Consider the following 288,358-nt stretch of genomic DNA (forward strand, 5'->3'; position numbering starts at 1 on the left):
GTTGTGCAACAGATCGACCTGCCAGCCATGCTTCACGCTAAACGTTGGGGGGAAGATTAGACGCAACTTAGGCAATGGAAACAATTTGCTAAGTCCATGGTTTCATGGTTTTGTCCAACACCATTTGCATGCTGTTTGAATGGGCTTGGCTCGGAGAAAGTTAGATAACACACACTGTTCAGCAACACAGCATGAATATATTCATCAAACCATGGCATTTGATTTCACATTGCCATATTAATGTCACTCAAATCAATTGAGAAAGTAGAGTTAGAGAAAGAGTGATGATAATTTATTAGACTGTAGCTAAACTGTATATTTAAATGGAAAGTAACTACTATCATACTACTACTAGGCTCTACATAAGAGCTACTGTACTCTTCATATAATAAGTACATGCACTAATTACTGTATAATACAATATACTTCATTGTTTTAGCGGGTCAGTCTTTTACTTACTCACAGATTAACTAGAAAACGTTGCCTCATCTCATTCTACTCACTACAAAGCTGACAACACGATTACACAAGTGCTCTGGATAACTCACCATCGTGCAGCACAAAATCACACAAAAAGAGACAAGAGGACGAAAGTCTTCAGAGAAAAATAAAACAATCGCCTCTCCACTATTAAAACAGAATGAGAAGGATTTCCATTGTTCGTACCTGCAGCTCCACGTAGCTTTTGTTTTGCATCTTCCCTGCAACACAGGACAAGTTTTATTAGAAGGAGGGACAGAGTACGTATACAATGTGGGCAGTACTTTCTGATAGAGTTTATATAGAGTGCAATAATGCCACATAAACATTTGGTTTGGTGTGTGAACTGAACTGTGCCATCCAATTAATTATAACAAAGACACAAGAACTATAAAGAAACTGAGATTGTTCATAGATAGAGTTTCTATGGAAGACAAACTGATATCTATTCATTAGTTATGCCTTATTTGGCAAATGCACTTGGTATGAAAAAGTTTAATTACTGACTTTCTAAATAGTTTTTAAAGGCAAAAGATTGATTATTGATCCTGTTGTCACTTCACATTTTAGGTAAGCATGTCATGTATTCTTTTCAGAATAGGTCAGAGAATAGCAGTGACTCTTTTACAAAGGATTTCTGGGTAATGAAGTCCTTTAAAATTAAATTTACTCTGAAGTAAACAGAACATTATGTTATTACACATCATCATTCAGTACTAAACTTACTCTTCCTCATGTGTGTATACTCACTCAGTTACAGCGGTGTTGAGCCATTTACTGACATTGTTCTGGATCAGACTTCCTGTGGTGGACATGATTTGATAAATTAAAATGAGGCCTGTGACGATAAGCCACTGACAGCAAACACATAAAGTGATAGAAGCAGTCGGTTCCTACTGAGAGCTGACTGACCTGCTCCACCTGTCTCCACTTCTACTATGTACACTCAATATTATACCTACGTACATAACGAAACAAAACCTCATGCTAAAAGTTAAAGCTCTCAGTCTTTATGAATTTTCTCATTTATCCAGGTCATTGTTATCTCTGGGCAACAAATTGAATCGAAGGCAATTGGACTTCTCCAACTAGTGAGGAATTGTCAGACCGATGTGTTGCGAACTGATGAAGCCCCTTGGATAAGACAGAAAACATCTTCCTAGACAAATACAAGTCCAGTTGCCTTCGATTCAATTTGTCACTCGGCTCTCTATTAACTTGTCCGGTCAATAACAATTTTGATTTTACAGGATAAGTCAATTGCTCAAAGATAAAACAGATGTAAATTCCACATATTAAATTGTGTGCAAATTGAATATTGCTTCAACATCATCTGTATTCCTGCTCCTCCCATTTCTTTCACCGAGAGTCAATGTTTTCTAAAAATGAAAACAGTTATTGTGTGGAAGGACTGTTCATCATAACATACTTGACCTTTGATTTGTTTTACCACATCTTACGACAAGTTGGAAAAAATCAATTATACTTAGTTTTTACTTTACAATAGCAGTATTTGGAAATTATTTTTGCAAAATTGCCAGCAACACTGCTTGATTTCAGTTCAGCACATCACAACCTGACAAACCCAACATTATCTTAGCATTTGTATCATGACATGAGTGTCTGTATCCTGACCTGTGAGGCTCTCGGGTAGATCCTGGAGGCTCCACTGCAGCCGGGCGGCCACCAGATTGGCCCTCTTGGCTGCAGTCCGTTCAGATGCCATGAGTTGAAACTGCGGCGGTGGGAACCAGACAAGATCAGCTCATCACACGAAGAGAAACAGTTACACAAAAAAAAAAAGAAACGCCAAAACACATAGAAACCCCAAGTCTGCAGCACTCACCTGTGTGATTTAAAAATTGCAGGTAATTTCTGGCTCTAGATCCTCAACAGAGCTGATTCAAACAGTGAGGAGTCCATGAAGATGTAATAGGGAGTGAAGTGAAATTCCTCCAGACCTGCATGGAGCTCAAAGAGCAACTCTCATTCAGCTCCTGTCGCACTCGCTAAACATATCAGAGGAGGGACATGCAAATGACCCTGTCAGTCCTGAAAGGAAACATTGCGCCCTGCTCCTCTTTATCACTTTCTGCTCACCTAAAGTCAGACTGAGGGAAAAATTCTCTGGAAACATCTTCATGTTCCTGGAAAATTACATTTAAATATGCGAGTATGCTATTCTTAAACAATGCTCTTCTTGGATGAGAAAAGAAAAATTATATAAATACATTTTTAGATAGAGCCAGATGGTTTCTGTTCGAAGTAGCACTTAACATTATTACTGTGATGACTGACAGGGAGGCGACACACTGGGTTGTGATACTTAATGGCAAAAAATTGACTCATCAAATATTAAATTGAGTAAACCTGAAGTCGGACACAAGCAGACTATACAGAGTATTAACCTACAGTATGTGTATGCACAATTACATAAATTGGCAGAGGAGGGAGTCAGAGAGCTGGGTTGAGGTTGTAGATTTTACATACTTATGATCTCAGAACAGCAGCATGCTATGTAAAAAACACAACAAAACAAAAAACCCACAGTACAATTCTGCATAAACGGTGCTACTGTATAGCAGGATCTCCGTTTACAGGCAGCTGGCAGCCTCTTCAGGCAAGGGAAAACTGATATGCTGCTTTTAAAATGCAAATCACCTATGTTTCAGAAATGGTTTTATGATATTCGGCCAATTAAGTCCTCAAAGGAGGAAGAGGAAAAAGGAAGCGGCAGCCATGATGCGTGTGCTCAGCCTCACGGACGCAACAGCTGTTTCAGGATCTGCAGAGGAGAGGGTTGGACTGAAATCATTACCAACATTGTTTAAACTAAATTCTCTAAATATTTTGTCTCAATATTTTTTGTCAATGTGATATTTTAGTTTTTCCCTTTTAGACAAATCCTTTGTATATATATGATATGAGCAAATCAAAGTCCAGTGACAAGTCGGTGTACAAAAAGACTTCCATACTTTTATTTTTTAAACAGAAAATAAACAGACAAGACACTCACTAAAACAGACGCTAGCTTGTATTGTTCCAAATACCACATTTGGTCGATAATAACATTTTTCCAACTCATCTTTACACACACAACCTGCTGTGTTGCAGATCGCTCCAGCTTGAACTCGAGCTCTGATCTCGTCACTCGTTCTTTTAAGCAGCTGTAATTTGTTAGAATAATAACTTTTCAAACGAATCACGGATCCATATGTTCGGTCTATTTGCCTCTCTTAAACTTGCTCGCTGCAGCTCCAGTCTTCTGCTTTTTCTTTGCTGATCCTTTAATCTCCGGTTCCTGTTCAAGACACAAGAAACATAATGAATGAGTTAAACAGTTTTTATAACATCAAACAACATAACAAGAAACATATGATGTGGGAAATGCTTAAACTTCATTAATCTGTTGAAATATTTTCAAAATAAAAGCATCTGTGAAACCCTAACCCACAGTAGATGCATATTTATGGTTGATAAATAATGGTGAGTGACAAAAAAATATTGAGCAAAAAAACCACCACAATTTAATATGAACATCTCAATTTAAAACATTTTCTTCCAGTACTTCAACTCAATGTGGAAAATGCCAAAAGAAAGCATAAAAATACAGTTAAGTTTCACTTAAAAAAAGAAACAAGACATAAGTTTATGTTAACGTACCTTTCGTTTGGACGACAGAGATCCAGTGACAGAGAAGAAGGAGTCCAGTCGTCCCTGAGTGCTGCCCTGTCGACTCTTTAGGATTTTCTTATAACCATTACGGATCCTGTCCTCACTGCACAGAGATACACAAATACATTCATCAATAAAAAAAGCTATATTCCATTCTCCATCCTCTGCACAGTGTAAATTTCATTAAAAGTTTCCCTCAAATCTATTAAAAACAGCTAAAAAATAATGTGGAGGCATTTAAAGCGATAAACAAGTGACACAGCAACTAAAACATGAGAAGAAAATGGAGATAAGTGATAATAAAGCAGCTCTTAATACAGATGGTTTATGCAGTGGACCCTTGTGTTATGTAACATTCAAAAGCGCTTGGTGATAAACTCTGCCTCCAGATGGTCAAACGCTGTACAACCGTTCAGTCACTATGACAACATCAGCATTGGTGCAGGGAGAGCTGAATAAGCAGAGCGAAGCAGATGAATCTCCCGTGTTGAGTGTGTTGCTGCTGTCTGTCTCACCTGAACTGTTTCTCGTTACACATGAACTGGACCAGCGCCTCCTGGTCTGGCTCGGTCCACTTCAGGTCCACTGTGGAACAATCCACCACCTCCGGCTTCAGGAACAAACCTCTGGCCTCTTTGAACAGCCAGTCCTCGGGAGCAGGGTGCTTCTGCAGGAGGGCCAGGAAGACATGAACACAATCAGAACTAGGGCCGTCAGAACGAACTCAGCTATTCGAACAGAATTTAAATTATTTTACAAATGAGAATATTCGAAGGTGGAAACAGTTTTGTTGTTGATGTGCGTGACGTAGAGCTGCAGCTTCAAATTTACGAGCGGAGTTCTTTTAATTGTCCGTTTATTTGGGTGAGGCGCACCTACATGTTCCCACATTACAATCACACCTTCTTTTTCTTTTATCGAATCTAATCTAATGATATTTCCATTTCCCTTCTTTAAGTTTTATATTGAGTCAGTAAAACTTAAGTCTGTTGCAAATGTTACATAATAGATTTGGTTGGAAGGCCCTTTAGTGGACACGGGACAAAACAGATTAAAGATTTGAATATAATTTGAATATTTAACACAAGAAGCATTAGAAATTCGAGTCTGATTTGGCGGGAAGATGGAGAACATCAGAACCAAAGTCTTTTTGTTCCTCTGGTTCAACTGCAGGATTAAAGCGAATATCAGAACTCACGCTGGAGTCGATGTTGTCGAGGATCTCCTCGATGCTGCCGTGCTGTCTGATCAGGTCAATGGCTCTCTTTGGGCCGATCCCTTTGATGGTGCCACAGTAGTCACAGCCCAGCAGAATACACAGGTCAATGAACTGGGATGGACAAAGGAAAGAAGAAGAAGCAGTTAACACAACACAAAGAGCTAAATATCACTCCTGGTGCACATGGGTTTACAGTTACTGTTTCACTTTGTTTCATCTGCGGAGTCAGAAAAAACAGTTACCTGCTCATGGGTTAGGCCGATGTCCTGCAGGATACGACTGAAGTGGAACTCTTGGATGGGAAGTTTCCTGAAACAAATAAACCATTGATGTATTATCAATACCATAAATAACAACATTGCTGTTAAACTAAAAACATCACAATGCACATTGCACATGCAACTATGCAACAACAAGACTGGACTGTCATAATATGCTTAAGATTCCTCCTTAAAGGGATAGTTGCATTTTTTTTGCAACATTTTGGCAAATTGGCCCATTGCAATAATCCAATAATTCAAGGTAAATTCATGCAAAACCGCTGATGCGCGTTCCCGTTGGAACAGTTTTTCGACAAGCAGTCTCTGAAAATACCTCAAAAACAACTCCATCTCATAACGTTCTGTTATTATCTCATAGAGTGGTGAATGTGCAACTTGTCCACCAGAGCATTTTGGAGTTGTTGGATTGTGTATTTGATGAGGGAAACCAAGAAATCCCATTAGCCTCTGTAGGGTAGCTCTGAGCAGCTCGTGGCTCTGCTCCGCCGTTCTAAAAATAGCTTGCACCGACTATTAAAGGTAACGAACCTTTTGCTATGACTATAGGAATTATGGCAATGTGTTGAACTATCCCTTTAATATATTAATTGCAGAATCAATAAATATTAATGATCATTACTTTGCTTCACTGGCAGTGAGGTGTCTGAGCAGGACGTTGGTACCAAAGGTCAGCCCGTCCATGTCCTCTGTTGCCGTGGCGAACACCTTCCCTGCTTGAACCAGAGCGGCGCAGCTGGCCTCGGCCTCACACGGCGCCTGCCACACGAAAAAACACATCAAAGTCCATTAAACAATAATTTACCCAAACCTGTTCAGTTGTAACCGATTTCTATGACACATCTCTTCATGGAAAATGTGAAACTGCAGTAAAAAAAAACAAAACAGCTTTTAATCTGACCTCGATGTACGGCACTCCCATCAGGGTCAGCAGGTTCTTGCACTCATCGTTGTGCTGCCTGGTGACTTTCACCAGACGCTTGCTGAATTTGTCGATATTCTCTTGTTCCCCTGAGGGCGAGAAAATAAAATCAGATATTAGACTTAAATTAATCAATCTCTACTACATTTTGCCTAAATCAAATCATGCAAAAATCATTAACTTTACCCAGTTCCTGAGCTTGAGCGAGTAACTTCTCAGCCTCAGCCCTCCTCTCCCCTCTCTTCTCCAGCTGGAGGTGAACAGAAGAACAAACACAGATAAGTTAAAGACAGAAGACACAATTTACAAAAATAAAACTACTGATTATTCTAAATGAACGAGTAGAGCAAATAAAAAGTTACAGAAATGAATGCCTTTAAACTGTCTTTTCAGATAGAGGTTAATTGCCATCACATTTGGCTATCGGGGGAAGTCTGAGTCTGTACCAACCTCTGCAGACTTGAGCTGCGGTGGCTTTCCGTCAAACACGTACACGGGTTTGATGCCGTGTTCCAGCATGCGGATTGTCCGGTAAAACATTCCCATCAGGTGGCTGCAGAAGAAGGACGCCAGGTGGCAAATACATCATGCATCATGTATATGTATCTATTACTGTCTATAATTACATTCTGGGTCTGGTTTTTGACAGTGTGTTATTTGTGTGTGGGGGGTTGTACCTTGTCGTCTCTCCGTCTTCATTCTGCAGCACGTTGCCATCCTGTCGCACAGCGATCAGGAACTGGTAGATGCACATGGAGGCATCTATCGCAATTTTTCTGCCTGTGAATTATTCCAATACAAATTCTGTTAGTCTTTCGCTTGCAGAAATGTATCACTATCACATCCTTCACTGCTGTCACCATGACCATTCAGACCGGGTTTGAGGGAGTTTGTGTTTTTATCTTTAAATCTGAGTAATAGTACAGTTTTCTATTGTATTGCTTTATATTAATATTGTTAAATAAAATGTTAATTAATCTGCTTGAGAAATGAAATGGTAAAATAAGTGTTTTTATTGCGGCTTATAGTGATGATTACTTTGCCCAGCACAGATGTGATCAATATACAGTATATGGTTTTTACTATGTATTTAGTACGTTTTCAGGGTTTTTCAAAATAAGTGCATTAAATGTAAGTATTTATTTGTTTGTGGTCTCACTCTCTGCCCTTAAAGCAGAAGTGAGTGGTCCGGTCGTTTTCGCTAATGCTGCGTTCCAGGCAGGCTTTTGAAATCGTAAATTACAGCTTCAAGTCACAACTTACGACTTTGTAGCGTTCCAGGCAACCCACTCGTGTTTTTCCGACCTGTTTTACCGGTGAAAGTCACTATAACGGCCACTCGTAACTTCCGACCGGTGAACTCGTACCAGATCGAACTGGTACCACTTCACGGTCGGAAAAATACGAGTTTCCTTGAACGCACCATAACAGTCCTCGTCGCTACGTCACCACATTCACGGCGTTCCTTGGCTGCACACACAGCCCTGCATGCCGTTCTCTCTCCTCATTGGATAAAAACTGTAGGATACGATAAATGTTTTCTCCTCGGCTCAGAGCAGAGCAGAGTGACTGACAGACCCGTGTTTCAGTCCAAACACTCTATGTAAGTGATTGCTGTCGGAAGATATAACTATTTAAGACTTATATTAACACAAATATATCACTCACTTCTGCTTTAAGTTAGAACTTGCATAAGATAAAATAGAGCAGGGCTGGTGCTCTGTGCTGCATTTACCAAAGAATCAATAAAAAGTCTGAACATTTTGTCTATACAAGTAAAACAATAAAAAACTGAACTTTTATTTTGAAATTACAACTACACCACTATGACAAATGACAGGTTGACTGCAGCTGGGTCCCACACTTCATTCATAATAAAAATAACCATCAACAGTGCAGCATGGCTGTCATTTATGCAAATTATGATGCTCTGTTTTCACCCATCCTCCATCTTTGTTACATCCAATAATCACCTGATACACCATTCAATCAATTTACCCCAGTGACATCATCAATGTAAAAGGAAAACACATTCACCAAAGTAGTTCTTGATGTCCTGCTCCTTAATGGCACCAGGGGACTGGTCAGCAATCAGCTTGGAAAGTCCGTGTATTCCCATTGTGGTATCACGTCTGTAAATTACATAACCCACATGTTTATATTACACACACACACACACACACACACACACACAGTAGCTCTCCACGCGTCCCTATAAGTGACGCAACGCAGGGACAATACACAACTTGATACGGTAGTTAAAATATCTTCTGTTTACAGTGTTTTGTTGCAATTATTTTAGACTACTCGCACTGATTGGTTATATGTAGAGACAGCTATATGTTAAATATGTGCATTAAAAGTTAAACCACATCACAAGAGTTAGCTAACTTAGCTGCAAAGTCAGGACAGGCTGCAGAGCTGCAGAGAGCGACAGAGCTAAGATTTTAACAAAAATACACGTATAGGCTACAAACATGAGCTATTAGCACTTAGCAACTACTGACGCCTTATATTAGATGTTGAACTGGATTAAACCGGTTAACTGTGTGTAATTAACTCACCAGTTAGCTGTTAATCTCTAGTTTTTAGCTGCTTTCCGCCCGGTGTCTCCGCGCGATGAACTGTGTGTTTCGCGGGAAAACGAATGACAGGCATCACGAGTCGATGTGTCGAGCACAGCGCTGCTCCTCTTCTTCTGTTGACTTCTGCTGCAGAGGAGAGGCAACAAAGGCCTGTTGCTGCCACACACGGGTGATATCAAGATCCTCAAACAGGGAAAAGTAGGATGGAGAAAATTATTTAGAGTTATTCTCAATGTTGGTGCATTACAATGTATTCTAAAGGCCCCTCAACTTTTAATTCACAATTCCCATTTTAAAATAATAATTTCCCATTTTCCTTGCACACCCAGAATCATTTCTCAGTAGTACATTGCATAAATACTCGATCCACTCTGGAACCAGTTCCTACCTTTACAGTCTATGGTTCCTACTAAACATTGTCCAAAGTTATTGATTTTGTGCACACGTACAATGAATGAATGAATGAATGAATGTTTTATTTTCGTGTCATGCCACCACTGTGGCCCATCCCATGAGATTACAAGACACAATAACAAATACAAAAAACAAAAACTAGACAGTCCTTCCTGTTGGTGTTACCTGCCACACAGGTGTGACATAAATAAACAACTTAAGATCAATTTCAGTACTCAACTATATATTGCTCTTCGTCTCATTGCCCATGCCTTTTCAAGAAATAAAGAAAATGCAAAAATATTCAAATGAAAAAGAAGTTTTAGCTTCTCAGCATCATCCAACCACACAAATTCGTTATTTGGATCTACTTTACTAAACAATTTTTGTCTTATAGAGTCATAGAAGAAATGTAAAGGTTTTAATGTAAAAAGGTTTTACATTACTCTCAGAGACAAGATGGATAAAGAAAGGTGAGATACAGGACGGTACAAAATATAATCAAGTAAAAAAAAAAAGTAATTATATTTAACTTCAACAGTCCTGTTATATAAATGTTGTGTCATTGTGATGTTTTTATTTTATTTTATTTTTTATTTCTAACAAACTTCATTGTAAATTTCAAGTAGTACTACTTACATAGGCTACAATAGGAACTTATATTGCATTCGTCTTTTTTTCCCACAAGGCACCAATTTTTATAAATAAAATCTACAAGGTTCATATAACAGAAAATAAACACATATGAAATATATATAGGAAACACAAATCCAAGGCACTTTATCTCATTAGGACTCTTTACAGTTCAACATATTGCATTGCATTGCAGTTTCCACCATTTTATAAATAAATAATAATAAAGCAAATAATCTCAACCTTATCACCTTATTTGACTTCTCGAGCACATTTCCAAAGCCCCTGAAGAAGTGCGCATCGATGTTGCCGGTGCGATGAGCTGGTCTGAGCTGTAACAAGGAAGTGCTGTGAGACCACAGGATTGGTTCATTGAGGTTGAAGGAAATCCGGTCAATAGAGCAAAAATAATAGAGTCGTTCGTGCAGGGGATGCAGACCGTGTAAATGTTGTTTTTGTTCGCGTTCAAGCACGAAAATAAACCTGCGTCGGATACTTTAGGAGAAGATAAAGACACCCGCTGCGAATAAGGTGCAACCCGGGGGGAGGTGTGTGTTTGGTTTCTCCGCCCACTCCGGAAAACTTAACCGAGTCGTCGTTATTTTTATTTCTAAGGTGACGTGGAGTCGGATCCTTCTTCTTTACTGTCTGATGTGTCGGTAAAAAAAAAGAAAAAAGTACCCAGTGTACCCGGGTAATAAATAACGCAATGAATACATAAGAAACGCTGGGACGCTGCTGCATTAAGGTTTCCACCAAGATGTTTGGCTGTAAATCTCTCCACTGAGCTCCAGTATCGGCTCACAGCGCAGCGGGGAGAGGAGAGGAGACTGTCGGGGCCTTGAAGCAGAGGAATCCGGCAGACGGACAGGTTTAGGAGGATCCGCAGCATCGAGACTGAAGTGACAGCACAGTGAAGCAGGTAGCCTACAGCTCATTCTTTCCTTTCTTTTTTTTTGCAGCTCTTTCATGCGCAGGTTTAAAATGAAACTATAATGTCTAATGTCTGTTAATGTAATTAGTTTTACGTATGCATCAGTGAAGGCTCTCATTATGGTCACCTTATTGGATGTGCACTGCATTTAATGACACACTTGACCTTCCTATAGCAGCAGTAAAGTGGTGAATATATAATTTTGTATATAATAATATTATAATAGACATTAGCGCAAAACTGTAGTGCTTTTTATTAATGGTTCGACTGTAGGGGGAACAAAACACTTTCACTTTACAGTATGCACATTTTATTTCAATTTAAAATGAATACTGGCATTTTGGTCAATCTGTCTAAACTCAATAGCCCCAAAAAAAAGATTATAGAGAAAATTCCAGTTTAATTATTCTTAATAAAATAAAAAAAACTACATTTATAAAATTATTCATTATTAAGTCAGTGCTTTGCAAGAGTCATTTTGGCAGCAGTTGCAGCCTTCAGTCTTCTTGTGCAAATCTCAAGCTTTGCACACGTGGATTTGCACTGGCTGTTTATTCTGGCAGATCCTCTCCTGCCCTGTCAGATTAGATGTGAGGAGGAACTCTGCAAAACTTTCAGCAGCTTCATTCAGGTCTGTCCGCAGATGTTTTAGGGGGTTCAGGTCTGGATTTCCTCTGGGCCACTCAATGGCATTTTAGAAATCTGCCCTGAAGCCACTCCGAGTCCAAGATTGTCTGAAAGCTTTTGGGTCACTGTCATGCCAAGAGACAAACTTTTCCCCCCAGCTTCAGGTTCACTTGTGGCCTCCATTGAGCCAGTTTAACACTGAGGGTTGCTGATGGTTGCCAATTCAAGTCCTACATTCGAGTCCTGGTGCTTAACAATTATTGAGACTATCTAGGAACTTCCTATCTAATGATGGTGGGTGTCCATCAGAAAAGCTGTGATGCTAATTTCATTCATAAAATGAGACCGTTTTAACACATTAGGCATCAAAACAAGACTTACTGGACTTACCTGGTATTAAAGTGTGTGTTGGATTATTTGATCACAAGTACACAACTTTAAGGTGTGAACGCATTAAATCACTGATCACTCAGAGGTGGTGTGGCAACATTTTTCATCAGTGTGCAAAGGCGTTGTGGGCCACACGGAGGAATTCTCCCTCTGTCTCTCAGACTGACAACAGGACTTGTAGCTGCTGACTTTGATTGAATCTCCTAAGGTGCATACAGGGTCTCGGAGCTAAAAGTCTATGTTTTTAAATCCCGGGCCACCTTTCCCTGATGCATTATCCATCTTTGCAGCAGGTCATGCAGCGTGGAGTTGGACACCTGCCTGGTGGCTGCCAGAAGACAATGGGGCTGCGCTGCATCTTGATCCTGTGCTTGCTCTCGGGCTGCATGGCGGGCTACAAGCAGGGGGACAATGTGACTCTCTATGTCAACAAAGTGGGGCCCTATCACAACCCCCACGAGACGTATCACTTCTACACCCTGCCCGTTTGCAGACCACAGAAGGTCAGTCAGTCTCACAGTGTATACCACCCATTTTAACAGCACTCGTAGTATATTGTCCGCCATAAAATGCTTCAACACAGAGAGTAGTAGCAGTGATGATGAGGTGTTGTTTCAGTTTTTTTTTTTTGCACCTTGTAACACTTGTTCTTCAGGTACACCACAAGTCACTGAGCCTAGGAGAAGTGTTGGATGGCGACAGGATGGCAGAGTCGTTGTATCACATCCGATTCAGGGAGAATGTGGAGAAAAAAACTCTGTGTCAGCTCACGTTGTCAGAGAAACAGGTGCGTATTATTCACACAAGTATAGGGGATTCACTGGACTCGGTACTGTATAGTAGCAGATCTAATAAGTAAAAGTGACAATACACTGATGTCAAAGTAGATTTAGATTGTTAAAATTTATTCAGAAACTTGATTTAAAATTGAATTTGCTTCATATCATGGATTGATCAATGGTTGGGAGTCAAGGACCATTTAAAGCCACAACTTCCCTAAAATCGTAAGCATTTTTAATCATTAACAACTTCCTTTAGTAAATTGTTCTCTTGTATGTGCTAGTGTATTGTATTGTAGTTTAATCCATTGTGAGTAGAATACAAACCTTCCCATATCTTAAATATAAGATAATAGAGGCACCCTTGTATGTTAAAAACCTGGTTTGGATTCTGGAGAAAATAGAAACGTAGCAGAGGAGGTTTAATTGATTCAGGGTCGCAACATCATCAGCAGCCTCATAAATAAATAAAACATTCAACTATTGTTTTTTTACTGGAGGCTGTAAAACACATGAATGTGATCCATGGTTTGTTTTGTTTGTGTGTGTGTGTTAGCTGGATGAACTCCGTGAGGCCATCGAGGAGCTGTACTACTTTGAATTCGTCCTGGACGATATTCCAATCTGGGGGTTTGTGGGATACATCGAGGAGAGCGGCTTCCTGCCTCACAGTCACAAGGTAAAGATGTTGTGCCTCCGAAAGTTTGTGGGATATGTGAACTTACTGTGTACTGTGTAATAAAACTTTAAAAAAGTTTTATCTTAAAGGGATAGTTTGACATTTGGGCAAATTGGCCCATTGCCATAATCCCTATAGTCATAGCAGTAGGTTCGTTACCTATCCAACAACTTCAAAACGCTCTGGTGGACAAGTTGTGACCTGCGCATTCACCACGCTATGAGATAATAACAGAACGAGACATAGAGACAGAGTTGTTTTTGAGGCAAAAGCAGAGACTGCTTGCTGAAAAACTGCCCCCGATGGGAACGCGCATCAGCGGTTTTGCATGAATTTACCTCGAAAACTGAAGTTGTTAGATTGTGTATTTGATGAGTTTGATGAGGGAAACCAAGAAATTTCATGAGCCTCCGTAGCGTAGCTCTGAGCAGCTCACGGCTCTGCTCCGCTGTTCTAAAAATAACTTGCACCGACAATTAAAGGTAACAAACCTCCTCCTAAAACTATAGGGATTATGTTAATCGGTCAATTTGCCAAAATGTTGAACTATCCCTTTAATGCAAAGTTTCTGTTTCAGCGTAATCATTGTGTTAAAATCCACTTGTCCTCCATCTCATCTCTCTCTTCCTTCTCTTCCGCCAGGTGGGATTGTGGACTCATCTGGACTTCAACATCGAGTACAACGGCAACTCTGTGATCTTCGCCAACGTCTCGGTGAAAGACGTGAAACCCGTTCCCCTGGAGGAGGGGGTGGGCGGGGCAGCGGGTGGGGGGGTCGGTTTGGGTGGAGGAAGCCTGACCGTCACCCACACCTACAGCGTGCGGTGGTTCGAATCCCCCCTGCCTCACGCCCGGAGAGCCGAGCGCCTCCGAGACTACTCGTTCTTCCCCAAAACGCTGGAGATCCACTGGCTGTCCATCATCAACTCACTGGTGCTGGTGGTGCTGCTGCTCGGCTTCGTCATCATCATCCTCATGCGGGTCCTCAAGAATGACTTTGCCAGGTAAGTAAGCAAAAATTAGTAGTAAATTAATATTTTTTATATATTTCTTATAATGTAATTACACATTTTTCAGTTTTGCAGGACCGCTAGCCCCTCAAAAATGCTAAAAACAAACAGCAAGTGAAATTCAACCAACATGTCATGTCCATGCCCAGTATTTGCATCTTAAAGGCCTATGATCATTCTGGCTTTGAAACTCTCAACCAGTTTTTATTTGACTTTGATAGACCACGGAAAACTGTGGATATATGATTATATATTTTATTTGATAGTACAAACAATATTTATCAGGGGGGTGGGATGGGAGGGGCAGACATTGCATTTTTTCGATATAGTTGGGAAAAAGTGGTCGAATAAGCTTGATAATTATATACCAGAGAGATGTCGGAGGAAGGGAGGGTATATTTTTTCAATTCGGATTTGATGATTTCTGTGTATTTTTGGGCCCAATGTGCTAACAAAGTAGGTTGAAGTGAAAATATAATTATCAGGTCATGTAGATGGAAGTTGTGCTGGGAAAAAAAAGATACCAAGTATAGGCATTTTTAAACATTTTTATGTGGTATATAAAGGCAAAATCAAAATAGGCTCAGACCCCATAGGGTTAAAATAGCTTAAAATTGTAATTAGAGTAATGATAACACTGAATTTCATGAGTATTAGCACAGAACTTTGCAGTTTTGTCATTTCTGGTGTGCGCACTGAGTTTTCGAGCAGCCTGACCCACTCAAAAATACTTTTTCCAACAGAATGATGATAATGATAATTGATGAACTCTACAAAAACAGTAGGTTTCTTGCACCTTTGGTTCCAGTTACTGTTCTTGCAATGCATTTTTAAGGTGGAGGCAAAACAAAACAAAAGCTAGAATAGAGTAGTTTGTCGTCTTAAACACTACCTATGTCACAATAAGCCTCTGGGTTTGTGCTGAAATGATCGACGTTCTCTGAGGAAGTGTCGTTGTGTAAGTGAGACGGGGGCCTTTTCTGTCTTTGAAACACTTTCCCTCCCCCGGCAGGTACAATGTGGAGGAGGAGGGCGGCTGCGACGATCTGGACCAGGGAGACAATGGCTGGAAGATCATACACACCGACGTCTTCAGGTTTCCCCCTTACAAAAGCCTGCTGTGTGCGGTGCTGGGAGTGGGGGCTCAGTTCCTCACCCTCGCCACAGGTTTGTTCTCAAAGTACACAACAATACAGCGACACAAACGAGGTTTTGTGAACACCACTAACCTAAAGCTACCGCCTTTGTGCTGAACACCAGAGAACCTGAAACCTGATCATGACGGATGATGACACACACACACACATAGGTCATACTGTATGTACACTCACTCAGATGCAAGAGTGTACTACTCGCCTTAACCCTAACTCTTGGTTGCTATAGGGATCATCGTCATGGCGCTGTTGGGCATGTTCAACGTGCACCGACACGGGGCGATCAACTCGGCTGCGATAGTGCTGTACGCTCTGACCAGCTGCGTGTCCGGCTACGTCTCCTGCAGCTTCTACACACAGATCAACGGGCAGCGCTGGGTGTGGAACATCATCCTCACTTCATCTCTGTTCTCCGGTGAGTCTGATTAAAAAAAAAACCTCACCTCCTGGATTTAACCAAGCTAATAGGTACAGTAAGAGCCTCCCATTGGATGATTACTGCATGGATGATTATGTTTCAGCTATGTTTCAACCTATCTAACCCTAACTGATGCAGTCTCATTTATTAAACAACCATGTCAGAAGATGCATCCTGTGGTTGTGGAGAAGAACGCTAATGCTGCGTTCCAGGCAGGCTTTTGAAATCGTAAATTACAGCTTCAAGTCACAACTTACGACTTTGTAGCGTTCCAGGCAACCCACTCGTGTTTTTCCGACCTGTTTTACCTGTGAAAGTCACTATAACGGCCACTCGTAACTTCCGACCCGTGAACTCGCACCAGATCAAACTGATACAACTTCACAGGACGGAAAAACACGAGTCTACGAGTTTCCTTGAACGCACCGTAACAGTCCTCGTCCCTACGTCGCCACATTCACGGCGTTCCTTGGCTGCACACACAGCCCTGCATGCCGTTCTCTCTCCTCATTGGATAAAAACTGTAGGATACGATAAATGTTTTCTCTTCGGCTCAGAGCAGAGCAGAGTGACTGAGAGACCCGTGTTTCAGTCCAAACACTCTATGTAAGTGATTGCTGTCGGAAGATATAACTATTTAAGACTTATATTAACACAAATATATCACTTACTTCTGCTTTAATCTGTTTAAGAAGGGTCAAATTATTGGCATCAAGCAAATAAAACATCTAAGGAGATTTCTGAGACTAAAATTGGTCCAATGTGACCACAGAGTCCAGACCTGAACCCCATTGAGGATCTTTGAATAATTAATGCAACTCTGGACGGAAATAAATGTTGTGACATTGCAGAAGCTTATCGAAATAATGCCACAGCAAATGCGTGCTGTAATCAAAGCTACAGGCAGTCCAATGAAATATTAGAGTGTGTGACTTTTCTTTTGGACGGGCAGTGTATAAATACAGTTAAACAATGTCAACGCCATAAGAAACAATGGAAGGAGGAGACTTGGAGTAAGCCCAAACTCATAAGCTTTGTTCCAGAAGGAGGTCCCTGAAGAGCAGCATCTATGTGCTTTGTGTGACCTCGATATTGTGGAGGATGAATTTCACTTTCTGTTCCAATGTCCTCTGTCTAATGAACTGAGGAAATCCATGAACCTTGATTTATTTTAGCGAGTGTGATATGTTGAGTTGGTTTTTCAAGGAGGAGATCCATGTCCTAGCTAGATTTATTGAAAAAGCATGGACACGGAGACAGAAAACATATTATCCTACATAAGACTACTTACTGTTATTGTTTTGGTTATTTTGAAAAACTGCCTGTAAACGCAGAAATTTTTGTTGCATGAGTCTATGGACACATTTTTATGAGTAGACTTGTTAGCCATCTTTGAATGAATGTATTTACTGTATATTGTCTTGTGTCATGTGAATCTTAATTAACAAATCAATCAAATCAATCAATCAAAATCTGGATTAATTAGAAACAACACCTCTCGGCCATTCATTTTCCACAGCTCCTCTGTTCCTGACCTGGAGCGTGGTGAACTCGGTCCACTGGTGGAGCGGCTCCACTCAGGCTCTGCCGGCCACCACCGTCTTCCTGCTGCTGGGGGCCTGGGTGCTGGTGGGCTTCCCCCTCACCGTCATCGGAGGCATCGTGGGGAAGAACAGAGCCGGTAACTTCCAGGCGCCCTGCCGCACTCGCAACATCCCCCGACAGATCCCCACGCAGCCCTGGTACAAACACGCCGCCGTGCACATGGCCATCGGCGGCTTCCTGCCGTTCAGGTGAGAGTGGAAAAGATTTTATTTTATAACCCTGGAGCATTTTAAATCACTTTTAAAGACACACCTTTTCTCGCTGGCTTTCAAACCCTTTTATCCTGTTATGCTTTTATTTGTATTTTACCTTATTTAAGTGATTGTTTTTATTGTCTTAATTTTTATGTTGGTAATTTTTGTTGTTTTCTAGGGGTGGGAATCTTTTAGTATCTCACAATTAGATTCGATTCTGATTTTTGGGGCTACGATTCGATTCAAAATCGATTTGCGATTCAAAACCATTTGATTCATAATGATTTCTGCTTCAGTCCATCGGTGTGCAAAGGATCCTCATCCACTCCAGTCTGCTTTGCAAGACAGAATGACTCAAGTGTCTTTTTCACATTTATTGAGTTTTAAACATTTATCCATGCTTAGATGGAATTGTTGAAACTGTTGCATAAAAGCAATATCACATTTTGCTTAAGTAACAAAATTAAAATTGCTTCTTTATTTAAAAAAAATAGTGCAGTTAAACATGCTGCCTTTTAAATTCTAAGGAAACGGAGGCCGACAGCCAGATTTGTTTAATTTTTTTAATTTTTTAAAATCGATTTTGGGACATTTTATATTGATTCTGAATCGTATTAAATGAGAATTCTTATGTGAATTTTGGCACACCCCTATTGTTTTCCAACTGTTATTTATATTGCTGGCACTGGATTGTCTTTATGTTGCGTGCACACTTAAGAGAAGCTGAGGTTGTTATTAAATGTGCTATATAGAATAAAATTTGAGTTGAGTTGTATCAAGAATTAATGCAAGATCATTTTATCTTCATTATATCCTTGAGGGACTGTTGAGCTTTTGGATTAATGTCTATTAATTAAGCCCAGAGAGGTTTCTCCAAATGTTGAAACTTCTAAAAACATACTTTTGTGTCGTCTTTTCTAATAATTCAGCACAGGATTTATCCAGCCCATTAGAAAATATTAAAAAGTGAAGCCTCTTTCTCTCCATTATCATTGCACTAATTCCTATCCATCAATTTTCCGTTCCAGTGCCATCTCAGTGGAGCTGTACTACATCTTTGCCACCGTCTGGGGCAGAGAGCACTACACGCTCTACGGCATCCTGCTGTGCGTCTTCGCCATCCTCCTCTCGGTGGGCGCCTGCATCTCCGTGGCCCTCACCTACTTCCTGCTGTCGGGGGAGGACTACCGCTGGTGGTGGCGGAGCGTGCTGAGCACCGGCTCCACGGGCCTCTTCATCTTCGTCTACTCCGTTTTCTACTACAGGAACCGGTCCTCTATGAGCGGCCTGGTTCAGAGCACGGAGTTCTTCGGCTACTCTCTGCTCACGGCGCTCGTCTTCTCGCTGATGCTGGGCAGCGTTTCCTTCTGGGCCTCGCTGGCATTTATTCGCTACATCTACCGTAGCCTCAAGATGGACTAGATATGAAATGTGCACAAACATAACATACAAACACACACACACACATACAGCTCTAAAGAAACATCTCACATCTCCTCATAGCACACATGGACAATCTTCATTCTCTTCTATTGCTTTTTCCAGTCATACACACAGACACATGAGCCTGTTACGGCGTTAGTATGAGGAGAAACAGGGCCTTTTTACTTTGATTTGACAGAAGCTTATTATTGTTGGAGTAATAAACAGTTAAATGAATGAATGGATGGATGGATGGATGGATGAAAGGTAAGAAGGGAAGGGAAGGATGGGATGTATTAAGTATAGTAGGGGTACAATGTAAAATGAGGTACAGGGATTGAGTGGAATAAATACTGTGTGATGCAGTAAAGGCATCATCTGCTCCGGTTCTTACTTCTCGGTCTATCAATGCTTGGCAGGATCTATCTACACACTCTTTATTTCCCGCAGACACCGGATATCCATGGAGACAGCTGACTCATACTGTAGTTTTTCCTGATTATGCAGCAGCAAGTACAAGTTATTCTTGGCAATTATGCTCCCAACACACACCAACACATACACAAGTATTGTCAGGCTATTCAAATGTAATATAAAAAAGAAAATATATATTTTGCACAAGTCCTGCTAAGCTCGACATGACCCTGCAGTGCATAAGGAGCGATGATACTGTGTAGACTGAAGAGCCGTTGGTGATGGGAGCAATATTGTCGTTGTATGTTATTGGTCACCATTGACTGTGATTTTGGTTCTACTGTAAATATTGTCTTTTCAATAAAGTGCTTTTTAATACAATATTGCCAGCAAACAACTCCGATCTCTCTTTTTTTTTTTCTAACCAAGGCCTTTGAAATGGCTTTTTGCTGTTTTATAGCTAGTTGTAAAACTAGTCTAATTAAGCTGAAAGTGCTACTTACACATGTTTATTGCGAGATGCTGCCTCATAGTCCTAATGACTGTAGTGCAAACCAGTTTTTACCTACTTGCGCTTCAGCTGGTAGCAGCAAAGTCTGGTAGCTCTTGAGGTTTCCTTTACTTTATTTTTGTTCTGTTTTATTGTATGTTTTGTTTGCATTTCGTCAACTACTGATGGATACTTCTGTGGGGAGAGGAGCTTCTTTCATTGAAAACAGAGCAAGTCTGGAGGATGCTATCCTGTTCCAGCTGAGATGAAGAGGTGTTTTTCGTGGTTGTCGTGCTGGTGGTGCAAAGGTTGAAGGCCTGGAAGTGGAGATGTACTGTAGTGTTGGTCCTTTCTGCCGTCAGTCATCATGGGATCATCAACTCTCTGCCCAATGAAAGTGATGTTGACCTGGAGATACTGGTAAAGACTCAAAAAGTAGACATTTTTTCATATAAAGATACTTGCATACATATCACCCAAGGCTAAGTTCCATATAAAGTTCTCCATAGGATACAGACTAAAACATCCTGAGGCACTTTTAATAATATCAGGAGACTTAAACCATGATTTCCTGATGGATTCACTGGAGGATGTGGTGGAGAGGTTCACACTGAAGATGGTGGAGGCTATCCTAAACAACGCAGATCATCCACTTCATGGACCAAAAACAAAACAGCAGTAGTGGATGGCCCCTTTCTCTTTGTTGCAGGATGGAGAGATACAGAAGATCCTTTGTACCTTCAGCCATCAGGCTTTTTGAATTCCTCTGCAAATGGTAGATGAGCTGCCAGACAAATTAATTTCCATTTGTTTGAATACAAATTCCAATTACTTTATTATTAATCTCCAAGCTGCTGATTGCAAAACAAACACCAAATGTGAATGTGTGTAATCAAGGATACACCCCCGTCATGGTTGAGTGAAATGAAGACAACATTTCAAGTTGATGAAGTGAACTTGTATTTATAGAAAAATGTGTCGCGTATCAGATATGTATCAGCACTTTGCCTTCAAACGGTTCCAAAAAATTACAAACCAATGCAATACAAAGACTGCATGCAACGTGGACCCTTCTGGTATCACCGAGCGCAAAGAACACACCAACATACATTAAATAGTTGCGTATAAAAATAAAACTTCAAGATCATCAAACAGTAAAATACTTGTGAACAGGAGTATGAACAAAGCATATGTACACCCAGCCCATCAAAAAAAAGGAAAAAAAAAAAAAGAATTAAAAGACCTCAGTAAAATCACAAACTACATTCACATTTACAAACAGTAAACATGGCTGTTGGGTAACATTTACAGAAAAGCTTTTCAGCTCATCAACTCAAACATCAACTACAGGCTGGCGTCATGTACTGTTGCTGCGTCTAAAGACCTTCAGCTGTTGACGGGCTCCTCGTCTTTGGTTTCAAAGCTCAGATCGTGCACAGTGTTGTTCGCAGATGCCGCGTTGAATGCATTGGCGCTGTATTCATAGTGGCTCACACCTGGGGGCATGGACCATGGACCGGTTGGCTGGGGGGGCCGGGTGGGCACCGCCGCCTGGGGTGAATTGGGCGACCAGGTGGGGTATCCAGCCGGTCCAGCGGCTCCGCCCACCGCCGCCAAGTAGAAGGCCAGGTTCTGTGGAGCCGTCTTCTTCAAGGCTGCCTCCACCATGTGCTGGTTGTAATGCTCCTTGAGCTGGGGCTGGGCCTCTCCCTGATACTGCAAGACACAATTGCAGTATCAACAGGGTTCCTACAGCTTAAGCCAAGTTAAATTTAAGACTTTAAGACTTTTTTAAAGCCACTTGAAATGAAATTTAAGACCGACTTCATAATAAACACAAATGCAGAAAAAAGAAAAAAAAACACCACATCAATTACATAGGGTTATTTTACCCACTTTCCTATGTGATCCAAGGTAAAGTGACTGCTACATGAACATTGGATTGTGTCTCTTTCCAGCTGTCCTTTCAAAATAAATGCATAAAAAGTCTGAAAAATAAAAAAACACTGACTCGGGAGCTGGTGGCGGTGAGAAATTTAGCGTTGACGGCCGCCACTAACTTCTTTATGTCGGAATGTTACCAATTATTTTGAGATTTGAGACTAATTACAACCATAAAATACCACTCACCATGTGTTAAATCAATTTTTCAAAAGTCTTAAAAATGTTAAGACATTTTAATGCCAATTAAGGCCTTGTTTTTAGATGAATGAATTCAATGACTTTTTAAGGATCCGTAAGAACCCTGATCAAATCACCACAATATACGTGTAAAAAGTTAGCCTAGAAATCTAGCTGCACCCTAGCGGCAGCAAATATATTTGCTGCGTAGGTGGGTCTAGAAACGAGCCATAGGAACTTTTTGAGTCTCGAACACCGATTGTGTTCACCAATCACAGCGCTCCATCTGTTTAGAGAGTCGTTGGGCGGCCTTAACGCGATGGCGACACACATTTTAATTGGCTTGTCAGGCTAATGTCATCCTGCTCTTTGCTCTGATTGGTCGTAGCTCTACCCTATTGCGTGCAGAGGCAGTTTGAAAGACAGCCTTCATCCCGCCCCCTGGATTGAACCGCGGTCTACCAGTGGTTGCCAGACTATACATTTTAATGATATAGTCTGGCTTGTCAGGCTATCAAATTATCACAATATATGTGTAAAAAGTAACGTGCACACTCACTGTTCTTGAATCCTGCAATAATGAAGAAGGATATGTATGCATACCAACAAGTTTTATCAAGCACAAATAAAGGGAGCTACTTACAGATGGGATATGTGAGGGGATGTTGGCGTATATGGCTCCATGCACTGGGCCGTCCTTGTTGATCGTGTAGCGCTCAGACACCCAGCTGGTGTCCTTCTGATGCCTCCTCAGCTTCATCCTTCGGTTTTGAAACCAAGTCTTCACCTGCAAACAAGATGGAGGAGAGCCCAGCTGATCCTACAGAAGACCTGAGTTCAGTTTCGCTGCTGTTGCTGCTGCTTCTTGTCAAATGTCCTCACCTGTTTGTAGGTCAGCCCCGTCAGTTCAGCCAGGTTCTTCATCTCAGCTGGGGTGAGGTACCGCTGAACACTGAATCGTTGGACGAGGGCGTTCATCTGGCTCTCCGAGAAGGCAGCCCGGACCTTTCCTTTAGGGGCGTTAGTGCTCGGCTTGTTCGGGGCAGTTAAGGGTACATGTAGAGAGGTGATGTTGGTTCTCTTGTTGTTCCCTATCTCAGCAAAGGTCTGCGGCTCCTCCACCACGGAGCTGGAGACGTCCTTGCTGGCGGTGGGGCTCCGGCCACATGCCTCGTCGTTTTCCAACTCTTTCTTTGTCCAGGTAGCGGGGTCGGCCTGGGGCAGGCTTCCTTCCCTGCTGCTGGTGCTACTAGAAACCCATGGCTCTGAGAGACGGACGGCAAACAACGACTCAAGTGAGCACAACTCTATATGGTCAAAAGGGATAAGACCAGACTTGTGTCCAAGTATGGGCTCTTGTTTTTCAGTAGAATTTAAAGGATAGTAGCATTTTTTCATCTCTGCGTTTTTCCTGCACTTTGAAGGGCTGGAAAAAAATGGTATTATAGTGAACAATGGAACTGTGTATTTTTTCCCCCCAGGTAAAACCTCTTTTAGGCTGTGAAAATAGGCTGTTTCTTTGGGTCTGTTCACAACACTGTGTGTTGTAAATCTCTAGGCAGGGCTATGGGCTGGCGTTGCTAACGGGAGGAGTGCAGAGAGTCTTCTACTGCAATTAAAGTGCTTAGGGGCTATTTGTAGATCATACAACCCCACTTTAAAAAGAATGCTACTATCCCTTTAAGACCATAATAAGAGGAACATCAAGATGAACCTCATTTGTTTTATTAATTTAGTTTGTTGCATTGGTACAAGTCTCAAAGTGTCATGAATATAAACAGTAAAATATGTAAATAGGTTGGGGAATATGTGGAATACAATTTATTTAAACCAAGATGGAAGTCAATGTAACAAAGTGGCCAATTGGCTTTATGCACAGCTCCACTACTTCCTGAAATAAGCCAGCTCGTTTATTTCCTGTCTTACATTATTGGACCAATTGATTAATCCAGGTGTGTCTGACCTCACAACAATGGTCAGGCACACCTGGATTAATTAGTTGGTCCAATAACGTTAGACAGGAAATAATGGATCTGGCTAAAGTTCAGGAAGTAGTGGAGCTGTGCATAAAGCCTATTGTCATGAATATAATCATAGCTATATAAAAAAAAAAAAAGTAAATAAGTTGGGGAATATTTGGAAAAGGCCTAGAATATCAAATCAAGATGGAAGTCAATGTAACAAAGTGGCCAATTAAGAGGAAGAAATTGTCTCAAATATCCAAATATAGGCTAGATCTTAGTGCAGACACATTGATGCATTTATTATCAAAATGTGAAATTTGCCACACACTTTGATTGATTAAATTTCTCTAAAAAGCAGCAGCTCCTTTGGAAAATTTTGGTAGAGGTCACAGCCAGGTCCTTACCTGGTGAGGTGTGCGCCTCCGAGTCGCTGGTCGAGTCGCTCCCGGCTCTCCGGACCCCGTTGGGCCGGGTGTGGGGGTCGTAGGCAGCGCGGTGCGGCCTGGCCAGGAGCAGGCGACTCGCTTGGGGGTCGCCGAGATAAACCACCCCGGGGGAGGAGGTCTGGTAGTGGTGATGGCCGCTCACAGCGTGCTGCTCCGGGCTGCCGGGTGGAGACTCCTCCCTGGTCCTGGTGGTCGTGGTGGTGGTGGTCGTGGTGCTGGAGGCGGCGGCGTAGTAGGCCTGCGTCACCCCGGCGTTGTAGCTGTTGAGGTCGGTGACCGCGGCGTCGCCCCAGCAGCCCAGGCCCCCGTGGCTCTGCTCGGCCGCAGGTTGGTACACGAGGCCGTAGGCGTAGGCATGGTAGGAGGGGTTGTAGTTGTAACTTATCTGCGCCTTCCAGTCTGCCATTCCTCAGATTTTTATCTCTTTTGATAAAAAAATTAAATTGCAAGAGGGAGAGAGAAAAAACAAAAAACAAAAAACAAGATACAGTCAAGTACTGTTGCTAAAATTGCCTGAATTCCAGCAGGACAAACCCACAGGAGATGAGGGGCAAACTGAGGTGAGCCAATTAACTTCAAAAATTGCGCGCTCCCCTTCAGGCGGCTGTATATAGTGGCACCTGTGGGTGTGGGCAGGGATGTAGGTGTGTACTTTGATTACAGCCAATCTCCAGCGGAGGCAGTCCACCTTAACTCAGTTTTATTGGCCATGAGAATTTGCCCTCCAGGCTATTCATTTTACAAAAACCTTTGGAGTCAGTAAGTTTAGTGTGTTTAGCCCAATATTTATTCATAAGATATAACAAATATCAAAATGTTTATGCAGAAATGTAGAAACCGGGGAATGCAAGAGATAAGTTGTATTTAGAAGATACAAGACAGTGGTGCAGCAATTATTAGTTTTTTGAAGGTAAGAATAGAAAAAAAATATTTTTTTAAAATGCATACTTAATAGTATATTTGTATTCATTTAAATTAATATAATATAGTTGAACCTTTAAAAAAAAAAAAAAACTTTATTAACACTTATGTACATAACAATACTGTTGTGCCAAGGGAAGAGACGTTATTTCTCTTCCCTTGGCACAACAGTATTGTTTAGAGATAAATATACAAAGAGTTTAGATAAGATAAGATAAGATAAGAAGAAGAAGAAGAAGAAAATGTCCTTTTCATGTAGATGAATTGAATGACCAGTTTTCTTTTCCAGAAAGTTTTGTACATTCAACCAAAAGAATTGAGAATATAAACAATGAAAAAATAAATGTACAATGGATTCATCAAACAAACCACAGAAATCACAGGAGTATACTATCGAGTTTAAATCTTTCTAATGTTTTTTTTGCCGGATACATTTTGATCTTATTATTTATGAAAAATGTATTAGGCTACTTATCAACCACATTTTTTTTTTGCATTCCACATCCCTATAAAGAGTTTTCCAAAAGACATTTAGAAGATATTGAACCTTTGTGCTATGAAGACTGTCCATGTCCAGCGATGTGTTTTTCTTCCAGCAGGTGGCGGTAAAAGACCTTATTGTTAGCAACCGCTTTATCGCAGGAGAAGAAGAGGCAGCAGCAGCAGGCAGCAGCAAATAGCAGCAGAAGAAGAAGTAGAACTGCCCGGTTCCGTCCCACGTGCGGGGCAGTTGGAGCATTAACGGACCAGCCCGAGAGCCGATCTGACACATTTCACTTCCTCCGCTTCAACATCCGACTGTTTCGAGGACAATTTCCACGTCAAACTCGGTAGCTACTAAGTTAGCGCTTAGTTTGAACCGGAGGAGGCACCGAGTCATTATTATTATTGATTCCTGGGAGGGACACCACCATCGCCAACAGCAGCAGCAGCTAAAGGACAAACTGAAACTGTTGTCGTGTCAGTTTATTGGGGGAAACATTTAACGGTAACTTGTTAACGGTCACACGGATCATCAGCATCAGACGAAGCCGGTAACGTTGCCGCTGAACTATCAAGATGACAGCCGAACTGGAGCAAATCCTGTTGCAGATGACACAGCCTGACAACGCGGTTATTCAGCAGGTGATGCCACAAATCACTTTTATCCAAGTTTTTTATTTTATTTTATTAGTTTTGTTTTTAATTAAAAGACGACAACTTTGAAATTCGACGGTTGAAGCTAGCAACGGTTGTCGAATTGAGCTGGCTAACGTTGCTAAGCTACAGTTAAACCATAGACTTTTACATAGACGTACGTACCGTATGTGTTACGTACACAATAAGTCTTTGGTCAGTGAAGTTAACTTTTACTTTTGTTAAGTTTGGTTAACTTTCATCAAAAACCTTAATTGAGAATAGTTTGGCTTATGTTGAAATGTATTTGTGTCCTGTTATTTCCTATTTCCTACTATGTGGAAGCCTGTCAAACTCAGTAAGATCCTCTTTGTCCCTTTTTTCTTTCTTTTTTTAGGCCACAGCCCAGCTGAAACAGGCTTTTAAAGACCCAGCCATTATTCCAGCCCTGTGTGCTGTCATGAGTGGCTCCCAAAACCCACAGGTATGGGGTGTGTGAGTGAGTGAGTGAGTGAGTGAGAAGTGAAATACTTCATTCATCCTATGGGATCCATGTTTCCTTTCTTGTGTGTATGAGAGAGTCAGCTGTGGCTTTTATGAATGTCAACCATCTGAAATCCTCTCCTCATGTTACCTCCCCAGATCCGCCAGTCGGCTGCGGTGATGCTGAGAATGAGAGTAAAGAAACATTGGAAGAAGATAAGCCCTAATGACAGAGAGAGGTTTGTTTATAACTTTAACATTGAAGCATTTCACAATGTCACATTACAACCAAATGAGTTGAAAATGAGTGTATTCGTTCTTTGCTTTTACAGCCTCAAGGAGGTGGTGTTGCAGACCTTCATGCAGGAAGCAGAGTAAGCATTTCACACTATATAATAACTTTTTCTTACATTGCTGTGATTTTTATTTCATATTACACTGACTTAGCAGTTGAAACAAGACAAAAGAGCACGCACACCCTTATAAATACTGTAATAGCCAAATATTTCCCCCCCAAACTAATATGGCTATTCATATCTGTGAAATTACATAAATGATTAAGCCTGGAGTCCTGTCTATGTTTCTTTTTTCCTTCTTCAGGCACACAGTGCAGCACTCCCTGTCCCAGCTGTGCGCAGTGATGGTTAAACATGAAACACCGGACCGCTGGCCCGCTCTCCTGAATCTCCTCAGTCAATCCACCAAGAGTAGCAATCCTAATGACAGACAGGTACAAGATGTATAAAATAACAAGGAATTAAGATAAGGTGTTAGAATTGACATTGACATACGTATTGAATTGACATTAACATACATATTATATTGTAATACATGTTCATGGTCATTTGTACTAATAGGTTGGCCTCCTGCTGCTGAATAAAGTGATGGATTCCAACCCTGAGCCCTTCAAGCCTCACTACTGCCAGCTGCTGCAGCTGCTGAGCGCTGTACTGCAGGACCACAGCAACCCAACAGCCCTGTATTATTGCATTCTGACCCTCACAGCCATAACTGCCTTCATCGGCACAGAAGAGAAGGTAGTGTTACTATTCTCCACTTAATATACCATAGATTAGATCTCTATTTGTCAATGCATTATCTTATTTGATTACAATGTGGTATTTTTGATTCCATAGAAGATACTTTTTAATGTCTAAAGTGACATTTTGCTGCCTTTCAGAACCAGATGAACTCTATCGTCCCAAGTCTGATAGTCGCCCTGAAACACCTCATCAAGGCAGATCAGGTAAATTGTGATTGTGAAAATGGCTGCTGTTCCTGCTGCCAGCCAAGTGGATTTAAAAGTAATACATCCATACAAACCACACCTGTTGAATTGATTGGGTTTGTCACTGTCTTGAATAGAGCCAAGCCAGTGAGGCCATGGAAGTGCTCAATGAGCTCATGGAGAGTGAAGTCTCCATCATCGTCCCTCATGTTGCTGACATTGTTCGCTTCTGTTTGGAGGTAGGACGAATGTCTTTGTAGTTTCTGTTTTAAAGTGCAAACATTTGAACTGGAAAATTATTGTCGTTTGTTACCTACTAACTTAAAAAATGTGTATCAGGTGGGCAGTGACACTACACTGAGCGACTCTCTGCGGGTGAAAGCTCTCTCTTGTATTGCATTCCTCATCAAGTTGAAGAGCAAGGTAAAACATCCCCCGGCTACTATGAATAAATGTGTATATATTTTGACATTTTCCTGACGTAAATGTCGTAAATGTCAAAATACTTACCTTTCTCTCTATAACAGACGGTGCTGAAACAGAAGCTGCTGAACCCCATCCTGCAGGCCATTTTCCCTATACTTGTTGCAGCTCCCCCACCTGGCGAGCACGACCCAGAGGACAACGAGGACGACACTGGAGACGGCACAGACAATGACAACCCCAAACACTGTTCTGCACAGGTGGGGAGAAGTTATTTGGTTGTGTTAATATTCTGTGCCATTCTTTGTGGTGTACTGTTTTGTGACACAGTTTACTTTTCAGAAACCGCAGCTGATTCAGTGTGCTGCTCCAAGCTATGATTTTAACCTGTCCAATTGTTTGTGTATTTCCAGATTATTGACACCATGGCTCTCCACATGCCTCCAGAGAAACTGATCCAACAGCTGGTAAGCCATCTGGATCGAAACAATAACATGATCTGTAATACTTCCTTTTTCACTTTCTTGATATGGGCCTGGTGTATCTATTTACATCACGAGGAATCATTTCATTAAAAGTTAAGAGTAGAATATTGGTTAATGCAGGTTTATTTATTTACATACGGCCTCTTAACAAATGTATGTTTTTGTCTCTTTTTCAGATGCCCCTCGTCCAGACTTGCCTTGCCAGTGAAAACCCCTATCAGAGGAAGGGGGGTCTGATGTGTCTTGCTGTGCTAGCCGAGGGATGTGCTGATCACATTCGCACCAAGTGAGTTCAGTTGACATTCAGACTTTCTCTGTGATTTCTCTCCGAAGACCTAGAGTCTCTATGATTAATGGATTCATACCAGACTAGTGACAATCACAAATACTTGTCTAAAACTGTGTCTGTATCTCTGTTAGGATGCTGTCGTCTGTGCTGCAGACAGTGTGCCGCAGTCTTTCTGACAGTAATCAGGTGGTCCGCAGCGCAGGACTCTTTGCCCTGGGACAGTTCTCTGAACATTTACAGGTGAGTCATGACACGCATCACAACATATACAACAGTCCTCATGCTGTTTTCTGCTCTTGCATCCAGTATTACTAGACATGTTATTCTCTATTGTCACCGAAACCAAGGAAGTTATGTTTTTTTGCCTGTTTGTTGTTACACAAAAAGAACTGAAATAATTTCAATCATATGTGGTAGAGGTTAGATTTGGTTCAGCACCAGGTAATGATCTAGTGGAAGAAAATGCTGAATCCACATTACACATAGTTGTACTTATTATGAATAGTATGTAAGAATGCTTATGACATCATTTATTAATGCTTACATCATTCAACATGCAACTGATACAATTACACGATAACAACAGCATGTGTGACACAGCAGTGAAATAGGTCATGCGAACTGTTTACTGCTGATGTCACCTTTTCACACACGGGCAATAAAAATAAAATAATAAATCTACAAACACTGTCGGATTGTTTGGCCGAGGTGCTCTGCTCGGTGCCTTTTCTAATTCACTCTGTTTCCACCTCTGTGTCGCAGCCCGAAGTGAGTAAATATTGTTCAGAGCTGATGCCTTTGCTGTTGGGATACCTCTCGTCTTTGAACCAGGCCAAGGTCGGCCATGTCACCAAGGCCTTTTACGCCCTGGAGAACTTCATGGAAAACCTAGGTAAGCAAAAAGAGAGACTCACACACAAGCTGCACAGCACGACCTCCTCAAGTGAAGACAAAAACACTTCCACAGACTTCCCTGACATTGATTTAAATGATAATGACTGTCAAGGGAACCACGGGAAAAACATACTAATCTAAATACTACTGACCTGGATGTTTCATTTCCTCTTTTTTTTCTCCCTTAACAGGCTCAGATATTGAGCCCTACCTGCCCACCCTGATGGAGACCATGTTGTCTGCCCTCAACAACACTGAAAACCTCAAGATCAAAGAGCTCACTGTGTCGGCCATAGGTGCCATAGGTAAGAGTTCGAAGATTTGTACAAAGACTTGCATGAGATATTACACGTTTTTCTGGTGTAATGTGTAAACTAAAGGTTGAACTTGCATCTTTCTGAAGCAATGTTCAGTTTTGTCACCGTTAAAGAGCTAACCTGCTAACTGCAGCTACTGGTGGCATACAAAGCTATTTTTGGTGCAAAACAATTGACGGTGAAGGCACCTGACAGTTGATGTGATGTCAGCCTGCAAACACTTGACCCACTATGAATAAAGTTTGCAAAGAAAGTGTTGTGAAAGTAAAGTAACTCATGACCATTGTGAATCTCTGTCTCATCAGCCAACGCTGCCAAGGAGCTGCTGGTTCCCTACTTCCCTCCAGTTATCGAGAGCCTGAAGGGCTTCCTGACCACGACCACAGAGGAGATGAGGTCTCTGCAAACTCAGTCCTTGGGTAGGTAAACCTGGGGAGGAAACAGCTGTGTTACTGGTATATTTACAACACAAACATATTCAGACTTTTCCATTGTGTCTATTCATACAAATTCCCTAGTTAATCATGTTTTGTTTTGTCAGATACTCTCTCTGTGCTGGCCCGTACAATCGGCAAAGACGTCTTCAGTCCTCTTGCAGCAGAGTGTGTACAGCTGGGCCTCAACCTGACCGACACCATAGATGACCCTGACCTGAGACGCTGCACGTATGTCATTTAGATTTGAAGACGCATACAATTATGAATTGAAGGGGTTTTGTGTTTATATCCTAAATCTATTCCTTCCTGTATGGAGCCTGTTAGAGTCGTCTTTCTGCTTTCCTGTTGCTAGAAATAGAATAAAATAAATCCATTCAAAATATCTTAAATTTTCCCCTCACCTGTCTTTCCCTCTCCTCTCTCTCTTAGGTACAGTCTATATTCTGCTGTATCCACAGTGAGCCCTGACTGCCTGACCCCTCACCTGACTGCTATCACCACAGTCATGCTGCTTGCCCTCAAGTCTAATGAAGGCATCACGGTATGAAATATATAAATGCAGCATCCTCAAAGAGACCAGCCATGATATAAATATAATACAGTGTTTGATGTTTTTCTCCCCTTCTCCTCTATGCAGGCACACATCGAGGAGGACAAGACATTTGTCCTGCTGGATGATGACGATGATGACGACAAAGGGGAAGGAAAAGATTCGGAAGATTTTCTAGATGATGAGCCTGAGACAGAAGTCCATGATATTGCAGGGTAGGAGCTGCACGCATATTCAGTCCAGACTGTTTTTGGACAGTTATACTTATTTACCGTTTTTCAGCTTTTGTGCTTCAGCACACTCAGTTCAGCACACGCCATTGTTGAATGGCGTTTGTATTTTGTCTTAAAAGTTGTTTGTATTTCTAGGTATCACACCTAAATAATATTACATGTGCCTTGTCCTTTCCTCTGTTATACTCATTCTTGACTGGAACTGGATTTTGGCAGCAATCTCTAAGTCTTCATCCTTATGTGCTGTATAAGACCTTGGTTACCTTAGAAACAGAGCAGAATATTGTCTCCAGATGGCTTTCAGTGTTAATAACGGCTAAACAGTAAAACATTGCATAACACAGAAGGCGAGTGTGGTGTAACGCAAAATTCATGCATATATTTATTCACTCTCCCTGCTGGGGAAAAGATTGTCTGGATGCATCTGACACTGTTCATCATCTCTCAGGTTCAGTGTGGAGAACGCCTACATTGATGAGAAAGAGGATGCCTGTGACGCCCTGGGAGAGATCGCCTTCAACACAGGGTTGGTTGATGCTCTGATGTGCTGTTAGATTAGTGATAATTAATATTTTTAATTTATTTTAACTGTGACTTTTTAAAGATTTAACAGAAGTTTAACTTGTGTTGCTATGGTTTCCCTCGACAGTGTTGCCTTTCTCGCCTTCCTGGAGTCCAGCTTCCAGCAGGTTTATGAGATGAGAGATGTAAGTGACTCTACCTGGCTGATTGGCCCAATCATTCCTCTAACAGGCTGTGTGGGGCACTTTTATGTATACATTGTTCATTAATTGGCCTCCCTTTATTGCCTACCATTTTCTTGTGGGAGAACCTTGTCTGTCCTCCCAGGAAATCAGGGTTAATTGATATTCATTTCCCTAGTGTTGATAGAGGCTGTATGTGTTGGTCAGGGACACTCCAGAGGTCAAAAACTGACTTCAGTTGATGGATGGTCTCGACTTGTGACACCATTGACCTGTCATTAAGCTCTTGTGTGTGAGTGTGTATGTGGTGGATTTTTGTTCAATTCAGCACTGTAACTTTGTTCCATATGCTTCTGCCTCACCAGTTTCCCCACGAGGACGTTCGCCGGGCAGCGTTCGGAGCCATGGGGCAGTTCTGCCGAGCTCAGCACAAAGTGTGGAAGGAGAATCCCACCGAGGCCAACCACCACGGTAAAAACTCTCCTCTCAGGAACTCTGCTGCTGTTGCTATTTTAGGAAATACTGAAACGCGCAGTGCTGCTGCTTGCTGCTTGCTGCTCTAATGAGATTATTAATGAACAACATCAAGGGAGATGAAACGAGTAAAGATTGTTCAGGCCTGCCAACCTGTACACAGTATGCAGAGCAGGAACACATTTTGACAAAGTAAATTGTTGACATTTTGGTGTATTGCCCGTGTGCTGCAGATTGCATTGTATTCACATTATGAAATACAGCAGTCATATTCATAATTGAGCAGAGCAGATCATGGCACCTTGGTTGAAAACGTTTTTAACATATTAAATGGTTTAATATAATTGCTTTTAGAAAAAATTTTCATTTTTCTTTTTCCCCATTGCCCAGCTCTACTAAAGTTGCTGGACATTGTCATTCCTTGCTTTTTGGAAACGATTCGTGCGGAGCATGAGCGCCAGGTTGTGATGGGCATCCTGGAATCCATGAACGGTGTCATGAAGTCCTGCAAAGAGGAGGTTTTCAAAAATCCTACTCGCCTGAAGGAGATCAGCGAGGTGATTCGTGACGTGCTCAAGAAGAAGGTGAGAGGAGGGAAGACAAGTCGGGGCTGGGGGATGGCAGCATTATCCAAACGTTGATGTCATGTGTTAGTAACTCTGTCCCTTTCCCTTTTCCTCCCTGTCCGTCCAGACTGTTTGCCAGGACTGTGGTGATGAGGAAGCTGATGATGAAGAACAACAGGTTAGATGTCCTCACACTACAAGAGCCATGAACACTCAGTTTTCTTTATAGTTCTGTTCATATAGCTAAGTGCAATACAGAAAGTCATGTGTACACAGTTCACATCAACCATCAGAATGGGAACGACAGGGATCTCAGTGATTTTTTACTGTGACATGGTTGATGTTACCTGACTGGTTTGAGTATTTCTCAAACTGCTGTCGTATGTGTCCTCAGGCAAAACTTGGCTGACAGTGAAAAAGGAATCACCATTTTAGAGGGTTTACCTGCGCTCTATCTGCGCTTTATATGAATTTCCCTTGAGGGGTGAATAAAGATGCATCTATCTATAGATGCCTATGCAAAAAAAAATGCTTACACGCTAGTTTTGATATAAAAAGGATAACAGATAAGCACTCATTTGAGCGGTGTTGAGCAGAAAAGCATCTCATAATGCACAGAAACTGAAACCTGTAGGCTGATGTGCTACAACAGCAGCAGGAGGGTTCCTCTCCTGTCAGCAGAGAGCGGAGATCTGAGGCTGCAGCGGGCGCAGGGCCGCAACAACTGGACAGATGAGGACTGGAATAGTGTAGCCTGCTCTGATGGAGCTTGATTTCTGCTGAGATACACAGATGATGCACTCGGAATTTGTTGTCGCCAGCACGAATCCATGGACCCGGTCGGCCTTGTGTCAATAGTACAGGCTGCTGGTGGCGCTGCTCTGGCGTGGGGTTGTTTTCTTGGCACCCTTTGTGCCCCTTAATACCAGTCAATCATGGTTTGAATGCAACGGCTGTACAGTATTGTTGCTGACTGTCCCTGTACATCCACAGTAGACCCTTCATTTAATGGCTACAGCCAGCGTGATAATGTAGAAAGCAATGTCACAAAGCAAACGTGGTCTCAAACTGGTGTAAATATTCAACTTATTATTCAGAATATGACAATATTCAGAATTTGATGCAGGTCATCTTTAAAGCCGCATTTCATTTAGTTATCCCAGTTTGACTGCACACTCTGAATGTTGTATTTTCTGATCAAAGCAAGGGTTTTACAAGAAGGGCTTTGAACATGCAGTATATCATTTGCAGGGCTGGGGGAGAGATCAAGTGGCCTCCTCAGGGCTGAAAGGTGAAGTCAATAATAAAGTCACAAAACCTGCAGTTTCTAAAATAGCCATTTGAGGTCGTCCTAAAATACTGAGTCAGTCCCACTAGACTCTGAGGTTAAAATGTCCAACGTTAGAGCAGGAATATAAACACGTTTACAGGGTTGTTTGTTTTCAGTGCCCACGTCCCTGTCCAGTATCTCTACCCATCTCTAAGAGCTTTCTGTCGGTGTGCTGTCTGTTTCAGGCCGAGTATGATGGTATGCTCCAGGAATTTGCTGGGGAGGGAATCCCTCTGTTGGCCTCCTCTGTCCCTGCAGACAGCTTCGCCCCTTTCCTCAACGACCTGCTGACTCTCATCACCAACAAAGCGGTGAGTCTGTGTGCACTCAACGTTCACAAGGCCAGTAGTTTAACAGAATCCTGTCCGCCCAGACACATTGTTATGCCTTTGTGCCAGTGACACTCTCTCTCTTCCCGGGTGCGTGTGTGTGTGTCTTGCTCTAACCGAGGGTAAATGAGGTTAATAAGGTTTGTAATGGTTATTGATTACCACTGTGCAAGGCAAACTCAGTGTTGAAAGATACAGGCAGCTGTAACAAAGCTGCAGCAGACACTGATAATGTAGACAAATGTGAGGTAGTTCAGCCACACACACACACACACACACACACACACACACACACACACACACACACACACACACACACACACACAACACACACAACACACACACACACACACACACACACACACACACACACACACACACACACACACACACACACACACACACACACACACACACACAGGCAGTGTATCTAGAGTGTTATGTATTGAAACACTTTGCTAACTACATGCTTACAGTGGTATGCAAAAATTTGGGCACCCCTGGTCAAAATTTCTGTTAAAGGATAATTTCCGTTTTTTACAACCTGGACCTTATTTCTAGCATAAAATAAGATCATTTTACTCACCCAGAAACGTTGGTGTCATTTGGAGTTGTTTTGGCGAAATTAGCCCCAGTGGAGCGGTGCGTATATCCGTATAATGCGAGAACACGGGGCACGCAATGCAGCCTCTAAATAACACATTATCCGCTGCAAAGCTCGTTCATTTCGCCAATATTTTGTTATGATACACTAGTGATATTCCCCTCCGAGCCCGTGGTGGCATGTTATCAACATGCTGCGCCTGTAGGTTGACTACTAACCTCCGACCTGGATGATGTCATCTCCGACCGCTGCCCGGCGCAGCTAACTTGCTACCGCTAATGCTATGGTTCATTTCTGCGTGTTTCTGACTTGTCAGAACAAAATGAGCAGCTGGATGAAGTTCAGCTTCCACAGGCTTCCTCTCCTCAACCTGGACTCACTAAAGCTCCGGCTAGTTGAGCTAAAAATGGACCCGAATGCCGAATCAGAATGATTATTATCAGAATGAGCCGGGCAGCGGTCGGAGATGACATCATCCAGGTCGGAGGTTAGTAGTCAACCTACAGACGCAGCATGTTGATAACATGCCACCACGGGCTCGGAGGGGAATATCACTAGTGTATCATAACAAAATATTGGCGAAATGAACGAGTTTTGCGGCGGATATTGTGATATTTAGAGGCTGCATTGGGTGCCCCGTGCTCTCGCATTATACGGATATACGCGCCGCTCCACTGGGGCTAATTTCGTCAAAACAACTCCAAATGACACCAAAGTTTCTGGGTGAGTAAAATGATTGTATTTTATGCTAGAAATAAGGTCCAGGTTGTAAAAAACGGAAATTATCCTTTAATGTGAACAGTTCAGCAAGTGGAAGATGAAATGATCTCCAAAAGGCAAAAAGTTACAGATGACACGTTCTCTTTACATTTTAAACAATATATATATATATATATATATATATATATATATATATATATATATATATATATATATATATATATATATATATATATATATATATATATATATATATATTTTTTTTTTTTATTTTTTTTATTTTTTTTTTTCATCTTTTACATTTTCAAAATGACAGAAAAGGAAAAGTTTATTCTAATTTACTCAATTTTTCTCTATAGGTTCTTCTTCTGAATTGATGCTCCAGTGTCAGACTCATGCTTCTTCTCTGTTTCCACATTAGAAAGCCTCCTGCACCGTGGCAGAGCGCTCCTTCTCTGTGGGTATTCTCGGTGAACTCCTGCAGGCCCTTGTGACCTCACCTGGAGGCAGGGGACTGGCCGGCCGACTGTCCAATCGTTTACTTCCTGTGCTGGTGGCCGGTGTGCGCGACAGTGATGCTGAGGTTCGCAACAATAGCGTCTTCGGACTGGGATCTTTAGCCGAGGCCGCCGGGCCCATCGTTGTGTCGTATCCTTCTTACCAGTGTGTGTGTGTTTATGTCTGTGATGATTGTGCATAATCTGAGGAATATTCACACAAAGGTGTTCCTTACAAAAGTGTGTTCCAGAGACTTTCCCATGATGCTGTCTGTGTTTTCCAACATGCTGTCCAAAGAGTCAGACGCGAGAGTAGTTGACAACCTGTGTGCTGCCCTTTGCCGCATGATCAAGAGTAACGTGGAAGCTGTTCCTCTGGAGCAGGTACAGACCTCTTCCATTTCCTTCACATTTTGTTATGCAACAGTTCTTATGTATCTTTAATGAAAATCATCCTTTACTGATCGACAGCCAATCGATGCATTCCTGTTTGATTCTATACAAGCTCAAGCTAACGGCAGAACTCTTGAGTGTGTTGTTGTTCAGTCAGCTCACGTACTGTGCTCTGTGACAGGTTGTCCCTGCTCTGGTGGGTCGTCTTCCCCTTAAAGAGGACATGGAGGAGAACAAGACAGTGTACAGCAGCCTGGCCATGCTCTACACACACAGTCCTGCTCTGGTATTAACATCCCCAGTGTAGAGAAAATACATGATGAGATTCTGTCTCTGTTGTGAAGCTTGACATAAAAATAATGTAGTCTGAAATGTTGTTATGGAGATATTATAGCATCACCAAGATTTCTGGAGATTTTCCTAGAAAACAGTTCAGCTACATAGAAACTCAGGGAAAATACTGATGTGAGACTTTTTCTGAGAAGAATAACCAGGCCAGTCATTTGTTTTATTAAATGTTATATTTTATTCTGTATATTCCTGCAATCTGCCACATTATTCACACAGTATTTCAACCCTTGATCAGGGCAACAGTGAAGCAGGGCTTTGACTACAGGTGTTGGCAGCTGTTTTTTAAACCTGCTTCCTCATTGGATCACGTGAGGTGTGGCATCGCTCCCTGAAGCTCTTTCTGTCATAACAGTGTAGTATGTGAAGTGCCATGATTTTCAAATCAAAAAACATCAGTAGTTTCTCCTTATGTGCATAATTACAACCCAGCTGAAACTCCTGTAGTCTGAGCCCAGCTCTAGTTAAAATCAGCAATACAGACAGAGAAGGAAGGTGCAAACATGTGAGCATCGCTGTGTTATCTCCAAGACAGCGTGTGGTTGTGTGATGATAACGCTTTTTTCCCTTTTCAGATTGTGAAGCTGATGAAGCCCATAGTTTCTGCTTCCAGTCAAGTTCTGGGCAAAGACAATGTGGACGAAGGTGAGTGTCATTACTGAAGTCAGGATCAGCACTTTTTTTTTTTAGTGGCCTGTTAATATAGTGAAGCAGTTAACCACAAACAAAGTATTTCATTTAGTTTTATGCTTCCCTTCACTAAACCTTCACAATGAGCCTCACCGGCAGTTCTCAAATCACTGTTTTTACAGTATTGATCCATTTCAGTGGCCCCGACTTTACTGTTTCTCTTTCACCCATAAACTTCTCTCCTGTCTCTCCCCCACAGAAACCAAGAGCACTGTGGCAATGATGATGAAAGAATTTGCCCAGCACCACTCGGCAGAGTTCCAGTCAGCTGTGATCTCACTCAGCGGAGAGCAGCAGGCCAAAGTCAGCGCAGCCATCTCCGCCTCGTAGCCCACACACATCCTTCAGCTCTGAAGTGAAAACTAGACAACAATAAATTTTTATACTGTAGGTGTAAAATGAGACTGTTATTGGTAACGGTTCCCTAAAGGATCTCTAAATAGCACTTCAGCTATCTACCATAGATATTATTACATTCAGCAGTTCTGCTTCTGAGTATTAACCATTAATTTATTTACTGATGTGCATGCCATTTTTCAAGTTTTATTACTGTCAAAGTTCCGGTTCATGATCCTGTATTGTTACCATTTTACAACATTTTCCTGTCAGTGTCTGCTCTGGGATTACCTCGGCTGAGCCACATTTGCTGAATCTGAAGTAATGAATTGGATTTTCCTGATACATGTAATAGTTCAGTCCCATCTTCCACTGTAAGTCAGTGGACTTTCAACATGGGAGCTCCATGCGTTCTGTACTTGTTCCACCTTAATCATTTTACTCCTTCATTTGCTTGAAAGGATTTCTGTAACGGGCCAACACTGAAGCTGTGCACAGATTCTGCAGCAGAGCTTTCTTGTTGTTTTAGTATAACTCCATTCAATGGCATCCTACAACACATTTGACAAGTGCAAGAGCATTTTTTACAAATGCAACATCAACCTACAATTCTTGCATATTATATCATCAGCCCAGTTAATGTTAAGCATTTAAATCTCGCCTCCTCATGGAAACAACCTGACGCCATGAAGCCTCTAAATAAACACAAACTTGCCCTCCTGAATCAAAATGGAGTTAAAAACTTTCCTCCACCACGGCCTTTTTAAACTATTGTGTTAGCCCCTTTTTTTTTTAAAGAGCAAACCAATGGGCAGCTTAAAAAGGCACTGCTGAGACGACGGTGACTTTTCCGTAGCTCCTCAGATCTCCCGCTGTCCCTCGGCCTCGGTCAAGTCAGGCTGCTTTTTTTCCATGTCCAACGCCATCGTCATCTGCACTGGCGTCAACCCATCCTCCTCTGGCACAGACACAAAAGAGGCCTTTTCAAATGCATGTTTATCTACAGTATACGAGGACTAATACTTAATATTTGTAGCACAACAGTGAAAAGATGCAGTCTGCTTTATGGTAATAGCGACTATTTCTGTTTTTCTTCATTTACTGACGTCGTCTGCGGCAAACAAACATGAATAAACGGCAAACACTGGGACAAGTTGAAAAGATTTCACACATCTGTGCGAGCGCTGAGGTCTGAAGTTCGGTTTGGACACTGATGTAATGTTTGGGATGATGTCATTTCACTACCTGAGGTTGTAACACACCGTTGTGATCACACACATCAGTCTGACAACAGAGGTTGCTGCTGTGTGACTTTTTTTTAGGTTTAGCTTGTGCAAAAACAAGTTTACTGAATTATACTGTTTGTTTGTTTTGTTAATAAGAACCCTGAGGCAACGCTGACATGTCATGAAATAAATAACATGAATTGACCCTTTGTAACCAGGAGTAACTGCAACACAAAGTGCCAATAAAAGGTGAATATATTGTAACCAATTGATTGAAACTGCTTCCAGACCTGTGCATGTCTGCTTCCACGGCAGGATGTCCACCCCGGTGCGACAGAAGGAGCGGTCGGTGTGCGCCTCGGTGCTGTACAGGATCTCCTGGAGCTTTTTATCTCCAGGCTTCTGGGCTTTCACACGAACCTAGAAAGAAAACATAAAATGTATTCATGTAATTTGTTTTACAGCCTCATTCTTTTGTAGAAAGTTTGTTTCCTGTCATCTAAAGCCGTACCTCCAGGATGGTGATCTCTTTCTCCTTCAGCTTCCCTGCTTTGTTCTTCACCTGCGTCTTCTTGGTGTCGACCCACACCACCCTCTCCTTCACCTCAGACCTGGACACATCACACACTTGTAAAAACCAATCCACCCAAAAAAACAAAACAAAAACAGCTTCCCTTTCCCCCCACACACTCACTCTTGGATGCCCAGGTCGGCCAGCGTGGTGTCCAGGAAGGGGAAGGGTTGGTGCGCCAGGTCGGTCTGCACCTGGATGGGCAGCGTCACCGACATGGGGATCTCCCACTCCAGCTCCACGCACACCCTGCCCCGCGGCTTGGGGGTCTCCTTCTCTGCAGCCTCCTGATTCGCTTCCCCTCCCTCCTCCTCCGATGACAAGATTTTTGTCTCGTCGGCTGCCAGCTTGACTTACTGATAAGTACCTCACAAATGAAAACAGAATAGAGTGATATATCCCTCTCTCTCTCTTCTCTAAAGCTCCTGCTTGTGTTGTTGTTGCAGATGGTGTCTGGTCCTCGGTCTCGTCCCGGGTGCTGATGATCCAGAGCCGCCGCCTCTTTTTCTTCTGATGATGATGATGATATCCTCTGGAAAGTGTGAGTGTGTGTGTCTCTTAATACATACAGACCTACGCTCCACCCTCCCTGGCTTGATATAAGCGGTCGGTGTGAGTGTGTGTTATGTGTCACTCAGATGTGAGGTTTATTAGACTGTCAGGGAGGTGATGGACAGATGGGGGTGTTTGTACAATGAGGTGTTTGTGTGGATTAGCAGTGACCTAGGCCATGAAGAAGTCAAGAGTTGAGTCAAATGTGTGTTTTTATAAATTTTTTACTGTAAATGTGATGTAATATCAGGTCTGACGTTTGTTTAGAAATAATGCAATAGAAATTTCAACCTATTTTTTGATGTAAAACTGATGTTATGTTATATTTAAAGTAGGTAAATTTGATTGCATGACGCATGACAAAATGTCAAGAGGTCACTGTGTAATTCCTCTGACAGTGGAGGTTGACATGAGCTGTTCGCAGCGCAGCGCCACATTTTCAGCTTATGAAAAAATGGGTTCTCGCTGTAACTTACACAAACACAGGACACACACACAGGACCACGGTGTGTTGCATATGTGTATGTGTGCGTGTGCGTGTGTTTCCCACTGAACTAACACTCTGGACTCGGCATGTCACATTCCCTTTGCAGCCACAACAAAATCCACACAGATGCCATGATGTAAACGGTTTGATAAGGTCAAGAGTCAAGAGAGTGTCTCAACAGCAGGTCAGAGGTTGGTATTTTGTTTGTGTTCTGCTCATTAAAGCAGCAAGAATGTTGTTGTTTAGGGGTTGTTTTTAACAATGGATCGTGTCAGCAGCTCTCAGTGTTGTTCCCACAGGGAATTATTATAGAAAGTTTTTGCAGCTTTATAGTGTAATTCAACTATTTTTTGTGGTTTTCACACCCAGGACCTTTCTATTTGGGTTCACACTCGCTTCTCTTACTGTTTCAATTTGAGCAAATAGGCTCTAAAAACTCACTGTATTTTGCTGACCTACTGTTAAACAACTACAACCAGTAGACAAAGTGGTGCATTTTGCAGCTCAACACACACACACACAAAAAAAACAGTTCAGAGGATTTACAGTGGTCTGCAGAAGTTTGGGCACCCCTGGTCAAAATTTCTGTTAATGTGAACAGTTAAGAAAGTGGACACTGAAACGATCTCCAAAAGGCATAAAGTTACAGATAAATCTGACACATTCTCTTTACATTTTAAACAATATATATTTTTTATCTTTTACATTGTCAAAGTGACGAAAGAGCAAAGGTTTGGCCACCCTGCATAGTTAGTACGTAGTAGCCCCCCCTTTGGAGACTATCACAGTATGTAAATAGTAAATAGTCTGATACCTTGGTCAAAGTTATCTGAGAACTCAAGTCTCCTGGGTTTCCCATTCTTATACAGGTTGCTGCTTTGTTTCCCCTTTTCTCTCTAAAACTAAAACAACACACTATTGCATAAAATATTGCAAAGGAGTGGCTCATGTTTAATCTTCCACTTGGTGTGGAACTGTTCACATTAACAGAAATGTTGACCAGGGCTGCCCAAACGTTTTCATGTCACTGTAATATTTCTCAAGAAAACTTATCACAGAATTCTAAGATGTAATTTTATATTGATGCTACAGAGCTGAACTGCTTAAGTATTTAGATCCGTTGTTTCTCTCCACTCATTTATTCAGGTTTTTCATGTCACCCATGTGTGGGTGCACTGCAGTGGTGGATGCTCCAGACAAACAGCAGAGGGGGACATTTAACCATGTTGATTCCATGGTTTCCTCTGCAATGCAACGTGACTTTCAAGTCCTGTAAATAACACACACATACACTCTATATGAGATTTTCTTTTTATTTCATAAGAAAAATGATTTTTTTTTCTCTCTTGTGTTGTTGTTTTTTCTTTTTTTACACATTTTAAGGCATCATGCACAAAACATAACCCATACTAAAGGCATTCTGCTCACCCTCTACCAAAAAATTCGGTGTTCTATTGATCATATATTTGCTGTTAAAAATAAGTTTGTACAAATATGGCATGTAAGCTGGCATGTCAGTGAATCTCAAAGCAGAACATCAGCTGCTTTCACAGTTCTTGTAAACATGGCTTTGAGCAAAATAGGGCTGAGGAAAAGATAAGAGACAGAGAAGGGAAAGCATGCTTCAAAGTGGGGCTAAATATCCCTGAAAAGCATGCAATGCATCTTAAATCATATTTACAATGCATCATTTTACTCTGAACTGTCAATCAGAGTTTCTTTTTTTAATTGTATCAATTAAAGTTAAGACATTAAAAAGTTTATTGACAATAACAGACAGACTGACAGATGTGTCCATAATGTTCCCAACCGAGAGTCCCCGACACAGGCGTTGTTCAGATTGGTCGACAGCAACAAAACACTGCAAGTTTTTTTTTCTTTTTTCTTTTTTGGAGTATCGTGGTTGCACTTCCAGACACGTACTCTTCATCTGGAAGTTACTGCAACCTCAAAGGATGGAACATTCTTTAAGTTTTCTTGTTAGTTTTTATAAATTCTGCTAAAAATTAGGTTTTGGAAAAAGAAAAAAGAAAAAAATCTTGCAGTGTCCACCATGGCAGACATTCGGGAGGTGCCGGTAGCTCTTGCACAGTTGTGTCCAGTTGTGCTCTTCTCTCAGTGATCCGTGTGCGTTATACTATATTGAAGACCATGGAAAGATACTGTTCATATGAAACCTGGATCCAGCCGTCCTGGTCTGTATCGTACCGCCTGAACACGTCAGTCAACCTCTGTGGAAAAAAGAAGAAACATATATAATTTTACTTTTTGAACACCAAACTATAATTTCTTATTGTGCCACAGTTCCCAATACAAAATGCATACACATCTATTCATAGCTGTATGCATTCGACACATACGTCTCAGTAGTGTAGGTGCCTGCAAGTCACAGTGCAGGGCAGGCCATTAAGTCCAGGCATAGATCAGGGAAAGGTTATTAAACCATATCTAAAGCTTGGGAGTGTTCCCTGGTGGACAGTAGCCAGATTCATTATGGGCTACTGAGCAGAGACTGATGGGAAAAATGGAAATTGTATCCATTTACAATTTAAAATACAGCACACAGAGGTGTTCAAAAAGTGGGTCTCTGCACTTTCTGACGTGACTCTTCGTGATTAAGTAGAATTAATATTATTCTTTACAGTTTATTTATGTATTAAATAGTGTGAATCTGTCACCTGTAGTACAATACAGCACTGGATGAAGTCGTCAAAGGCCACCTGCCCCTTCCTCTGGCGGTCAAACTTCTCTATCAGTGTGTTGTAGAACTGGTCCGATAGACGGTATCCTGTGCACAGCAGAAAGAAAACCCACGTTACAAAATGCTTCACACACATTCATTCACCCTATCACAGTCTGTTTGTTTTATTAGTGGGGGTCTAAAATGGATTAAGTCTCTGCTTGTTTAACACTCAGTGAGGACACTGGGTCTATGCACCAATGGAATCAACCTGGATTATCTCCCCTGGTTTTCGGCTTAGGTCTTAATGGTTCCTTATCCTTACTAATTTTCCTGACTACTGATTTATTATACAGCTCTGTTTTCGTTTAAATGCAACAAATCTTATATTGAAACTCCACAAATTCCATTCTGTGGTGGCATGTTAGTCGTGAGTGAACCAGTATTACTTTGCTGAATAGTTGGCCTTGGATGCATCCCAACATACAGTACAGTATGTGCACTGTATTGTAGATGTCAGACTGAAGCTGTTTGTCAAGCAGAAATAAAAGCCTGTATGTGACTGTGTCGGTGAAGCTGAACAAAACAGCTGCTACATGAATGGTAAGTGGTAAATGGACGACTACACTTTTCTAGTCCCATCGACCACTCAAAGCTTTTTACACCATGAGCCACGATTCACACATTCATATGCTGCTTTTTTTTCTCTGCGTTCAGCAGGTTTTCTGTCACACTCTGATGATTCATCAGGGGGCAATGCAGGTTCAGTATCCTCCCTAAAGACACTTCTACATGGAGACTGAAGGAGCCAGAGCCCCTACACCTCCTGAGCCACAAACAAAAAGTGGTGAGTGAAAAGTAGAGACAGAATCTACAACACACACATGAGATACTGGTCTATTGACACACAGACACAGCCAGAGTGAGTAGAAAAGACAAAATCTGACCTATTGACTCAGAGAAAGGTGACAGCCACGGAGCCCCTCCACAACACTGATTGAATGTTAATGTACAAGCATACTTTGCTGCTCACCGAATCCAGTCAGTGCCTGTTTGAGCTCGTTCTTATCAATGAAGCCCGAGTTGTCCCTGTCGTAGGTCCTGAAGATGTTCTGCCAGTCCGTGATGTACTTCCACACCCCGGCGAACTCGTTGAAGTTCACCCCGCCTTTGTTTTCCCTGTCGAACATGGCTGAAAGAAAGAAAGGAGGAGGAAGACGGCAATAAGGTACACTGTACATACAGTATGACTCACTCTACACACAGTTGTACGCTCACAAATCTAAATGTGTTGGTCCTCATACACACTTGGGATGAATCCTGTAATATGAAAGCAATCGTGCACTGCAGCCACATACAGTTTTAAAGCGCTGTCAGTAAACTGTGGCTGGCTCCTGTCTTATGAGACTTAATCACTGTATTATAATGAAAACACCAGAACAGAGGAGGAAAGTGTTTGGTCCCCCCCCACACACCATACTTTACTCCTCACCCCTGCGTGGCTCAATCCAATTACCCCTCAACAAAGGGAGTGTTATTACAGGATTTCTGTGGGACTATTAACCAAATGATTTATAGTGTGTGGCGCTGTGGGAAGGGGGAGTGATGGAATTACAGGGATTTACTCTGCAAGACACACAACAAAAACAGGACGACTTGTTTAAGAGACCGGGGCAAAGATGTTTTTGACACAGTTTTACTGTGAGCAAACGAAAATGTACACAGGTGTGTGTGTGCTCTGAACTGCAAACCCTTTCAACTGCATACTTTTATGAGATATATATATATATATATATATATATATATATATATATATATATATATATATATATACACACAGTATATACTATATATACGTATATATATGTGTGTGTGTGTGTGTGCGCGCGCAATATACTGAGGTGGAGTTTATATGTGTGTGTGTGGTGTGGTTAAAAAGCCTTGAGTCCACAACCACACTGAGGATTAAAACATTTTGACCATCATAGCACAACTGCCAATAAAATTAAATGAAAATAGCCGGTGCTTGTTAACCACCTATCAACTGTGAACTGATAAGATTAAAATGAATCATTTAAAAAAGGTGTCGGTAAACAAAACACAGACTGGCTCCTGTGTAGGAAAATGTTAGAATAAATAAATAGTAGCCAGATTTTAATGTATAACAGATAAACAAATACACAGTGAATACACTAGGATGGAAACACATTTTCAGACTTCAAAATAAAAGACCCAGGCCTGGCCTACCTTGTAGACGGCTTGCCTACTGGTTTTATTTAGAAACAGTGACATATTGTCCACATGCTGTAGTTTTTAGACTGGTAGTGTAACTGTGAAGACTGTATTACTATTATTATTATTATTATATGTGGATGTAAATCAGCAGCTTGTGTAGTACATCATGTCATTGTAGGTGGTTACTTACATATGATGGAGCGGACCGTCACTGGGTTGAAGGGAGTCCATGTGCCTGTGAGACAGAAAAAATCTCAGTTACATACCAGTGCAATGAGACCAGTGGGTGGTGTTTGTATTTGTTGCAAAAAAACATTTTGCTTGGTGTGTTTTATTGTTGGGATTGTTGCTGGGCTACATCCTTTATTCTTCTTAGACTATCCATCTACTGAATTTAAATGTATGAGAGGAGCAGCATCCTATCAGGTACCAGCGTACCAGACCGGCTGTGGCTGCCCAGGGTGAGGTGGTCAGTATGGTTGAGATGTTTGTGTGCTTCTGATTGCCAAGTGGGACAATAGGCCCTCTGTCCAGAGCGCACACTGGGCTCTCTCACTAGTGAGCTCAACTGCCAGTGGTGAGGTGGAGAGAGAGAGGGAGTATAGGAGGTGAGGAGAGAGGACGGCTGGATGAAAAACGGAGTGTACACATAACATATAACGGTTAAACATTAGGAAAACATAGGGGGGTGAAAACATAATCACCAAGACTAATCTTAAAATCCACTTTCTCTCCAAATAAAATGTCTATAATCAAAGTTGAATATCTCCAACATGACACAGAACAGGAGTACGAGATGGAGATAAAGAAAGAAATAAGTGGTAATATTATAAACTAGTTTTCCCAGACACTGGGGAATCAGATTACACGCCGGGCTACACACAGCTTTGTATTGTCTTACATAAAAGCCTTTAATGAAATGCAAATGACCCATAAAACACTTCCAATCTCCAATGCCAGGGGCTCATTTCTCCCTCTATCGCGGCCAACATTACCTCATGTGATGCAATCTCAGTCGCTGAGAAAGTATTGAACGTGTGGGTGATTTCCAATGCCTCAATATAATTCTGGCTCCCACACCGTCAAAACTTGAGTCTGCACTTTTTGTCACATTCGACATTTCTGTTTTATCTCCCGACAGACATCGGCCTGGGGATAAGGTCCGTCCGTAAATATCATTATTATTTCTTGAATTTCCTGGAACCTTCTATTTCCAATACTAGTATCTAATATCTAATAACTACAGAAGCCCTAATAGTCCAGTCATTTTATGAGAAAAGGTTAAACAAATTGCAACAGAAGCAAACTCAACTGATTTTGTATCCTCAACATGTCCTGAGTGAGGGAAAAAAAGCCCCGAAGAATCCCATTAGGGGAAAGTTTAGAAAAACACCCAAACATATCCCATTTATACGCATATAAAAACATTTTTTTCACGTGAATAGGGTAAAATTTTTACCCTTTAGATATCTCCATGAAAATTACTGAGTTGATTACTTACATTAAGACAAACAAAAAATGTATTACAAGTTTTTTGAAATTCTTTGTTAACATGAGCAAATTTGCATATATCTGCATAAATTGGCAAAAATTCCACTGTTTGGACGGCACATGTATATATGAAGTTGCTGTGGTGGTACCGGCATGAAAACTGGAATGAGTTGACTCCATCGGTCAACCGACAAGTTGACCACTTTAAATTTCAAGATGACTGCAATTTTTCAAGACAGCCACATCCTTAGTAGAGCAGGTATGACATGAGCCAACAGTGCATAATCCAGTTACGTATGGCTAATTTGATCTAAATCAATGTTTAGATCACCTGATCTAAACATTGAGTAGAGCAGGTGAAAATGTCTTGTTCAATCTTGTTAACATATAATATGTTAACAAGATTGAACAAGACGTTTTTTTAACTGTAATATGATATTACAGTTAAAAAACTTAAGGAATGGAACCAAATTAGGCTGCATGAGCATTAATAGAGACGGAGCATGTCATACCTGCTCTACTAAGGATGTGGCTGTCTTGAAAAATTGCAGTCACCTTGAAATTTAAAGTGGTCAACTTGTTGGTTGGCCGATGGAGTCAACTCATTCCAATTTTCATGCCGGTGCCACCACAGCAACTTCATACATGTGCCGTCAAAACGGTGGAATTTATGCAAATGTATGCAAATTTGCTCATGTTAACAAAGAATTTCAAAAAACTTGTAATACATTTTTTGTTTGTCTTAATGTAAGTAATCAACTCAGTAATTTTCATGGAGATATCTAAAAGTTAAAAATTTTACCCTATACACGTGAAAAAAAATGTTTGTATGCGTCTAAATGGGATATGTTTGGGTGTTTTTCGAAACTTTCCCCTAATGGGATTCTTCGGGGCTTTTTTTCCCTCACTCAGGACATGTTGAGGATACAAAATCAGTTGAGTTTGCTTCTGTTGCAATTTGTTTAACGTTGACCCCTTTTTTGGCCTAAAATTACTGGACTATAAGCGGCCGTAGAGTCACACGTTTTATATCCTCTGTTTTCCTGAGATAATGGGATAATTCTCTAAAGCTGCAGCCTCGCTAACATCTTCTAATGTGTATACTGTCATGTAGCATGGCACTAAGCTATTGCAGCCTGTCAGGCCTCGACTGAAGAGATATATTGAAGAAATATGTCGCAAATCTCAAGAGAATTATCCTGTTATCTGGGGGAAACAGAGGAAATAAAATGTATGAATGTATAGCTGCTAAAGGGCTTTGGGATTCAACCAAATCATTGCTCATGTCTAATAAAACATTAGAAATAATCACTAGCTCATGAGTCACACAGCAAGTCATTCTCAGTTTCAGGCCAAATGAATCCAGCCACATGTTAACAACACAAGTGCCTCAGACTAGTATCTAAAAATCCCAGGGCACAACAGGGTCGGTATTTGCATGAAGCATTGAATTCATCTCATTCCTTGGTAGCTGATAACCAGGACAATCTATAGAAAGCAATCAATACGCACCACCGTCTCATTTAACCTCAGTGCCACTGAGTTTCACAGACGTAGACGAGTCGAGGTTCAGGTTGTCGCACGAGTTCCTCGACCCCTGTCGCTCTGAGCCAAAACTGCACAGCGAGCATGTGCTCCCTCAATTCAATTGTGTTCACTTTCATTGAGCTTATTACATTTATCTATCAGGGAACGAGCACAAAAAACAATCATGACAGGCGAAGAGAAGAGAGGCATTGTACCAGATTTAGCCAGCAGCTAATCTGCAGTCCCTGCGCAGGTCTCAGCAGTTCTTGTGCTGCTTCAACAACACGCTCAAATAAATAACACGGGTATAAATCTGTGTGAACAGCAGAGTCGGGGAGCAAGGGAGGGGGGGGAAGGCAATGAACAAATTCCATATTCATAGGAAATTATGCAGCTACACAACACAGACACGCACATACACTTAAGTGGCCCTGAGCCATTCACAGTCCCATCAAGGATGCTTCACTGTCACACCCAGGACTGATAGAGGGATGGAGAATAGAGGGATGGAAACACAGAAAATAGAGAGAAAGTGGGGCCAAGTAACGGATCACAGGCGAGAGACAAAGATAGAAAGTTGGAGTGACAGAGGACAAAACAGACAGAGGACACAGCAGGGACTGAGTCGCTGCCATATCCCCACGGAGAGGAGAGGAGAAGAGAGGATAAAATAGAAGAGGAGAGGAGGGGAAGGGAGGGGAAGGGGAGGAGGAGAGAAGAGAGGAAAAAAAGAAGTGGAGAGGAGAGGCAAAGAGAGGGAAGAAGAGGAGAGGAAAGGAGAGGAGGAGAAGATAAAAGAGGAGAGGAGAGGGTAAGAGAGGAGAGCTGTAAAAGCCATCCAGCCTCATACAGTCCTGTAATTTCGTTAGTTGTAATTATGAAAAGGAAAGCAGTCCTCAGCTCGTAGGAAGAGATATCAATGCAGTTTGAAACACTACAAAAAGTGACATCATCATCTTGACAATAGAGTTTACAGTCTCAGAAGAATCAAAGCGTTTGATAAGAGAGAAACTGGGTTGGAAACAGCTGAAAATATCTCATCCTGTCGGCAGATTCTTGTCCTTGAAAATCGTTCAGATTCAATTGAGTAGAAACAGTAAAAAAAAAGAAAGAAAAGGGAGCTGGCATAGTTCAGAAGGAGGATGAGGAGGGGAGCGCGAGTGTGTGGTGCAGAATGAGGAGGTGATTGAAGAGTGTAAACAACAGCAGCTCCAACAAATCAGACCTTCCTTCCTTCCTTGGTTCCTCTGCCTTCAAAGCCTTGACACTCTTCTCTACACACTTCTTCCCCTGAGGGAGAAGGAGTAACAAAAAAAAAGAAGAAGAGGTAGATGACAAAGAGAGAGGTCAAGGCAGACGAAGCTTAGCTGACGGTACGGCTGGTGGCAACAGAAAGACGGGATGCGATGCGGTGCTGCGTGTTCACTTCTCTGGCTCTGCTTCATATCACAGCGAAGCTAATGAACCTGCAGAGACTGCACCAGGCAACCTGCTGTTCATGACACGCACACATGCCACGGGGTGTGAAAGGACGCAGAGGAAGGGATGCACGGACATTACGCTTGTGTGTGTGTGTGTGTCTGTGTGTTTATTTTTAAGTCACGCATATGCTCATGCACGCACTGTCTGTGCGCAAGTGCACGTGAAACCAAGAAAAGCCAGCTGTTCGTCTCAATGTGGGCCACATTAACAGCCTGTCTTCGTCGTCGTTGTGTATCTTTATTTAGATTTTTATGTCCTGTGTTACTTCTCATCAGTGATTAGATGAAACTGTTTATATGACTTCTTCAGACCTATTTCGGCAATAATTCAAATGTGCAGGAGCCACCCACTTTCATTCATAAATCGATGCAGATTGATTTGCCGACCTGCTGCTTGGACCACATCATTTCAAACTCAATAGCCGTCGAGCTGCAGAAGTGCTTCAACAACGGATTTATGCTTAAGATTTATTTCAGTTAATCTCTCACCTCGACTGAAACTGGCACAGAAAATAAAGTTTATTGCTGGTTACAGCAGGAAAGTTTTCCCCTGCAGCGTCTGAAGTAGAGATGCACGTGTCAATATGACCCACAGGTCGCACGGATGCAGTGGTTGAGATTAGATGAGGAAGTATTACAGATTCAAAGCAGCGTGCATGTGTCGGGCCAAGGCTGTAATAACTGTGATACCACATTACTGCCCGATCCTACAAAACGCCACACATGTAGACCCGTGTATCCGTACACGCTACGATTTACGGGCGTTGCCTTAACGCCTCGCCTGGCGGCTCTAGTTCCCACTCAGCAGCGCCCACAGCTCAAACAGGTATGTGGCCAAAAATTAGATGATTAATAAACCAAGTGATTTTATCCACCTGGCAGATAGAAGTGAAGGCCTATGGGTGGGAAATGCAGCACTCACACTAATCAGTATGCTGAGCCAGAGCCACTGCGCAGCCTGATAACAGCTTCTTTCACTGCTGCTGCTGCTTCTGGCTTTCACTCCTCTCTTTTTTCCCTCTGATGTGCCCTCAAAAATGGATTTCTGAGGAGAGTCATCTGTTCAGAAGTCTTTGAAAAGCTGCCCAAGCAAACCAGTCATAAACCTGACGGGTAGCACATTATAGTTTAATGAGAAGACAAACATCAACCTGTGTGTGTCACAGTTTCTGGGCAAACTGTGCTCTGAAATATACGTTGAGACAATCGTTATTGGATTTCCAATGCCGCCGAGCAAGATACAATGCAGCCAGTTCAGTGATGTGTGTGTGTGTGGGCAGGGAAATAGATATTTTTACCAACTGGCTTCATTGTGGCAGCTTTTCTAAGGCCAAGAAAGAATAAATCTGACTCTCCGCTCCCAGAGAGAGACGACCTGTGTAACCTTATCACTGGGAAATGAACCCTTAATCCAGTTCGAATCCTTCTCCTCCTGAGCTGCTGAACTCCATTTCAATAAAAACTCAACTTTACAATCGTAGGATTTATTACCAGGCTGCTGTATTAGATTCGAGGTGGGTAATAACCTGCTGGCAGACTGTATAAAGAGAGTGAAACAAAAAATCAAAGCGGCAGAAATTGAATACAAGCCCCCACCCCCCCCAACAAAAATAACATAGACACCAATACATACCGTTCGATAGGGCCTGCTGAAGCTCTGAGTCTGATATCACTCCGCTCCGGTCCTTGTCGACCCTGAGGAGGAGAGTTTAGATAGCACAGATTAGATACCGCCTGCATTAATCACATCACAGACCCACACACTCCAGCACACAATAGCAGCGGGCACCAGCGCTTGACGGATGAAACTGTATCCTCCTGAGCGCGTGTTAGCTTTTCAACAGTCCACCGAGATTGAATGGAGCTCTTTGATGGAGACGCATGTACGCTCGCAGCTCCCCTGAGACCTGGTCAAACAGGCTGGGCGTGTGTCTCTGTGTGTGTGTGCGTGCGTGTGTGTGTTGAACCTGAAAAGTGAAACCGAATGTTGGCAAGCATGAAACTTTTACACCTGGGACACGCTGTCTGTCCGTGACAGCTACTTCCCTGCTGCCAGCTTTATCTTTTAACATCCAGTTGGCCTTATATAATAGGCCGATCAATAATTAAGTGTGTGATTTCTTCTCATTATAAACCTTATTTACCCTCATAAAGAGAAACAGAGAGTGAGCACGCACTAGAATAAAAACTACCCTTCCCCTGATTAATTATTAACTTAATATAAATGTAGCCTAGCGTGTGTTTACAGTAAATGTAACCTCCATTGTCTCTGAGATGGTTGTTTCGTGTCTGTGTCGTATTCAGATGTAGCCCAGACAGTGAAGCTGTAATTAACAGTGACAGTGTGCTGCTGGTACGTTGAGAGTGTCACTACAAACAGATTGTTTCCCTGTGTGTTTTCTGTTGTCAGGACCGGTGCGTGCATCGTGCAAACAGATTGAAATGTCAAAACTCGCTCCACGCTTCATGTGGCTGCTCTAACCTGTTAATACCGATGCTGAAATGAAAAAAAGAAGAAGATATTCCGCCCACTAACGCCTGGCTGGCAGCGTGCCTCAGTGCTACCAGCATGGTCCAAACATACAAGAGTCCCAGTGTAACATATTTAGAGTGATAAGTGAAACCAAAACTAAAATCTGCAGAGGGCTCCTCAGTTTAAAGGCTGAAATAAGAGAAGCACAAAACCCAGGCAATGTTTGCTATGTCCCAACACTTTGTCTGCCCATTCATTTCATCTCTGTATCTGTAAAATGAAAAACTTCCAACCAAAGCACCAAAATGAGAAGACTACAAAATCATTAAACTGTCCTTCACCTTGCCCAGCGCTTAGGTTTTGAAGCTGGAACAATTAATCAATGATCCAACGAGTCAATCGACAGAAAACTAATCAGCCTCAAATGTAATCATCCTTTTAAACAGATCTTCAAATTGCATTTTCTGCCAGACGGTGTACAAACCCACTGAACAGCATTCTTATCACTGGGGAGGCTGGCGGCACTGGGGAATGATTGGTATTTGTTCTCAGTACAGTAAATTATTAAATACTCACTCAATTATCACAATAATGAAAAAAAAAGAAAGAGAAAAAAGAATTGCAGTTCACCTTGGATCATTGATGTGATAATGGTTTGTTTGCCCCCTTTCGTTAAATGACATTACATTAATCTTTTATGTCTGTGGCAACATTTACAGGGAGAAGTGGAGAAAAGGGAGGAGCTGGCGGACATCAAAACCACTGAGGTGTCTAAAGGTCTGAAGGTAGGACGGAGGTTTTATGACTGTATGTATGGGCTGTCAAGTCACTGCCAGGCTATATTAACTGTCTATCTTGGCTGGAGCTCTAAACTCCCTGTTTTAGTACATACAATGGCCAATAACTTGTAGATTAGTGTAGTGAGATGGTTTTTATACACATTGTGCGTTTTTGTGATCGATCAATGGGAGAGAAATACTTTTTTTCCTACTTTTGATGCAGTCTAGGCAGGAGAGACACTCCCTTAAAAGGCAGATTAAAACGTATTCAAGGTGAAAATAGAAAAATTTGATTGAAATTGAGCTATAAACTACATTCTGGGCTCACTTTCACTTTAAATTTCCTCACCCATCCTCCTACCAATAAGTCAGTTGAAGTTTCAACACATTTACAAGGCCCAGCCCCTGACTCAGCCATGAGCCTTTCTACAAACATAAAACAAGGGAGCAGACTGGACTATGACCCAAATCATGGGTTTCACAGCTGTAAAATAATGTAAGCCGCCACTGCAATGTAGACCTACAGTCAAACATCCAGTGAGTCAGCCGCTCCTTAGCAACCTGTCAGGGCCCGGCCTATCAACACAGAGCACACTCAGTAAACACTCTGAATACCAGCGGAGAAGACGTATGAAAAGGAGGAGGAGGAGGAGGCAGGGAAAAAAAACCTCCAATGAAAACAAGCAGAGGACCGGCCCAAAGCTGACACGGTGGGGAGGCTTTCCGCTCCCAACTGTGACTCTTTATGTGAGGTTGCATCACAATATCGGCAGCCTTTCTACACGGTGATTAGATACACTGTGTCTCTTGTGTACTCCTGCTACCAACTCTTGAACCCCCCCTCCCCTCCCCTCCGCCGCCTAAATAAAGAAAAACAAACATAAGGAGACCTGCTTGGTCACCTCGGTGAGAAAATAGCTCCTAGCATACCTCCATAAATGAGAGCTTTGTCAGTTACGGTGCGCGGGGTGGTTCGGTTTGTGAGGTACCCAACCTTTTCCAAACACTGACACAAGGGGTGGTCAGTCTGGCTTAAGATCATATGAACACAAATTCAGTTTAACTTGTGCGTGTCGCTTCAATTTAAAAGCCTGATTCTCAAATCTCTGCATCATGTCTCGAGGATTTTATTCTGAAAGTCCTGAGCAGAAGTGGTGATTTGCATCTTTCCCTGCCTCGTTGCTTGTTTTGGACTGTAGCCGCCGGTAACTGTAGCTCCTGTTGGTACATGTGTTGGTTCAGTGTTAACACGGCTGTTGAGAAGAACAAGGACTTCAATGGAAATATTAATCTAAATATAGCACGTGTCATTGAGGTGCTATATTTAGATTAATATTTCCATGTCCGTGTCTACATCATACACCAAAATAGGACCACACCCATCTTTATACTGACACTATTGTACATCATCCTCTCTCCTCTCCTTTCCTCCCAATAACCTTTTACTAACTTACCCTCAGGTACAATTAGCTCAAAAGACTTTTTAGCATGAAATAAACTGACACACCGAGTGAAAACATCATTAAAACAAATCTCCTCTTGCCTGTAGCACAGACGTTGTCAAATTCAAAACTGGGTTGTAAAAAGAAAAAGAAAAACACCACAGCTGAGTCAGTTATTGTGCTCATACTTTCCTATGTCTCACTTTGTCCCATTGAGCAGTCAGTGGAACAAAACCTGCCCTACTTTCCACATTAACTGTCCAAAAAGTAAGGCCATGGCCACTGTGGCGCAAAAGCATAAAAATCCCAAATTAAAAGCTGCACTCACAAAAAAACCTGTGGGGAAACTCTGCTTGTTGTTGCATGTAGTTATTTCAAAGATACCAGCAACAAATATTGACACTGAAGCATGAGAGACAGTCGGTGTGTTGTTTTGCTTGCACGACAATTAGTCTGTATCTAATCTCAATCTAAATCAAAGCCGTATGTTATTGACGCTTGAAGGGCTGGGTTCATAGCAGAAACATCCACTGAGAACCAGGGAAAAGGGGAGAGAGGAGTTACATGATGATGATGAGGCTCTAGCTTTTAGCGCTTCGCTGCCAGGGGACTTCCCATGATGCACCACCAAGCTCCAGTCTCCTCCTCCTCCTCCTCTCTTTCCATCTCATGTTGTTTTCTACCTTTACATCTTCATCTGGATACTGGATTAGGGAGTGCTCCCTTTCATCGTGCTCTTTCCCTCTTTTGTGTTTCTCTCCCTCTCTCTTGCACAATATTTAGCAATAGTCGGTTTATTCTGTCGTCAGCGTGAATTTGCCTGTAGCTGATAGTGGGCGGCATCCTGGACTAGACGGAAGAGTTATGGTTCATCCGTGGGACAAAGGCAGGATGAGCTGGAGTCAGCTGGTTTGTCCTGGACTTTCAAATTAAAGTATTTACATACGGCAACATCTCATATATAAGTAACAGCTGCGTCCAAGCAAATGCTCATATAGCTACACAATTAAATGCGTGTGAACTGAGCAAAACGGTGTCCACAGAAGAAGACGGCATTGTGGATATAAATCACAACATCTGGTCATAACTTTCAGAATAAAATCAGAGCAGAAAGAAAACCTGATGAGCTTTATGAGATGGGGAGACGTTTGTATCCAGGGCAACTATGTGCACAAATAATCATGTGATCACCAAATCTGTGGGAAAACCCGTGATTGAACTTGTCATATGATCTTCGGGGCCGATCAACCACACCTGCTACACAAATCACACAAAACCACCTACTGAAGGGGTCTCCAGGACCCTGTGTTGCCATGATGACACACACACAAACACAAACACACACAGACATGAATTCACAGGGTGAAAAAAACAACACCAGCTCCATTGTTGCAGCTGTTAGAGGCTAAAGCACTAACACATGACTCCTTTACTTGGCATCCTCCTCCCTCATTCACTAGGGAAAAAGAAAACACCCTGAGAGTGAATAAGTTCACTCGGTCAACTGACACATTCAGTCAGAAAAAAATACCGACTCATGATAAGACGGCATTAAAAATAGACATATGAAATGTGACCTAAGTCGAGTGGATTTACAGAAGCATCACATAGGACACTGAGTCATATCATCATGAGGCATGAGTCAAGATTGAGAAGCCTCTCACGTCAACTATGCTCTATTGACTCTGATCACATGACCGAGGGAATTCCTGCACTGTTGTGCCATATTTTCCCCCAAGAGGCGACGAATGAGGCAGCACAACGCTCGTGTCAGTGAGTGAGAGTGTGTGTGTTCACATCTGTGAGAGGTAGAGCGATGCTGACATTGCTGCTGCAGACATATAGAAATGAAATGTAGTGTAATGTTATGTGTGAGAGTAAAATGAGAAATTATGAATGTGTGTAGGAGAGGTAAAGAGGAACTGCTTCCATATAAGGCAAAACTATACATCTAACCTAATTTCTAAAGGAATGTGGCGCGATACATCAATAATTCATTAAGGGAGATTTCAAGCCTTGCAACGCCTGCAGCATCTCAATGTTGAGAGAAAGCAAAGCAGAAGGGAAAAATCCTCTGCAGTATTACATAAGTCTATAGTTTACTATTACCAGTGGCCAAAGCATATCAGCTACCCCCCCCCCCCCCCCCCCCCCCCCCTCCTCTGCCTACTACTACGACCTTCTCAGCTGCTGACACACTTATTGATCAAACCGCTGGGAGATTAATGGTCGATAATTGCCATTGACACTTTGGAAAATAAAAACAACACAGGATGTGGCAGATGACATTATTATAGCAGGTCAGTTTTCTGGTGTATGCATGTCAGTCTTCCCTAAAACACTGCGTCAAACAGACCCTACAATTGTCAGACTTTTATTATTTTATATCTTCCCCACTGTGTCGTGATGATTTCTCTCACCTGACTTCTGCACATAATCAGAGAAATCAAAGTAGAAGGAGTCAGTCATGAAATATTTCCCCTCATAATCTCTCTTTTTTTTTTTTTTATTAAACAAACTTGAATTTAACTGTGTTTTCTTTAGCGAGGTAAAACCCCCTTCAAGGACTCCTGGAGGTCCTGGAAAGCCCAGTTTGGGCACAAGCTCAGCCAGCTTTTATTTCCAGACACTGACAGTTGACCGCCTGTTTAAGTGAAGCTATGTAACACCGTAAAGCTTAAGTAATGTATTGGACTGAACTGTAATGTGGCCTGCTCACTCACTCACTCACTGACGTGTAATAGCTCGAGTCATGGAGGAGCAGCAGCAGCCATGTAATTTCACACTGTGTGCAGTAAGTAGCCTTTTGCCATGAGAGGTTAACCTTGTAGCCAAACTAACAAATCACTCATTAGTCTGCGGAGCCTGAACGCAACACGACACAGACAGTTACAATGTGAAGAGTAAAGATAAAAGAAGGAGCAGTCAGTGAAAACACGCTGTCACCACCACCTCCCTTCGTCTCTTCCGTGCTACAAGCGGCTGAGGAGCGGACGTTGCGGGCAAAACAAGCCGCCCTTCCCCTTACTCACCTCTGGAAGATATTCCACAGAAAGCTCTGGTCCGGAGGAGCGTTGATGTGCGGCGGGGCTCTGTACGGACTGTGATACGCCATCTTTTTAACGGGAATGGCCTGTGAGGAAGATAGTAAGGAGTGCGGTTGAGACAGACCGGGAGCCAGTCACTCAGTCAGTCAGCAGTGTTTCCTCCTCCTCCCGCGGTAGTTTCTCTTCTCAGTGGCTTCAATCAGACTCCACCGCGCGACGTTGCCTGAGCTGAGCCCCTCGCGCACAGGGGCGTGGCCAAATCATTCACCACTATCACCACCACCACTACCCGTAAGGAGGGTGACGTCACATTTTCCTCAGTAAAAATAGAAACTTAAACGACTAAACTGATGTTAAAAGACAAAACAAACATTTTTAAAACATTAAAACATGTTTCTGAATCCATGTTCTGAAATACCTACACCCAAATTCTTGTTAGAAAGTTAACAAACAATGGTAATAATGATTATGTAGTGATTAATTTTGCATTAAGTTTGTTTTAAATACTTTTAATCAAATCAGTTTCAATTCGGAACTACTAAACCGTTTTTAAAGAGTAAACAAACATTAAACACAGTGTAATGAAATTAAACTCATTTCCAAATTCCTATATCAGAAAATAGCCTACAAAACTCATGTCAGAAATTGACAAACTATGGTGATAAGGATGATATGGTGACATATTTACTTTGTGCCCCTTCAATATTAAATATTTAAGTTGTTTTAAATGATTTTCATCAAATCAGTTTCAAATCAGAACTATACTAAACTCGTATTAAAGAACAAAAACATTTATATGTGAAGACATAAGGATGAAAGGGCTTGGTTTAAAATATTTTAATCAGATCATATTTAATTCAAAATTCATTCATATTTAACTGCTGTTGAATCAATGGAGTCTGTGTGTGTCCCCCACCCACCCATCCATACGACAACTCTCTCAAATTGTTTGGATACTGTTTAAGAATGAACATGTTCCTGCAACTGGTTCTTGCATTAAACCTATTATAGCTACTGGAAATGTAAAAAAAAAAAGTTCAGCTACTAAGCAGTCTGTCCCTTTAAATGGCATATAATTGAATTATCTTTATTAGTCCATTAACATTGATTTGTAGCATGACTTAAAGCTTTAAACAGTATCTTATTTCCTCCAGCGTGCTGACTGTGATTATGAAGTGAAGACTGAGCTAATTTGAACTACTTTTATCTACTTTTATTTTAAGTATTTACAATATTTTTTCGACCTCATCATATTGTAAGCTATGTCTGACAAGTGACAAACTGTTACAGCAATGTAGTGGATGTTTGACTAAGTAGTACAATATGCTGCATTAATAAAGTAGGCTATAAAATGAAAATACATCAAACAGTGCTAATCTGGACTGCAGTTGTGTAGTCCATGCCAAACCTGAATACATGTGTTCAGGAATTGACTGCTAACATTGGTTCAGGAAAGCCCGCCCTTAGTCATCTGATTTACAACTTGGCCTTTCTACAAATAGCAAAAAGTAATAGAGTAAAAGAACACACAATTGGGGAAAAGCAATAGAAAAAACAACAGGGGTAATAGGAATAGGAAAACAATACGGTAAAAGCATAAGCTAAAGGTAAAAACAAAGGAAAATAGGGTCTGGAGGAGGACTTAACATTTTTACAGCAGTGACATTTGAACTGTGAGACAGCTCAGGTTCCTCCACTCAACCCACCCAGTCATAACTCTCCTCCAAGCTGCTCTGCCTACACACACAGTGGCCTGTGACCTCCCGCTGTGTGAGGGAGGAAAAAGATCAAATGAATGTATTTTACATCGAACCTTTAACCGATTAGCCCAAACGGCGCTCGCTGTCGGTTTGGGGACCCTTGATGACATCTTGCTCCAATTTAAAAGGGGGAAGCTGTGTGGATTCACCAGCTCTCTCAGATCATAACCAGCACAGAAATTCCCTCTTGGAAAGAAACCACAAAATTACAAAGTATGGCAAGTGGAAAGTCGGAGAGGAAGGAAAAATGACGAGGATGAAAAAAACAACAACTGCAATTTGGATAGAGACTTATACTATGGGCGGGCTGGCACACAAACGCTCCCCTTCCTAAATCCAATACACAATCACAGATCATGCATGTGCTCTCTCACACACACATATACAATATTCTCATTATTGTAAGACTAACCACATCCCCCTCGTGCTGGATTCATGTGGTAATTACAACATTGCCCAAGAGGCCCACAAGCACTATGTCACAGGCTCTGGCTGCGACTCTTAAAATCCTCCTCCCTGTGTAGCGTAACTATTATAATGAGCCATCAGAAAGGCGTATTGATTACAACTGTAGGTCAGAACAAGCAGTGTGACAGAGCTCCCTAAACAGTAGAAGCTAAGATGAGTTGATGAGGAATTTAAAATTATATTTGGCCTCTTGGATAAAGTTTGTTAGTGAACTGAGAGGCCACAGAGACGCAGAGGTATTCTGTTTTAAAAAACAACAACTCATTTTGTGCATGCCTGCACACTGTGATAGTTTATTTCTTCTGCATGATATGGCCAGAGAGATAAATCAGAGGTGCGGTGGTGAGATGATTAAAACGGTAGTTGTTCCTGTTCCACTTTTCCTCTTCAGTAAATTTGCAAACATTTCCAAACTTCTGTTTTGCCTTCTCATTCTGAGTTTTAAACATAGTGCAAATGAGAATAAAAAACATTGGTTAACCCTGTCAAAACCAAGAACTACATATTAACAATGGCTGAATTTCATTTAGGTGCTTCAGTTTCAGGCTCCCGGTGTTGTTTTTGTGCATGCTGACTCACTGTCACACTCTCATTGCTTACCGGGTCACTTGAATAGAACAAGTAATGTTATAAGTATCTGTGCTTTTCCTTCTATGACAGGTCAAAAATGTCCACAGAAAACAGTCTATACCCCATGAACAATGCCGGGTCCATAAATAAAATGAGACCAACTAACACAATGTTTCTTTGCTTTTTGAATGAATGAATGTTGTTTTTCCAATTAAAGTTGATCATTAGATGACAAAGTGAAAAAAAAGCACAGATTTTATCATGCTACCATGTGTTCATGTCAGTTCATCTGAACCTCTGCCTGCACTAACACAGATATGTTGACACCTGGATTGTACCCGACCACAAACGCAAACAGAAATACAAATCCCAAACACTTCAAATATGTGCCAGCAAATTCAAAACCCATTTAAAGCGAATGGTCTAAATGTCACAAGTTTAAAAAAAATCACACACTGAGAGGTGAGACTGTAACTTCGTTGGGGCTAATTTGGCCAAAATGGATTCCTTATGTTTTAAGAAACATTATATCCAAATTAGAGCCGTCCTGCTTGTCATCTCATAACGCAGACAGACTCATAATCGCCACTGACGGTCGGTGGAGCAGTAATTCAGGAGGATAACCTGCAGGAATGTGTGGTGGTGGGACGTTGGAAATCACGTTACTGAAACTGTCGGTGAAACGGCCCATTGTGACGTCGCTCACCGCCGACCCATTTAATACAAGTTAATGACTCCCTGACACACACACACACACACACACACACTGCGTTGAGTCGACTGACTGCTGAGAGTAGCAACGCTCACCGGTCGTCATCTGGAGAGGCTCCAACCTCTAAGTACCAAACAAAGTACGTGCTTGTGTCTGTTGAGGCGGCTGTGTAGTTTATTCATGACCGAGGCCGAACCAGGCTGGAGACATTATTATTTCCACTGAGGGAAGGAGTTCGTTCGGTGTGTGTGGTGATTATTTTTAGAAGTATAAGGAGCTGTGACTTGATTCTAGCTCTGGGTGGGTGACAGAGAGCAGCCCACCTCGTAGGTGTGTCTCTGTGTGTGTGTTTGTGTGTCTTTTTTGAACCAGTGGTGACAAAACAAATCACGTCCACGAGTAGAGACTGCAGGCTACCACCTTTAATCTGTTTCGATTATATGTCAGGTCTTTGGGATGGTGTAAACATCTTCTTCATGAAATTGTAATGTTTTTATCTCTTAGAGAAAACAATGATTATTTATTCAGCAACATCCAGATGTTGGATAATCAAGAAATGATCAGAAAACATGCTGTTTCCTTGTTGAAGCGTCTGTTCGTCCTGCATTGATTTCCACTTTAAACCCATGTGTGGTGTGTTGTGGTGTGTCTGTTGTGTCTGTGTGTTAATCTGGTTGTTTCCTCCCCGGGTCTGTCACATCGCTGATAACAACAGCCAGTGGTTTGGCAGCAGCTGGAGGGGTGGGGCTGTCGCTCTGCTGGCAGATCGGAGTGTGGAGGAGGGCAGTAGGTGGTGGATGGTGTGTCTGACACCTCATGGTGGTGCTGCGACATTTACTCCTTTACCACAGCAGCTGTTACTGTACTATATCATACTGTCCTCCTACTGATAGTGCAGACAGGAGACTGGTCTTCTGGTGTCTTCAACTTACATTCAGATCATAGAGATGCTATAGCCACAGTTTGCTCCATAGTGGTGATCATGTTCCTCTTCACCTGTAGTTTTAGGGCAGTGGTTCCCAATCTTTTTTGGCTCGTGATCCCATTTTGACATCACAAATTTCTGGCATTTACGTGACTGCACATGATTGCACCCGTCAATCAAAATGCACCAGCTCAGATATTTTTATATGCTGCATTTTATTTGAATTTGAATTATAGAAGGATAGTGAAAGTATAGAATACAGTTGTTTAAGATTGTGTGTGGTGTCTTTAATGATCATTTAAAAAAGAATAATAATTAGTTAAAAAAGTATTTTTATCAGTAATTTTTTTTAATCAATTACTAGACATTTTAGGCGACCCCATTTGAATTTCAGGCGACCTCGCGTGGGGTCCCGACCCCAAGGTTGAAAAACACTGTTTTATGGTGTCCTCAGTCCTTCATAATAGCAGTTCTAGTACAAACAAGTCGACATAGAAGATGTAGTAGAATTTTCTTAGCTCAATGCTTCCTAGCATTACTAGAAGTACTAATACCTCAACTACTTCCAGGAGACTTACTACAGTAATAGGATGATCCCAGCTCAGGTTTATCATGTGACCCCTAGAGGGCGCACTTGCCCATGCACAAAACTAAAGTCATATCAGATACTCTCTACAGAAGAAATAGTCTCTATAACTGTTTAACATTGTGTTCAAAACGTTTTCTTTTAATAATGTGGATGACATTGCTGTTCAAACAGTGTCTCTTCTCTCACAGAAGTCTCAGATTTAACCTCATAGTCTTTTTTTTTCTTCAACTTTTGCATTCAACAAACTCTCTCTGAGTCCAAGTGTTGCTTTATGATCCTGCATGAACAGCCCATCATAGTCTCAGCTCGTCCTCTCTTCCTCTGAGGACACAGGGGTTTAGGAGGAAGCTCCATCTCCAAATTACTGCTGATGTCACGGCTTCCATTTCAGGCCTCTGCCAATATTTATCCTGCTGCTACTCGCTGCTGAGGCTATTTTGGCTCCTTATATTTGTCATTGCCTCCTCCCGTGCTAGTGATGCTAAGAGGCCAACGACTGTTTCTTATTTAAGAAACAGTCACATTGTTAATATTGCTAATACAGCTCCTGGCAGCGGTGAGAGGAAGACTCATTTTAGCCGACCATCTCTTAATTTTCCACCTCATTTTCTGTTTTCCTGCAACTTCTGTCCGTCTGTATATTTGCTCGGCTAATTATATCTGTCCATGAAAGTATCCTTGTGTTTTTCTCTGCATCCCAGCATAGATCATCTGTCTCCTAATGCCAGGAAGTCGACGCTGTTTCTATTTTTCAACTTTGTTACTCTGTCCCCTGTTATCTCCACAGCCTCCTCCTGTTTGTGAGTGAGGACAGAGTCGTAGCGCGATAACACCAGTGACCGTGACCTTTTGGCATCGCGGCCAGAGTCTGCTGGGTAGTCTTGATAAGTAAAAAGAGGAAGCAGCCCAACTGCCAGGTTTCCACTGCGGGGCCTAACACGGCTTACATATTATTTATGTCACCCAATTTCCTCATAAACAACATTTTTCTTTTTTGGCGTTTTGGGAGCTCACTGGCATGGTTTGCCCCGCTGACTCAGCTATAGTTTCAGGAGAACAAGTAGTACTTTGGATCTTTTTCTGTAAACATTTTTAAGCTAATCCTGATCCCAGCGAGTCACGGTCGGCTTCACTATGTAAAAAGTGGCTTGTGTTGGACCTTTCGCAGCATCTCTCATACAGCTGTCACTGCTGCTTGGAAGGGCTTAAAATACGACCACGTTGTTTATAAATACGACTGTTGTATTATAATTTACTGGAAGTACACGATTTTGAGTGTAAACATGTAAGACTTATCATCCCGGGCCTGTAATTTAGCAGGAGAGCATCCTGGCCGTGCCCTAGCGTGTCCATCTGTCCGTTTCTCGCCAACTGCCTGGTGCCAAGTCGACACAACTCCAGGCTCTCTGCAAACTTTTACCGTGAGTTTTCTAGACGTTTATGTCCATTTCAATCAATCTCGCACCTTAACGTCGTCATGTATTTGTGCAAAAACCCAGATGACAAGGAGGTACAACCAAGACATGATGCCAGGATTATGATTTTAACAACCTTCATGCATCCGTGGACACAAACTGACCAAGTTATTGCTACAGATTAAAACACCTCAGCCTGAACGCCGCACATCCCATCATTAAATCTGAGCTCTCACACTCAAACCATCAACTTAAAACTATATGGACAAGAGGATTACAGGATTCTCATGGTTATGAAGTTGTAAACAGGTGAATTTAAGGAGTTCGGGAGTGTGTGAATGTGGATTGGAGCTGGTCAACATTTGTGTTACATTCATTGTATACGCCAGGCCTCTTCGTCAGTGCATCCTTGATTTGTTGCGAATGTGCTTGAAGTGAAGGCCCGAGGCTTCCCTTTTGTCTGCAGCTCTGTTTAAGGGAGAGAGAGAAATGTGCAATGCTTTGGTTTCACCACATTTAATTTGCACATTTCCTCCCTGCAATTAATTCTCAGCCTCTTCATTGCTTCACATCTTCAAGGCTGATTTGTCAACACATTTAAGTCATTTCCCTCAGCTTAGTTTGAATCGCTGTGGTTTTCTTTCTTTTTTTCCCTTTTTTTATTTGGATGCATTTAGCAGAGTGATTATTACTTTGACTTTTGAGCTTTCTTTTTTCTTCTTTTACCCGTTCTCTCTATATATATATGCACAACCATCTTCACTTTCTTAATCCTAATTCTGCTGTAGGTGAGGAAATATTTGCTTATATTTGTTTAACCAGAACGACACATTTCTCTTAAGACCTGAAGTTTAGAAACAGCAGACGCCATGACGTGAATTTAAATGCGCTTAATTTTTTCCATTATTGAACTCCTGGAAAACCAGCTTCCCTTCCCATTTACATCAAACATAATGCTGCTCTGTGGGATGCATAGTTTATTTAAAGATTATGTGTTTCTTACAGATTACTTCCTTTTAATGGTTGAATTCTGTAACCGTTTCTTGGGTCGGGCGCAGATTGCAGCAGGCGGAGGGAATGCCTGGTGGCTGTGGAGTCGAAAAACCCTCAGAGGCTCGCTGCAGCACTCTGATGTGGGCCAGCGGCGACCACAAGGATCTGACAGCTTTCTGACATGTGATTGGCCGCTGAACCTGTGGCTTCCTGTCTGGACCTCTTCTGTGGGACCTCAAGTTTAGTGACTCTGGGGAACATTTTGTGCCAAAAAGGATCTGATCATGTTGAAACTTTCATGCTATGATATTCCTCCTTTTTTTTTTTTTTTTTTTACTCACTTCCTCACCTCCTCTGGCACTTTTCATATACATTTAAGGCCCCATGTGCAACCTTGGGGGTCTCATTTGATGGCGCTCTGCAGACTATAGCATACACAGCCCTATTATTAACTCAGTGGGCTAAATGCATGATGTGGCATTCATCTCTGACCCAACCCAGCTGAGCTATTCCCAGTTTCAGGGTGAGCTTCCGATTGCAGGTTTGCTCTTTTTCCCTCCGTCCATTGAGTCCGCAGTTATCCTGAAATCGTTAATCCACATCAGACTAAATCACATTACCCCCATGGGGGGCCATTGTAGTGGGTTTCGCTTTGATGTGGTTTGGACGCCAGCAGCACCAGCAGCAAACCAGAACACATCAGTGTGTCGTGTTTCACACTCTGCTCGCAGGTTATCAGCAGTTGGAGATAGTAGATGTGGTATCCTGAGGTGTGTTGTCTCGTCTCCTGGGAGGAAGGTACAAAAATAATAACTTCTCTGTTGTAGGTTTGCTGTTGGAGGTCAGGAATCAGCAGTCTTAACACTTAAATGGGCTAAACTTTATCTGACAAGGGGGATTAAACCTAAGCTGGTTTATTTCTAGAATCTCTTTTGCCTTGCCTCACTATATTTATATTTTTAAGAAACAGTCCATTTTCTCTGGCAATCTCTGCACTCACTGCATCATTTGGTGTTGCAGGAAATAAACTTTTCTTTATCAAGTCAACTCAATTTCGTTCTTTATTATTTGATAATGTTAGATATCTGCTCATGACAATAACAAGTTTGCAAAATAGGGAGCTGCTCTTATATATATATATATATATATAAAAAAACACCTGAATCTTCAAGCAACATCACTGAAGTTCACAATCAGAATCAGGTTTAATACAATGTAGGTTTTCACAGCATCTGAAATGTAAATGTAAAATCGTCTGTTTGATTAGAGTTTTCTCTTACACATCGGTCTTAAGCTGCGATGATGCAGGAAGTCGGATGCTTATGTCTAGTTATTAAACAATAGGCTTTGCTGAGTCATGTATAACCAGCCTCAGTCTAGACAATGGGCTTATCTGCTTTGAACAAGGAGGCAGCGTTCCTTCCCCAAATGTTACACTGATTACAGAAAAGCAAAGATGACAAACCCACTTTTGTTTTATATCAGTTTTATCATTAGATCACAAATGTTTTCAGAATAGAGGATCTGCCTCAGCCTTTCTCTCGGGGGGTGAAAGAGGTGGAGGCACTGGAGACGAGTGCTGCGGATAAGACGGGGAGATCCTTCCGTTTGCTGATAGTGGTGGTGCCTGCTGCTGCCGCTGCTGCACCAAAGACAGATTGACTGGAGGTCAGACCAACTCCTTATCTTTTTTTTTTTCTTTGAGGAAGACGGTGTCTTTCTCACCTCATTCCAGGTCTTTGTGCCTCTTTTGTGTTTCATCCTTCTTTCTGTCTTTTAGCTGTACTCAAAGGTGATGGTGGTGGACACAACATGGAGGAGCTGTTTGCACCTTTCAACCCTCTGAGGTAGATGGATCCAAGGGGGGGTGGCACTTCCTCAACCGTGAGCAATCACACAATTGAGACCCTCACCCTTCATTATTATTGTGTTATTGCTGCACAGTGGCATTATTATACCTGTGTGATATCTGCAACAGAGCAATAGTGAAATTGCCATCATGTGGTGAGAGCTAATGAATTTGCCTGAACCTGAAATTAGTAATTAGTCAGTTGACTTCAACAATTATGACTCATTAATTGACTTTTACCAAAGAAAATACCAAACACTTTCTGATATCCTTGAGTTTTAGACTGTCATTTTTGATTGTTGGTTATAAAAAAAAAAGGAATTAAAAGATGTCGTCTTGAGATTTGGGAAATGTTGATTGATAGACATATTTCTCTTCTTGTTGTGGCATCTTTTAAAATGAAAAGTCATTTTCCTTTGCAGCCACATCTGACACACATTAGCAGTTTGTGTTACAGCTTCATTGAACACTTCTACACTGTCCCGCTTTGCTATTTCCCTGCCACATTTGGAAATTCCCATGCCAGTGAAAAATACAACCCGACTATGGGTGTGGGTGTTTTACTTAACTTACTCAACAGTGCAAGGTCAAAGGAAATGTAGGCCAGTGTGCCAGTGAGCGGCGCTGGGTTAAAGTCACTTAAGCCGTGTGAAAACAGCTAAAGAAACACTTAGATGTACATAATATATAAACTGCTGGCACTAATGTAGGTTACAGCTGTCAGGGGAACAAAGTTTTGAAGCAGCTTCGCTCCTGAACTCCAACTCTGCTTTCTTTCCGTCAGTGAGTGAAAACTCAGAACTCCTCCTTAACTCTGAGTCTCACTGGAAACATTTGCATTATTATTGTGTTTGCCAGTGAGAAGGAGGGAAGGGAGGGGAGCGGGAGGAGAGAGGAGGGAAGGAAGGGAGAGAGAGGAAAGAGAGTATACTGCAGAGTATGGTAAACTTCTGGCATCTGTCCTAATTTCTAAAGAGGACCAGCTGCAACTGGCATACTCCGCTGTGCAGCGCTCCCAGGTTCCACTCACACAATCCCGATCCCTCTACTTCCTCTAAAGTCGCTGTTTCTGTTTGACCGCTCCTTATTGGGAGCACATGTGTCAGACATGTTTTCATAACCCCAAATCATCATGCTGGCTTTCAGCTTTTTTTTTCTTCTTTTTTTTTTTTTTTACTGGGGAGTCGAGGAAATACTGTGATTCTATTCATACTTTGCAAGCTCCTCTCTTTCTCCACGGCGTTCCAATAAATCATATCGGTAGGGAAGTGTTAATGCACGTTCGGCTGCATTCAAACACTAGATTTCACTCTCTATTTTTCAGTCATCCCCACATTGCAAGGAGTGCGTCCCGCTGAAATGGAAATAACATGCACGGCCGAGCGCTGGCACGGCCGAGAAGCACTGAGCTGATGAAATGTAAAATGTAATGACACCTTAATTCCTTTTTGCTGCAATTCAGTTATAATAATAGTGCAGATTCTTGTAGCGCAGGTGTGTACACATGTGCGTCTGATTCAAGGTCTTTTCAATATTGACTGAAACAACAGCGGAGGCCGTCTCGGCCGGGGCTCTGCTCCGTGGAGCTTTGTCTTGCACTCCATGTAACTACACACACTTACCCACACAGGAGCATTCATTAACAGATATTAATGTATATGCAGCAGAAGAAAGTGGGTTAGGGTCAGAGGGCTAGGGTCAGGGTTAGAGCTCTTAGTAGTGTATTAGGATCTCTAATTTGGTTTCTTATTTGAGTATAATTTGTTTTAATGGTGTCCAAGTAGCATATTTTGGACATATAACCCAATTGTAATTAGGGAATGACTATTTGCTGTCCAATAAGGAACATATTATTTATAGTTTACTATAATGCACCCTGTTTATGTTGGGAAAGCTCCACATTTGACTTTAACTCAAAGGGATAGTTCAACATTTTGGCAAATTGACCCATTGCCATAATCCCAATGGTTTAGGAATAGGTTAGTTACCTTCAATTGTCGGTGCAAGCTATTTTTAGAACGGCGGAGCAGAGCCGCGAGCTGCTCGGAGCTAGGAGTGAGGATAATGGGATTTTTTGGTTTCCCTCATCAAACTCATCAAATACACAATCCAACAACTCCAAAACGCTCTGGTGGACAAGTTGTGACCTGCACATTCACCACGCTATGAGATAATAACACAACGTTACGAGACGGAGTTGTTTTCGAGGTAAATGCAGAGACTGCTTGCCGAAAAACTGCCTCGGCGGGAAGTGAATTTACCTCTACTGTAAAACAACTCTGTCTCATGTTCCATTATTATCTCATAGCATGGTGAATGTGCAGGTCACAACTTGTCCACCAGAGCGTTTTGGAGTTGTTGGATTGTGTATTTGATGAGTTTGATGAGGGAAACCAAGAAATCCCATTAGCCTCCGTAGCGTAGCTCTGAGCAGCTCGTGGCTCTGCTCCGCCGTTCTAAAAAAAGCTTGCACCGACAATTAAAGTTAACAAACCTACTCCCAAGACTATAGGGATTATGGCAATGGGCCAATTTGCCAAAATGTTGAACTATCTCTTTAACTTTTAAGTTTGCATCTTGATTTTAGTTCTTCTTGTGAGAGAGTGTTAAAATGTCACTTCCTATAGGATAACTATACTGACAATCACAGGAATTCAACACAAAACACTGGATATATGCATCAAAAGCATCTAAACCTGCAGCAGCTTGCCATTGTTCATTTGCCTTAACTCAATAAGATGAGTGCACGTGTTCATGTGCGTGTCGGTGCGACTTTGTAACCGTACAATTATAATTTCTGCAGAAGATCCAGCACTTCTTGTGAGATCTGTGCCAGGTGTGTAGGTATCGCAATGGCTTTCAGGTGCGCTTCCCCCTTAATTTTGTGCGTCAGAGATGAGCACGGATCCCATTTAAGCACATAAAACACTTACACAGAGCACACACAGACACACGCGAGGCTCGGTTCTTTCTGCGTGCCGGTCTGTGATCTTTTAAAGTGCTGGAGAAAAATGTGTGTGTGTGTGTGTGTGTGTGTGTGAGTAAGAGATAGATACAAACAGACGAAGACCTCATTAGGTCTAGGAGGTGTCCTGTCTAGACAGTTTGATGACAGGATACAGAACCTCTGTTTAATGTTTCCTCCCCCTCCCTCTGCTTCCAATCCACATAGCTCACACACACACACACACACACACCTGCTCGGGCGTCCAGGGATACACACACACTCACACACACTCAACACACTCGCTCACAGTTGCTTAATGTCAAAGGCAAAACATGTAAAAGTATTTAAATTCCTTTTTTTTTCTCAATCACTGAAGGAATCTGCTGCTTTAACAAGAGGATTTGTAACTTATGTCACTTTGTTAAAGGCATGTAAGTGTGAAGTCTGTGTTGTGTGTGTGTTTGGTGTTGGTATGTGCGTCTTTGATGCTGGTCCTCACTCTTCACATACTTAGAAGATATGGCTCTGGCAGCAGCAGCGGCAGCAGTAGCAGAGACGCGGGGAGATATGGACACCTTTGGGGCCTTATCACCTGGACCATCACTGTCTGTATAGGACACATGAAGACATAACACAGGTTAGGATGAAAGGAAAGCTGGGAGGAAGAGGAAGCAGAGTGGGGAAGTACGGATGAGAAAGAATTCCCTTTGCTGTCCGTGTATATCTGGCTCGTGTTAAGCTGCACTCTGTTCGTTTCTACTATAGTATAGTTATAAGTCACCACCACACACTTGACCTTTGTGTGTATTAGTGCTGTGCAGAAGCCAAAGACGGGTGTAGCCCGGTGCTCACACAGCGACAGCATCGCCGTCGTCACCGTCGTCATCCCCCTTGGTCATAACTTCACCAGTGGTTGTATACAAGCCAAAGCTTTCCCATGAATAGTGGATATTCTCTGTTCTATTTTTGGTGCAGCTCTGTTTATGACCTGTGAACAAGTTGCCGTGTTTTTACAGTAAACTACTTTGTTTTTTCAATGTATTTTCATTGTAAATAGTATAAACTCCTTTTTTTTTTTCTCAGCGGCTTTAGTTAAGCAAATAACCAAAAGAGGATTTCTCCTTTGTTTTTCTGTAATTCAACACCCTGCAGTGTTAAATAACTGGTAGCTTGAGGTATGTTTTCAAAGTAGCACTTTGTACCACACAATGTATATCTCATGTTCACATTTTTTCTGCAAATTTTTGGATTTACAAAGACTAATGGAGGTGCTTTCCTTTGTAAATACTTTAACCTGTTGATTGTTTAATTAAACAACTTATTTCATGGTGTTTTAATTAAGGTCTGATCACCCTCCCCTCTCCTCCTCCTCCTCTGTCCAGGCTCCGTGTCATGGGCTTGCTGTTTCCCACTCCATCGTCAGGGGTCGTGCCTCAACTGGACATTTGCTGCGCCTCAGCGGAGCAGCCGAGCAGACAGACACACCTCAGCTCTGGATGTGGAAAGATGTGACCCGTGCATGCGCCATCACAGAAGATCTGACAAGTTCATGTGAGTGCGCACCCTTTCAGAAGGATAGAGTGTTTTTTTTTATTATTCATTTGGGTAAAAAGCACAACCATTCAAGCTCCCTTTAAAAAAATATATCATGTGCTGCAGAAAACTGAACACACATCTTGGCAATGTGGCGTTACTGGCATGTCCCAACAATAGGTATTTATAACACATGGGATAAGTCAGATCAGAGGGACTGTAGCGCAAAGTCTGGTGTGTGGACTAATCAGGCCGTGCAAAGACTTAACTGGATGCATTTATTAGAATAGACGGACTGTTATTCTGCTGCGAACAAAATATGGAAATATGATGTTAGACTTGTCCTTGTAGCCCTGAGAGCTCCACCTCTGGCTAAATGCGCACGGAGTGGGCGGTTTCTGAGCACACACACACATACACACACACACACGCAAACACAAACGTACACGCGCGCACACGCATATGGGCTGCAACCTGCTGATTCCTGTTAGACTCTCGCGCTCAGCCCGGAGGAGAAGGTGACAGTCACAGAGAGCGGATCAGCCAGTATTAGGAAAGGTGTTTTTTAATTTTAATTTCTATCACCAAAGCGCAATTTTGGACAAATCTTATATTACAGAGAGCAGATACATCAGTTTATATTTTTAAAAAATGGCTGGTTTTAGAGAAGTTGAGCTCCTTTTGCTTGTGAACTTCGCATCCAGCGGTGTCTTCTGACCAACTTTTGACCGAGCGCTCACAATAAAGTTTCACATGCTGCACTTTATCCTGAGGCACCGCAGCGCGCTACGGAAATCAGAAATGAAAGTAGCGCCGACTCTTTCCAGCGCGTTTTGCTTTAGGAAGTATTTCAAATGGCTTGATACGCGACTCTTTCCTCGCTTCTGATCTGTGGCGGACAGATAACACACAGAGAGCCTCGGACGCACTTCACGGTTTACCATTACGCTCGTCGTCATTTTTTATTTTATTTTATTTTATTCTATTTTATTTTATTCCGTGCCTTTGGACAGGCGGCTGAAGCTCCAAGGCGGACACACTTGGGACTCCGGAGAGCTGACCTAGGCGGGACAACACCATGACCAGCTGCTGGCTTGCCTTGGTCGTATTGTGGTGGAGCGCTTATTACTGCATGTTCCCGGTCGCGGGGAGTAATTATTCACTGGATGGAAACAACGAAGTGCACCCGGGTTTCATCCAGCGGCGGCTGCGGACGCACGAGAAGCGGGAGATGCAGAAGGAGATCCTGTCCATCCTCGGACTGCCGCACAGACCGAGACCGCATCTGTCGCACGGAAAGTACAACTCCGCTCCGCTTTTCATGTTGGACTTATACAACACTATATCGAGCGACGACAAAAGCCAAGTGCAAAGCATGCTGGAGGGATATCAGTCCACGCGGACGACCCAGAGCCCTCCTCTGGCCACATATCAAGAGAGTGCCTTTCTAAATGATGCAGATATGGTGATGAGCTTCGTTAATTTAGGTAAGTAATTTGAAATTATGACACAATTATATCCCTATAAGTCATAAAAGTGACGTTTTCCTGTTGGATCAAGTTGAGAAAACTCAGTCTGAGCTGAGCTGTGAACAGGTGTTGAGAACAAGGATGAAGTGGAAACCTGCGTAACTTTGGCTGATGTGAAAAGTCTCATTAGATAAAATGAAGTTTTATTATGGGGGGGAAGTTATTTCTAAAAGAAAAAATACACATAAAGGCTTTTGGGATTATCTTGTAAAATGAAAACCTTCCTCATTAGGATCCAAATTGACGCACAGGACGTTGGCACAACAGGTCCAACACCGTGCACATGCGGGGCTTGGATCTTGATCCAGATCAGTGTGTGAACCGCACAAACGAGTCCCTCAGTGGCTCAGAGGAACTCACAATGGTTCGTGTTGTTATTTATTGTCAGTAGCTCCATGTCCTCTCCTCTCTCCCCCTCGGCTTGATTGGCCCTCCTCGGCTCATTTATAGCCCCGAGATTCTGTGGTTAGTTTCTCTCCCTCTCCCTCTCTCTCCTACGTGATTTATGTCTTTGCGGGGAAAATAGAGACCTATATTCTCAGCAAACCATCAACCACCACCGCTGGTATTTGTATATAAAGGACTATTCCTGCCGTTGACCTCCAGCGCAGCGAGTTTGCGGTTTCCGTGCGTAAATTTGCGTCGCATTGTTTGTGTTACCCAAGCAGATTAGTCTTTAATTAGCTCCAGCGACGATAAAGAGCGACACTTTAACGAGTTTGGGAACATAAAAGCACCAAAGCCCTTCCTTCCATTAGCAGCTCCAGTGTTTACTGGGAGACTCTAAACAGAGCGCCTGAGGATAAACACAGAGTCAGAGGCTGGTGGATATGAAGGCTCAAATCCAGATTGATTGTCAGTCTTCTTGGGAACTGAGGGGTTTTCTTTCTTTCTCTTTCTTTCTTTTTTAATCATGATGAGGCCACGAGAGCAGTGGGAGTGTGTCATCTTTTGTCATCTCTCTGACTTTTCAGCGGCTCTTGAAGCTCAAGTCCTCCACTCCTCACCTTATTGGTAAACCGCTGAAATCACTCAGCGCCCCACATGGAGAAGTTACAGCAGGTTAAAAATGCTCCTCCTGCCTTATTGGCCCTCTGAGTATTTGTGTTGATGGAAACCAGATATTCAAACAGAAGGTGGTTACAGTTCTTGCTCTCAGATATCGAACCTCCCTCCCTCTCCTCCTCCCGTTGGCCCTTCGGTGGGCAGGCAGTGTGATGGTGACGGCGTCTAGTGTTTGTGTGTCTGTGGTTTTTGGTATTCCTGTGCTGTGTCAGTTTGGGTTTATACTCCTGTGCTGTTGCACATCTGGCTCTCCACTTTGATTAATCACGTCCTGTGCATCTTTTGACGATTCCCTCAGATTTCTGCGGTGACCAGGGGATTAGGTTGCCATCTCTTCCAGCTGTACACAGAGTCCTAACCGCCCTGGAGGAGGGACGGCTTCCTCCCCGAATGTGATTGTAATTAATGTTGGACAGGCCAAGGCTTTCCATCTGCTTTGCAAATAAGGCCTTGCGCGTCTACCGTGTGTCATCGCCATCCGATTAGTTTTTAATGTGTCTCTTTCTCGATTGGAGCAGTTTTTTTTTTGTTTTTTTGAAAGGAGTGACTTCTGTAGAAAGTTGCCTGAGACACTTCTGGGTGGTCCGCCTCTTTGTTTAAAAACCAGCCGAAAAATCTGGATATCATGTGTGGCCAAAATGAAACTACAAATTAGAATCAAGATAAATGAAAGGAAGAAAGACGAGGAAGCCAAACAATTTGTCTGAAACGATTTGAAAAATATGGGCTCGGATTAACAGACAGGGAGCCGGGAGCAGACTTTTCATGGAAAGACACTTTCCCTGCGTAATCTGTGTTCGCCGAGTCAAATCAAAGCAGAGGTAGAGGGAGAGGGAGGACTTCCACTCACGCCGATGATCTGAATTGAAACCGGCCTCACCTGTTTTCATTAGGAAAAATCTCCTGCATGTCGATTTCACTGACCCGTGGCAAATAAAATGATGACAGTGATTTAAGCTTTGGCTCGAGTTGATGTCTTTAACAGCCAGCTGTGGCAGTACTACAGATAGAGAGCTCATTTTCTGAGGCTACTCTCTCGGGACAGCGATAGATTTAAGAGCCCCTGCGTTACATCCAGTCTCAAGTGTGCTCTCTCTCTGCAAACCATGTGCCTCTTCACCCCCTCCTCCCTCCCTCCCTCCTCCTCCTCCTTCTCTCTGCATGATTCATATAGACCTCTTGTTCAGTCATCTGCTCTCCTTTGCTTTCATCACTTGTTCAAAATAATCCACGGTGGAAAAAAAAAAAAAAAAAAAAAAAGTGGGACCAGAAGCATATATGCAGACGTCTTGCTTTCCACAGAAGGGCTAGTGAAGTGACACTGTGTGCTGCATGACTCATGCTGTGTGACACGCTGCAGCTCCGGACATGTCCTAATGCACAGTGCTGCTGCTCTCAGGTAATAGCAGCGGCCGCTTTTAACCAGAGTTTAGGGCCAGTTTACACACGTTGAATGTGGACTTGGACAGATTTTTCTTTGTTTGCGGCTCAAACATACAGGTACACGTTGATTTGAAGAGGAAATCAAGTAAAATGTGAAGAAATTCAGAGTCTGTTTTGTATTTGAAGAGACTTCCCTCTATAAATCTGTGACAAGTTAATGAGCTGTAATGGAGGGACACTGACCAACACCAGTGAGGTACATGAGGTCAACATTGACTAAATGAATCATTATAATGCTGAATAAACACCCAAAGCCACCGTGTGAGCTTTAATAACCAGCAGAGGGAATCTTGATTTTTTTTCCTAATCAGGTGTGGGTTTTTGTTTGGTGGTCGAGCTGTTAGCCTGTGGTTATGGTCGAGTCGCAGATGCACAGAAATTGCTTTTGGTTTCACGGGTCACGGAGCAGGAACTACAAATGTTGTTCTTGCGTCACGTAAACTGCGATGAGTTTGCTTCGCCGTAGCCGAGCTAGGCCCGGCCGACAGACAGGTGTGGAGGCCCTCTCTGAGCTTTGGCTTGGCTCATCGCTTGTTTGCTCTTCTGTCTGTTTGCGTCTGTTTGCTGGGGTTTTTTTTTTTTCTTACAGGAGGGAAGGTCCCATAATAATCCACAAAAATACATCTGTGGTTTTAGAGCCGTTCTTGTTTTACTTTCCCTGACGTGATTAACAGGTGGTCCTGACCTGGCCCACGGCCTAATCGGCATGGATTTCTCCTCAGAGGCCTAGTTAGACATTGTGCAGACAAGTTTTGATTAGTCCACATTAGTTTATATTAAGCTTCTTGTATCCGTCTCTGTCCACAACGTGCCTGTGTCTCTGTTTTTCTGAGGCTAAAGCTGAAATCAAGGTCTGTGCTCCTCCAGTCCAGCAGGTGGTTGTAACACACACAAAGCCTTATGATTGGCTTGGAAGTTGAATGACAGTGGATTACCGAAGTTTACAGCAGGAAGCGGACGATAACTGATTAACTACGGTAGCTGATAACTTAATACATAAAAGCACATTACAAATCGACTGTCTGGTCAGTGCAGTCAGAGTCAGCGATATAAAAGGCAGTTTATTTTGTATTCGGTTAAGTGAACATGCTTTAAAGAGGAACTATGCAAGATTTTTACCTTTACTATGCTACATCTTTACATTGATTAAACACCTTTAGAGAAATTTTGATGGTTAAATAAATGACTTGTAACATGTTATGGGGAGAATTGAGGCTCCCTGAACCACCGCAACACAAATGCGCCCCATAACCTGTAATCTTTTGTTTATAAAAAAGTAAAATAAAACTACACAAATATACACATTGTAACGCATGTATGATAAATAACATTATCCACTGCTCCATGGATTGCTTTCTTGCCGGCTTTGTTGAAAACAAATGCACATGGCCGGGAGGAGGGTTAGCAAAACAGTTCCCCTTTAATGTCGAGTGGCGTTATCCTTCTGCAGTGTAATAAGATGATGCCTTCGTAGTCATCAGCCGCTGTTGGAGCTGATACTTCCGCTGGTAACGATGTCTAATTGACGTAGATTTGTCTGCCAAACTGATTAATCGGTTTACTTCTACTTGGAGGGACCATGAGCAAGACAAACGTTTTCCTTGTCTTCACAAAACGATTCAGTGGTTTGGACTGATGAGGATTAGGAAACAGTTTAGACTGAACCAGGAGAACGGTGGCGAAGATCTGTGTACATTAATTACCGCAGGTCGTTTAAGGCCGAAACACACATCCTCCCCTCGGCTTTGTTCAATTATAATGTTTTGTTTATTCTTTCTTACTTGCCTGTCATCAACACAATCCACTATTTCTTCTTCTTCCCTGCCTCTTTCTCTGCATGGTTTACCTCAGGCCTCGTACTTCATAAGCTTTGCACCAACCCACCTCCCACACTTTGAAGGCAAACAAGCCAGAAAGCTTTAAGAAGTGTTTTTTTTTTTAGAAGATTAGCAGAGTCCAGACAGCGCTGGGCTTATTCTGAATTGAAGTCCCTCTTTAAACGCCTGTTTTCTGTGTCTTATGATGCCTGGTTGCATTTCTCAGCGCCTAAGCCCCGATAAGCCACTTCCTTTGCATCGAAACGTGTCCCAAAGCCCCAGGCATGATCGAGTAATTAATTGGCCTCAATCAAAGAGTCAATTGTTTGATGGAGAAGGGAGCTTTGGACCGGTTTCACAAAACTGTCTTGAAACATTTCCTGAAAATCCTCAGAGAGCCAGAACAGAGAGACCACATGTCACTTCACCTCAGCTTTGAGTTTACCATTAAACAGCATTAGCCAGAAGTTAAAGTCAAGGAATTCAAGATATGCTGAAGTGGAGCTGAGGATCTTCTCCGAGGCGGATGCTTGGCAGCCGAGAGCCTCCTGCAATCGGTGAGAAAAATTACATTAACAAACTACAACCCCCTGTGTTTTCATCTGTTTACGGGATCAGATGTTTCACTGCCGCTACAAGTTCAGTTGAACTTGTAGTGATGTTCGAGAACGGCCCAAGATATACAAATAATCCTGCTTATTGAGTTACAGTGTTTTAAAGCGCTTCCTTTTTCTCATGTTTGGATTGTATTAGTTGTCAAGCTCCCTGGCAAAACATACAGCTGCCTCGAGAAACAAACAGGGTTGATGGGGAAAACATATCTGGTTAACCAGACTATGTCTTTTCCAGTCGAGCTTTATGTCGGTCATAAAAGACGAGGTGTTTCAGGACAACTCTATTGTCCATCTGAGCTCAGGCCACAGACTTTACAACGTCTGTGACCATGTGCGTATGTCTGAACTGAGCAGTCGGCCCAACAAACACACAGACTCTATCCTTCACAGTGTTTTCATATTCAGACAATCTCCATCTAGATGAGTGTTTTATCTTTGTATCAGACACAATCTGTATTCAGACTATCACACCTGAACACGCACACATACCTGTGCAATCACGTACACTGGGCATGTGTGAACGGGGAAGGAGATTGTTGGGTATTTGTGGCAAAAAACAAACAGTAAGGGTGTTTTCAGACCTGGCTCGTTGAGAGCAGTTGTTCCGAAACAGGGAGCGTTTAACCCCAAAGAAAATAGAAAAAAAAAAAAAAAGCACACACATCCCCAAGTCTAAATGCTGGGTGCCGGATAACATAAGTAAATCATAGGAAAAAGGAAAGTCCGCACACCAACAACAGCTCCAGAGCAATACAGATCATACAGATGTGAACACAGAAATCGTGGAGCGGTTCGTTTGCAGTGAGAACGTAATCGACTCAGGAGCCGACACAACACGAGACACGCTGCTGAAGCTCCGTGGTTCTCAACGGACCGGACTCGCTGGTTCAGGTCGGGTTTAAGCCGAAAATATGTAGGATGACTCGGGTTGAGTCCGGGCTTCAACGGTTTGAGCCGGGTTGGGTTTTAATTTTCAGGCCCGTTGAGACCTCGATTTCATGGTTTTTGTTCTTCCAGGTGACCTCCTCCTCCTTTCGGATAAGATTTTTGACCAATGAGTGAACGGTTGGTTCGCATAATGGCGTTTGTTTTCAACTTTGGACCGATTGGGATTGTTGTTGAATAATTTTAATGAGTGAACAGTTGGTTCGCATAATGCCATTTGTTTTTGTATTTAAAGTATATTTAGCTTATCTGCGTTGCTTTCACATCTGGGAGCCAAGGCAGGTATACAGTAAAACCCAATCAGGGAGCGGCCGTGTGCATCTACGCCATCGTTTTCCAAAGGTCTCTCCTCTCCATCCTGTGTGTAGCGTGGGCTGGAGGCCAAAGTGTAGCAGAAGAAGAGATGTGTCCTGAAACGAAAACACAGTGTGGATGTGTCCACACAGGGAGATGTACACACCCCCGGGTCAGCAGATAACCGGCGATAAGAAACCATTCCATTTACACTTGAAGTAATCTCTGTTATACACTCGACTCTTAACACCTCCCTGCTGCACACACACACATACACACACACACATGCACACACACACTCACATATCACTCCCCTGCCCCCGAGCCCGTCCACTGATGATATCTCTCCCTCTCCAGCCATAACTTGACGAGATAGCAGCTGAGATTAGGCCTGAGTACAAAGATTACACTTGTAATGTGTGTGTGTGTGTGTGTGTGTATGTGTGTTTATTTTTTCTTCCTCCGTCTTCATCGTGTCTTCATCGGACATTCCTCTGCAGGATGGAGGAGTGCGACAGGTTTAGGAGCTGACGGGCAGTTAACGATTCATCAAACGGACACAGCATCTGATTAAGACGCGCTGCTCCAATTCATCACCTCTGCTGTGTTTGCTGCTCTGTTGTGTCTCTACCGAGGAGGACGGGCCAGAGGTTCACCGTTCTCCTCTCTCACATCTGTTGTTTTTTCTCCCACTCCGTCTTCACACTTTTTTTTTTGTTTTGTTTTGCTGACAGTGTGTCTTTTCTTGTTTTTCATCCTGGTGGATTTACTCATTTTCAAACACCAGCTGGGAAAAACGTCAGAGGAGCTAGAGCTGCTACTGGCCGTGCAGCGAGAAGCAGCATGAGCTGATACACACTGATAACGATGGCCTCCTTCAAACTCATAACACACACATGGCCATGACTCCTATTAGGAATATATTTATTATAATATAGGCTTCACTGAAGTGTCTGGTGATTCAAATGCAGTTTTAAAAGCTTTTCCAGCCCTGAAACAAAAATAATTCTGCTATGAAATGGAACAATTTATAGATATTAAATAACATTTCATGCCAAAATGTATGGAAAAGTAATCAGTTAAAGCAGAAGTGAGTGATATATTTGTGTTAATATAAGTCTTAAATAGTTATATCTTCCGACAGCAATCACTTACATAGAGTGTTTGGACTGAAACACGGGTCTCTCAGTCCCTCTGCTCTGCTCTGAGCCGAAGAGAAAACATTTATCGTATCCTACAGTTTTTATCCAATGAGGAGAGAGAACGGCATGCAGGGCTGTGTGTGCAGCCAAGGAACGCCGTGAATGTGGTGACGTAGCGACGAGGACTGTTATGGTGCGTTCAAGGAAACTCGTATTTTTCCGACCGTGAAGTCGTACCAGTTCGATCTGGTACGAGTTCACCGGTCGGAAGTTACGAGTGGCCGTTATAGTGACTTTCACCGGTAAAACAGGTCGGAAAAACACGAGTGGGTTGCCTGGAACGCTACAAAGTCGTAAGTTGTGACTTGAAGCTGTAATTTACGATTTCAAAAGCCTGCCTGGAACGCAGCATTAGCGAAAACGACCGGACCACTCACTTCTGCTTTAATATAATATATAAGCACAGAGGATGAGGCCTTCGCATTGTATTGCAATTGCAGTGCACAGAAAGACTTTTGCGAACTTGGTGTTGTGTCCGTCCGAGCAATAGCACTTAAGTTTTGATGTTTATTATGCATTCGTGGAAATGAGTAAATGTGATTCACCATGTGCGCACATGTGCATGATGTGTGTGTGTGTGTGTGTGTGTGTGTGTGTGTGTGTAAAATGAGGTGAGAGAGTGTCTGTATTTCCACTCCATCATGACTGCCTCACTAAAAGTGCTGTAAAACTGTCAGCCTTTGTTTTGTGCTTAACGTCCATGAGAAGGCCGCACAGTTGAGACATCAACCTGGACTTGAAGTGCTGAAGTGTTGCTGTGTGTGTGTGTGTGTGTGTGTGTGTGGCTCTGTTTGTGTATCTTCAGTTTGTTTGTGTAAAAGGGTGAAGCGAAGACGCACAAATAGAGGACGGAGATACAAACAAGTGTGTCTCTCTCTCTCTGTGTGTTTGTATCAGGTGGGCTGTTACAGTATGTGGTGAAGCCTGCGATGACTGTTTTAGAGGGTATCGGTGCACACTGAATCACCATGTTGCTGTTAATGCTGATGTGGAACAGCTGGAAATCACATCTCATTCTCTGTTTTCTGTTTTCTGAAGCGGTATGAATGATATGTTTTCACATCGTAACGGCTTGTCATGTTTTATTACACAGTTACACCGTTAGCACCTCGGAGTTATAAACTTTATGATTACAGTCTGTGATTTCTTGTCACCCCTGGATACAGTGGAAACAGCAAGTGCAGTTTAATGCGGCGGCCTCCTCAGATCTTTCTCGCGATCGTGAATTTAACGCGAGGCCGCACCGTACGGGAGGCCGAGCTCTTTGTAAACACCCGTAGGTATGTCTTAGGAATTTACGGTCTGCCCCGGTGTTAAAAGAGGTTGTGAACCTATGAACTGCTGAACTCAGACTCAAGGCATGTCCTTGTGTGCCCAGTGAACTCCATTAATTATTGTAATGACCCAGTCATTTGCTCTGCTGGAGAAGCTCCATCTGGTAATGGAGATGACCGCAGCCCGACAGGAATGGCGTAAATGTCACAGTAAACATTCCTGCTGTCACATTCTTGTCTAATACCACAGATACAAAGCCTGCTGGGATTTATCTGTGGTACTGCTGAAGCAGAGGAGGAGGAGGAGGGAGGAAAAGAAAGAAGAAAGGCACACCCAGAGGATGCTATAGGGCCTCATGTTAATTCTGACCCCCACAGAGTGTGAGAGTCAGCATAGATTGCTAATTAAAGTCACTGATATTGATTTCTTTCCCGCCATTCTGTTATTTGATGTGAACATTAAAGGTCCTGATGTGTTGTTGCTGTTGCTGCATGATTGGCTCATTGAATAATTGCACGGATAAACAGGTGCACATGTTAGATATTGTACGTAATAGATTTGATAAGAGGGAACTGTAAACAGTGGATGCTGTTAGACAACATCTGTGCAACATGTGGAACAGGCTTGTTTTCAACTCTTGCAGTGACCAACCCAAACTGACTTGGAAAACGATGATTTGTAATATTTGGACTCAAATGATGATTGATGAGATCGTTTTTGTCAACGGTCCTTGTGACCTCACAAAACATGTTTTTTTTGGTCATTCCTCACAAATTCATGCTGTTATTTTGACACAATTTATTACAGATGTCTAATAGGATAAAATAACCTTGTAACTTGAACACTGTGGCGTCATAATGTTCTGTAAAAACACTTCTGGCTGTTATTCAGTGGTGTAACTCAGTAAGGGGAGATTGTGACCATATTTCCTGTGACTTGTCTGGCCGGCGGAGGCGACCAGCTGGGAGGTGGTAATCCTAGCTTTTCTGTATATGCGATGATTTCCTCCATTTTTCAAAAAGGCCTTGTGACTATTTGTTGCACAGATTTGAAGCTGTTGCTTTGATGATTGGTTGTGGATGTGAATGAGAAAAAGGAGAGAAAGGAGAGTGTGAATCTACTGTAGGTGTTGAACGTGACGTGCCCTGTGGCTGCACTGTGTTTCATTTTCCATAACCAACAATTACTGTTTATTTAACAGTAAGTGTGTGAGGGTGGAGTTTTCCTTTAAGGTCATGGTCAAGGGTTAGAGAATGAATGTAGTGGCTCGCTCACTCAAAGTCTTAGACGTAGACAAACACAGACTTGCACGTGTGTCGGCACGGACAATTGGAGCGTATTTGAGTAGATGTGTTGGACAGAAAAGAGTCGACTCTCACCTCGTTTTATGAGAAGTCTCCATCAAACACAAAGAAAGCTGCAGCCCTCGGCCCTCTCTCAAATGTTCCCAGGCTGGTCGTGTCTCCAAAGAGGACGTGTCTGAAACAACCACATGTCCACAGTGAGAAAAAGGCCCCATGTGAGCGCCAGTGCTCCTGACCCTCCCGAGCAAAGTAGCCTCCCTTTCAGCTGACAAATTTACAGCCCCTGGGTTGACTTTCCAAACATGATACTGACAGGAAAACAGTTGGAGACGGGAGGGATGGTGGGAGGCAGGGAGGAAGAGAGAGATGAGAAAAAGAATAGGAGGAGGAGGAGGAGGAGAAGAAGCAAGATGTGTCTATGCAGTGTCTTTATCAGAGAATAGTGTGTATCTAATTTCAAAATCATAAAAAATGATTTATCAAACAAATGCAGCTCCATCACTGTTTATTACATATTTTCTGTATTGAAAAAACACATTTCCAGCTTTTAGCAAGTGCACAACAAGTATCTGAGTCAAAGTCTGGATGGTAGGAACTGAAATCGGTATTCAACTGAAGAATTTAATACAAATTTGTCTGTTTTTCAGCTAGCACCTACTACTTAAATAGATAGTTTTTGTAAAAAAGATGCAAAGGACAGAAGAACAAAAGCTTAGACCTCTAATCAAATGTGTTATCAAAGAAAGGAAAACAGAGAAGAGAAGATAAAGTCCTAATAAAACTGCAAATGGAGAATAAGACAAAGAACAATCAGGAGAGATAAAAAAAATAAGATGGAAAAAAAAGATAGTGGTAATTATATCTCAGTGGGTACAACAGAGGTCAGGGGGTTGGCTGCCAATGAGAACACCCAAAACAAAAATGCATCCAATTCAAGTGCCATGAGGCTTTTTGGATAAAAGGATCTTATCACTAAGGATGTGCAGGGGAAACTCCGCCCAGTCCTTCCTCCTGTACAGTCACTTTCCACACCTCCAAGCAGCCAGTCAGTCTCCTGGATACCTTATCTGAGTGTTTAAAAAGTCCAGTATGAATCCTTTTCCAACAGGAAGCCTCCCATTTTTCTCTTGTGTACATCTACAGTGTCTTTGTTATACATAGATTAGCTGCTGTCAAAGCCCAGCTGGGATTGTATACACTCTGAAGAGGAATGTCACTCTTGACATTTAACTAATCAACAGAATAATACAGAATTTATTCATTCAGGTTATGAGAAGAATTTGTCCTCGTTCTTTCTGCTGTGTCATCTCCGAATGGAAAAAAAGAACCAGTCTATAATAATAATGTTCAGAATATCATGTCCAAAGAACCAGACAATTACATTCCAGCGATCAGGATGCGTCCAAACATTTTTCCAACCTCAATCCGAACTCTAATGCTGTGCAAAACTAGCAATCATGATATGAAGCCTAAAGAAGCCACTTAAGAATTTGTTTCTGCGGTGATGGTTGTTTCCTCAGAGCTTCATCCGTTGTTGTATTTAAAATATATGAAATTATAATATGTCTTTAGGATGCTACAGTGACTATATCAGAGAGAGTGATGAGATGATGGACCAAGGCTAAAGTGGTTAGCATGCTGACTTCAATAGAGTAAAGTTATTGTGACTGGCAGAGAAAACATGCTAGATATGTTTTGTCTTCTTTTTTGGCGAGCAGGGAGAGGATGACATGATGCAAAGGGCCATGAGTTGGACTCGAACCCATTGGTGCTGTGAGTCTCTGTGGTACCTGCTCTATCAAGCCAGCCGCCAATTTTAGCTAGGTTTTGCTAACAAGAACGTGATTATGGCCTATTACGGCCATGTTTGCTCAAAAATATCCGTGTGCATGTGATTAACTCCTGATCATAATCTTAACAACTGTTAGAAACCCCATGAAACGACACTCTTTATGACTATATGACTTTATGAGTGTGGGAAAAGGATGGAAGTCGTGGACCCGTGGCAGGCTACTCATTCATAAATGTGCAACAGATTATGAATTACATTTTTTTTATAGACTACATAAGGCATTTTCTTCTTCAGAAAGCAATCTCCACTTGTCGTAAACGACATTAAAAGATGCTTTTTAAATCTTGCTAGCTAATGTTAGCGTTACCAGCTGTCCAGCTCTTTCCAGTTTATAAGAAGCGTTACGAGTTGGCATCAAACAAGTGTCTCTTGAATTTGGTTCATTTTTCATACAGTGACAAAAAATCCCATTTTAGGAAAAAACTATTATATTTCTAATGTATGTAACATAGTAGAAAAGAATAAAATCTGAATGGATTTACTCACTAATGTTTGGGGAACAGTTCTCTCTGAGGATCTCCATATTGAAAGGCACTTTGGATGAGTCGAGTCAAATCAATTTTATTTATATGCACCAGATCATAACAGAGGTTATCTCAGGGCACTTTCCATATACAGCCGGTCTCCGATCTTAATGTTATTTGCAGAGACGCAGAATTTCCCAGAGAGCATCCACTTGACAGTAGCAAGGAGGAAAAGCAGCTTTTAACAGGTTGAAACCTTGAGCAGAACCGTGTCAGGCGGCAAACCCGGACTTTCTCTCCACTTTCATCTGGCCAGTGCTGTGTTGACATCACAGACAGATGTATTATTAGGAACAATAATTATTTTTCTTCTGATTTTCCTCAAGGACCACCTGCTTTTTGAATATCCAGCTATCTGGTTTCTGCCACTATTGTTGGAGCTGCGCCTGTGTGTAAAACAAGCAGTTGGTCTAACATGTATGTCAGCCCAGGGGGGAGATTGAAGCCGGGCTCCACTGGATCGTATGCTCTCGTTCTAGGCCAGCGAAATGCATTGTGGTCACCGCAGACTTTCCAAAGGGAATCCCACCGAGGCTCGACTGTCTACATGACAGAACGAGTGAAGGGGGAAGGAAAGCTGACAGAGCGGTGAGTCCGTGAAGACAGAGCGATAGAAAAGGTGTGCGGAGATGCAGAGAGCGAGGCGTTAATTGCCAGAGGGAGGTTAGATCGAGTCCCGGGCAGCGTCGTATAGAGCGAGCTGGCCTTCTCTACGTTGCGGCTGTGGAATGCAAAACCACCAATATTTTGACTTCTCCTTTGGAAACAGCTGCGTTTCCTTTTTCAAAGATATTTTTTCCTTATTTATTGGATCCCTCAGGAGAGATCCATCTCCTGGCCCTGACACTGGCTTCCTCCTCTAAACCTGGGACCAGACCGGCCGATCCCAGACGCATACACACACACACACACACACATACACACACACGCACACATGCACACCTGCTGCACAAAAGCAGACATTAACAGCAGATCACTATAGCACACCTCTCTCTACTTGCTGTACTGGTGCACATGTTTATGGAGGCACATGGACACACAAAGGTATGTGCAAACACAGACAAATCAAGACACAGGCAAGAAACACAACATCCCAAAAAACTGATGAATTAGCAAACAATTTTGTGTAACCAATCACACACACAGACACACACGCACGCACGCAGACACATCCCTGTGGAATTAGTCCTCGGATAATTTCCAACAAGCCAACTGAAGGGCCAATAACATGAGCTCCTTGATGACCATCATCCCTGTATTGACACAGCATAAATAAAATCAGACCGTGCGCCATGGTCATTGACTTAACTAATAAATATTGACTTTAGATATTTTGTATTTTGGGTCCATCTGTTAGCCCACATTTGGTGAATTTATTTTGTAACCAAGCAACAGTCACAAACCACTTTATTTTGATAGATTTGCTGCACTTCAACTTTCTTTTTTCTCCTTCTTGTTCCATTTTTTTCCCATTTTTTTAGCAGAGTCATACACACACTCGAACCCTCCTCCGCTGGCCATGCAAATGTTTTTCCCCTCCATCATATGGCAACCGAAGGACAGCAAATCCTGACAGTCTGACCAACTCTAAACAACGTATCTCTGAGTGCACGGTCTGTCACGAGATTGATGGTTCTGGGTTTTGGGATTGTTGATGTTAGTCACGTACGTTACACAGCAAAGTGTTTGGTGTCGCTTGGTTTTGTTTATGACTGCAGTGTTTTGTTGTGTTTATTTTCTTGTCCGTGTCTTAATGAAACAGCCAGTAGTTTATCTGCCAGATCGGCCCCCACAGAGAACAAGATGGTGGAGAAGGAACAAAATGGACTCACACACAAGAGTTCATTCAGTTTTCACCTTTGCTGTGACCAAAATGACCGAATCGATTCTCAATTTTGGAGTCTGAATCTTTGATTTGTGCAGCCTTAGGACTAATTTTTATGCAATGACCACTGATTGAAGTTGGAGTGTGGTGTAAAGACAGCTGCCATACCGTCCAATGACATTTTTATCAACCTTCCGTTAAGTGGAAAACAGAAATTTTATTTTCCAGTCATTATTTTATGGAATGCCCTTATAAATGCGAAAAATATGTCGCGTCGTCTGTCGTCGACAGCTTGTTGGCTCAAATCGGTGTCCTTGTTTTTATTGGGGTTTTAGGTGAAATTACAACAGGCCAGTAACGTCCTTTTATATGTGTAATTGTTCCAACAGACACGAGGTGTAAAGGTCGAATGTGCAAGAGCAAAGTTGGAAATGTTTAAAAAAAAAAAAAACGCAAGCTGCATGAGATGAGGAGATTTTGATGGTTAAGAAAAAAAAATCTATTTGTTGCTGTTTTATTGACGCTCCAAATGCAGTTTGACAGTTTTCATTCCTTTCATAGTGCTGACCGTACTTTCATCAGTCCCCTGATCCAGTCATTACCCGTGTTGAGTTTCTTCTGTGCTGCTTCAGTTGCGAATGGGAGCGACTCCAATGATACATTTTGACATGATCTTCACTCCGCTCCCACCCACACCACATCCTTCTCTTTAGTTATCCACATAATTACAGCTCTAAGTTGTGCTGCCCGATAGTAATTTTTTTAAATTGGGTAAATTCAACCCTCCCTTCTCCTTTGGGCAGGGAAGTGTCATGTTTAATTCCAGCTGTCTCGTTTTGCCATAGGAATTTTAATATGATTTTTTGTCTTTTTATTTTAGAAGTCAGAGGTCGTCCGTCCAAATCCTTCTTAATCCTCTTTCTTTTTCAATTTTCCATCATTTACTCCAATTCACAGAGATAGGATGGAAGTAATAATAATGCCCTAGTATCTAAACCCTTTATTAGTCCATTTAAAATAAACATCCCCTTGCAGTTCTGCCGTTCGTCCCTTATTCCCATCAAGTCTTTATTTTGTCTTATATGCCGACTACTTCTTGGACTCGTCTTTTCTGGTAATAAAAAATCAGAGGAGCCATCATTAACACTGACCCCTGGTCTATGAAAGTTGAGAGAAACTCATAAGCCACCAATGCATCATACAGGAACTTCTCCATTACCCCTTCAAATGCCTTTGGTGTATCCAAAGTTAGTTTTATGGTTGGCTGGAAAATGGTTTTTATTGTTGCTCCGTCTATACTATACATCTCTGTGTTCTCCATGCCAGTAGAGTAAGCTAACAGGTGTGTAGCCCTCACATAAATTTAGATCTTTGCCCTCTTTATGTAAAACTGAACGAACTGAGCGGCATTTTTTTTTGGAGTAAAGACTTTAGGTAGAGCTGCTGTGATCTGCAGACCTCATGGACCTACGATTATAAGCAGTATAGCTAAAGTATGGCTGAATGGTGGGGGGAATCTCTTCTAAAAAAGACATAAAAGAGTTTTTATAAGTATCAAATAGATTTGGCTGCACCTATTATCATTTTGCTCTGGCTTCTTTGTATTTCTTTAACCCCGTAACAACAACTGGCCCATCCAACACCCAACAGGCTGAGCATGAATTAGAAGCAGCACAACCCACAGGCAAGTGGGCGTTAAAGGTAGGGGTGGAGATCCTATTCTCGAGCATTTCTTTGGAAAATTGTTTGAAATCCTCTTCAAACTCTGATTGCAACCAATTAATGTAATGCTTTTTCACGTGTGGCATAGACAATCCTGTTACACTGCGGAAAAGACAACGCCATTAATCCAGTCTACCACACTGAAGTCTGGTCAGTGGTAATGTAGCTCTAAGATTGAAGTCTGGATGGTTTATTATGATATGTGTACAGTATATATGACAGGTGTTTTCTTTCACCTGAATGAGCCATGAGAAAAAACTGGAGGAAAGTTAGCGATGCTGTGCAGTAACACACAACAGTATTGAGGAAAGCCACTCACATTGGGATTACATGGGATCACACCGCAAATTGTGTATTTTCAAAATGTGTAATAGTTTATTATCACCTTTGTGAGTGACTCCAGGAGTTCTCCAGGATCTCCAATCTGACCTTTAAAAGGTTAAATGAATCACATTTGTGTCACTGCATGATTTGAATTTTTCGCTGCATGGTTCATGTTGTTTCGCTTAGTGAAAAAAGCCAATAGCTACTACATAATACTGCAGCCTAGATCTGGTGAGTCCACAGAATGAAAAGTCTTCTCTTGGCACGCAGGTATGACATGTCTCGCTCACCTGGGGGCCAACTAGAGCCTGAGCAGAGAGCTGATGACTGCTCCCACTCAGCTGTCACTCCATCGATGGAAAATACTGATACTGCACAATCCAACAGCCATACCTGGGTTATCTATCTGTTAGCAAAGGCACAATTACAGCACATTATCCTCCTGTCCTCAATGTTAGACACACACACATACACACACATGCACGCAATTGCAAGCTCGCTGAAAATCTGAAAATGACAAAAGATAGATGTGTATCCAGACCTCATTTTTATCATCTTGTCTGGAATGCAGCTCAGTGGTGAAAGAGCTGTGGGAGGTGGGAACAAAAGTCAAATACTCTGCCTCTTTGGATGTGTATGAGTTTGTGTGTGTGTGTGTGTGCTTGTGAGTCTGGGACAGTACGCCTGACATTGTGTGTCATGGTCTTGGATAGGTATTTTTGAAAAACCCAAATGGTTCTGGAGGCCATCGAAAAAAAAAAGTGATTAAATGGTTCAAATGGGGCTTTTGTTCCTGGGGATGCCTGTCCAGTGAAGTCATTATGTATCGTAACCTGTGGGAGGTAATGGAAGAAGAGCAGGCTGGATATTCAGGCCATTGATGACTCTGTGTTTCTGTGTGTGGAGAAGGAGAAAATAGACAATTAGACGCTCCAAGGAAGTCATGTATTAGTTAGTTTGTGTTGAATTTTTCTTTGTCTATCACAGCGCTGACGCATAGTTCCTCTTTGACATCTCAATTTCTTTCTTTCTGCAAATAAACTCATGTCTTGTTTTCAGTCAGTCCAACAAACTGTGTGTTTGTGTCTTTTAGCAAAATAGAGAAATTTTTTTGGCTTTTTATGAAACCCGAGAGGACGTCAACTGAGCTGGATTTCGTTTCACTGTGTTGAGAGATTGTGGCCACGTCTGGCTCAGACCAGCTCCTGATGCGGTCGGAGCAATCAGATCTCAGATTGGTCTTGGTTTGTGTTTACACCTGAACTTAGAGCTGACCGTTTGTGATCGGCTCCCCTGAGATGGATGTTAATGCCAAGTGTAAACAGGGCTTTAGAGTTATTTCACCTATTATTAACCCAAACATGCACGTCTTTGGACTGAGGGAGGAAACCTGGAAGACTGAAATCATATTTAGTTACTTATGTCTAATGTTTGACTGTTGTATCTGCTGTATATTACAGGCACTGGTGTTTTTATGTCTTCCTCTTTTCCTGTGAGTACTGAAATATCTGTAGGTCTTTGTACCAACATTTTTCCTTCGCTTCTATTGTAAATATTATCTTAGCAAAATCCTGAAAACACTGAACTGAACGGGCCTCGTCACCTGGAGCGGAGCTGTCGGCTTTTTTTTGTGTTTGCCAACGATGGGCGCTGATGGTTAACAGATCGACTGGTCTCACGGTCTCATATTGTTGGTCCTGACTGGTGCTTCCTCTCACACCACACCACTGACCTCTGGGAGTGTGTGTGCGCAACACACAAGTGTGTGTGTGGGAATGTGAGTGTAACTTATTTTTCTGAAATGATGTAATTCAAATGTCTTTTATATTTTTTTCTTTGCTTATCACATCTGTACCTGCAGTGCAAACATGTATATCAGTGTGTGTAACTAGTACAACTGTATGCATGTGTACAAGAGCTTTTGAGAAATAGGTATGTGTGTGTGTAAATGTGTGTGTGTGTGTGTGTGTGTGTGTGTGTGTGTGTGTGCACCTACATTCATCAGACATTAACTGTTGCTCTTGCCAGTGGCCCTTGGCTGGTCCTGTGGCGCTCAGTGTGTCGGCTTTGATGCCGGGTCAGGGGAGGAGATCAGAGCACAGGATGAGTCTCCAAAGACACACACACACACACACACACCCTCGCTCGGCGCTAATGATAAATCCCGGCGGACCTCAGGCCCCTCCGTCCATACCTCGACCCCAGGAGCCAGCCCTGCCAGCTGCCCGACTACAAAGAGGCAAAACGCCCAGCGGAAGACAGAAACGGCTCCTGGTGGCAGCCAAGCATGGTGACAACACCACGGACAGCTCACACCACTGCTGTGTGTGTGTGTGTGTGTGTGAGTACTGTAACCTAAATCAACAGCTGTACCCGTATGTAATCTTTCCACACTACCTCAGTGCCAAAGAGTTTGAAACATAAAATCTGGCTCGAGCCTCTTCAGAGAGACTATTGTTTACAGCATGAACAATTCCAGATGTTTTTCTTTCTTAAGGAAAATAGTGACAATCTGTGAAAAAAAAGTTGTGATTGTGTCGAATGCTAAAGTTTCCAGCGAGGGTCCTTGCTCTTAATTAGATGTTACTTTAAAAGATGAATGGAAGACATTGATATGTATCTGACCTGTCCTCAGAAACCATCAAGTCTGAGAGGAAAACCAGACAGATTATGGACTGGAATTACATAAACACAGATGGATTCCTCTCATGCCTTGGATATCGGTAACATTTTTCTATTGGTTTAACCATCTGCAAAGTCTTGACAATGTTGACAGGTTCTTGGTGTGCAAAAACCGAACGGAGCAGTGTTTGTGAAAACGTCTGATTGTTTATTCTCTTTCCTCTCCCTCATTTGTTTTCATTTTGCCTCCCTCTCGAGGCTCCTCGTTCTCGGGGAGGCATTATTGGTCAGGGGGAAATAGTAAATTACAGATTTTATTCTTCTTCGTCTTTGGGATTCAGCTTTTGGCACGCTGCAGGTTTAAAAAACCCCACAAAGAGAGGGGTTATTGAGAAGATACAGGAATGTTGCTGCCGTACAGCTCTTGTTTTTTCAGCTACGCTAGCTTCTTGTTTCCATAGCAGCTCAACAAGGGCAGTGGTTCCTGTCTTTTAAAGTACTGCCATCATCCGATTTCTTACAGGAGACATTGATGGAAAATATGAAATGTCTGGTACCAGGACAGTAAACCAGATCATCATTTAACCTGCCTCACAAACCAAATGTTTCCTGTTTGGATCAAGAAGAAGAGCAGAGGAGAAAATAAAATTACATCCATGTCGGATTTGAGCCTGATAGCGTTTAGTATTGACGCAAATTCGCAAAACCATCATCTTTCCCTGACATAAACCATACCATTGAAAAAACGATTTGACTATGCAAGACTTTCTCCAGTCCTTGAACAACATGTTGCATGTAGTACGTTTCCACTGCTCCAGCAGAATATCACTGTAAATGTGGTTTTTTGCCAAATTAAGATGCACTGTGGTCTGGAAATTTCCCCTCTGGTAAATCAGTTGCCTGTGATTTGTTTCTACCTGGTTCATAACAGATTTCATCAGAGCAGATATAACCTCATACAGCTTTATGTATCTTTACATTGACGTAGCTTTATGGTTGGAGCTCCTGTAGAAGCGTTGGAGCTTCTGTGTGGGATGCTTTGATTTGTGATAGCTTGTTTTTGAAATTTATTTTGAGTCTGCGTTCACTGGAACTGGAAAAACTACAGACACAACACAATCTGTTTTTTCATTTTACGTTTTTTCTTATTTTTTTTTGATTGCCATATTGCTTGCACACTAGGCTTTCTAAAATGTTGGGTAAAAGGATGCTCAGAGAAGACTAGGTAATACAGAAATATCCATCTATCCAATTAGTTTTTCCAACTGAAATTCCAAAAAAGTCAAGAAAGGTAAAGTTTTAATAAATGACTGTGGCGTTGATCTGGTCAAATAATCAATCTCAAAAGTGATAAAAAAAAATAATAATCATGATTTTTGCTGTAATCAAACATAAATCCTGTAACTTCTCAGTAGGAACCAGATCTCCATCAGTCATCGGACTGGTACTTACCAAAAGCTTAGTGACAGATCTACTAAGAGCTCCCTTAAGACTCTGTTATCTGAGTCACAGGTGCTCTGTGATCTGTGATCTGTGGGCTGCTGACAACATCAGGAGTCTACAGTAACAGTAATACTGGAAAAAAAAATCTTATCAACAGATACATTCAAAGAACAGGAAGTTTTGATATCGTTGCTGCAATGCTGTTCGGTGTTTTCCTGCTCAGGACAAAAGTAAAATCCGATGAGACATTCAGTTTGGTGAGACTGATCCATTACGTTCCCTTTAATTAGTGAGACTTGAGTTTTGATGAATGGCGCGGGGCCCGAAAGGAGGAGAGGTGGTTGTTGGATGAGCTGCTCTGTGGTTGTTGAGTAATAGTTGATTTGATGTAGACGACCATTTATCAGCCGTTTCTCTCTCTGGTCTGGACTGGCTGGACGGCATCAGGAGTGTGACCACAGACCACATACGAGTACGAGTACGAGTCCAACCACCTCCAGACCTCTGCTCCTGCTCTTTTACTGCCTCACACCCAAGATTTGAATTAGTCTGGGTTCCTTCCTTCCTTCCTTCCTTCCTTCGCTCTTTTTTACTCTTACTTTTCTATCACACTTCCAGAGTTTGCTGCTGCATCCTCACAGACTTTTGCTTTTACTCCAGATTAGAGGTTGTGGTTATCATCGGTCACTGTCAGATCCACTTTCGTCTCTTCCTCTGTTTTGTCTGCCTGGTTGTCGACTCATCCACCCTTCCTTACTCTTTTCCTTTCCCTTTTTCCTCCGAAATGGACATTTGAGCTGTGTTTATGGAAAGCCTGTCTGTCATGTTAAAGTAGCTTTAATTTAATGTTGGCGGAGTCGAGGGCTGTTGTTTTGACATCTATCGACATATATTAACATAGCGATGATGCTCTCTTCCTGTATTCCCGTTTCATTCAACCTATCCGATTCTATAAATCAACTGTTTACAAAGAAAAACGGCAAGATATTCACAGTTCTCTGACCGTCAGTCTGCGGGAATGATAATAACAAAGATCACTCACACACATGACGGCACATTTCATCTTCAACAGCGTGTGTACATACAGTATTAGACTGAGTGCTGAAGGCTGCTGCTCTCTAAGCCCGAGTGCTCCGTCCTGACAGATATTACATACACCACATACCGCACTGTTAAACCATCCTAAATCACCACAGGGGAAATTCCTTCACCACAACACCCTACTTTTCTCTTCATCTTTACTTTCTCCTCCCAGACTTTCATTCATATGTTATTAGTTTCTCTGCCTGTATCAGCACAAACAGACATCATTCACTCCCTTCTTCTGCTTCTTACCGACTGTCTGACTCACTCTTGATCATCATATATTTTCTCAGTGTTTTGAGGGTTTTTTTTGGTTGTTTTCAGCTGCTTCTGTGTGTTTGTGAGGATAAAAGCGTAAATAGTGGAAAGCCGGTGCATATTCTCATTTGTCCAGGTCATAGTATTTCAAAGGAGGTTAAATCGAAAGCAACTGGACTTAGTTATTTGTGAAAATCTTGTGTTTTTAGTTCTGTTTTTTCACCTGTGTCAGTTTCTCTTTTCACTTTGAGCTCAAACGCAGCTGGCAGGCTGAGCCGAATGGAGACAGCGTAGCGAAGGGAGGATGATGTGGATGTTGGGTGGTCGGAGTGGAGGAGGAGGAAGGAGGGTGGAGAGATGATGAGACAGGACAGGTGAGGTGAGGCAGGCTGGAGACGACAGGCTGAGCGGATCGGGCAGAGAGACGGCGATTCAAATCTGAAAGACGAGGGGAACAAAGCTGGATGTAGCAGCAGCAGGCAGGCAGCTGGAGCAAGAAACCCAGAGTGTAGCTACCTACATCATAGTCGGAGCGATCTGGTGAAAGCTGCAGAGATGAACTGGTGTTAAATACAGCAGCAGCAGCAGCAGCAGCAGCAGCAATAACAGCAGCTGCTTGTGGAAACGGTTGTGAGGTGATGGTGGAGTTGAAATCCCAGTATGGCCAAGTGCAATATCCGATTAGCAGGATGTGTAGGATTGTTTGGCCTTGGTGGTGATATCCACTCTGTTCTGAACGATGTGGGATTGTGGTCATGAAACAAAGCCATCACATCACACAGACACACAGACACACACACACACACACACACATAGACACATATAACACATAAACACTCTTTCTCTGCAGTTTCCATTGTGCACACACAGTTCGCACCACAATACACTAATATAATATAATCACTCTCTTCCCACCTGTAGAATCACTTTCAATGAAATCCTCCCTCAATCATCCCAAATATAAATCCCTTTTCCCATCTGTGAGTTCCCATCTCAAAGCGCAGGTCATGGTAGGTTATGTTCCCCTGTCTGAAGATTTTACATGTGAAATCTCAGTATATCAATCACACAGTGCGGAGAAAAGTGGAGGAGCGGCAGGAATGCTTTGCAGCTGCTGCTCGTAGCTCTCGGGCTGCTTTACGTTGGGCTGCAGTGATAAAGTGTAAGATAATGAGAGATAGCCGTCATTATATTTCATCGTTTTTAATTGTTTGTCTTTGTTACATATTGTACAACTGGACTCCCTTCTCCGGTATTAGAAAAAATAAACATGATTGATTTCAGCATGAACAGTCTGGAGCGCCTTAACAAGGCGATGGATTTTTTCTTCAGTAAGAATCTTCAGGTTTTGGGAACCTATTCAACTTCAAATTCAAATTCAACGAGGCTTATCCTGTTGAATCTGAGGCTACTGCTGGCTGGTTACTGGAGGAGGCCAAGGCAACACAACGTTAAAAAAAAAAATGCTCCAAAGCAGTAAGAAAATGCACTTCCTGCATCTATATGATATTTTACAGACAACAGTTTAATGAGCAGAAACACTCTCATGTCTGAAAGTTGGTCCAGTCCATTTCTTATCTCGACAATATCTCCCACTTGGCTAAAATGCGTCACACACTTATGTTGGAAGTTTTTGCTTATTTAAAAGAAACCCTTTTATGTGTGTGCATCTGACACAAAACACTATTTACAGTAGTTTCACTTTTTAAAACAACACGATGAATGAACAACAACACATGCAGCTATTTGCAAATGTAAAACAAATAAGCATAATCTAAGCTCAAAACTACTCGATAACAAAGTGAAAACAGAATTTTTGGAGCATCAACATGAGCGTTCAAATCTATCGATCATCTCTGCGATGTTTCTACTATTGATTGGTGAATTTAGTTGACTGGACGTTTATTTGAAACAATATGAGGTCTCTCAGAGCTGACAAAGCTCTGCAGGGAGTTCCTTTGACCTCATCGCTTGGTTTTTGTTTTTATATAAATTTTCGAATATGACATCTTATATAATCAACGTGCGTCTTTTCCACCTGTGATGAATTGACTTGACTTCTCCAGTCAAAGTGTAGAAACATCTCAAAGATCATCAACAGAAGAGAGAAGCACCTGAACTTCATTTAAATCGTCATCAATGTGAAATTCCAGTTTTTGCTTTCTCTAAAATTTGCAAAAAAGTAAAAAAAAATTTAATTATTCACTTTTGATAATGGGATGTTTAGTGTAGATTGATGGAAGAAATATTATATATACATTTTATATCATTATTAAATTGAAGATTGAATTGAGATCTGTATAGTACAGTGGTGGAAGTCCTCCTCCTGACTGTGTGAGTTTTTGTGCCTCTGATCTCTAAATGGGGAATATGAAATCTGAGTCCGTTGGTCTTAAGGTCCGGGGGTGTTTAAGGGAGTGTTGTAAAGTCATTGAGAGTACCATGACCTCTGCTGAAGGCCTCCACACACTCACACACACACACGTACACACTCACACACAGACGCTTGGCTGATCTACCCTTCAACACAAGAAGACCAGACCCGATATCACACACAGTTACCGCCACATCTGTGTGTGCGCTTGTGTGTGTGGGCAGCTCGTGGAGAGAAAGATGATGAAACAGTCACTGTCACATGTGATTGAAGTCACAGTGACGCTGATGTGAATAACATCTCACTCTCCATAGGTTTCTTCTGCTCCAGTGGAAAGCGTTTTTTTATTTTTAAAAGCTGAGAACTGAGATCCTTCAAGAATCATAATTATAACAACCAAGTTTAGATTTTCCTCAGAAATGCTGCGAAGCCAGAATGTCATGTCTTCCCTCCCTGCCTCTCGGCTCACTTTGTTAATTAGGTTCAGCATTTATGCAGCTTGCGAACGTCTGGGGATAAGGGGAGCTTTGACCGTCCCTAGGTGTGGGTACAAGGCGGGGCTGCCACTTTTGGGAGTCTGATTGGTTCCAGTGTTCCCACATCAACACAAATTTCTCTTCGGCTCTGGGAATAAAATGTGTCATTGGTCCATTTTGGGCTGGTCCCCGAATCATAAAATTACCAGAGGGTTTTTTAACAAGCCTGGCTCGGGTACAAAACTAAATTCTTGTTACCTCAGGTTTGGGCTGGGAAAGTATCGAATGAATCTTCAAAATAAAAATAAAATATCTGTGGTAGTGAAGTAAAAGTATCGGCTTCGTATTCCTCCTCTAACGCGTAGGAGTTTAAATAAGCTTCAAACTGCTGAACATGAACAATTATGAGACTTTACAATGAGTTGATGCATGAAGCAGTGGCGATTAGTGACTATTTGAGTTGGTCCTTTATGTTCTGGTCAGGTTTCATCTTCTTTGAAAGATGCTAAAATGGTTCACAGTTGCGTTCGTATAGTTTTTTTTTCTCATTTTAAAGCAAAATTTAGTTTGACACCTTAAGAAATACTGAACTCGTAAACTCACCAGGCTATAGCTTCATCTGCTGAGCTCAATCCAGCACATAACTGTGTATAAAACCACAACCTTATATTTAAAATGTGATATATTGAGTTTAAGGGTTGCTCGTGGGTGGATTTTGTTCGTGTCAGACAGAAGCAGTCTTTATCTTTATCTTTACTCTTGTTTCCACTGTAATGCTCTTGGTTTGGGTTGTTCTGTTGATAACAGGTTTATTTAGGAAAACGTTAAACCAAAAAAAAAAACATCTTAGACCTCACATATAAGTCATGCGATCACTTTAAAGGCTGTGACTCTGTGAAAAGGTTATCCACCCATCAATCACTGCTGTGTATTTACACTGAAATCCAGTTTGTAAATATGTGGTTTCATCCTATTTGTAGAAAATGCATCATGGACATCGGACAAAAAAAGCATTATAAAGTATTCAAAAAGATAAATTTGCATATCATTCTGCTAAACTATTTTTTCCCTCTTGTTTCCACAGTGGAGTACGACACCGAGCTCTCTCCGCAGCATCGTCACTACAGGGAGTTTAAGTTCAACCTCTCGCAGATCCCAAAGGGCGAAGCGGTGACGGCGGCCGAGTTTCGCCTCTACAAGGAGTGTGTGAGCCGCACCTTCCGCAACGACACGTTCCTACTCAAGGTCTACCAGGTGGTCAAGGAGCACCCCGGCAGGTAACACACACACAAAGTCAAATTCAGACTCAGACTCTATTTGACCTTAAATCTTTTTCCTCAGTTGCTTGTTATGCATATACTATAATCTTGTTCCACTACTTCACTGAAGCTAATCAATACTGAAATTACTGCAAAACCAAAGATATCATCATTTCTGTGGTTGAACCCACGAGTCGAATGGAAACTTTCTAGATGTCTTTTTCTGTAGTTATGCTAGTTTATATTCTCTGTTAAAACTTTTTGCAGCCCTACAGCCCCCTATAAAACTCCACTATAAAATATAGCAAGGCATCTCAACCATATAGTTTAAAATAACATAAAGTGCAATTGTTCAAATAAAATTTATAATGAAAAGTAGGGAAAAAGAAAAGAGAAGCTCCAAGAAGCTGAAAGTAAATCAGTATATGTGCTGGTTCCCACAGTAAAACATTCATGTGCTCATCCTAAACAGTTGTTGTTTTCTTGTACAGCACATGTCCCTGTACATTTTGTATGACTGGAAACAGGGAAATTTTGGGGTTGTTTATGTGTTTCAACAGTTTTGTGGACTTTACATCATGTGTGCGTTAATCGAACCTCGGGTGGGACCAGTGGATCTGCTGAGAGGTTGCACTGTGGTTGCACTGGGAATCTACACTGGGCAAAAAAAAAAGAAAAAAGAAAAACGCTCTATCATCTTAAATTAGACACAAGAACCATCAGGATTGTGAAGTCTGAGTTGCTTCGCCCTGTGTGTGTGTGTGTGTGTGTGTGTGTGTGTGTGTGTGTGTGTGTGTGTGTGTGTGTGTGTGTGTGTTACCCTCCACCTCTTTACCACCGTCTCCGTGCTGCTGCTGTGTTTGTGATGTAAAATCAAGCAAAACCACGTCTTTACAGAAATAGCTCAGCTTCAAAATCCCCCCCCCACACACACACACACACACATGAGCACAGCTAATACATACCAAACATTTACATTACATCTGCAGGGGTAAATAAACACCCAGGAAGATTTCTTAATGATATTTGTGTTTTGTCAAGCTTGACCTATGAGCAGCACTAACACACAGAGAGAATTCGGGATATACATTTTCTTTTTAAGCTCACAGCTTATGTAACTCGGTATATTTTGTTTATGAATGGATATACAGCTAAAGCAACTCTCTGCTGATGTATAGAAAGCTGTTGCACCGGGTTATTGATGTTATTTTGTGCTGACTGACGTTGAGAAACAAAAAACAGCTTTAAAATATTAAAATACTTTCAGACTTTCCTTTATCCCAGCGATGGGCGGTTTGTGTTTCCCAGCCTGGAGATAAACCCTTTTATTTTGGGAGATATTTGGATATTAAAGACCCCACAGAGCTCCAGTTTCTGTATCTTTTGCCCTGAAGCTGATTACAGCTGGGATGGAGCACTATTATGTGAGGGGGAAAAAGTTGCTCACGCTGCGTTAACATGCTTATCCTCATTGGCTTTAGATTATCAAACCTAAGACACCATGATTGTTACGGTTGAGCCCAGTGAAATCGGAGGTTTGACGGTTTATACGAGGGAACACTGTAAAAGCCTTTGTTGTTGTTTTTCCCCATTTTCCGCCTTTTTGCACATCTGTATCTTTTGTAATCACTCGCTCAGCGTGGAGCCCGTTAACTTTCTCGTGCCCCTCCTTCCTGTAAAAAAAAAAACCTTGCTCCTGTTTTGACTCTAAGCCACAATGATAGAGCACTTAATTAGCCCGACACCCTGTGTGCTTTTCATTTGTTTGGTGGTGGTCCCGCCAACAGCAGGCGGGAGATGTGAGAGATCACTATGCCAAAAATGTGGCAGGCCTGACATCGTAATGAGAAAGAACAGTTTGCTGCCAGCACCAAAGCCCAGTCAGCAACATTTTGCCAGCAATTATCCTGCACCTAACATGATGATTTAATCTTTTTTTTCTTCTTTTTTTTACCCATTTGTTACCCTTATTTTTACTACTTTACTACTACTAGAAGTGAAATCTAAAAAACTGAAACTGTAAGCACTTTTAAATCCAGGTTAAAAACATTTCTCTTTTCATGTTCTTATAGCTGAACTCTTTATAATTACTTTAAATTTTATCTATTTTCTTTTACTTTACTTTTTTATTCTTCTTTGTTCCTGCTTTTAACTCTTTTTTTAATGTGTTTGTCTTTATGTAAAGCACATTGAGTTGCCTAGGTATGAAATGCACTATATAAATAAAGATGCCTTGCCTTGCCTTGCCTTGCCTTGCCTACTTAAGTATACAGGTATTTAAATTCATTTATAATCAAGTAATAAGTACCGTAAGTCAAGTAATAATCTCTTTGTAGGACATCTGTGACCTGTCCCTGCACATGTTTGACTTACATATCTGTTACACAATCCTGCCTTTTCAACACTCACAAAGATGAAAGCAGGAGGCACAATAATCAGGTCTGCTGCGAGCTGCAGTCCCACACCTCCACCAACAGTCACCGACAGGACTTATAAAGGAGATTTATTGGAGCAAAAAGACTCAACTTTGACCCCTGACCTTGTTATTCCAGTTCATTTAAGCAGTCAGTCAATAAGAAGTTTACAGTAACCTCTCTCTGACGGGCCCCTGCCATCCTCCGTCAGCTGATCTGTGACTCTGTGTGTGTGTGTGTGTGAAGGCTCATACGGAAGCCATCAGAAACACTCTCATTAATGACCAATAAAGACAGGCCGCTGCTGCAGGGGCATTCTCCGAACACCTGGATGATTGGCTTTGATGTCGGCCGCGGAGGAGGGTCGCGCTGACCCGATGCTGTGTTATTACTACTGTAACGGCTTTGTTGGAATTAAAGGTCTGAACTTTAAAGGTCACTTTTTAGCAAACCACATAAACGAGGCAACTTCATGTTCAGACTGCGTCTTCAGTTACGAGATGTGGGGCTTTTCCTTCTTGTTTCAGGCACGACATCTTTCAAAAAAACCTTATTTCATTCACATAAAATATTATCATGTAAATTATTTTGATACACCTTTTTGGCAGCTGGGTTGCCAGACAATAAACTATGAAGCCATAAAATATAAAGATGAATTTTGGATGATTTTGGTGTTTAAAACATCAAAGACTGACCCATGCAGCGGTTAGGATGCATCTTTTCCAGTTAACCCTGAGATACTAGGTTGGACATACAGTATTTGCTCATTTCTCTTCTCACATTTTCCATTATGTTTCTTTCCTGCACGATTTAGCCACAAAACATTTCCCTGGCCAGATGTTTCTACTCAGTGTGACTTTTATAATGATGCTATATCACTAAAAACATGTTTAACTTATCATGGTTATCTAATGTTATTATTTTTTTTGTGTATCCCGTGTCCTCCCAGAGAGGCAGACCTGTTCCTGCTGGAGTCTCGCAGACTGTGGGCGGCTGAGGAGGGCTGGCTGGAGTTTGACATCACAGCCACCAGTAACCTGTGGGTGATGAGTCCGGTGCACAACTTGGGCCTGCAAGTCAGCGTGGAGACGAGCAGCGGTAAGAGATATGAGGAGATATCACAAGCGCCACAAATGCCGTATCTGAAGTATCTGAAAATGTCCTAAACATAAATCCACAACTAAAAGAAAACATGACTTTTTTACCCTTTAAAAGTCTAGATAATTTTGCTTTTATTTTATTCTATTTTGTTTGTAATGCTATTCAAGCTATATTAATCAGTTTTTGTTTGTTGGTTTTGTTTTGTTATTTGTGTAATTACTTTTTATAGGTGAGGTTTAAAGATAAGCCCAGAGTGGGTTTCTACCTCACCTGCACATGTTTTATTTTTTTAACTTCATTTATTTTGTTGATTCTACAGTTGTGCAAATAAACTTAAACTTAAAGGGATGGTTCAACATTTTGGCAAATTGGCCCATTGCCATAATCCCTATAGTCATAGCAGTAGGTCCGTTACCTTTAATTGTTGTTGCAAGCTATTTTTAGAATGGCGGAGCAGAGCCGTGAGCTGCTCAGAGCTACGCTACGGAGGCTCATGGGATTTCTTGGTTTCCCTCATCAAACTTATCAAATACACAATCCAACGACTCCAAATCGCTCTGGTGGACAAGTTGTGACCTGCACATTCACCACGCTATGAGATAATAATGGACAGTTACGGGATAGAGTTGTTTTCGAGGTAAATTCATGCAAAACCACTGATGCGCGTTCCTTTAAGGGGCAGTTTTTCAGCAAGCAGTCTCTGTATTTGCCATGAAAACAATTCCGTCTCATAGCGTTCTGTCATTATCTCATAGCGTGGTGAATGTGCAGGTCACAACTTGTCCACGAGAGCGTTTTGGAGTTGTTGGATTGTGTATTTGATGAGTTTGACGAGGGAAACCAAGAAATCCCATTAGCCTCCGTAGTAAAGGTAATGAACCTACTGCTATGACTATAGGGATTATGGCAATGGGCCAATTTGCCAAAATGTTGAACTATCCCTTTAAATTTAAACTTGAACTAAACTAAATGTATTCCTCTCAAACAGGACAGAGCATCAGTTTCAAGGAGGCGGGCCTTGTTGGACGTGACGGTGCCCAGGAGAAGCAGCCTTTCATGGTGGCGTTCTTCAAGATCAGTGAAGTGTACATCCGCACCGCTCGCTCCGCCGGCGGCGGCAAACGTCGGCAGCAGAATCGCAACCGGTCCACGCAACCGCAGGAGGGGTCCAGAGGGCTGGGTCTAGCAGGTCAGTCATCCATCCTCATCACATCATCAGCCCCGACCTCGCTGCTGCACATCGGCGGACGGGCAGCGTTTGTTTGAAGTCTTGGCCTTTGAGACAATGAATTGGACCTGGCTGCGGCTGGATCTCTCTAATCAGCCCCCATCAGACGTAAATCCTCGCTCAGGGATGATGTCCTAAATCTGTTTTTACTGTAGTTTGTCCAAATGGATTAACTGTAGTGTAGCGAATCCCAAAACCTGCATCTTGAGCAGGGAGATTTTTTTTTTTTTTCATGGTACCATATAAAATGTGTTACTTATGGAAGAGATTGAGAGCTGGGTTGTGGTTTGGCTTCGTACTGAAGCTGAAAAGACTCAAGTAAAGACAGGAAAGCCTGAGTATGAGTCAGATCAGTGGTAAATAGTTGAGAGGGGAGAAAGAATTTGGGGTCAGACAAAATAAAAATGTGAACAACAGGAAGAGAAGTAGTACACAGAGCCCTTCTCTTCTTATCCAGCAGATGATGCAATGAGCAGGTATAAGCCTGATGTTATGAGCTCTGCAAGCTTTTCAAATTAAACCAAACTCTAATCCATTTACCTTTCACCTGCTGCATCATTCTGCACAGACTTTATGGCTCTTAAAGCTCACATTTTGCTGTCGAGTACAACATAAAGCAGCCAGCGCTCAGGGAGCCGGCTGTTAATATCCACCTGATCCCCCGCTAATTTGACAGACGAAGCATCGTGTTAATATTTCACCACACACGGCCTGCGTTGTGTGTGGGAAACACACCCAACCTCTGCTGCTACCGGTGCTCTACCTTAGGCTAATAATTACTTAGATTATTTTAGATTTCTCTTCATTATTAATTCTGACTTATTTTTGGCCTAAATCGTAACAGTTTCCTCCTGCAGCTGTTATAAAGGTTGGAAATATATTAATACTTTTTTCCATATTTCATATTAAGATTCAGACTGGACATAAACAACTGTTGAAGAAGGTGTCAGCAGGTTTTTTTCTCTGTCTGTTTCTGCTGATAAAAATAGATCACACCATTCAACTTTGACATTAAAAATGCTTTTTTCTGTTAAAACGTGCTCCAAAATGAATATCAACACATTTTGCAGCTGCTACCCATCCAGTCCGCTCCTGGCTTTAACCGTCCATGCATGACCCCCATCAGTCAGCCATCTAAGATTTGAATATTGGTGACACGTCCAAGAATGAATTAGTTAAATTTTTATTAATTCCACTGCCAACATTTCTCATTTGCCATTAATATGTGGCTATTACTGTATAGTTAATGTCAGGGCAAGGCTTCTGTTTCTGCTTGTTATAAATGGCAAAAGGCAAATAAAATGCTAAAACAGGTTAAATGAAAAATCATATTATTTATAAAAAGGAAAGCTTTTCATGTTTATGCAAAAACTGCACACAACATCCTGTTCTGAGAGTGAACATTGACACAGGATATACTGGTACAGACATAATTCATACAGATGCTGATTTGTCAGATCATAACACTATAACTTATAACCTACATCAACTTAATCAGTTTAAGTTTGATAGTTTAAAAGAATATACATGTATAAACTAGGATGCTTTTATTTCAGAAACATCTGCCTAAACATCTGTTAGTTAACTTGATTCCACAAATAGAAAGGCAGGTCGCAGTGAGTTCATTTTACATCATACTATAGTCTCCATAGAACATTTGGTTCTAGCGCTGTTTTAAACATCCCATAAGATTGTGTGTCTGCTAAACCCTCAGGTAGCCAAAAAACAGTTTGGCCCGGCGGCGGCCTACGTTCGACACACCTGTTTTCTGGACTTGTGTCAGACGTGTGATAAATGAAGTGCCAGAGTCATTCCAAGTATAGTTGTGCTGCTTCCAGGGAGGGATGAGACTCTCTCCACGCTCGCCTCGCCACGGCGCCCCGCGAACTCACTCACTGATGCTTCCACCAAAGAGGCTTAAGTCATGCAAAGCAAAACCCCCCGAAAAACTGAAACCGAAATCTGGGTCATAGCACGTTCCCCCTTTTCTGTCCTCTGGTACCGAAGCACGTACGCCGACACGCAGCCGCAAAAAAAACGGCCCGACTTGGCCGGCTACCTGGGAAATGATTTACCTCTGCGTTGCTTCTTCTGCTACTGTGTATAATGGCTCTACCATCTGTATGGCACACACACATATTTGTAGGACGAGTTGGGTTTTCTTTGGTCCTTATTGCGACTCTACTCCTTTCGCTGGGATTCGTTGGCTGTGTTTTCTTGTTTGTCCAGAACGGGGTTTTTTCGGTGCCTCAAACACGGAGAGATTGTAAGTTGAATTCCTGCAGGGATTCTTCTCAGTAATTTGTGTTTGATAAAAGCTTTGGCTGACATAACAGAGAACAAAGACGTATCATTTGTTACTCTGCAGGACAGTTAGAGTACACCACAGGTTCAGCTCTGGCTCCAGACCTGCTCTCTCCTCCACCCAGCTGTCACCTCTGGCTCGAGAGATCCTAAGATTTAACACTTGAAGTCAAGATGTTTTTAAGATTTAGTGATCCCGTACGCACTACGTAGGTTAGCCTTCCTGTAACAGAGGGAATATTTATGCCAAATGTAAATAAACTCATAATGAAAAGCTCAAAGGAATAGTTTACTGCCTGGTATTCAAAGTAAATCCACCAGGTAGCTTGACTACACTCAGCTTTGTGTCCAAGTCTGTTGCAGAAAGATGAAAAAACTGTGAATCAAAAAAAAAAAGAAAAAACATCTCTAACAAGGGCAATCTGTTAAATATGTGTCCTGGAGGACTGGCCTTTACATAACCCAAAACATCAAGACCTCTCCACCTCGCCACTCGGGATGATGGGGAGTGTAAATATTTAGATCCTACACAGGAAGCAGGGAGGCCGCCCCCCCCCCCTCGCCCGTCTCCCCCCCTTGCGACAGCCGAGTGTCCGCGGCCAGCGAGCGCAGGACTGCTGGGATTGGACGGGGATGGGAGGATCCATGAGGAATTCAGGAGGGCATATGGTTTCAATACCGCATCACTTTACTCCAGAGACAGGGAGGAGGACAGGATGGATGGGGAGAGCATCTGTCTTGTGGAGCGCTCATGGGGTGAAACAAAAATGTGGACGATGTCCCCCCCCTTGCTTTTCTGTTTGGCGTTTATACAGCACAGTGCATCGCTTCAGGTCGCCGCCGCTCGCCGCTAAAAAAAAAAGAGGCGGATTCAGAGGGAAATCACTGATAATTCAACTTTCTCCAAAAACACACGAGATCTAAGGCCCGGAAGGCAGCAACCTGTTTGTTTTTAATCGCTGCACCGTGCACACAGAGGCTTTTTAAAGCTTTTTTTCCTTTTTTTTCAGTGTGAGTTATTTGACTCTGTGTGTTTTCAAAAATAATTTCCTTCCTCTGACCAAATTGCACACTCCTCCTGACCTGTGTGGTCAAACCGCTGCACTGACCTTACTGTATCACTGCTTGGTGCCGTTTCATCCTCATCTCGTCCTCAGAGCGACGTTCATTTAGATTTGATTTTTTCAAAGGAGGTTAAATCGAAAGCAACTGGACTTAGTTATTTGTCTAGGAAAAATCTAGATTTCTAAATTTCCTAGACAAATAACTAAGTCCAGTTGCTTTCGATTTAACCTCCTTTGAAATACTATGACCTGGACAAATGAGAATATGCACCGATTTATTTAGATTTGATGAATCCGACTGCAGAGCTCTTGCTTCAATAACTCAGAGATTCCTTCCTCCTATAAAACAACACATTAACTGGGAAACTTAATTTTCCCAGCTGCGTTGTTCTCTGTAACGTTTTGGATCCTGCTGTTTTCTCAAATTTTAAGCGAGCTGGATTTTTAATATGACACGTGAGATTAAATGTCTTCCAGATGACAAAAGGAGGATAAATTCAGCCAAATAAAATTTCCTGCCTCATTGGTTTTGAAATAATAATGCGATTATATGAGCAATAAATCATCTTTGTGTCCCATTTTTCATTCATAAAGCAGACAATGTGCAGACAAATTGCTGTCTAATGTCTTGTTTACTGGTCTAGTGGGCAAATTGATCTTTTTTAATATGCATTTTCACTTACATTTGGAGTATAACGAGGAGAATGCATGACTATTTTTTGTCAGGCGCTTACAGCACCTCTGGTCCTCTGCACCTTGCCAAAAGAACAATGCAACACCTTTAAGGGTAATTTAGGGTTTTGTGGGTAAAGCAGGTTTTGGAGGTAATGGGAGTCGGGTTGGGCTTTTGGCTGTGGGGGAAGTTAACAACCATCCAGGGAAGGAATACCACGTCCCGGCGCAGCGCAGGCGGCCTGTAATTAGGCCTAGCCAGTCATTAGCTGCACAGCTAAAAGACTGACCACGCTAACAGTATCGCTTAAAGAATTATAATAACACAGCACTCGGGCCAGCTGTGTTTTTTCATCTGTCTCTCTTCTCCTCCTCCTCCTCATTCTCCTCACTCCTTCTTCCCCACCCCGACCTCCTTTTGTTTACTGTTGGAGTAATTAGACATAGTGGAGCTCCCTCGCAGGGTTTAATAACCTCTGTGATGAAAGACAGGAAGAAAGATAAACTTCAGTAGTAGTGGTCGGTGGGAGGGGAAACGTCAGAGATAACTGTGACGTTCTCCTTTCATGTCTTCCACAGCCGGCGGCTTCTTCTGGCTTTTTTTGAGGGAGAGGGGTACAATCAGATTTTATTCTAAACATTTGCCACATGGAACCAGCATTTGGATGATTTCTACTTTAAAAAACTGGGATTGTCCCTTCAGAGTGGCACACACACACACACAACGTCACACACATGGCTGCGGCGACTGAATCGGCGCCATTTGATTCTTGTATTTTCAGAATGACATACGGTAAATATCATCTACAGCCAGGCTTTTTCCTCCTGACACAGAGGCTGGTCAATGTGTTTCATCTGGGGGGAGGTGGGGAGAGGGGTTTAATGAATGGCGGTTAGTGTAGCGAAGGGTTAATATCAGGCCAAGACTCATACACAGTTGAGTATATCAAAAGTCTCAGTGTTAAAGAGCTACAGTGCTTACATTCAGTAATGAGCAGTGTTTCCCCTGCTATTATAGGCAGGGTGGGAGCCGGCCGACACCGTCCCACCTCAATGTGTCCAACATGAATCTGCTTTAGTGCAGCGTTACGGTGTTACATGTTTGTCTGTACACGGGGAAACGTTTCCAGGTTAAACATTGTCACTTAGGGGAGCTGCTGTCATGTGGCAGTAGATCTCCATTCACATTAAAGGAACTTAATCGAGCTGCTTTCTTTCAGTTTACGGTGTAAATATCTGGTTTTGTCAGTTGCGTATATAGGAAAAAGGTGAAACCTGGAAATGTTCAGTGTTTTCGGAAATAGATGTGTGTTCGTTTCCTTGCTCGACTTGGTCCAGGTCAGACGTTAATGTGCATCCTCCATGATCCAGTCACAGGTGGTCTGCTCTGGCCTCACGGGATCTTAACTTTCCAACTTTATATGCAAATAAACAGCTAATCTGACCTGTGTGTGTGTGCACGTCTTTTCATCCATTTGAAAAAGTAAAATATTTTTATTTCTCTCTGAAACCCTTGGGGCTAATTAGACCGTGGGCAGAGGACGTCAGTGGAGTAGTCGCTCCTTCACTTCAGTGTGGCCCATGATGCATGTGTGCTCACACTTATATGTGGCCCAGACCCAGACCCAGACCACCCCCAAGTGTGGTCTGAGTGATCGGCTCTCAGCTGCATTAAGACCTGAACTTCGAGCAGTCCACTTGTAATTGGTTTAGTTAAAGTCTGGCCTTTGATATCACTCTCATGTCTGTCTGTTTAGACATGAGCCTGGTTAGCTTAATGTAAAACCACAATGTGTTGTTGTTTTAGGAGACATGGTGGTGGGGATTCGAGGGTATAGAGCAGGGCTGGTTATTTCCTGTCTTTATGCTGTGCTATGCTAAGCTAGATTCAGGCTTAGAAATCTATTAAGTATTTTGCAGAGTCGTCTCACTGTTCTCAAAATGAATGAGCGTGAAAAAAACACCTGAATTATGTTATTTTATTTGTGCAAATCTACTGTTACAATATGAAACTTCAGTGCACTGAAGTTTAAGAACTGCGTTTCTAAATTACATAATAGTCAATACTAGTATTATATGTGTTGTTATATGTAGTCTCAGTATTTCAAGTTCCTTCCGGCCCACGCTCTCTGTGGGCGAACGCAAAAAAGACATGAATGGAGGCCTCGCGGGGGCCGGAGCTCAGCAGTAACCGTGGTGGCATTAAATTTTTACAAGCAGGAAGGGGAGATGTGGTTTATGGGCAACACAAATCTGGGCCTTTACACTACACTGGCTGAAAGCCCGTAGTAAATATCAGCTGTATTCCTCTTGAAAGAGTCCCACCAACTGTCAGTGCTGCTGGTGGTTTTGGACGGCCGAGAGAGGTGCAGGGAAAATATAGACACACCACCTGACCTTACACACCTGCTGCCGGGAGAGAGAGAGCGCGTGGGGACGATAATTACGGCCAAAGATGTCACAGGGTGTGAGGGTGTGCACACCAACACACACAGTGAACTGGCAAAAACACTGTCCAACTAAAAAACACCTTGTGCAAATAAATTAGAAAGGCCTCAGTACATGACAGCTGGTTGTAGTACAACAGGTCGAAAGTCTTTTTCTAGACCCAAAATGAACTCCCTACTAATATTTAATAATCACTATAAGCTGTTTCCTTTGAACTTGTAATATGAATCTCGTTCATACCAAAAAAGGAGTTTATTCAGACTGAAGAGCTGGAGAGAGAATTCACATGAGATGATCGGAGGAAGTACTGATGACGCTTTAATGTTACGCATGGAAAACAATGTTCACAGGGACGCAGTTGCTAAAGCCAAAGTTATTAAAAACCCCAAAGGTTCATATTCCAGTGCAAGCTCATAAATCTCTATACATTAACTCTATGGAAGCCCTATCATTCTGCAGGACTGCAATGTGTAATTTTCCCTCTCTATAAACATCACCTCAAGTTTAGATCAGGTCAGCCAAGTCGGTTTCTCTCTATGGCGCTTTTCCTTTGTCCTCAGATGTTTCCTCCTATATACACAGCACTTCACACACTGCAAGCCTGCTGTACAATGCAAGAAAGAAAAAAACAACATTTTTTTTTATTGTTGTTATAATTATAGGAGGGGGGAGAAAAGTAGTGCAGCAGTCAGTCCTGCTGCAGCAGCTGGTTCGGGACCAGTCTGTTTCCTCGTTTGTGAAGGTCTCCGCACAGTAAATCTGTTAAATCCAAATGCTCTTTGCTGTTGAAGACTCTGGCAGGTCAGTCAGTCCACAGGGAGCCAGGATGAAAACATGTGACCTAGTATTTGTGTGTATCATTTGCACACACACACACACACACATACACACACATGCCGTGCACATATAAACTCTGCATTTCCACATTAGCACACATCCAGCGAGCTGCCTTTTCCTTTTGGAGAGGAAGGAATCTTAAACTGGGGAAACACCTGACTGTATGTGATGATTACAGACGACCTCGTGACCTCATCCTGCCACCGACTGTCCAGACCGCTTCACCTTTTCATTTCCTGTCGCTTACTGAATTGATGTAGACATAGCTTTCATAGCTCTATTCTGATTGGTTGGTTGATAAGTAGCTTTAATCTGATTGGTTCGATTTGTTACCGTATTCTGAAGTGGAATGTAGCTCTATTCTGGTTGGTTGCTTTGTAGCCATATTTTTTTAGTCTTTTCTTGTTTTTAGGGTAATGTTTTTTTAGTTTAATTAACTTTAACTAAGCAATAACTCTGCTAGGCTAAACCTGGAATCAAAAACCTTTATTAAAACCGCCAAAAGCAACAATTATACTGTAAATATAAGATTTTCTACCAAAATATTAAACTTTTTTATAACAAACGTTGCATTTTTAGTAAGTGCTGCCTCTGCCAACCAGTAAAATTTCACTTTACAGACATATATGTGCAGTAAAGACTTAGAAGGAATCCAATAAAAGGTTTTAAGTTTGTTTTAGATTTATGAAATAGGGGTGTATAAACCATTTTTTCCATTTTCCATCAGTTTTATGTCTTTTTCGTCGTCCCCTCACTGATTGGTACATGTAGCGCTACATTTATCCACGCTGGATGACAAGTACTCTGTGCACATTGTAAAGTTGTATAGTTTCTTGATCATTTCTGTGTTTCTCTTGCAGACTACAACAGCAGCGATCAGAAAACAGCATGCAGACGACATGAGCTCTACGTCAGCTTCAGAGAGTTGGGCTGGCAGGTAGGAAATGTTTCCTTATCCCAAACATGTGTAGAACCACTGATCCTCCCACTCTGTGCTGTTTAGGGCTGATAATGTAATCAGTGTTTACTCAAAGCTACATTCTGGATGCATACACATTTATTATATACATTGTATACAGTTTAATGACATAATTTATACACACATCATAAACACTATGTGAAACTGGTACAACCAAGCACGGATGAAAAAAAAAGAAAAGAAGAGAAAGTAGCTTGAAGGCATCCAACTGAAGACTTGTGTGTATTTGTGTGAAGAAACAGAAGAGCACAAACAGTGCGATGTTAACACAGCACTGACATCTAGAGGGAGACAGCATATAAATCTCTTTTTCTCACATGGAAAGGGAGCAACGATGCAAAGATAATTGCTCTATCATAGTGGAATTATAAACGCCTTTCTAAACAAAGATATGCAGTTTATTAGAGAGATTTATTTACTTTGATTTGATTGTTTTTTTTTATTTGCTGTGTTTCTTTCAGGACTGGATCATTGCTCCTGAAGGCTACGCAGCCAACTACTGTGATGGAGAGTGTTCCTTCCCCCTTAACGCCCACATGAACGCCACCAACCACGCCATTGTACAGACACTGGTGAGGAATTTAACACTATTACAGCTATTAAAGTGTTTATACAGTGCAGAATAAGTACTCTTTGGTGGTGCGTTAAGAGTCTGTCTGGGCTTTTAAAGAGTTAAAAATGAGTGGAGTTTGAAAGCTGTGAGAGTTTACCAAGGTTTCAGGGTCTGACAAATGATGCCACTGAGGTGCATTATGGGGAATGTAGTGGTTTTGGAGCTTGACCGACTCTTGACGTCAGGATATCTTGGCTCGGCCACAAATGGACTGCAGTGTTGTTTATGTAATAAAGCATACACAGTTCATTCTGGATGTGGACTGTGGTTTGATGGGGATTGGTGCTGTAGACTAAATGCAGACAGCAGTTTCTAAGTATTTCTTTTCCTTTTTTTTTTTTCTCTTTCTCCCTCCCAGGTGCACCTGATGAACCCTGAGAACGTACCGAAGCCTTGCTGCGCCCCCACCAAGCTCCACGCCATCTCGGTGCTCTACTTCGACGACAACTCCAACGTCATACTGAAGAAATACAAGAACATGGTGGTGCGGGCCTGCGGCTGCCACTGACAACATCCAGGACCGAGTAATAGCTTGACTGACAAATGGGTTGGCAAAGGGCCGCGAACCGGAGCAGTGACTCCTGGGTGAGGTTGACCTCAAGTAGACACCGGCTTTTCTGTCCAAAATCCTCAGCCTGCGAAGAATGTCCGCCCTGAAAGAGTATTTACATATCCTGTTTCAATAATTGACCTGATTACATAATTTGTCATCGAGGCATCACCCTAAGTAGGGACCGGTGCAAAAAAAAATATGACACCATATGGGTGTCATCCAGAGGCAACTTCACCCTACGACGACGCCGAGTCACCGAACGGTCTATCACCTTCTCTACTGGCTTTAAAGTGGAGTCTTTTTCTTTCATGGGTCTGCAAGTTGAATGAGTGACTGTGTGTGTATGTGTGTATGTGTGTGTGTGTGGGTGAGTGTGTGTCTGTATGTGTGTGTGTTTGGGAGGGGAGGGAGTGTTTAAGTCTGTATATGTGTGTGTATGAACGCCTAAGAGGCTACTGCACCTTCTCCCTCACCGAGAGGAGCAGGGGCAAAAAAACAAAAAAAACTGAACTGTTGTGGGACCAGTCCGAGCGCTGCTTTCTTTCCCTTCTCCTACACACACACACACACATACATACAGTATATATGTGTATATATATATAGACCACAGTGGATCAGTTCTCAGAAGAGGCTCACGTAATTAACTGATGATGAACAAGCTTCTCTACAGCGCACGACCACAAGGTAGTTGGCTCGGGTCGGTCGGGTGCTATCGCAGCACCAGTAGTCGGTGACATCACCTGGTTAAATGACAGAAAACCAACGTGTATAAATGGTTCGAGTCCGATGGGAAAACACAAGTGCCCCGTTTCCTTTTCAGTGCAAATGTTAACCCAAACAATCTAAACGCTGAATGAATGATGCATTGGAGTCAGTAGTTTCAGATTTCCTTCCTATTTCCTGATGTATTTTCTTCTCAAGCCATATTTGCCTTCCTAAAATATAATATGGACTGAACCAAAGTGACCGCATGCAATTTTAGTAGCGCAACCCTTCAAATATCACCCCCCCACCTCCTCCCTCCTTCCTCCTCCAAGTCAATATTTGCCAGGCTCACGCTGGGCTACTTTTCACCAGACTGGTTCAACATGATGCACAATCTGGCTAAACTGATGTTTTTCTGCAAAGAGCCGAAGAATACGGCCTTATCCCTCCGACACACCGCATACGGCCGTTTCCATGTTGCTGCACTCACAAAGTTAACAAACGCTTCCACCCCTGACAACTCATCAAGAAGAGATTGTGGAAAAACATTTAGCGAGTCAAAAACAGACGGCAGGACGGTTCCTGTGCCAGCTTCTTTTCTGAAATTAGCCCTTTTGCTTTTTCAACCCCAAGGGTAAAATTATGTTGAGATTTCTGTCCAGCGGCTACGGTCCTGCCAATTGAACATGTTACTGTGAGCTTTATATATACATATATATCTATATCTATACTTTTTTTTGTTTTTTTTTAAACATATTTTAATGAAAAACTAATACCAGTAAGAATCAAAATACCTTACATGCCTAACCAATCATAAATTACAAAATATACCTCTGGTGAGCTGCTGTTTACATTTGTGATCATGTTTAGACTGTTTTTTGTAAATACTTGTACATTCTCCGTTTATTTATTGCACCTTTTATTAAAAAGAAATCACATACCTTATTAATAAAGACAAATGAAAAAAAAACACAACGTAAAGACTTATTTTTGAAAAAAGTTTTTATTATGAAATCTCATGTTACAACTTGCCATTTATTTACTCTTTTTCTTTTTTTTTTGTACAAAATCCATGGGTGGTGCACAACCCATGACTCACGAGGAAAAAAAAAAAAAAACACAAACTTGTCGCTGGAGTTCTTTAGACCATGTGCTATCCATAAAAACTTTTACTGACAAATAACTGCTGTGTCTCTGACTGTTTGTGTGCGCAGATTAGACAACGAGTGGTACCCTGCATCATGCAGTGCTTTAAACTTCACCTGGGTCAAAGGGCGTTCGACTTGGATAACTGAGAGTGTGCGCTGCTGAGAAGACTCACACTTTACATTTCTTCTTGGCTGTTGACTGTTGAATCAATTCACCCTGTGTGTATTAAGTTTGGTAAATGGTTATGATACAGGACACACAAAACTAATCATAAATCACAATCACAGTCTAAAAACAGGTGATATGATGGTAGCCAGCCCACCTGACCCTAAGCTTGAGTCTTAGGAGAACATACATGTCCTCGTAAAGAAAGAGCTGTAGCACAAATCAAAGCAGTACACTCCTATGCCTATGTCTTATGAAATCAACCTTGATACCCTGCTGCCCTCTCCTGCTCCACCTCTTGGTTCCCAACACCTTTGTAATGTGAACAACATGGCCCAAGACATACAGAAAAGAAAAGAAAAAAACCCTTTTTATACTATTTTTTTTACATTTGAGGGTCATGAAAGGACACTTTTGGGGAAATGACCTGCTGATGACCTTTTCTGAGTTTTTAGAAGTTCAGTAATAAGAGATAATGGAGGAACATGGTCCCGGCCTGAGTCGCTGAATCCTTGGAGAGCAGAGAGGGACGTGACTGAGACCACAGGGGTCGGAAATGGACTGGAGAAGGACGATGATGCATGAATACGTTTCTTTACATTTCAATGGTTTGACCTGATCTTTAGTTTCCTCCGAGTCACCAAGAGAAAATATGAAGTCATTTCCCCCGTGCCATGTCAGACTCCTGTGACGACAATAACGCCTCTGTTCACGCTCTCTCCAGCCTGCACGCGCGTTTCCCTGAGAGTTAAGTCAGATAGGCCATTACTGGCATGGATATGAGGTACCCTCAACTTAACACTCAAATTTCACAGCCCCTTTTAAATGACAGTACCGCACCGCAACATTAATGGCTCATGATTTAACAAACAGATCCCATGTATAAAATTTTGCATTTAAAAAAGTCAAACAAGTTATTTTAAAGTGGAACATTTGGCCGTCAGTGCTACTTTTTTTTTTCTTTCTTTCTTATAATAAACATTACTTGTGTCAGGTTCTGATCATTTAGAAGTGCTTGCAAAGTGGGTGTCAGACATATTGCTTCATTTACAGACCCAACCAGTACAATGGTAATCTCCATACAAGGAGATCTGGGGATGGGGCAGCAGCAATGAGAAATACACCGACAACCTTGACACTTTACTGAATCATCCTATCCTTGAACACTGGATTAAGAACAGACTGTGTCGGTCTGCCATTGGCTGATTCCTTTCTGAAGAGAACCTGATTGGAGAGAGATAAAGAAAGATCTGGCAAGTGTATGAGAGAGAGAGTGGTGTCCTACTGGCCAGATATGCAGTGTGGGCGCTGACTCTATTGGGTTTTTTTTTTTTTTTTACAGCTCGTCTCTCGCCTGCCTCATCACAAAGCCGTGAAGGCTCTCCAGGTCTCTGCCGCCGTGATGCTCGTCGCCCTGCTCGCCCGCTCTGAACATGATCAACGTGGGGTAACCTCGCACCTGGAGAGAAAGAGAGAACAGAACAACGGGGGATTATTCAATGTGCTTACTCAGACAAACAAGAGAAAAAGTAGCAAGCTGGGGCAGGTTTTTTTTTGTATTTTGGATCAGTACCAAGGCAAAATCTGGTAGACGGAGAAGTGGCACCAACAGGAGCGAGCTGGAGGCTACAGATGAATAAAGATCAGGTTTATCTCTAGAGATGTATGGGCATTTTTTTTTTTAGATGCCCACACATATGACCTGACTTGTGTTAGTTGGCCATTTACCAAATCCATTCTGGTTTCCAGCTTCAGACCAGAAGGCTGTGTGGAAGCATTTCAATGTATCATAAAGATTAACACTGATTTAGAGCAGAGGAATAGTGTCCTTGAAGAAAAGGCAAACATCTGGTGCATTCCCCCCCCTTTTTTTGGGACATCACTGCTGATTTTAATTTCATTTTTTAGGACAAGGACATCAGTGTCACTGCTCTCTCTGTCATTTTAGTCAGATCCATCCACACACTTACAGAGTACTTGTTGCAGAGTGTGCGCTCAATCGTGCAGTCCACTTTGGCTATCTTGACATCAGTGAGGCCGGGAAACTCTTTCATGGAAAGATCCTCCCATGTTGGAGCGAGGTTCTTACAGTGGCCGCACCTACAGAGCAGAGGGGAGACAGGGAAAGGTTCGACTCAGATTAAGGTCCAGTCTTTTAGTATTTGATTCAATTTCTTATGTAGGCACTTTATGAATCATACAAATGTATCAATTCAACTTAGAACAACAGACTCATTGAAATTCTGTACAATTTAAAGTCACTTATTCCACATACTGCTTACCATGGGGCGTAGAATTTGATGAAGGTGAAGCCTTTGGCCACCGCCTCATCAAAGGTGTCCTCTGTCAGGACCAGCACACCGGACTGTGGACAGGACAGGGGAAAAAAAAACAAAAAACTTTGTTATTAAACTACTCACTTGTACAGAGCTACATTCACCACACTAAAAGCACTGTCACTTAAAAGAGTCTGTCTGTTAGCAATGCATCAGCTTAATTTTACAATGGTGGTTTTAAAAACCTATTATTAGGGATAATCTGTATAAAACAGCACCACTGTGTGCAGTTACTATTGCCCATCTGTGGATCCATGGTGCCAGCTCAGACATGTTATGCAAATGTTCCAACAAAACCCAGAAGAAATACACAAAAAGAATGTGAAATAAATCTGTGTATGATGTTTTTTGTTGTTGTTCTTGCTCACACTCACCTTTACCTCCTCTTTCTCTGGTTCGGGGATCTCGTTTGCTTTTTGGTCCTCGCTCGGTTCCTGCTCCTCAGCGATGGCAGCCTTCAGCTGGTTGTCCACAAAGTCTTTGAAAGAGTCCAGATCTCTTTTGCCTTTGTACTGTTCTGTCTATAAGAAGACACACACATGCAATTAATATAAGCAAGCTAATAAGAAGAAGAACAAAGCATTGGTGATTTATTCTAATGTAATAAACACTTTTTTCTGCTAAATATTTATCTTCAGCCATCCCAATGTGATGTAATGTCATAAAAGCAGTTTGCAGTAATTCTTGGGTATTGAAGAGAAAGTTTCAAATACCTGAGCATGCAGAGTTTATTTAAGAGCAGATCCAGTCCAAACATTTCTTCATACCTTCTGTCCATTGTTGAAGAAGAGCAGTGTGGGATATCCTCGTACACCGTTGTCAGAACACACCTCGTAGTGCTGCGTGCAGTCCACCTGGGCAACACATGAATGAACATGTGTTACACGTTATCAAACCCATGATCACAAATGCAAACACCCACTCTGCAAATTTGCTTAAGAAGAGCTTGTTTAACAATGCAGGATATAAAGAGGTGGCTTTTTATTTGACCAACAGATAACTGGAATGCAATAGTGTTAACTTGAGTGTTGTAAAGTTATGTGCAATGTAAAGTAAATGGAGCACAGGCATAAAAAGGCAGCATTAATATATTATAAAGTACAATTATGTTGGGAGTTGTCCTGATTTTACCCCAGTCACATTATGTGGTAGTAATTATGTTTATTTGCAGCAAGAAGCCTGTGAATCTGCACACAATCTGAATGACCAAACCTTTCCGATCTTGACATCATCAGAGTGCTCAAAGGTGGTGGCCAGCTGTTCCCAGGTGGGGGCCATGGCTTTGCAGTGACCGCACCACGGGGCGAAGAACTTGACGAAGTGAGCACCTGAAGAAAAGAGAGAAGAGAAGTCATGTAAGAAAAAGAAACTGCAGCTAAGTAACAAGACGATTCAGTACAAATAAGTAAATGTTAGGTGTGTGTATCCATTTCCATGTGAACATAAAAACACAATTGCAAATCCTGTACTAAAGGGAGGCTGAACAAGTTTATAGGTTCATAATTTTCATCTGATGGAGCAAAGACAAAAGCTAAATCCGCTACGAACTCCACACAGCTGCTGGAAATGAAACTGTACACCTCTTATCCTGAGGTTTTACGCAACCAATTACACAATGTTTATTGCAGCTCTGTTGCCAAGATGTGAAGGTGGGACCTATAAACAGTTTTAAAAATGCCTGTGTCACATCCTGCATTTTTTCTCCCCCCCCCATCTCCAAACACGAATAAATTATTTTTCTTCAAAAACAAAACATTCAACTTTGGCAGAGCTTATGAAATGTAATTCCACGGAGACAATTATAATGAGCACTGTTTATTTTTGAAGCCGTAGTGTGAAAATCCAGAAACATATTGCGCCGACTTGACACTTGGGATTGTGACTCAGGTACTTGTCAGTTATGTTAATCAAGGCAGTGGAGCGTTTTCATTCTCTAACAAAGGATGGAGAACCAGTACGCAGTGTGTCTGAAACTTAAAAAGTTCAAAAATGAAGACAAAACAGAGATAATTTCTCTGTTAAGGCAGGATACAGCTGTCTAAATACACAAGATAAAATTGCATAAGGTTTCAAAGAAGCATATTTCATACTTGATCTTTACCTTTGGATATATGGCTCTTGAAGTTGGGAGCAGTGAGCTCATACATGCCCTGTTTGGGCTCTGGGGCTTTGGGAGGCTCCTGTTCAGTCTCTGGTTCCTGAGGGACACACATGAACAAACATCTATGAGCTTAACTGTTTAGCACAAGTGTTACTGGTTTATCACGTAATTAAATGAGCGCAATTCACCGAAGGCTCTTCCTGGAGTGTTTTCAGCATCCACGTCTCCAAGGACTGCAGATCTCTGGGTCCCTGATACTTAACTGCTTCCTGGTCTGGCTTAAACAATTTAAGCCTAGACATAACACACAAAAGAGAAAGAAACAAAAAAACATTTTTCAATTGAATGAATCGTATTATGGCAGAGTTATGACTCCTGTCTATAGTTCATCATTTCAAACTATAGGACCTGGTGATGTTTTGCTATACAAGTTTTGTTAATCATTACCCAGAAACTGCTGTGTTTGCAGGTATAGCAAGCAATAGGCAGGATTTAAGAGGATGTAATGGTGATGCTCTGAGAATATTCAACTTAATGCAGGTCAATGTGTCACTTCTCTGTCAATCAGTGATGAAAATGAGTGTTTATTTGCAAATATCACAGCTGCTCTGTCATTTTCCACTGTGGTTTCCGTTTCTGTTAGTTTCCGTTTCAGCCTCATTCATGCTAATTAATTTAATAGCTGACGTGGCTCTTGTACTTACGTGGGGTATCCTCGAACCCCATGGACATTGGAGCAGAACTTGGTGTCCTGGACGCAGTCCACTTTCACCACGTACGCAGGGGGTTCGTCCATGCTGTTGTACTTGTCTCCCAGTTCATTCCATGTCGGCTGTAATCTCTGGCAGTGGCCGCACCTGAACACAACAACAACACACAGTGGATTTAGACAGTTTTCAGATGGGTTTGCCTTTACCTTTATCATTCTGTTAAATCGCAGCCTTCTGCAAATCTATTAAAAAGGACAACCTGAAATGTCACACTGACACTGACACTGATTCAGACGCTTCATTGAATTAATAAATGGTGGGTTTTCTGCACACGGAGATAAGGATTTTCTGTCATTCTCCTCCACTAGTTCTTTTTACAGGGGATTTGATTGAGTTCAAGTCAGTTCTCTTGTTGGACCACTCAGGGACATTTACACAGCTCTTCTTAGTGCCTCTCATGTGTTGTTTTGACTGTGAGCAAAGTCACTTTCCTGTGAGAGGTGAAGCTCAAGCGCAGTCTGAGCTCCTCCTAAGCACTTTGGATCAGGTTTTCCCGAGGGATAACTCTAACTGTAACTTTGTGCTATTTAGCTTTGCCCCCAACACAGCATGATGCTGCCACCACTAAGCTGCAGCGTTGGGTTGATTTAGCACAGATAATGAGCAGAGTCTGGGTTTTATTTTATTCATTTTTTATATAATGACAGTGAGTCTTTTTTTCTGAACTTTTCATGTTATGTTATTATATTTTTTTCGTTTGCTTCAAATGACAGTCAAATGTAACATCGTGTCCTCTAGTGAGATCCTGGGACTCCCCCCTGAAGGTCCTCTGGATGTTCGTGAACCCCACTTTTAGCACCGCTGACGTCACACCGGTCAATCAGTGCGTGCCACGTAAGCTTCCCAAACTACAACTTGGCACGGTGACTGATGATTTTTTTTGGCGTTAGCAGTGGGATGAAGCACAAACCAAGCCAAGAAACTGTGTTTTAATGTTTCAGACCGTACTGTGCATTAGCTCTAGAAAGTTTTAACGCAAATGTGTAGAGATAGCGAGCTGTTAGCACGGACGGACGGAGGCCCGGTGCGCTGCAAACGTTCCAAACCGTTGGGGGGCTAACAGTTACCGTTGGTTTGAAAACTGTTCGGCTACGCTAGTTAGCCGCTATGCTAACTATACGGGTTAACCAATTGGGGGAATGTGCACGCAACTAGCTCGCATGCTAACTAGCTTGCCGGCTAACGTACCGCTTTGCTTACCGGTAACTATGACGGGGTAACTTAACGTTAGAGCTTTTATATTGTTTTACTGTGCATTTGGGACGTATTAAAGTGAAGGCTAATGTCACTGCTAAGTTAAGTTTATTTCAGTGTCGTCTGGGGGAAAAGAAAAAACTTGGTAACTGTTCAGTTCACTTACCATGGGGCGTAAAACATGACAAAGTGGGGAGCGGTGGGCACCGCCTCGTTGAACATCTCCACCGTGTATGAGTGCTTGGCATGCTCATCTTCCTCTGCGTCCGCGTCGCAGAACACGCTGGCGAAAAGCAGCGAGGAAACATAAATAGTTAAGAAGAAGATGCGGGGCGTGCAATTCAGTGCTGGAGCCATTGTGAATCTCTCTCGGTGGCTGAGGTGTCCCTGCTGGTGTAGCCGTGAAAAAGACTTGACTGTGAGCGAGCACGCCCCTCTGGCAGGCTCCGTTCAGCGGAATGTGAACTCTGGATGGGACACATACATATGGAGATTCCCGTAGATCCACCTGGGTTTGCAATCAGGATGTTGTGTAGATCTGTGGCAGGCAGGCAGGCAGGCAGGCATGCAGGCGCTTTGCAACTCTATCCAACCAGACGGTTCAAACCATAGAGGTTCAAACAAGTGTCAGTCTTTGATCAAATATGGTTATCAAATTGAGCCTGTGTTTGGTTAAATCTCACTGGATGGGAGATCATGCATACATAATATACTGTAACTGTAAGAGGATGCAGTGAATTAAACCTACATTAATGGATGCATAGCCTGTTTATTTGACCCAATTAAATCATCTTTGTGGATTTTTGTGTTGATTATTTTGCAGCATCCTATTAAGTGTCAATCAATCATAAGAGTCAGTCACCTAAAAAAGAGAGAAAAGGTCAAGCCAGAAAGTCAGGGAACCTGACTCCACTTGTGTATACTACTCTGTAAAGTAGGGAAGATGCAATGAATTAAACCTAAATGCATATCTTACCCAGTTGCAAGGTATTTATTTAATCATCTTTGTGGATTTTTGTGGTGATCATTTGCATCATCTCAACTGTCAAAGAGTCAGCCCTCCAAAGACGATCACAGATTTCACTACTACATTTCACTACAAGTTGATTAGCAAAATCATAAGTTATGAGAAAACTGGGAATCTGACTCCAGTTATGCAGTGAATTAAACCTACATAATGGATATGTATATTTGACTCTCTTAAATCATCTTTATGGATGTTTTTTGTGTTAGATATTTGCAGCATCCCATTAAGTGTGTCAAAGTCTAAAGTCACCCAAACAAATTTCACTACATTGTTTTTCTTTAAAGTTGATTTGTAAAATAATATAAAGTTATAATACCAGAGAAAACGGTGAACCTGACTCCACTTTTGTTAGTGTTGTATAGCCTACTGTAAACTAGGGAAGATGCAGTGAATTAAACCCACACGACTGAATGCATACATGTATTTGACCCAGTTGCAGGGTGTTTATTCATCTTTGTGGATTGTTGATTATTTGCAGCATCCCATGTGTCAACCAAAGTCTAAATAGCCATTCACCCAAAGGTCACAGGTTTCACTACATTGTTTTTCTTTAGAGTTGATTAGCAAAATCATAAAGTTATGATAACGTCAGAGAAAATTGGGAACCTGACTCCACTTTCGTTAATGTGAACCAAACATTTATCCATCTATGTCAAATACTGAGTTAGAGTTTCAAAACATTTCAATACCAAAGTCTGACAGAATATAATTTATTATCATTATGCTGTGAAATCAAAGCATTATTCTGAGTTCATAGTGGAGATAACCATGGTACATCCCTACATAGCTTAGCTACATAGGTTAACACATAGTAGCCTACTTAACATAGAGTAAAACTCAAAATGTGAACTATTTGTGAACTTTAAATGTTTAAGAGATGAAATATTACGAACATAGACTGTGTATTAAGAGAGCACAAAGTTATCATTTTGGTTTGGTTTGGCTATCATACCTATCCAACTATTCATAGGCAGGCGACTACACAAGGCTAACACATTATACTTAGGATGATATATATGATCATAATGAAGCTTCAGATGTGAAATAAAACTTTTATTGTTAAAGAGATGAGATATTATGAATATAAACTGTGGAATAAGAGAACACAAAGTTATCATTTTGGTTTAATGGTAAAAAAAAAAAAACTACATATGGGCGCCACACTTTAGTCTCACATCTCTGATGACAGATGGTTAACAGTTAAATATGGGGTTGAGTCAGAGTTACCTCCTCATCATAACTATAGAACATTTTTAGGCAAATACAATCAACCCAACATAGTGCCTCTTGTGGGGGCTGTATGCTCGTGTAATGGCGACGGTGGATATAAATTATGTGTCTATCTATTCCCACAACGCCGTGTGCGTGTGTGTCTGTTCCCAGAGAAGCAGGTACCTGCTTTCTCTTTAATCATCCCCCCTTTTTCTTTTCATCTGGACAACAGGAAGAGTGGGAGGAGGAAAGGAAGAGGTTACAGAATGGAAACAGAAGTGCTGCCAAGCTCTATGGTAACGTATATAACACCGCTCCAGACCGTCAAAGGCCTTTTATAAAACCAGAACCCATCATGCATAGACAGTGTATGAAGTGTCATGTATGTGCATTGATGTATATGCACAAACACATTATATATGTATTCTGTAACTGGCTGAGTTGTTTATGAAGTTTTGTGTGTGTGTGTGTGTGTGTGTCAGTGCTTTTGAGGCAGCTAGTGCAGGTTATGCCCCACTGTTCCCTAGACAACCATTAAAATTCCACTGTTATACACACATGCACGCACACACACATGCACACGCACTCACACATTGTTTTGCCCACAGGGAGCACAGGCATTCAGGGGAGAAGCAATATACTTGTAAGAGACTCCCTCACAGAGGGAGATGATGCTACACTGACCCTACGGCTGACAAGAGACGATCTGATCTTTAACCCGTGGCTGTAAAAACCCGTGGGTACGTTTTTTTTTTTTACTTTGAAGAACTCCATGAAATGATGGCGGAGTCGGGGCCGAGTCCAACGTGGCCAGTTTGTTCTATCACAACCACAAGATGAGGATTCAGTATGAACAACTCTCTCAAGGTCACGCACTTCATGTAGCTCTCGATAGTTCCAAAACAAATTTGTGTCGTCAACCTGTTTGACCGGTTCCAAGAAGTACAGAGCTGCTACTGTATTTGCAGTATTATTTCATCCTACTGGGGTTTGTGATGAGCTGAGTGAACAGTTAGTGATGTGTTGTGTCCAAATGACCTCTTTGACCTTTCAGCTGTAAATGTGTCTCTGCAGCCATGGTCATACAGTATATGCTGCACCTTCATCCTCACCACCCAATCAACCATAAACTGCTAATTAACCACAGCTTTACCCTTTTAATTAATATTAATTGTTATAAACAGCACAAACCCAGACATGTTAGACCCATAAAAGGCGAGAGAAAAACCCTCCTCTAGACTAGAATCAGTGCATATAATCGGCTTTATGAAAACCTGCTTTGCATCTGTTTCATCTTGTGTGTTCCCAAACTTATTTCAGGGCTGCACTCCCTCTTACTGTGCTGAGAGCCGCGCGCTCTCAGCGGAGGGTGTACAATAACACTCCTCCTCTTAGCAGCTGTGGACAACCTATCACAAATCGTATCTATTTCAAATTGGTGTCTGCTTTTCAACACAGCCAGGGAACACACTGAGAACCCCTTTTAGAAGACTTTCAAGGAATATTTCAGGGGGCTCTGTCTGACTAAATCCAATTCTGTCATGTAAACATATGGGAATTACCCTGTTGGAAACTGTAGTAATGATTTCAGCACCGTCTACCCCAAAAACTGGACATCGTGCAAAGCCAGACGTGTTTCCATTAGGAATACAGAGACAACTCATGGTCATGAGTATCGTATCCGGGACACAGGATGTGACCAACGGAGGGGAACCAATGTCATTTGCAGACAGCTTACTGGAGCCACTTCAGCAGGCGCCCGTGCTGGGAAAAGACAGCAGAGAAAAGGCTCTCCCACATGTTTGGAACAATCCCAGAAAAAAAAAAAAAAACATTAAGATGATGGAAATCGGTAAGCACCTTGTCTTTTCATCTGGGTGGCTAAAAAGAGGGAGACCAGGGTTTCCCAACCTGTGGGCCTGGGCCTACTGGTGGGCCAGGAAGGCATTGCAAGTGGGCGGAAAAATCATTTGCGTGTTAATTGTAAGAAATTGCAAAATAACAAATGCAATAGAGGAAGGAATAATGGATATGGAGTGGCTATGGATTACCTTGACGACTCCTGCTGTATCCCAAGTGTTACATGGTTGAATGCTTTCTGGCGGATTCAGGATTCAGGACTAGTCCATTCTCCTGAGGAAGCCACAATATTGGAATAATCATATTTTCCTACAAGGCTTATTCACTCTCTGCTCTTCCTGCTGGAAGCTCCACAAAGAAGCTGCAATTGGAAATGACCTCGCTTAGGTGCATTTGTTTTTTTTTTAGTGGACAAACCATGTAAATAAAAGTATTCAGAGGCTGTTTTTTTTTTTCAAGCATCATGAAATTCAATCATCACAAAAAGATCATAAAAAGCAGCAGTGCATGGATTACAGCACCGGGGGATTCAATAGGATTATGCGCTAAAAGAAACATTAATTCACTGCGAAAGCCCAAGGACACACTGGAGAACGCCTTGTAAACTTAACACGGTTTAATGATGGGATAGGGAAATAAACAAAACAGTTAACTGACGTCCCACACTATTTGCTGAATTCCTTTTACAGAGCGACATCCCATCGCAGCTCTGGGAGAGGCGTTGTGTTGGTCTGTCCATCTTTTCATCCACCACTGTGGTCCTTTTGTTGTTTTAAATGAAATTCGGTGATCCCCCAAACGCTTCATCCAGCACCATCATTATGGTAATATATTTAAATTCTCGTAAAATATGGTCCATAATGATTTTCCCATAAGTCTCTGCTGTGCTCATATGGTGTTAATTAGGGAATACTGGCATGTGAACATGTAAAATACGTCTTAATTGACTCTCTGATCCAGTTTACACATGGAGAACGGTGCCTGTGCAAGTTGTAAGACTCACCTGCCATTTACTTTCTCGTCTATTTTCTAAAAGTAGCACAGTACCGCAGTGTGTTGAACGCTGAAACAAGTCGCCCGCGGTGGCGAGACATCACAGGTGGTGACAGGGCCCAACTTGACTTAGCGGCGGCCTTCCTCAGACACTTCTTGGTCCCGTGCCATCACTGTAAAAGCCCCACTTCCTGCTGGTAAAGCCATCAGGATATACAGTCCAGAGTGTGAGGGGTTTGAGGTGAGGCAGAGAGAGGGGAGGAAAGGAGGGGGAGAAAGAGGGAGAATATTGTAGATAAAGGAGAGGAAGGTAGAGAACCAGGAGTGTGAGAGAAGATGAGAAAAGAGGACCTGGACATGGATATCCTGTTATTTCCAAATCGTATGCCAGCCACTTCAATCTCCTGCACAACACGGCTCTGCATCGCAAATAAGTCATTCTGCTCCAAGGCCTTTGGATGCTTTACATGTTATATTTATTATATGTAATCTTTTAATTAACCATCGTTTAAAGAAATTATGCATGTATATATTTAGTGTGTTTGAGACGTTTATGTCCTTCACAATCCGGCTTTCAAAGGGGGTTTAGAGAAACATTAATCTATCACCTGCAGCATTATAAAACAGTATATGTGATGCTAATTAATATTGTGGTATAAATAATGACACAGAAATCCTTGAAGCCCACACATTGAAGAGCATGCAGTCTGCTGGAGTGTCCTTGAGCAAGACATTGAAATGCAACCAACTCTTATGGGGTTCCTGTTTGTACCCGAGCCCAGCCTCTGAAATAGAAAACAGGATTTCCCAACAAAGATCAACAGAGGATGACATACACTATTTTTGTCCAAGAAAAGCTTTCGCTTACATGCGTCATGCCTCCAAACATGATTGACAACCTACACATCAAACAGCTGCCATAAGGGCCCGAAGCTGTGAGGAAAGTAGGGCTCTCAAGTGATATTTCAGCAGACAGTATTTCATGTGAAGCAAGCCATAAATGTCATCAATAACCAATGAGGCTTCACTTTTCCTGAAGCACTTTAAGAACGCCCTGGTACCTGCCTTCATTGCGTCAAGGTTTGTTTTTATTTTCCCTCTTCTTAAAAAAAAAAAAAAAAAAAATAGACAGATGCTGTCACACACTTACTGGCACTCCTGCTGGCTCTCATGGAAAATGTAAAAGAGGCCCAGCCTTGTTGAGGTCAGGCTGACACTGGCCAAGAGGTGGCCAAGTCACAAAACAGATGTTTACTGTTTTTCTGAGGATGATTTGTGCTCGGCTCAACACCGGTCCTAACCCCGGTCCCTTTAACAGAGACGTGTTGGCAGACGGGCTACACAACGAGTGACCCAGGTGTTTTATTGTAAACGTGGGCCTTACTGTATCCATGCTCCGTCGGCCTACGAGCACTTTTAACTTGAGTTTATGACTCCGACATGTGTCTGGTTTGTCCTGCACTAAAGGAGGTGTGTAATAAAATGATCTGATGGATCACACGTAGGAAAGTTGTGTCTATGTGCGATTGTGCGCGCTCTCCTGGGTGTCACCCTGTGTAAGCACCGACTTTAAAGGGGGTTTCAGGAAACCTCTGTGTGTCTCCAACAGCAGCCGAGGGTTCGGTAAAGGTCTCTCCACAGAAGCCATTAAGCAGTGCGTCTGCTGGAATAATGTGTTTGACTTGGCTGTGCAGCAGCAGCAGCAGCAGCAGCAGGTGCTGGGAGGACCGGCCTGGAGCTGCTGTTCACTGCCTGCTATGATCTACAGGCCAGAGACCACTCTTCCTTTCTCTGCGTCTTTCTTTCCAATCTCGTCTTTGTCTTCCTCCTTTCTTGTTTTTGTTCCTCTCTTTCTCTTCCTCTCTCCCAGATCTTCTTACTGCCGTGACGTCACTGCTGCCATTCGCTTCCTCCATCTTTTTTTTTTCCTTCTCTGCAGCTGTCTTCTGCTTTATCCGTTGTTCTTTTATCTTGACTCCTTCTCTTCTGATTTCCTCTTTCAAGTTGTCATTCAAATGTCTTTTTTCCTGTCGTTTATTATGTCTCTTTGTGTTTCTCTCCTCTCTGATTTTATCCCCAGAAGTTAGTCATGGGATTTCACAAGGCTCTGTACTCGGACCAATTCTATTCACCTTACGGCGCCTTCAGAGATTTCATCAGCCTTATGAATTTATTACCGGCTACACTGCCAGACATGGATCTAATAAACTTGGAGAAGAAATACAGATTGATGCATGTAGACTCTCCAATCGTAGGCCACAACCCAAGTCAATCTATAAGAATAGCATGTCATCATGCAGTGTGTGTCACCTCTCTGCACCACCGTTTGGTATAAACAATGAAACCAAGCCAGAAGAAAGCCTCACGCAAGAATCGAGCTTGTTCAACTGCTGTATTTATGTGGAAAAAATGTGTCACGGTTGCCGTTGAAACCACAATAGGAGATAACATCAGCAAAATACCTGCCTGGTACAAAAAAAACAGGGGAAACCAAGGCCATTCAGAAGGAATGTGATTGGTAGCGAGGCCAGACAGTCTTGTAAAGCTCAGGAATCTAGACGACAACAATCCTTCTTGCGGCTGGTGGCCACCGGCTGATGACAAGCCGTTCTCGGCGTACTGTCCGGCTATTGTTTGCCCTCGGATCGACTGAGGAAGGTGTTTGTTGTTGCTGGACTCTAACCTGTGTTTCTTGGACATGGCGGGAACATGGAGGTGTTGTATTAGCGAGGCTTTTAAACGAAACTGAACAGATGCAAAACATCACGAACAGCCCGGATTATTACTAACTGTGTTGCACAAAAGATGGCAAATCAAAATGGTCTGAGGCAACGTGAAAGTGATTCAGAAACCCAACTCTGTTCATAGCTCAGAACAAAAACTGACATGCTACAATGTATAAGCCTTCACCAGGGAGCTCATCACAGGCTGCTAATGGAGGGGGTGCTGGCAGTTATAGTGAAAGGTGGGACGTTTAATTTCCAACTCTTTTCTTTTCAATGATTGCTTTTATATGCCACCTAGTGCTCATTTTCTAAAGCTGCCAGGCTCTGAGACTATCCGGCATACTTTGCAACCTTCCCAGAAAGAAATATCCATTTCTTAATTTGTTTTACTGCAGCTTTTAGAGCCCCCACCCCCCCTCTTACTTAGCGACCCACTGGGTGAACGTTTGCTATTGCCAAAGAATTCATATTACCACATGCATTACCTTCCACCCGGCACCCATCACCAACCCAACACCCCCGGGGTGTTGTTAAGCCAGGTTATTAACTTGGAAGCAAAGTGCTATTGTTCATTGGCATTTTCATTTTGGACCCCTCAATAATTGAGTAACAGGGGCCCATCATGTTGCACAAAAGACGGAGAGTGAGCATGCAGAGGGCGAAAATTCTCATATAAACCGTCTGGAGAGCGCGGCTGAATGAATGCCTCCTAGCTTTTCTCATGTTCCAACACAAAACACTGCAACTGTGTTCGAGAGGCTTTTTTTTCTCTCATCACTCAACTAAACTGAGAGCTGATCAGGACGAGAGGAAAATGGCTGGTGAGGCCAAGTTTGCCTCAAAGAAACATCAGCAGGCCAATGATGTCATGCCAGTTAATTATTTTCTTTAATGATAATAAGGATGAACTTTACTGGTATTTTATTTTATTTCATTAGTTTTTGAAAAGTACAACAGTGTATAGACATATGAATCGTTATGCACCTTTAAACCTAATACTGACACATCATTGGTCACATAAAGGAATCGTCGTGAACTCCAATGCATCTAGTAAAATATCATTCAATGATAATCAACTTTATAAAGGCAAATATTTGTAATAATCGTGCAGCTGTTTATTCAATCCTATGACTTATAAAACTCGGACAATATGAATATTTGTCTTATAAACGTGATTTTGCACAGGAACAATGCATGATCCTAAAATATTGTACATTTTGTTTAGCTGTATCATTGACAGAGCTGCAGGTTTTATTGTCCTTATCTGTCTCTCCTTTGGTTTCTATCTCTGAAGGACACCAGGTTGCAAATAAAAGATGACCTGCAGTGACCTCCCCTTTATAAACTTGTTAATTTTATTCTAACGTACAATAGGGCATTTAAAAAAAAGAAAAGAAAACCTGTATCAATAACTACTGAGTACACACGGGTGTTGTGTCTGGTGTGGTCCCATCACAAGACGATCTCTAGTTCATATTTACTTAACATCTTCTGGGTTTTCCATATAACTGAGCCTGAGCCCGAACTGATCATTCAAAGCAAAGCTTCAACAGTTTTTACAGGCTCTCATTACATCAAGCTGTGCAAATTGAATTACTCAGATCAGATCCTGCTCTTATTAAACGTCTTCATTACATGTTATCTGTGTATTTCACCTGTGTGTGATACTTCAGTCTGCGCCAGTTGATGTCGAGAGCTTTTTTTCAGACAGAATATGAGATTGCATAAACCAACAACTCCCCTTATCTCCATCTCTTCGCCCAGTGGGGCTCCAGCTGGGTGCTGCTGTTTCCTTCACCATTTATGTTGGCACGGGGAATCACAGCTCCACGGCCCAAGAGCACTGCTCTGCCTGCAAAACAGGAAGAACACACTGCTCCCTGATGGACACAGGAGACAAAACACAAGCCAACTGAGAGTCCAGAGACATCAGGCAGGCAGCAGACAGCGGAGAATGATAAGAGGAGATTTCAGCCTCTGCACAAAATCTTTCTGTGCACATGGGGTTCGTTTTACAGGATTGTATGCTGTCATCTGTGAAGAGGGAAAGTTTCTGTGCCAGCAGCCTGACAGATCCCTCTGCATGTTGGATGGATATCTGCTCACATAAACCAAAAAACGCAATGATATCTTCATGTTGCAGACGGACTTTTCCTGTTTTATACAATTAAATGGCTGTTACACCACAAATCACTGACTATTACCAAAGAGTCAGACATTACTCCTCTGAGCTTTCACATCCTGGCTCGGCCTTGTCACTGGGAAGCCATTTTCTTGTGGATGTGAACCAGCAAAAACCCAGTCCAGGTCACAGCGGTTTAGTTATTTTTACACAATTTAATGTGGAGAGGTTACATAATTATGACATGAATCCCCTGTGTCCAATTGATTAAATGAACACACAAGGAAATACATTAAATTAACTGTTAAGTTTGTGTTCGATGCATTTGAAACAGTCAAAAGCACAAAGCACGACAGCAACTACCGACTTGAAAACACACTTCTGCGTACAAGAGCAGAAGGAAAACCGAAGCAACAATATGATTGATGCTTTTTTTTGTTTAACCAGCAATAAAAATATTGAATTTGTGGCTCATTAAAATCAGATTTAAGGTGGCAAAGCAAACAAGGAACAGCTGCTGCTGAACATTCAAGCTGGCTTCGGCGGTAACCTTTTTATAATGAAAGTCACTTCATACGCAGCTACTTGAAGTTAATGGCCGAGGGTGAACGGTCTAAACACAGGAGAGCTGGTGAGGGATGATTTCTACTGGAAACGGTTCTGTTCGAGCTCATTTCAACAACACTTGCTCTGTGCTGTGGTTCCTTTCAACGTGAGGGCGACGCAAATTTATCACCGGCACCCTTCAGGCAGGCATCCATTAAAAATCCTGAAGTGCTTCACAGCCTTTCAGTGATTGCTTGTTTAAAAGTGACATGTTCCAGACACTTTGCACCTTTAAGCGCGCGACGCCAGTTCAATGGCCCACAGACAAAAAAATTGTGAGTTTGACGGTCTGTGAAATTGCCACATTGTTAATCACACATACGCTCATGATTTGGAAAATGTCGACTCTTGTGCAGAAGCAAAACCTCCTTTTTTCCCCCCTCTCTCTCGGAGTTCATCAATCAAAAAGCCGAATCTTCATTTCCATAATAAAGTGTTCGTGTTATAAACGACGGTGCCTTCACTGGCTCGTAACCCACACAAACGCAGACTGATTAGAAGGGTGGAAACTTTGTCAGTTCCATCTTCATTTCGCTGTAACGGGTGCTGAGCTCTCCCACGGCCTTGTCGTGCTCCTCGTCCACCTGCTCCTTCGCCCTCTGCTGCTCCTTCAGGAAGTCGGCCCAGTCCTCCTTCAGATGCTCCATGTTCGTCTGGAGCTGCGTGCTCTGGAGGAAAGACGGAGAGGAGGGAATTGGAGGCAGAAAGTTTTTGATTTCACAGCCTGACCAGAGGGTTTAATAATAATAATAATATAATTCATTTACCATAAATTTATTTGTGATGTCTCTAAGTTTGTTATTTCCCTCTTGTCGTGCATTCACACACTACACATTTATGCACTCAGACTCAACAAGCTTTACACAAGATGCCCTTCAAATTGGGATGATGCATCTCAGTAGGTTTATTTGGATATAATACATTTGATAGGTACATAATAATAAAGCCATAAAATATATACAGTGAAATCCAGTTTTACGAGGCAATGATGTTGTACCTGCTGTGCCTCTAGCTCCCTCTGCTGGACTCTCTCTGCCATGTGATTTGCAGCCTCCACTGTGGGGAAGAAACAAACAAGCACATAGCGGTCACTTCCACATACAACAAACAAAAAATACTGCCATAAAAAATTAATTAGGTTAAAGAAATTAAATTGTAGCTTGAAGGGGGAAAAAATATGCAAATCAGAGACAGAAGACTTACAACGTTTAATGATGTTAGTCATCACATCTTGGTTTACAGTCTCGAAATTTGCAGGCAGCATTTCCTCATTTGCTTCCACCACCATCTTATTGAGATTCTCCAGCAGCCTGCTCTCCCTGTGAGCGCGTTTCTCCTGAACAGCACAACAGGTGAGCTTAGTGTTGTTGTCACAGTATTACTACACATTATGCATTGAACATAAATGATTCTTCGCTGATATAGTCCTGGATCTTTAATTGTTGCCTCCATTAAAAACACAAACATGAAATAATAACATTGAACATGATGGAAATGACAAGAGTATTTTGTTCCCAGTCCTTTTAGTTCTGCCTCCAATACCTACACTGCAAAAACTCAAAATCTTTCCAAGAATATCTGTCTTCTTTCTTGTCAAAATGTCTCATTTCTAGTCAAAACTAATCTCTTTCCACTGTCATCACCTAAAAAATTACTTGTTTTTAGATAATTTTCACTTGTTTTAAACAAATTTTCACTTGAAATAAGTAGAAAAATCTGCCAGTGAAAGCAAGTTTTTTTGTGCTTGTAATAAGAAAGAAAAACTTGCCCCACTATCAAATTATTTTAAGTGAAACATATGCTTGAAAGACGTAAAAAGTGTCTAAAAACAAGAGTTTTTACAAAGTGTGTGCAAGTGTACTGTATGTTCAGCAAGTACACCTCAACTTTTTCCCCACATTTTCTCACGTTACAGCCTTATGCTAAACATCCCATCTCTACAAAGGATCTCTGGGGCTCAGTGACTGTCAGGCTCTTAACCTCAGCTAAACTTTAAGTGTCATTGCAAAGCATCTGATTTCTTATGTCAGTAGGATATTTTTACCCCTTGATCTTCAGGTTGTTATTTATTTTACCATAAGGCTGAGACTAGTATATGAACAGTGAGTATCTGACTGTAAATACCTCAAACTCTCTCACAAAGTAGCGGACCTCTGCATTGATGACGGGTCTGTGGTGTAACAGGCGAGACTGGATATCACCCACATCTGCAACACACAAACAACACACATCAACTTAAAGAGAGCTGAAACAAGAAAAACACAAAAGATGCTTACACACACAATCAATGTTAATGTTAAAGTTAGTGCAAAAGTGAGACTATATCTATCTATTGATCTATTGAGGTGTGTGACAGCTTTCAGTACTGTTGTAATAATCAAGACCAGTCAAGACTGCAGCTGCAGTGACATCTTTTTCTTTTTTTTGTGTCTGAAATGTCTCTCTCTGCCACGCGCTCACTTTGGTTTATGTAATGTAATTCAATAACTTTAAGATCATTAAAATTGTTCAACAAAAGTATATGCATGTGACCATCTGAAAAACTTGGTTGCACCAGTGGTCAAAAGTGGGAGTGTTATTCTGTTCAATCCCTATGTAATTATGCCGCACAAGTAAATTTCATTGTGCTGTTTTTGTTTTCTAAACTGCATAACGACAATGAAGTGATTTGATTGATTGATATATAAAATTATATTTTCTTGTTAGCTAGGGAATAATGTATATCAAGCCACTGAATACACGAATGGTCTTGAAAATGGTCTCATATTGGTTTGGTCTTGGTCTTGACTCGGTCTCTCGGGTTAGGTGGTATTGAATGACTACAACACTAGCTTTCATGCAATAAAAATACTTTCCAATTATATTTCATAGTATACTTTATAATTGTTATGAATTCCAATCAAGTTTTACATGTTAATGTTTAAATGTCATGTCTACAAGTTGCTGATTTGATATGGTAACAGACTGTAATGTATTCTAGCAACAAACACAGTTAAAAGCCACTTTAATTAGCCTCCTATCTGTATCTATCTATCAGATCAGCTGCAGTCTGGGAGCTTTTCACAACCAGGTAAACAACAAACAGCGAAGCTAACATGCTAACCTGCTGGACAGTGACAACCATGTCTTCGTTGTGGTTTTCACTTCACTCACCTTTGTAAATCTTGTCCATTGTCGCAAACGTTACGTGTTTATGTTGTTTTGAGCAGTAAAATCAGAAGAGTTTAGTTTCCTGTGGAGCAGCTAGCTGGTGGCTAACTGCTGCTAAACGCTTTGCTAAATGTTCCCAACGCTGAACCAACCGGCTGCTGGTTGTTAACAGCAAAAGCGCGACCTAACAAAGCAAAAACAACCAACCACTAATGTAGAATTATTAGGTATTAATGCATATCAGCTACGAGATGAAAACATTAGTTAGTGTTACAGTGTCCATGGTCTGTTGCTAATTGTTGTCATGTGAGCTTCTTCTTCTCCTTTGGTGAAAATTGTGTCAGCTTGGACGCAGTGGAATTTGCTGCCCCCTACAGGTCATTTAGTAGAATTACATTGTATCTTAAAGGTCCAGTGTGTAATATTTGTCAAGGTTTATTGGAAAAATCTGAGTAGCCTAAGTATAATCGCTATAAAATAAAATCTGTTTGGTTTTCATAGCCCTATAATTCTTCTTTTAGCCTATATAGGCTATAGTACATAAGGGGTCTTGCTTAGAGAGTGTCGCATTCTTGCACTGCCATGTTTGTAGGCTATGGAATTGAAAATCCAGCCAACCAGAGAGCACATTTCAAGAGTTTCACGTTAAACAATAGAATTATTTAATAGATAATAGAATCGGAAAGCTAGATGTCACAGTTTTTCCCTCATTTTACACACTGGACCTTTAAAGTTCAGCACGATGGAGAATTATTTGCCAATTTTCCGTAGGCTACTGAGTTTGATTTCAGTGAATGATCTGTGACTCTGCTGCTCTCTCTGTGATAATTGGCACATTTCATCGAGGTGTGATTTACAGCTTTTGTCTCTGCACAGATGCATTTTTTCCACCTTGTTGCTGCCAAAAATTTTCCAGCACATGATGCAGTGCACACATTTAGTCTAGTTAATTAGTTAGTTATTAGGCTACAGCATCGTCCCTGCTGCCCATTCTTGTATTGAACATGTGCTTCATTGCTGATTTGAAGAACAAAACCACTTACACTGGACCCCTGTGTTCAATAACCTACATCCAAATCTACTTGCTCCTGTCGATGGCTCTTTACTGTCTTCTTGCGTTCTTCTTTCCCCAATACTCCTTTTCTGACAAGTCAACTGGCTCAGTCAAATGTAATATGTCTGCAAGCTTCTTTTTTGTGTGTGACAGTCTTGTGTGTGCGACAGACAAAAGAGAGACCTCATTTGAAGTTTTTCCTGATGGAGGACAGCAGATGTCAGTCTTGCTCTGTGGTGGAACTAAGCAGCATCAGAAACTAGTTTTTAAAACCAATTTCCACACATTCTGCTCAAAATGCACTCAATTTACCAATGACATAGAGATGTCTCTCTTTAAATGTAGATGCTAAATTGTAATTAATGGCCTTATTCATGGTTTATAACTAATTTTCTAATGATTTGTACATGAATCATCAGGCATTGCTTAGAATGAGGTTTCCAGGTTGTGTAAAATCTCTGCGGTCTGTATTGATCCTCCCACAGCAGGCCAACAGATATTCTTAGTTCATAATAGAAACTATTGGATCTCTTATTAGGGGGTGATGAAGCCTGCTGATTATCTGGACCAAATTCCTTTCATTTGGAATTTATAACACAGTTTGCATGATAGCCTAATATAAACCTCCTAAAAAAAGAAGAGCAAAACAAAAGTAACAGTGAAAGTAACTTAGAAAATAAAACTAAATTGGAATCATTTAACAGATTCAGCACAGATGTAAGTAACTATCAATACAAACAGATGCAAGGAAAAAAGGGTGTTGCAGGCATCAGCACTTTTCGGTATTAAAGTGATAGAAAGACACTATAGCAGCTGCTCGGACAGGTGAGTCCCGAGGAGGTATGCCGTCTGTTACTGCAGTGATGCTGTTAATCCAGCAGAGGTCCTCACAAATGTGGTTTCATAGGAATTTTAAGGTGCTCTGCAATGTCCCCTTGGACAAGGTAAAGGGCATATATCCTCCTTTTTACCCCATAAGATTAAGTAGTATTAGTCCTTTTAGCATCTGCTTGACTGTTTCAACTTCTCTAAAGGTTCTTTCAAAAACAATATTGCATGATAAAGTTGATAATATCCATCATACACTAGAAGTAGGCTACATTAAATGTTTCAGTGTAACTCTACAGGAGAAATGTGATACTTCATACTATACAAAAATACACTTTAATCTCTGCAAGTAAATTATTACTGCATCTCAGACTCTCAGTCTAAATGACGGTCACATTGACAAAGATATAAATATTACAATAGTTAGTCACATACTGAAAGTTTAGATGAGACAGTCGCCACAAGATGGCACCAAATCACTCACGTTCATTTATAAAATCCAACGCTGGCAAAATCTTGGATTATCAAAAGCTTTTATTACACTTTATGAAATGCAAATATATTGGCATAAATGTATTAATTAACACAGCCCTTGTGGCAAGAGTAAAGTGCACACAGATATTCAGCAAGACTGGGAAGAGGCACTGTTTGGGGGCAAACAATAAGTTGTCAGAAGTTTATTTGTGAAACCTTAATTCATCGGGCCTGACATGTTCAGTTCAGGGAAAGTCACAGAGGCACCAGTGAAAATCTCAAGTGCTTAGTTAAACACTTATTACACGCACCATTAATTTTGATTTGGACCTATTAGAGAGATTAAATGATTGATCAAATGCTGAAGGATAAAAACCAAACACAAGAAGCTGTCAGAAGGTCTTTATGACGGTTACGTGCACAGAGTTATTCTGTTTATTCATGACTCTGCAGGGTGAAATTATAAACATGAGGATTAGCTCTGAGAACAGAGCTGAGTTTAAATATCCATTTATTATCTTATTGAAATCAAAGTATAGAGTCACATAAAAGGCTTTCTGTTGTTTGATGATGCTTACAATATAATAAAGATACACAGATTACACACTTCAAATTTAATTAGATATTTTGTAAACCAATAATAATAATAGAAACCTAGTATATGTGTAAGATACTGCCAACTTTTCACACAAAGATAATTTAAAAACATATATAATCTTGCTTGTGGACCAACAAAACACGCATATATTAATTATAAGCACAATCAATTCAGTTTGGACTCAGTATAAATAAGCTTATTCATCTCTCGTTAAGCATGAAATTTAATTATTCATGTCTTAATGTTTACGCTTTATTTTTTTTTCTTCCATTTATTCTTTTGTTTTTACTCTGAAACCTTTGATTGCAGTTTAATTTATGTTTAGCACTAATGACCTTGAGTTGGGAGTGGATGTAGTAGATTTAATAAGAGTTTATCCATGAAGAGTGGTTAAAAAAAAGAAAAGAAATCAAATCTCCTCTATTATAAAACTTATCCAAAGTTGATATTTCCACCACATTAAAGAATTTGGCGAGTCAAGCCAACATCAACATAACGAGAAAAATATCTGTCCTTTTGTATCGTCACATGCAAAAGCTTTTTTTTTATGTTGGAGCTGTGGTGTGCATGTGAGTGCTTGTTGCATGAGAGCACATACTGTAATGTGTTGCTCAGTGTTTCTGACCCACAGGTCTATTAAGTGAATCCTGCTTCTTTATTTGACACTCCTGCACAGAGCGCGAAGCCTTTCTGGGACACTCTCCAAAGTTGTCACTAAAAAAGAAAACCAGTGTTCAAATCTTGGTAAAACTTCAACTAAATATGTCTGAACCTATTTCGATGTTTCAGTAGTTGTCCTCATTTTAATTCAGGTTTTAAGTTAAATTTTCCATAATAATTCTACTGGAATTTATATTCATTATATTTCAGAACTCATTCGACAATACATAAATTATTACTTTTGTTATGTACTCTAGATTGTACTCTAGTCTAGATGACAAGGTGAGGCTTTATTGTTAATATGCAGTACCTGCAATCAGTGCAAAAAGAAGCAAAGATGTCAATACGTATACCATATGCAATTCATCAACGTGTGGAAAGTGCATAGTATGTATAGTCAAAGTGAACTTAAAATAATTATAATATACACAGCGGATTTGGGTACATATAGACTTAAACAGTCTATATTGAACTATTTTATAAGTAAAATAGTTGTCAGGTATTGCTTTGGCTTTGTATTGGAAAATTCAAATGAAATCAAGAAATATACCTCTTGGTTTTAGTGTTTTCAATAAAAAAATATTATTTATCAGCTTTGATTCAACTCTCCACTAAATAATGCTTCATGCATTTTATTGTATGTTATCTGACCATGTAGCCTACTTTGTTTTTCCTTGTCACATACAGTAAGATTCACCATCTCTCCCTCATCTTTACACTTCCACACCAGCTCTGTACATAAAGTCTGTAGGAAGGAAGCAGCAGAGTCTGGCGGCTCCTGTGTAGTCTACACGATCGCCAGTATGCAGATGATGTCCTGCAGCACTTCCACAAATGGTGCTTCAGCGGTGCAGTGGGAGGTCTGCGAGTGTGGTTTACTAAATATGCCCAATGGCCCTGCGAGCTCGCCCTGCCTGGTGACACTCTCTCGTCCCTGGCCCGACCACGCGGCCCCTGTAAGGATAGTGATCGTATTACCCCATTGGGTATAATTATTCTGCATTTCGCTGCTCTCCATCCTCTCTCTCTCTCTCTCCCTTCCTCCCTCTCTCTCGGCTTGGCTGGGTCTTGACACCGGGGTCCAGACGGAGAACTGCAGGGGCGTTGCTTTGTGTTCACAACACCCTGAGCACCACTCACTTCACCGTGGCTCTGAACGAGTGGAAGTCGGCGATGGGAAGAGAGAGGGGGGAAAGAGAAGTGAGGTGTGGGGTGGGTGGGATGGTGATACTCACTGGATGCCAATGCCTCTGGGCCGAACGGGAGGTGGTGGGGGGTCGTGGGAGAGGACTTTCTGCCCAGTAACCCACCTACCTACTGCCTTTTACCCTCTTCTCTCTCTCTTTCTCTCTCTGCTAATCCAGTTTCTTATTCATTTTACTGTCTCTCTCTCTGTCAGACCCTGGGCAGCAGGCAGGTTGTTTCGTCCTGATGGCATCACTCTGTTGTCCCTCCGCCCGCTGGAGATGGGATGGCTCAGAGCGGACCGCCACGTAGAGGAGGCAGCGGCGGGGGTGAAAACAGATAATAGAATGAAGTGCACACAGTTAAAAAAAGGTGTGTAGCAGGAGGGTAAAGACCAATTTTTTTACCCAAACATACTTGAGGCCCTGAGGCGGCGCGGGGACTTTACAAGTCACTGTGTAGCATGACACTATCCCACTGTCACTCTGTCCCAAGGCCTGATGGGAAGACACAGTGGCGGTAGCTACATGGCTCACAGCCAGAGAATCAACATATGTACTCATCATCCTGCGCTTTTCAGGGAAGAAGGAAAGATTTTTTTCTCTTTAGCTGCAAACCAGAGTGAAACCTTGTCAGTCGCTTTCTTGCGATGACGGTGAACTCCCCCCCCCCCCCCCGTTTTCCTTCCAGCTCCAGATCGACGTTCAAGGCATTAAAGGGAGGACTTGGGAGTGTGCGTGCGTGTGTAGGAGGAGGAGACCACTACTGTGTCGGCTACGATTAGCGTTTGTGGCGGGCGGGCCCCTGCCGCCATTTCAGAGCTCCTGTCCTGAAGATGAACAGGAACCGCGCTGTAATTTCTCCCATAAGGGGCTGTCCTGTGCCCCTGTCCTCTCCTCTACCTACGTCCCCGGCACAGGGGAGGGATCACATCTTTCCTTCAAGAGGCAGTGTCGAAGTTGACTGAAGGCAACAGGCTGCGGAGACTCCAAACCTGTTGAGGCAAAGTGTCTCGCAAAGTGTCCACAATCAAAGTGACAGATGTGGGGTGGACAGAGGATGTCTCTCTCTCTCTCTCCGTTTGTGGAGGACTGAGTTTCCTGTCCTGGCTGCGGCTTTTTTCAAACACGCACTGAAATATAACACAGAAACATATGTGCACAACTTGGGATGGAGGAGATGTTGAGACTGTGAAGTGGAGGAGAAGCGTCGACCGAGCTCCTCTTTATGGTTTTTGAAGTTTTCCTTCAGTTTGTGCATGTGTGAGTGTGTATGTGTGTGTGTTGGGTGTGACTGGACGTGGGACAGGAACAGAAGAGAAAGACAAGGAGTAGGAAAAAAAGGGGGTCTGCCCTGGGGTCACACACACATGCACACAAAGTCAAACACACAGTCATACGAACACACGCGCGCATGCACACACTTCTTGGGCTGCTGTGGCATGTTTGGAGCAGTGCCTTGTCAGATTAGGGCCATGCTGGCTGTGTTTGATGGCCAACCTGGACAGACAAGGCCTGCCAGGCACAAACTAGTCAGGCACATGATGTTAGGGCGGACACACACACACACACACACATGCACACATACACAAAAATTATCCCGAGCCAGACCAAAGAGACAGATGACACCCAGCATGAAGCTAAAGCCAAATCTGTAAGCGTCCACTGCGATCCAGCTGGCTAGCCCTAGGGTACCTGTCTCTGTGAAGGGGAATCAGCGTCACCCCTATGAGCTGTCAAATTAGCTCATAGGGCTGGAAATGCTGAAGAGATTTGGCCCCTCGTTGTGGAATCGCAAAAAAAAAAAAAAAGTGGGGGGAGGGGCGGGTGGTATTAAAAAATGTTATTAATTCATCTTCCTGTTGGGAAAAAAGGTTAAACTCCCAACAATGTAAATAAGGAAGGGCAGACTTTTTAGTGTGAAGGAGGGGAGGTGGGGGGGAGACACCTAATGAAGACACACACATCGCATGTAAAGACACACAGAGAGAGAAAGACACTGTTCCTGCACCAACGAACACATGCACACATGCACAATACATGCATGCTGATACTAGCAGATGCACATTATCAGACAAAGACAAAACGTCGCCGCATGCATAGGCTATAATAATACACCTATATGCACCGTGCATGCTTATTCACACATACACACAAACACGGACTCACACATGCACAGTGCCAGGGGCAAGCTTTCAATTACTGCCAGTGCTAAGCAGTCACCTGGGAGAGATGTACCATGTTTGAGTGGAAAGGCATTTCCACCAAGATTTTTTTTTTTTTTTACTTCCTCTTGTCCCAGTTGTAAGACAGCTGTGAATGTCAGGCACATGATCTAAAATGACATTAAACAAAACAGCGAGTGTTTCCTCTGCTAACGTTTCCATCTGAGGAAATTATAAAGGAAAACTTGTTTGAAAAGTGAGGTTTGTAAACCACGGCTGAATGTGTAAAAAAAAGGCGCGCGACTGGAAGCTTTCAGGATTAAGTTGTCAGTGTAGTCAAAATAAGATCATGGCTGTGAAGAACTGGAAACATAGTTGATTTAGTGTGGAAGTGGTCCAGTGACATGTAGGAAGACGTCGCACACTGAATTCATTTTAAGTTGTAAAAACAACAAATTTTCCAAGTAAGAGTTGCTGTCATCACCTTCATGACTAGATGTCATAATGTACCTCTGAAAAGGTTACAGTAAGAGACTGTGCAAAACTGACTGGTGTGAGGAGAAAGGCTGAGTTCAAAATGTACAAATGTATCAGGAATTTATGATGATGTAACCACATTAAACACTTATATGCTCATTTAAATTATATTTCTTTTCTTTTTCTTTTCTCTCTCTTCTTTTTTTTTAGGCATCTAGAGGGTTTGCTCCAACAGTATTTTGCTGTAAATGCACAATAAAGATCTTATCTTATCTTATATCTTATCTTTTCTCAACAAATCCCCCAATATCACCTGTGGACCTCATGAGACGAGCACAGAATAAATTAATAAAGAGAAAACTGTTGAATTTCAACCACTTCAGCATTAAAGCAGAAGTGAGTGATATATTTGTGTTAATATAAGTCTTAAATAGTTATATCTTCCGACAGCAATCACTTACATAGAGTGTTTGGACTGAAACACGGGTCTGTCAGTCACTCTGCTCTGCTCTGAGCCGAGGAGAAAACATTTATCGTATCCTACAGTTTTTATCCAATGAGGAGAGAGAACGGCATGCAGGGCTGTGTGTGCAGCCAAGGGACGCCGTGAATGTGGTGACTTAGGGACGAGGACTGTTATGGTGCGTTCAAGGAAACTCGTATTTTTCCGACCGTGAAGTGGTACCAGTTCGATCTGGTACGAGTTCACCGGTCGGAAGTTACGGGTGGCCGTTATAGTGACTTTCACCGGTAAAACAGGTCGGAAAAACGCGAGTGGGTTGCCTGAAACGCTACAAAGTCGTAAGTTGTGACTTGAAGCTGTAATTTACGATTTCAAAAGCCTGCCTGGAACGCAGCATTAGCGAAAACGACCGGACCACTTACTTCTGCTTTAACACACAAATAATTGCTTCAGTTACCTTTTAAATAAAAAAAAAACTTTGTACAGTCCATGCCGTAATGTTATTTTTTTAAATTAATGTAAATTATTTTCTTAAACACATATTCAAAATGAAAAATAGTCTTTGTGCAAATGCACATAGGGAAAATAAATTTTAACTTAAACTTTTCTTTAACAATTTAGGCTTTCAGAGTGCTATAAAATTGATTTTTGTCATTTACCGCTACAGTGTAAAGCGGCACACTAAACAAGAGAGAAGACTGCTTTATACTGACTATATAATGAATGAAAAGATAAAAGATGGCTGCCATGTTTTCGCCACAGTGAAGTCCCCCTGCGTCCCTGTCCCCCGCCATGCTAGCACGCTAATAGCCACAGCGGGTTTCCTGTGGGTGGGGTGACATTGACAATAGTTAAGAAGTAAGGACTGCCAACAACAACACTGCTCCCTGGTGTGTGTGACAACATGTTGACCTCTTCGGAGAACCCATCCTGCCCTGAGACAGACCAGTGTGTGTGTGTGTGTGTGTGGTTGTGTGTGTGGTTGTGTGTGTGCGTTAGGGTATAAGATGGAAGTTGACAGGAGTTTAGCGCTGATGACCACCCTGGTGAGAGATGGCAGCGCTCCTCCTGGAGGGAGACACTGTCACTCTTCTATGTTTGACCATGGGTGTGCGATTGTTCTCACTTGTTGAGCTTCTTCAGGCTGGGAAAAAGTGTGTAGAAAACGACGCAACACACCTCACCTCACGACAACGTCATGTTTACAACCAGAAAAAAAATTAAAAACTGTTTCGAAATTAACAATTAACAGGCTACATCTTTATAGAAAATGTTCTGGACGTCTCTCATCATTAGTTTTACACCAGAAATGAGCATTACAACTCTACAGGGCAACTGCTTTAATATGACATATTACATAATACAATGAGGACACATCTCCATGGTTTCTCCATGACAACCTTCATCCACTGATGAGGACTATGAGATGCAATTAAAATGCCCTGGAAAAATACAATTAGTTGACTTGGAGATTTTTTCTTAAATGTGCTGTCATGGCTTCAGGGGCGGCAATGCAACTGTTTAATAGCCATGACAGCGTGGCTGGTATTGTTTTCACTCTGTGTGTGTGTGTGTGTGTGTGAGAGAGAGATCATGGCAAAATGTGATACTAAACTACTGCAGAGGTGGTTTGGAGTAAGACAGCAGCATAAAGAGCAGATTAAGGACTTTTATTTTGATGCCATTTCACACCTATAAGGACTAAATTTCTCCAGACATATAAACACCTGAGAAATCCCTCTACAGCAGCTACACACTACAGTCAGTGGGCTAAGTGCCACCCGCACTACACACTAACACACACACGTATAATAAAACTGTCCATCTGTATTCATATTTTTTTTCATTGCATATACAAAAACACATCGGGACAACCTCACAAATGCAATGCCAGAGTCTCTGTCATCTTCAAACATGCAGGAAATTATGGATTATTATGGACTGCAGCTTTAAGGCACTTCTGCATTGCCTTCATCGCTCTTCTCTTCTCCTTTCTTCTCTCCTCCTCTCCTCTCCTCTCCTCTCTGCTGATGTTTGTCCCTGAAGGTGCTCCCTTAATGTCTTTGACTAAACTTCAGCCAGTCTTGACAGTGACAGTGCCCCATAGGAGTTGAGGAGAGGAGACCAATATGATTGTAATGGAGGGTTTGCGGGCAGGGTCTATCACACTGTGTCACCTATAAAAAGCACAACAACCAACTGGCAGGGTGTAAGGCACTTCTGGCTACAGGGATGAAGCAAAGAAAAAAAGAGAAAGAAAATCATATAAGCTGCTCGCCTATTCTATAAACTTAAAAAGAAATGTTGTAGAGGGAGACCTGTTGTGTCACACTCATTGTTGAAGCATTGAAAGACTGTGGTGTCACTTTATCTGAAGATGGCATTTTGGAAAGAGGACATCATCTTATTTTTGTCTTATAATGAAGAAAGTGCTAATTTTGAAACAGCTATAATTAGTTGACATGATTTCTTCAGTAATATATAATTGATTTTGATCATATTTAATGAATTTGATTTGCTTTGTTGACACTTTAACACACAATTCACTGATACGGGTCATTATTTTCTTTATTAGTTAAGAAAATATACTTATTTATAACAATAACAACAATAAAATGAACCTCTAATTAGCCCTAACACATAACACCTAATTGACAACAGTGCATGTCATTGGCATTGCAATTGCAGATCAGCATGAAATGAAATTAGAACAAATAACACGCCACGTTAGGGACCATGTCCGCACTTGGTGAGTGTGTGTTAAACTTTCTCCGCTCCTATCTGTGCATCTCTGTACATAAACTATGTACACAGATGCATGTGATGTGGCATCATCACATGCTCCCGTCCCTGAGGTTAGTGGATGAATGAAGGCTGTAAAGAGGAGCATGACAGCTGTGAAAGTCACAAGGCGAGTCCAGCATCGCCGTAAAGAAGGCAAAGTTTCCCTCCCTCTGGCTATGACCCGAATGTGTGTGTGTGTGTGGTCATACATGTTTAAGTGAGGGGATATAATAGTCATAGTGTATGAATGGTTAAAAAAACAGTTATATATATATACTGTATGTATGTGTATGCTTTTGTGTTCGTCTCTGTCTGTTTGCCTGTAAATGCAGATCACCCTGCAGCTAAATGCCACACACTGGAATCTATTGTGGGGTCTATCAGCACTCGATCAGCTGCCCACATCCTCCGTCCCTCATCCACACCATCCTTCACTGCCGGCCCGCCCTCCACCCCACCTTCATCCCCGAGGCAGGAAGTGTGTGTGCATGTGTGTGCATGTGTGTGTGTGACTGTGCCTTTGTGTCCCCAGGAGCTCTCTCACTTCAAAGACTGGTGGTTTTGGGTCGGGTCAAAGTTTGTGAAATGCTGAGGCATCTTTAAGATGGATAGATAGCGCGCTGTGTGTGTTTCTCTCTGTGTGTAAATCTCAGCAGCACGATACCAAGGATCAGCAGATACAGACATGACTTTGTGTTTTTTTCCTGCCCAGATGTCGATTTCACGCCACCCTCCTTTTTCGGGTGCTTTTCAAAGAGGCCAGTGATCAGCTGTGTGTCATGTGCTGTTAAATTTAGCTTGGATAAAGAAAGGCTTTTTTTTTTTTGGTCTTAAAAATGCTGTTAACACTGCGCTAAAACACACTACACACAATCAGCCGTTGTTCCTCTGGGTCACTTCAGGCAAGAGCTTCACAGTTTAAAAAAAAAAAAATTAGAACGTACATCTAGGTGCTTTTTATGACACTTGAACTTAATCAATAATGTTTATCTATCCATCATGCTATTGACTGACCACCTCTGAGATGCAAGCAGTGATTGGATTAGAGGATGTGACTGGAGGCCCCTGGCCCTCCACTTTGACTGTGTGCATGGCCCACTGGCTATTGTTGTGCACAGAGGTTGTAATTCATTTCATGGGGAAAATAAAAGTGTCCCTCAACGGCACACTCTGCAAATTGGTGAATTATTTTGCCTTTAACCTTTTAAAACAATCTGTTTGTCTTTTGCTTATCAATGCCTGTCACTGTTAACCATGGAGTTTCATGTCCAGGAGCACATCTCTCCATCTCTCACTGGTTTCAGTTTGGATTATGACATTTTAAATGAGTATAAATTACACGTCTGACTCTTTTACAATGAGTTAGAGGTTAATCTGATAAAATGTGAAAGGAAAATGTTTTCTTTTGCAACTTCATTTATTCATCAATGTAACAGTCGTCTGAAAATAGCTTAAAGCTGCTTTGAGTGATTTTCAACCACTGGAGTGTAAGAGAGTGGAGTGGAGCTTGATGGTGACGGGCCGAGGGGTTGTAGACAGACGGGACAGACAGGTGAGTCAAACAAACAGGTGTCCACACAGCACATGACGCGTGAAGGAGAGAGGAACAGCCAAGAAAAAGAAGGAAAAGTCCAAGTCCTAACCCAGAGTAGCATTTGTCATCAGCTGCCAATCATAAATCTTGTGTCATCGATGTTACCAGCACTGTCATGGCTCATTTAATGTCCAATGTTCCTCACAAATCACTTCTTCACTTTGGTTCATTCCTCTTTTATTACTGGACTTAAGTGTGTGACATACAGTAATTGCCCAGGAGCCAAACATATAAAGATGACTTATAGGCAGCAATGTTTACATGTATACAAGTTGGAGATAGTATTCGTACCACATATAAGGAAGAATAATATAAGAAAGTCAATGCAAATGATTTTAAAACAAGCGTTTTCCACCAAAATCTTTGTCTTGAGATAATTTTGAATAAATTTAATGAAACAAGTCAAAGATCTTTGTCTCTCACAGTGACTTTTTTAGGTTGCTTATTGAAAATGAATTATATAATCATAGTCTTCAAAAATCTCCGCAAAGTCTGAGCTTTATAACCAAATAATCAGAGCGCCAGGTTCACTTGTCTCTCTCTCCCTCCATGTGGTGCATCGTAATGACTCAGCCCTGTGTCTGTTACATGTCATGTGCACATGTATTGTCTCTCTCTCTGTTTGTGAGAGGGAGTGAGGGAGACAGAGACAGAGACAGAGAGATGGAGGGATGTCAAAGAAGCAGCCATTTGAGCAGACTGTTGGTCAGAAGCAATGCGGGCATGTGTGTGTGTGTGTGTGATGGTGGGGGACTGTCACTGCCAGATTGCAGCTTCATGCCCTTAGTCCAGTATATAACCAGTCAGCAGTGAAGCCACCCTCCTGACACACACACACACACACACACAACGAGAAGAGTAAAATGTGTGTTTCTGGTTCATCGCTGTGTTTCTCTCTCCAGCTCACATTGAATAATGAACCACACAGATGCCATTCATATATATTACACATGGTGGTGGTTATTTACTGTTTCTACAGATTTTGATTTCCCTTTAACTGTAAATATAGCCAGATATACATGCACGATGTTATAGCATGTTGCTTGGTGCATTATGTGACATTATTAGTCCACTATACAGGGTATAAAAATTCTCACTATACATTCAAACAACTCTATGGGATGGCAAACTCCACATGCTGGACTGTATAGGAAGTTGATAGTGATTTCATACACAGCCAAAGACAAACTAACTGGGAACAAATAGGAAACACCAAGAGAGCAGAGACAGAGTGGCAGTCTTTTAGTCCTCTGAGCTTTCCACAAGTCTAAGTTTGCACATTTAAAAATGTTTTGCATTATATAAATTGAAAAAAAAATAGCTGCATGTTAATGCCCCTGTGTTTTAACAATCAGAAAACACCTGCATATCGCTGTAATCTGCAGTAGATCTGAAAGATGGAGGTGAAAAGTCAAAAAAGAAATAGCTCGAGTTATGATGATTAGATTATTACTGCTTTAAATGTAAACAGAGGAGCAATTGTTTTTCTATATCCATGTTCAGAGGAAACGGCTGATTCTTAAGGGAGAGTTTATATACACTATAAATGATTTAACTTTCTTAAATTGCCTGCAGATGGGCGTACTCTCTCTTTGGGGGGGAAAAATCTCTTGTTTTCATGGTGAAAGTATTGTATCAGGTCATTTCTTCTGCACAGCGTTCCTCTGTGTCAGCCGTAACCACCAGGCACCACATGCACGTCGCAATATGAAACCTTGTTTATGTTCTATGAAACTGTCATCAGCCCCCCTGGTTTTTTTTCTTAATCATAAGGGGAAGTACTCTGCATTTAACTCCAGGTTTAAATAAATTAGTCATCTCAAATTAAAGCCAACCTGTTATAGCGAAAAAATGACGGGGAATAAAAAATTCTGCCCTGTGATTTATGCAGATGAGCTGGATAAATATGTAAATGAGGTGACTGTTGCTGTTCTTTTTTTTTTTTTTTTCCCATGGAGGTCAAATTACAGAAAATGGCTGAGGGCACTGCTCTCTGCTCCCTGCCCATCCAGGAGTCTGTCTCTTATCCTCACCCACTCTCCCCCTGCTAATATCCTCTATGCTTATTTCAAACGCCATCCTCCCTCCATTTTTTTTCCTCCTTTTTTTTCTTTTTGGTGTAGCTACATCCCCCTGTCACCAGGTCTCAGCAGTGAGAAGCGAACGCCCCTGGAGGCCTTCCCATCAGAACCTATTACAGCGGAGGGGAAGGCTGGATGATGACCTGTGGGCTGGGGGTTCGATGGGCTGGGGGAGAGGGGGAGAGGGGGGTTGGCGACTAATTTGGGGAACATTTAAATAAAGAGACGAGGACCGTGACAGGACCACACAATGTGATAGCATGGCAAATAATAAGTCCAAGTGAACTATAACAAAGAGTTCAATAAAAAATGTATAAAAAAATTGTTAAAACTCGTTTATGTGACTTGGAACAAAAAAAGAAAAGATTCTCTTATTTTTTAACTAATGCTACAGGCTCATTTTCTCTAATCATTCACCTGAGTGGGCCGACCCTTTCCTTCATTTTTTTTTCCACCCTTAATTCACCTCTTCCCCCTCAGGCCAAAACCATAACCCCATGAATGGGTGCATGACCACACACACACACACGCTCACACATACATACACACAGAAAAATGCAGCTGAGGTAGATCAACAGAACGGGTGAGGAGCAATCGAGGCGGCTAATGCAACAGTCATCTGTATGTGTGAGAGTGTGTGTGTGTGTGGGTGTGTGTGTGAGAGAGACTTAAGGTGCAATCTTGTGCAATCTCCTTGCCCCGGGTCACACATATGTACTTGAGCACCTACGTGCCAAATCAGCCACCCATCTCTCTGATTGATGAGCCGAGTGGTTGCATCTCGTAAAACTCTTGTCTCGTTGCGCACCTGGGATCCTTACGCAACCTGAGATGAGGCCGAGCTGCAGAAGAGAGAGAGGGAGAGAGCTAAAGAGAGAAGAAAAACAACTTGTTAACTTCTTGTATTTGCATAAAGAAACACTAATGTTCTGCTAAAGGTCCTACCTGACCCATGAGACAGGTAAAACTCCTCTTCTATAGGACGGCTTGGCTGAATATTTAATTAATGGAGAGATATGCATCAATGTTGTCCTGTGTATGCCAGACTAAACAGTAGAAGAATAACCCTTTATTGACGTTTACCCCAGTTTATATATGTGTAAAATAATCACAAACAACATAAAATGTGCTGATTTATTTAAAAGAGTTTCCCTAATTATCACACTTTATTATGGTTGTGTATAGACACTATAATGAGAAGGTTGGGATCCTTGATCCTTGAGTCCAAATGAGTTTCTCCAACCTTGAATAAATTCCCTCAGGGTGTTATGGATATACTGTGGCAAAGTTGTGATTTGCGAGGTCGCCACACCCTTGACCTTTGACCTTTGACTCCCAAAATCTAATCAGATCATCCTCGAGTCCTTGTGCAAACTTGTGCCAAACGTGAAGAAGTTCTGTCAAGGTGTTACTGAGATAACGTCTGCACGAGAATGGGATGAAGACATAAAACTTGAAACAATAAGACCAGATCACTATATAAATGATTATTATTTAAAGAAGGTATTGTAGGTAATAAATACTAATCAACATGTACCTATATGAGCACAACATCCCTGCTCTCTGAAGTGTTAATAAACATCTCTCTCCTTCATGTCTATAGGAATAACTTTACTACAAGAACATGTGAAAGACGGTGCAGCCGTGAAGGGCACTCCCTTGTGCCCTTCGCGGCTCATCCTTGTTGTCGCTCATCCTTGCTCATACACTCATGTAACTGCAACAGACAATCAGATGCCATCTTTATAGTCGCATGGTACAACTGTCACAATGTGTAAGGGCACGATAAAGCGTGGTCGATAAGTCCTGTCAAAAGAGCTTACGACGCGCTAACGCTTCCCCCCCACCTCACCACCGCATGGTGTTGATTGTTCCACTGAATCAGTCAGCGAGACACGGCAAAGCCCTGTCTTAGCGGATGTCACGGGAGATGCGCTCTCCCCTCATCGCTGATGTTAAGAATTAATGAAGGGTAGCGGTGTGGGTGGGATGGGGGCTGTCCATCTGATGTGGTTAGTAAAGCTGAGGTGACAAAGGTGTTGGGCGATGAGGTGATACGGTAAAACGCTTCACTCGTACCTCTCATCATTAAGAGAAAAACTGGCACCAGCTTGTAATGTATCCTGCTTTAAGCTTCCTGCAAGACGCTGACTCCACTTTCTTTGGTTACTCATCATGTGATGAACACCGAGAGTACGTCTCACCTCCAGAAATGAACTCAATTTGTATTTCTCTGTCCAACATCACACTGACGACCCAATATTTTATATGTCAGACTGTTTATCTTCTGATCTTTCAAGCCAATTCTGCACTACATATGGGGCCTTTAAAGACCACACAGACACTTTTTGGTTCATTAGATTTAAGGTCCAAACCCATTCCTACCCCACAGCCCTCTCTTCCTAGCCACCTTGAGTGTTCACATCAACATTAGTTAGCATTAGTGCACCATAGGCTATAAATCTGTGAACAGAGTTTATGGGGTGTGGAAAATTTCCCAGAATGCACCTGACAGACTGGCTGCATGGCTGCACAAGCACTTGTAAGTATGTTCAATTGTAAAATTGCTATTCTCAACAGAAAGGTTTTCCAAAAATTGCTAGTATGCCGTTTGTTACATTTGCTAGCGGTTACATCGTTGCTGATTTGCAAGATTTTCACATATTTTCATGTGTGATTCAGCAGATAATGTCGAAAATTTGAAGTCCAACAGCAGCAAATACCTTTTTTTTTTTTTTTTTTTTTTCACTGATTGTCTAATATCAATGCTTTTGATGCTAATGATACTATTTGGTAGTGGTGGGTAAAGGTAGTCTCAGGTAGGTGAAGGCGTATGAATAATATGGAAACATGACATTTCAACATTTGCAGTTTTCTTTAACAAGTTGTTAGATATTTTTTCGCCTTTTGCTCTTTTGTACCAGAGAGAGACAAAGAGAGCACACCTCTCTTTGCCACAGAGATGAAGTCATCACTAAATCTTGATAATAATAACCCAACCTCAACGACCTCTGACCTCTCCCTCACCAGGCGACGGTCTAAATTGCACCTTCGTTTGGCTGCCGAGAGGTGGGGGAGCACGGCTCGTGAAGATTGCGGGTCTTGAGCGTGTCGATCCGGGGCCATCCCTCCTGCAGAGAGTTGTTCCTTTTGCTTTCAGAAGTTGGTGGGAAGGTCGTCTCTAATTGGTACCTCTGCACCGGTTTCCTGCTGTGACCTCATCACTGTGATGGAGGAACCTGACTGTGACTCTGTACCACTCCAGCATTTTTGAGATCCTGCCAACAGTGAGCACAGGGCCACACAAGAAAAGAAGCCTTTCAAAATGACTAATTAATTATCACTGTGTATTTAAGAGTTAGATTTTAACACCTTGAAGAATCTTGTTGAAATATAATAAATCAGCCCCGGTTTAAATCACCTAAATAACACATTAGGGTTGAAATGATGAAACAGAAACTGATTAAATTAGTTGGAGAAGTAAAGAAAACATGTAACAAAACTCGGGGGGAAAAATAGCACCCATTTTCTTATTCAGATAACTTTTAAGTTCACTTTTCTATCACTTTTCTTTAACTCTTTCAATTTCAAAGAGATAAGCAGAATGATATCAAACATTTCAGATTTAATCACGATAAAGGCTAATTTATCAGTACTCCTGTCAAGTTGTAAGATACTTCACTGTAAAAAGAAAAGGAGTACAGGTAGCTCCTTGAAGAACATCTCAGTTGTTTGAAGAACCTAAATGGAGCCTGTAAGAAACTTTGGGATTTCTCAGTATGAAAACTAGTTCCTCAAAGAACTCATAATGGTTGCTATAAGATCTTTATTTGGATATCCAACTATGAGGATCTTTAAGTTTATCTAATATGTTAAAAAATTAATGAATGCCAGATAATATATATCATATTATATTATTTTTTATATGGATTATGTGCACTTTCATGTTCAGTTCAGCCTTTATGGGGGCAAGTAGGCTCTCAAATTTTGAACAATTTGCTTCCACCATCTCCATCTTCAAAATGTTAAATCTTAACCTCCACCATCCAGCAGATTAAGAGATAATCTGCTTTACTGTATGTCTTTGTATTTGCTCTAAACTGAAGGACCTTGGTTTCACTCTATGCCATTCTTACTTTACCTAATTTCTGACAGACATTTTCCATGGGCTCAGTATAGAAAGCATCTTTGTTCTACGGTTCAATTTGTTTTTGATGTTGCCTCGTCTCTAACTGAGGTATCATCACAAACACAAGTGGATCTAGAACAATTTGTCCTGCTGCAACTTTTGTGGGCAAAACCTAATGAGTGCAACCGTCTGATGCTGCACATTCCAGCGGGATGTTTGCATAATTGAGAGGACAAGGGCTTCTTTAATGGTAGACCAAACCATAAACTGCCCCAACTAGTCACAAGGCGCTCTCAAATGACTGCAAGCTGTTTTTTTTATCTGTCACATCTTCATAACACTTGCCACAAACGCACAGAAGGACGTCTTACGGAAGTTCATTGAACAATAGCTCTGTCTTCTGGCTGGTTTCTTTTACACAAAACAAATTCATGGAGAAACGCTGGGAAAAAAAGAAAACGGCATCAGAGTCAGGGGTCATGAGCTGCGTATCCCTTTGATTTATTGGCACAGGATGAGCATCACACAACAGATAATGAAATCACTGCATCTGTGGGGCAACAACAGACACAAAGATGTGCACAGCCTGTTAAGCAGAGAGAGAGAGAGATTTAAAAAAAACAAAAAAACATGGCAGACAAACCAAATAATAAGACACAAAAACGTGGAGAATTATCTGTAGAGCAGATCTGTCGAATTTTGTGCTCAGTTAGTTCTCTTAATGGTTTGATGCGCCTTCAAAAAGCAGCAGTAATTGAAAACCGAACCAAAATTTGATGAGTTGCTCCTCTAATTGAAACTCATTTGCCTCCTGCTCTTTGTCTAACTCTGCCCTAATGATGTTAATTTACAGGTTCTCCTGCCACGGCCAACGACTTGGCCTGTTAATGATGCTAATAGCAAAAAAAAAAAAACATGGAGCCAGCAACAGCAAAGGCTTTCAGAGGCACGGATCATTGTTCACGTCACAAAAAGATCCCTCGGCCTCTGGGTGCTCTTTTTCCTCTCTCTTTGGCCTCCCTCCCTCCCTTTCCTGCCCTCACTCCCTCCCTCCCTCCCTCCCTCTCCGTCTTTCTCTCTCCAGTAGGCCCGTGGGATTGTAAGGTTTGAAATGACACACAGTGGCTGACTGTCGCCCAGGGGCCTGGGTTCTGGCCTTGGCTGGCTGGATCTGTGTGGCAGCTGGTGAGCCCGCTGCCCTCTCTCTGGCCTGCAGCATCAACAGTGGTGGTAGTGGGTCTGATTGGAGCCTCACTCTGATCTCTGTGACTCTGCGGCTGACGCTCAACTGCTCACTGCTGCCCACACGACTGCCGAGGAAGTGGGACAGAGAGCGGGGATGTAATCGGGAGAGCACACACACACACACACCACACACACACACACCACACACACTGACTGAAGAAAAACTAAACTGTCCTGGTGAAATGGCTGGGATTGGATATGACAAGACATAAAATACACACGCACAAAAAACAATAACAACAACAAAAAAAAAAAGACGCCACAGTCCTGATAGGGACGAGACCTGACCTGCACAACCTTTAGGCCTCCAAAATTTGCAGACAAAAAAAAAATACCTGTCACTGACATCGTTACTCCCTCAATTCCCATGAAGGGTTAAGACTCCAAACCTTTTTAGTGTCAGCAGAATTAAATAAGATGATGAACATTTACTGTACCTCCACTCCCAACCATTGTTAAATTACTAAACAGACTGACATCTTTAAAGAATATGAGCTGAGCTGTATTTCCATAAGCAGATTCCCTTAATAGAGGTTTTGTACCTTCTACACCTTAAGTGTTTACTTCCATTTTATCTTTTTGTTCTTCACTTTTATCCTTTGTTAAGAAATGTTTTTAAAAAAGAAAAAAGAGCACGAAAACACAATTGAGGTACCAGAAAAAAACAAAACAAAGGCAGGAATCATGATCCCCAAAAAACAAAAACACTGATAGAAGAAAATCAGAAAGAGAGAGAGAGAGAGAAATAGAGAAATGACCGTGTGGAAACTAAGGATGAGTCTGATTAGTCGACTAAAACCATTAAACACCTCGTTGGTCGGCAACAGAGACACGAGTTACTAGTTTTGCGGTGCGGTCCGGTCCGGATCTCAGTGATGCCTGCTCGTGTAAATTCTGTTCCTGAGCACAACTACGGGGGAGAGGTGGCGTCGGAGGCCGGGGTAGTGCTGGATGTGGTCGAACCATCGCGTCACGTTCAAATACTGCTCCTTCTCCTGGACGGCCAAGTCCACCTGGGTGAGAGGAGAAACATTCAAAGATGGTGAGTTCACAGGAGAGTATGTGTGGATTATTTAAGGAACTAAACAACACTGGGCCTGCAGCTGGATCACAGTATCAAGACTCTCCAGTTTTGGCCAGGTGGGCAGTATGTTTTAATGTTTATTATAATAAAAATAATGATTATTTCTTATTAAGTCTTAATTCTGATTAAAAAGTATTTTAGCTGGCATTCTTTGAACCAGAGCAGAAAACATAAACTCTTTCCTCTATTTGCCGTGACATGATTGGCAATGTGTTGTTATCCTGAGTGACTCAATGGACAAAATGAGGACTAACCCAGAGGCTTCTGCACTGATGATGACTCAATTCAATGACACTTATGGGCAACCATTAGAAAACATTTTTAGTGTTATGGATATAATGCAAATACCTTTGAGGTTATTTGAAAAAAAAAAACAGTGTGTTGGCAATGAAAACTTCTATAAAAACGCTCTTGATCACAGAGTCGAGGGGAATTTAGATGAGTTGAATAATAATGATGATGGTAGGACGACTGATTTTCATTCCAGCTCCATCCCTGATTGTTAAGATTTACAGACAAATATGAGTTATCAGGAACAGAAAGAAGACAGGAATACATTTAAGTTATGAAAGCCGTCAAAAAATGAACAGATAAGTACGGTAAGTGCAACAGATAAAATTTGAGGGAGCTCGAAGGCAGTTTTGTAGGAGGAGCGTCTTGATTTAACAGTGCTGATGCACTGGGACGATCTGACAGCAGCTCAGACACCTTTGATTGGAAATGACGTAAGTAAACAAACAATCAATCAAGAGTTTAGTGGAAAAACTCCTCAGCCTGTTGCTGTTGACGACTGAAAGTATTTTAACAAGTTACAAACTGAGATTTGTTGGCAGCAACTAACCGCAGTCCTCACAAAAGCAGAGCATGATATTGTCTTTGGAGAATTAATCTTATTAGGTGCTTTGCTTTTTAATTATCTAATTAACTGGTGTGTGTCGAAGAAGAGACAAGAAATCCATCTTAAAACCGCTGGAGCGTGGTCTGGGTTCAGTGCTGGTGTCATGTTGTTTTCCATGAATTGAACATCAGGACAGGCGGTGGTTCAGGGCTGGGCCAGCTGACCCCGTGTCCCCAAGGTTAAAAAGCTCACTGATTGCAAACCAAAGTGACGCTGCTCTGCCTGTTGGCGTGAGGCGATCTTCCATCTCTGCCACAACCGCTGCATCTCTCAACATGTGATGTCCCACCCCCCCTCCCTCCTCCCACCATCTCAGTCAAGTCCAGCTTTTCTCCCGTTTCTGAACTCACTTTTCTTTTTTTTTAATCCTACGAGGCATAACAAACTTACTTGTCCCTGGTCTGAGGCTAAAGACATCACTTTGTGCCACATCACTTTATTTCTTTGGAGAGAAGTGAGAATGTGTTTGTAATCTGTGTGTTTACTGCAAACTTGTTCCCGATGCCCTTTGGCCATGTGACTGGTCTAATTGTGTGTTATGCACTGTGACAAATTGCTTATTAAAGTTGTGGTTTGACTGAAGTGAGCACTGATAGGAGGGAAAAGGATGCATGAAGGGATGGATGGATGGATGGATGGGCGACTCCTTGTTAAATGGTGGTGAGAACCGTATGGAGACACAACAAATCAATCACATTTATGATTAAAAAACTCATAGGACTTTGGGAAAGTTTTTTTTTATTACATACTTATTCAAAATCTAGTTTCAGTGATTATTTACAAAAACATTTACATGTATCCTAGTGATGTGCCTAAATGAGTAGCTGTAAAAATCATATGACAGTTATAGAAATAAGATACATAAAGCAGAACAGTGTCCAGAAACTCAGCCCTGAGTCTAAACTTGTCCCTGTTTCTCACTTTAACCCACATTTCTAATCCACAGTTTTGAACTATTTCTACATTCCCTTGTTGTTTTTACTTGGGTATTTTTTACTGTCCCATTTAGGGATGATTATTTTTAGTTAGTTATTAGTTTTCTCTGTGACACTTAGCTGATGCTTGTTAACCGCCCATTTACTATTAACTGAGAATATTAAAATCAACTATTTTGGATAGACAAGTGTTTGTAATGCATTTAAAAAAATACTTAATTTAAACTATGTGGACATGCTGTAGGGTCAGTCTGGTGCACAGTCTGATAACAACTCAGATTTGAACTGTTGAACTTATAAATAATTAATAAGCCCTTAATCAAGTTGGGAACATTGTTACAGCTAGTTAAGAGGTTAATTGTGAACAACCCTGGTCATATCACATTTTAATTGATAATAAACACTCAGACACTGAATATTTAATCCACAGCTTTGAACTATTTCTACATTTCCTTGTTGTTTTTACTTGTGTATTTTTATTGTCCCATTTGGGGATGATTATTTTCACTTTTCCCTGTGACAATTAACCGATGCTTGTTAACCGACCATTAACTATTAACTGACAATATGAAAATCCACTATTTTGAATAAAGAAGTGTCTTTTAATGCATTAAAAAAAAGAAAAAAACAATAAAAAACCCTAAAATTATGTGGATGTGCCGTAGGGTTAGACTGGTGCACAGTCTGATACCAACTCAGAGTTTAACTGTTGAATTAATAACTAATTAATAAACCAATGATCATTGGTGAAGAGGATAATTGGTCAAAAACCCTGGTCATATCACATTTTAACTGATATAAACACTCAGATATTGAACTTACTATGAGCGGTTGGATTCCATAGTACATGAGAATATCAGCTAAGGTGAACTGGTTTTCTGCCAGGTAGACCTTGTCTTGTAGATACACGTTGAGATCCTGGAAGAAGAAGAAAAACCAAAACATAATCAGATATGCAAATTATCTCAGTAGAATGCATTAAGATGAGCGTGTGGTATGCAGAGGATGAATCGCTGTATTGATCGGTCAGGTGCTTGTGGTTGGTCGCCTCGTGCGCGCTCTTATCGATGTTCTTTGTTTATACACAATCCCCATTTTCACCATTTCACCTTCCGAACAGAGAAGCCCATTCACTCTGCTCGGCACATGTCGTGTGAGGTCAGCCAGCCCACACCACACAACACCACACCACACAACACTCATGACTCCGCTGTTTTACTGTTAAAAATGCACTTTTGAACGTCTCTGCTCATCATCTGGGATGTGAAAGTAAAAGTTTGCGTCTGGGTCACAGCTGTTATTATCAAAGGAGAAGAGAGTCTTCTCTCCTGCCGGGCGGCTGACGCTGCTGTCAGCCCGACCCGGAGCTGAGAGTAGCGGGGTGGCCGACAGAAACGAGTCGGGCTGCCCTGCGTCACGCTGCCCTCTGTTTTCATCACCCGTCTCTTCTTCCTCTATCACGCTTAGTTTAATGGTTTGGTTGTCTTAAAGACTTGGCTGCTGCTGCTCCTGCACTTCTCTGTGTGTTGTGATGATGCATCTACTTGTGGACTTTTAGGGAACTGTCCTAGATCCAAGCTTGTGTGTGTCTGTGTGTGTGTGTGTGTGTGTGTGTGCTGTGCTATGTGAATGGGAATAATCTGTAACCTAAGGGGGTATAGCTTCTCTCCCCATGACTGGCGACTTGGTACAGATGCGTACAAAAATGGCTATTTGTTTACTACGCTACCCAAATGACTAAATCTAATGAAGCTGTCCTAAACTTGGACAGCATGATGTGTGTTTTTTTTTTCCAGCCCGTGTTGTGTGTGTAGAAGTGCTGGTCCCAGGGGAAGGGACCATCTTTAGCACTTGTACATTGTGCGAAGGAAACACTCCACGCATACAGAACATCTTGGGGGCAAATGGAGTTATTGTGCAGCAAGAGTGGGTGATGCCAAACAAGGCATGAAGACTGCAGACTTCCTCCCCTTCCACAATCAGATCCTTGCTTTTCTTAGCCTACAGCCATGGAGCTGAAGCCCAGTCAAGCATCAGATGAGGGGGCCGCTCTCATGCCACACCCACCCAGCACATGGTTTCCTACCTGCCCCCACCTCAACTCTTTTAACTGCGATCCTATACAGAGATAAGATAATATAGATATACCTCATTGTTTCAGTGAGGGAAATTGCTGCAAGTCTCATAGCATCGTCTCTTAATTGTTGTTAAATTCATTTTAAATAATGCTGCCTAAATGTGAGTTTTTTGTTCAAAGAGCCGATACTAATTACCTACTATTACTGATGGCTGCATAATATGGACACATTTTCATATTGAATTAAATGCTGAATGTCTCAATAACAATGCACTATGCACTAAGCATACCAAATGTATGTAGTAAATTCAGATACTTCATAAAAAATGTTTTATCTAGCAGACCGATCAGTGCCTCAGGCTGCAATAAATAAATAAAAAAATGTAAATAATTTCCATATAGAAGAGGATGATTTCTTTTTCTCCCCCACTAATTATCACCAATACATTAAGATAAACAATATTTTCCCTGAAACTTGATTTCTGTTTCAGCACAAGAAAATTACACAAACAACTTCTGTAAGTGGCTTAAAATTCATCTTCATACATGTTCAAAATATATGAAATCATCTGCTTTGGTTAATATTTTGTTTGAACATGATTTTCCACACATAAATAATGAAAATCACTAGAGAGATTTGGCCACATGTTTGAGCCTCAGACAGATGCAAGATGTTTGAGTTGTTTGTAAGCTTGTTAGTGTTAGCAGTCGTGCTAATACAGACTCTCACTCTCTGCCCTGACGAGGTTTCAAGTTTACGTTGACCTTTTTATTCTGTGCATGCTGTACGAGCTGTGACGAGGGGGCAGGGCGAGTGGGAGAAATTTGATACTGATATGATCACATTATATCATTCGGCCCTAATTATAATACATTTGCAGCTCATTGCATGTCTGTGTCAATTTATTTCTCATCTATTTTTCTATAGATACATTTCTTTACACTGGAACCCTAGAAACACCCGTGGTCTCATTGTAACCCTCAGTCCAATTCGATTTCCATTGTTGCTGCTTTTCTATATATTTGTTCCAAACACAGCGACCTCTTGATCTCACACAACTCTCTGCTGGCCCTGGACCTTTCAGTACCCATTACTTTGATATCTCAGGTCTCTCAAAAATATAATGCTTGGATACAAAGACTATGGAAAATCCAGGCTTTCCGCCAAGCCAAGCAGCACGGCGGCCTGAGTTGACCACCACGCTGGGCACAAGCATCAAGGAATTCAGGGCGGCTCCGCTGGAAACCTCATCAGGGACATCTGCTGGGTAGAAGGCTTCGGGGTTTGAACACGCTCCAGATGTACTGGAAGTCTCCAACAATGATCCTGGTGTAACCCCCGAAGTCTTAATTGAACTTATGTTTCTGTCATTTTGGAGATGCAGTTTTTCTGTAAAATATAGACAGCAACCAAAAACCTGGGAGTGCTAAGAAAGAACCGTCCACACACATTATTAGCTGATTTAAAGTGTTGTAACAGGCTTTCCCAACCATTCAGCTAACTTCAGGTTGAGCTTGTTTACAGTCACATTACGCGAATGATAAGATGGCTTCTGAAACAAGTCTGAGCTTGAAAAAAATCTGAATTTCTTATATACATCCTGGGGTGAGAGGGTTTAAGAATTCATGCATTTGACAGTGTTTATCTCTGGACAATTTAATGGGAGAAGACTCGAGTGCTTGACAGAAGAAGAAGAGCGTTACGGACAGAGCTGGAGCAGCAGGACGGGACGGGGGGCCGACGGGCACCAGAGCTGAGCCGCTCAGGGCAACTTCCTTCTGTAAGTGGCACCATTAAAATATTTAAGAGGCCTGTCCAGATAACATGCTGCCACACAGCATGACTCCTCACCCATACCACACACACAGACACACACACGCAGACACACACACTTCATGGTGACAGGTCAGTGCCAAGAGGCGCTTAGCGTCCAGCAGACCACTGGCTGACGATCTATTTCATGCTGACTGGCGTCAGGCATATTAAAACATTTTTCTCTGTCGTGTGGGGCCATGTCACTGAAGGGCAATACATCAGTCTGTATTCCTGTCTTTTGTGCCTTAACAAGACCAATGCACACACACACACACACACACACACACACACACACACACACACACACACACACACACACACACACACACACACACACACACACACACACACACACACAGTGGTTTAGCTGGTGGACAGAGAAAAAGGAGTGTGACAGAAACAGAGATGCTCAGAAACTGAACTCTATAAAAAATTTGGGATAATTACACACGCAGATCATTTAAAGCAATTTTTTTGAAAGCAGTAGAAAAGATCTCACATCTCTATACCTTGAGGATGGTCTTGATGTCTTCCTTTGTGCAGTTGTTCAGCTTGGTGACTCTGTACTCCAGCCACTGCTGCACCACGGCCCTGCTCTCCACAGAGTTGCCCAACAGCTCCGGGCGATTGGCCTCTTTCACCAGGTGACAGGCGACTGTCACCAGCCCCACCAGCGGAGGACCATTATTATTCTGTAACACAGGGACCTGCAGGGGAGAGGTGAGACAGAGAGAGAGCAGCGAGGTGGAGAGAGAAGAAGAAGAAGAAGAAGAAGAAGAAGAAGAAGAAGAAGAAGAAGAAGAAGAAGAAGAAGAAGAAGAAAAAAATAATAATTTAAAGGGGAACTATACAAGTCCGGTCTCTTTTCCTCTGTGTTGCTAACCCTCCTCTCGGCCATGTGCATTTGTTTACAACAAAGCCAGCTAGAAATCAATCCACGGACGTTACAATGTGTATATTTGTGTTGTCTTATCTGTCCTAAACAAGAGATTACAGGTTACAGGGCGCATTGGTGTCGCGACGAGAGCTGAGACACCGGGTCGGAGGCTCTGATCTTACAAGGTTGAAGACCTCCATTCTCACTGTAACAAGTTACAAGTCATTTATTTAACCAGCACTATTACTCTGAACTGAAGCTGTTTAATTAAGGTACAAATGGAGCATAGTAAAGCTAAAAATCCTGCATAGTTCCTCTTTAATTACTGTGTTCAAGTGATAAGGAAATACTGATAACTTTGCACATTCATGAACAAATAAAGTCTATATGACAGATCTATTATGATGGCATGATGTGAATATATCAACACCCAGATGAAGGCTCATTATAGAAATACAAGAAAAACTGCTGTGTTAACTTTCACCACAGAAGCCTTGAAGGTAATGCATTTATAGTTTTACTTGAGCCATCATTATCCCTGGTGCAAAACGCACACCTCCGTACAGCGGGTCCCTGACAGACGGATCACTCACTCCACCCCTCTTCTTCACCGACGGGCATGCGCAGAGCATGGAGCTATTTCCATTGTGCTAACGTGTGCAATACGCCGGCTGACATCGTATGTAGTTGCCTGGATGTATTCTGAAATGTAATGCCAATTAATGCATAAACCCGCTCGGTTTCAGGTGGTAATAAGAGGTAGAGATGCTCAGAGAACAACCTGGGCTTCTAACACACATGGCTAGCTCATTAGCATACCATGCTAGCGAGTGCTAGGCAGCTATCGGGCTTATTTTCTAATAAAACAGCGGTTTAATGTCGTCAACGGACGCCACATCAATGAACAGTTATATCACCTTTTTATCCCCCTGTGTGCTGTACTTGTTCGGCTTTTTAAGTCCTAAATATTTCTCCAGCGATGAAAGCTCCCGTAGCGCCATGTTTCTCTCCGTCCGAGGGAGGGGGGAGCGTGAGAGTAGCGTGCGTGTGACGTGATTGGGTGAAAGTGCCAAGTCCCGCCCACCGAACGTTCACTGACGGGAGTCTCGGCCAATCAGAGTGCAGGAATTCTTAAGTTGCATCAGTGAATGAGACATCATAAATATGATGAAAACTAGGAGGGAGTGGATGAAGTTGGCCATCAAAGGTAAGTGTTTTTCAGATCTGTGGGTTCACAATCATCTCACGAGTATTTATGGTGAAACAAAATTAAAGTTTAAGCTCTATTTTGTCCTCCATCAAAGTTTTCCTGCTCTGTGTATCTTTCTCTGGTGTCTTGTGCCAGTGTTTGGATTTTTTCTGTCCATTTCCCCATGAGAATGACACCTATCAGTCAAAACTGGGTTTGACACCTACAGTCCAATTGTGTGTGTTAGTACAAGCTTGTTCCGTGAGAGCTTGGCTGAGATATCACATAGGCTACACACTTTCCAACTCTTTGTTACAGCACCTGGATGAGAAACCTCAAGGGCATATTGGCAACTACAACTAAACACAAATATATTCAAACTACAGTCAAATAGAAAAAATGATGACAAGTAGGAGAGACACATTTTAACTGTAGTTTTCAAGGACTATATTTAGGTAGGCTACTTAAAGTGTCTGGGAAGATTTGTGCAGCAGTATCCTTTACTTGAGTAAAAGAAACAATGCAATAATGTAAATTAGCACTGAAAATCAATCCAATTTGTCCTATTTAAGTAAGCCCATAATAGTACATTATTTAGGCTAGGTTACACTGGCAAAGTTACCTTTGTCAGTGTTGGAAATATTATATTAAACTATTATTAATGAAGCATTTCTCTGGGAAGCTTTATGGCTTTAAGTACATCAATGCACATAGAGTAACACATATTAGCATGAAATGGAAATACTCAAGTAAAGTAAACATATGTCAGAATTTGACCCATAGCTGTGTTCTGTGCTTGAGTAAATGCACTCAGTTACTTCTCAGCATACGTAGGAGCAAGCAATGAACAAGAAAGGCCAGTCAAAACAAATAAACAAATCAAAAATCTGCTTCAGGGTGAAGTCACCAACCACTAAGTTGAAAGAAATCATTTACAGCTAGAAAAATCAACCAGAATGTATAACCTTTACCAGAATTTTAATATTATATAGTAATATTCTTTCAATTTAAGAAGGAAAATGGTGAATAAAATGTCCATATTATAAATTATGAAAGTCGGTGTAGCTTTTTCAGGCTACAGAATGAAAACCTAGACTCTTATGTGCGGCTTGCATGATAAATGATTAAGCCACAGAAAATGTTTTACCTGGTTGTCATCACCAAAATATTCCACGGTCCTATGGTGTTCCAGATGACCCCGAGCCCATTGCAGCGCCGTCATACATGGAGCCACAGTGTGACATACTTTAACAAAGCATCAAATTTCACAGAGCTAGTCATGTGTGAATATATCTAACCGACAGAATATGATAGTATAATCAGTTAACGATGAATACCTGGGTCGGCTCGGCCTAATAAACGAGTTTGAAGTTGCTTGATTCCCGTATAGGCAGCAATTGCTCTTCATGTGAACTACTTTTATTGATGTTTATTGCCTTGCACATCCACTGTGTTCACATCATCGCTTTTCATTGCATGCACTTAATACGAAAGAGCAGATGATATTTTTAAACCCACTTTGTTGAGAAAAAGCTGTCCCAGAAAACAAATTAATTATAAGAATGAGTACACGGACTATCACAAATGATTAGATGCCACAAAACAAGGTAAAGCTAATTTTCTGTTTTTTCATCCAACCTTCCATTTTTGCTGTTTGTTTATAGGCCCTAGCACGTCATACACTTTTACCCTAGTTGGCCTTCTATAAATGCATGCCTGCAGCGTTAAAGAGTGTCTCCTTTAACTAAATGCCTCGAAGCTGCCACATCCTGTCTGTACTCAGGCGGGCTGAGGACAACGATCCCCAGTGCCCAGGACTAACTGTAGCCTGTGGGAGTTTTCTCATGCCGATTGTGATACACAATCTGGGGTCACATTAGTAAGGAAATCTACAGTGGGGGTCACTGACAATGCCGTGGGGCTTCCCAAGGCAGGCACAGCCATAAACACAGCCTCAGTCCTGGTAGATATATTCCCCCTCTGCCTAGTCTGTAGCTTACAATATGCTGTTACACTGATTTGTCTAGCTATGGGATGCAGGGTCACAGCCCCGCCTGTCTCCTCCGCTACCTTTCATGACCTGTGAAAGCTGACTGAGTACTGCGTTTTAACCACACAGATGCTTCGCAGAAGGAGAGACGAGGAGGATCGGTTGTGAGTAGTCGACATGAACGCTGTCAGCACAGATTGGTGAAATTGCATATTGGTGCTAGGTCGGATCCCCAGTGTGGAGGGAACGAGGAGCGAGGGGGCCGGGGCAGGCTGGGTGACAGTTTGGGAGAAACGCTGTGAGTTGTGAGATGATGACAGACAGATGGATGTGGGTTGGAGTGCTGCGTGTACCTTCAGCTCCTGTCAGGCTTCATTTTTGATTTTATCTTGTCCAAAGAGGTTGATGCATATTTAACTTCAAAAAAAGAAAAGAAAAAAAGACAGAAAGAGAGATTTTGGTAAATGGATCATATCATTGCAGTGTGACTGTGACAGAATTAGCTTTTGCAGCTGCTTTTAAAACATAAAATGTAATAGAAAATCTTTTGGAGGTTGATTCAAAAATAGCAAAGGAGAAAAAAGTCCCAAAAAATCATCAGCAAAATAATTTCTGGAGGCTGCAACAACAATTTTCCATTATTCACAATTGAATCCAATTGAAAAATTCCAAGATGATGTCAGTAAAACCAAAATATACCAGTTTACCATTATATAAAAAAAGGGAAAACAGTATTTACTTTCTCCTGGTTTAGCTCTAGTTTCAATGCTTCTGTTTTGAAACTTAGACTCAGAAAAAAAAAGAACAAAAAGCTCAGGAACTCCAACACATCTCCACGACATGTTTCTCATCCATCTCTGCGCCACTATACAGTGAGTCACTTTCAGCTAGTGTAGTATGTGACTAGTGGTAGTCCGCCGCGCAGTGTTTCTTTTGGCTCCGGAGCTGCTGGCTCTTGTAGTGGAGGAGAAACAGAGGATGCCAGAAATGTCACAGCTGCAGGTGAGGCCCGTGGGCCTCCATGACGACAATAGTGATGGGATTATAGGACCCACTCTGCTGCTCCGTGCAGAAACAGGCACCCAAAGGCTAAAAACAACAGCTAGTCCCCCCCCACCCCACCCACCCCTCCACCCCTCCTCAACTCCATCATCACACACACACAAACACACACATACATGCAAATGAGCGTATGATAGAATTTCTTTTATGAGGGGGGTTGGGTGACGGGTTGGATGAGCCAGTGACAGGGGTGGAGTGATGACATTGACATTGTGGTATTTTATGTCTTTCCCTTAACATCTATACACGTGATTAGCATTGGAAGGCAACTCAGTGTGTGTGTGAGTGTGTGTGTGTGTGTGTGTGTGTGTGTGTGTGTGTGTAGGGATGGTGGTTACATCTCTGGCTGATCAGAAGAGGCCCCGGAGACAAACGAATGAGTAATAAAGGCAGTTTCTCCATTTCCTCCTCCTCTGCTTACATGCCAACCCACAAGGCTGTGGGACATGCTGGGAGACACAGTACCAGCTCACAACAAACCATGTCCCTGCCTCCCATCCAGCAGAAGTCACTTAGGACCATTAATTACCGCTCTGAATTTCCTCCTCCTTACCCGTAGTCATCCGTGTCCCCCTCAGATAAACAACCTCGGTGGGAGGATCTTGATTATTATAGCTTCTGAAAAGTCAGATTGTCTTTTATTGAAGTTGCCCACTGGCCTTGCAGGTTTCTCTCCATCTCTCGTTCTCTCTCTCTTTCTCTCTCTCTCTTTCTCTCTAAGCTCCCTCTGTCTCACTCTCTTTTTCCGTGTCTCTCGTTCATGATTCAGGCGAGATCTTGGAGGAAACTGTTCTGCTGTGGCCGCGAGGTTGATGAGGGAGACTCCCATGTTGTTGGAGGTTTGAACTCACGCAACTCATGTGAAGTTAAAGCATGCAGACACATGCACACACACACACATGCACACACACACACACACACACACACACACACACACACACACACACACACACACACACACACACACACACACACACACACACACACACACACACACACACACACACATACAGTAGACGCACACACACATACACATGCTAAACTCAGGCTGCAGGCTGCACACAGAGCTATTGTTCTGTCACTCACCAGCAGGGGGCACTGTGGATCTTTCAAAAACCATAAAGTCCATCTGTGAACTGCACAGTCCAGTTGTGTCTAACAAAACTCCCTTGTAAAAATGAACTTTTTTTCTCCCCACTATCTGAATAAGAAAGTGATTATTAAAAAGAGATTGAATCATGGGGAACTTATAGGAGCACCGAAATCACTGAAAGTGTAACTTGAAAAATAATGAAACCAATATGTTAAGTTTTTCTTTGAGAGGAGAATGAACCACTTTTACTGTCTTTTAAGAGCAGTGTAATTCAACAAAGAAAATTACTTTATGGTATTATTTTTTAAGATTAAAAGTACCTGTTGACAAGAGAAAGTACGTGCTACACTTGCAGTAATATCTGGGCTGTGCAGTGAAGAACGGGTTCAGATGTGCCGTTCTCACATTTATAAATATTTCTTTTTCTTTTCATGTTGAAAACTTGTTTTGATCTCTCTGATTGCAGAGTGTGTGATGTTTAACAATCTCAGGTATATGAGAACGCTCTTGGGAAAACTCTGCCTCGGTCCTAATCCTTCCCTCGCTCATCCGTCTTCATGTCTTTAACCCATTAACTTGATTCACTACCTCTGGAGTGGGAAAGTGAAAGCTCAGGCCGGCACTTGTCTCTCATATGACTGTGTCCACCATAGCCCCCTTTCATGTGGCGCTTTATGGCCTGCTAGAGCGGGCTGGAAAGGAGATGTATGTGAGTGTGAGGCCCGAGAAAGAATACGAAGAGTAAGAGGGGGTGAGTGGCGAGATAGATATAGGGAGATTCAGAGGGTTATTTGTCCCTCTTCCCCTCTCTGAGAGCCAGGAATCATGGTCTGCATGACAGGTCGCCAGCCCCCATCGGGAGTGATCTATATGAGACCCTCTTTATTGGCAATTTCAACCAAGGGACAGATGAGACTGCAGCCAACAAGCCGGACAGCCAGACTATGATGAAAGTGCCCAGGACTCACCTGTGACTCTCGCACTGAAGGCTAGAGAAATAATACATCAGAGGTTATATGTGGAGATATGTGCTGTGTGTGGTGTGTGGATGTTTGAGCCATAAGTACTGTATGTGTATGTGTGTGTGTGTGTGCCTGTGTGGTAGAAATAATGTATGGCTGCTGTCATGCCCAGAGGTCTCTGTTTAGTATGGGGAGAATCACTGAGCTGTGTTGCAGGCAGATTTTCGAACGCGATGCTTTGGTTACTTTACATATTGTTGGAATGTAGGGTAAATAATTCAACTCAGAGCAACAGTCAAGACTTATTGCTTTTGGCCTCTTCGGAGTAACAAGGCTGTTGAACGTGCGTCCATAACAAAGCTCGTAGTTTCTGCACTGCATGTGAACCATATAAAACTCTGTCTGTACTGTATGAGTTGGGTATTGTTCTGCCTCGGCGCTGAGAAACATTAAAAAGCATTCAAAAACCTTGATGTAACGCTGATTGTAATAAAACATTAAAGCCACCATAAGTACTAAAACATCGCTTTAAGATTCTGATTGAACTGAAACATAACTCCATTCTCCCACAGACTTCTCCTAACATCCTGCACTGGGTAACACTGATATCACATTCAGCCCTTCTCTCCCAAGTATGCGAAACACATTTCCCATTTTTCAAAGTCTCGAATCGCACGAGGCAAATCACTGGGAACTAGCATGACAACATTCAAGCTCTGAGCAGACAATATATCCCGGGGCCATTTTTCCATCCAATGCGCTGCTGAATGAAAGACAGAAGCTTGCAAAGTGACGAACACCATGAAATAGCCCTGTAATGAACAACTGCTCTCATATGAGAAGGCCTGTTCAGTTAGGACCAGCCATTAGACCCGTGTCTCTCTGTTCACTCTAAATCGATTAGTACAGTCTGCAAAGCATTGATCAGCGGTTTGCTTTCAAGTGTCGGGATGGTGGCGGAGCGGTTTAGAAAATACAGATTTAATAGCACCGAACAGGTTTAGAGAGAAGAAAACTAAAATCTCCCCATTTGTGGTTGGTATAAAGTCATACCCAAGAGCGTGACAATACAAGAGCAGTCTTGTGATTCTGACAGTGGTAGGAATTAGGATTGTGGTGTCATCTAGTGCCTTTATACTGTAGATACTTTTGAGGTTGTGTCGCCTAACCCCAATGTCCAATCTTCCTTTAACAGCTTTAAAAGATATACCTACTTAACCACCTTGATACATAATGATTTTGAGAATTTCCTGTGTCACTTATGAATGAGGTTAGCTGACCCCAAACATACAGTAATGCCACTGTTCAGTTGACATAGTCTACTACTGCACATTTCTGTGTGTGGGTGATTTTCTTAGCAAACAGAAGGAATTAATATGCAAATAAAACATATAAAAGTTGTAATATTTCCATGTTTGGTATAATACCAATGCTTTATAGTAATATTTTGCCACTTTTATCAAATGTTGACGCTCAGTTTGTGGCAATGTGAAGATTTACCTCTCAATATTCATTTTTATTTTAATATGGTGATAAAAATCACACGAAAATAAAGGAATCCAGTTAAAAGGGAAACAAATACTGTTATTACTGTTATTGTGATAATTATTCGGCATATTGGAGTGAAATAAAGAAGGCTATAGCCTTTAGGCAATAAAAATAAAACTAGACAAATGATCAAAATTAGAAAAAAGCTATGATGCAAATGAGCACAAATTATAAATGATAAATCTGAGTGACATACTGGACTGTTGACACGTTGCACATGTTTTTGCCCTTGTGGTGTGTGTTGCCACTGGCCAGATCTATTCCAATATGCAACCAGTAATGATTTCACCTCCACATTTGCAGTAATGACAGACATGCAGGTGCACAGGCTTAAAGTCTTTAATTTCATTACACTGTAATAAGGTATTGAGTCATATAACATAATCTGGATCTATCTAAGTTCCATATACATACATACATACATCTATATGTGCAGCTTGTGTGCCTTTGTGTGTGGTGTGTTAGTGCATGATCCATGATGCATGTATATTTTATGTCTATCTATATATATTTCTGTGTGATTACCTCCTGTGCATTGTGTTGTATTCTCTGCAGTGGCTGTCAGCGCTCCTCAGTGTTTGTCATTCTGTCTGTCTGTGTTTGTCATCCTGTCCCATGCAGCTCCAGTGTACACTCAGCCTCTAATTAACTTAATAAAGTGTAGCAATTTTGACATTTAGGGGCCTAATTTGCTCCACAGTAGTAGCCGGCTGACCGGCGTTGCAGATAAGGCAGACTGACAGGATCAGAGAAAAGTCTGTTTATCTGGGAAATTAAAGGGTAAAAAGAGGCCTGGCCTTGGTGATAGGTACTCTCCTGTACGGTACGTGTGGGGGGCTAAGGGGGTGGGGGGGTGAAGAGAGAACTTTTGTGGTCGTATGTGTGTGAACCTGGGTTTGTGTCTGTGTTTTTCTGTGTGTGTGTGTACGTGAGAGACAGGCTCAGTTATTACTTAAATGGCTTTTGATATAGGCTGATACAGAATGTCCGCTTGTTTGGCCCAATCAACATTTCCATCTAAAACGCTGAACTTGTAACCTTTGCCTCAGGTTTCTCGTGGGTTTGCTGGTGGCGCTTCACATGTGCTGTGTTCTGTCTTTGCAAATCTCCCTCTTAATAAAGCTATCAGATTTACCAATACACACAGAGACACACACACACACATGTACACACACACACACACACATGGCAGTGCTCTGTTTGCAGATGCAGCCAAAGACAATCTTCCCATCTACCTGGGGGGACCTGCTAGCACTATAGCGCCCGCGGCTATACACATCCTCCATCAAAACATCACTGACAGAGAAGTCAAGTCGCTCCCTCTCTCCCCTCCCGCCGCCTCCGACCCGTAAACCATTTATCTTGAGATAACTTTGTCAGATTGTCAACCAAACTCTCCGTTGGGAGCCGAGCCCAAAGCCTATTACGGGGGAATCAGTGCAGACCGAGGCTGGTCACTGCTAAACGGATACTCCCTCTGAGCCCCCCACCCCCCTCTGCCTTGACTGCATTATTGGGGCTGCTGTTCCCACATCCGCTCAAGTCAGCCACAGTTAGGCAGCCCCGGTAATCGAGTTGCTGAAACTGCATCGCTTTATTGAATACATAAACAGAGATTGGTTATCAGCGAGCAGATGTAATGCTTGTAAAAATGTGAGTATAACTGCATTCGGTGTTGTTGACACCAGTGTCACTCATTCCTATCTTCCTTCCTTCCGTCCCATCTGTTAGGAATGAAATGTGTGTACATACATTACAAAAACACATTGTGGTGACCGTGTTGGTGGCAGCAGTGGTGTGTGTTGTGTGTGTGTTTGTGTGTTTCCCTTAACCCCGATGCTTTGTGACATGCTGCCCAGGCCACTCGGTGCTATTCCCAGCCAGGAGACCTTGGGTTCCTGAATAATTTGCCACCTCTAATCTCGAGTGGTCTTGATTTATTCTGGGATGCCTTTGAAGTGCCAACACGCTGAGGGCTCTTACGGGGATGGCCACCAAACTAAAGAGACTAACAACAGCAATAAAGGGAATTGAAAGTGGGATAGCCACAGCGAGAGGGGAACGAGGGGGAATATGTTCTCCTTAGAAAGTTGGTGTCCTGCTTTCAGAGCTCTCTCTTAACACACGGCACTCCAAGGCTTTTCAAACAGAGAGGGAGTTGTCCATTATATAATAGCCTGAAATGAATAATCTAATATATAATAAAGTGAAACGCTGTCGTGCCACTGACCTTGCAATAAGGTCGAGCCAGTCTGACTTATTGATTCGGCATCTGACTTTAAGATACCAAAGTTCTCTTGACTGACTCGACTTGAACGTTTCCATACACACAACAGGAACTTTAAAGAGGAAGTATCTTGGTGTCGACAGTGTGTCTTGAATGAACTTAAACTGCTATGATTAGAAACATAAAGTAAAATGGATGGTATCTGACCCAACCAGACTGATTAAGCAACACAGACAACCTAACTTATTAGCTAAGACAAATAAAATGAGCTGTTAACTACAGATGTGTCCAAAATTGCATTAAAAAAAGAAAAATCACAATTTTCTCATACATAATAAAAGTGATTGACATCCACTAATTCTCTATTTACATATTTAATAGAACATGTTTTTGTAATGTAACACATTAGCTTAAATAATACAACTAATGGATATGACATGGATGGAAATATAGGGACCCCGATCGAGCTCTTTTTGAATATCTAAATGAGATTTCTACACTTCTCAGCTGGTGGTTTGGCACTCCAGTTTTCTCAGGTCCCATGGGTGCCATCTCCCAAATGCCAGTTTCAGCTTCCTCCATATATGTTCAATTGGATTAAGATCAGGACTCACAGCAGGCCCCTGCTAAGCAGGCCAATGTTTTCTTCTCACCCATTCTTGGCTGTGTTTAGATGTGTTGCTTTTTTTTTTTTTTGGGGTCATTATCCTATTGGAGGAGCCATGACGTGCAGCTCAGACAGAGCTGTGTGACACCATGTATGTGCAATATTAATAATGCTTTATCATTCTGCTGTGCACGGTTCAAGGTACCCACACACAGCAAAGCAGGCTCATAGCATAGCAAAGCTTCTCCGTGTTTCACACTGGAAATGGTGGTCTTATGTTTTTATTTAGTGTATTTATATAGTTTTTTACAATCTGTACAAGATTTATTTATTTTTTCTTTTAGCAAGATAATATGGATGTGGCAAGTAGTGTAAAAGAGATGCTCACCCACATCATCCTCCCTATAGCTCTCTTTGTGACACCCCGGTTTATCTGTGTAATGACCCGGCACTAACAACTTTCATTTACGGAGATTAATAGATTAGAAATAAAGGGTTAATTTATTCATCACCGGGAGGGTTTGACAGTAACTTAAAGGTCTGACAGTAAACTAAACATATTCAAGCAAGAGCAATGTTCATCCATATTGTACAGATTTCTTAAAAATTGTTTGACATCTCAATTATTTTACATTTGTTCTCATTATCCAATATTAATTCACTGTTCTGGTTAAAACACTGTTTTCTTCACATATCCTAATACTTTCAGCTGCGCCGCCATGTAAATGTTTCAAATATTACTGTACAGGAAACAGTTTGTCACCTGAATGCCAGATTTAAAAGAAAAACACAATTTTGAGAGCAACAGTTAAATGAAATGATTTGACTTCTGAAAATGATGATGAACAGCCACTTTGACAAATAAAGTGACCTACTCTGGAAACACAGTCTTCCTGCATGCCCATTAGTGCTGACCCTGGTGCGCAGTGTGTGTGTGTGTGTGTGTGTTTGTGTGTGTGTAGATGTTATAAGCTGTTTAAGTGCAGAGTGCAGTCTCAGGTGCTCTCTTGCTTGTTTTGGGGCCAAGCCCCTGAAGGCCGTGGTGGGGGCCTGTTGTTTGGGCTGGGGGGCTGAGCACTGAGATTTATTCTGAGGAGGAATCACTACGCTCATTACTCTCAATAGGATCTCGTGGTGTTTACTGAACACACCTGAGGCAAAACATGGCAAACCATTTGCTGAACCAAATCCAAACACTGATGTTGCGCACATTCATGTTTTTCTTACTATTTCTTGGGAGAGAACTCACATTTTCGAGCCACTTTCTATTTGGCCAGTGAACAACAAAGTTGCTTGGGTTTAGTCTGGTTCCTACTGTCAAAATCTCCATCATTTATGTTTCCTCTAGTATTAACACAAGTTTTTGGTGCTTAATTTGTACAAATATATCTTATCAATGCCAAAACCTCAAAGTTCAAATAAAGGACACTGGGGCCAAGCGAAGGCCCCACCGTCTGCTACAGCAGAGGCTTTTCACATCTATTCATTATAAGAATACAAACTCTTCTCCTGCAATATACTAGCCCAGATTGGGAATTTAATCCAATCCTCCCAATCCAAAGCCATTACCCACCGAGCCATCCAGCTGGGTGAGTTAAATTCTCACATCCACCATTCTATCAACTTACATTACCCCTCCTAATAATACTAATAATGTCAGTCATATAACTGAAATGTTCTGCTGCCGATTACAGCAAAGACTTTTCACATCTATTCATAATAAGAAAGCAAGCTGCTTCTGCAACAGAGTGGGATTTGAACCCCCGGCCTCCTGGGTCAAACATTTCAACAGATTCTCACTCAGTAAAGAATTGGCAGGTAAAATCACAAATGCGACCTCTGAGGCCACACACGTGTTTTAAATCAGACTACTGGGAACATCCAGGATGTTTGTGGTGTTTATCGCCCTATTTACTGTCAAAATCCAACACATACACATACACACAAATGCACAAAGAGATATTGACAGCTCCTTCATGTTTTTATAGAGAGAGAGAAAAGATCATGTGTCTGATTGGCTCTGTCTGTGCAATGTGTGACTCCTGATGGTCCTAATGGCATTTTCAAATTTTCTCTAGTTTGCATCTGTTGTCGCTGGGCAGGCAGATGAAATACAACCTCAGTTACATCAAATAATAATCCATCAGTGTGAGATAAATAAAATACAGTTGATCCAAACCAGTCATTGGTCGTGACACATTTCTACTAACTTAAGCCAAAGCTTGAGGCTGATTTTAAACTCCACAAAGCTTCCATCCTGAGTTTTCACTGTTTGTGTAGTTCCACTTGCCCATTACTTTAAGTGAGAAAGCAGCATGACCTATGAAATTGACCAAAGGCGCAGTCACCTTTTGGAAGTAGATGCTCTGATCCCACTGGTCTTTTCACCGCCAGGATAGGCCAGGCATAGTGAGGGGATGCAAGATTATAAATGGTTTTAAACATGAATCAGAAGAAGTTATCAAAACTGAGGAAGGCATATTTTTTCCCAGGATGTTACAGTTATGATGTGGTAATTGCAGCATGACCATACAGCTGCACAAACCTGCAGAAATGATGTGATGCAAGTGCAAACATGTCAACAGAGAGGAATAGTCCCGATCAAACCAGACCATAATGATCTGAATTTGTTTTGAGAGCAAAGGTTGGCTCTATCCAGTAATGTATGGTGTCCCAAATAAAGAGCTTTATGTGTGTATGTAATGAGGCAGAGAGACGCAAACAGGAATAATGATAACTTTGATGTGTTTATATAGGCAATAAGGCGATGACAGACCAGGGAAATCCAACTATTACCCAACGCAACCTGTTAGAAGACGCCGAGATGACGTGTGCAGTGGCCGTGACTAAGTACACACAAATCATCTGAGACAAAAAAAAAAATGAAAATGGGGGGTACATTATATCGATTTCATTTCTTTTTTTTTAAACTCTTTTGTCTTATTAGAGGTAACTGAGCGAGACAGACAGCCCCCGTTATTACCCAGCGAGACGGAGCGGGGAGGCTCCACCTCACCTTCTCCATCAAGTGTCCATCCAGTCAAGCCGGGGACAATGGCACCGGAGAAGGGAGGGTGGGATATGGGATGGAGGAGTCGTCGCAGTAGCAGAACGGGTAGCCCTGCCTGTCATCTCTGTCTCGTCCGCGCTCGCCAATCTCACTAACTATTACTCTCTCCCATGACCCAGGCTCTTTCTCCCTCTCTCTTTCTCTCCCTCTCTCCTTCTCTCCCTCTCTCTCATATTCACTGGCTGGGTTTTCTACCAGTGCTGACAACCCACATGTAATTAAGGGCCATGAATGCAGTGCTACCTATAAGTGGAGCTGACAGCAAGAGGCCTACCTATAGCTTCCCTCCTCCTCCTGTGCACTGGTTGAGCAGCAGCTCAGCGGAGCAGCGGGGAGGCTGAGGGACGGCCGCAGACGCGCTTGGCCCTAATTGACGGTCTCTTATTCTGCGGAGGGTGGGTCTGGGTGGGTGTGTGAGGAGGCGTGAGGGTGGCTGTCTTGGGGAATGGCTAGATATCCGAGTGTCCCCCTTTTTTCCCCATCACCATCACCCCACTTCTTCCTCGTAGTTCTCTCCTCGCCTGGCCTTAGCTGCTGCATCTATAGCAAAAGTCTGGCACAGTTACTATCGAGCGCGCCTCTCTTCCTCTCAGTTTCACTGCTTCTGTCTCCTGCTCTGATCTCTTGATGTGCTGGAAAAGAGAGTCAGAGACCTCATGTTGTGGGTCCATTAAAAATAGCAGTGTGCTGTATATCAATATAGATCCTTTAGACAGTCAGAAGCAGAAGCAGACTTGGGATCTACAGTAGCGTATCGCATGCAGCCACAGAGAGAATGAGAGACAGTGAAAAAAGCAGGAATTGACATGTGGACTGAGTGAGAGGAGGAGGAAGGATGTAACGAGAGAAAAAAAGAGGATTGACGAAGAAGAAAAGTGAGTGACAGGGGGAAAGGGACGGAAGTGAGGGAGCATTTTCAGCGTCGCACCCCGAGAGAGAGGTCACGCCGACGACGACTGTAGACGTTTATGTATATGTGTCAACCATGAAGACTTGATAATGGCAGGAGGACATCTCAGAGGAGCTATCCCTGAGCTGCTCCGTCCGCCTACGCCCCGGTGTTGTTACCGCACTGATGAGCAAGCGAACATGGGGGAAGTGGGGAAGACGACGCCGGGAAGAGAATATAGGGTGGTGGTGGTGGCGGCGGCGGCGGTGTTTCGGTTGTGAGCCGTCGAGTGATTAGAGCAATTACTTGTCAAAGATCTGTCACGGCCGATCACATCCGCCCCCTTTTGTCTCAGCGGAGACAGGCGAAGGGGTGACCCAGACCTGCCTGCATCTGACCGACTGCAGCCCTCACTCAGTGTGTGTGTGTGTGTGTGTGTGTGTGTGTGTGTGTGTGTGTGTGTGTGTGAGAGAGAGAGTGTACTGTAGGGCTATGTGTTGCTAGTGATATTGGGTTGTGCAGACCTGCCATGCCATGACACACCCCAGATCATTATCCTCTAATAATGACTCCCAATGCAGAGGTGGGAGTGTTGCTGCTAAGGATGGTTGGTGATTGGGTGGGTTGTTAGCGTGGGTGGAGACAGGGTGTCAGTGTGTATATGTGTGTATCCATGCACTTAAATATGTGACAAGAAGACATTTGTGTTTGTTATTATAGGGTGAAGTCAGGTAAATTGGGCCACTTTTTGGTAAACGATTAATAAGACCATCAAAAACGCTAATCAAAAAAAATTAAAAAGTATAATTATTTTGGAATTATGAGAGTTAAAGTATCGGGATATTCCCTCTCGAGGTACGATGAAGGTTCAGGTAAAATGGGCCAGCTGTTCAGTTAAATTGGGCCAAGAGAGAACAACACAGTAATTTTAGCAGAAATCATTAAAATTTTAATAATTAATTGACACTACTACTAAACTACAACACTAAACTTAACATTAACAGTGAATACATAAGAGGTTGAAGACATTTTTTAATCTTAAAATGCATTTTAAAATTGCATGATCATGTTGTTGCTATGCTCTTTGTTAACTGACTATGTTATAGGCTCTTTTACTGTGTGTGTATGTGTGTGTGTGGCATTATAGGTGCCATTTTTTCCCCCACAGTGCTAATGGCACCATGAGTGGCACTGACCAACCTTGGATATATATCTAACTTTGAACATGTTTTGCACCCTCAATTTCTGTGTAACTTCAGTGTAAGACTGTGTTTTGTATGTGGCCCATTTTAGCTGAAATGCATGGCTCAATTTACCATGATGCATTAAGGTAAATTGAGCCACCCACAAAAAATGCATTTAAATTAAAAATAAGTAAGCTTAGCAAGAATTTTGCATTCTATCCAATGGGGGGAATCACAATGTGTATTATAAATCACATTTTTTTATTGTAGATCTGTTTTTTTTACGGAGTTATCAACCTTATCAGTTTCAAGTGAAATTTGTTTGCCAGGCCACCTTTCGCACACTTCTCCTCAGCAGGCTGGATATAAAGCATTGTCCCACCCACAACAGCAACCAGAGACCACTCAAATCAATTGTTTTTTTTCAAGTACAGTTGTAGCAACGATTTGAAATCATTTACAGCCATTGCCTGTTAAAACTTAAAAAGCTAGGAGGCTCAAACCTTAACTGGCTCATTTTACCTGATGGCCCAATTTACCTGATGTCACCCTAGGTTTTTTGGGGGGGTTACACTGCAAAAACTCAAAATCTTTCCAAGAGTATTTGTCTCATTTCTTGTCAAAATGTCTCATTTCTAGTCAAAACGAATCTCTTTCCACTTAAAATAAGACTCATCACCTAAAAATTAACTTGTTTTTAGATCATTTTCACTTGTTTCAAACAAATTTTCACTTGAAATAAGTAGAAAAATCTGCCAGTGAAAGCAAGATTTTTGTGCTTGTAATAAGAAAGAATAACTTGCTCCACTATCAGATTTTTCTACTTATTTAAAGTGAAAATATGCTTGAAATTAGTAAAAAGTGTCTAAAAACAAGCTACTTTTTATGTGATGAGTCTTATTTTAGGTATAATTAGATTTGTTTTGACTAGAAATGACATTTTTGACTGGAACTAGGACAAATATTCTTGGTAAGATTTTGAGTTTTTGCAGTGTACTGCTCAATTCCAATGGGAGCACATCACAACATACTATAACAAAACACTATTAGCCTATACTATTATAACTTGATTTCTTTTCTGGAGCCAAAATTCATATCTTTAAATATTTGAACTCTTGAACTTGAACTTGTGAAACCCCATTCGGTTTATGCCAAACATTTCCTCTGTTCTGGTGTCCAAATAATTCAATTTTAGACTCATCTGCCCAAAGAATGTTATTCCAGACGTCCTGGTCTTTGTCTGCATCTCTCTGGAAAACTTCAGTCTGGCCTTCATGTTTCTAAGAGAGAAAAGGTTTCCTCCCATGCAAGTCGCTTGTGCAGTCTCTTTCTGATTGTAGAGGTATGCAATTTCACATCAACAGTAGCAAGATTTACAGATTTACATTTTAGGGTTTTTGGGACTTCCTTTAGCATCTGCTCTTGGGTTGAACTTCCTCGGACAGCCAGACCTGGGCATGTTGGCAGTTGTTCTGAACATCCTCCATTTGTCGACTATTTTCCAGACAGTGGAACGGAAGATTTCACATAATTTCAATCTCACTTCAACAGTCAGGAGCACACAAAACAAAAGGTCTGAGGTTTATGTGAGGCAAGCCTTCATCAAAAAGCTGAGTAACAATGTTCAGATGATGTGCATCTGATGTGATACACCTGTGTGATTTTAGCCAGTGGGAATAAATATGGGGGTGTCCTAACTTATTCCTCACCATAAATTGCTTTTTTTTTTTTTACAATGACATTTTACAAAAAAATTAAAAAACAAAACAATAAAAAAATCTTGATTTTACATACGTATATCACATGAGAGAACTACCTTTTTCTGTGTCTATTTATTTAAACAGATTAGTTTGTCCTGCCTCCTTCCATGAATTTCCACACAAGTTTACATGAGGAAAACAAATTTGATTGGGTGTCATCAAGCGGGCGGGATATTCAATGTTTGGGGTGGGACGCAGCGTTTTGAAAGAATTTGATTGGATGTTCATCTTGGCGTATGTGTGCGAGTGTGTTTAGCTAACGTAGCTACCTGTTAGCTAGTAGGCTAAGTGATGGACCACAGGGATCTGGAGGAGGAGAGTGGAATAGGGAATGAATCATGAGCAACGTGATGCATAATTTGCGCGCTTGCATTATCAAATATGAAAAAAAAACGACCCCAATTTCAACCCAGATTTACTCGTCAATAGAATTTTGCACAAAGTTTGGGCTACATCGTCTGATAGATGAGTGATTACACTAATGTTAAGACCCATAGTGAGATCAAATTAAATTTTCTTTTCTGAGCACCTCTACAACATAATTTTTGTCATCATGAAACATCCGCCATGGCTTCAAAGTTTACAAGAGAAACAAAAACAAGTGAAAATGTGATATCGCCACACACTTAGACGCAATGAGATTACAGTCAATCTGTTTCACGTCTCCTGTTCCTTTCACTCTGTTTGTTCTCACTTTGGTTCTCCATCTCCCTCTAGCCTTCCTTCCTCTCCTGCCTGTTTGCTCTCTGCTAAATTCAGCACTGTGACACTGTGCGAAGCCTTTTGGCAGAGCAGCACTGTTAGGGAAGGACCGACTGGCCCCGCAGATCCCCTGCTGCGAGAACCCATGGCCGCACAGCTTGGAGATCACTGCGGATGACCTGCGTTGTTGCTGAGCCTCCTGTGCTTGTGTGCATATGGGTGCACACACACACACACACACACACACACACACACACACACACACACACACACACACACACACACACACACACACACACACACACACACACACACACACACACACACACACACTCCTGCGTTGTTGTGCCTCTCATGTTTCTCTCAGTCCTACCTGACCTTCTGTGCCGCAAGTGTACAAACATGTTATTTCAGTGTTGGGGTGGAAAGAGTCTCTAAAGTCAATCTAATTCCACTTTTTCCACCTATTACCTTATGCATCTATCTACCTACGAGCTGTTGAAAGATACAATTACAGTTATTATAATTTGTCAAATCCCCAAATTGACCCACACTGAAAAAACTCTTACCAAGAATATTTGTCTTATTTCTAGTCAAAACAAATCTCATTGTACTTAAAATAAGAAACATCACATAAAAAGTAGCTTGTTTCTAGACAGTTTTTTACTTCTTTCAAGCATATTTTCACTTGAAGTGAGTAGAAAAAATCTGACAGTGGAGCAAGTTTTTCTTCCTTATTACAAGCACAAAAAACTTTATTTCACTGGCAGATTTTTCTACTTATTTCAAGTGAATATTTGTTTGAAACAAGTGAAAATTATCTAAAACAAGTACATTTTGAGGTGATGAGTCTTATTTTAAGTGGAAAGAGATTGGTTTTGACTAGAAATGAGACATTTTAACAAGAAAAAGGACAAATATTCTTGGAAAGATTTTGAGTTTTTGCAGTATAAAGGACCAGGAAAATACATAAAATAACTTCTTACATATAAAAAGTTATATGTTTCTATCACTTGTATGTGTGTGTGTGAGCACATATGTGTGTCAGTAGGTTCCTACGCCTCAGTAAAGGCTGATAACATGTTTATTTCTGCTGTTGACATCAGTGTCTATGTGATCTGACATGCCGTTGGAGCCAGACTCTAGTCACCACGTGTGCTACAGTATAGGCCTTCGACATTTTAATTGTGCAGGAATTATGCTTGTTTGTATGACCAAGGCAGGAATAGAACATGACAGTGATTGCTTTATGTATATAATTACATGTATGTTTTGTATATATGTACGCTTTAATTGATGCTTTAAATGTAGGACTGATCTTCTTTAGCCACTAAGAACAGCAAACAGTGACTATATGGCTCAAAAACTGTGATTGGCAGAGGCTGGGAAAATGCTCCAGGCACTTTCCAGCTCCATCTCAAAGCCTTATGTCATCTATATATTATTCTCCTGCTCATACTGATATGTATTTTTTTTTATCCATGTACAAATTCAAGACAACAGACACAGAGGAGCGAAGAGAGAGAATTCAATTTGTCATTTTCTCTCCGTCCTTCCTCGACCGGAGACAGACACACATATTTATGCTGCATATTCATGTGTTCTTTTAAATCGTTCTGTATCTTTGTAATGATTGTTTCTGAAGTTGAAGTCAGATGGATTCTTTGTGATGTCTCCATGCAGTCCGGCTGTGTAACCAGCCCCCAACGTCTACATTCGAGATATTATTTCTAGCTGTCCATACTCCATCTTGGGGCACAATGGAGCCTCTTTCATTTTCTGTGTCATAATGCGATAGCACAAATTTCCCCGCGAGGCATCACACTATTGGAAAAGCAAATAACATATGTTGTGTCTCAAACTCACCCTTCTTCCCCTTATCCCACTGGTGCAGATGACCAGTGAGTCTGCCAGTGCCAAGGGCTGAGGACAAAGAGGGAAGGCAGGAGGAAGAAGAGAGTGCTCTGGAAACATGTCACATAGACTATCATTCATCTCCAGAGTGAGGAGCAAAATAATATGAATCCTCCCTATCAAAACCCACAAGAGGAGCCGTAATGCATTAAATTCAGAGTACCACCACTACTGAACATGGCTCTGTAATGTATTGCCTGTATGTTTTATTGATATTGGAGGAGAACAGTTTTTCGTGCTGCCTTGAGGAACCTTCACAAAGCAGATTATGTTTTCCTTGGCATGACTGACTTGGTGCTGCTTTCCAGGAGGATGTGTGTGTTTGTATCTTTTTTTTAATTTTATTATTGCATTATGTTTCACTAGATGGCACGGCCATGCTAATCTTTCACTCAACATCAAGCTTGCAGGGCAAAGCTGGCAGCTTTGTTCTGGAGGAGAAGATGAAAAAAAAGACAGAGGAGGATAAATAAGCAAAGAGCTAGAAGACTCATATACTGCAAGCAAGCAGCATCTCCTCACTGCTGTAACGCGCCCGTGTGTATGTGTTTCCATATACTGCACATCTATGAAATGGAGAGGGACAGCTTTGACAGTCAGGTAACTTTAGATGGCTCGACTAGCCCTTGATTGGAAGATGAAGAGCGATTATTAAAGTGAGATAAAGAGCAAGTGAAATGGAGAGTGAGCGAATGAGCCAGTGAGCAGGAAAAAGACGGAGTGAAGTTAAGTTGGTGTGAGTGCGAGTGGGTTCAGATGAGGCGAGGGAGATGATGAAAAGAGTAGCCACTTGGTCCTCTGAGACTCCTTTTCTTCCCTTGCTGCCAAATTAGCCCAATTAGTCAGAGTGGCCTCTGTTCAGGCTGCTGTCAAACCCTGACACCATACAGCAGCGCCAGCGGTCATTCTCTCTCATTTAAGTCAGGCTTTTGACTCTCTCCTCTGCCTCCTCTCCTGAGCCACCTGCACACGTCTCCCGCTGAATGATTACTGTAAGTGTGCGTATGTGTGTGTGTGTGAAGGCAGAAATCGCGCGCGCGTGTGTGTTTGCAAGCTTGAAAGGGAGACATTCCTTTAAAATCAATGCCCACCTCGCCAGCGTGGTGCCGGCGTGTCCTTCTTATAGCTGCGCTGCTCCGAAAAAACTGGGGTGTGAGAAATCTTTTTATTCCTCAGGTAAAATCCACCAAGTATCTTTAAAGCTCACTATCGCTGTAACTCTTTTATCTTTAACACATCAGAAGAACCAAACTTTTACACAGTGCAAAGGAAAAGATTTGAGAAAAGACGGTGTAGAGGATGAGTAAAGTCTAGGAAAAACGCCCCGAGCGCCGACGTACGCAGTCGCTGATCTGACAACACAACAACAAAGCTCCAACCCCGAAAAAATAAACCAGTGCAATCTACTGTAATTGTTTAGTCTCGTGTGCTATTTTAAAAGAAACTTTTAAGAGAGAACAATGGGAACCTTTACCGTACGCCTTCTCCCGTGACATCATTCCATCACCACTAACAAAATTGCATAAAGTCCCCCAGAAAACAGCCGCCCCCTTGTTCCCGTGCAGGATGAAGGGATCACTTATAGCGCGATAGCCGTTTGTCTTTCACTTCAAATCTCTGGAATTGGACTAAGAGCTGGTCTCTGATAATCACCTGCCCATGGGCTTTTAGGAGAACAGAGGAGGAAGAAGTACAGTAGGAGAGAAGGGGCTAATTGGATGACCTGGTATAGCATGAACAAACACACCTTAAGCCACGTGAACGGCGATGGCGAGACGGGGAAGTCACCAAAGCGCACGCATTCATCTCTTTAATTTACCTTCGCCAGCGTTGTGTTGTAGCCTATTTCACCACGGGCCATGTCACGGGGAAGCCAAACACAGTTCTGACCGGCTGAGACGAAGGAGGAAGTTTGTTTACCTGTGTGAGTGTGTATCTAATAATTTGTCAAGGTTCACGGGCCTTTTTAATGTATGCCCAGCAATACACACAGTGCCACTTAGACACTCACACACACACACACACACACACACACACACACACACACACACACACACACACACACACACACACACACACACACACACACACACACACACACACACACACACACACACACACACACACACACACACACCCAGGGAGGCACAACTCGCCTCAGGACACTCAGTCTGCTTTGTCTGCAGCACAATACGGAGCCACATGCATGAGTTACAGTAGAGCTGAGGTGAGCTCGAACTGGATCACGGACATTTTCATTGATCCAAATTTAAACATATTGTGTTCTGTATTTTACACTTGTCATCCTCCGATAGACATAATGTGTATTTACATGGGCTGCATCAAGTGTAACGACTAAGTTCTAAAGTAAAATAACGAAGCAGCAGGGTAAGAAAGTGTCAGTGTGTGTGTGTGTGTGTGTGTGAGAGGGAGAGAGGGAGTGTAAAACCCAGAGCATCCTTGTTAGCTATCTTTGTTTCCTTTGTGTACAACCACCCGAGCTCATGACCTTTGACCTCAGAGCTGTGGGTTTTTATTCAGAAATGTCAGTTTTGACATAAAAATGTGTGAAAGAAACATTCAGATGTCAAAACAGAGGGCACTGAGGATGACATTTTTTTTTTTTTTTAAATATAAATTTTGCCCGAGGGGAGGATTTTTTTTTTTTTTTTGTGTAAGACAACCGTGAACTCAAAATATACAACAGTGCCTAACAAATTCTTTTTTTTTTCTCAGAAACTCTTCATCCACCCTCTCCTCTGTTTTCAGGCTCAAACTTTTTTGTGCGAGGTACAGTATTATGTTCATGCTAATTACAGTTCTTGTTGAAACCTACTCACTCAAACAATGCTAAACTTTAATTTATACTGTATATAAACATCGAGTATATACACACGCACACACACACAGTATTGGACCAACAGGAGTAAACTGTTTTGACACCACAGTCTTTCATTATCAAACACTGGAATATTCATGCTCCCCATATCAATCTGCTCGACTCCCATTCTGCTTTGCTGGAGGGGATTGGGTGGACCACCTCTAAGGCCCTGCTGGCCACCTCTTAACCCCAGCTCCGGTGTACGTCAGGCTGCTCCAGGACCCGCCAGCCGCTTCCAAAAGCCCACTGACTAATTAGGCCCTCTGCATGGGACTGATAAGAGGGGCTCACCGGCGATGTAGAATCGACAGTCGTCCTACTGAGCGGCCAAATGGGCCGGGCGAGGAGGTGGATGAACAAACAGATGGCTGCTGGCTAACTGGTGGGCAGGGGCGGCGCAGGGCTGTAGAGGAGACCCAGGGGCCATGGGGGCTGCATGGGCAAAAGGGGGGGAGGGCGAGGCGACACGGGTCTGGTGCCATCCAAATTATGAGGGAAGAGATTGAGATGAGAATACAAAGGAAGTTGTAGAAAGATGGATGGAGACGTACGGAGCAACGTGACATCGTCTGGGGACGTTTCACGAGGTGAAAGCAAAGTGTCGACATGGATACTGGTGGTCACAGGGTGTGTGTGTGTCTGTGTATGGGTATGTGTGTGTGTATTTGTGTGTGTAAGGGGGCTGGCTTCTCATTAACCCTCTGTTTATCTTCCATGTGATGTTGTTTATTAGTTTTACCTGAGGCATCTTTGGAAACAGGGACCTCTGACATCGGAGGCCTTGTATTTCATGTTACATCTTGACATGGATAATTACAATTATGCACTGGAGGATTAGATCCCTGTGCAGTGGTTATGAAGTTGCTTTCTGCATTGATATCTTTCAGTTATGTTGAATAGTTAGGACTAATTTTCTATAGAGCAAACCCAACTTATAAATGGTATCCACACACAGACACACACGCTTCATGCATCTACGTCTCTTTGCTCTAGGAGACAGTTTCTTTGCCTCAGCAGATTCCCCTCCAAGCTACACAGATCTCCGGGATAGACAGATTCAAATCTGTTTCTGTTTTTTTTTTTGTCGACGTCTTTGTCTGTTATACAGCCTGCAGACAGAAGCAGAGAAGGCATTAGCCTGGGCATCAGTCTCTCTGTGTCTCTGTATGTGTGTGTGTGACAGCCTATGTCCACTCTGGTGACTTGCTAGCAGCTAGCCTCTCAGTCATGCTGTGACATACCTTCAACTATGGGTATCATGAAAAGCATGAGGTGTGTGCATGTGTGCATGTGTTTGAGAGCTCATGTGTTATTTAAAGTGTCAGAAGCACGATGTTCAGCACTGTCAAAGTGCCTGAAAGCCTCAGCAGCCCTGTAGCAGTGCTTGGATATAAGACGATAAACCAGCTCTCACATTCAGCGTAGCTCCTGGACAGCATGTGCAAATTCCTCTCAAACATTTGACATTTGTTAAAGCTTTGTTGTATAATTTCAGATTTTCAACTGACACACACTCATTGATTTTCACTAATTTGGTTCAAGTGTACAACATTTGTGCAGACTGTTGCTGATTTCAATGTTTTAAAGACACACAGGGTGCGTACTAGCTCTGCCAGCTATTTTTTTAAGTGTGTTTGTGTGCGTGCTTGTGTGTACATAAGATGCACTTAAACCTTCCCATTAGCAGCCCTCAGTGCTACACCCACCCAGACAACCCACAGTTCACATTTTCAGAAATAGAATAGATTCAATTTCTTTCAAATTTGACTCACAAAGCAGACGTACATGCCCTTTGTCGGACGCTTTTATCCACAGTCCCTACGATGCTGTGAGTGTGTGTGGGCCCAAAGGGAATCAAACCATTTCTCTTTTTCTTTCTTTTTTGCTCTCTTTCTATTTTCTCTTCATTTCTGAGGTGAATGACTTAAGATCTGCATCAGAAAATGATCAGAGTTCAGCAACTCAGCAATATGTCTTTAAATGTTTCCTCTTTCCTCGTATTCTTATTATTTACTAATAAGCACATGTACATGCATTGATCATTTCATTAGGAACACTGTGTAATAATGGATAGTCGGTCTCAGTGGTGCACTTGCCATGTAGGTGTGCACTCTGTGTGTGTGTGTGTGGTCTGTGTTTGTGTGAGTGTGTGTGCATGCATACGCCCCATTCCAGTCCTCCCAGGAGACCGGCTGGTGCAGGCGGTTTAAATGGGACCTGCTGAAAGGCCCTTGGCACCGGTGTCACCCGGCCCGAGTGTTTCCCAGACTTATCAGATCATGTTCCACTTTTGGGACGCTTGTTTTTTCGTCCTCCCAACTGCCCTCTCCTTCCCATCCAACAACAGGCTCTACTCTCTATCTCAGCAACAGAATCCACTGCCAGGTATCAACCTCATAATCATTTTAAGTCCGGCCAACATTCATTCACTGCTTGGTCTCCAGTCTCTGGCGATTTGTGTCTCTCAAAAGGCGGCTTGATTTCTAAGTAACGGACCTGATGCCAGCTATTCTTTCACTGGGAGGCTAAAGGATCGACTTCTCTGGTTGCGGCTAATCACTGGCCTTTGTATATAAAGGCTCTTTGTGGCCACCTGAACAAGTTGACTTTTAAAATCCCCCAAAATACTCTGAAATGGGTTCAGACTAAAGTTTGGATTTTGAAAATAACATGGCATGTGAAAAACTTCTTCTTTGTAATAATGTGGTAGAATTTAATAAGTGCAAATGGAGGCACAGCCTGCAATTGATGCACTGGGAGATTTAGAGTGTTACAGTCATTTAGTCTGAATAAATTGAGATTTTGTCATTACAAATAAACAAAACATGTCAGTTTGTCTTGTTTTCTTCCGTCTGCGTGGTTACCAGCTGTTAGAAGTTTGACCTGTGGCATGCTACGGCACAAAGACATCAATCTAAGCCTAGTCCGTTTCTGACAATGGGTAAGTACTGCACATTTCATATAAATAAATACATACACACCCCAGTAAGGGCCCATAAAGATGTAAATATGCAAAAAACATTGCACATTAAGTACACAGTTTATGGAATTTTACCCTTGCCACATATGAAAAATGAGGCCTTTACATGAATTTACAATTCAGATGGGTTTCCTTAGGGATGCCCATTTAAGATGCATTGGTATAATATATTTGTTGTCTTTACCGCTCACCACTGCCATTGAAAATCATTAAGTAATGTGCACTCACTGGTGGAAGGAGAGCTCATGTTTATCATCATTTATTTGGCACGGAGTCGTTAGCCTGGGCCTTGGGTCGACTCTGTTGCAAACCGAGTGCAGTGTATTACCACCACCACCACTGTGTTTCTGTGTCTCCTGCGATCATCTATCATATCAGTTTTACATGCTAAAGACCACGGAAGAGGAATATCATTAGCAACGCGTTTAGAGAGCGGGGATGCACAAGTGTGTTTGGATTGTGGACGGAAACCTTCTGCACGTCTGTTTATGCATCTGCATTTATGCATCTGCCAGACAAACACGCATACTTGAAGGTCATTTATACGTCTGCTGGAGACCGTGCACTGGGCGGTCGCAGCGGTTCAGGGAGTGACAAGTCCACACTGAGTGGATCCTTCCTGCCTGCTGTGAAGGATTATGAGAGTCATTTTCCAGGGTCTTGAGGAGAGGTCTACATGGGACGCGACAATCCCTGTTTTAACACCATTATATATCTCACTGTGGGGTGTAAAGGAAAACCATCCATCATGTTTTGGGGGAAAGAGGGAAATGAGAAATGGTCATAATAGTGTCCTTGAATATTCCCTCCATTTTCACTCAGTCTTTCTCATATATTTAGTTTCATCTTATAATTATACTAATGTTACTTTTAATGTCCTGTAATGTGAATACTTTAAAATAAAGAGTAGGAATGTTAAGCTTATTTCTAGTTGTGACAGAAACCACATTTTTCTGTTATCTGTTCATACCAGTGGAAAATGGAAAGACAAATAGGATCAAATACACACTCTAAGGGAAATAATGTGGACTAATATTTTGCGAGAAGCTGCTTATTTGCTTATGTTGGATTATAATTATTGAGGTTAGGCAGCTGCATACAAGCCAAACTCCGGAGTCTAACACTGCCCTGCAGCAAATGAGACAAAGAGGAGCTCTTTTTTTGCCATTTGGTTTTGTCACAGGGGCAGTTTGGTAATACATACTCTCTGACTGAATAATGCAGAGACTCATTTGGCACGGCACTGCATGTTCAATAACATTTCTTTACCCCCTCTACGCTACTTTTTTACACCACTTGTGCTGATAATTGAATTAGATATTTAAGACTATCACGATACCGCAATTAGAGATTATTTAATTCCCTTTTATCAGAGGGCTCTTTAATTTAAGCAGCCAACTGTCATTAGGATCCAAACAGAGAGAGGATGCCATTAGTGGAGCCTGGATCTCTTCATCCTTATTATTTTCAGTGGCCACAAATCGTATTCATAAGATGGGGTGCAAAACAGAAAAAGAGGCACCTTTTACCCTGACACTTGAATTTATGTTATATGTAAAGGAATTGTTCACATTTTTTAGTAAACATTGCTAAGATTTAGAGAAGATTGATAAAAAATGTCATGTCTAAATACGAAACAACCTACATTTACATTGAAGGAACATAATTTGGCATTAAAAAACAATGACAGAAAAGAAAAACCCTGATTATATCAGTTTGTGTTGATTTTACACTGAATGGATTAAACAATATAACATCTGCCAGTGGTGGCTTATTCAATGTGTCAGCCTAATTCAAAATAAATATTTGTTAATGTTCAGTTTGATTAAGATAAAAAATATCAATGCTCTCAGTGGTGTATTGAACATACATGCATCAGAAAAGCTTTTCTCTTTACAGACCTAATAAGTTCTTCTAGAGACCTTTCACTGTGAACACCCCGGGCAACTTCTATACGTCTGTTTTCACACATATGCACGCACACACACTTTCTTTTTATTTTGTTTCTCCTGTCCTCCCCCTCTTCTTCTTCATCTTCCATCTTCTTCCTCTCCTCTTCCCTCCCTCTCCTGCGTCCCTGGCCCACCACCACACAGCTTCTCCCACAGTGGGTAATGTGAATGGACTCAAGTCTCCTGGGTGTTGCGGCCCCCTCTCTAGCCTCGCAGGCAAATTTGCGGCAGCCACTCAGATGGGAGAAGCACACACACAGCAGCAGCAGAGTCTGCAGCAGCAGTCTGTAGGGGCAAGGCAAGAGAACAGAACGAGGATGATGATGGGTTTCGTCTTGGACTTCGAGGATTGTATCGCCCGCCGCGTGCCGAGCACAGCAGAACGGGGAGCAGGGCTGCTCGGCCAAGGCAGAGCGTTCCTGACAGTGCTTTGTTTTGAATCCACAAGGACTTGTCATATGCCTCAAATCGTTTGCTCTCACTGCGCCGCAGACTCATGCTCCACTGTGAACGGAGACAGGGCCCTGCTGTCTACTACTGCTGAGGGTGTGTGTGTGGATCTATGTCAACGCACACAAGAAGATGTGTGTTCAATTTACGTCTGAGTTGGCGTGTTTGCAGTGTATGTGTGTATGTGTGTGTGTGTGTGATGAGGAGCATAAACTCCAACATCCGACGGTGCTGTTGCACGCTTCGCTGTCTATTTGTTCAGTTTCCCTCCATGAGACAGACTCCGCTCTCTGAAGGAAAACATAGCAAACATGCACTTGACAAATAAAGACACACAAGAATCAATAACTCTGATATTTTTAGACGTATACTGTATCTAACATATGAAGCAGTTTATCCCATAATGTAGTAGGCTACTGGCTCTGTTCTAATGGAAGATGAAGTGCAGAAACAGGATGACATCATTAGGGCACAGGGGTCAGTGACAGATCTGACGAGTATGGAAATGATGTCAAGCATATTCTCAACACCTATGGGCGATTTTAGACTGACATGTTGGATGGTGCTATCAGCCAATCACAGCCAAGGAGCATTAAAGCTGTGGTGGTGGCACCTGGTGGTCCAACACCTTCATGTTAGTTTGTCCTTTCAGCTTAGAGTCAAATACCGTGTCTTTAGAAACTTTAATCTCCAAAAAGCTGCTTATATTTAATTAATCAACATTACTTCCCATGATAAAACACAACCTCCTGTCTCTGTGTCTCTCAATGTCTGTGGTTGTGATTGAATGACACCTACAGAAATAACCCCCTCGACAATTTAAACAGTTTCTGCCTCACCCAAACGATGCACTGCAGGATCTACTTCTGCAGCCTACATGTCATCAGCCTTTTACAGACTTGACTGCTGTGAGACTTGAGGCTTCACTAATACGAACTAGAATTGAGACACCGTATCTTTAGTTTTAGGCCTATTGATCCCAGTTGCTGTGTTAACACATAACTGAGAGTGTGTGAAATATCTGCTGTCACATTCACAAAATTAGAGAAACCTAGTGTTGTACTGTTGTCTCTGGTGTGTATGAACAGTAGGCTATGAACATGAGGCTGTAACATTGCAAAATGTGGAAAAACTGAAGGGGTCTGAATACTTTCTGAACGGGCTGTGGGTCAGTTCACAGAGTTTGTGACTGCTAGAGCTTGGCCGCAGCGTTTCATGCTACATTAGTCTGGTTTTAAAACCTAATTTGCCTATTAATGTTTTATGCTTAATTTCATGGAGGTGAGGACTCGCTGATGCTGCTTGGCCACCAGAATTATTACCTGGCAGCAGTGGGTGGCGTTGGGTACATGGGTGAGTGAGCACAGTGCAGGTTGAAACCTGAATGCACAGTGTGATGTTTCTGTAGAGACGATGTTAAAAATGAGCGGCATAAAAACTGTTTATTAATGTGTGTATGTACCATATAAATGCATTAATTAAATACATGTCGACAGCGAGGAAATCATACTACTGTGAAAAAGCGGCGCATCCTGCTCTGTCGACTTTGATGGTGAACTTAAAGAGATGATGATGATACAGTCAAATAATAACAGCCATGACAACATTGCTTTAACAAAGCAGGGAGTCAGTGGAAAACAAATGTGGCTGGGTGTCAACAACAAAGGTAAAATAAAGGCCGTAGTTGGTCATAATTGATGCCAAAATTGAAAATGTTACATTGCTCTCCACATTGCCTGAAACTGTTGCATGACCCAGACATTTCAGCTTTCATTTTTTCTCGCTTGTTTTTGGAGCATCCCTTCGACAGCTCTGTCACAATCACATTAAAGTTAAAAAACCAAGTGTACCAATGAACGCAACAACACCACAAGATGAAAACAAGAAAATACAGTATATCCTAAATGATTGCAGCTTAATGGGGGAAAAAAACCCAAAAAAATGTCGGCAGTGTCTTTGAAGGTAAGTAATCGCTTACATGAAACACATTGGCCTCTGCGTGCCGTGACGTTTAAGTTGCTACTGTCACTGACTGTGTACCGAGGTGGTTGTGGTGCAGCGCTGCATAATAAATGACTTGCATCGCCCCGGAGCAAAGTACTAATCAAGGCTGTCCCCTAACTCCAATCTAATTGTCCACATCCAGCTGATCAGGCATAGGAGGCCTTTTTATCAAATACTTACTGAGATCATTGATTTGAGAAATGATACAGTGAAACGTACTAACTCAGATATGACTGGGTGGGCATTTAATAGCATTTGGGGAGTGGGGGTGGGGGGTGTTGTCGATGTCTGCTGCAGTGCTAATTGCAACTAATTTACTGTGAAGCTTATCCCAAGCAGCAGTGGTTGGGGGAGCACCCATTATTGTCTTTATGCTTGTTATTTATCGACAGAGCAAAGGGAAGAGAAAGGGAATAGATAGATTAGTGAGATTATATGAAAAAGAGGTTCCTGTCTATAAATCAGGGAAAATTGAATTTATTATATCCTTTTTTTAGTGCTGTTTAATGACTAGTGACACTTTGAGTAAATTCAATGTGATCATCATTCAAATCAATCACTGTTATCCTCTGATTGAATGATTGAGGTACAGTAACTAACTAAGTGTGATGGTGATGCTGCACCTTATGAAGGTCAGACGTGAGTTCCTCTCGTTGGTGTTTCAGTTCAGGAGAAAACATCTATTCAGTGAGGCAGGTGCAGAGGAACAGGAGGTGACAGAGGTCAAGAATATTCATAATAAAATGGAAATACATTTTTGCTGAATAGAAAAGACAATAGAGAAGAATCGCTAAATGCCAGCTAACCTCATATGCAAAGAAGGTTAAGTTATAATCAGGCAAAGATGCTGATTTTAGAGAAGCAGCTTCATATAAATACATTTCCTCACTATTCTGTATATATGACATACAGCTGCACTGCATCCGTCATTAGTCATTTATTTTCTTCTCTTTTTCAAATATCCTCTGTACCCATAACAGAAAGCATGTAACACATAATAACTTATAGACCTTGCACAGTCATGTATGATCTTGTGTGTTTATTTTAGTATAATGTATAAGCATCCTTTTTCATTTATATATTTATAAATTTTGTGCTTCTCCATACTCATACCATCAGTTTTAAGGCCCTCCAGTCTCCAATGACAGTGCTGTATTCTTACTGTGGACATACACACCAGCGTGTCCATCCATCACTTCTCTCAGTTCCATGTTTTACAGCGATCCCATCACTGTAAACTTGAAGTGACTGACTAAGCAGAAAAGCTGCCTCTGTGTTTGTTTCTGTTGTTTGCCAGAACTAAAACAACACTCCTCATCTGCACTCCTTCCCGAGCCACTGTATCATATTCTAACTTTGTCTCAAACACCTCTCTCTTTCATGCAGCCCAAAAAAATAAGTCTTATTATTGCTTCAGTTGCTCTCCAGGCGAACTTGTCACCTCTATGTTACCTCTGGGTTTGCCCCCACTCCAGGCCCTAGCTCTTTTCCAGACCGCATTATTCCATTTAAACTTCAATCCTATTTATGGCCTATCCTATCCCCCTGCCCGCCTCAGGCTATCAAACTATTCATCCAGCCGACTTCATGTCACCCGGCCCTGTCATAAAAGCCTCTTTTGGGATATGTGTGCTGCAGATGTGTGTGTGTGTGTTTGCGCTTGTGGTGCAAATGAAAGGTGTGTATGTGTTTGTGGTAGAGATGAGCGAGTGTGCGTGTTTTCCAAGTCTGCACAGTTGCACGCTGCCGTTGTTTGTTTGGTTATGATGAAAACAAATGATTTTGCACGTCTGTGTGTCGCTATTTATCCTGTTAAGGGACGACGCAATTAGCTTTTGTGGCCTTTGTGGTGGTGGTGGTGTTTTGATCGATATGATGTTAATGTGGCAATAAAGAACATGAACATGAAGATGTCACATTACTGCATTTGCAGGCAGAGAATCCATGTATTAGCAAACATTGTCTTTTTTTTTTTTATGAAAGCTACCTCATCTGACCTGTTTCAGCATTGCGTCAAGTAAAAGAGATGAGGCAGAAAAGAACGTGTTTGAGAGTTGGCACAAAGGAAGTCATATTGAAATTGAGTCCTAAGAAAATAGATAGATGGAAAGAAAGTGTGAGGGGAAAGAGAGGATGGACAAGGACAGATAGAGTCCATTGACAGGAAAAAGAGACAGAGAAAGCAAAACTGAAAGAGCTTGAACACGAGCTGTCAACTCTTGGGCTTAACAGAGTTTCCCCTTTGACTTCCTCCCTCATCCCGATTTGTGCCCTGGTGGAACCTCCTGGATCAGCAGAAAGGAGAGGATGGGGAAACATGCAGGATAAAAGATATGCCCATCACCGTCCTCTTCTCCGCTGATTTTGTTGTTGCTCATTGTTGTTTCATCCCTTTCTTTCTTTTTTTTTTACGAGGTGTCTCCCACCAATCTATAGTCTGGAGGATGCTCCTAATGGGCCGCTGCAGCGACGTTTCAGGCAAGGCTCTTTGGTGTGCTAGAGTCAAGGGGTGCGGGTGATGCAGTAAGACAGGCAGGATGAGGGATAATGTGAGACAGACTGACAACCACAAGAAGGCATTAGGCTAATGGCATCATTAAAAAGTGCAGTTACCTGGGCCAGGCTTCATGTGGCATCAGATGAGAGAGGAAGAGTGAGAGGGAGAAGGAGGGAAACACATTGAGGCTTTGCGCCCCCAGCTTTGCTGCTCTGGTAATTTTGATCTTCTCGCTCTTCCTCTTCTCTTCTAATATCCTTCACCACTTGACTTTCAGGCTTGCTCATGAGACAGAGACCAAAGGAGAGGTGCTCTTTGATGCCGCCTGTGCATGTGCGCCTGTTATGTGCATGTGTGTGCATGTTGTGGTGAACTGCAGATATTCTAATGACAGAGATTAAACAATTTAAATAAACAGCTAAAGGTGTTACAAAGAGATAAAAAGCTTTATGGGCTCACGTATTGGATGCTCATGTTGAATGAGGAAATCGACATCCATGACTATTGAGAGACGATCAAAGTTTCCATATTTACTGTCATTTTGTTTCAAACCTGAGTCTGGACGTTGCTTAATTTGATTTGTTTATTCATGAAATTGCCACAAGGCCTCGAACAGAACAATCAAAGACAACTGTGCCAATGTGTGTGTGCGTGTGTGTGTGTGTGTATCTTCTGCCCATGACACTGTATGTGTGTGCAAGTTAGGTTTGTGTATGTAATGTGTGTGTGTGTGCATGTGTTCTAGGCATGTATGACCGTCCTCTGATGCAGCTCTTTGTAAATGGCAGCACAGACTGCCAAGGAGAAAAGGGAATGTGAAATCATTTGACTGCAGAGATTCCTGCTGGGGTGCCTCTGGCAGCTAGTCACACACACACACGCAGACACACAGACACACACTTATTATACTGTATTCATGGGGACCTGTCATTGACATAATGCGTTCCACAGCCTGTTATCATGACCCTAAAACCAGCCCTGAAAAAGTCGCTCACACTTGTGGGGTCCAGCTTTTTGGTCCCCACAAAATTACAGGACCCCAGAAGTACAGTGGATAGATAGATAGATAGATAGATAGATAGATAGATAGATAGATAGATAGATAGATAGATAGATAGATAGATAGATAGATAGATAGATAGATAGATAGATAGATAGATAGATAGATAGATAGATAGATAGATAGATAGATAGATAGATAGATAGATAGATAGATAGATAGATAGATAGATAAGCAGTCATTTAGCCATGCCGCTAGCACCGAGGTAGTTATATCTGGACTAGTTTGGTCCAGACAGAAATATCTTGACAGCTATGGGATGGATTGCTATGATGACTGGTACAGACATACAGTACGTGGTGCCCAGAGCATGCATCCTAATGACTTATATGACTTTTCCTCTATTGTCACAAGCAGGTCACATTTTTCACTTGCCCTGTGAGATATATCAGTATCTACTGTGCTAAATGGCACTCAATTTAGAGTAATTATATTCCCCCCAGGATGAAATTTAGTAATTAGGAGATCTCTTAATATTTCATATAATGCCTTCAATTTGTCTGGCGCTATTGACAAAACTGAGACATCACCATTAACTCTACTACAAATGTTAGCACAGCTGCTTGAAATCAATATTGTAGCATTGTCATGATGAGCCTATTAATGTAGCATGCTCAGATCAGCATTTACCTCATGCTAGCAGGCAGCCTCACGGAGCAGCTAGCATGGCTGTGGACTCTTATTAATGACACAGTAGCAGATGATAACAACTCTATGTATAATCTATATAATGGAAAGATGAGTAGATGGATAAAGATTGATGGATTTAATGTAGGAAGCAGCATTACTGGATTGTAGAGGTTTCATTCACTTGTTATAGTGTTTGGATGGTTATTTGAATACAGTAATAATATATGTGACATAAGTTACCATATTGATGTTGTGTGTGCACAAGTCCCTGTTTTTGTAGATGTGTGTGTGTGTATGTGTGTGTGTGTATCTGTGTCACTTCCAGAGGTCTACACCTGCAGATTAAACTATTTTCTCATTCCAACACAAATTGGATTCCGGCACTGAGCGTAGTCCAGGACGGCAGAAATGTTCCCCTCATGATTGTCACAGACCGACAACTTGCTTGTTCCCGGGTGCAATAGACCAATGAATGAATAATGAAATAAATAAAATCGACGCTCTGCACATGTTTCAAATCCATAAACCTATCTAATCGGCTCGGCTGAGAAATGGAAAGCAGTTGAGGCCTCACTTTCTCAGCGTTCCACCATTATGTAAATTGAAGCCAATCAAACTGCCGCCATGGAGAAGCTTTGTAATAGAGCGTTGATTAGCTAGGCAGCTTTGAATCAGCCATAAAAAGAGTCATATAAATGGGTAAATTCAGCCTTGCATAATTTAGCCCAGTGAACTTAATATGACTCTGAAGTCACACTGTGTTATACATGTGAACATTATGGTAACCATCAATGTTCAGCTGAAATTTATCTTTAATCTTTGATGTTATTAATGGATTTGATGCTAATTCATCTCTACTTGTGACTTTTTATATTAGTGTAGTGACTTTATTACAAAAAAAAAAGTGTCTCCTGACATTTTTGGACATGAAGTGTGAGCTCCGAACATCCATAAATAGTCACATATTAGGTGTATGCTGGGACTTGTCACTCATTAGTGATGGCTTTTGCAAAACTACTGACATTTGTTTCATCAAAATATACAATATATAACATGAACAGTTGAACACCTTCTAATATTAAAATGGGGATACACGTTTTTCACTTTCAGCTCTTCTCTCTGCCCTTGTTTGTTTTTATCGACCCCTCCAGAGTCAAAGATAGAAACTGGCCTGTTTGCATGTCCTTGTGTGTCGCTCTGTCTCCACCAAAGACACGTCCATGATTAGAAATAGGTGAGTGAGCACTTCCTTTGGTTGTATCCCCTCTGACTGGCTTTTGTCCTATTTATTATTGTTAGCCAACAACATCACTCTGGCGTTTCCCCTTGGTGACAGTAAACCGCTGTTTCCGCCGACCTTGTTGCACACCCAGCCAGGTTGCAGTTTATAGTCTGGTCTTCTGTGGATGTGCTTTCCCGGGGTTTGTGTGTCTGTGTGTGTATAGAGGAGTCACCGAGGCTGCTGCGTTTTTGTGCATAGTGAAGATGATGTACCGAATATGGAGGGACGGCCCAATAGAGATGCAGCAAAGCGTCATAAAACACACTGTCATTCTGTTAAATAATATTAAAAAAAACATTATACATTATTTTATGTTATTTTTATGGTGAACAACTCTCTCTTGCTTTCACCTGCTGCACAGACAACCTACATACTGAGCTATTCCTGAAACGAGCTGTGCTACTTGTGTAACAACACAGTGTTTCAAACTTTCCAAACTTACTGCAGACTGAATCATAATGTGATTTTCTTGTCTTAACGCTTAGGAAGGAAAGGAAGACTGTGCATATAATTATCTAATTAACAAGTTTAGTTTCCTCACACATCTGAAGATGGCTTATAATTAGTGCAATATCACAACTGATCTGAGAACTGTAGAAATGAGCGGTTAAAGAGTCAAGGACTGCTGTTGCACTGCTACCACCAGAGGGCAGTAAATTATATAATGGCTGCAAACAGGCAGTATTCATGGGACAAAAAGCTGCATGGGATATAAGGAGAGATATCGCTTTCACTGCAGCTTCGTTCTAATCAACTTCTTCTTTTTTTTGCCTAAATGATGCCTATTTTTAGCTTTAACTGCGCTAGCACTGCCTGATGTGCTGTAAACCTGCACCATTGCTTGATTGTAATTCAGTAATTGATAGTATTAGGCAAGCACATCATTTTGCAAGCTGAATGGATGGATATACTGTAAAGAAACAGTGTAACCTTAGACATAGGTATCTGGCATTTTAATAACAAAATAAAAATAAATACATAACAGGTCCTCTTTAACTGTGACTAGTAGAAAGGGCAGTGTCATGCATTTCTTTGAGTCTGTTCCTCTTTTCATCCGGCATCTGAAGAGCTTTATCTCAGTGCCTATGTTCTGTGTATACTGTATATAACCACATTGTATAGATATTGTGCATATATCTGCGGGCGGCACGGCACACCTTGCTGTACATATACTATTTGATCTATTTGGCAAAAAGAGCCAGAAGACAAAAGAAATCACAACACAGAAACGTATTTGTCTCGTGAGTCCCCTCCTTTCCCTTTCATCTTTTATTCAAGTGCTGAGCAGGAATAAAAGAATTGGACAATCCAGTCAGAGCGATAAGAGGGAGGTGAAGCGGCTGTGTGTCTGCATGCGTGTGTGTGTATGTGATGGTGCTGAAGACACATTTGCAAGCTCACCTTTTTTTTTGTCGCCCCTCTCCGCCTGCTGCTGGAAAAAAGAAAAAAAGAGGAGGGGGTTCTCTAATCATGGTTTTAGTAATGTTTACTAATGTTTCATTCATTAAGCATCAGCAGTCACAGGAGAGACATCACCCATCTGCCAAACTGGAGGATATTATCGTCTTAAATCATCTCGGTGCGTACCTGTTTGGTTGACTGTCACAGGCTAAGGGAGGCGAGCCCCTTCCAGCCCCCGGGGAAGGGGAGGCTGTCACTCTCCCTCCCCTCTATTGTTATTCCTCCACATTACTCTACCCCCTTGTTGCATCCATCTTTCTTTCTTTTCTTTTCTTTTTTCTCTCGTTCTTTCTTGTGGAACACATAGAGTAAACAGAGCGGCGGGCTGGATAAAGAATAACTTTGTAACTTTATTTTTCTAAAGTGTATAATATTCTCCGCTGAAAGACTTTCTGAGAGGACTCACTTCATGTGGTGTATTCCCCGTCTGAACATCAGGGCTGACAGTTGTCCTTGCAGCGCCGGTATGCTTTGTCTCTGAATCTGCCCTCTAGCAAACACACACACACAGACACACGCTCACATACATGCACGCACACACACTTTCCCACTCTCCCTCTCTCCCCATCTCCACTCTGTTCTCTTATCCTCCCTCTCTTTTCTTTCCTCTATTCATCTCTGCCTCCCTCTCCTTCTCCCCTCCCCTCCTTCAGTTTTTGCTGCTCAGCACAGCAATTATTACCCCACCTCGCTTCGCGGTGACCTCTGAGATGATTAAGTGAGATTACCTGTACAGTACTTGTGGCGAGAAGCACGCTGTGAGACAGTTTGTCTATGTATGTGTGTGTCGGAGGGGGTGGGGGATACAGTAGCCATAGTCGTCTTTAGCCATAGGGCAGGTGAGCCCTGCAGTGTCTGTATGGATGGCTGGCCGCTTACAGTAGCCTATGTAACACTGATTTGTAGCCTGGCTTATCATCTGAGGACTAAATGAATAGATTACGGAGAAAGAGCAAAACACAACGTGACAAAGTGGAATCGAGTAGTCTCTTGTGTACACTTATTTCTGACAGCTCAAATAACACAACCTGGATCCCCCTTTTGCACAGTTCAGGCCCAAGACTTTGTCAAATCTAAGTGAAGATAGTCAGAGAAGTTGTCAGTGTGCATGCACCATGAGTAGATACATGCACCGATACAACTATAAACCCTATAGAAGAGCAGAGTACTGTATGTACCAAAAGTCTTTTCCTCACATCCCAATTAAAGGGCCCTTGTCTGTACTTGGGCAGTTGTTGGTTCCCCGCTTTCATTACAATATGCGTCTCATTAGGTGTCCGTTGCTCAGCACCACCTCCGGGTGGAACTTCCACTAATGAGAACACTACATCTAATGAACATCCTCCTCCCTCTGTCCTTAATTACAGCGCCATGCCTCTCCCCGAGCTGAGAGTTGCAGCGAAAAAGCCGGGGCTGAAACACAAGCGCCACGGCTCTCCTCGTCCCCGAGAGCCGAAAAACAGCAGCCGCGTGTCCATGTCCGATGCTCCGCCGCGCCATGTTTTCAGGGTGTAGCATTGAGGCGGTGTGTATGTGTGCGTGTGTCATTGTGTAAGGGAAAGCGGGTGTTTGTTCATTATACGGTGAGCTGTGCTATTATTTGATATTAGATGAAACAAGTTGTTGGCTGCTGGGTAGATTGGTGATTAAACATGCAGTTACAAGACCATGGCTGACACACAGTGCGTCAGTGGATAATACAGCTTAACAAGAAATATAATGAGTGATATACTCGCTATTTACATACTGATGTAACCACCGGAGAAGTGTCTGTTTTGTACCGTACGGCAAACAAAGCTGTCGTTTAATTTCCTCTTTAAAAAAAGGAAACATTTTGAAGTTGAAAGTGTTTTCACAGTTGGTCTTTGGAAAACACGAGTTTTATGAGCTTGAAATGATGCTACAACACGATTTTGTTCGTTAAATTTGATTTATATTGTGTAACTGTTCACTTAGGATTCAGGTTTGTATGTAAAATAGGAATGAACACACTTAAACAAATTCATAGTGGCACTTATATGAAAGTGAAGGACGCAGACTCGGAACAATGTGGTTAATAAAAACCTGCAGTGGAGGCGACGCCACTCTGTTGTCAGTTTTAACTTGATTTCCAGACAGGTGTAATACCAGCCTGTTTTCCCATGTTGCGCAACACAACATACACATTTAGCAGAGTTAAAGAGAATTCCTTTACAAATGCGTAAATTACAATTCATGCCTGTGTCTGTCTTCTAAGCCCTTGAAAGGATGATTTGCAGCTATAAGCCTCAGAATCGGGCATGAATTAATCAACAGAGGATGTTGTCCGCTCCCTGAATTATCCCTGACCAAAAAACTAAGGCGGCCTAATTGGTCATTTTGAGCATCTGAAGATCTCCAGTGCTGCTCCACGCAGACTCGCTTTCGGGGCCTACATTTCCCATGAGTACCTGGGGCTCTTGCATGCAGATTCACAACAATTTCTCAAAGATTAACCCATGGTCGCCGCCGCCGGCTTCTCCTCCCTCTCAGGCTTAGTGAGGATGCGAGGCCACTAATTAGGGCAAAGGGGAGATACAAGTATGCCTCAAACTTTTGGACCCATTTTCATTTTCCTCTTTCTCTTCTTCCTCTCTGGGGATGTTCTCTCATGGCTGAATTAAGCTGGGCCGAGTTCAGCCGGCCATGTACAGTTAAATCCTTCCTGTGTCTTCATATCCCCCTCCGTTTATTCATTTGGTTTGTGGGCATAAACCAGCCTAGGTTATTAAAGCATCCTCTTATTCCTCCTTCCATCCTTGACTTCACTCCTCTCTCTCTTTCTCTCTCTCTCTCCCTCTATCTGCCTTTATTCCCTCTTCTTCACTGTGTCTCCGGTACCAAGGGCGCCCACAGCTTATAATAAAAGCCACAGGATTTAAATTAGAAATTAATTTGGATAATTTGTCTCCAACGAGCACCCTCCTCCTGCCGTTCCTGCCAGAAATATGTTAATATATCATATTAAGTAATTTCTGGGCCCAGATACACATGCTTATGGAGGGAGAGTGTGTACGTGTATGTGTGTGTGTGTGTGTGTGAGGGAGAGCAAAAGGGAGAGAGAGAGAGAGAGAGAGAGAGCACTCATCGAGGCTGGATCTCTAATTAGTCAGGTCGGCTCTCTGGGCATGCTCAGTGCAGACCCTGCGAGCACCGCTGCCACATAGAGCACCTTGGAACCAGAGACGATAAGCTCGATATTAGAGAGCGCTGTAGAGGAGGAGGAGAGCACGGCAGAGAGATGGAGGGCGGAAGGAGTAGAGAGCAAGAACCGGATGGAGAAAAAAAAATGGAAATGAGAGGTGGAATTTCAGCATCAAGGGACAGATCATAATACGATGATGATTCAGTTTTCTGAACAAGCAAAAAGAGGATTTGATGTTTTTGTTAAGAGAATGTAATCTTTGTACCTGAAATTCAAAAATATCAATGCAAAATATTTCCATAAATATATGTACGATGTCTGGTGGTTTAGTATATGGCCAAATAAGAAATAAAATACCTCTGAATACGTTGTTGAATAGTCTACACTCAGTGGAAGCCACACTCACACACATTCACATTAATGCAGCTCTTCTACATGCACCTTATTCACACACAGATGATACATCAGGGGCAGTTTGGGTTTTGGTTCAGTATCTTGCCCAAAGACATTCTGAAATGCAGATTACATGGAGCAGGGAATTGAATCACTGACCTTTCGATTGGTCAGGGCGAAGCCACAGACGACCCAAATAACCACCATTAATCACCGGAAGTGTCTGCAACTGTTACTACCACTAATTATTGAATAATTTTTTAGGCCAATTTCAGTTGGAAAGAAGCTGCAACCACGACACTGATAATATTATCACCATTTAAATTGATACAGCAGATGTGGTAGGAAACAGATGCCTGTTTAAAACAATGGCGTTTGGGGATGTGTTTCTGGTCAAATGACGAAGCCACAGTTTTTTTTCTATCTGCCTCCTAAAGGTACAATGTTTCTGAATTTATACTCTACAGAAGATGAAAATGAACATACCAGGTTGTTATAAAGAGTCAGTCCAATTCAAGCAAACATTCAAATAACAAACAACAAGGCAGAGAAAACAGGGAAAATAGCGTAATAGTGTACTCACATGGTTGACTGACAGGAAAACCAAGGGCAGGTAAGTGGCTGTTACTGTAGTTGGTGTGGGTGCAGAAGGCCGGGGCAGGAGATGTCCCTGCAGGAACAAAAAGATTAAGAAAAGTGAGCATTTCAAAATAAAACAGGAAATGGGACAATTCTAATTAAATAGGATATTGCAGGTGAAGAATAGTACCTGCTCTTTAGCTGCTAACTGAGAATCTTGTCAACCTAAAAAGATTGTGCATTATATCTGCAGCATCCTGTATAAGTACTCATTGCACTGTGTTCTCAAGATAATCAAATGTAACGACACCATTCAGGAAGCTCAGTCAGTGTAACTTGTGTATTTGCATTGACTCAGACTCAGAAAACTTTATTAATCCCACCAGGGGCAATTGGTTTCAACAGCTTGCATTCTGGCACAGTACAAAAACACAGCACACACAATAAATACATAGGGAATAAGGTAGAGTAAATAAATAAATAAATTGAATGCCGAATGAATACAGTGTCATCAAGGATCAATAGTTGAATAGAGTGTATAAATAGATAGGTTGCACATGTTGACCAATAAGATGTACATGGTAAAAGGAATAAAATCATTATAACTGTAGCTCCATGTCTTAGCTCAGCTGTTTGGCCTAAATGGACCCGTGCTGGTCCAGCATGTGTTTGCGTTTCAGCTAAAGGCATACAGGCGTATATATATATACTATATATCTGTGCTCTGATGAACTGAATCATTCCTCTACATTGCATGAAAGAGAAAAAAAAAGCAGATGAATATAATACACTTTGCTATTGCTGCACACGCTGGGAATTGAATGGAGAGAGAAATGTCATGGCAGAAATGGGGGGTGGAGTTTGCAGGGTGGAACTGGTGTGTGAGTGTGTGTGCCTGTGTGTGCAAATGTAAGTGACTACAACCTGAGATCAACTTCACATTAAGAAGTGCCCTGTGGGTAGTTTAACGATGAGAGAGCAGGCTGGCTGGGAAGAAATATGCATCGCGGAGAGACGGGGGGGGGGAGCGCGAAGGTGATAGACGCACATATCATGCTGCGCGTTTTGACCAAGCACTGTTTAATCTGTTATGGATTTTCTTGCCCTTTCTCACTCACTCACTCGCTCACTCACTCACTCTCTCTGTCTATCTCTCACCCTGCATGCTTGACACTCTTTATGGGAGTCTCCTCAGGTGTAACAACTTGCCTGGTGGCTCGTGATTAAACACTGTTTCAGCTTTCAAAGCCAAATCTACCTCCTCCATGCAGAGGTGAGCTGTCATCTCACATGTTTTAGAAATCAAATTAGTTTACAGAGGCTCCTCCGCCATTAAATCTTTGAACTCAAATGCTTTCAAAAGGCATCTAGAGGAGTAAAAGTGCAAGAAAACTCATAATTATGAAGTTCCTTTGACTCAATTTGTGGAAAGACAAACTGTAGTTAAAAGAAAAGTTGTTTTTTATTTTTTTTATCCATTATTAACATCCATTTGTCCAAAGAAACAAATAAACAACAGACAAGTGGGCTTCTGCTCCTCAGCATGAAAAAAAAAAAACTAACAAAAAACAAAACAAAACACAGCAGATAATGCATTTCACAAATGTTTAATTAGACTGTATTAATTAAAGGCTTTCCTTTTCCCTTCCTCTGTCTTTTTATCTTTTCCCCCTCTCTTTTTCTTCCTCTCTCTTCTTCCCTCTTTCTTTTTGTGATAGATCTACAGCATGACCCCCAGTTAATTGAAACCCAGGAGACTCTTCGTGCATAAAATCAGATTTATCTATCCATAAAAAGATTTTGTTAAAAATAGTCCAAATCCAGTGGCTCACAACTACAAGCCTGCAGCTACCGAGGCGAGCCTGGCTCCAACCCCTTTCGCCCTCTCGCACTCGTCACGGTGAAACAAGTGCTGCCTACTGCTAACTAGCTGGGGACCCATTAATTAATTGTAGGAAAACACAGACATTATGTCTGTGGGGCACATTTTTTCCCCAAAAGAAATTTCTTTCTTTTGGGGAAAAAGGAAGAGTCTGTGTATGTATGTGAGTGTGTGTGTGTATATGTGTGTATGTGTTGTCCCTCATCCACTGCTCCTCTGAACTATCTCGAATGTCCCCCAGACTATAATAAGAGGAAAGTAATGATGGGCCGTAGCGATAATGAAAAACCATGCATCAAACAAAACACGCTGATTCCAGGAGACAGGTCAAACGAATGGCTGCAGCAGAGTGGCAGAGAGTCCGTGACAAGGGAAATTGGTCTGTCACTGGTAGGCTGAATTTGTTTGTAGGTAAATATTTGAATTTTTTTTAAATCAAAGATAACGCTGAAGGCACTTGGTCACTGAGAGGGAAGCAACGATTCGACTTGTGGGATGTGAACAGAGGCTGCGTTCTCACACTCTGACGCTAAAACGCTGTAAGAAGTTCAGGAGTTGTGATGGTTTTAAGATCAGATTTCTTTTTCTTTCTTTCTTTTTTTTTTTTGCTCCTGCATGCTTATTGCCACCGCTGTCTGACTGACGGTGACCCATGTCCAAATACCCCTGGATTTATAAGCTCTGTGGTGTATAAGCTCCCCCACCTTTCCTACCCCATGGCAAAAGCGGTTCTCGTTTGGATCAGTGCCAGAAATGTTGGTGTTTCTGTGCCCTCGTCACTTATTTGGGGAAGCAGGGGGGGAAGGAAGAGGGGGGGTCAGGAGCTGCAGAAGCTGGGTACCTAATTAAAGAGGACTGGGATTTCCAGCAAATGCATAGGAGAAGTGAGGACGGTCTGCCTAAGGGACCTATTATTGATGCCGCACCCTAAGGACAAGAGTCACATATGGGCCCCTCTATCTGTAGGGTTTCCTTATTAATTCACTATCATTAGGCATATTATAGTTGTGCATCTCTCCCGTGCAGCCTCTGACTTTGTGGGAAACCGGAGCACGATCTCGGCTCTGTGACGCCAACGTGTGTTTGTGGTTGTGTGTGGGTGTGCACACGCGTTCATGTAATTATTCGCGTGTGTCTTTGTTTGGCTACAAAGTGATACATGATGCGGCTGTGTTGTCCCTCCAATCAGCGCTCCCGGGCTCTCCCCTCTTCTCCTTCTACAGGAAATTAATAGGTGGCTGCCACTGATGCGTTAAATTGCTTTGCGTTGGGCACTGAAGACAACTGGATTATTTATTCTTTATAATCTCCATACCAGAACAACTGCTTTCTGCTTTGCTATTGTTTTTAAATGAGATATTGTTTCCCAGTGTAGCATTTAAACAACTGTACGTAATTGTTCCAGAGCGTCACATGGTTGGAGGTTTGCTCTTCTATCATCTTGTGATGGCAGACCAGAAACTTTTTGTTGCCCTTTCTTTCCCCTTTGAAATGTGGAGTTAAGTTAAATGGAATGCAAAATGAAGAGTTTCTATACATTGTCAGAGGTTTACAGTTTAATAAACCACTGTAGGCAAAGGTATGCATCTTTATTAGCACAGGGAACACCTGCAAAACTGACCAAAGGGCTCATTTCCTATTTTGCAAATTATGGACTAAAAATAAAAATATCACAATTCTTGTTTTTACATCCCCAGCGGTGCAGAGCGCTTTATAAACCTCTGTGCGTACAGCAAAGCTCTACACCCTCTTATGAATGTTATTTGAAGTCAAAGTGGTCAAAGGTTACTGGGCTGAAATTCTACTTTTAAGATCAAGATCTTAAAAATAACTCTTCCAAAGTGTGAACAACACACTTTCACTCATACTAATTTTGACTAGTTTTGGTGAGAGAGCTGAATGAGAAGAGAAGCTTTTTGATAAGATTAACTAATGTTTATTAATGTGCATTTTCATTGGGGTAGTGCTGTCTGACAACTGTACTGTCCTTAATCCTCTGATCATGCATCGTACTGCTGCCAAAACAGGAAGATGTAACCTTGTAAGAGACAAATGACACTGGATAAGACACCCGGAGCTGAGATTTTTCAAATAAAGATGCTCTGGAGAGGAAAGAAGTAAATCGCCACCTGCAATAACTGCATTGTCCTTTGTTCTCAGCTTCTCATTGGTTGGAATTTGCTGCTTTTCTTTGTCATGGGTGACAGAAGGAGTTAAATATCTTTGGGGTTTGGACTGTTGAGCATCAAAAACATGATTCCAAAATCATCTTTTGGGAACACGTGATATATCATATTTCTCTATTTTCTGACTTTTTATACACCATAGATTAATAGTGGATTAATTGATAATGAAGACAGTAATTTGCAGCTCCAGTATAATCTAATACTGTGCTATGTTTTAAGAAATTATAAGAACTGGGCATTTATATACTGTATCTGTCTTTGTACAGTATAATCATGTTAGTTAATGTGTAATACTTTATTGTTTCCCATTCTGTACGCATACTACTATTCCACACTCCTGTTCTTATCTGAACATGCAGCACGTCAGCAAACATAACATGACTTTTCTTTCATTCTTGAATTTTTTTTCTCCTTCTTGGCTCTGCTTCTCTCCCTGTGTGTGGTGGAGAAGGCCTGCTGTTTCACTTTGCAGCCGAGGTCTCCTCTCCCCCCACCGGACCATTGTCAGTGGGAATCTCCTTCAAACCCCTGCTGCTGCCCGGCCCAGCATCGCCTCACGCTGCCTCTGCACATATGCATGTCATGTGATGTCAGCGCCAAGGTGGGCTCTGATGTTATAAGGCCTGATGGTAGCATATTCCCTGCTGATAGCGATGATTGCCACGCTCAGGTATACCTCTGAGTGTGTGTGTGTGCCCTCTGAACCCACCCTTCACGTTATGGGGCTGTGCCCGGGCTGACTGGTTAGCCCCCTGCACCTACGTGAGTCTGCAGTGAGGATTTAACGTGGCAGCTGCAAGTTTATGAGACTGCTGAGCCTCCTCCCCTGTTCTCTATGCTCTATTTCACCTGGTTCTCTATTCTCTTGCCCCCCTTTTTCTTCCCCTTCTTTCTCTAACCCTCCTACTTTTCCATGTGGCTGAGCATGGAGTAGAAGGGGGTGACTCACACACTGTGGCTGGTGAACAGAGGATCACTGCTCCGCTGCTCTGTTTTGCATCCCCCCCTCCCCAGTTCAATTTAAACAAATGCCTGCTGGGGAGGGATGCAAAATGGGATCCCTCACTATCAAAAAAAAAAAAAAAAAAGATGTGCAAATGCTGTGTCTTTGCTCTCTTCCATCTCTGGTCTTCCATAAAATACGTATAGGTGAAAAGAAATAACTAAATAAGATGAAATCAGTACAAGAAATCGTACAAAACTTATTCAGATGAGGCCTTGCATGAGTTAGCTCTGATTTAGTGTGACATTTAGTGGATTTTCCTCGAGCACACGGCACACACCAGACAGCACCCATGGGAATCTCCTCTCGTGCTGCACAGTTAACATTCTGCATTTGTCCAGCACTCTGTAATTTATTGGATCTCATCTGTCCAGGCTTTGATTTATATATTGATTTGAAAAATAAATAAAAGTGATAGGAACCTGCATTGGGGTGTAATGATGGACTGTGTCGACATGCAGGAGTAGGTAGATATGAAACATTGGGAGGAAATTAGATATTATGCCCCCAAGACAACTGCAGCCAGCAGCACATTCATTATTGGCTGGATATTTATTATTAAGAATTTCTCTTCATGAGTGACACCATTTTGGTAGCTCGGGCTGGGAATATTTCGTTCTTGCTCCACAGCTACCGAAATGGTGTGTGAGGGCGTCTGCGCCTGCACAGTATTTATACAGTATGTATCTGCATGCGTGTGTGTGTGTGTACAAATGTTTGTCAGTGGATGCTGACAAGCTGAATACACGTACGGTTTAGTTTGCCATGTGTTAAGACTCTTTATAGGAACACATGCACAGTATACACAGACCACACGTACAAAGAAAGATGCACACTGCTTCGGTGAAATAGAGAAATGCATGCGGTACATGCACAAAAAAAGCAGTGATCTTGGTTATACAGCGTACAAACACTCACACAACTCTATATGTCAAACTGACAGGACCACAGTCACTGAGACGCGAAAAAAAAAGAAACAAAAAACCCTTGCCAGGACTTCCAGCGCTGCTCTGCACCAGTTTTAATCACAGCACAGTGAATTTCAAACAGCAGTACGTATAGAGAAGGGCCGCTGTCCAACCCTCCAGAATCTTTATTTCATTTTTCCCCTCCCACCTCTCCGCTCTAATCCACTTCAATTATGTTTCCTCCCATTTCTCCTGATCACTTTACAGCTCAACAGCACCTGTGCTAATTGTAGTGGCAATGATTGCTGATATGTTTTGCATCCTTAAAGGAGTTTTAGAGGGGGACGACAGATAAACATCTAGCCCCGAGGCTTTTGGGAAGCGCGGCTCAGCCTAGCAGATGGCCATCATATTATATGAGGAGAGCTTCTCGCAGAGGCTGGGTTATGGGTGGGTTGGGTGTAATGAGTCTGAGGTAGGAGGAGGAGGAGGAGGAGGAGGAGGGGGAGGATGGAGAGGGGAGCGGGGCTGATGTGGAGAGTAAAGGAAGGAGGGAAGAGGAGGAGAGGAGGAAAGATGGACTGAGGGAAGAAAAATTAAAGGCAAGTGAGAGAAGAAATTGAGAAAGAAAAGAGTAATGAGACTAGAGGGAAAGACAAAAGGAAGCGTCCCTCTTGTACTGTATTTAGTGCACATGGTAATGGTAATGCATGCAAGTGAATGACAGCTCATTATAATACTGTTACATTTAATCATACTATTTTGTTTGAGTCTTCAAATACAGCAGAGCTAAAGTCATGACATCTCATCTGGGCTTTTGTAACACCATGTAAAGTCTCATTTAGCAAAAAAGAAATTAAATTAAAAATCAACTTCTGGTGTTTATTTACCTTTATATGTATATGTGCATGTAGTTTCCATAAAAAAATGCTTTCCATGATTTTAATGAAGTCAACTTAAGTCACTAATTAGCAAATCCAGTTTATTTTTTAGCTGCAAACTTTTGACACATTAATGTTTTCTGTCAAGTCATGACATTTAGCCCATAGGGACCGTAAGAAGTGGCTGTCGTCAGGCCGCTACAAAATATTAACAGCTAGCCTATGCCATAAACAACTAAGATTAGACTGTTTCTCAAAAAGCTAACGTTGCTAGTAAAGTCAGTTGTAGGATTTCTTACCTTCAGAGGAGACACTGAAGTGCTGGTTTCACTTGTTCTCTGGTTAACTCGACACATACAGCACCTTTAAACAAACAATATGTAAATGTTAAATTGATATCTGGTACCTTCACTGATTTTGATGGACACAGTCATGCTAGTGTTGTTTTCCTGTTCTGTCTTTTTGCTATGCTGAGCTAAACTAAGATCATTAACTCAATCATCTTACCCAGAAATTAACTTTCAACAGATGATTAAAAAGAAAAAAATGGGGAAAAAAGCACAAGTTTGTTTGACACAATAAAAAACAGCTGACATCAGTGCATGCATGGTAAACTCGTATGTTGCTTTGAAAAATGGCCCAAATCCTCACAGTCCTAACAGGGGTCAGCCTGCTTTGTTAGGTGTGCTCTCCTGGTGCTAAAAGACAAATGATGTACTTTGCCTTGGGTCAACTGGGCTTTCCCATCTCATTATGACCTTTCAAGGAGCTGGAGGAGAACGGCCGTTCCCATAGCAATGAGCCAGCACTGTTTTTGCACATCAAAAGGTGTATATAATGACAAACTAATGTTTTTAAGAGTGCAACGTGACCTCGGCCTATAATCGACTCTTTCACCCTTCATCAATCATCTAAAAACCTGCAGTTAATCGAGGCTCTTTATATCACAGAAGGACTTCTTTTTCTCTGCTTTTTTCTCTATTTTGTGCATGTGTGAAACCTGAATCTGCAGCCAAACAACAACAACACATCCAACACATCTTTCTCTGTTTTCAATTGAGTTACATGCATCCAATCTGTGCAAAAAGAAACTTAGCAGCTCTCTGGTTGTGTGTGTATGTGTGTGTGTGTGCAGCTGTACCTACTGCCAAAGGTTCCCTGGAGGAAAGAGGATCTCTGTCAGTTTGTCATCAGACACAAGCTGCCAAATTTGATGAAATACCAAATTACTAATTGGACCAGCGTTAGGTTTCCCGCCTAGAAGAAAAGACTGTAATATCTGGGCCTCTATTAGGATCACCGAGAGCGCCACACTCAGCTGCCTCCTGCTGAGCTGGCAAGTCTCTGTCATTTCACACCATGCTATGGAGATGACACATATACACACACAACATTATCATCAAGCATGAAAAAAAAAAACACTTCCGCTCACACATCCTCAGTGTATCCCAATGATCAGGTTTTCAGTATCGAGACATGCAGTGAAAATTATTTTCTTACCTGCACGGTCAGCACACGGAGCATCGGCGCTGGATTCCTGCCCCAGGTCACTTCAGCAGGGAAAATAAAATATCAAGGCCAAAGTTAAAAAGCAGTGTCTCTCTCATCACTTGGCAACCTTGCAGCACAGAACAATAATTCACATGCTGCATATATATTGTATAACCCTTCATCTTCAGCAACTTTTAGCATCACAGAACCACAAGTAACTAGGATGTCTCACCCGTAAAGTCAGAGTGTATGAAAACATTGGAAACTCCAGCTATAAAGCTGCTCATCAAAAGGAAATTATAAACAGTGATGAGCACAGGTCTCTTGGGCAGTGACTTAAGATGCACTGGACTACATTTAACCAATTTAAACCTAATGTACAGTAATTTAAGCAATGTAAAATATGTAAATACATCACTGGTAGAAACATTTATGTCAGTGAGAGAGAAAAAAATTAACCACTTGAGAAAAAACAAACAAACTTGGCATAAAACTCAACATAATGCTCTTGAACGGCCCAGCGGAGGAAAGTGGTGTTTTGCTAAGGAAGCAGGTGTGAGCTTCATCACCATTTACAGAGAATGCAGACTGGCATTCATGTCAGTGACACACACACATACACAGGTTAGATCCAAACAGCCTAGGCACAGTGAAGACTGCTGTTTATTTTCTGTCTAGCAGTGCTATCTTTTTTTTTTTTTTTTTTTTTTTCCTGGACTCCTAATCAAACATGCCCGAGGCCACTGAATGGATAAACACACACAGTTTGGCAACATTTCAACTCTTCTCCCAAGCGGTGCAAGGGGAAAGAATAAGGGCTGGCTGGCAAGACGAGACACACACACACACACACATCACACACACACATATACATCACAATAGTGAGATGAACTTTAAGAGAAACGTCTCAGTTTGTTTTATTGTAAAAAGAGTGGTACTCTTTCATCCGAACACATGGTTAGCAAATAACGGTAGTTGACGTTGATATACAGTTAAGCAAATGTCGTCATATTCCCCAGATAGTCACCGTCACACATTATTCATGATTGAGGGCACAGTTATCTATAAATTACCAATATACTATTAAAAAGAAAAAAAAATACACTTTTTATCAAGACAATTATTATTTAAATCAACATTTTTTTGTTCGGTCTTTCTGGCACGTGCAGAGACAAATATGCCTTTTTTCATAATATATATTTTCTTTTAGGATGGGGATCAAACATTCATTTTAGACATGGCACATTAACATGTCTCTCCTTGTCCTCTTTCCTTCATTTTTCTTTTTTTTTTCTTTTCTTCCCAACCACCCGAGGGTTTTTAGTTCAGGAGCCACATCCAGTGCAAAACTGTGCGATTTGGTTAGCTAAGGCGCTGGCTTCCCTTTTCAGAGTTCTTGGTGTGTTTTCCTTCCACGTTGACAATGTTTCTGTGGGACTCTGAAGTGCTGCTTTACCATTTCCCACTGCTCATTGATCCCCCAATTAAAAACAAGTTTCCGGTCCTTTACTTTGCTACAGAGTAACTCCAGTCCTCTCTACACCAGTGGTGTACTGGTGGGATACAGAGACTCCATCACTCATGGTAGTTGTAGTGTTTGTGTAACTGTCCTGTGAGGCTGGGCTGTATACAGTACACCTTGTATACACATCCTTGGCTTAATGTTGGTGGTGATAAGGCCCTGTAGCTCAGGCACATGCTTCAGCACATCCCCTGAGACACTGGGGTCATCTCTACAACTGAAGAGACGTACAGTCTATAGTCTGTCTGTGTGCAGGAACTCCCACTATGCCTATGGGATGCTCCTATACGTTTTGTGAGAGAAATCGGACTTTCTTTCCTGTCAGCAGCCAGCTCCTGAGGTCCTTGATGGAAGGAAGCTTCATTTTGTCTTTGTTTTTGCTGTAAACATTCAAGAAGATGCCAAATAGCACCAGAAGGCCACCCCAGATGTACCTGAGGAGGGAGAGATGGATAGATTAGATGTCTTAAAGATGAGTTTTTATTGTAGCAAACACTTCCTTTGTGACATTTTAATTACTGCTAAGAAGAATCTTGAAAGTTTTCCTATAAAAAATGTAGACAAATCCAAATTTCTGTCAAACAAAGACATTTCTGATGAAACTTATATTGTTTTTTCTTGGTTTTAAAAGTGAAAATTGCAGCAATGAAGTGACTGTGAGTCCAGTGGAGGGCAAACACGCGCTGCAGGGAGAAGGGAGGTGGCCGTGAAGATACGAAAAAAAAGTTATCTTGAGTATCCTAAGTGTGAGTTTGCATGTCGAAAGTCATGATGGAGAAACAGAGCAAGAGAGGTACAGCTATAAAACAAGACCCCTTTGACAGCACAGACGAGTTAAGAGGGTGAGCGAGAGAGTGAAGGACAAGGAGAAAGAGCAGCCGAGTCTGAAAATGGACTGAGGACATGAAATGCAGGCGCAGGGAAGCCAAATCAAGTATTATTTGTCCAAGGAGAGGTCAGCGGTCACACTGCAGACTCACTTTAAACGAGAAGAAAACTGATCAAAGTCAAAAGGTGCCAGTACTTACTGAAAAGTGAAAGGTTTTGCGAAGAACATGAAGGAAAGTACAATAGTCATGGCCTTTCTCCCGGTGGTCACTGCAGAAGAGCAAAAACATTCATGTTGTGTGTAAGTTTATTTACTTAATTAGAAACATGAAACAAAAGCTCAACAGATGTGACTTTCTAACCCGGTTCAGACAGACAATAAAACTGAGTTCAGCCTTGGTTAAATTACAAAAATGTTAAACAATTACAGATTTTGTCCTTTTAGATCTTATTATTTAACTATGTATATATCTGAATGCTCATAGTTTAGAAGCAACTTTCTTTTATTTTTCCTAATCTGTCTCCTTTTACTTTTGATGTCAGCTTCGATCTCTCTGGATGACACCAGTCTTGTATCTGTGGAGAGATGCTCTGTCATTCTTCACAAACTATTCTTTTCAGCTGCACTTTGCTGCAGGGCTTTTGTTGCTCTTCCCTCTGCTTTAAAATACTTCAAAGGTCTTTTTTTTTTTTTGGATTCAAATCAGGGGACGTACCTGCTCAGGTCATAGTTTTCACCCTTTATCTAGGACTCGTCTCTTAGGTAAACAAACATGAATTCATCGAGCCATCTCTAAATGCCATATTTCCATCACCTTTTTGCATGTCACCCTTTAGTTATATATTTTTCTTACTAGGAAAAAACAAAACAGAAGAGAATAACAAAGAAGGTGTTCATCTGACCTGTCACTGCAACCAGCGCACCAAACAGCTTGATCAAGGCCAACACGAAAGAGATGCCAAAATAACCCGTAAGAGAAAAGAAGAACGCGTAGCCGTATGTCTTCACAGGATGCTGATGGGGAGGACAAAATAAAAAAGTTGTTTAATAAACTTAATATGCACAAGTCACTAAACGATACATAACTTGAATTGTATGCAGCTTATGCTATATTCACCTCTGAGCAGAAAGCCACTGCTGTCCCCAGCCCTCCCATACAGAGCAGGCCAGTCAGAATGTAGACAAAACCAATGGAGTATGAATACAGCACCTGTCAATGCAACAACATAAATCCACTCAGTGACATTAAATACTATAATAAGTAGTAATTCTTACAGCAACAACTTTATATTCTGCATCCATCCTTCATATATGTATGTATACATCTACTCATTTGATTTTGATACTGTACTATGTACCTATATACAAATTATACACTGGTTACCATTTCAGAGTTTGAGCCATTGTGGAGTTTCATGGCTTTCTCCTGCACATTTCCAATGGCAGCGTCTGCACACAGGGCCAAGGAGATGAGGAGAACACCTGTATGACACATAAACACACAAATTCTAGTATTAGACATCTTAATTTACAATGTTTTGTGTAATAAGAAATGTATAAACTGGGATTTTCATTTTGCTCTGATGAAACAAGTCCTTTCTTTTAAACACAGAGATGCACCGTCTCAATACAGCCACTTTTTTAACCTTGAGAATACACTACAGCATGATGGTGTCGGCACTTGTTTGACTGCAGCAATAATATCAGAGCATTTTGGCACGTCCGTTGGCATCTGCTGTTGGAGCCAAGAGACTTTACCTGTGACGTTGAAGGTTGGGGCCACTTTGCTGTCAGCGAGCGTAAACCAGATGAGTCCCAGACTCATGCAAAGAGCAGCAGACACGTCAGCCAGGTTATAGCGTTTACCTGCAACACAAACACACAACAGGGAGTCATTTTTCAGACATCCTAAATTCATGATTTCAGTCAAATTTTGACCTCTCTTGGGAAACAAAGCTAAAGACGTTGTCAGTGAGAAATCTAAATTGAAATGTACAGTATGGTACTAATACAACTTTCAAAACCTTTTCCATATCAAACACAGAGCAACTAAATGCGGACGTTGCACTGTCTTGGAAACAACTTTCCTCAAGCACATCTTGAAAAGAAATTTTAAAATGATGCACCACCTCTTATTTTAGAAATAAAAAGTAGTTAACAATGGATTCAGTAACAAAAAAGTTTGACAACGCATACTCTTCACAACCCATGGTTTCTGAGGTTGTGCGTGCAACAATGCACAAAAAAACAGTGTGTGAAACAGAACAAGTGAGGAAATACAACAACAGGATGAAGGCGTCTTCCAAAAAAAAAGAAAAAAAAAAAGGTTGATGGATGGATGCCTTGAGGTTGACAAGGGGACGCGGCATCAGGTTGGCTGTGGTCGGCTTTGATTCCCTGACTTGTCTTTGAAGGGCCTCACATCAGATGCAACCCCACACCCGTACCTCCAACCATCCCTCCCTCTCTCCCACTTTCTTTCCACTTTGCATTCTAAGTGAACAAATTCTGTTTTCCACAGGAGCCCTTGAGGGACCACGGTCCTCACATCTATCCATCCAGAGAGAGAAGGAAAAGGAAGGAGGCGAGAAATGCCCAAAACATGTCTGACGTTCAGGACACAGAACCTTGAGAAGCCCAGTGTGAGGATGAAAGGACAGACAGAACCAAGGAGCAGGCAGAAGCAGTGAGCAGCGCTGACTGGCCTCTGACAGCCGACAACAACAGGCGTGGAGAAGAAGGAGGTGCCCAGAGTTGAAAGGTGGTCAGTGCTTCAAAGCAACCGCGGACAATGGCTGAATGAGGTGTAAGACGAACCTCCAAAGTCCAGATCTCTTGAGTGATTAAGGTCAAGTCATTTTAACTGCACAAAGTGAATCATGGAAGTTGTAAAATAATGATGCAATCTTCATTTGAAGCACATTTTAAAGGAAACTACAAAATAAAAGTGCATTACTGTAAATAATCTGCTTTTAATTTGTGAGATTAATTCAGACATGTAATTATAGACTGTTTCAATAATGAAACTTGTATATTAGTGTGTTTCTGATGTGATTAAAAAAAAATCAACATCTGTAAGACACCTTCAAAGCCAGAGCGGTGTTACAGTAGCACAATTGACAAGTCTTGTTTGACCAAATATACCCGAACAGACGACTTCAAAGCACAGAGCTGAGATGTCGAGCACAGATCAAATCATTTCATAACAAGCGATAAAGAGGATTAAAGAGAGAGCTGAAATATTAATGGCCACAGAGCAGAGAGAACATCAATCAATCATGTCGTACGAGAGATCAACATTATGTTAAGATGGAGAAAAAAAAGAAAAAAAAAGCAAGAAGCACCAGCACAAGTGCATATGTATGTATGGCTGTATCTACTGGCGTCTGGGTAGAAATGTAAATATAGTAGAATCAGCTCACCTTGTATAAAAACTCCTCCGATCATGACAGGAATGAGTTTACAGCACTTGAAGATGACCTGTGTCGGGTAGTTCAAGTAACCCAGAGAGGTATTGGACAGGCCCATTGTTCCCACTGTAAGAAATGCGATGATCATATACGTCTTCCCTGGTATCCTACAAGACAGGAGAATATAAAGCAATTTAAACTGATTATCCATGCTGTAACGATGTGAATTATTGACTTAATGGTTATTTTTACTAGCCGTACCTTCTGCGTTTGTCCTGCGTGAGCTGAAGCTCCACTAGTCCGAACATGGAGTAGAAGCCAAACTGCACCAGGGTCAGGTACCAGCCGAAAGGCTTGAATCCTTCCACGGAAAAAATCAGCTCCTGGCAAACAAACAAAACAATCACACAATCATTAATCCATCACGTCCTACTGAGGCTCATGTTGTAAAAGACAAACTTGACACATGTCACATGGTTTGTCCTACACACCCTCAAAACCAATATGTAAATCATCTGCTATATATAGACTTAACACCCACAACATCTCATGTCAATATGTGTGCGTTTGGTTAGTGACAGTGATCCACTACCATCATTAAACACTAAATGTGAGAATGTCTTTCCAGTGTCACAGGTGACAACATGACATCTTCGGTGGCTGTAATAGAAACTGAATGTTATACTGTATAACTGTACAGTATATAACATCCTGAAGGTTGATTTTATTGCAGGAGTTTTGCATTATATATCTTTAGTTTTAATAAGGTGTCCCTAAAAAATTGCAAATGATAAGTACAGCTCTGTTTTACTCTGGGTATGTGTATTCTTAACTGTGCAAATAAATAAATAAGTCAAAATGTTCAGTTGTTTTTGTGTTTATCCGTGCAAACAAACAGACAGTTTTGAAAAAAAGCACTATCACTGACTGTAAAAAGCTTCAGCTGATCTTTTACCACGTGTGTGTGTGTGTGCATTGTCTTTTACCTGCAGGTACCCATAGATGAGGTAAAAGAGGAAAACTCCAGCCACACAGATTAAAAACTGCGAGGGGGCGCTGAAGCTGCTCAGGTTGATTCCCAGGACTCTCAGCTCCTCCACAGACTTTATGTGGGGCGACATCACCTCTGTGGTCGAAGGGATGGATATCGAAATGTGCTTCCGTGAACTGTTGTAGCTCACCAGGCCATATTTGGCACTCATTGTGTTCACACGAGCCGGGAGCTGTGGAAATATAGAGAGATAATTAGACAATTTTCATCATGGATGTTGTTTTCTCCTGCCTACGCTTCGAGCTAGGTGAGATTCTCAAGTTAAAATACAACTTTATACCACAATATACTCTTAAAACCAGCACACCTGCAACCCTATTTTAAGGATACTGGATCTTTGGTAGAAACAAAGAACCAGAGCTGTCAGAGCTGTTAAAAATACGGTTGTACAATAGCTCATTTAGCAGTTGTGTTTACACATGGATCATCAACCTTGTACTTTGTTATGGTGCCATCAAACAAAAGTAACCATAGTGACAATATAGACACATGAAAGAAAGACGTCATCAGAGAGTTCAGATTACGCAACTTTACCTGCTATCTGAACATGCAAAGAGACAATGTCATGTAATAAATGTACAAAGATGCCAGTGCCACTGTAAACTTTCATATACACACAGTGTGTTGGCAATAATCTGGCAATACACTGTGCATCAAAGGAGGGTGGTGATGTTATATCGCAAAATAATACTTTAAGCAAGGTGATATATTGCAATTTTTTTGAAAGGCTGTTTTTAAAATAGTATAAAAAACACAATCTTAACACAGTTAATTTTCATACATTCAGACTCAAGCAATCTGGACATAGGAAGTGCTGTCACCATGCAAACTACTGTTAAAATATCAACACAGGGCTTCACAGAATTATAAACCATCATGTCATAAAATACTGCAATCATTTATTGAACTGATATTTGCTTATTCTGCTATTTTAACACCATGCACCTAACTATATATCATGTTATATATTTTTTTAGTAGTTGTCATGTATCCGTCCATTCATCCCTCCACAACATCCTTACTTAATAAATGCAAAACATTCATATCGTTATTGCATGTTATATGCATGACAGCAATGGTTAGAGAAACAAGGTTGTTTTTCTCTTCTTACTAATCTTAGTCTGTTTTACTAATTACTTAATCGTAGTCGGTGTGTTCCTCACGTTCAGGGTGGATTACACGCACACACAAACACACACATGTTGAATCATTAGCTCTGCATATGACTGCACGTGTGAGTAAACCATATCTGTGAATGCTCTGCAGCGTTTAATTGTTGATCTGAAAACTATTCATTCATGTTGGTCAAAAAACCCTAACTATACATCATTAGCACATGTAGCATGCATGTATTAAAAGCATGACGTTGACGACGCTACACGAAGCAGCAGCCGGTTGCTAACGATACGTGGAGGCTGTCATTGAATTAGCGAGCACAAATTAAGACTTTACGATAGTTAAAAGTCAATGCCAGCTTATGACACGTCGCTGGCTTTAATTTAATTTCTCCACCCAAACAATGACGCTACAGCAGAAAGCTCGCTACCTTTTCAAGACTTTCCAACAACACTTCCGGGTTTCTTAATGTTAGCTTATCCACTTCTTCAGGGGCGATGCCGGTGAAAATACGTCCCCTGCGTTTGCCGGCGTCATCTTTCGCTTTTTATTCCTGCGCTTGTCACATTTTTTTCTTTCCGGCGACGAGCAGAAAAATGCACGATTAGGAAAGAGGAGAGGTAGCTTTGCTAGAAGCTGCCTTCACTTGCTACAGCAAGCCAACAACTTCCGCTTTCTTCCGGTTTGGCCTTTGAACCGCGAGCCTATTGGTCGACGTAGCCACGCACGCACGCACGCACATACACACACGCACACAGCAGGTAGAAAAGTTTACAGTACGTTGTCAGCCCGGTAAATGCGCGCCATTTCGGGTTTAAATCCCCAGTTATATCACTCTATGCGCGTATAGCACAAGAAAATAAGTGAATTAGTCAATGCCATGTGTGTTCTGTGGAAGTTGCAGCAGTCAGTCTTTCTTACCTGAGGAACATCTGGAGGAAACACAGCGACACCAGAGTCCATCTTGAGTGTGCACTGCACTGCACGCACGGTGAGTGTGTTGTCTCATCACCACCTCCACATCATCAGATACACAGTAGGGAGGTAGGTAGGTTGGTACAGTACAAGCTCAACTGGCAGGGCTGGTTTTGCAGCACTCTGGTTGGCTTCTTCCAGAGAAAGCATCAGAGGAATGAATTCAAATAGTGCTGTTAATATTTGACCGTGGGCAGTCAAATTAATGATGTGATCTCTCTCTCTCCCTCTTTCTCTCTCACATACTTTCTCATAGTAGGCTATAACTCAGTATTTTCCATGTTAGGTCTATATCTGTTACCTACATTATGGACTTATATAGGCCTATGTATAAAAGCATGAAATAGTGTGTTGTTGTTAAACTTCTCAGATATAGCCTGTATGAAGTATGCTAGTTGAAATAGCTTTTTTGCTTTTAACATGAATTTGCTTTCACTCACTTATTCACAATGCAGCAGTGCAGCAGTGATGAATATGTCTATTTATCTTTCACGTCTCTGGCAGTTTCTTTATCTGTGATGTGTTGACAGAAACACATTTTAACTTGCACTTGGATAGCTGTGTTGCTTTCACAGATCTGCTGGAAATGATAGCTAACTTAGCTAATAACCTAGCTAATAGGCTAGGTTATTTAGCTAAATTAGCTATTGACACAAGTAATTATCCTAAATGTTAAGTTGCTTTCGCAGTGCATGGTTACATAACCTTTGACAAGTTATATCTGAGCAAAGAAATATCTTCATAAACTGATAGGTAAAGAATGGAATTTAATCAATTGAGGAAATCAGTGTCTTGCTTCTGCTTTCTAGAGGCTCAGGGTGAACAAACAGCTGAAGTCATTTTGAGGTTTCCGTGGACATAATGCATCATATTGTATCAGCGGATTGACAAGCATATGTTTTGGTTTCAGAAAGAAGAGCGGGGCTTAGAAACTTATTAAAAAGCTTTTCAGTTGCAGGGTGCAAGGTGTGGATTGAGATTTGCTTTGAGATACTCGAGGCTCTTCTTTGCATTGTTGGTCTGTCTTAGCTGACATGCCAAGACCTGGATTGTGGTTTCCATTAAAAAAATGAATTTCATTCAAATCAAGATATTAAACCACTTGGTTGTGTGGGCTCCTCCTGATTGTCGAACCTAAGATTCAGGGGAAGTGATTGACTACTGATTCTGTTCAGACCAGTTGGCAAACTCTTGAGTGGTCATGGGAGTTTGCCCATACAGTCCACATGTGTTTTGAGGACTTTGAGGTGGCCAATGACCAAGTCTGTTGGGGGTTCCTGCAGAAATATGGGGTTTTCAGGCCGTTGTCATGCGCCATCAAGTTCTTGTGTAAGTTTCTGGGTCTGTAAATTGTGTCTTTACTGCAGATAATCTGGCATTGTTGGTGTTGTCAGACCATGACCTTCAGCAAGAAGTAGGGCAGTTTAGGCAGTGTGAAGGTGCAGGGATTAGCACCTACAGTATAGGCCTGAATTCATGTTTCTTTCCTTGAAAATGATGGCTCAATCCCTTCGGGGTTGGGATTGGAGTTCCTGTCCAATGTGAGAGAGTTTAAATATCATTGGGTCTTGTTCATAAGCAAGGGTTGGACAGAGATGGAGATTGACAGTCAGATTCGTGCAGTAGGAGTGGGAGACCCCAGGGCAGATGCAAGATATAGGATATACTTAACTGTATACATCAATCATAAGGCTACTTTGTTTGACCTACTGCTACCTGACCCTGGATATATGACAGAGTAAGAATTGATGGGTACATGGATGGTCAGGCACTGCTAGCCTTGACTGTCCAGTGAGACATCATGTCCAATTAATGATGAAATTAAAAATTGAAAAAAGAAAAGTATCTAAAGTATATTGTTGAGAGGGCATATATGTGTTTTCTATACTTTCCCTTCATCCCTGTTATCCCCACATTCCTTCCAGACTCTCCTCATCTTTCACTCTCATCCTTTTTCCTTCCGCCCTGCTTCCATGTCCATATGAGCTTTCCTCTCCACATACCCTTACATTTCCTTCACTCTTTCTCTCCCCTTATTACATTATTCCCTACTCCTCCACCTTCTCTATTCTCCCTCTTTTGGCTTTGCTGGTATAAGGCACGAAACTCTTTTCTCCCTCTTCATCCCCCTCCTCCCTCTCGTATAGCCCTCCTTTCTCCCTGGCGTCCAATCTTAAATTCCTCCCTCTGCCTTTCGCCTCTCTCTCTCTCTTTCTCTTTCTCTCTCCCTGTCCTCTGTCCCCAGCCAGAGGTTAATACACTCCAGGATGGCATTATTTCCTCCCCGGCCCTCCAACAATATAAAAATTCAGAATGGACAGCTCAATCCCTCTTCCATCTCAGATTTGATTGTAATGGTATTGCCTCCTGTCCCTGGGAGGCCCCTGCCGCCTCACCAACCCGGCCTTTATGACACTAAATGGCCAGGCTACAATTTTTCCATCTATTCAAAAAATTCTGTTAATAACTCATTGGGAATGAGACGTCTGCGCTCCCTGGACCGTCTGCGGCCAGGTCTCTCACCCCTCTGTTCATAGGGGTCAGAATATACAGAAAAAGATGCAGGGCTGAATCGCAAATGTAAAAGGTTAATTAATCTCTGTGAATTTACAATCCCCTTTCCCCCATTCCCCTTGCACTCCAATTGAGAGTCCCAAAGAGACAAAAATGTCATATTTACAACCGCGCATGGAGAAAGTGCTCAGCAATGCACAGTAGTCGAGCGCAGGTGCATGCCTGTCCAGCCACTCTCTCCCTTCTCCCCATTCCAACTTTACAAGTGTACCCATTCATCACGCGTGATGGATTTATGTAATAAAACCCATTTCCTTTCCCCATACGATCCTATTAAATAATAAAATAATTATTTATTGATTATTCAAAAAGGTACATATGCGCGGGTAATGGCTTTGTACCACACCACTGGACCTGCAATAAATAAAGCAGGCAGAGTGAGGGGCTGAGAGAGACAGAGAGGAATAAAGCGAGGGAGAGAGGGAGAAATGAAGGGGAATGAAATGACTTTTGAACCAGAGAAATCTGGATCCAATATGGCCTCTTGCAGCGTGGATCAGGAAGGACATTATTCAGTCTTCAGGAGGCTCATATGGGAGCACGACCTATGAATGGTTTTGATATAGTGTATGGAACATAGAAATTAAAATAGACAACTGCCCTGCACAGTTTTGTGTCTTAGATTTGACAGTTGTTATCCTCGAGACACTGTTTTTATGTATACAACATAAAGGTTTACGTATATTTCAAAGTTTTATCTCAGAGAAGGTTAATACTGTACATGTCTGTTGATATGAGTTTTTATGACCAAAGCAATGTGTTTAATGGATTTAGCTGCCGCCCTCTTCATTAAAACCACTTTAAATTCTGGTTATTATGGAGTTGAGACTCAGGAAACTAACAATCGGTATTTTATTCATTATTAACATTTTAATATTGTTTGTATTCTTGGGATTAATGTGTCCTCCTGCAACAAAATAATTGTAGTTTTTTCTTCTTTAGCTCCACACACCCTTGATCGTAAACAAATCATATGAAGAATGATGATCCTTTCATATTATTTATTGACCATCAGTATCATAATAAGCCCCCTATCCCCAGTAGTGGGGCTCATTTCAAGAGGAGACTCTTTAATGTCAGCCAGATATTACACTGAGGGATTCTTAATAACCCATTTGTGTTTGGTCTGTTAGTCGGCTAAAGTGCACTCACTCTCCCTCGTCTTTTTCCTGGGCTTGTCTCAAGCCTCCTGCATGGTACGGAAAACAGATGCTATCTCGGCTATATTACTTCTCAAAGCACTCATATCCTCTCCCATGTTATTTTCTTTGATCTGCTAGGCTCTCGCATTTTTCAATGTATTTGTTTACCGTCCAAATATCCAAGCTTGCAGTACAATATCCACTTGCACTGACAACAGCGTTTGGCCTATTACATTTTTTTTTTTTTACAGTTTTGTTAAGGAAATCACAGCTTTGGTTAAAGTTATGGAAAATATTGTGGTCTGGTTTTAATGTCACAGTAACTTCAGCCACAATGTGTTTATTTAGATTTAACAAAAAAACCCAAAACACAATCTTCTTGTATCCTTAACCTGCTTTTGACGCCTTAACTTAACCAGAGACAGGATGCTGGCTGCTTATACTGGTTTTAATGGTCTCTGGAGGGGCTTTGTATACCCACAATCCACCTCAACCACCTCCTAGCATCTCCGCTACAAATAATTAGATCAGAGTAGAGTGTCATATTAAGGTTGGGGGTCAATTGACATGGAGTAAACAGCAGTCCATTAAACTCAAAACAAGATTTCAAACCACAGATACCACACTGCTTATAACATCTTGTTAGAAAGATTTTTATGTCATCAGCTGCAGGGAAATCCATTTCCTGTATTACATTATGAATTGAAGGTGAATTAACTACTGGTTCGTATGAGTTTTAGCTGAAACCATTGATCATTTGGGTCATTTTTTAACTGGAAATAACCTACATTCGGTGGTTGCACCAAATCATCCGAGTATTTTGTGGTTTTCTTAATCCTACATGACAGTAAAGTTCATATCAGCCCTCAAAATGTCATATTCTTCCCCCCATCATGACAGCAAGTTCTGCGATTGTGTCATAGTTTGACCACTCATAATGGCCGACCTATGTGTCTGTAGTATAATAACCTCCATACATACAGAAAATACAGCACTTTCTCATTAGGCCTCAACTTTTGCATGAACAAATAGATTTATTATATATAGGCTATTGATTTATGATTGTATGCCACCGGTCAGCATTCAAAGTTGTAGGCCTACTTGTTAATGCACAACATCACAGCAGGTCTTATCATGAACTTCAACTTTTTCGTTTTAAAAATCTCCGTGCTCTTTTTCTTTTTCTTCCTCTCTCTCTCTGTTTTACACACATACACACTCGCAGATTTGTTAAATCAATTTGTCGGCACACAGGTCAGAAGCAGTAACAAGTGAGTAGGTGGCTCTCAGGGCAGGCACAGGAGACCGGAGAGTCTTTTTTATGAGCAGCCAGGAGGGGGAAGCATCCCTCTTTGCAAGTGTGTCTAGAAGAAAAGGAAAGAAAAAGTAATTAAACAAACAATTTACCAGGAACTGTGTGTCTGCTTATCCAATCTGCCATACTCACTTTTTTTTTGCTCTAATACATATAGACAGAAAATGGGGGGGTAGAGGGAGAAGGGTTGTTTCGTGTCTCCTCAGTGACGGTAAATGACACACATGTTTCATTGCCCATTCATTTAACCTGCACTGTGTTTATGAAGAGAAAGGGATTGAGAAACAAATTACATAGTGTCATTTAATTAGGAGTTTTGCTGTGAGCAATAATCCTGTTTTTTCTCATAACCTTTAACTATTTAATGGATTTGAGAAGCTATTACCTTTCAAGATTTCTGTTTTTAATTATTTGGAGTATTGTCACAGATATGAAATGTCAATCACACACCAGGATTAATGCTGTGCTTTATGTCTGCATATTATTTACTTATGGATTGAACCTGGAGGAGTTCTTTGAGCTGACAGCTTTGAAAACACTACAGAGTGTGTGTGCAATATGCAAAAATTTGTTCTGTGGCCTATTTAGCTTCTCACATTCGTTTATCCCTCATGCGCCCATTTACTAACATCGCCTCATCGCAAATCCACGAGAGGCAGTTATTTACATAGATATTAGCATTATGTTTATGATGCATAATATTACATGTAGGCTACACCTATGCGAATAATGGCTCGGATTTAACACAATTAGTAGTTTTTCCTGCATTAGTGTTTATACAGAGTGAAACTATAATCCAGGAAGTGTGTGTGAGAGTGTGTGTGTGTGTGTGTGTGTGTGACCCTGATCACGGTTAGGCAACACTGAGAAAGAGGCAGACAGAGTTTGTTTAGTTTCCCCTGGAGGACATCACACTTCTCTGCCAAGAGACCAGCCCACGTGCTGTGACATCAGGCCTCACTGTATATGAATATCGCCTTAAATACATGAGCCATGTGAGGTGTGCTTGATTTATTCTGTCAGACACACACACAGAGGACCAGAAGGGCATGTTTCCTGACGTTAAATCAGCGGCGCTCCTCTTGACAGCAAGGCTGCACATACCTGCGCACAAATATTTCATATATATTGTGAATGTTAAAGTGGACCAGGAAGTGTAAAAGGTATATTAATAGCGCCTGATATATCTCGTGGAAGTGGATAGTTTTCACTGGAGCATCTCTGCAAATGTCCGGGAGGATAAATTAAGCGCACCTCCAGCAGTTCAAATACACAAAATCTTATTCAAATAGATGTTTTCACCCAGGTTTGACACGGCTCTTAGGCTGGCGTGTTGGCTCCTCAGACCCCCCATGGCACGGGGGCATGTAATCATCCTGAAAGTCTCTCCGGGTGTCTGCACTCTCATAAAGCAGGAAAATGGATTGTGTGGCCCAGGAAGGGAAAATGAAAGAAAAGGAGAATGAAATTACAGACCTGGCTGACTGCACAAATCATGCATATGATGTTTTATGGCTTGCCAGAAGAATTCAACACCTGTGGATCACAGTAGCTATAATTGTACATGAACGCACCAGGATGGCGGTGGGAGGAGAGTTGTGGTTTGAGTGTCATTGAATATTTGACTGAGAGTGTGTGCGCACCTCGTAGGTGTCTGTGTGTACGCGAGTGTGTTTTTCTTGGCATGACCGGGTTTTAGAGACAGAGGGAGGATGAGAAAAAAGGAAAGTTAAGGGACCGCCTGTTGTTCACATCTTTTTAGTACATCCTGGGTGAGCCGCTCACAGCCCACATAGCTCGCTCAAAGAGGCTTCATTTACCATTGTAATTACCCCCGTTTATTTACCTTATTCTCTTTGGTGGTAAAACAGGGGGCGATTCATGCGATCCGGGTGATTCGGCCTATGGCTTTTGCTTTCGCTGTTGACTTTAATTACGCAAGGGCAATAAATTATAAATGACAATTGGCGTGACCACTGTCTCTGTTTGAACCTGGTCCTCCTCTATAAAGCCAGAACACCTGGTGCTAAAGTTCATAGGAAACACACCCACAAACTGCTGCAGTTCCTGATAATGAACGATTCACTCTGTATTGTATTATTTCCACTTTATGAAGTATTTATTACAACTCCAACAAAGGCAGGTTTTTTTTTATGATCTATAAAAGCCTTTAGTAACTTATTTCACGGTAAGTTTCCCAACCCTTTCTTTAGAAAGTATAGAATGAAGGTAAAATCATAAATAAGATGACAACATAGAAGATCACAGTCTTTCTTCCTCCTCCTCCTCCTCCTCCTCCTCTCTCCCACCTCTCTGCCGTGAATGCTGATTCTTGAGTCAAATTGATTACACCACTCCATCTGCATTATGACTGGCCTCCTCCTGTGTTTGCTGCCTCTGCCTACAGCACAGAGTTAGTGTACAATTACATATAGTTTAATATATCTGCCTGAGCACCTTTAAATAAGCATCACAAGTCCACAAGGTGATTTGTCTTCCAGCCCCATTACTCCATTGTACATCTTGATAGCCAGGGATCGCTCGGAGCTATGTTTAAGCATTAAATAGTGTATTATTATTTCACATAAATCAAGCCGAGATGTTAGGGGGGCATTCATAAATTTTGCATTTCTCACAGACAGTATTTTAAAGCCTTTCTCTCTTTCTGCACCGCTCTGAATTTTGAGACTAAAGCAATTCTGCTCAGTGCACTTGATAGTACATTAAAGATGGGCATATCAGGGAGGTATATTCAAAACAACATGTAATCCAGTTTAGATTAACTTTGAGTTGCTCCAACACATTCATCATAGCACTGTTTCCATAATAAGTAACCGTGCTTTTGTCAGCGATGCGGCGAGATGAATGCACCATTACCATCAGAAAACATTGTGTTTTTATTGCCCATGAATAATGTGGAAAAATACTAACACAAGTCAATTTATCATAATATTTTCACGCTTAACCACGGCTACTGAGCGTCTTATCTGTGCTCAGCGACGTAAGAGTGAAATTACATTTTAAAGGTGAGTGTTTGCCATCAGCTCCCACACACACACACACACTCTTTCTCACACACACACACACACACACTGGATATTAAGTCCTCTGTTTGTGCAAAAACGTCCACTTGAAATGAGTTTACTCAGGAAGCTGGATGTCAGCTTTACACACCGGCAGGAGAAGCTGCCAATGTTTTAGTCAGGCCGACAACAACACGTTCTTTTCTCAGCTCACTCACTCACTCACGGTTCGAGTGTGTGTCGAGCTACAAGAAAGTGACAAAGGAGCCAAAGTGCACTCGCAGTTGTTTTTGGGGTGCTCTGAGGACAGCCCTGCACATTGGTTTCTATTTCCTGTCTTTGGTTTTCTAATCAGTGCTGATGTACAAGTACAGTCTGAGGTGAAAGCTGCAGGTTGGTCAGGCTCCATATGGGAAGTCTGAGGGCGTCTTTATGAGACATATGGACAATACAGATATTTGTTTTATGTCTCTTGGCCAGACATGATTGTAAAATGTTACAAAAGGCTTGTGAATATACCCCAGAAAAAAAAAACAGAATATGAAGCTATTCGTACTCTAAAATATGTCCAGAACATTACGGTGTTACCGAAGCGACACGAGTCACTGGAGATCGTGCTTGACATAAATCAGCTTGGCCAGATTTGTTTAAATAATGCAAATGTCTCATAAGTTTGACTTACGTACGGTGTACCAACTGTAAACCACAATTAAACATAATTTTCACTTTAAAACATGTTTATCATTTTCTCGCACATAATAATTATATGACCCGGTGGCCTGAGGGGGGAGGCTTCAGCGCCGCAACAAAGTCAGTAAAAAAAAAAAAAAAAATCAAGTAAAAGTCATTGCAAATTGGAAATTGCCTAGATGCCAAGACAGTAAGTTGAGGATTTTGGGGGGAGGTGTTAGGAAAAAAAATGTCTTTGAACTAGTTTTTGCTTGCAGAAAATATCGCTCCTGGGTTGATATTCTTTCTGAAGTGTTTCATGGCAATGAGAATTAAGAAATAAAGCGCAGCGCCAAATGATTCAGTGAAAAGATGGCAAACACCTACAGGTATTCTGTTCACATGACATCACCCATGTGTAAAATTGACAACTTCATGTTTTTTTTAACCTTTTTTTTTTTTTGGAACTTGGTCTGTTCAGTGACTTTTAAAACATTTCTTTTGCAAGAGACAAGTGAAAGTTATGGGAAGTATCAATCTGAAAATCCTCTAATTATGTGGAGCGAGTGCAATATAAATGTAGTTTATTCATGTGATCATAAAATTAGTTGATTGGTTTTAGTGTCTCACATCTTTTACACACGTGTTTTTTTTTTTAGCACAGCACAAAGGTGCATACCAGTGAGATTTCTATCTTTCTCTACCTTTCCCTTCATTCCCTGGACGAACGTGTCTTATGGCCTTGACATGCGTGGGCTGACTGCATGTTTCCCGTTTAGTGTAACTCCCCCCTCCCTCCCTCCTCTCCTCCTTTCAGCCTCTCACCCTCTCAGCTCATGAACTGGAAACTTTTTTGCTCCTGTCATCCCCGTTTCTCCCATGATCACTCTGTTTCCTCGACTTACACATACGCAAGCACAACAATACCTGGGAGGATAAACGCTCGGTTAAATTAAATAAACATAATCCAGACATGCTCCATCCCGGCCTGTCTGTCTCACTGATTCCATCAGCGAAAGAAGTGCAAAGATTAGATGTCAGCTGAAAGGCCAGCGGCAGATAAAAGGATTCTCAGCTCGGGTGATAAACATAATTTTTAATCAAAGATCAGTTAATCTGTGATTTATTCTGAACTGCTTTTATTTTTTTATCTTTTGATGACAATATTTTATAATTCCTACATTTTCCTTTTCCTTTTTTTTTTTGCTCTTTTCTTACACATTTCTGTTGTTTCATTATGTCTCAGTAGAAGTTCAATATTAACTTTATACACTTTTATGCACCCAGTCTCAGTTACTCTATGTAAAGGGTAAATAACAATATTGCACATACAGTATGTCACCTGACTTGTGGCCCTGCAACCTTTTCCCATCACTCTTGCAGCTTTCACAAGTGTTTCATGACTGTCTGAAAATTGCATAAACACAAAAGTAACCCCCTCTCCACCCCCCCCCTCCCTTCCCCAATACTTCTCACTGCTCCCTATGCTCTGATGTCCTCTCATGTTAAAACAAAGCATCTGTCTGTCTATCATCCAACCATAAGCGCTCTGGGTGGGGCAGGATTCCAGTCTTTTGAAGTGAACTTGTCATGGGAAATCTGCATCACTGGGGCTCAGTGTTAATCACAGGCTCAAAATGAATTGAGTGTGGTGCACCACTTCAAACATTTTTTAGACACTGCATTAAGGGATGAACTTTTGCATTGCCTGTCATTGCCTATATATATATACACACGGGAGTAGATGCACATATTGTAAAAATGATAAATATGATAGCCTATATATAGATATATGTGTGTGTGTGTATACAAATTCTGTGTAGTCAAACATACACGTGTGCACATGTTTGCATTGTTAATCTCATCAATCATCAGATACAGAAACCTCCTGCTCTATTTACTTGAAAGTATTCACACAAAGTTACACACATATACATTTACACAAGTATAAAATTACACTCTAATGTGTATTGACAGGTAACACCCCCCTCTCCCCCTCCAAATGCACACACACACACACACACACACTCATGCACACACACACACACAAGCATGCATGACTCCAAACAGACTGCAGTAACACAACATTAAGCGGTTTTCTCTTCTCTGTTATCTCCAGCTTCCTTTTTGCCCTTTGGTTAAACATTCTCTTGGCATGCATGATCTCATTTAACTTTGATTTCCTCTTTTTCCAGGACGGCATCCTCGATGGTTCCAATTTCCAGCCCATTCCCCAATTTTCAACCCCAGTGACAGACAACACACGCTGGAATGTCTGTTTAGCTAAAGAAGGGAATTGGTAAGTGATGATTTTCAATGCTGTTTAAGATAAAAAGGCGAGTTTGCAGCAGAAACGGATTTTCCTGGGTAGAGAGCAGGAATCTTGGAGATACAGTACTGTACTGGCTTGAACGTGCTGATAGAGCTTCATACCACATCTGTGATTTATGTTATTAAGCTTAGGGATACACTGCTGTTGTAGACAACTGTTTATTCTGACAGAAGTGACAAACTGTTTTTACACAACAGTGGAAGTTTAGTTCTATTAAGAAACATGGTGTGTACTTTTAGAAGAGTGTAAAAGTAAAAGTTGTGTTTGCATGGGGCAGCAAGAAACAGAAATTGTAACCTTTCTTTAAATTGTATTGCAACTTTTGCACTTTTTGTGTATATTTAATTACCACGAATTCTATTAAATTAAAATAAATACTAAAATCAATTTTAATTTTAACAATTTAAATTGTTTTCTTAACAACTTGTTCCTGCTCTAAAAAAAAGAAAAAAAAGAGAAAAGAAGCGTTTGTGTCGTTCGTATAATGTCATGTGTGCAGATGGTGCCTGACACAATCTAAATATTGACATAATTTGATTAACCTCTCGAGTGTGGAGAATGTGTCCAGCATGAAGGACTTTTTGTTGGTTGAAAAGAACAGCTCATTGTTGTGCTTTAAGTGGTTTGTGTAATCCCCTATAACCAATACCATGAAGCCAAAGGATTCTGAAAATCTGTTTTCAGCACATTTTGAGTAGGAGCAAACCTGGAAATTCTCTCTCTCTCTCTCCCCAACTCCGTCATGAAACAGAGCACCCCATTTCCATATCAAACGGATTAGTTCCAAGACCAGGGAAGTAGGAGTAATGTAAGTAACCGTACAAATTTAAATATAGGACATCAAAAACATTGTTAGGCATTCATTTATTTTTAAGCAGCCCTGGCTTTCTGTGTCTCTCTGTGAAGATGAGATGAAAATGTATCTCTTCAATTTTATTTTCATTTTACTTTGAAAGGTGCTGAACACCGCAGTATTTTAACGTTTCATCGTGCACCGTGGCATCCTGCTGTTCTTGTGTGCTTTGCCACGTTTATGAAAATGAATATGTCACATCAAGCGATGCACTTGTTTCGAAACGCAACATCAAAAAAAAAAACACGACTTCAAGTGGGCAGCGTTCACGTATAAGCTCATTGTTTTCTTTTTTGGGACATTTCTGCAGTAACAGAAACAGACCGGTGGACTTATGGCTCCTGTGGCCCCACGGCGCCAGCTGGCACTTCACACTCACCACTCAACACGTGATTCAAAATGTATTTCATATATATATTTAAATATTTTGTGTTACGATGTGAAAAAATAAAATATGCAGAACTTTCTGGGTGTATTGTCAGTGCAATTAAAGGGCTGCTTACAAACCTTACAGCAGCAGTGAAAAATCACCTTCACACACTGAACAAATAGTGAGTTAGTGCTCGCACACAGGCTGCCATACTCGCCACATGAGCCGATTTGCCTTTTAAATTGGGAACATGAATTGCCATGTTTTTAATTTTCTGACATTAATTGCCTGTAGCTCTCAGGAATCAAGTAAGTCCTGTAAATCCCAGCGCTTTAAAAAAAAAAAACCAACAGCCGGACTCGATGTCGGATCTCCACTCAAAAAATCCTAAACAGACTAAGAAATTGGACATGATGTGAATGTCTTTGTATATTTTGAATGCAAGGTTTTTTCTCCCAAGCATCTGCTGAAAGGACAAACAACTTCATGCTGACAAAATTGTTTTTTTTTTTGTTTTTTTTTTTTACCTGTTGTCAAATTTAGTTTTTCTACAAATCGCAAGAACAGAGGAAATAAAATGAGTTTATTTTGAGCAGAGAGGTCGATGTATCCCTGTGTGTATTTACATGTGCGGATGTGTCTGAGTGAGTGAGTGAATCATGAGGAGATTATTCAGCAGTCTGTGTCTTGCTGACTGATCTGACCCGCCAGTAGCCTCCTCCCACCCCCACCCCCACCCCAAACCAACTCCCACCAGTCCGGATGGGGAGATGGATAGATGGATGGCCGGCCTGTGCTTCCTCAGCCCTTCATGACTTAGCCTGTCTCTGTGTAATTGAAAAAACTAGCTGTGCCGTGTTGTTTTAGGATTTGTCCCTTTATAATGTAGCTTCAAAACAGGAAAACCAATAGTGGGAATAGACCCCCAAATATAATTAATTTCGTGGGGGCAGGGTGTAAGGAGGAGGAGGAGGAGGAGGGGGGGGCTATTATTGCAGGAGGAAGAATTCTAATCAGTTGCAGATTTCTTCCTGTTTGGTTAGCGTGACCGTGGCCAATTACCAGTGAACTCTGTGTTACAGTTTCACTTCCTGTGCTACCCAAAGAATGGACCGAGGCCGGCACTGCAGAGCCTGGCAGGACGGTGGGGGGAGAGGAGAGAGATAGATAGAGAGGGAGAGACAAGATAGAGAGAAAGGAGATAAAGAGAGAAAGACAAAACAAGAGGCATGAGGATGAGACTGTAGGAAAGTAAACAGAGCGGACGAGGGGGAGGAGGGTAAAAATCTCCAGCCAGATCTAAAGGTGCACAGACAGACACATACATCCTTTATCCACCTAATATGGAACATGACGTGGTTTACAAAGGAAATGAAAGGATTTTGGACCTGACTTCTCTTGCTGGTTCAGCTGTTCTCAGGTAAAGGCTGAAACTGCGGAGCAACAGAACAAACTCGAGTCACAAATGCAATAATGCATAACTCAATCACTGCAGCGATGTTATCGAAAGACACAATTTGGCATTGCTGTTTTCCCCTAAATCGAATTAACCCACTGGACAAAACAACTGAATGACAATTGCGGAGGCATACCTGAATTTGCATAAAGTGTCCTTTTCTTTTTTTCCCCTCCTCCTTCTTCTCCAGCATAAGTAACTCAATATGTCATGGTACCTCCTGGGAAAGATCTCCATGCCTATTAAGCCAGATACTGCTCTTGCTAAAGGCTTGCCAAGCCAGTAGTAGTTACACCATATTACAACAACATGCTCAAAATATCAGTCATGCTCTTTTCTCAGGCCTTTTTCGTGCATGGGACCTCGGTGTGTTTTTGTGTGTGAATTCTACACCTCAGAACCGACGCACAAAAACACAAGATATGATAAAAACCTAACCGAGGTTTCAATTCACAATCACTTCCAACCTGACCTGCCAAATGGTTCCCTTTGGCTTGATCCCACTCAGTCTCTCTCCTCTCTCACTCTCTTTTTTTTTTTTGCTTCTCCAGAGGGGTCTATTCCCATAGTTTCCCCCTGTAATAGTTTTTTGGCATATTACTCTCCCCAATCCGCCCCAGAGGTCTCCCATAATTGACTTTTGATGTCATTGTTTAGTTGTAGAATTACAGAAGGGGTGCACGTTGGGAGCAGGCAATCAGGATTGGCAGTGCAACTTTATTTTATTCATTTTAGTCTGTGATGTGATAGGCACCTTTTCTTTACTGCAACCCTGAGCTGTGCAGTTTTTGGGAATTTGGGGGTTTATTCATATTTATTTGTTGGGTTTTTGTGTCAATTGCGCAATTTCTATTGCCAGTAAATTAAGTTGTGATCGTTTCCTGGTTGTAAACAGTTTTTCCAGGATTTGACACAACGATATTTGACAGCGATGACACTGCTGACAGATGAGATAAATAGCCTGCGTGATAAAAACATATAAATATTGGACATGATAAGGACAAATTCTCACTCTTCAGTAGTAAAACTTTGGGAGAATCTGTTTTATATTACCAAACAGATGACATAACATTTATTACCATTTCCCATGCACGCTTGAAAACACCTCAAGGGGCACCGGCACTGTAGCAGTTACAAGTGGAATAACCTCCTCCGAAGATGTTCAATGTTCAAGAGATGATGCACGTAACTGGCAATATAAATGTGAATTCCCTGGGAAGCCTGTTTTGCACACACACACATATACACACACACGCACACTCATGCACATGCGCTGAATGAGGAATGGGTGAAGAGCCGTTACTACTCAGTGTGAAGTAGAGGGTCGGAGTCGCTAAACTAATCCCACTACCACAGATTCCCACTTCCTGCCACATCTTTTTTCGCTGCAGCTGCCTGGGATCATTTCACAAACACAAGGTATTCCTGGAAGAATTGATTCTGTTAGATAGTACATTGATCACACACATCGCCCGCGGACAGAAGATGGCTTTACAAGCAATAAGATGGGAGACAATTATATTATTTTAGTGAAATAAGACAGAGTACAAGTAGCGAGTGCCAATAGCCCAGACGGGAGGAGGGGAGTGGGGTGGTGGGGGTGGGGGTGAGGGAGGGGAGGGGGAGATGGGGGGGTTCCTCTGTGGCTGCCTCGATGTGTTTGTGCTCCATTCTCAAGTGGCACGGTAATCCACTAAACTTTCCTCCACCCGCTTCTCTCAATGCAATCAGGATGCGAAGGCTCACCAGTGATTGCGTTCATTTGTAAAAGCATCCAAGCCAAAATTGAACCCCAAGGCTGATAAACTATAAAGATGCTGATCAGATCGTGGCTAAGGAGTCCACACTTGAGGGCACGACATGTCAGGGCTGGAGCCAAAAGAGCAATGACTCTGTATACCTCACTCGGAGCCAGGCGGCATCCCCGGAATACAAACAAGAAGGAGAGAAAAACACATAAAAACGACAACAAACTGCAGCAGGATTTTTCATCCCGCAGCATCTTTCAGAGCAGGAAGGTATTATCTGTTCAGCAGATTAGTAGTAGTTGTTTTTTGCTTTCATTTTCATTGACTCTGTTGGCAAATGGAGTGCATTTATTGTTTGAGCTTTAGCTAATGCATTATATTTTATTGATGAGCTCAGTGTGAATTTCATAATGCATCTCAAGGAAAGTGGAAGGCCAACACAGGCGCTGTTCAGGGAAGTCTTTATGTTTACAGCCTTGGTGCAGAATATTATAAACAATTTATCAGAATGAAAACGATTCATAACTCTTCCAGTTCAGTCCATCACCTTTTTTATTGGACGCCTTTTGTTGTTGTCTCCCCCGCACTTGAAGAGTTGCCGCAACTTTTTTTTTGGTCTGCGCTACAGTTATTTCTCAGGACTGTCTCGCACTGAAGGGACAGTGTCATTACTTTAAACACACTCTTGCTAAAGTACAGGGAGAGAGACAGGAGGGAAAGAAAGAAAGAAAGAATGAGAGAGGGAAGATCTGAGGATGTTTTTTCCTCTCCATCCTCGTGGCCCCAGTGCGTTGAATGTCAAAGAGCAGACAGCGGGAGACTGATTCCATGAAGCAATGTGAATGGGACTATTGAAGACCCGCTTTGATTGACAGCTCTTCCTCTCCTGCTCTGCCCTGAGGGTGACTGACAGTGTGGTTCATCTCACATTTTGTGACTGAGCTAATCCAGTAAATTCCAACCAGACGCAGCGCAACTCAGCAGAGACCTCCCGCTCCTCTCCCAGGTGGAGTTTTTATTTTATCTCCTTCCTCCCCAAAATAAATATGTTTTTCCATCTGTGGCACCGAAAACAAACCAGAGGGGGGGTGGAGGGGTGGCGGTGGTGGTGGGGGGGCAACCCGACTATAATTAAGTGTAAGTACATAATTAAGCAAGTTAGGAAAAGTGCTAGTTTTCAATGAATTAAAATGTAGACTAATTACATGTGGGAATTAGCCTGCTGTTGTGCTAGTGATTAATACTGTCATAGGTTACTGTCTCAATATGCTGCCAATTGGAAATGGGATCACCTTACTGGAACGATTGATCTCTTGCCAAGTTCAATAATTAATTGACTCAACAATCACTGACACACAACTATCTCATGCGTTGTCCCGCATGCCCACAAGGTGCGGCGCTTGTCCTCTCGACCTTGCACCTGTATTTTGATGTGTGCCGGTTCCCAGAAATTGCTTCCGCCACACACTGCAGCTGGCTTTTCAAAGAAGAACGAGGAAACGAAGACACAAGACTAAGAAAAAAAAGAAAAAAAGAGAACAACAACAACTTGAATTAACTTCCAAGACCTCCACCTCTGTTTCAGGGTGTGTAAGCAGCATGATTGCGGTAACGGCCGAGGGTTACTGCAGCGTTACCACTTGACAGCCGTGACCCACATTAACGCAGCTGCCCAATAAGGAGCCGATTGTGAGAATTATTTGACGCTTTCATTAATCATCATTCCTAAATGATCACTCTGTGAGGGTATGCATTTAAGCGTGATTAATTGCAAGCAATGAATTACCTGCCTTTTGCAGGAGGCTGGTGTTAACCTCCAGTCAAAGCACTGAAACCCAGAGTGATTAACTGTGTCAAGCAAAGTTAAGAAGAGACAATAATGAGAATCAGTGAAGGACCTGAGGTTGAGAAAAGGACACACACTGCTACCAGAGATCTGAGGCCTCGCAGAAATAGATAATGGATAATATATTACATTAAACCTACTGCTTATGACAAATCTGAGCACTTGTCAGTGCTTAAAGATGTTTAAATGTACCCAAAACACAACCCTTGCTTTGTTTCCTGAACGCACAGCTGTTTTATGTGTTGACAAGCCTGTGATATATGAAGCCCGGCTGCTATGAAAAATGCTCTTGTTGATATTTTAAATATACAAATTGTCTCCAGTGATTAAAAGCAGCGTTGTCATTAATAATTCTGGTGCGTTTGGCTCCTGTGTGCTCCTCTGAAGACAATTACCCCAGTGTGTGAGATCAGGTGTTGGCCTCATAAGCATGATGAAAGCCTCTCCAACCAGTTGTGACAATGGCAAAGTGAGATAATAGCCCACCAAGACGAACCGAGGATGACTTGTGCAAGCGTCAAGCGTGCACGGGGCATTGCACACTCTGAATGGTATGCTTTTGAAGTCAGAGAACACCGAGGGGTGTGGTGGTGTGGTGTGGTAGGAAGCCTCAGCCTCTGTCTGGTCCAGCTCACCGTGTTGCATTAGCAGCTCCCTGCTCGTACTCGGGATAATGTGGTTTTTAAACATTGTGTGGACATTTCATATTCATGACGCTCAAAATGTGACCACATCCTTTAAAAAAAGAGAATAAATATTACATTGAAATACAGCATATCCCACGGTTTCGACTCGTGCTTCAGAGCCAATACTCATTAGAGGCAAATATATTGTTCACATACACAAATGAGCCCTCGTAATGACATGATTTTATGCACAATTCAAATTCAAATCATTCCTTCTTGACACAGCCAATACATCTGTCATGTGGCTCCTCGTTTTTTTGTTGAATAATTAAAACAAGAAATAGAGAAACATACTAATGAGAGAACCTTACTTGAGGGCTTTGCTGCTCTACTGACTATCATATTAATGTATTCCTGTGTGAATTAAACGCATCATCAAACACCTAAGTTCCCTCCATATTTTCCTCTGAAGACGAGGGCTGGACACCGGTGTCTACCTTGCCCTCTGCAAAAATTAAGGGCATTCTTCATTATTACACCTCTTGTGATTACTTGATAATAGCCGCGTGCTAATGGTCCCCCCTGTAATTTGACAAAAAACACTGGGACTGCAGCTTTTTTTTTTTTTTTTTTTATGAAAATGACATTGTTTCGGTCAATGATTAAGTCATTAAGATATGTCAAAGTGAATTTAAAGTGATATGCAGATTTGCTACTCCTTGCTGACTTTGTCTTTCTCTGCTCTTTACGTGTGTAAATACTTCATATTTTGACATATTTTCTTCATATTAAAACAAAAATATCTAAAAAAGTTTGAAGGTATATTACAACACCGGCCGTCAACAGCAGGATTTTTCCTCCTTCTCCTTCTCCTTCTCGTCCTTTCTCTTCTTTTGTGCCTGCAGCTCTGTTGACTGCCAGTGTAATCTGTGCCTGACCTTTCTCCACCTCCTTGAACCTCTCTCTATTCCTCCCTCCTTCCATCTCTCCATTCATCCCCCGTCCCCATCTCCTCACCACAGACTGACAGTCATCACAGCTCCTCGCTCTCAGTGGCTGACAGCTTGAACTGGCTAATTAAGGCAAATTGGGAGCGGGAGACTAAACTGAGCAAGCAGAGTTATTTTAGAGGCCACTTTGTGACAGAGCAAACATGCCGGCTCATGCTCCATGTAATAGCTCGCACGGGTTAAAGAAATATGTCACGTTTAACTATCATAATACACCATTAGTGTTAAGATACTAAACAGGTGATGTGTCGCTGAGTTTCACAAGAGTTTCCAGATAAGTTGAACTGATTGTTTTTTGTTTTTTTTTAAATGTTGGGGAGTAAGCAAGAGGAAAAATCAGGTTTTAAAATTCGAACCCAGTTGCCAAACAAAGGCACAGAAAGTACAAAGCAACAAAGCATGCGGTTAAGGTGGGACTGAAATGTTAGTTTGAATATTTTGAATAGATTTGCCCATAGCTGTTAGAGAGCAAAGCAGGCAATGTGTGATTGATCACGTCCCACAGGGGCGACAGCCAGCATGCCATTTATACACAACAAACGGTGTTGGCTACACTAAACTAAGCTCACACAACCTATGCAGATAGTGCAGTCTTTCATTTTAACATGTGCATACTAAACCTGGCTGATAAACGATTTGCCTAGCAGCATTTCCGTCCATATTTTATCACAGCAGACAATGCTCAGTGGCGTTGCCAGACTTGGTGTATATCCAGTATTCGGGCAAAAAAGCTTCTCCTGAACCCTTCAACAGCTTGGCTCCCATAATTAACTTCCACAGGACTGATGGGAGCCTTAGTCAGAGGCAACAGGAATAGAATACAATAGAAGAGAATCGAAGTTGCAGAGGGAGCGGAAGAAGACGTTAAAAATAATAATAATAAAAAACAAGAACAGCGCACAGACGAAGATTACGTTTGACAGAGGTCTCGGGTCAGTCATGCTTGAAGATTATTCCTCGTTTTGCAGATAACCTCCGTGGTAGAGGAAGCTCCTGTTGAGGGCAGAAATGGCTGAAAGGATTAATGAATGTTTATACTTAAAGCTCCGCAATTGCAGAACCACGGTGAAAACCTTTAAGCTATACGGCACGCCGGCGGTTTTTAAAACCAGAACTCTGAATATGGCAAATGTGAGCAGGGTAGAATGTTAACTGTTTTAACCAGAGGCGATAGTGTCTGGTAAATCTGGAGCTCCAGTGATTTTCAACTACTTGCTTACATTTTTTTTTTTTTTTTTTTTAGTCAAACAGATTTTTTTAGTTTTCCTTTTTAAAGAGGGTTTCCAAATTTGAAAGTGTCAGATGAAGTAAACAAATGTTCCATAGTCACAGCCCAAAATACCAGCTGAGTTTTCAGACTTTATAATGGTACAGGTTTGTTGGAGAGCTTTGAAAACATAAAACCGCTGTGAAAACATCATATTTATTTTCTTTTTATGGCTACAACTTACTTTTACTAACATAAAAAATAATGTAACAAAAGTATACTATTTTATAACTGTAAAACAAAGCTACATCAAACCAGTGAGTTTTGCATTCACACACTTGAACAGGCAGTTGGCTGACCTGTTCCTTGTTTGCACACAAACACGTGAGCAGACACAGACATGAGAGCCGATCGCTCAGTCTCTGCTCTTCCTCATTCTAACCTTAACCAGACACATCTTCTTCTTCTTCTTCTTCTTCCAGAGGCCCCGGGTGACTTCTGACTTGGCTCTGATTGGACGGCTCTGGTGCGTGCTTTCTGTTAAAAGGTATCATTAATAGCTCACGTACGACCTCTGACCATCCCTTTAAATCATTAGCCGGCCAACTGATGGTTTCTATTTACCGTCCCCATAGGAGATCTTAAAGAGGGAGGAAGATTTGTTATTGTAAGGATATTGTGACGCTGGAGTTGATCTGTGTAGTTAGTCTCTGAACTATTTCAAGTCAAACGGCAGATATAATATAAAGACAAACTAAAGCTCCTCTCTTATAAGAATAATGAAAAATGATAATGCAGTGTGGTGAAGTTGGAAATGCAGTCCAGAACTATACAGTTTTTATATGGCACAGGATTATATTTAATTTGGTAATAAAGAAATATATCAAATGCCAGCTAATATTTTAATAAATATTAGGGCTGCAGGCACTACTGTAGTTATTCAGTCACATGTTTCACATCTTTTTTTGTAATATTGAGCTCATAAAGTGGACTTCCTGTTACTGACACCAGCAAAAACTATTGATGCTTCTGAATGTATGAGAACCACCAGAAAGGAAACAAAACATTTTACTTCAAAACATCGCACAACTTACTGTAAAAACATAACACAAACACAATATAGGGATAAAGATACAGAAAGCGAGGCTATTTAGCTTCACCAGTCCCTAGTGTATTTATGTAATGGTAGCATGCTAAGTGCCAAATCCAGATTATAAGCAGTTGCTGGTTTAATATGCATTCAAATGAATACTGAGGCTGCACACACACCTGTTTGCATACATGTGTCTATTTGTGTGTACGTGTGTGTGTGTGTATTATATAGCTGCTATTATCATCCAAAATCTGACTGCTGGGCACAAAGGCCATTTGTCACATCACGGTTTTGTTATTGCCCTGCTCTCCAGAGAAACGACCTCCACAGAGGAAAAAAGCGCTGCCTCATCCAGTGAGAGGTTTGCGTTAGATATGATTGGGAGAGGAGAGCTGCTGCAACAGGGGGAGGAGATGTGTGATAAAATGTGTGTTTGTTAGTTTATGTGTGTGTGTGGGTTAGGGGTTGCGTGTGAGGTTTGTACGGGAGGTGTGTTAGGAGGATACCCCGAGCCTTGCCTCACCGCCCCATGCCTAAATCATGTGTACAAGTTGTTTCCAATAAACTGTTAAATTTGATAAAGAGGTCTGGTATTATATAACAAAGCCCCGAGGGCACCTGGACCTCTGCTATCATGAATATATTTTGCCTGATAATAACGCTGCGACTTCAATCGCTGCCACAGGAGAAACTGCTGCCCTCCTGGAAATCAAGTGGCGAGGCAGGGTGACACCTGTATATATGGACAGGTGATGAGATTATAATATACGTATGCTTTCTGGGTTAGCATTAAGAGACTTCTACAAATGAGCATGAGTAACACAAGAGACTGGAGGGCATGACAGGGAATGCCATGGCGGGCAAATCCTCTTACCTCACAGAGGAGCCCTTTTATTCATGAGCGGAAAGCTGCGGAGATATACAGTGGCATTTGGTTATAAGCCATTGTAATTACAGTGGGCCATGAGTGATACCACAGATCATTTGGTGTTATTGCAGAGGACTTACAGTTTGAGATAAGTCATGAATCAATTAATGGAAACCTAATTTATGGCATTACCCTATATCATCAACTTGCAGAAAGTTTAACATTTGCAATTTAAAGATAAACTGTATCAACACATATAAGGAATTGAACCCGTCAAATTCTTTGATCACATGCAAAAACATGCACATGCAGACACCAAAACAAGATCCATCCATGCCATCCCAGGATATGAGAATTCATTACTGTGTTAGCAGCAGCGTTACTTGGTATTCCCGGCTGCACCAGGTCTGTCCCATATCTCTGGTCTCCATACAGTATCTAGGTAGCAAAGAAGGTAGGCAGGTGATGAATGTTCAGTAATTGTAAGAGTTCAGTGGTTGAAAGATTCAAATCCATGACAGTGAGAAATGGAAGAGAGCCCCAGGGGAAATTTCAGGCTGTGAGGAAGTGCATCCAACCTGTCTAAATAACAGATCACACCTCAACTTGGTCACTTGCTCAGAACATGCTCTCTGATATTAGAAATGTGCCTTTGCTGCAAATGAGCGCTGCTGTGCAGCCCAGTATGGCAGCTTGTTTTCGTTGTACAAGTATAAAATAGTACAAAATTAAATTAGATTTTTGGCACATTGGGTAAATGATTGTTCAAATAAATTGTTGAAATTAGTTAAATACACCCTCTAAAGGATAAAAATCTGAAAAAACTAAAGCAGAGACAGAGCCGTGCATTACTCTACAGTGCTCCTGCAGCAGCTTTGAGGTTTGCTCAGTATGCACTATTTGCATAATTGTGAAACAAATGAACTGTTGAAGGGCTGTTGTGTGTTTGGATGGCTACGTCCGTGTCTCTGCGTGCATGCAGCAGTGGGAATGTGTTTTTGTCTGCACACTGTACACAAATATGTTTGTATCTTGTTGCTTGTGCAAATCCACGGCTGCAAATCTATGCTTATGCATGATAACGGATAGATGCACACACACACACACACACACTTGCAGCAAGGCATGCGTGTGAGTGTGTGGTAAGTGTTTGCGCGCTTGTTATCTACAGCGCAGGTTGTTTCTCGTAACCCCTTGGCCGTCAGTCAGGAGGAGCGTACAGCGTGTTGTTCCACATCCAGGTGAAGTGCACAAACCAAACTAAACGGAGGTCAAATAAAAACTAATCACATTAATTTAGAACTTAACCAATAAAATGCACCATGTTTAGACACGCAGTTTCAAACCACATCCCACAAGGCTCAAGTCAAAATTCCACTCATTACCGGTGGATGTCAGATTTGGCCGGCGTGCCTTTGATTTTGACTGGAGAGTTTTATGACTCACTGTAAAAAGTCTAAATTAAATGCAACAAAGACTGCATTTTGCTTGGAAAGCATCTCAAAGTATAACTGGAGCCGTATTTTATGAGTTATTATGACTGAGCTGTGATCATTATCAACATTGTTATCGCAGATTTTGCAAGCTCAGAAGTACTTGTGCTTGTTTGCTTACAGTATGTGCTCATAAATGTGTGTTACTGCTGTGCATGTGCAGGGGTGCACTGTACTGTACATGCATGTGCTGCTTTTACATGTAGGCATATATCACATGCATTTTTTTCTTCTTCCCAGAATACCTCCACTCTGCAGATGTTATAATGAATCTGTCATTATTTCATTCACCTTCTGTTTGACACTGCACCACTTAGACAGTCAAAGCTCAGTCATGAAGCTCAACATGCCCTATCCCATCCGACGTGGAATGTGAAGTAGCATTTTTGAAGCCAAGCAATCTTGCAGGAGATTACCGACAACAGCACACACACACACACACACACACACACATTAATTGGACCAGTTCCTTCATGCAAGCGGAGGTTAGGGAGCAGAAACCCTGGTTTTCGGAGCCCAACAATTATTGAGCGTTCAAGCTCTTTCATGTAGTTGACATCACTTTCTCCCCTCTGCTGGAATATTATCTTCATTTACCCATCAGGAACGGACAAAGGAGCTTATTTCATCAACATCCATCTGTCGCTAACTTTTACAGAATTTCAGTGTCTTATTTAATGAGTTTTCTGTGATACTGTAGATTTTCTGACACTGAAAAATGAAGGCTGATGATAAACACCCTCTGTGGGTATGGTACTTCCAACAAAGTCTTATAACTTCATCATCAAGGATGCCGCCTTGGTTACAATTACATTGCATAAATCATCAAGGATGCTTACACAGAGCAGCGCCTGCAGGTATTTCCCAAAGCATGAGGATAAAACGTTTAACTAATAATACAGGAAAACTTTGTCACAGAAAAACTGCAAAAGACATCGAATGACAGGATGAAGAAGTTTTATGCTAAAGGCTGATCGCTGTTGTCAGTGCGGAGCCGCACATGTGGGCACCGTCTCCCTCAGAAAGGGCACACATCTGCAAAGGGGGGGATGGATCTGGAGAGACAACGCGAGGACGAAAACCTACAAATCTACTGTGCGCCGCCTCGAGCTGTTGTCCAACTTTACAATAAACTAACAGTCTTAAGTTTAACTCAGTGGCCAGACAGTCAAAATATAGTAAAAGACAACATCAGTGGTCGCCTGCTCCAGTGGAAGCAGGGCTCATAAAGGGGCTGACCTTACCAAACAACAACAAATGAACAACTCTGTCGACTTCCTCCCAAGTTAAGCCGTAGAAATACAAACTTGGACAGCGGGTATTAGCAGGACAATCATCAGACACAGGCAGAACGAAGGGGAGGAAGAGGGAGAGAGATGAAGATGGAAAGAAGTGTAAAAGGGAACAAAGAAAGAGTGTTGTAAAAAAGCTATAAATAGGCAGAGCGATGGGGGGTTTAGGGAGAGAAGAGATGGAGAGACATCCTCTTTGGGGGCTTAAAGGACATTTTCTTTCTTTTTTTTTGTGGACGGGGATGGCTGGACTCTGTCTCATTGTTACTGGGAGTCCTCAGCCACACTGTACCCTGGTGGTGCCCCCCCAAGGTGCAGGGAATTACCGTATCTGCCTCCCCCTCTTCTATATTTAGGCCATTTAAGGTTGCATGGTTTTAAAAGGATGTCAAAAAAGATGCCATTCTTTATGAATGTCTGAGGGTCTGAATGGGGTTGCCACTCCTCTCCCTCCGTACCCTCGGGAGGAGTTCACCTTTTCAAATATAACAAATGCCTCAATTAAAATCCCTTTCAAACACCATGCTTATTTTTCGATAACAATCACACGCCCGCTCCGCTTTTGGTTCCCCCTGCCTCTGCTCCCTCTTGCTTTCTCCCCCCAGTGAAGAGTAGAAAGACACACGGAGGGCACAAGATGTAAAAGGGGAAATTAAACAAGGGTTGAAAGGAAGAGACAAAGATGAACTTAGTAAGAGAAGAGAATAAGGAAACAGAGGGAGAGGGATGGAAGAAAAAAAACAAAGAAACAGCAAGACACAGAGGTGTGTGTTTATGAATGTGTGTGTGAGAGAGAGGGAGAGAGAGAGAGAAAGAGAGAGAGGGGGTAGTTATGACGGAGGGATCGATGCAGGGCCTAGAATGATGTGAGCCAGCAGATGGCAGGGTAAGAACAGTAATATGACCAGTCCCACTCTGTCTGTGTGTAGCCAAGCAGCAGGTTAGTGGGGATTTTTGTGCCTATACACACACATGCACACATGCACACACATGCACACACATGCACACATAGTCACATGCTATAAACTTTTCCAACATATGCACTGAAACACATGAAAGCACAAACAGGAACATCCTGTACCATCAGGAACATACTAATGCTCACATGCCAAGATGCTTTTAGATAAGTATGAGAACATATTAACACACGCACAAACCACACACTCTCACACACATAATTCATGTCAGGCTGCAGATTCAAACTTGCGCAACTTTTACACATTTTGTTTTTGAACAATCAACACTTGCTACAGAAACTTGAAGTGTCCTGTTCAGCTGTTTGCTCCTGATTAGTGAGCTGAATTGGCTCCTTTGTCGTTTTGCACCGTGTCGTCAGGAGGGTTGCGGGTGGCGTGCCTTACGCAAGTTAAAGCACTAATGGTTACAAGACAGTTTGTCGCCATTTGAGGCTCAAAGGGAAATGAAACTAATGCTGAATAATGTGTTCTTAGGCCATCATTAGCATCGGAATAGTGAAATGCATTAGGGCTCTATGGAAGATGACTGGCTTTAATAAAAGACCACTTAAAGACTGCAAACAACAGCAAACAAGTAAATCTAAAAAACATGGGCCCGCTCGCTTATTTAAGACCCGTGGACATTATCAGCATCTGAACTGTATGGTGGTGGAGATTAACTGCCTGGTATTGTTTAGCTTAGCTTCATCTTGGCTGTGTTCGATTAAGCTCTAGGGAGGAAACCAAAGACAGACTTTTTCCATTCAGTAATATCGACTAATTAATAATTATGTCAATTCTTCCTTCCCAGCTTTTGGTTACATGCTGCTTTGTGACCGTGATTGCAACTGTTGTGTTTTTTTTTTTCTTTTCTTTTTTTGATGAAAGCGAGCACAACAGTTCTGTTTACTACGTCTTGAAGATGCATACGGCTAAATTGGACCCGAGTACATGATGGTTTTTACTGTACATGTTGCGCAGGGTGCAAGTAGTAGAGGGGATATAAAAGCGGATCAGAAGCTAACAAGCGGCGGGCTTGTCGCGGGGTTGAATGTGGGTTTTCATGGCGAGCTCCAGCTGTCTCACATAGAGGGACATCAAGGGGCTCAGAGCTATCTGCGCCTTTCGCTAAGAGGCAATATATTTGTACATTCTCCCTCTCCGTCTACATGTGTCTGTCTCTCGCCCACGCTATCTGTTTGTGCTGGTCTCTCCCTCTCCTTTTCTTTGCCAGTCTAAACCAATAATGTATGATATCTTTATCTTGAGAGTCACGGTAATATCATCTAGCACACAGACATCCCCACTTGCCCTTTGGGCTTTTCTGCCTTTGACTCTAAGCGGATAGTCATCGTCAAGAGCGTCTCCTGACAATTACCAAAATGCAATGTAATGGTTTGTTTATGATTATTTTCTGTAGAATTTGTCCCATTTCTACTGACTGATGTTTATAGAAGAGTACACTGGCAAATTGGATGGCGAAATCCCCGGTGATTGTGATTGTGTCCCCTACACGTCCACCACAACGCCAGTAAATAAATCTCTCCGACTCCAATAAAATATGTCATTTCTTCCCTATGAATCATACAACATGGCAAGGGTTCATTTCTGACCATACTCTGTTGGCTGCTGCAGGCTCTGAGATTTTTCAGAGAGAATTATAAGATATATAAAGTAGGACAGTGGTTGTTAAACTCTTGTCAGGGAATACACACTCTCAAACTGTTGCTCAGATCCAAAAAAAAAGATTTTCAAAAACTGATTTGAAAGCTTAAGTGGTGCATTATGTTGCCTTTTATTATATTTGACCCTTATTGTGTTTATTCCATGTGGGATTGCAGCAGATGTCAGAATCTTTTTTTTTGCCTCACATATTTGTTACCTCTGTCAGTTAAATCTGCTTTTCCAGCTAAAATATGATGCATTCAAATGGTTGGATAACTAAATAAGCATGTAAACAAAGTACTGTGTATTACTCAAAATTACCTATTACCTTTATTTTTCCACCATAGCATCACTCAAACATCTTTCCCACAACTTCCGACCCTAATACTACCCTCTGAAACCTAAACAGCATTTTACACTGCTGCTCTTCACCCTGTTGAGGCACAATGCAGCAGACGTGTCGAGGCAGACCCCCTATTTAAAGATGGTGAAAATGTTTGGGTGGCTCAACCCTTTCAAATTAAATGGATGACATCCCAGGGAGGCCTATCAAAATGATTAAAAATGGTGGAAGACAGCGTGTGTGTGTGAAGTGTCAAGACGAGTCGGCACAGGCTAGCCGACCTGCACCGAGAGCCAGGAAGCTTATTAGCATTTCAGCGCATAGCAACCTAGCCCTGAGCACTGATCTTAACTTCATCTGTCCAAAACCACACCTCTCTCTCTCCCTCTGTCTGTCTCTCTCTCTCTCTCTCCTCCTGCATGTGCAAAAATCATTCGTGTCAAGTCGGCGGTTCACTCAAGTCAGGAATGTTTCTGTGTGTTAATGTCAAATTGGAGCTGCAGCCTGACAAAGAGTGTTTGTATGCAACAGTCTGAGCGGTTTCTAGTGCTATCCAAATGCTGCGTGGGGGAATAGCAAAGGCGATGATGTCTAGTTCTCGGCTATCAGTTTATGGCATCAGGTTGAGAGTATATTGAAATACATCACAGCTCTGGTTTCAAAACTTTCTAAGGTGGAAATTGAATTTCACTACGTCTCATTAAAATAGTAAGAATTCCTGTCATGTTTGGAGCCAGCAGAAGTGTCGCCTGTATTTCTCCACCCATCAAACCAGCAACTTAAAAGTGCCATATACTGTAGCAAACTTTTTTTTTAACGTTCATTTTTTAGAGGACCTTTTAACTTATAGAAGATCTGTCTGATGTATAAAGTGTGTTTAAGTTTGAGTTTGATGAAATGCTGCCAGACAGTTGTAGCTAAAGACGGAAAGAAAAAAAAGAAAAGAAAAGAAGAAAAAAAAAGGACCAGTCAGGTGCTGCGGGCTTAAACAACTCTCTGGACAAAAAGTGGCACTCTCTTTCATTTTTAATCTCAGTCATTCCCTTTTCTCATCTCACTGTCTTTGTCTGAGTATTGACTTCATGCCTCAAAAAAAAAGAGAAAAAAAAGAAAAAAAGGGAAAAGAAAAAAGAGCAGCGTTGCATTTTCCAGACATTTGTCAGACAAAGGAAGTAAAGTTGGAGTAACTGGTATGTTTTAACTATACAAAGACCATATGGACCATATGGGTAGATTTTATTCTTCTCTTTGGATGCTATTATTAAGACTGACTGCACCGATTGCTGTAATACTGTAAATAATAATACTCCAGTATTGATGCGCCAAAAAATATGAGACGTGGAGATAATTTTTACACCTGTTCTTTTTGGAGTAGGATCAAAATCATAACACAATAACGACCATTATGTCTCAGAAACATTAGAAGTAGTCTGTGCAGTCGTTTCAGTATTGTGTTTTCTTTCTCCCTCTCTTACCCCCTCCCCTCTCATATTTGCCCTCCCCGTCGCGAGTGCACATTGCAACTGGACCTGGACGCTTAATCAGTCACGGGGGCGCACCATGTTTCGATATCAAGTATTTCATATGACTTTATTGACTCTGAGTTTTTATGCTCTTCTTCATCCTGACAGTATAAAGAATGGGCTGACGGCGCTCTCCGAAGATTGGGGGTGTGGGGGGGTGGGAGGGGAGGGGAGGGGGCATTTTGTGTCTGAGCTCTGTGCTCAACAATGTAACTAATGGGAAGCCCTGCAGGACTTATGGAGGCATCACTCAAAAGAGGGTTGTCTTTGCAGAAATACTTTGGCCACAAATATTTTTTTTTGGAATTTGGAAGAATCTTATTTCAAATGTGAAGAAGACAAAAAAAATTGCACTGCGCAGTAAAAAAAAAGAAAGAAAAAAAAGGGTTGTGTCTAAAACTGATAATTAAACTCCCAGAACGTGCAGCGCTCGCATATACTGTAGCGGGTATCCTTTGTCCCCAGACTAACTTGTCTCAGTGAAGCAACCTTGGGAGGGGGAGCCTGCTGCCTACCTTATAGCTCCCAGCTCTCCTCAAAGCCCCCACAGTGCATCTCATTGTCTCAAATGAAAGATAAGGTCTGCCTACTCTGTGTACGGTAGCTACCCTACCTTTGGCATGTGGTCGTTGCTAATTACTTTGAGCTGTTAAGGGAGACATATCTGGGGAGACAGGCAGGAGGAAGAGACCTACAAACCCAGTTTAAAAGAAGAATCTGATTTTCCCATTGCTCCTGATAGCTTTGTTTGACCTGTTAGATATGCATTGTTCTCGCAGGGCCAATTCTAGGTTGGGTTCTATGTTGTTTTGCTCAGCTGAAAGTGAAAGCGGCACGGAAATTTTTGCTGCAGCTCTGCGGGCGGCGTTTGCAGTCATGTCTCAAATATTGCATCATGTGTAAACAAATCAGAGACAATACATACAGAGACAGTACATAGAAAAGGTCCTGTTGATTATGTTTGGTGGTGTGTGAATGTGTTTGTAGTGGATCGGTCTAAATACCCCCAAAGAACCTGCTAAAGCCTTAGTTTCTCTTGTGACCTGGTCCTCCCCTGTGTTTGTTAGTGTCCGGGGAGCAGTCAAATGTCATATACCCATAAATAAACCTGATTCAGTTTCTGATTATTGGGGAGGAAAAAAATAAAGCAAGAAAGAAACAGATAAATGGTGAAAGCAATCATTAGTGAAAACAAAACAAAAGAGGCGTTAATCAATTTGAAACAGTAAATTAGCCAGCATAAATCACTGTCCGGGCTGCGGCTCACCGTGGCGGTGGTGTCAGGGATCTGGTTTAGCATGCTCACTGCCTGGTAAACTGCTCCATTTAACTCCCCTCCGACTCCCACTGGCTCATTGCTAAATAAGGATATCAATTAGGCTAAAGCACTCAGCAAAGGCTCCCAAGTTAACCATCAGCCGAGGCATGAATGGATCTTTGGGGATATTGACTGCTGCGGCAATAGGTTTGTAAGTGGGCTGACCAAGGGGTAATTAAAGCAGCATTATCATGTTACGCAGTTTATGGTACTTCTGTGGCTCCATGCGCCGTCCGTGCAAGCAGGGATGCAAGGAGCATTTAGCAACAAGTAAGATAGTAGTAGAGGAAGGGGAAAAAAACAGATAGAGGTGTGAAAGCAGCTGCATCATTGAAAAGGTCAATATTGAGTATTTAGTGAATTTTGATTAGCTGGAAATAGTTATGATTACACTGTTAAATCATAACAAATTCCTACTTGAGACATTTTTAGTCCAAACTAATTTCCCCGTGATGATTTCATGCCAGTTCCCCTGAAATAAGTTTCAGCGGGCAGCACCAGTGTCTTTACAATGACGTGAGGAAAATCATCAGGAAACTCTCCAGCCTGCCTGGCTATATGAGGTGGCCTTGATGTATGTGCAATTACAGCATAATTACAGCGATAATTACTGTATGGGCAAGATTAATAACTTTATTAGCTAAAATGGTTCACTTTTAAAAGAGGAGAAATGTATACGTTGGTCTCGCAGATCTAAATTTGCTGAAAGTCAATTAACGGGCTGATTTTGTATCTCATTACTCACGTGTTTCACCTTGGAAAGGCACCTTGAGAAGCTAAATTTAAAATGTAAAAAGGTCAGGAAGTCCCTTGCACAATTAAGCCAGGAGTTTCTAAAGAATTCCATCACCATTGAGGAAATGACAAAGTGTCTATTTTGGCCAATCTAATGAGAAAGACCTACTTCAAAATTAAATCTTGTTAACTGTCGGACCAGCCTGTTCAACATATTTCAATTACCAGAGGAGGAGAGTTAACTACAGTCTGCTCTGACAGTTTTTTTTCCTCTCTTTTTTTTTTTACACCTCCCCTCCCCTTCTCTTTTATGTTGGTTTTTTCGCCGTTGTTTTTGACAGGGAGGACCACGCTCAGAGTGCCTGTGTTTTGACTGAGCAGCAATCAGCCCTTAAGCTCTTTTGAAACAATAATAAGTTCTCCTCTTTAATTTAGCCAACCTAGCCACATTGCACCGTTGACAGGGCTAGATTTGTCTTATCAAGACCTATTAACCAGTTCCTTTTTCTTATTAAATGCATGCTCTGTAATTTGTGATTTTTCCAACGTGATGTAATTATGATGTATCATTTCCCTCAAATAAAGGCCCTGTCCTCTCTTGGTGTTAATTTGAGCGTGTGAACTTTATACTTTGAACTAATTGGTTGCTGTCGAAATCCCCTGAATGTGAGTAATTTGATCAGGTATTCCATAACCATTGTACAATTTAATTTGAGTAATTTAATTGGATTTGACTGCTCATTTCTGGGCCACTCTCCACTCAGTATTCAAGAACTGCAGAGCTGCAGAGGTATCCTGAGGCAAACACACACACACACACACACATACTAGCTGCCACCAGTCTCTCTCACCAACACAACTTCCTGGGAACATCCCACTAGATAGGGTAGCAGAGCTGGAACAAAAATATAAGGCGAAGATCTTCTAATTCTATGTGATGGTCAGCCGGCGCCATAATCCATCAAAGGTCTTAATATCTTCACACAAGCTGTATTTTTCTCTGCTAACAGAGGGGATCGCTCTTCCATACAGTAAATGCAAAACGGCGCCATCATCACCTCCAACCAAATGAGCCCCTCGGATTCCCACGCAGCGCGTTATGTCAGTCACACTGCACCGCGGAGGACTTTATATCTGTCCTCGGAGGGTCAGCCATCTTGTCTTGGTGATAGCTGATAGACCTGGAGAGTCGGGCGGCAGAGGCAGCGGAGGGAGAAAAAGCGGCAGAGACAGGCCTCCCCCTGCCACCCCGATGTGCTGGGAAAACAGTGCAAGGAGCATGCTGGGAGACAGAGAGGGAGAGGATGAAAAAGAGAGAGAGAGAGAGAGAGAGAGAGAGAGAGAGAGAGAGACTAAATGCACTAAGTAAGAGAGAGAGTTGCAGAATAGAAATAGTGACAGAGAGAGAGAGAGAGAGAGAGAGATGCCCATGGGCAAGACTGGCGCTGTCTTGGCTGGGCCCTCCTCCTAGCGCCACAGACAGGGATGACGCTGCCACTCTGCATCAGCCTTAGTATTCATAGCAGCAGGTCCTCTAACCCAATTTGTGACCTCCACCCCAGCTGAGGAATATAGGAGTTTAACAATGGGCGGCTCTGTAGGGAGCGAGTGCGCCGAGACCCCGGCGTGCAACTTCCTCATCTATTATTTCTCTTTTTATATATTGTGTGTCTTTTCTGGGAATTCCACAATAAAATGACTGTTATTTATCATTACCAACCTCTTTATCATTTAGTCAATAAAAGGCCTCACACTTTCTCTCTCCTTCCCTCCATCGCGCTCTGGGAGTCAGATATCTGTATTAGTCCCCCCCCGCTTCAGGGCAAGCTGTGTCAAAAGCTAAATCATGATCAGCTATGGCTTTCTGGCTAAATTGTGTATGAAGGCCGCGGGCAGAAAAAGGTGCACATGCTTATTATTGGAGACACAGGGAGAAACAGACAGAAGTTTTGCACACACACACGCACACACACGCACACACACATTCAAGTGCACGTAAACATACACACAAGCAAAAACAATGATAAATCGCAACACCACACACTTGCTACAGTAAGAGTACATGGGTCATGAGAATCTGCGTGCACAGTTCAATTAATAACTCAAAACGTGTGAATGTTTGACTTTTATTATGCGCAAATCAACACAGAACATAATAGACTGAAACGGCTTCTAGTCCATATTATAGATAACGTAAACAGGCACATGAGGCTAATTTAATTGAGTGTAAATTTTCCATTAAAACGCAGGTTGATGCCACAACGTCGCACTGTAACGAACCTCATTCTTTGTCTGTGACTTTTCTTTGGAGCCCCGTCATTTCCAGTTAGTGCCAAAAGAAATGCAGCTTAAATGCACTAGGTTACAGTACTTTGATATTCGATGTAAGTGTTGGAAGACTCCCATGAGGAGCTTATCGGCCAAATAGCCCTAGGAATTAGGGAGACTGGAGTTATGCATGTTATAGACTGGGAATTAATGTTTGCCTTTTTTATTAACCGTAACCATGATATTTCCCTAATATCAACTAATATTAAGTGTTTCAGTCGCTACTAAATGGATTACTGTGATTCCCAAGAGAACTTTGAAACTTTGTGATTCGCAGGCAACTTCTGGAGTTTATAAGGAGTGGATATATATGAACTCAGGAGATAATCATTCGACTGACTCATGACTCTGAGAAGGAGCACAATTTTTGATCCTGACTGCATCAATTCACCTCACGCAGCGCTGTCGCGTTATGACTCCCAGTCGACTCCTCGCGGTTTGAAAATCTCTGCCTCAGCCGGCATAATGTTGATATTAGGCAAATCAGTAAATCACTGATAACGTGCTTCATTTGTTTTCCAACTGCATCTGCTTTTTTTTTTACGAGACAATATGAGCTCGTAGCATGATTGAACATGTCTTGGTTACGTTTTGGCACTCTTGGTTAAAAGTGGGGAAATTATAAGAGTCTTGGTTAAATATGAAAAAGTTGTCTTTACTGTTTTTAACACGTCAAAACCATAATCTCTGGTCTCATTTGAAGTGCTTATGTAGCCTAAACCTAGTCTCCAATGTCAAAGTCCTGCATTTCAGTGTCCTAGTATAACAAAAACACCCACCTAGTAGCACAGGTCATTAGTATGTTATCATCATTTCTACTGTAGGAGACAGGGTTGCTTAGCTACAGTTATAATATAAAGTTTCCAGATTTGTTGCGGCCTGCTGAGCAGATGCATGAGGAGAAATCAGCCATGATTCCTGCGGTATTCGTTTCAAGCTGGATGGGTTCCGCTTGCTGGTTGAGCACACAGGACTTGGTGTCCCCTTTAGGACATTATCACCTTGTCCAGTCCTCTGGAGGACCCTCCTCTCCCCTGTGGGCCAGAACTTCCTGCTAGCGCTAATTAATTAAGAGGGCAGGTTGGCCACAGTGGAGAGCAGGCCCAGAGCCGTTTCAGCTACCAGCAGACAGGACGCCTGGAGACTTATTGCCTCCTCTCCCCAACAATGCAACGGCACGGGCTGGAGGAGGAAGTGGAAATTTAGGAAGAGGTACACGATATGAAACTGTAGTGTATTAATGATAATAACTAGCGCACCTCCACTGTGTCATTTAAGTCCGTATGTGCGATAACAATACCCCCATCTTTTATCCTTATACCACACTGTACCCTATGACAACTGCACATTGCACCAGACAATACACCACTAAACACTGGTGTACAACTCTATACATTACAACATTTGCACATGGTTCTTGTACACAATAGGAAAAAAAAGAGTGTCAGAGGGAAATAGAGCTGGGAAGCAAGTGGGGAAATAATACGACCACATTTAATGAAAGGTTAAATTTTCATTTACTCACTATTGAGTGAGCTGAAAGGGCCATTATTTATTGTATTGGCATGATGTGGCCCATTAGTGCTGTATTGGAATTGGTTTTGCTTCTTTCTCTCCCCCCTTTTTCTCTGACTCTCTGTTGTTCAGCGTTGTGAGATCGCTCCAAGCTAAAGTTTGAGAAAAGACCTGTTTGTGTGTGTCTGTGTGTGTGTGTGTGTGTATGCATGTCTTTCCACATGCTGTATGTGGGTATGAGAGTGATACAGACGTGTGCAGCAGCTGTGCACAGATCCTCACACTTTCCCCCCCTCCTGCTGAATTCCTGTTGTTTATTTGTCCATCATCTGCATCTCTTACATATCGTGCAGTGATTCAACCATCGATCTGTTGTTCTCACGATCTCACTGACACATCAATGACAATCTAATTCCGCTCAACGGATTTTATCGGCTACTCTCTCCGCAAAGTGACAAGACACATTGCGGTCGTGCATAACCTAATGAAAGGTGCCCTGCTCAATCCAGATTAAGTCACACGGCGAGCGTGGCTGCAGCAAACACGCAGCACATTCATTTAGAGAGGCTTTCTAATTGGGGTTTGTGGAGAGGAGGCGAGGGGAGAAAATGTTACTTTGAAGTCACACAGACCCGTCTTTACACCATTTATTTATTAGCATCCCAGTGTACACAAGACATTATTGCAATAATGAGGCAACATCTACATAATTCCGCTCTAAACAAAACGGCCCTGAGAGGCCAAACTTTGCACAAATAATCAAGCACAAGATCAGGTCAATAACACTGGGGTTAATAAGGATGTGCACATCTGGTCTCACTTTGAATATTCGCTTAGAAACAGTAAATTAAAACCCATTATCTACAGGTTTGCTGTTGTTTTTTTTTAGCTTAACTTCCCCCAAATCCTTTTTAATTCTTTATATCTTTCTAAAACGTCCGAATGAACTGTTTTTTTTTATGACATATGTGGGAATTTATTGGGAAAGCTACATGTTGAATATTTAAAAAATCTGAAAAGAAGTAGAAGTGAAAATAGAAGTGAAAACCAAATCTGGTATACAAGCTGTTTTTGAATTTTAAGTGGTTTTGGAACCTCAGGCCTTTCTGTGTGGAGTTTGCATGTTGTCTGTGTGAACGGCAGCTTCCTCCCACAGTCCAGAGACCCGGTGCCCATAGGTGTGAATGTTAGCGTGATGAGTGGTTGTTTGTCTCTATGTGCCGGGCGCCCTGCGATAGACTGGTGACCTGTCCTGGGACCGGCTGATGAGCATCTTATGTGTGTATTCTCCTTGTTTGTGCTTTATGTAAACTATGGTGCACACTGTCCTCTGGCACCACACAGCAACAAAACTTGTGTTGTTTGGATAATATGAAATATTGCTGAAATGGGTTTACTTTTCTACATTTATTTTTTTAAATCCTTCACCAACCACCACAACCTGAAAGCCTTAACTTCATTTTAGGTCATTAATAAGTAGCCCTAATCCTTGTTTCTGTCCCCAAAAAAGAAAAAGAAAAAAAATCCCCCCCAACAAAAAAACAATTCATTTGAGTAGTAAAGCGATGCAACATATTTCCTGTGGCCCAGATGCTGCCGGTCCTCTGGGTCTTACAGCGACTCAGAATTAATCTGGGAAACATTAACTTTCCCTAAAATGCTACGTCGCGTCTTTAAAAAAAGATTCACCTCAGTTTAGAATCCGCTTTGCTGCGGCTCGGCTCGACCTTGGCGGTGAAAGTCCGTCCTCGTGCGCGCTGCAATTTTGAGGTTCTATCTAGGAAAAGCTAAATAAAAGTCCTCTGACAGAGGGCACCAGATGGCCTGGGCTTTAGACAGACTGGCGTGGCTAGACAGACTTCTCAGTGTCACATTCACATAGACATGCACACGTACACGCATCCATTCAAGCAGGTTCAGACACACACTAATTCTCCACAGTGTCACCGAGGTCAATGTGCTAAGTATGGCAATGCCACTGTGAGTGCCATCTGGCAAACTGGGATCAAGGTTACACCTTCAGGAGCTGTGACCTGAACCAACTGAGCTCATTCACCGAGCCTGTGCATTTCACATTACAACCAGTTACCTATTTGGAAGATAGTGTTTTTTTCTGTGTGTGTGTATTTGTATGTTTTTAGTCTTTAATTGCGGTGTATCTATAGGCTTAACACAAACCCCAGTATGTGCACACATACCTGCATGCTCTTCAAACCTTAAAACTACATCATTTCCCTGTGACACTTTTCCCCCTCCTGTTTCCTTTACTCTACATAAACAGCGTGGGGCTTTACTGCTGTGTTTTCTGTTTGTCGGCGGCTGTGCCAGCATCCGACACTCGCTCCCTGCCACTTTCACAGGCTGTAAACATCTGGGCAAGGCCTTTCATCTGGTCAATGTGGCAAGGGGACCCAGGGGCTCTGGATTAGCACCACAATAAAAACAGACTCCCGCACTTGGTTTAGGAAGCTTCAAGCCTACCACTGAGACAAGCTGTGTTAAAATAAGCCAAAGGAAAAAAAAAAAAAAAAAAAACTTTACAGGCCAACACCACAAATTAATAGTTTCCTCCAGAAGGCAAACTTGTTCCAGAGTAGCCTCATTAATTTTGCATTAAAAATGGCAACTATCAGACATTATGTTGCTATTTTAAGGCTTTTTCATGTATCCATGCAATTTTCCTAGACTGTGTTATAAAATGTGTCATAATGACAATATTAACAAATCCTGTCAAAACATGTTTTTCTGTGCACCATTGTTATTTCTGTAGAGTAAATATGAGCTCCAAACAGCGTGGAGTTAATAATTTAATAATGTGCATTTTTCCTTTTTTTTTTTTTTTGCATGGTGCTTCTGTAGGGTAACCAGAAGAATGAAAGTCTGCAGGCCACAATGATACACAACGATCAGGGAGGAACTGGGGGAGCAGAGGCGTCGTCTAGGGAGGCCGACACAGGATTTAAACGGCGGCTGAGTTGCCTGGGAACCAGTGGACAGCTAAATCACTGGGCAGACACCCAAGAAGACTGAGGACTGGCGAGGACCTCGGCTTCTCCTTTCTCCAGTTTGACTCTACAAGTGGTGAGGTGAGTCCCAAGAAATGATGACTACTGGGGTTTTTCAGATGTAGCATCAGGGGGGGTGAGAGCTGACTCAGGGTCAGAAACAAACAGTGTAACTAGCTATAAATCAAGCTGGAGGTTTTCAGGTCAATGGGGCTTGGAAGCTCTGTTACAGAGGCCACAAACTCTGAGATGACAGAAACCTTCACATTTTGTTTCATGGCTCATGCTGGAGGATTTTTGGCTGTAAATTCACCTCCTTTAGGTCATCCCCAGTAAGTGTTACATCAGTTGGGTAAAGCAGGATCATTTAATCCTGAATACTCAGGCTGGAAGATACTGTACAGGTTACAAAATCATGACTTAGTTTTGCTTTTCACCTGTGATTTCGCTCCGTATCAATAAGTCGGCGGCAGCATGATGTGGGGCAGCAGGTGGAAAAGGCAAGTTTTAAATAATGTCTTGGATAATGAGGAAGCTGGAAACAGGGGGGGCTGAGTGGGCGGTGGTTAGTTAGGGGGTTAGTTAGGAAACAGACCACTGGGAAAACTTGAGGGCCTGTGGTGTGTGGATGGAGAACGACAGGAGACAGAGTAGCCAAAATAATCAGGGCCTAGACAGAAAGTGTGACGGCTTTATTATGTCTCTGCCGCAGCGATGGCCGCGTCTGGAGCCATGTTGTTTTTGGGCCTGGAGGTAATTTATTAAAATTTGTCACAAACGTCCACTTGGTGAATGTTACCTCACGAAAAATGTTTCTGGCCATAACTCAAAAACCTCGGCTCTAATTATAACAAAACTTCACACAAAGATGTTAAAGGATAAAACAATGAATTGATGACATATTATTTCTAAAAAGTCAGAGGTCAACTTCACTGTGACATCATGAAAGCAAATTGGATAGACATTGATATAAACTATAACTTCTATATAAAAGTAATAAAAGACAAAAGAGCTGAACAATAAAGTTCAGGAGTTTGGCTCAAAACATTTCAAACCCATCCCGTGTACATGTACAAAGTCCTGCCACTATTTTATTTGCCCCAGGGCTTTTTTTTTTTTAACTTGACTGTAAATCTTCTGAAGCAAGGTGTCAGTCAGATCCAGTGTCATCACAAGAGATGATGTCATTCATCTGTCTATATATAGAGTCGTATGGACACAGTGTGTTTTATCTCATTGAAAGGGCAAGTGATTTTCTCTCACCGCCGTGTCAGGGTTGAGATGGACTGCAGTCCGACAACATTAATATTTAAGGATCGTCAGCAACCGGCCTCGCCCTCATCCATTATTTGGCTGCTTGCTGACACTCATGGATTGTTGTCCCTGGGTAACACACAGGCAGCATCCAAATATTACCCCATAGTGGAATCGCAGAGATGCTCATTGGTGACACACAGATTTGCGAGGGAGTTGAGGTTTTCGCTGGACTGGATATGTATGTAAACAGTTTGGCTATACAGTATATATCTATATATATATATTGATATATAGATATATATGGACCACCAGTTTGACGTGATGTGCCTATATATGGCATGTATGGGCCCTGAACAGCAGCGTGTCTCACTCTCACACTCAACAACATGCAGACTCACGTACCTGGAAATGATTTCATGGACTCAGGGGAATCTTATCCGATCGACACCCCAGCTCTGACACGGAGAAGAAACCCCCCTGTTGCTCTAGCCCCAAGTCCATGTCCCCACCCCCCTCAGTCCACCACCACCACCACCACCACCACCTCTGTGTCCTGTTTCTGTGGCCCCTAATGTATCCCCAGACCCCTACCAGAGCAGAGGTTCTGCAACATGCTGGAGCAAATCAAGTATTGACCTGAAGCAGTTATGTGTTGTAGAACATTATATTCTCATCTGGGTGGTGTGTTGAAGGTAAAGAAGGGAAAGAACGCTCTGCTTGCCATGAAACATGGCTTTGCTTATGCACTCTGCAGCACGCCCAGGCGCCCGCAATGCTCGTACATCAAGCGCCGGCCTTGTCGCTTGCTTTATTGAGAGGGAAAACAAAGGGTTGAGCTGTTTGGAATCATTTTTTCTCGGGACGATTTTTCAAAACAGCACCAAAAGCTTTCCTTTTGGGGTTTTGGGGTGGCCGAGGAGGAGAGAATGGGCGATAAAATTGATGAATGGCAGATTGATGGATTTCTTTCCTCCACTGAGGAGAAAAACAAGAAAGATGCACATATGTTTTTTTTTGTGTTGTTGTTTTGAGAGTTTGAGAAAGTTACTTATGACGGATGAAAACACTTGCTATTCTATGCAAAGGTTATAATAGAAGTAGTCGTAGTAATGGCTGCTGTACTATAAATATCAGATGCAGGCAGTAGGAGAGGGAAACAGTTATCTTTGGGAAATTATTTAATATCCTTATTTATATGCAAATATATCAGAAACACAGGTCAATGTGCTTATGAACAGTTATATTGAAATTTTAATTCAAAAATATATAGTGAAATACCTGTTTGTCTAGGGTTCTTCAAACACAGATAATAGTATTTTCCCAAATTTACAGTCAATTTATGTCTTTCAAACTTATTCTAAAACTAAATAACTTGCATTACTATAATATGTAGCTTGCTTTAGACACAGAGATTATGTTTTTTTTCTCCTGCTATTAAACGTGACTCCACTGCCTGTGTGTGCGAGCAGCCTATTATGGCCCATTGTTGTGTTTTTTTTGTTAGTCAACCTCTGGTGACTGTAATAATTATGGCTGAATCAAAGGGGAAAGTCCGGTGTCGTATATCGAGCGACAGAGTCGGTGTAAGCAGGAGGGAGGGCGGGGACGTTGGATGGGTCGACAGAACGAGGCTGCTGTTCGTTTCCCAACAGTCCACACTGATTCTTTTTATCCGCGAGCGTTCGATAACCCCTACCACGTGTTTTGCATTGTAACCATGATGACAAAAGTCCTTTTCATAGAGTTCTCATTTTAACATTATCCATGATCTGTCCCTGAACCTACATTATAGCCAACTTTTGGAGGCGTCTTTCGGTCAATTTACGAATGATCTCACAACAATTACAGGCTTATTTTATTGTCTCTAAGCAACTTATCGGATAATATGAGGTACATTTGAAGAAAAAAAGTTATGTATTAATTTCTCCTACAGATATTAAATTGCACATGTTTCCCCTTTTAGCTCAAAACTGGTTTCCCTGGCTTATTGTTGATGCACAGAGTCACTAGTATCACAATCATTATACCGAAAGAGCGGGCTGACAGTTTGGTCGCCCACAGCAGTATGTGTAGATTAACCCTCTTTATTAGAAATTATATTTATATATTTTTCCCGTTAATGTTTAACTGGAAATGTCATTGCTCCCAGGGTTTTGGTCAGTAAGAAGCTTTTTTTCCACTAAGCAAAGTGATATGATTTAATGAATTATGATTGAACAGTGATCAGGATGAATGTTGGAGACCACAATTTACAGGAGAGGAGTGTGCGGTTTGAGTTAAATGCTAATAAGATATATACACACTATGTCTTGTACTTAATGTAACTTCAATAATAAATAAATTAAAAAAACTTCTCCTAATGTTAACCAATTCCTTTGAGATGTCACATTAGCATAAAGAAATGTCATGTTACAATCATGAGTGGATACAAAAAAAACAAAAAACATCACTGAACATTGTATTGACATATTCAGACATATTTTTACCTTCATATATGACTATAACAAAACATGTGTTTCCTTATTATTTTATATATATATAAAAAAGGCCTCAAAAGTGCATTACATCGCATTTGGTGTTGCACATTTGTAGCATCTATGTATAATTTCTAGACGATAGGGTTGGAGTAGATAGAAATCGCAAATACTGTGCATTTGTGAAAATATATTTGATAGATTAGAATACACTTTTTAGTTTGGATAATAATAGTTGAACAAAAGTTTGGTAATAAGAAATAAATCAATTGCATTTTCATAAAACATATGATATCAAACCATAAAAGCTCATTTATTTAGCCTTGCATTTGTTCTCACAAGTCAATATGAAGCCTTGGACTTTAATCATGAGCCACTGAACAATGTGTTTAGTAAATTGATCTTTGAAAAAACACAGTCACCAACAGCCGCTAATGAGTTCCCATTTGTCTCAGAGTCGGGAAGAGACAGAGTGAGCAGCTCTTCATCCCTCTCTCTTCCCTCTGCTTCATTCATTTATTCCTTTTTCTTCCTCCTCTCTTTCCTCTCTTCTTCCTTGTTCCACTACAAATGTCTCTATCTCGCTGGAACCTGCCAGGGTCCTCTCTCTTTTTCTCTCTTCCCCCCCTCCCCCCTTCCCACCGTCTCTCCCTCTCCCTCCTAAAGGACACAGGTGACTGAACTCATGACTGTCCTGGCATCAAAGGATGATACATAACAGCTCAGCCTCAAATGACAAATCCAGCTGACACTGGGCCGAGAAGAGACATATTGATTTTTCAATGATTAATAAGTGGAAAATAATTGTGTTTCATTAAGATGGATGGAGTTTCATTTAGTCCTGTCTCCTCTTCTTCACTTCAGCGCCAGGCGGGCAATCAAATCTGCCGTTACCGCAACCCGTTAGCCTGCTATGGCAACAAGGCCAGCCACATGTGTTTTTCTGTGTGTATTTGTGTGTTTGTGCAGTTATTGGGAAGAAGAGCAAAGTGGAAAGGAGACGAGGGTCTATCTCTCAAAGGGGGGTGGGGGGGACGCAGTTACTAGCAGCAATAGCATGACAAAATAAACAGACCCCATAGAGAGATCACGTCCACCACAACTTTTCATTCCTGCAAAAAATTACGACAACACTGATTATGTTTACATACGTGAAGAGTTCCTCTGTTTTTTCATCCAGGTTACACTGAAAATATCAACACTTGGTTGGACTAACTTGGTAGCTCATGCTGTTATTATGGGAAACTAGAAACCAGAAACCGCTGTTGTCGGTGGATGGCGGGCCAGATGATGGCACAAACGTCGGTCTCCCAGAATCAAAGGGCTTCTTCCTGAACCCGCTTTCCATTATGTGGTTATGTAGATCATAGAAGAGGAAGCGAAAACAATTTCCTCGCTGATGCCAGTTTTAACGTCCACTAAAATGTACAGTGGCCGCGAACCGTGCCGCACTCTGAACGAGGGGGCCGCAGCTCAAGTGGAAAAACTTGTGCAGTCTGTCTCACTCACTGCTCGTACAGACACATAGTGATTGGTATAAGACCTGACATGTTGAAGTAAAAGTAAACAACTGAAGTAAAACTCAATGAGGCAGGTTGAGGGAAAACAGGTAACCCATGAGTACTAAGATAAACATCACAGGTAGTTTTTTTATATGTTTTATGTGTAAACTTGCAGTGCATGGTGGGAATATTCTGATAATGTGGTGTGTAGTACTTAGACTGGGTGCTAAATCAACAAGCACTTGCAAATGTTGCAAGTGCTCAGTGACAGGGATAATGATGCTGTTTCTACAGCTTTATAGCAAAGATTATTTAACATTACGAAAAATGTACTTCATTAATTACATTAATTGCATTAGAAACAGATTTTGCTACAAGCAACAGAGGTTTTATGGCCAAAAAGTGTTATTTCCCATCAATGGTACTTGCTATTTCCATATTTTTATTAATATACCAGAAGTGGATATCAATATTTTGTTAAGATTTTTCTTAATTTCATTAAGGATAATGATTATTTTTCATATAACTCCTCACAAAGACCTTAAGTGCAATGTGACTAATAACTGACCACAGCTGGTGAGACAGTTCAGTAGTCGACTAAATAAATGTGATAATAATACAAACTGTACTGGATCAAAACGAGCCTTTAAACACCTTGGGTTTTAATGGAGGGATTACACAGTGAGTAAAGTCGACATCTATTATGAGGAGAATCAATGAAATGCCACAGATGTTGTCTGATCAAGTGCTACGGCGGCGCGTCCACTGAAAAAGGAGCGGCGTTAAGTCGTAACATTAAAATAACATGAAAAAGTAATAACATCATTGTGAGGGATAAAGGCATACAAGACAGGGCCTTGTTTTAAATGAAGGCATCAGCGGGGTGGGGGGAGGGTTGCAGCACCCTGGTCCTCCATCCCAGCATCCCTGTGTATCACTTTAATGTTCATATAATGACATACCCTCCAAGTTTGTGTCATGGGCCATCAACAATCATAATTGTAAAGTGATTCATTGACTGATGTTGTCAACAGTGCCACTGTCAAGAGAAACTGATACCAGAGAAAGAGAATAGGGCCTTCTAATGAATATATCAATAACCAGTGACAGGTGAAGGAGTACTCCTGATGAAATTTCAAATAAGCACTAACACCTCTCCTGGTTGCCTTCATTTATTTTGCTACAGCACATTCTGCCAAGGTGAGCAAGGAAATAACACAATTAAGAGCTGTGAATCTGACTCATGTTACATATATTTTTAGAATTGTCAAACTATTCACATTTACAAGTCGAATTAAAAAAGAAAAAGGAAAAAACTTTGGATTTAATGACTAAATTGTGCATGTTTAAGGATTTGCTGTGCCTGCTGCCTTTATGAATTTTGTCTATTTAACGTTACCGGGGCTGCACTCCACTACAGCGATGGTGATAGTGATGCATTTGCTCATATCAAGGACACCACCGTAAGTGGGAACCTCAAATTGCTGGGGACCGATTTGTCGTCTTTCACCCTGTATGAGTGTTTGTGTTTGTCTTTGTGTCCGTGTATAATCACCTACACACTTCACAGGGAACACTAGTGATACATCACCCAAATGAGGTCCAGACAGGGCCATGATCCATCACCCAGTGTCTAGTCTAACAGCGAAGGTAATGGGAAAAGAACCTATAGAACATTGATGGGGCCTGGCCGCCGACAACACGTGGACAGTGGTATTGATGGCTGACTGAGGGAGTGACCCTCACTATTAACGGCTGCTTGAAATTATATTAAGCGGAAAGAGCAGTGACGTGGATGTGCATTTTGTCCTGTTTTTAAAGGCTTTAACACTCAAAATGCTCTGTAATAGTTACTTGTAGTAAGTGTCCACCTGTCATCTGCACCCTGTGTGGGGAAGGGTTAAAAAACCAGACTGGCCGAAATGCAATTATTAAAGAGGGGGGGGGGGCACTGTGGTGCGCCATTGTCACATCACGCTGGGACTACCTCTCTCTGCTTGCCGCATTAATAAGGTTTCAATTGCCAGCGCCCATTTCTTAATGGCTGATTTATTTCATTTTAATACCCTTGTCAGGAGGTAAGGTCTCGATTGAGGGTCGCATAATAGGGGGCCATTTTCCCCCTCTTTTCTCTGGTGAGAATGTGTGGCACTAAAGATTTCCATTTGATGTGTGGGTCGGAACCCTTTTGGCTGCAGCGGATGAGATTGGGGGATGGGATATGTGAATATAAGATGTGTTATACATACTGACTCACAGGTGCTAGCATATTAAAGGTTACTCGCATGCAATTGAATGGTTAGATATTAATAATGTTGGTTGAGGGAGCTCTGGAACATAATTAGCAGGAGATGGGAGAGCACTATAAACCAGAATACATCAGTAGTTTAAAGAGGTAAGCATAAATAACCTTGGAGCTGACATACATCACATGTGTGCAGTGATATCAAAATGTAGCAAAGCGTTTCCCAGCATCTCTGTTGTTGTCTCCATCTCTCTTTGTTTTCAATCGTAGGACAATGGCAACTCAGTTCCCAAGAGGAACTCAATTGACTGGAACCTTGTCATTTAACACACTATTAATTGACTAATGTGCATCACATCACTGTGCAGCATAGGTAGACGAGGACCATGGAGCCTTATCAGAGTGGATTATGGGAAATTAGCTGAAGCAACGATAAAACAGGCATGTGCCTGCCTATTCTCAGCATCACAAGAATGCACAATCAGCTGTGGCAGAGCGGATGTTGCTGTTTGAGATTATTTGCACAAAGGCGATTATTCTAATCACTTAATTCCGGCATTATGAGACATCTGCTCTGTTAAGCTTTATATTTCCATTTCCCCAGACAACTGTGTGCAGACGAGACTTCATCAATATCATTACTCACTACATTGTTTTAGTCAAACAATGTCTGTTTGATTAATGAATAGGCAAAAGACAGTGTACAACCATAATTCTCACAAATCAATTACTCATGCTAAGGAGGCCTGTGTTGCAGATCAGCCATAATACAGTTAATCATACACTTTGAATGGGATGCATGAAGTCAGTCATTCAGTGTGTGGGTGTGATAATCAACACTAATGTATAAAGTGTTTACTGTGTGCATGCGAGAGGAGATGTTAATGCGTGTGGTACAATGCATATGTACAAGCGTGTGCTGCAGAACATAGTTATTTGGTGAATGTGTCCATGTAATTGCATCATGTACATTACACGTTGCTTTTCTTGGATATCACACAATAAATAAAGGAGCGTGCATTCGAAATCATCCTCCCCAACACACACACTCACAACACGCTTTACACAACGTAACCCCCAACTGTGAGCTGCAATCGTGAACGTTGCCATTAGCATAAGAGGCTTTCAATTTCAATGTCTCAGTTGGCATCATCATCAAAGGGACAATCGTGGCAAGAAGGTGTAATCCCAATACTTTGGAAAGTTATTTTAATTACAAAAAAAAAAGAAAAACAAAGAAAGACCATTTTATGAATGCATGATGCTGAAATATATCTCTCTCTCACACACGCACACACACACTGAAACAGTCACACGTCTTCTTACAAATAAACAGATGTCCCAAACATCAATAAAAAGTCATTATTGCAATTATGCTGCTTGACATGTCAAATGTAATATGTTCTGACCCATCCATCTGGTCTCGCTCTTTTTCTGGCCTAACGCCTCTAATTAACTTTCTGTCTGTAGACTAATCTTTCATTCATCAATTGATTTCCCTGTCTTCATTACTGGGGAGGATGACATCGTGTGGCTGAATTGAAAGCAAAGATGGCCAAACCCTGTGCAAAAGGTTAAACATGTCAAGCTTGGCAACTATACAGCAGCAGAGGAGCCATTGTTTGGGACGGGGTTTTGTTTAAATGACTGTGTCAGCTCCAGTTTTTCTTGGAGTAGCCATTGATAGTTAGACACAGATGAGAAAATATGAGCTTAAAATAAAAAAAAATAGATAGCGTGACTTATATTGTGAGTTTTAATGATGTAAAATCTTCCATCGGTATAATTAAATGCATAAAATTAGGTCGGACCACCAACAGGATTTGGACAACCTCTCAACGGAAGCATAAATCCAGTTGTTGGAATGGGCGGAGGCAATGTTTACTCACGTTTCCGCCAATTCCACCACTATTTCCGATACATTTTTGTTTTTACAGCCATCTCCCTCTTATTATTTGCTATGCTTGTCTCCGCGACGCTCCACCCTCTGATGCGGCATCCTGCGACGCCAGTCACGGTTCATAGCGGAGATTACCTTGGTTTTATTTAGAAGAAGTGGGTAAACTTTACGACAGTATCAACCTTTGCACAGAGCCTGCTGCGCCTGTCAGAGGGAAAATAAACAGATGTACATTTTTTGTTTATAACTGTTGTGAATGATGGATTACAGTGCACAGATAGCGGTAATTATCGGAAAACCATTAACATTCCGACACTATCCATACCCTTACATGCTGTATTGTACTTTGGACATGGGATTTAGGATCTACAGTATACAGGGAACATATGGCATAGGAAGAATAATCGTTTGCTTAAATCCTGTCGCCTTGCCCTGAGGTTATCTTTATCCTATATTTATTTTTATCCTCGTTTCCCTGCGTTTCTGTTTTTTTTTTTTCCTCCACAACAAGGTGTATGGGTTTACAGTAATGCAGAGTGTATGGGAACCGCGATGGCATGCATTGTCCCCGTTTGACAGCGTCTCAATAGATAATCTCAGAGTGTCTTGGATTTCGTTCAATCTATTAACTACAATGGCGTATATTTAGTGTTCTCTAACTTTGCCTTGGGCTTCTGTCACCCTAACACAGCATTGAAAGTGGCAGCATGTAGAAAGCAATGGTATAGCATGCTATCTCGCCGTTTATGAAAACTGAAAAGCATTTTGTTTACATTGGAGGAGAGACAATTTGTTTGTAATTCGCAGAAACAGAAGCGCTTTAAGTTTTTTTTCGCTGGCTATTTTCAGACAAACCGATGAGCGCTAATGGATTCACATGGCATGCGGTTGGTTGAATGTAAAGTGTTATTGTATTTTATGTAATGAACGTTAACAAAAGCGACTCTTACCGTACAGTGAAATACACAGTTGTAGTCTGGAAATGAAAATCATGAAGCGATACAGAGTCTGCCTAAACTCAGCGCCGATCCTGCAGTAACGCTTACTACCCACACACACAGGAGACTTCCAACAATCTGGTCTCTATAAAGCTTGGACACTCATATCGAGGTGTGAGTTACAGTATATGGAGGAGGAGAAGGCTTTTTACTCTTGATTTCTTTATGATAATGTTGATAATGTAAGTGATATCAGATGTTTGATGATATTACACTGTTATTTTGGTCAGTCATGCTCTTACAACCATGTTAGAGAATAAACAACCATACTGTACAGGAAGAAAAAGATGAACTTCTAAAAATACACACATGATGCAATGATGATTACTTAGTGGAACAGTGAATTTCTTGTATGCGGTTTTAGACCAGAGCTCACACGGCGCAAATACAGAGTTTAAAAAGGTCACACACAGCGGCTGTGGTGCAACAAATGGAATTAGTATTACAGTATATCAACAAATGTCACATTTTTGTCACAGAAGCCATATAAAATTATGATCGTTTCCACAAAAAAAGCACAAAACAGAAATGATGATGAATAAAACCAGGATAGTAGATGTTGTGAGGACAGAACAGTCCGTCAGTTACCAGTAACCCAGCTGATGAACATGTAAATGGATCCTGTTTCCTGAGCTAATCCCATTATGTAACAGGTAAAAACCAGAGAAGGTGAAGAATGATGTAATGGTGAAGAGTGTGAGTGTAATATTAAACAGCCATTTCGCTGACAGCTCAACACACTGCAGCTTCACAATGCAAATACACAATCACTTTGACAACAGACAGAGAAACAGAGGGAGGATGATACGGCACAGAGGCCAGCGGGTTCAACTCAGAAAGTTAGGATTACACCACCTTCATGACCAACCCCCACCTCCGACCCCACACCTGTATTCACTGTTTTTTCCTTTTCTTTTCCTTTTTGCATGTGTTTTTTAAGTTGCGGTGCTCTCAGAGCCACAGTAAGAACGCACTCCAGTACAAATCGACCTCATAAGGCATCTGTGCGGCTTACAATGACAACGTAATTCAGTTATTTTTGTGAGGTGACCTCCGGAGGCTGAAGTAATGATGATGGGAGCGAAGGGAGAAGTCAGGTGACATAGTAGCTACAGTGTATGGAGGGGATGGATGGATTTGACACAACAGTGGACTTTCACACAAGAGACTGCTGTTATGTAGTTTCTCTATTCTCCGTAGCCAGGCACAACCTTAACCTCGTACTTACTGCAGCCACGAGGACAGAGGTCTGCAGCTGCTGCCGCTGGATACGCTCCTAAGGGTCGTATTATTGGTACACCTGAAGCTTGTGCACTCCTATGGGCGAAATATAAAGCAATGGACCTACAGTATAGCTACTGTTTAAATTTGAGCGGCCTGTTGATGTAGTAACATAAACATAATATCAAGGTGACTGGGTTACAAAAATAACAGCTTTAAAAAAAAAAAACTCCTTCAACACTACATTGCAGCACATGCACATCTTAGTTATGATTAATATCTGTACAGTTGGAAGCTCTTCTGCCAGTGCTGCGTCGGCCCTCAACTGTTTTTTTCAACAACTCATTTTAAGGGGGTGGAACCAAAGTGCTGCTGTTTATTCACATAGCAGAACCAAAAACATTTACCTTAGGAAAATACTGTCATTTTCTAAGTAGTAATCTCAGTTAAGATGTTTTTTTGTTTGTTTTTTATACAGAGCAGTGTTTAACACATAAAGAAGAGATTAAACCATTAGTCATGTTTTTTGGTGCAGATACAGATTGTATTATATGGATGATTATTAACTTCAATTTGGATTCATTTTTTAGATGACTCTATTAGACTGTCAGTGTTTCATTAGTGGTTTTTATGGTAGCACATTTTTTTACAGTAAGTTATGTTGCTCTTCATTATGACTTACAGCGGTGGTGGGAGAAACAGTTGTAGTGGTTGGTGGGTGGATAAGGAAATGAACAATCAAGATTTGCTCTAATCTTTCCTTTCCATTATGCTAAGTCTAAAATAACAATACGAACATAATGACCAGACTCGGTGTGCTGATAGCCTCGCAATTTCCAGGTTAAACATGATAAGTATGGGAAGACGGTCACTTTGTAAATTACGTGTGCAGCATGGAGAAAAAAAAGGCTTTAAAAAAACAAAAACAAATCTGTCTTGCGTCTATGTCTGCTGCTCCCCTTTTATGCAAATAGCCGTGGTGTTGCATGATTAGTGGCAACTATTTACAGTAGAGACATTTGCTAATCAACCTATGGAGTTATGCCGCAGATCTGGGAGCAATTATGTCAACACACACGTACACACCGAGCCTATATTTACAACACACACTCATACAGGCACACGCACTTATACAGGCCCGAGCGCACACGTACACACAGTTTGGAGCACATCAATTACCAGCGCCAGTGTTTTACATTTAATCTTCTTATTGGATCCTTGTTAATGTTGACTACTTCCTTCCCCTGCAGTTTATTTTGCTTTTGTGCATGTGGCCTCTGCTCCCAGTGAGCGGTCGTGGACCAGGCCATCCATAACTTACGCGGACAGAGGAGAGAGAGGGGGGGGGATACGCAGAGCAGCTGGCTTTTCTGAATGTGTCACAGTGTTCTCTACCTCTAAAAGTCAAAAACATTGTTTTCCAAAGTGTTATTATATGACGACACGTTTCGGTGAAGTAAATCAAACCACGCATGAACAAGATATTCTGATACCGTGTCAACAACCCGGCTTCCCAAAAACCTTTGGCCACTCTTATCTCACCAGGTTGTCTCCGTTACAGGAAAGGTGATGATGTTATTGTGTAGAAATGACCAGGCCGCGTTTCCCAGAAGTAAATATCATCTCTTTCCATTGTGAGTCAGTGGTAAAGGATAAATGATCTGTGTGATGAGAAGCCTGTGTGAACGCTCGTCCAGACCTTTTGATGTTGTTTCAGTAGACATCAGGAAACTGATAGTATCTAATGGTAACCAAAAAGGTGGTGTGAAGCTGTGAAACTCATACCTGGTTTCTCCAACAAGTTGCACAAACAGTTTTTCCGTTCAACAAATACAGTACTCGTCCTGCAGGCATGAATGAAAGGATGAATAGCAGAGGCCTGTAAAATAATACGTTAAAGGAGAATTCTGGTCATTTTCTAAGTAACACTCTACAGCTCGAGGTCCCAGAGTGCGACCATAGCAAAAAATCTGAGAAAAATATGTGCAGACCGGACTTAGCTCCCCTCCTGCTAGCTGCGCTACACTGCAGTTAAACAGCGAAGCAATGGGGGCAGTTGTTGCAACATCCACCAGTTCCTTACCACACAACACTGAGTGCATAACTCAGTTAATGTGAGAGAGCAGAGCTACATGTGTGTTTTTATCACGTACCTCTGTTTACTCTAGCTTCCTGGGTAGACTTTAGTAGTCGACTGTCGAGCTCGGGACTGTTTCCATCAACAAAGACAAAAATGCGAGGAAAACATGGATTTAGGCATCGGTATGAATATAACTGTTTTTTTCCCATCCAAAATCATTTCTTTCCTCCTAAATCCATGTTAGCAGCTAGCAGGAGGAGAGCTAGGTCCGGTCCACACATATTTTTCCTATGGTCGCACTTGGGGACCTAGAGCTGTAGAGCGAAAATGACCAGAATTCTCCTTTAAAATCCATATTGGCACAGGGTGGATCCTGCTGTGTTCACCGCCATTCGTCTCTCTGTATTTCACATGTGCAGTATTAATATTAATGGCATCAACACAACATAAACCAAAAACCTGTAGCTCACATCAAACCTAAAACAAAGCAGTGAAGGGAAACAAAATACACAGAGGTTGCACATGAGAGGAGAATGTAAACTACTGTACGTATAGGTAGGCTACTACTTCCAAACTAACTCTGACTCCTGTCAGTAAACTGCCCTCTCTGTCATGCACAAACTAAATTCCCACTGCCCCCCCTCTTGTCCACACCGGTGCAACATTTTCCCTTTTGTAATTACGTAATCAATGGCCTTTTAAAGGTACAAGCAAATCACCAGGATGGCGAGCCGCTGACCCTGTCCGCGAACCTTTGAGGCTTAGAAAAACGAGATTTGTACCAATCAGGGAGAACTGACGCTTGACTTGGAGCCACGGACAGAGAGTCAGGACCCCTAATTAGGACTCCTAACCCCGTACTGACAGACAGATTTGTTTTTGCCTCACCCAGTGTTTAGCCAAGATCTGCTGGGACCCCCAGATCAGCAGATATGCGTCGAGAACTACCAGCATCCAGCGATTGGCATTCATTAACTCACTTGTTCAAACAAAACACAATCAAACCCCATAAGCTTGGGTGCGCAATCCAAATAATAGAAATAATAGGTCTTTTCCTCCTAATTTTTCAGGAATTATTAGCAGTAATTGTGCCAAAAATACATTCAGACAAAGAGAGAAGAGAGAAGAACATGAGTCACCCTTAAGTAGAAGAAATGTTCTTTTCTTGTTCACTGTGATATAGATATAAATTGCACAACAGCACAGGGACAATATGACATGCATGGAGTCTGCATGCCGCTTACAATAATTGATCTGCTGCATTTCATCTCAGACATGGGGGGGCTTGCTGGGTAGAGAGTGAATCCAGGCCATCAGTGCTTCCTATTAGGCATCTCTGGTATTTTCCAAACAGCTGCCTTTGATAATTCGCAGCAGGGGCTGCCACAATACTGCCATGAGATAGCATCAGCTGCCTCCAATGGTGCAGCCAGGGACAGGCAACAAGGACAGGATGCAGATGCAAACTCACACACACACACACACACACACACACACACACACACACACACACACACACACACACACACACACACACACACACACACACACACACACACACACACACTCAGTCAGAGGGCTGTGCACACAGAGACACACAAACACATACACATATGCCAAAGACAAAGGCCAAGTGGCGTGGAGGATGAGGAGGAGGTGAAGGAGGAGGAGGAGGAGATAGCCTGCAGTGGCTCTTGAGGGCTTCCTGTCTTTTTTCAGTCCCTGGAGGCCAAAGATAGTTCCCATGGCTGGTCACGCTCATCCAGGCCATTTCACATAAAATCCAAACCTTATTTGATGTCATACATAACCCCAAAATCAGCCTGACGCATTTCCCCTCCATGGCAACAGTTTTTATTACACAACCGAGTGAAGGGTTTTTGCAGAAAAGCCTCTTATTTAAACTTAATAATCTCAGCATCATTATCAATTACCACATTTTTAATACATTAAGTCATGATGGTCCTTTAAACAGACGCAGATGTGTCCGTGGATTGTCTCCCATAAAATCTAATCTGATTAGTGATGACAGGTTAAGGTGAGTTAGAAATGATAATAATTGTGATTGATTGATTTTTTGCCTCAGATTACCATCTTTATGTCGGGATAAACAACAATAGGGAAGAGACCGTGGCACATAATCACCATAATAACTCTAAATGCCATTCTAGTCTGATTAAAATGCCAAGGTGAGGTATTCTACCACCATCTGTTGAATGGGGCTAAATTGAAAATAGACCTGAAGAAGTGGGGGGGCCGCTGTTGACGTGTTTGTAGCCTTTTTCATTTCGGATCAAACCAAGATGAAGCTTCCCCCCGCTGCTCGCCTCTACAGCAGGTGCTTCATGGTGTGTGCCGTTTCTAAACTCATCCCCCTTTTACCCACTGACATTTCGCAGATACACGCATTTTGATCCCCTGCTGCCACGCTGCCAAATATTGAAAGGCAACAAGGAACATGAAGAGCACATATTTACTTAGCACTTGGCAATGACACTGCACAGGGGGTATAGGCAGAGAGAGGAACAGAGAGGCAGAGAGAGGTTATGGGAGAGAATAAAGTCAGTGGGGACACATCTGTATCCATAGAAACCTCAATCAAAGCAGATTTGTGACCCCACGTTTTAGTAATCTGCGCTTTTTCAGAAAACAGTCGAGGTTGAGTAGCGCTCAACGTGCCAACCACAAGCCGCCGAGTTTGCAAGAGCCATTTAGCAAATAATCAGTTTGTTATTGGTCTTAAATAGTGCCTAATTAAAAGGGTGACCCCAGTCAGGCACCTTCTTCCTACACCTAACCTAAACAGGAAAAATCCCTTTTTTTTCTCTTTTTTTTTTCGTATGGAGGGCTCGGGGTGGTGAGAGGTAATTGACCCTCTGTGAAACAAATGAATCCTCGAGGGAATCTGGCTCAAATGGATGTTTAAATGCAAACAGTAGTCATTCCACTCACAGCACAGGGCCAGAACCACACAGCCCCTCAGTCCCTGCTGAAATCCTATAAAATCAAATCAAAGAATCTGACATTTTCACTAACCAGAGGCCCTGGCGCTGGTTCTGCTACAATAACAAATGGACTAACGGGACAAATTGAAATGAAAGTTGTAAATGAAACTCACGTTAAAATGCCTGACATCAGAGAGAGGGAGGGAGGGGAGAGAGGGAGGGAGAGAGCTGAAGTGAGAGAGAGAAAGAGAGAGAAGATTAGTGGTTAGGTAAAAATGTTTATTTTCACACTTCAAAGTTCCCAGCTCAGTGTGTGTGTGTGTGTTTAAGATCAACAGACCTTGTGATGAACAACCTGTTCCATGCTGGAAATACATTCTGTGAAACACAACAGTCCTCTGTAAGAAACCCTGCAAAGCACTGACTGGGGAGTATTGAATTACAGCTGTACTATATACTGTGAAGCGGCAAGAGAAATACACTTTTACTCCCCCTTTTCAGAAGATGTCACATTTATCTGCGTGTCTCAACCTCGACGTGCAGACACAAATCGTGCCTTTTTATCTCTCGGAGAAAGCTGCTCAGGAAAACCCTCCGAATCGTTCCTGCATGCTGCAAGGTGCGGGATCGAAACCTCCACATCATGACAGGTTACAGCAGTTTGGTGTGTGTGTGTGTGCAGCAACTGTACGGCACAGTCGACTGAAACCACTTAACCATTTCTTTTTTTCTTTTCTTTTTCTAAACGCCCTTTAAGTCGTGTTTTGACATTTAGTATTCTTTACAGGATGTAAAAAAAAAGGCAGATTCTTTGATGGAGTAGTTTGAAAGACTTAAGTACATTTTCACATTTTGTCCACCGAGGATGGTAAAATCCTTTAAGAGAAAACTGAACATTTCTGTGTACAGTATAGAGTTAAATCGTGAAAGTAGTTTATTGCAGCAGCTCCTGGAAAAACTCTATTATCATGGTCATTACTGGAGTGAGTGCATGTGAGAATGAGTTCTGACTGTTTCTAGACTTCTCTGTGTTCCAGTAAGGTAAATGATTTAGTCATGGTACTTAACTTACATTTACATTCACTCATTTGACAGAAACTTGTATCCAAAGTGACACAGAAATGAAAGACAGCAGTAAAGTATCAGTACAGTAAGTGCAGTATCTATTTGATAAGGTTTTATCTATTTAATCAGGTTCATTAAGTGCTAGTTAGGCAGGTTTGGGTGCTAGAGGTGTTTGCAGTGGAAGAGATGAGCTCTCATAGTCAAGTACTTACCATTATTTTTTATTTACCACCACATTTCTGCATAAAACCGTCATATAAAAATTAAGAAATGCATTTCTTAATCAATTGAACACATTTTGAGAATTAGTAGCGGTCTAAAAACACATACACACATTAAACACACTAAAAAAAGAGGGATTTAATAATGTGTCAACTGTCTGCTCCTCTCGTGTGACTCTCGGTGCTTAATCAGCCTTTGGATCTAACTTTATATACTGAACTCCACAGAGACTTGGCCTCCAGTGGCCTTTGACACTTCATCGAAGTCACAGTGCTCTGAGCCAGCAAAGCTCCTCCAGTGTAAAAAGTCCTCATTTGATGCACCAAGAGATGGCAGTATTTCACAGAATATATGTCAGAGAATGGGGAAGGTAGGAGTTGATCAGGAACCACTGCAGGACTGGTTTACATCTTCTTCTCTTTAAATTGTAAAAAAAAAAAGAAAAAAGAGAGAGAGAGGGTCTTTTGAGAACTTGTGAAAGAATATCTGAGCATATTGCCACTCCATTCTGTGTTACATCTCTATATATCTGCTTTTAATATTTACATCTCCCTGTTGGATTGAACGCCACTACTGGCCCTCAGCTCCAGTGTGTGTTTAAGAGATGAAACAGTACGTTATAAATGTTGATGAAGCGATGCACTGTATCAGAGTCAATTTATTTGTTGAGCAGATGGAGTCACTTCCTATTTACTGGTTTTACTGTCGACGACTGGTGCAAAACTGTCAGACTGTGATTAACAATTAAAATGAAATGGAATAAGAAAAAACACACAGTTCAAAATACACAGCAGAATATCTCAATCTATTTTTTTTTTTTAATTTAAAACAAATAAAGACAAGGGATTTTCCTCTTGTGCTGCAACAATTGTTTTTTTTTTTTTTTTTTACTGTGATACAATTTGATTTTGGATTTACACCCTCTGCTTATGAATTAATATCATCCCGTCTGGCGACACACTTATTTGTGCCCTTGAATGAAATGTTTGTGAACTGTGTATTGAGAGAGGCAGCTGCTCGAATGTTAGCGGAGGACATTAAATCTAAATAAACAAGTTGCACCAAATGTTTCATCAGCTGTCACAATGCGAAAGGAGGGTCACACAACGTGAGGGAGAGGCTTCCTGCTCTCCTCCGTCTCTCTGCGTGCTCTCGGGTAGCGTGCCAAAGTTTGGACAAGTGGAACATATTCACCGAGGCGGTATTTGAAGAAGACGGTGGAGATCTGGATAAATCAGCTGCTGCTTAGGTGCTGCAGTTTTTACTCCCCTTTTTCCTATGGACAGCAGAAATTTACAGAACATTTACAAAAACTTTATTTAAATTTTTTTTGTCCAGGGCTATGCTGTGCAAGCACATGACACTGCATGCCTGTGTGCGCATGCCCGTGTAAAAAGCACCCAACAAATGACATATGCTGTGACGTGCGCGAGTTCCTCTTTTTGTTTCCCCCTCCGTGTCTTGCGCGTTTGTGTGTATATCCACGTGCGTGTGTGTGATTGTGTGTTACATTGTGTGCAGGGTAGAAGTCTGGGCCTAGGCCTTTGTAATGAGCAGCCTGGGTTCTTTCTGGTTCAGCTGCTACTCTGCCTTATTTCACGCTGTGCTGCTCTCCAACTCCAGTGGCCCAGTGACTAGTCCTGCCTCACTCCTTCTCTTCCTCTCTCTCTCTCTCTCTCTGTCCTCTGTGGGCTCTCTCTCATACCTCCTCTCTTTCTTTTTTATTCTCTTAACTCACCTCACTCCCTCTCTTTCCTCCTTTTTTTTAAATACCTCTCAACCTCTCGTCTCCTTCTCCCCCCCTTTTCCACCTCTCCCTCGTTTCCCTCGCTCTGTGTTGTTGCACCTAAAATTCTCAAATGGGGAAAACTGCGGGCAGAGGGAGATGGAGAGTGGGAGAAAGAGGTAAAGGAGCATGCATGAATGGTCACTACTGCTCCATACCATTCATTCCAGTCAGCGAAGGGAACTGCCCTCCAACGCTCCAGCTCACATCCTTCTTTTCCTCCACTGCCACCACCTCCTCTACGGGCCTCTGTGGAGCAAAGGGGGCCTGAGCTGCTTTAGTATGGAGAGGTTTTAACAAGACATTTCTGCACGCACACACACACTACATGAACATGTATGCACACACAAACTACCTCCCTCCATCTGCCTTCCTCCTCTGCATCTCCTTTAAAAGTCACAATTTTAGGAAGCTTTGCCAGATATATACTGTATATATTTTATCCTCTGCTCTTTCTAACTTTACTGTGCCACTTTGCTCTTTTAATGGATATGACCATCTATATAAGCACAGTTAAAGCCATTCAGACTTACTCTAGCAGTAAACATATGGGAAAGAATGAGAAGGCTTAGACCTTTCAGTGCATCCAGTGCGTTTGCACACTACAGATGCTGCCTCACTATAGTCTACACACACACACACACACACACACACACTCAGTATGTGTATTGAAAAGATGGAGGCATGAATGTGGAGTATTATTAGAATAGCAATAAAAGAGAAGGGAAATGTGACTATGCCTTGACTTATTTTCCAGCTTTTGATGAAGGGGGGGAAGAAAGGATGGTCCACAAAGGGCCCAATAAAGAGCCGGCTTCTCTGAGTGGAAGCAGAGCGACTTGTTTTTCAACTGCAGGGGGAGAAGACTCCCAGGCCACTCGTCTGAATGGGTGGGAAACTGTCAGCAAAGGTAAAGGTGTGCCGAGGAATTTAAAGCTTTTTGAGTGACGTTTTTAGGGGCAGCTTCTTCTTTTTAATGGCCCAAACTGATGATCTGTCAAGAGCCCTGTCAGCTGTTGTGAACTGTAAAGTGGTGGATCCTCAAATTATGTATTAAATCTTTTCTTGTCTTTTTTTCTTTCTTTTTTTTTTTTTTTTTACTAAACCTTATTTAAAAACAAATAATGTAAGTGTTAAATGTAAATATAAAGTTTGAACCGAAATGGTAAAATCATACATTTTTACATTTAAATTCAAATGTTATATTACTAGATGGATGATAAATCCATGTTGGCTGCACAAAGTTGTTTGTCATAGGTCTGTTATGGAAAGTTGGAAAGTTGAGTGCGGCATTTTTGTATTTTAGTGTAACATGTTCTCATCATGTTTGTAGATACTTTTCCATCTGGACAGTGTGAGTGCTGGCAGGTCAACAGGAAAACACCTTTATATGTGATATAATACATATAATAATATATATGTCTTTTCTTCTGGATGCTTCTCTTCTCTGTGCTCACCTCCTGAATGTTGCTGTGTTTGTAAATCCAACAATTCTCATTCTTCGACACAAGAAGTCTTGGCAATACGATGCACTTGTGGAAAACCAGACTCGTAGATTTCAAACACTGCAACCTCTTGACTATAGTGTTGTCTACTCATGTGTTGAAAGCCCGTTACTGTCCAACAATGACACAGCAGACACATGGATGCATGACCTGAGGCAATAGACAAATGAGTGTAAATCCAACAGAGAAAAAGATATGTAACACAAACACACACATTTCAACATTGTGCAACCCACTGTTGTAGTATACACATGTTGAGAAATTATTATATTTTGATTTAGGGGCCCAGTAGTTTGCAGTAACAGGAAATTCAGCTTGATATAAACACATGACATTTCTATCCTGACTGTTTCGTGTCAAAACTGGAGTAAGTTGCTCACATGCAAGAATTAGCCTACAGCCAGACTCTGACATTACAAGGCCATATAATGCCAACTACTGATTAAAGATAGAGCGCTGGACTATTTTCAGTTTTATAAGACTTTGCTTAATCCTAACCCTCACCCCTCGCTCTACATTAATATTTCAGGTTCTGTTACACCTGTGGTTGCAGATGTTATATAATGCAACTAAAACATTTAAAACATTACTAAGTAAAATTATAGAATGGAATCGGTCAATTAATGTTTTTGACAGTAATTTAAATACGATTTAATAGCGTCAGTGATAATCCAAGCATTACTGTCAGTATGTGAGACTGTTGTCTGTGCTGATTTGGCAGTGTTATGTGTCTGATGTCAGATGCCTCAATTGGGAGCAGAACTCTTCACACCATGCTCCCTGTGACAGTGATCCTCACAGGATGAATCAATTTACACCACACTATGGATATTAAGGCAGGTGATAAATATAATCGTCTCTGGCAATCACCTTCCAAAGTAGCTGTGTAACTGTTTTCTGTGGCGTGAAATCCTTTATCAAGCCATCGCTGGTTGACAGAAACAATTATCCAGAGAGGAAGGTAAATGAATAAAATTATGAAAAAGAAAAAAAAAAAATCATAGGCCTTTGCACATTTGTGCCTGTGGCAATTACCATGGCACTATTTCCAAAACTCTTGAGCCCAGCCCCAGTGCAACACAATCTGTGTATCACACCACAACCCCCACCTACTTCACTATACCATTCAAACATACACACACATTAACCACACTATACATGTTTGATTTAATCACATTGTGCAAGGGGGCAGCGGCGGCACTGCAGCACATAATGGACTCTTTTTTTTTTTTTTTTTTGCTGTGGAGGATTTCAACCCAAAATGCTGCGGTCACAGTGTATACGTGTGAATGCGTGTGTGTGCATGGCGTAAGAACGTGTTCTCAACAGGCTTCAAGCACAGAGGAACCTCGGTTCACGTACTTGACATACATTTTTATTGCAACAGGAAACACTTACGCCAAATGGGTCCGGCGTTCAGAGGTGACTTGCGGTTTTGAAACTGAGCATTCCTTTCCGATGTCTGCCTGGGAGCCGGGAGAGAAAGAGAGAGAGAGACAGAGAGAAAGAGAGGGAGAGACTATTAAATGAACCCCCTCACCCACCCACCCACGCTTCTTCAGCCCCCACCTCCTCCTTCACCGGTCCCCTGCATAGCATTTCCTGTTAGCGCGGCAACCGGACAATCTTTATTTACGCTGCTCGTTTCACTAAATGAATCCCCCTTTCCCACATCTAGTGCTGTGGCACGGGATCTTGTTTTGTGAACCTAATAAAAGTTTGGTAAATGTTCCAGCAATTTATTCCACTGGCAGCGACTGAGCCCAGAGTGTCGGGCACGCTGCTGTTAGCTGTTAGCCGAGGCCCCGGTTCACACACTTCTCCCAAGAACAATGACATATTTCCCAGACTGGTCACAAAGCAAAATGACCAACGTCCCGGCTTATTACCATGTTACATATATAGGCAGAGAAAATATGTTCTTACAACAGTAAAAAACTTTTTCTACATATCATGTCCAAGGACTCTCCAAACAATGTAGCACTGCCGATACACTACACAGGGATTTCTGCTCTTGCTGATGTTCCAGCTGTCTGTAGGTCTGTTGGTGAGGGAAACAACTTGATAAGATAGAACTAGTGTAAGTCATAGAGAAATTCTGTCATGCTATATACTGGACAAGAAGTAGAGAACACTAATAAAGTGCACATCTTTGCCCAGACAAGATTTTAGTGATAAAAATGTGTTTGTGTCAACTCACAAACCTGAGACAGACTTTTACTGCAACTTACCACATAGCTACAAATGTGGTCAAAAACACAACTTCTTTGTTTTGGGTTAATGAAATGTAGCTTTTGTGTCCTTTAAATCTCACTAATAACATGTTATTTTCTCATTCCGACTTGTCAACCCAGAACTATTAATCCCAGCACATTAGTAACATGATATTACTTGCTCCACTTCACTGCTACTCAGCAAGTCTGTTATCTCAGCCTCCACTCAAACGTGTTGAAAATGGTACATCCTTTTTAAGAGGGTACCACTGGTTATCGTCTTAACTCCTCAGAAATCTAATTTCTCTCTGGGCAAAGCATTTAAATGCCCAATAATTGATAAGTGCAGCTTAGCCTCTGTGTATGTGTGTGTGTGTATGTGTATGCGTGCGTGTATGTGTGTGGTTCCCTCTTCAACTGGATTGAGATAAGAAAGTTTGGTGAGTGTGTGTTTTTTTTTTCTCTCTCTTCCTCTATTCTGTTGGGGGGCAGCGATAACTCCCCAGCTCGTCATTCGCTGCTTATTTGGCATCATTATGTGTAATCGGCCTAATAGAATTTGTCAGGGGTAATATGCAGAGGTTTGGCGTGATGAAGCTGCTTTCTCCCTTTTGTAGAGGTTGCAGAATGATATCCATTGCAGATGAATCTTTGGAGTAAATAGAGGGTTTCATGTTGCAAAATGAGAGTATTGATGGCCATCCTATGCCCCGTAGCCAGAATTGAGAAAAGAGGAATGATGAGAGAAAGAAAAAAGAACGAAAGGGAGACAGAGCGAGAGGAATCGGGATAAGCAGTATAGTATATCCAGGAAAAATACTATTGCTATCGCTAAGCCAGGAATAATGACTTTATTGAATTTGACTATGGTGCATTACAGTCCTGCATTCTTGAATGATTGACTTTTCTCTTTTAATGTTTTCTTTTCTCCGTCTTCTTTTCTCTTCCCCCTCTAAGACATTCATCTTTGGACACACAGAGTCATGAAAAATAATATTTCTCAGAAGCGATCAGCACTTGACCTTCAGGGTGGAGGGGTAAGAGGGGGGGAGGGAAGTTGTGTGTTACCATGCTTCAGTCCCAACAGAAATTGTACTCCACTAATTGTGTATAAAAATGTACTTTGAACTCGGTGGGGAACTTGAACTTGATTTTTTTTTTTTTTGCCCACAACTGATGCCCCTGAACCCTGCGTTTACTGTATGTGTCAGTGCTTTGAATATACACTCATTCAGTTCTGTTTCATGTCCCTGACACAAGTACAGTAGCTCATCAAAATCCGGCTCTGTTGCCGTGTCCAAAGGCGATGCCTCTGCTTGAATTGTTTAAAGAGAAAGAGCTCTATTCACTTTAGGATGCCCCGTGATTGAAATTATGTGCACATACACAAACGCACACTGTGCCCTCGCAAACACTCACGCTCCGTTGAGTATACACACACATGCATAAAAGGGACAATATAATGCGCACACATCTAACATGCTCGCTCAGTCCCCTGACACACACACGTTCACTCACACCCAGTCAGAGTCCCTAAACTGTGACATCCAGGACCGTGCTATAATTACAAGGCAGATGAGCACATGGCGACAAAGTGGTCTCGAGAGGGGAGCAGAGCAGAGCAGAGCGACGGAGGTAATGATATCTGGAACAAAGAGGCAAGCCGGAGAGAAACAGGTTCAAGAGTCAGCTACAGGGCCACGCGACACCACAGGCGTGACCTTGGAGAACTTTCTGGAACGCCCGAGACTCTTTCTTTCTTTCTTTCATTCTCTCTTTCTCCCTCTCTCTTTGGCTCTCCTGTGCAGCGTGCACATATTCGTGTTTGTGTGCAAATGTGTGTGTGTGTGCGTGTGTGTGCTAGTGATCTGGTGCGTCTGCTCACGAGCGTGCATGTGTGCGTAGTTGTGTGTGTGTGTGTGTGTGTGTGAGCATGTTGCTTTCAAAGGCAGACGTGTCCTCGGGGGAGGAAAACCCTAGAAATTGGTTATTGTATCACTGAGGCTATTTACCTATTTTGGGGATTAACATATTTAATTCCCCTTCTTAATCCCGTTGGAATTAATGCCCTCACATTTCCAATTATCTGACTAAGTGTAACGCAGAGGGAGTCAGGGCTTCTTCTCTTGCCTGTAACTGGGTTTAGCATGCAGGTGGCAGAGCTGTAGCTACAGTGTGTGGTGTCTTCAAAGACAACTTGTTTACGCAATGGTTTAATTGACTTAACAGACTGACTAACTTTGTCTTCTGACATTTAAAAAAAAAATCCCAACTTTATTTAACCTACCAACAATGAGCTGCAGTCGAAGGACAGCTAATAATTCTTGTTTAGAGCGGCCTGTGTGGCTCTGTAATGTGAAACTCATAGATTATAGTTGAAATATAGTTGCTGTTGCTGTTTGATGTGGTTTTATATTTGACACAAAATATCTATGAAAAACCTTGACTTTCATGATCATCTTCCTCAATTTAATTTGGTGTTTGGTTATTCAGTTCTAATGTTGAAATAACACAAAGACAGTTTCAGTGTTATTATATTAATTGCATTTATCTCAAACCTCTAGCAAAACCTGGTGCTTGATCACTTTTCCCTGTCAGCGAATATCCAGCACAACTGTAAATCAAGGGTTTAATGGCCAAACAAGATACACACCAACTTAAGAGAATTAAAAATACTCCCATACCCACACACATACACACTCCTCCTTTGCTGTGGATGTAATGCCATGGTCAGTCTGCTCAGTGTGTGTTCCCAGACTGGTTAGCAAACAGAGGAGGTGTGGATTTCAGATGCCCGTGTAAATCTATATGATTTTACTGACTCTTTTTTTCTCTCCCTCTATTTATAAAAAAAAATCCTCACAAATCACAGCTTATAAAGTGTCAGCCGTACAGGAGTGTTGTCTGTGCATGTAGAAGCATGAGCAATATGCTTGTGTGTGTGTGTGTGTGTGGTGTTCCTGAGTGCATGAAACCGCCCCAACGCTGCCTCCCCAAATTCATTCATGTTGAAATGAGCAGACGTATAAAGCACTTCATAAATATACAGTATCAGTATGTGTCCCTTTTTATGTATGGCAGCCACAGATGAATGCATTCCTCATTAATCCACTCCCGCACACTCACCGTAATTGATACGTGCCAGTTCCTGCATGCTGAGCGAAACCCGGACAATGTTTAGGATCCATTCGGCTTAAAATATCCCGCTTGGACAAAAAAAAAGAAAAAAGAAAAGAAAGTCAAGCTTGATCCAAAACATGCTCGTGCCGTCTTCAAGGGATTTTTTTTCTTTTACATCTGCGAATCTTGAAAGCAAGGAAAATTTACAGACACTTTGTCTCAGCCAATATCAAAAGGCCATTCAGTGCCATAGCCATTACCCATAAGCCCTCTATTGTGGATGAAGACGCTCACTGTCACAAGACTTCAGTCCATTGGCACCGTCTACAGAACCACGGTCCTGCGAACAGACCGTTAATGAATGCATCAGATTCATGGATGTAACATAAAATGCCATGACATACCAACTCATGGCATGTTGGCGTGACTCTCATGTGCCTGAGTGTGTGTGAGTGTGAGTGAGTTATGTTTGATAAAGAAGAGGATGAAAAAGGGGACTTGTATTGTTATTGTGCAGTGTTTCACAAAACTCACAGGACAACAACTGATAAATCTCAAATTCACTTCGACTGACTCTCAAAAATGTCTCTCTGCCTTTGGCAAGGAAAACTACACATCTGACTAACACTACAACGAGTGCACGGCGCAATCTGTTATCGCCACTGCTATTGTTTAATTCATTTAAAATCGCACACGAGGTCATGTGAGGTTTCATAAACAGCTATGCAGCCTCACCATCATCACATACATTTAGACAGGAAGAGAACCAGGATCTGCGCTCTTG

The 288,358-nt window shown here is 41.8% G+C and overlaps 11 protein-coding genes across 12 annotated transcripts; 3 read left to right on the forward strand and 8 right to left on the reverse strand.

Annotated features, from left to right (window-relative positions):
• Positions 1–3,430: 3,430 nt before the first annotated feature.
• fen1 (flap structure-specific endonuclease 1) lies at positions 3,431–9,214 on the reverse strand. The gene is made up of 12 exons (XM_083995918.1): positions 9,139–9,214; positions 8,612–8,706; positions 7,252–7,354; positions 7,025–7,127; positions 6,761–6,824; positions 6,554–6,663; positions 6,275–6,411; positions 5,617–5,683; positions 5,354–5,485; positions 4,671–4,822; positions 4,144–4,258; positions 3,431–3,781 (listed from the first exon to the last, which is right to left on the reverse strand). The coding sequence occupies exons 2-12, from the start codon at positions 8,691–8,693 to the stop codon at positions 3,704–3,706; spliced, it is 1,143 nt and encodes a 380-aa protein (XP_083852044.1). The 5' UTR covers positions 8,694–8,706; positions 9,139–9,214; the 3' UTR covers positions 3,431–3,703.
• A 1,395-nt stretch (positions 9,215–10,609) lies between these two features.
• tm9sf1 (transmembrane 9 superfamily member 1) lies at positions 10,610–20,121 on the forward strand. 2 transcript variants are annotated; one of them, XM_083995412.1, is made up of 9 exons: positions 10,610–11,107; positions 12,427–12,639; positions 12,792–12,923; positions 13,472–13,594; positions 14,237–14,598; positions 15,617–15,771; positions 15,988–16,173; positions 17,696–17,969; positions 19,004–20,121. In XM_083995412.1, the coding sequence occupies exons 2-9, from the start codon at positions 12,433–12,435 to the stop codon at positions 19,395–19,397; spliced, it is 1,833 nt and encodes a 610-aa protein (XP_083851538.1). In that variant the 5' UTR covers positions 10,610–11,107; positions 12,427–12,432; the 3' UTR covers positions 19,398–20,121. The 2 variants fall into 2 exon arrangements, with proteins under 2 accessions (XP_083851538.1, XP_083851539.1); XM_083995413.1 differs by having other exon boundaries at positions 12,430–12,639.
• A 1,566-nt stretch (positions 20,122–21,687) lies between these two features.
• nanog (nanog homeobox) lies at positions 21,688–25,238 on the reverse strand (the record flags this gene model as incomplete). The annotated part of the gene is made up of 4 exons (XM_083995261.1): positions 21,688–22,017; positions 23,066–23,209; positions 23,305–23,687; positions 24,791–25,238. The coding sequence occupies 4 exons, from the start codon at positions 25,236–25,238 to the stop codon at positions 21,688–21,690; spliced, it is 1,305 nt and encodes a 434-aa protein (XP_083851387.1).
• Positions 25,239–26,477: 1,239 nt separating this feature from the next.
• Positions 26,478–40,667, forward strand: ipo4 (importin 4). The gene is made up of 30 exons (XM_083995379.1): positions 26,478–26,878; positions 27,267–27,353; positions 27,512–27,591; positions 27,685–27,726; positions 27,953–28,082; positions 28,210–28,389; positions 28,533–28,598; positions 28,718–28,819; positions 28,920–29,003; positions 29,108–29,263; positions 29,417–29,470; positions 29,665–29,774; positions 29,909–30,017; positions 30,540–30,669; positions 30,863–30,976; positions 31,294–31,407; positions 31,530–31,653; positions 31,855–31,966; positions 32,063–32,190; positions 32,657–32,734; positions 32,858–32,915; positions 33,278–33,383; positions 33,777–33,970; positions 34,080–34,130; positions 35,468–35,593; positions 37,357–37,583; positions 37,684–37,816; positions 38,007–38,111; positions 38,749–38,818; positions 39,063–40,667. Exons 1-30 carry the CDS (start codon positions 26,813–26,815, stop codon positions 39,191–39,193), a joined length of 3,267 nt encoding a protein of 1,088 aa, XP_083851505.1. The 5' UTR covers positions 26,478–26,812; the 3' UTR covers positions 39,194–40,667.
• On the reverse strand, positions 40,060–41,214 carry LOC311003494 (uncharacterized protein; the record flags this gene model as incomplete). Its single annotated transcript, XM_083995262.1, has 4 exons — positions 40,060–40,157; positions 40,716–40,845; positions 40,937–41,036; positions 41,120–41,214. 4 exons carry the CDS (start codon positions 41,212–41,214, stop codon positions 40,060–40,062), a joined length of 423 nt encoding a protein of 140 aa, XP_083851388.1.
• Positions 41,215–43,380: 2,166 nt separating this feature from the next.
• On the reverse strand, positions 43,381–59,409 carry pdcd6 (programmed cell death 6). The gene is made up of 6 exons (XM_083995069.1): positions 59,176–59,409; positions 53,083–53,144; positions 47,141–47,185; positions 45,749–45,907; positions 44,714–44,823; positions 43,381–44,266 (listed from the first exon to the last, which is right to left on the reverse strand). The coding sequence occupies exons 1-6, from the start codon at positions 59,256–59,258 to the stop codon at positions 44,168–44,170; spliced, it is 558 nt and encodes a 185-aa protein (XP_083851195.1). The 5' UTR covers positions 59,259–59,409; the 3' UTR covers positions 43,381–44,167.
• A 14,067-nt stretch (positions 59,410–73,476) lies between these two features.
• bmp6 (bone morphogenetic protein 6) lies at positions 73,477–116,765 on the forward strand. Its single transcript, XM_083995704.1, has 7 exons — positions 73,477–74,438; positions 100,027–100,219; positions 103,565–103,713; positions 104,705–104,905; positions 113,130–113,206; positions 113,710–113,820; positions 114,220–116,765. Exons 1-7 carry the CDS (start codon positions 74,030–74,032, stop codon positions 114,367–114,369), a joined length of 1,290 nt encoding a protein of 429 aa, XP_083851830.1. The 5' UTR covers positions 73,477–74,029; the 3' UTR covers positions 114,370–116,765.
• Positions 116,766–116,801: 36 nt separating this feature from the next.
• txndc5 (thioredoxin domain containing 5) lies at positions 116,802–123,230 on the reverse strand. The gene is made up of 10 exons (XM_083995705.1): positions 123,001–123,230; positions 121,575–121,727; positions 121,059–121,164; positions 120,871–120,967; positions 119,982–120,097; positions 119,537–119,623; positions 119,144–119,290; positions 118,716–118,798; positions 118,404–118,533; positions 116,802–117,892 (listed from the first exon to the last, which is right to left on the reverse strand). Exons 1-10 carry the CDS (start codon positions 123,189–123,191, stop codon positions 117,770–117,772), a joined length of 1,233 nt encoding a protein of 410 aa, XP_083851831.1. The 5' UTR covers positions 123,192–123,230; the 3' UTR covers positions 116,802–117,769.
• A 9,751-nt stretch (positions 123,231–132,981) lies between these two features.
• bloc1s5 (biogenesis of lysosomal organelles complex-1, subunit 5, muted) lies at positions 132,982–136,847 on the reverse strand. The gene is made up of 5 exons (XM_083994986.1): positions 136,534–136,847; positions 135,505–135,587; positions 134,584–134,716; positions 134,378–134,436; positions 132,982–134,048 (listed from the first exon to the last, which is right to left on the reverse strand). The coding sequence occupies exons 1-5, from the start codon at positions 136,550–136,552 to the stop codon at positions 133,875–133,877; spliced, it is 468 nt and encodes a 155-aa protein (XP_083851112.1). The 5' UTR covers positions 136,553–136,847; the 3' UTR covers positions 132,982–133,874.
• Positions 136,848–156,089: 19,242 nt separating this feature from the next.
• On the reverse strand, positions 156,090–164,989 carry eef1e1 (eukaryotic translation elongation factor 1 epsilon 1). Its single transcript, XM_083995777.1, has 4 exons — positions 164,871–164,989; positions 163,586–163,783; positions 160,006–160,101; positions 156,090–157,279 (listed from the first exon to the last, which is right to left on the reverse strand). The coding sequence occupies exons 1-4, from the start codon at positions 164,952–164,954 to the stop codon at positions 157,136–157,138; spliced, it is 522 nt and encodes a 173-aa protein (XP_083851903.1). The 5' UTR covers positions 164,955–164,989; the 3' UTR covers positions 156,090–157,135.
• A 49,797-nt stretch (positions 164,990–214,786) lies between these two features.
• Positions 214,787–222,426, reverse strand: slc35b3 (solute carrier family 35 member B3). The gene is made up of 10 exons (XM_083995098.1): positions 222,192–222,426; positions 220,581–220,817; positions 219,856–219,977; positions 219,607–219,761; positions 217,943–218,050; positions 217,569–217,666; positions 217,302–217,394; positions 217,087–217,198; positions 216,384–216,453; positions 214,787–215,789 (listed from the first exon to the last, which is right to left on the reverse strand). Exons 2-10 carry the CDS (start codon positions 220,794–220,796, stop codon positions 215,639–215,641), a joined length of 1,125 nt encoding a protein of 374 aa, XP_083851224.1. The 5' UTR covers positions 220,797–220,817; positions 222,192–222,426; the 3' UTR covers positions 214,787–215,638.
• Between the last annotated feature and the right edge of the window lie 65,932 nt (positions 222,427–288,358).

Source organism: Trachurus trachurus (genome assembly GCF_905171665.1).
Source record: "Trachurus trachurus genome assembly, chromosome: 20".
Taxonomy (NCBI): domain Eukaryota; kingdom Metazoa; phylum Chordata; class Actinopteri; order Carangiformes; family Carangidae; genus Trachurus; species Trachurus trachurus.

Coding starts and splice junctions, on each gene's coding strand:
- fen1 (XM_083995918.1), bottom strand. CDS start 8,693: ATGGGAATACACGGACTTTCCAAGCTGATTGCTGACCAGTCCCCTGGT. Junction 7,355..8,611: donor GGACATCAAGAACTACTTTG/GTGAATGTGTTT, acceptor AATAATTCACAG/GCAGAAAAATTGCGATAGAT. Junction 4,823..5,353: donor TCGACAACATCGACTCCAGC/GTGAGTTCTGAT, acceptor GCCCTCCTGCAG/AAGCACCCTGCTCCCGAGGA.
- tm9sf1 (XM_083995412.1), top strand. CDS start 12,433: ATGCAGCGTGGAGTTGGACACCTGCCTGGTGGCTGCCAGAAGACAATG. Junction 13,595..14,236: donor TCCTGCCTCACAGTCACAAG/GTAAAGATGTTG, acceptor CTCTTCCGCCAG/GTGGGATTGTGGACTCATCT. Junction 17,970..19,003: donor GGCGGCTTCCTGCCGTTCAG/GTGAGAGTGGAA, acceptor TTTCCGTTCCAG/TGCCATCTCAGTGGAGCTGT.
- ipo4 (XM_083995379.1), top strand. CDS start 26,813: ATGACAGCCGAACTGGAGCAAATCCTGTTGCAGATGACACAGCCTGAC. Junction 30,670..30,862: donor GAACTTCATGGAAAACCTAG/GTAAGCAAAAAG, acceptor CTCCCTTAACAG/GCTCAGATATTGAGCCCTAC. Junction 31,967..32,062: donor AGTCTAATGAAGGCATCACG/GTATGAAATATA, acceptor TCCTCTATGCAG/GCACACATCGAGGAGGACAA.
- pdcd6 (XM_083995069.1), bottom strand. CDS start 59,258: ATGGCGTATCACAGTCCGTACAGAGCCCCGCCGCACATCAACGCTCCT. Junction 53,145..59,175: donor CTGTGGAATATCTTCCAGAG/GTGAGTAAGGGG, acceptor TCTCCTCCTCAG/GGTCGACAAGGACCGGAGCG. Junction 47,186..53,082: donor TCAGCAGGCCCTATCGAACG/GTATGTATTGGT, acceptor TCTGTCTCACAG/GCACATGGACTCCCTTCAAC.
- bmp6 (XM_083995704.1), top strand. CDS start 74,030: ATGACCAGCTGCTGGCTTGCCTTGGTCGTATTGTGGTGGAGCGCTTAT. Junction 100,220..103,564: donor GTCAAGGAGCACCCCGGCAG/GTAACACACACA, acceptor GTGTCCTCCCAG/AGAGGCAGACCTGTTCCTGC. Junction 113,821..114,219: donor ACGCCATTGTACAGACACTG/GTGAGGAATTTA, acceptor TCTCCCTCCCAG/GTGCACCTGATGAACCCTGA.
- txndc5 (XM_083995705.1), bottom strand. CDS start 123,191: ATGGCTCCAGCACTGAATTGCACGCCCCGCATCTTCTTCTTAACTATT. Junction 118,799..119,143: donor CAGAGAAAGAGGAGGTAAAG/GTGAGTGTGAGC, acceptor TCCTGTCCACAG/TCCGGTGTGCTGGTCCTGAC. Junction 117,893..118,403: donor CACTCTGCAACAAGTACTCT/GTAAGTGTGTGG, acceptor CTTTCTCTCCAG/GTGCGAGGTTACCCCACGTT.
- bloc1s5 (XM_083994986.1), bottom strand. Junction 134,717..135,504: donor ACTTTGTGAGAGAGTTTGAG/GTATTTACAGTC, acceptor TGTGCTGTTCAG/GAGAAACGCGCTCACAGGGA. Junction 134,437..134,583: donor GACTAACATCATTAAACGTT/GTAAGTCTTCTG, acceptor TCTTCCCCACAG/TGGAGGCTGCAAATCACATG.
- eef1e1 (XM_083995777.1), bottom strand. CDS start 164,954: ATGGCGCTACGGGAGCTTTCATCGCTGGAGAAATATTTAGGACTTAAA. Junction 163,784..164,870: donor GCACACAGGGGGATAAAAAG/GTGATATAACTG, acceptor TCTCCCCTGCAG/GTCCCTGTGTTACAGAATAA. Junction 160,102..163,585: donor ACATCAAGACCATCCTCAAG/GTATAGAGATGT, acceptor TTCTTCTTCCAG/GATCTCAACGTGTATCTACA.
- slc35b3 (XM_083995098.1), bottom strand. CDS start 220,796: ATGAGTGCCAAATATGGCCTGGTGAGCTACAACAGTTCACGGAAGCAC. Junction 219,762..219,855: donor ACGCAGGACAAACGCAGAAG/GTACGGCTAGTA, acceptor CCTGTCTTGTAG/GATACCAGGGAAGACGTATA. Junction 217,199..217,301: donor CAGTGGCTTTCTGCTCAGAG/GTGAATATAGCA, acceptor CCTCCCCATCAG/CATCCTGTGAAGACATACGG.